The following is a 244,254-nucleotide window of genomic DNA, read 5'->3' on the forward strand; positions in this document are numbered from 1 at the left end:
GTCCCTGCTCATGACAGGGGGTTGGAACTTGATGATCTTAAGATCCTTTCCAACCCTATTCTATGATTCTGTGATACAAAACCATGAAGTGTGACTGATACACCAGAGCATTTTACTGCCATTCAGAGGGATTTCAACAAGCTAGAGAACTGGACAAAGAGCAAACTCCAGAATTTCAACCAGGAGAAATGGAATAACCCCAGACACTGGAACATGCTGGTCACTCAGCTGGAAAGCAGCTTTGCAGAAAAGGATGTGGGGGTTCTGATGGACAACAAGCTGACCATGAGGGAGCAATGCATTCTCCCAGCATAAACAGCCAACAGTGTCATGAGTTGTGTTAGGCAGAGTGGTTAGCAGGTGGAGGAAGGAGATCCTTCCGTTCTGCTCAGCACTGGTGAGGCCACATCCGAAGTACTGCGTCCAGTTCTGGGCTCCCTGGTACAAAAGAGACATGGATATACTGGAACCAACTCCTGTACAGGGCAACAAAGATGGTCAAGATACCGGCGCACCTTTCATGGGAGAGGCTGAGAGCTGGGCCTGTTGAGTCTGGAGAAAAGCAGGCTCGGGGGAATCTTACCCATGTGTGTAAATACCTGACAGGAGGGAAAGGGAAGTCAGACTCTTCTTTGTGGTTCCTACTGACAAGAGGCAGTGGGCACAGACTCAAACATAGGAGGTTCCTTCTGTATATCAGGAAACACTTCTTTCCTGTGAGGGTGACTGAGCATCAGTAAGGTTGCCCAGGAAGCTTATGGGGTCTCCATCCCTGGAGATACTCAAAACCCATCTGAACACAGTCCTGGAAAACCTCTTGTAGCTGGTTCTGATCTGAGCAGGGTGTTCAGAGGTCTCTTCCTACCTCAGCCATTCTCTGATTCCATGATTTGTAAGCTAGTGGCTTTCTTGCTGTTATATATGAATTTTATTTATGAATTTATGAATTTTATGACTTCATTCTGTGACCCATGACAATGATCGCATCACTTGTGGTGGTATGCTGGACTAGATGAAGAAATCATCATAAAACTGGCACAGCTCCTCAACAAACCAAACGCTCTTGGTTACTGTAAGTTACAGACAGAGAAAATGAATGATAGAAGTTCAGGTTATATGCTCATCCTCTCATTTGCTGTGGCTTCAGTTCTCAGAATTATGAAGTTCCCCCTTCAACCTTTCATTAGATTGAGACACACAGTCTGCGTGTTGCTCAGTCTCATCATTACTGTGCACTGCACACTGTATTTTTCATACACATGCCAAGTGAATGGATTGATTTTAATGACTTCCATTTTTCTACAGTTCCCATCTAGAAACTTTTAGTTAACATGTATATGGCATAATTTATTTGCTTGTTTTAAGAAAAGCAGCTGATCCTAAAATAGTGCTGTCCTTAGAGACAGGACATATCCTTTTAGACAAACCCCTCAGAATATGAATAACTGGGACAAAGAAAATGTGTTAAAATACCACTTAGGATTGACTTACGTTGGTAGACAGAACAAGAAAACTGGGATATCAGGGTTACAACACCATTAAGTAACCCTGTATTTCTGACAGAATGTTTAAGCTCTGCTATAATACAGGGGCAATTTTAGAAACAAACACTGTGCTACCTGGACATACTTTCTTCCTTCCTTTGTTCTCACAGAGAACTCCTTCATTCTGGAACAGGCAGAATTTTGGTTGTGAAAATAAACATACATACACATACAAAATAAAAGGAACAAAGCAGAGGTACAGGAAACTTAGGACTGGAAATCGAAAAAAAACAAACCCATGCAGAAATTTCTATCATACCACTTTCCTCAGGACTACAGTCCAGATTCCAGTCTAAAGCCAACCCAAGCAGCCCTTCAAATTCCATCTTCATGTCCTTAAGACCTGTATCTTTGTGGGATACTCAGACTTGTCTCTAAAAGTAGAGTCTCTAAAATGGATGTGAATTAGTCAAGTGGTGTAATGGAAGAGATGACTAGCAGCTGCTCAGGAAAAAAAGTTTGTATTTGCCTAGCTCACATGGTGAACTGCAACTACTCTATGAACTTTGTAAGAGGTTCTTGTAGAGTCAAAAAGAGGCAGAAACCATTTCAGTTATTAAAAGAATCCAAGTCTTTTTTGTGCAGCACCAAAAAAGAGGAAACTCCTCCCTTTCAAATTACAAATCTTTATAGTGCAATTCTTTATGGCTAGGAAGAGGACTTCAGATACTTTTCAAATAACCCCAACTGTTTAATCCGTACCCTTCGGGAAGTCAAGCTGTGTGTGTACGTGAGAAACAGAAACATTTTTGCTGAAACAGGAAGAATCATACAGCTCTGCTCAGCCCACTGTAAAACTAGCTGCTTCTGATAGGAGAAGGAGCATACTTTTCTTTTGGAGAGAATGGCATTATATGGCTCATGAATCCAGTCAGCACCTGTGACCACAGGGGACCACTGTAGGCAAATTTCTCCCAAAGAGAAAATGGACAGTAGATCCATTAACAAAATATTGATTTTATTTATATAGAAAGCCAGCAGCTTCTAAGTTTAATTTACAAGAACAGGAGTCTGACCCATTCATAAAAGGTCCTATTTATCAATTCCTTTTAAATTTACTATTACTGCAGAGTCAGTTCAGTCAGGGTGTTCTCTGTTAGGTTTTAAGCAATTTGTCTGAAATTCTAGCAAATCCAATATCCCAGTAGTCACATCCATTGACTTCCCCACGTGACCCTGTGCAGTGATCAGCCAATCATATAGGTACAAACCCATAAAACAAACAACTATTCCACAAACACTTAAAGAAGACTTCTGATGTAGTTACAGTTGTAAAGGTAAGTGTGTCACACTGGATGAAATTTGCATTTTCAGTAAGTCATTCACAGACTGCAGGACATTAATACAGTAGATATGACAATTAATGGATTTTGCAGATAGATAACATTTTTCATCTAAGAGTGAACAGGTTTTGAAAAGTACTGGAGAAAAATGGGTAAACATTCATACTTAGGAGAAATTATAATAATGCTCCTACACAAAAGAATTCCATCTTGAAGGGTAAGCTTTTTGTTTGATTCTTTATATTTTCTTGAGGGTCTTTTCAGTAGCAGCTGACATGACAGATAAAGGCTTTCTTGCTCTTTTTGTTATAGGAAGCCACAGCCAGCATTTGGTGTGTGAATCCTAATTTATTGCCAAAATCATACATACCTTCTACAGAAATAAATGGAGTATTTTGCTACTGAACAAGGCTACAAGTTACCTGGCGTCCTCTTAAGCTATGCAGAGATTCCCAGGTCTTTTCTTTCAGATCCTTCACAATTAAAGTTGCTTCTAGCTGTTCTCCCCTTCTAGATATTATTTTCCTAAATTAGGATGTCCAATAGGAAAATATTAGCACAGTTTTCCTAATTGATCAGTTTTATATGCATTCTTGGAAGTGTTGACCAAGTGACTAGTACTGCTTTGCAGTTAGCCTAAGATTGTGATTAAACCTCTTTACAGGGGGATTTATTTATAATGCCAGACAATAAATTTTCCTCAATTTACTGATAATCAAGTTTCCCGCCTTCTCTTGCTAATAATTTAACACCATCTGCTGTAACAGAAGCTCAAGAGTTTACCAAGCAACAGTTTGCTCTACCTGATTGTTGTAAGTGCTTCAGGGTAAAAAGAGGAGTACAACACAACGCGCACAATATGTGTAACAGCACACACACCACAGTGCTAATGAATACATTAAATAAAATATAGCATTAATATGTGCAAAAACCAACATCCAACTCAAATGCTCATATACAAACACATTGCACGGACAATTAGACTGAGCTACAGCAGGTTCCTGCAAGTTTCCTTATGGTTTTACCCTTTTGTATTGCTCAGTGCTCTTTGCAGAACAGTTGTAAGTTTCTAGAAGCAGGAGGGATTCGGGTTTTGCACTTGACACAGTGGCAGACATGAAAATTGAGTTACCACAGGTCAGAACTCTACAGGCCTTGCCTGCTGAACTACACTGCTCTCTGTAGTATGCAAGGGCTCCATGTATATCTTGGAAGAAAACATCTGCAAACTTCACCAGTAATTCCTACTGCAAAGTAGTTAATCTCCTTCCAAACACTTCCATGATATCTTAGGAACCCAAATGTGATGTCCCAGTGCCACCTACTAAGGATAAGAATGACGAAGTTCACAGAAAGCATCAGAAGTTTCACATAAGCTAGGTTCATTTGCTGTTGCAGGCTTCAACCAGGCTGGCTGACATCAACTTGAAAAATGACACTGTCTTAAAAAAAAAAGAAAAAAAAGAAAAAAAAAGTTGTAACTCATGAGCATTTGCAAATTCATTTCCAAGACACAGAATTCTAATGACTTCCAGAAAGCATCCTGCAGTCATGAGAAAAGTCCTGGACAGCACAGAGCCCAAAAGTATAAAAAAGCCCTATGGGACTAGACAAACAACACACAGACTACTTCAGCCAAAATAAGAAGGTATTTAATAGCTGTCCATATGAGGGCAGTTATTTTGGAATAGTTACTCTACACTGAAAAAGTACAATATGGAATATACCCCACCCACTGTGCAGACAAGCTCTTATAAGCTCACCGGTGTTTATTGCTTCCCACATTCAACTTCAAAGCTTTTGTTTGTTTGAATTCAAAATTTACAGTATTTTCTACATCTCGTCAAGCCATCCTCATTTCCCCTTGAGGGTTTTAGACTGAGATAGAGACGTAACACTGAGAAGTATTCAGAGAAAGAACATAAAGTCATTTTTTCCAAACTTAGACAAGATGAAAAGCCATTGGTGTGTCCTAAGGCAAGCTTATATAAGCTACGAGAGGTGCTCCTATAACAAATCTTCCTTCTAGAGTTGGCTTTGTACTTTTCAAGGTACATTAATAGCCAACTTGCATGACACACCCCACACAAAAAAAAATACTGATATTTATTTATCTAAGGACCCCACAAGTTGGTCTTATCAGTCCTCTCAAGAGGCAGTCTGAAAAACATATACAAGAAAAAAAGAAAACGTAGTTCACATTTCCTGTCAGTGTATAATTAATGTTACCACCATTTAGACAGTTTAGGATTCCTACTCCAGCAGAGTATGACTACTCCGTCTTGCACACTATTTTTCTATACCAGCACGATATGTCAGTGTATACTTTACCGAAGAGAACTTTCTGTCAACAATCAGTGTTTCACTGGCATTAATGTGCAGTAAAAGACAATGAAGCATGACTCAATCAAACCACCAAATACTGCATTTAAATAACATTAATGCCTGACATTTTAAAAGAACTGTGCAGGATTTTAGCTGCAAGATTCTTGTTAAGGTCAGTGCTTTACTATATACAGCTTCCCATGCCAAGTGTCTGACATAAACTTGTATCAGTAAGCCAATTGAGAATGAAGTCTGAAAGCAGGATTTATCTTCTACTGCAAATATATTGCAACTAAGATTTCTCCAATGCTATTGTTTACAGGAACAAATTTTATTAACCTTTACATGACATAGAGGTAGAAAAGGATTTTATATTTGATTTCTAATTCCCTTGTTTTTTTGCCTTTTTTTTTTTTTATAATTACCTTGTTACCTGAAGATTTGGAAATTAAATTTTTTTATGCAGTAAAAATCTCAATTGCTGTCCGAATGTCACAGGATGGAGTATAGCTTTGGGTCTCTCCCCATGTATGCCAGCAGAATCCCGTGTGTTAGAAAGCCTTTATGCATGAAGGCATGATGGGATGCCAAATCAACACAGCGTACACTGAAAGTTACTGAAACTCTTGCCTGATTCAGAAAAAAGTTGTCATCATTTAGCCTTGTACAGCTAGGTACATGTGACAGATTCTTACACCTAACGGCATTTTCCATGTAAAGTGTAAAATGTACACACTTCACTTAACAGACTACTGTTCACAAGTACAAAGTCTATGATGCTTGTTGCCATGACTTTTACGACTACACCACTCCTGTGAATTAAACCATTCAAACATCTACAAGACAACAGTTTGTGGGGCTGCTACAAGGCTTAGCTGTGTATTAAGCAAAAAGGAATGTAAATATATTTATGTACTAAATATAATTAGCATTGTTGCTTTCATTTTGAATAATATCCCTATTACCATTATGCAGTGGAAGATTAAAAAATGTTTACAATGAAAAATAAAGCATATTCACACAGTAATGCTCACAATACTTAGTGCTTAAAGTAAATCCAATGCTCTTAATTTTTTAATAAGTGACTTCCATTGCATAAGTCAAAGCAAAATCCAACAAATTCTTTAGCTTTTATCAGGCACAGCAGAGCCACGAGAAGGCAACCTAATATCAGTAATGATTATTAGTACTATTAGGTTATTAAGAGACAGGAAGCATGGTGAAGTAGAAGTGTTAAATAAAAAAACGAAGAAAAATTATTCAGTGGATCTCCCTACCTCCTCCTGACCGTTCCTTGGAAACAATTTTGTTTTCAGACATTTCCTCATATTTTGCTCTGTCCTTGTTCAATTTTATTCATCAGTCACTGGACACCAGAAACGGCAAAGATTCAGTTTCATGCGCATTGCTGAATGACTGGTTCATAAAGTTAGAATCTTTTTTTTCTAACATTAGCATTGAACATAAAATTATATAAACTGCATGAAATCACTCCATGATGCCCCCCATGACAGTGATCAGATCCACGTTAGCATGACAAAGAGCATGTCACCTTCCATCATCCACTGATATTGAAGGACAATTTGCAGAGACCTAATTGAAAGCCAAGGCCACATTTGTAAAATCGAAGACACAGTAGAGATAAAGAACCTATCAGAGAATGTAATTATACCAGTTTTAATCCCAAAACACTGCACCTATGGGGTTAAATAATTTAGTTTTAATATAAGTAAAATCACTGTGCATTGCACTGGTTTAGTGAATATTTAGCAAAGAGGAAAGAAGACACTTGAATACCTTCCAAATAAATACTGAGGTGCATTCTGGGGCCATACAGAGAGCATTATGTGAAATTATCATCCAAAAAGGATTAGATTATGAAGACCACAGTAAATACAAATTAGGCAAAATCTATTCCACACTGGGCAAGATGAAAGTTGAAAAGATGGGAAAGAATGTCCTAAAAGATTCATTTTGTGAGTCTGGATTTCAAGGCAAATCAACAAAAGGATGGAGAGAGTTCATCACCAGCAATGGAAGATGCTCTTCATATTAAAATTTGTTCTAAACTGTGATACTGCCAAGGGCTTCTTGGGTTTTGCTCACTAGAGAATAATCAAACAACAAAAAAAAAGACATCAGGAGAAAAATGCTACTAAAGCAACTTTATATTTCAAAAGGCAGTCATAATTTTTAGGAGCTAAGTTGTACCACTGAACATGCAGATTTATATAAAATTTAGCACCTTGGAAAACCTTCACGTATAGGATGACAGCAGTGTGATCAGATGCTTGTGTAAATGATCAAACTAGCTTAAATGACAAAAAAAAATATACAAAATACTGCATTTCACCTAATTCAGGGCTTTAGCAGTGTTTGGCAATTTTGAGAGCCATAAGATCATCTAGTTCCAACACCCCTGCCATGGGCAGGGACAATCTAACGTGAATTTTGATACTGATCAGAAGGCAGATCTGTGACCAATTATTTATTGTACCACATTTATAAACCATAAACAATATTCTAGTCCCACCAATCATAGGCTTTCTTCTAAGGAAATGGGTTCTTCTCATGCTGCTGATGGAGCTGATGTTATCCAAGTAGAAGCAGTCATCTTGAAATCCAAGGCCCAACACATGAAACGCTCCAAAAGTAAGGATCAAGGTCTCAAGCTCAACGATTTTTGAAGCAAGCCAGAGAGAGAAGGTCATATAAAAGAGTCAGGATGCTCATTTGGCAGCTAGGTTACTGTGTTGCCACATTCTACACAAGCATGATTTTTACTGTGTCCCCAAAAAAGGGAAAGAAATGCTTTGGTAGGTTCATTTGTAAACTATCAACAGAAGATTTTGCCAGCTGGATTTCTTCTATTCATTTGGAATTTTATCACAAACTTCAATTTATCAGATGCCTAGAAAAGCAACACAGGAGTATTTGACTAATGATGACCTGGTTTAGTACTCAACAACTTCTTCATAATGTGACAGAGGAGTTTTCCTTTACAAATGGGACATCTGATATCCAAACAAAAGGTATTTCGAAGTCCCTTCAAAGTGGGTGAGTTTAAAAAAATAGTCTGTAACTCAGAGTTGCTCAATATTTAAACAGAGTAAATGAGTTAGATGTTCCCCTTTCAATGACAACATATAAGCTAGTTCTTGTAAGAAGTAATAGCTCACTAGATTATTCTCACTAACTACATTCGGTTTGCCACTGCTACGGCCCCTGTGAAATCACATGAACCTATGCTTGGAGCAGTAACTGGAGAAACTGGAGCCAATCAGTCCTAGTCTTTATAAGATACTGATTTCAAAAAGGAAAATGCTTCAGAAAGAAATCCTTCTTCCATCTCTGCATGTACAATACTAAACGTATGGCAATGATGAGAAAGGGACAGATATGCTGCAAAATTTCTGCGATATTTTGAGGTCATGTAGCAAAGAACAGGCATTTTCTTTCTCAAAATATAAAATACCATGAGAATATACTTTAATAAGTGAAGCACATACATGCTTCTATACATAATAAAGACAAAAATGCTTGTTAATACATATTCTTTCATTCTTCAGACAAATATAACAGATCTTCGACATTGTATTTGAAAGAGCAGAATACAGTCTTGCAGTGCCTTTACCAGGAACAGTCAGTCTGTGTCAGGGAAGAGGAGAGCCAAGACTTTTGGAGCGAAATGAAACTTCTTTCTTAAGTATTCAAGACTAAATACATCATCATAGAGAAAAGGAGTGTTCTTCATCTATCAGCCAGCTCTTAGATGTGAGAGCTCTGCAGGATTTGTTACTTGGTTTTGCATGGCTCTGTTATTAGTATTAATTATTATTAGTAGCACTATAATTATCAGAATTATAATTAGTAGTAGTAGTAGTATACATACATACATGCACATCATGGCTGTGAAGCAATCGACTTGTGCAATAGGGGAATACCTGAACACTTGATGCTAACTTTAATCAAAGATTAAAGATGTTGTAAGTTTGAGATTTATTCTAGCTTTTATGGTACCTGGTATTTGGAAGACTTTGGTCATTTTAAGTGGTGTATTATCTATGTAAGCATTGTTTTTCATCCAGAATGGAATTTCAGTAGTAGTCAGGAGGCTTTAAAATCAAATCCTACACTTGACATATTAGAAGAAATTACAAATTCCATAATGCATAATATTATTTTTCTAATGTATCACTGGGCCATAATGAGAAACAATCTATTCTATAGATTTTGCATTCAATCTTTTTGTCAAAAACTACATTGCACATCAAAAGTTAATAGCACTAGGGAGTTCAGTGATTAATATGAAAACAAATGGTATATTACAAATTTTCTTTTGTTCTTAATTCACAATGATGAAACTGCTAGGATTTAACCTTTAAGGGTTAAAGAGTTTAATCAATGTCAATGTCTGATCTTCTGAAGGCGATAAAGAACAGTCTGTCTAGCGATACCCAACAGAACATCACTTTGTCAAGCCACAAAGCACCCAAAAGCTTGTCAAGTAAGTTACCAGAAACCTCTTTGTGGTTAGAACTCAGCTCCTTCCTGCTTGACCTATTATTTGATATTTGACCACTTGGTTGCAAGACACTTGCTCTTTCCAGCTGAAATGTCACTGGGGCATCTTGTCAGCTCCCCGACATCTCAGCCTGACATACAATTTTACTTTTGTGTGCTACAAGGCAGAAAATGCAGGGCAATGGCCTTGCTTTAAATTCTGTCAGCATCAAAGATGGGCGTCACTCTTGGGTCCTACCAACAACAACAAAAAGGGAGTCTATCTGAAGGTCAAAACAGCCATTACTTTAAAGTCTTTCAGCTTAAACTAGATATATTACCTGCAACACTGGTTTGGGAACTGTCCTTATAAAGTACATAAACATATCATCAGAAATCCTCCCTGCACAATTGTTCGTCTTTCTGATGAAATGCAGACTTGATAAAAGGGGAGTTTTCAGCGCCTGCAGGGACCAGATTCAGCAGCTAACTCAACTTGTTCAAATAGGCAAGTGGTATCATGTAGCTTTACAAGAAGCAACCTGACCTTCTCACATTGACCAGCAGTGACATTATTGTGCAGGAAGAGAAGCAGTCACATCATTTCTGTTTTGCACAACCTGCTTAAAGTTTGCAACTAAATGCTTGTCTTCAGTTGAGCTGACAAGAGAAAAGAGGGGGCTCAGTGAACCATGGCAGGGCTGCCATGAAATGACAGGAATCATTGGCATACATTTCAAATAGCTCTCTCAATCCTATTAAAGTATTGCAGTCCTGCTTTAAAATAGACAAGTATGAAACAACTTTGATAGATAGAGACTAAAATGGCTTATTGATTTTTTTTTAAAGACTGGGGAAAATTACCCAAAATGTGTCATTCTTTAACATTTAAAAATATACTACATAAAAAATGAACTGCAATAAATAAAAGTTAAAAAAAAAACAAACCTGTTTTGGTATGCAAAGAATGAGAAGCAGAGAAATGTGAACATATGAAAGCATATTTTCATAGAAACGTAAAATTAATGTCAAAAAATACATAAGCTGAACTACAACTCAAAGGTAGCAACAAAATTGCACTTTAATTGCATCATTTTACATTAATGCAATTTTTTCCTTCTAAAAGATTTTTGATACAAAGAATCTGAAAATCCATTTTCCATTGTTCTTTTGGGACTGGATGTGACATTCAGGCTGAAGGAATAGACTGAAGACTGAAAACTGGCTCTGTTGTGCATAAAACTGTAGCATGTGTCAGGTTCAGCTTGCAATGCCAAAATATCTGGGATACAGCTCTGGTCAGGCTGAATTCCTAGCTTGAAGCCATGGTGATGTTTGAACTCCCTCTTGATTCCTGGAGAAAAAGAAGTAACAATTATAATAAAAACCCTCAAACAACAACAAGAATGTACATTTACTGTTAAATGCCTTTCATAAAGGTATGAAGTATTTGCAAGTGTCTGCTTCTTGTTTCACTTAATACATAGTACTTAATATATCTGTATATATTCAGCCTTAATAAACAGGAACAAAAGACATTAGCTAGAGTACTCTGCACTAGTAAGTGTTAGGAAACCCTAGCCTACTTTATTTGAAGAGCTACAAATACTTAAAGAAAACTTCTACTCCTCTTCATTGTAATTTCTAGGGCTTGAGGCTTTTTAATCAAGTAAAGAAACTTATTCTACAGTCTGCCTGTCACTGTTAGTAGGAAACATGTGCCATGCTAACCTTGGAAGGTATTAATTTGCTTTTAAGTATCTTTTATCATCAACTGAAACCAAACCCTTAATACTTTTCAAATGTCAGCCTAAGATGACCAGAGAATATACACTGAATGTATCTTGATGGAGAATATGATTCATATTGCAGTAGGTCTTGACACTCAAACACCTCTAAAATTTAGACCAGTTAAAATTCAACATTAAAGAAACTCCAGCACCAAAACATTTTGCATCCTACTTTGAATGATTATTGATATTATCAGCATAACAGCATTAGAATTTTTTGAAAATGCTAAATAAAGACACTCTGTATTCTCTTAAATATCCATAATAATAAACAAACAGGAAAACACAATGCCATATTGCTTTTCTGTCCTTTAACAAGGTATTATACCCAATGCTGTGGAAGTAGCAATCACTTATTTCACCAAGTCATGAAACATATGAAAACTTCACATGCAAAGCATAATTATGAAAAAGACAAAAGTTAAATTACTGAAAGACTGTGACAGTATATTTTAGGTTTTAAATACTCTTCAGCATTTTAGGAAGACCACACAATCACAGAGGCAGAAATGCATATACGCAGAGGGACAGATTCCAATATACATATTCACAGATATGAAGAAAGATGCAGAAGGGTGTGTGTATATTCGTATTTCAACAAATCCAGACTCAATGGTATGTATAAATACACATTCATGAAATATTCCCCTTTTGTCTGTTACTATTGCTAGAGAAAAATCAATGGTCTCTAACACATACTTCAACAGTTCCCTTTGATATGGACTCTTTTGATTTTTCCCATTCACTGTAAGCCATATTACAGCTACTGTAAACAGGTAGTTTATGTTAGACCTTCATTAAGAACCCATAGAGCAGCAAATTTAGATGACTATTTCAAGTAGATAGTTAACACAAAGTAGTGCCTTGAGCTTTTCCAAATCATGGTGGTGATGAGGATGAGCTAACCAACAGAACTTGCAAGTATGATCTGAAGATTTGCTTTTCAGTCCTTCTGGCTCAACACTATGCAAAATAGGAACCACTACAATGCCAAAGCACAAATGATATTTACTGCGTTTGTATCAGCACATCTGAAATGAGATCTGAATGAGGGCATTCACCAATTACCTAGATTAATAGTGTTATTTGTACACTTTAATCAGCTGATCACACAGCCAAAATTCTCTCTAAAATAAGTCATTCATAAAAAAAATTACAGTATTGAAATATGCAAACAACTTGTTATGTTCTAAAAACACTTCTGCGTGTAAGAAAATGAAATCAGTAAGATATAAGCTATAAAAAGGTTTCAGCCTAGGTAACAAATACTGAAGACAAATTTAAACATATTGGTTTGTACTGCTTATAATATCTCAATTTATCAGCATATAACAAGTAAAAATCACATGCTACAATTACACTCACATTATATACACTTATTATATACACTCTTATATTATATACACTTACATACACTTTTTCCTGATGTATTGAGTTTTGGTGGGTTTCTTTTTTTTTGAAGAATATGGCATTGAAATCCCAGTAAGGAGATACAAAATTAGATTTCCTTTGAGAGTTACGAAAAAAATGTATGAAACTTAATGATTGGCAGCAAGTCAATAGACTATGTTACAGTAAAAGCTTCACTGTTGGAGGAAAAAAGCTCTGTTTATCCAGATCCTGTGCTGTACTTCTTACAAAGAACAGAATACTATTCATTGAATAGAAGGGAAATCAGATCTAATAGCAATGTGATTGATGTAAAAAAATCTTGGCTGTTACTCGTAAGAACTGTTTTGATCCAGTATCATTATATATACTCATGATGAATAATAAAATAGGATTCCATAGGTTAGAAGAACTTTTATAATACATTGTTTGAACACATACAGGAATTCACCTGCAGGAATTTTAAAGGCATTTATAATTTCCCAACAGACCTCTTTCAACATTATTGCATTTAAACACCTTTCTAAAACATGTATTAAATTGATAAACTCAAATGGCTATGCCAGAGCTGTGCTTATAATCCCTTGTATAAATATGCATTTAGGTAATTTTTAAGAGAGGAATTATGTATCTTCAGTAAGTGTCTGTTCAGTAAATCTTTAGCACAGCACTTTTATTTACCTGATAAGCTGTAAATTATTCCACTTAAAATGTTACACTTCCTCAGGCAAATAGATATTTAGAACACAATATGTCTAGCAAAAATATGCTTTCAAAATATTTATGCAATACTGTCGGGGTTTAAACCCAGTCAGGCAACTCGTTCACTCTCACCCCCACCTTCTTGCCCTCCCCCTGCTCCCAGAGGGACAGAGAGGAGAATCAAAAAGAATGCAACTCCCACAGGTTGAGATAAGAACAGTTTAGTAACTAAGGTATAACACAGATCACTACTGCTACCACCAATAATAATAATGATAAAGGAAATAACAAGGGAAGAGAATACGACATCTCACCACCAGTCGACCGATAACTCGCCCCCCAGCCTGACCAAGCTCTGACCGATACCTCCTCCAACCCTGCCGTCTCCCAGCCCTTCCGGCTAACTCCCAGTTACATCCTGGGCATGACGTGCTGTGGTATGGAATACCTCTTTGGTCAGTTTGGGTCAGGTGTCCTGTCTCTGCTTCCTCCCGGCTTCCCCTCCTCCCTGGCAAAGCATGAGGCTCACAAAGTCCTTCACCAAACCAAAACATCATTGTTATCAGCTCTGTTCCCAGGCCAAAAATCAAAACACTGCACTGCACCAGCTACCAAGAAGGAGAAACATGACTGCTACTGCTGAACCCATGACAAATATAATAATTGGTCATGTCCTATGGTCATTTTTCAAAGTTTGACAGTATAACTTTAAAAAACATGTTTTCCCAAAGACCAAAATATGAAAGGTTAGTCTATATTATGGAATAATTGCTTTCTAAACTATAGTTAGCTCAGGCAATTTTTTCATAACAGACATAGAAAAAGATTTCTGAAAAATTTTTTCAGTGTAGTTGTTTTTTTTTTCCTGTAACTAATCTATGAACACAATTATGATCTAGATTAAAAGTTCTCTTAAATAAATGAACTGTTTTATCAAACTTAAAACTGATCTATAGTGGGTTGCTTTAGTATGTATGATGTTGGGAGGACATATTATAATGCCATCATGTATTATAGCCTCACATACACTTTTATTGCAACGTCAGCCTACTCAAAAGCATCATGTTGTGATCAAAGACACCCCATTTTGCGTTATATACCAATACTTGTGGAATAATACGCACAGCTAGACACTTGGAAGTAGAAGATTGTGCACATGTTATGACAGTGATGCAAACTGATAACTACATGGAGAAATTCACCATAAGAAGTGTACTGTTTATCTTCAATTGTAGGTGTAAAATCTATACCCAGAGCTCAAGCCACAAACCAGTCAGAATGCTTTCAAGCCTTCAAAGCCTACACAAGGATAATTTTACTGGACCACAGTTTTCATTATAATACTACACAACAACTCTTCAACTGTTCTCTACTATCTGTAAGTTACAGCAATAGGTCCTTCTAGTTTTGGGATTTGCCACCACTATTTAGGTACTTTAAACTGCCTTCAAATATTAAATTTCAAAATACAGTAGCCCAAACTTCCCTTCCAGTTTGTCATGACATGTAACATCCTATATTAGAAAAAAATCAGAATAATAAAAAAATGATACGGGTTTTGCAACTTCAGGCTTCTGGGTAGTGAATAACAAGCCTGCATATATGGCTTCAACTGAAGTAGGAACGTACTGAATCTGCTTAGAATCAGAACAGAAAATGACCAAGTAAGGGAAGAAATAAAAGGGCAGAAAGAATAATGAAAAAGATACAACACAATAAAGACTCAGTTATGGTGGTTTCCTGTGTGATGATACAGATGCAGTAGTAAGTTTAGTGCTATATGCCAAAGTAAATTCAAGACGATTTTTGAATTATTACAAGGCCAAAGAGTGATTTGGAAATCACCAGATACTTAGGTGTGTGAGGATGCCTGACAGCAAACAGAAGCATAGATGGATGAGCCAACTGTAGTTTCTTCTGAATTCTGGCAACCCCTAATCTCTGGAAAGGCTCTAGCACAACCCCTCAAGGATAGGAAGAAATGTAAGGTAAGCACAGACACAGACAGCAATGAGGGGTAAGTGGGAAAGAGTCAATATATTTCTCCACAATTGATTTCTGATACTGATTTCACTCACCCCAGCTCTAGAATATGAAGTAATAACCAGTAGACAGCAAATCAAATGGCCAATAATGTTCTCTTCATCTTCAACCACCTATGCTATCATCATAGCTTGCATCATTTCGCTGTAGCAGTAGCAATTCCCCTAAGTTACAGAAACAACCATTGTCTTCGATAAACATTTTGCAGCACTTATATAGGAAACCTATTTCCCTCTAGAGAAACCTGCACATTTTCAGATCATTCACAACTCTCTTTTCAGACTGCTGTTTCCAAAACTGAGTTGCTGTTTCTCAGACAATGCCAATGGACTTCCCGTATTCTGCTCATTCTTTTGCTGTTAAAAGTAGCTCCAAGAGCTATTTCTCACTCTAAGTGAAATAAATAAGACTGGTGAAAATGCTAGAAACTGGTGTTTAAAATGTAAAGTATTACTAGTGGGTGTCAGTGCAATACAGTGGTATTTAACAAACTTTTTGAAAGCAGGAATGTATGCCAGTCAAAACTGGGAAGTTTGCTTCCCATGTCAATGATTTTGCAATTTTGTATGCCAAGGCAGTAGGACTAAATTGGTGCTCTGACACAAAGTAGGAAAATGGCAACATTCAGTATAAATTTTAATTGTCAGCACTCCTGCCTGGATACTGCAAACAACTTGCTATCAGAAAATAATGCAATGAGCTGCCAGCTCATTATGTATTAAGGCAGAAAGGTAGACACATAACACACTTTGGGTGCTGCTAGCCAACAGTACTTTTCTCATGATCAAAGAATTCCCTCTTCCAGTTTCAGGAGTTTTTAAACAAACACATGAGCCTGAAGTATCTGGAAATGATTATTTTTTCAGCTTTTCTAATGAAATCACACTCCAAAAGCTCTATTAAAGGCAGTTAAGAGAAGGATTTAATATTATTATATTTATTTTTCTAAAAGAAATTCTTGTTTTATTCAAACAGACTTAAACCTGGTATGTTTGAAGAATGTATTATCACATGTATTATCACATCAGATGAACACCTTCTCTTCAACGTTTTGTTGGCTTATTGACAAATAACTTGTTTTTGCATTGCTGATTTTAATGATTTCTAAATATTTTGGCCTAAATCCAACATATAGCCTACATAGTAAATTTCTCTTCCAGATTCTTCATTGCAACACACATGGAAACCTCCTATTTTCAGGTCAAATTTTCTGCACTAGACTAATAATACCAAAACATTAGGCAAAGTATGTAATGCACTATTTTCATGGTGAAATGCTCACTCTGTACTGATTTCAATTCAGGTTTTCAAATTCTTTGGTACTTTTTGCCCATGCTATCTACCACTGTCTTTCCACTTTCTCAGGAATGGAAGCAACTTCTATATATCTATTTTTAATCTAACTAAAATGGCTATTTGTTTATCTTGTGCTGCATGTTGCAAACAACACTGAAAAGCACACTGTACTCTTACAAACTGTTGTGACACCTCTCCATGTTTTGCAGCAGTGTATAAAATTAGCACCATCTTTAACTGATGCTACTCTTGCTCCCAGGAAAGCCTTTCCTGCTATGTGAATTTTCCCACAGCATTTCATTGCCTCAGATAAGTATTTTTCTCTCTCAAGGTTCCCTCATCTCTTTGCTTTCTAGCAAGAAGGGGAGAAGGTGACTACAACCAGAGACTAAAACACTCACAACACCATACTGAGGCACAAGCAGCTCATGAAATCGTCCTCCCCACTTAGTCTTTTCTTCTTCCAGTGCTAGTGGGAAAACAGTCCCTATCCAACTAGTTAAAGTGTCAAACTTCATACTCTCTTGAGAAATGTATTCAGTCATCAGCTGAATTCCAAGACAGCGTGACTGTCTGATGTAAGCTTTCAAAGTTTTGTCTCAGTTGCATATATACTGCCACTCTAGCAGAAAAAGGAGAAACGTGTATTTACATTCATTTTGCCAAACATTAGCATCTTCTGTCCAATCATTTGAATGCAGAAGTGTTAGGAGAAAACAGCTTAGAGAACAAGGGTTGACACATACAGTGTGAAATCTTAAGGTGCTTGAATGCAATGAGGGAGAAAGTGAGACAGAACCACATTTCATCTCCCTAACTGTGCTACAGTCCACATGAACTTTGTGACAGGTCTCTGTCTCTCAGCCACACTTCACTAGCTTCTGCTGACATTCAGCTGTCAGACAGCAACCCTTTACCATGCCCCTAACATGCTCTACAGCTTCACCCAATTAACTCTCTCTCACTTGACACTGCAGCAAAAAGCTTCATAATAGGTGGTCAAGGTGCATGGTGTCTGCTTGCCCTCTAACTGCTCACACACAGCAAAATGCTTAGCTACCTTCCTTTTTGTCTGCACCAAACTGATGCAACTACAGTTTAGGCATTCTGCTGCTAAACAGGACAAGGACAGCAGACCTTTGGCAGTGGTGCATTAATCCATCTTTTACCAAAGACTAATTTTAATGAAGAATCCTACAGCTAATCATCATAAACATTTTGGTAAAAAAGAAATTACACTGATTCAGTAAAATACTTCAATCACTTTTTAATTAATAAAGATATACTGTATCAGCAATTTGGATGTAAGAGGGGAAGAGGGAAAGAGTAATTATTTCTAATAGTAATGTTTAACAACATAAAGGAGAAAGGTCTAGGAACAATGAAAGTGCCTTTATGATTCAGCTTTCTTGCATTAAAAAATCTTTAGGCATTCAGAAGATTAATTTTTCCTATGCATTTATGCCAAACATGCAATATTTTTGAGGAATGATGTTCAGAAATATAAATCTATGTAGCTAAGAAAACAAATTAACTATTATAAAAAATGGAAATCAACATTTTAGGATTCTACCAACAGCTTATATAAAAATGAGTACAAAGGTGGAACTAACTCTTACTTTGCAGACAGATGCATTGAGAATAGTCCAATTTGTTCACTATTTTTCTCAAGTATATTTGCAATATACATGTAGAGTAAGTCACAAAAGGCCCTTGAAAGTCCAATATGCAGTAAGTACTGATGATGCTTAAGCACTCTTTGCTGAAGAGGTACAGTGTTTACCACGGATGGAACAGTCTGGATGAGCACTGGTGTCTGGACAGTGGAATAAGGAGAACTGCCACAGTGAATGCTTCCTGAAGTAAGGCAAGACTCAAAAGACAAAGCCTGGTCAGATTCTGGTGTTTGCTAAATTACAGTAAGTTCAGACAGGTTATGTAAACTATTTGCTTTTTGGTATCTCTACAAGGACAAGTACCCTTGAAGTTCTCTCTAAAAACAACTAAAAGGGCATTTTTTCACACGAGAAATCTAATTCTCATAAAAAGAAGTATGCATCCAGTTTATAGAAAGTGGAAGTTCATGAGACACTATAGCATGAAGGAAACAAAACAAAAAGGAAATAACATTGATGGAGAGGTAAAGTGGACATCTTCCTCAACAGGAATTTATAGCAAGGACATAGAATCAACTTATTTTTATGAAATGTGATGAAAAGAAGTCTTAAAGACTTGGAATGCACACATCTCTGGCAGAAGTTGTTGATGCAAAAGTGAATAGTTTTGCAGCAATGAAAAAGAAATGTAGCAAACATCTCACTCAGATTTCAAGTAGGAAAATGGCACGACTCAGAATTAATATGCATACATGGCATTTTACTGCAGATGTCTGCAAAAACCTTTAGGTGAACAAAAAGTGATTTGGTTTTCACTTGGTTGCGAGAATATAATAATGGTGGTGTTGTCCATAATCCTGACATGAGAAGGTAAATGCTGATCTCATGAATTGACAGCTTTTGGCACCCCCAAATAGCAGAATGATGTTAGTTCTTAGGAGACAACAGAATTTGGACCAGAAACTGGATACAGGCATGGTTTATGAAACATATCTGCACTTATCTGAAAAACAGACTGATTTCAATCGTTATCCAAAATACAGACAAACGTATGCTGAGTAAGAATCCCTGCATTTGTATTAGGCTTCCCGTTAACCTAAATCTCAGCTCATCTAAATAACTGTATTGAACTGAGTAGCTTCTTTTAAAGTTCCTCTAATAACAGACCTAAAAACGTTTAGAAATGAACTATTACTACTGAACTACTCAGTTTTCCAAAATGAATGTTTATGATTAAAATCATAAATGTATTAGGAGGACAAGGGGTTACACCCTTTTACCACTGGCCAATGCAGTGTACATTGTCTGGATTGTCCAATGCAGAGGTGTAGCCTGCTACCTCCCAGCCAAAAGCCTGATAAGGGCTGCATCCCCCTTCCTCATAAACTAGCCTAGAGATATATTCACCAGGAAGAGGTACTTTTGGCTCCCTGTAGTTTTGGGATAGTTTTCAAACTTTTGTTTGTTTAACCATACCAAGGACTTTAATGTTCATACATCCCCAATAACCCTTAGCTGAACTAACTTCAGGAGAGAATTAGTCCTGTTGTAAACTGCATGTAGTATCTGACACAGTGTATATTCAATAGAGTTCTAAAGGGTAGTTTTATAACAGTAATGGTCAGGGAAAACAGTTGGCTTTCCAACCAACTTACTGCTTATAAAATATCAGTTGATATCTGAATGGCCTAAAAAAATATTTCAGGCTCAATTTCAGTTGATGGCTAACATGTAGGTCTTTTGTAAATGCAAGATCCAAATTACACTAACTGGGCAAGGAATCAAGCTTATCAGCTATAAACAACTTGAGTGCGGGTGAGCTAGGTTTACTGTCTCTATTGGTTTTGGCCAAATTTATATATACACTATACTTCAGACTGAAATTAAAGAAATAGAAATCTAACAATTACTTCAACTTTTTATACTTACCAGATTCCTGAGTACAATCAGCCTCTAAGAGCTGCCCTTAGCTCAGGTACTAGATAATCGCTATTATGTGAGGCTGAACATCCTGTTTGAGTGAGTCCACTTGCAAAACGGAAGGCAAATATAAGTAGTATTTTCAGCATACCAATCATATTTTACGTGAATCAACATAAAAAACATGGTAATGGATTTTCATCCTTTCACATACATATATATGTCAAATGAGTGTTCTGAAAGCACAAGAGAATAGCAAAAACAAAACAAAAAACCCACCCCAAAACCAGAACCCACCATTATCACATACAACACTACAAACTTTCATCCAGTGTGTAAAATTTTTTTCATCAGAAAAGTCATGAAGAACATAAAAGGAGACTTGTGGAAAGATTTCTTCAGCTTTCTGGTTTATGAAACAAAAAACGTGTTAACAAAACTTTAAAAAATAATTTTACACAGTGATATTTCAGTAATTTTGTGTGCTTTGAACATTCCAGAATGATACCTTTAATTCCTTTATTCTAAGCTCCTGATTAATGATGCTCTTATAAAAACTCTCTTATTTGAAGTGTAGTAAACTTAAGTAAGTTATTAAATTAAACTAGACATTCCTGAAGCAATAGGATGTTTTGACATGCACAAATTTAAACAGAACTGTGTGACTTTTAGTGTCAGGAAAACTTGCAAGGTCCTGGTTCAGTTACAATACATGTCCAGGCTCCCGAAAGAGTGCAGTGCATTTAGTATACTCTGAACAAGCAAGCTTGGTGTCACACAGAGCCCAAAAACCTAACAGTTCCCTAAGCATAAGCTTATAATCACCATATGAGATGATGCTTTTTTGATCACAGACGACCCTTGGTACCCAACAGAAGCTGAAAAATTAGCGAAATATTTCATTACTGTAGCCACCAAAGACTGTCAAAGTACCTGCAACCATTACCTAGGTAGGACAAAAGGCCTTCAAAATACTGATAAACATACAAATTTAAGTCAGGCACGTATTGCAATGTCAGCTTTATGGTGTATTTTACTGAATGAACTATGGGTTTATGGACCAGTTTCAGTTGAGAGCCAGATCCAGAAGTGTGGTGTCTTAAAGCAAGGTGGCTTTACAGGTTCCACAGGTCTCCATCTAAAATGAACTGAAACAATTACACCATTTGAAAAGGATGAAATGAAATCATTACATCATTATAATGTCACTTTGCTTTCCTAATATCATCACACATAGCAGGGAAACTGCTGGTGACTGACCACATTATTCCTGTGTGTATTATTTTTGTTAATTTTATTACTTACGTGTAATTTAAAGATATCCTACCTTCCACTAAAAAGAAAAAATTGATTGCTTAACAAAAAGGTTCTTTTGAAAAGGTACTATTTATAAAATAAGTCAACAAAAACCCACAAATTCTTGTAAAACGGAAAAGCAAAGTTATAGCTTAAGAAGCATGTTTGTTTCTAAACCTCTTTCTTTAACTGAACCATTACACAAACTGAAGAAAACACAAGATATTTTAAAAAATCACTATTATTATTATCATGGTAACATCCTTTTAGCTGACAATAAAGCTCTTTACCCCAGAGTGTACTCATTTCACATTTTTATAATTTCTTCAAGTACTGGTTTATTCAACAGGCCAAACTGCTTCAGGGAGCCCAGTCCCTGGAGAAGATAGGTCCTTACCTATAGTAAACTGGAAAAAGTTGTGCTTTCTCTACATAATGTGGGTTTCACAGGCTTCTATGAGAAATTTTTATACCTAACTTAAAAACAACAACAACAAAAAAAAGAAATATAGGTTGGGTAAATATTAAGCAGTGTGACTTAAATATGAAAAACTCAATATAAATAAACATTAAGATGTAAGTTGCTGACTGTATGCCCTTAAAACATGCCAGTGTCACAGGAATAAAATTACAGCAATAAAATTATGAATTAAGAACACTGTTATGCTTCGTGCCCTAACTCTGAATTTCCTGTCATCTCTGCAAGTCATACTCTCTAGTATATTTTAATGTATTGTGCTTTGGTTTTCTGTTTTGTTTTGGTTTTTTTTTGTTGTTATTGTTTTGTTGTTCTTACTATTATTACTATTTCTTGCATTAACTGTTAAAAGTACAAAATGCAATCAATCAGCAATGGAAGTAGGTAAACATGTATTTCTACAAAACGACACTGCTCTACTGCAAAAATGTCACAGAAAGGAATGCAAAGGTTTGTTCTTTTTCTCCACACTTTAAAAGAATACAAACGTGCACAATTATGGGAAAGTTTTGCTTAAACAAACCAACAGAAAAATATCTGATGATTTTATAAATTTCAGAAAAGCACAAAGTAAAGCAGATTAAGCAGCAGAGACAGTCATCTCCTCTGAATAAAAGTTTGCCCACTAGCTGGCACTGAATTCTCTGCTGGTAGGAATGCCATCCTGAGGGAAACGTAAACCTCTGAGATTTTGCTTTATAAATACTTACAGTATGACTTACAGTACTACTTATTTCCCCACTATTTAAAATGTAGGTTTATGCTCAAATATACTCTCCAGGCCAAATCCTGTTAAAGGTCAGCACAATTTTTTTTGCGTTTTGTTTTTTAATGTGTGTGTGTAGCATTAGCCATACTACATTCTAAGTGGGGCAGTGAGCGCTGCACGTGTGTTCACGTCTGAGGCTAGCTTAGAAAGAGGCAGACTCCTGGAAACACTGTCCTAGGTCTCGATCTCTTGTATTTTTTCCCTGCAAACTGGCTGGTGAGCTATAGTGTTACAAAGTAAACAAGAAACACCACAAAAGAGAACAAAAGTACTTGGACCTATATTCCCAATCAATTGAATTGCAACTCACAGGTAGCATCTACACATTCTGCACTATTCATCAAAGCTAATGCCTGAAGATTAGCACTGAATTTTCTCCTTATAAACATGCTTTCCATATTTACCTTGAAACACAAAACCAAAGAGGTGTCAGAACAAGAAAAAAACTATTGACAACAGTGTATCTTATAGGATCTAAATTTAAAATGTCAAGAAAATATCAGGAAGATGACAATCTGGATTGCAAGGATTCATTTGCCATTTAAGTATCCGAGCTAGACTCATTCAAGCACAGCCATGCTTTAATCCCCTCCAAAAATTTCTCAGCGAATTCAGTCTCAGAACAAACAGACATTCCCTTTATGTTTAACCCACAGTTTAGCAGGGAATAATAGAAGCTTCCCAGCTCTCTTTCTTGAAATAACTTCTTCAAAAGGGACGAGGAAGCACCTTCTGGCCTAAGTAAAAGTCCTTGAGCCTGGAAAGAAGTGAATTTGTCTGCCTTTGTAGAGAATATTCCTTTTCTTCTGTAAAGCCAGTAAAATTGTATCCTCAGCTGTGTTCTTTTGCAAAATTTTTCCCCAGGGTTAAATGTCTCGGTCTATAATATCCAGTTCTCAAAATAACAGCCTGTCTAGCAATCCAAATACGTTTATTTCTACTGCAGCATTAGCGGTATACGTAATAATATCCAAAATCATCTTTTAATTTGACATGCTAAAAATGTCACTTTGAGAGGTGTGGGAAAAAGGCAAAAGAAACAGGAGTGTGTAGAAAATAGGAAGGAAACATACATGGCTAGTGAATAAAACTCTTTGCATATTACCAACAAAACACATTTCAAAATACCATTGCAAAGACCTCTAATAAAGAAAAATGCATCATGTTGCTGTCTCCCAAGTCATAATTGCCTTCCAGAGCAAATGGGGTCTTTCTGAAACATTTAGTTGTAGGAAAACCTATGCACCACTTTGCAAAGAAAATAAAGGACTAACTTGTTCCAGTATTTTTCCTTCAAGAACTGAACAAAATGAAGTGTAGGTATTCGCTTCCTTTTTCTCTGTTAATCTGCTACATGCAGAGAATGAATGGATGATGATTTTTTACAGGGCAAACTTGAACCTATACTTCAGACTTGTTTCCTTATCCAAATCATTATTTTCTCTAAATCAATTTCCAATTAGCTGCTCTGGGAGGTACAGTTGCTGCACTGGCCTGAGTATTTAGGATAAGAGATGAATACAACTTCAGATTCCAAGTGTCTTGTTTTCAGTCCTGGGAACTGAGGACACTTGTTTGCGAGTTCCAGTACCTCACTAGAAACACATTTCTAATGCCATAGAAATGCAAACCATGAAGGAAAAAAAGAAAAGGAGATTACCTTCCTGAAAACATGACCCTCCTTTTTTGTGACCCAGCCAACGACTTGAAAAATTTCGTTTGTGCTTAACATCAGAACAAACCTGTGGTCATTTAGGAACTTCATGGTTTCCATTAAACTGCACAGCAAGGACATCTGGAATTTCATGGCAACTGTGAAGTGAGAATGTAGATCCTGCTTCCCCAAAGCACCATCCTCTGCAGAGAGCTAACACCCACACACATCCACTCACATTCCTTAGCCAATTCATGTCATTAAGGAGACTTTAAGAACAGACAAAACAAAAAAAAAAAGAAAAAAAAAAAACAATGAAAAAAACAAAAAGACAAATCCAACCCCACTTAAACCTCTTTCTTAAGCACCTGAAAGCAAAATACTACAAGTGGAAATGTAATGTTTAAATGCAAGGAATGCATTGTGTCCATCTACAGTCTTTACAGCATTAAATGCAACTACACTGAAAAGTTGAAGTACTGGAAACCACCTAATTACCCAAACATTTACCTCTCTGCAGGTGTAAATACATGGGCCTAATAAGCCTTCCCACTGTGAAAGCTGTTACTTAAATTATATTAAAATATTAAAACTATTTAATGAGCTTTTTTCCCTTAAAGTAAATTGAGTGTGTGCCTTAACCTGCTTCAGGCAAAGGAAGTTTCAAACACATTGGTTTTGAAACTAGCCATTATTTCCCATGTTGCAAAACCGGCAATTTTATTTCCCAACAGCAAATGAAACTGTCAGGAAAATTTAGATGCAATAAAATTGGGTGGTTAAACCAACATGCTGGATTTGGAATAAAACTGAATTAAAGGAATTAAAATTAAGCATTATGTCAGTCAAACTTTACAAAAACTATTTGAAAAGGAGAGGGAGTGTTGGGTTTAGGGGTTTTTGTTGTTTTTTTGTTCAGTGGAGGGCTTGGGGTTTGGTTTTTTTTCTCCCAGAAGTTAGGTTTCGGACTTGGTGAAGTACACACATAACTACCCATTTTATGTCCATCAACAGTGTCACATTTGAAATTTGCACAATGAAAAATATTTTGCATAAAATTTGTTGCTTCTGGCAACATTTCGGCCTAAATAAAAAGTTGTCAGGCAGTGTGTGACTTTAGTGGTAGAGAGTTTTAAAATGGTGGCTTCAGTCCAAGGCTAGCTAATAACGGCTGACATGCACTGGAATCTTGAGGCCTAAATCAACATTGTTTTCACAGCTGTAATTAAGCCACCTAATCAGAAGCACATTTTGACGGGACAGTTTCTGGAAGCCAGACATTACAATTTCTTATGCCTGGAGCGCAGTGGCTCATGAGAGGTCCTCATTTAATTTCAGGGTTGGGTTTTGGTTGGGGTTTGTTGTTTTGGGGTTTTTTTAGGAGAAAAAAAAAGGCTGTAAAATGAAAAGACTATAAAAAAAAGCAGTGTATGGCTGTTGAAATGAAGCAGGCCTATGTGTTCATGCCTTGACCAACCCTGCATCCCACCCTCCTTCGGCTCTCTGCCGAGTCCCCAGATCTCAAGTGGCAGCTGCACACAGTGAGATTAAGGGCTTCTGCCAAAGTCAACAGATGAGCTGGTCTGAACTGGCTCTCTGTGTGTTCTGATTGTAAATTGTGCTGGTGATGATTAGAGAACTCTAACACAGGACGTCGTCTCTTAAAACTGTCCAGAGAAAATAATTTTTATTTTTTTTTTAAGTTCAGGAAATTTTTTTAAACTTCTTTTGTGGCTTGGTACATAGTGTTGTGTCTGTAACTTTCAGATGATTCAAACATAAATTCACACAAATGAAGTAACTATATTCTTAAAAAAAAAAAAAAAAAAAAAAAAAAAAAAGCACTGTTACTTCCTCACAGCAAGATCCTTCATTTGGGGATGTTTACGTAGTAGGGTTGCTGCTGAAAGCAATTCTCTGACTAGAACACTCCAATAGTCTTGCTCTCCTACCACCTGCCAGTGGAAGATACCCCTAAAATTCAGACTATCAACTATTTTTGCTGCGTGACTATCACTTCAGGATGTTGAAATGGCTAAACAGTCTTGCTCTTTTTCTGGAGCGCAGCTACATTACTAACTTTAACATAAACTTTCAACCCCAGAGGCCACTGTAAAACTATCAATATTGAAGGCACCAGTCACTGAGGTCTGATTACATTTAGTTCTGCACTTTAATTACATATGGATTCTATTAACTGAACCTTTTGCCTTATAGGCAACATTTTAATCAAATTACTATAATTTTCAAGTATGTTACAATAGTCTGACAAGTTAAAAGTTCACATACCTAGAATATTATCAAAAAAATGTTGCATAAAAAAGGAAGTACTCTTTACACAATAGTAAATGTGTCGCTGAATTACTGTAACTGCTTTCGAACACCTTGCCCCAAGTTACATAATGTGATTTATATTACTGGTTTCATATTATTTTTTTTTATTGGTACTACATAATAAGCAAATCGTTTAAACTGTAGGATTTATACTGTTTGGTTACAACTATTACTTGTGTAAGCAATACCACATGACAAGGTGAGCATTTGCGCTATGACACCTGCATTCCCTGGCTATGCAGTAAGGTTGGCAAATTACACCCAACTACTTAATATCAGGTAAGAAATGCAAATATTTAAATAAAAAATAGTTTCTGGAAGATATTACTGCTTTAAGGATTTAGCCTGATAGAGACTTAGTAAATATTACGAATACAGTTTTCTATTTTTGGCTATACTGATACCTCCACTCTTTCACACCTATTATCATCTCCAACAACTGAGAAACTCTCCTTGTGAGCCTGTCAGATTTTTCTTTATTTTCTATCAAGTTACGAACATTCATGTGTTTCACAGCAAATAAACCACACACTGGCAATCAACTGTCCTGAGCGAAAGTTGCAATTATTTGAGGTTCATATCCTACTCAGTTTTATCCTAGACTGTTTCCAAGAAAACACTGCAAGACAGAGGGTAATAATAACAAATCTGATTATTTTTTGCAAGGCAAATTAAAAACTGGTCTCTCCAAATCTTTCAAAAAAACAGTTCAATTCCAAATCTTTCAAAAAATATTTTCAGTTCAACTATGCATCAGGCTAGCATGAAGTAGTGGAAAAGCCAAGCAGAGTTTTCATCCAGGACCTATCTGATTATTGCAACATCTGGGAAGAATTCCCCCAGCTACATCAGTCATTCCATGTCTTAACACAAGAGATATGGCTCCAGCCCATGAAAGATGCTCTCTAACATTTAACATGACACCGATGGAGTAAATCCCTTTCTCCTATGCAGCAAGTGAAAAGGCAAACAGGGTGTTTTATTTTCACTCCAGCTCTGTCCTCATAATTGCAAATGTAAGGCATTGTGTCCCTATTAGATGCGTCTCAGTCTTAAAATGCAGGCTGAACTGGTAACAAGGGAACAAAGGGTATATGAGAAGAAAGATAAGTAAAACCACTGCCCAGAACAGCCAGGCTAAGAAACTGGTGTAGTTAAATTTTGAGTTTTAAATATTTCTTTTCTCTCTACACCCCTCCATGACCAGGATTCAAGTAGATCATAAGAACTGAGAGCTGACTGCTCTGAGTAGAAAGAAAAATGTACTTTTTGCTTAATGTAGTTCCTCATCAAAAAAATACAAGCATACGTCTATTACTAGCATCTCAACAATAAATAAGGATTTTCCACATGTAAGATGATTCTCCTTGCTTATCTCATCTTACCAAAACATATAATTATGTCTTTCCAGTACTTTCAGTGACATCATTAGGCATTTTCAGACAAAGGACAGAGACAACCACAACTGCAAGGGGCGGGGGAAGAAGTAAGGATGATGCAAAGCCACACAGAGCAATGAGTGATTCAATTTTCAAACTCAGTTAGAAGCATCCAAAGACAACTACGTTTTCACAGTTAGAGAACCCTGCTCTTCTTCCAGTTCTACAGAACTTCACCTCTCACCCATCTGAAATGCACCCTCTCCCCCTTTCAGTTTAGCTCCCCAAATTCCCATTTATCCTGTGCACACAAAGCTTATTTCTTTCTGTTATCTTTATAAATCACTGTTATTTCACACTTTGTTTTCTGCACTCCTTTGATTCTGAAGTGAAAGCAGAGAAAGGAAGTAATATCACCAGATCAGCTGCATGTTCAGGATCAGAAAAACACCTGACCACCTGCAATATAACAGTGCTTTTTTTGCCTGCCAAAACTGATACCAGAATATTTTAAATTCTTAAAATCCTGACATCAGTACTGGTATCTCAGGGCCAAAAGCTACCAGAACACTTTGTGAAGAAATTTTATAATGTTCTGTCAGTTCCTCCTATATATCAAGTCACACTGGAAAATACAGTGTCACTGCATCCACTCTCAAGAACACTGTGATTGCAGCTACAAAATCTCTGGCAGCAGAGACACCGCTGTTTCATGTGCTGTCCATGTGACTAATACAATATCATGTCACTCCCCAGCACCCACAGAATAATCGCTTTTGACTATACTACTGCACAGTGCAGCATTTTAAAGCTCTCAGTTCAAAGCCTACTTATTACTGCAACTCTGAATGAAAGTCTAAGTATAGTAATAAACTAATGTATCTGAAGAATTAAAGTGGACCAAAGCAGCAGAGTCCAGTACTGCTAAAGTAACTGGCAAGCATTCATTTACCAGGAAACCCTAAGCACAGCACAGCTTATGATGTTTATATTACTAGATGTTGCTGAGCAAGAAACAGGCAGGAAAACAGAAATAAAAGAAAGAACATTTTAGCTGATACCTTCTTCGCTTACATACAGATGGTGTACACAGTTAGTTAGCTACTACCAGTGAAGTACTTCCACTAAATCCACCTTCTAAGGAAAATAATAAGACATAAAGGCAGAGTCATGTAAAAGGAAACAATACAGTTCCTTAAATTTCATGGAGAAAACAGCAGTGCCAGTCCAGTAATGAGTTCAGTGCTCAGTGAAGTAATTATCTTATTTCATGCTAGAGGCTGACTGCTGGCTTCTCTGTTCCTCCTCTTGCAACCTACATACCTATAGCCAAGACTACATACAGCCATATCAATGATATCTTCTTAGCTGAATTATTATTATTATTATGATCATCATCATGTCTACCAATTATACGCATAACCTGACATATATGTGGTATGTGGCAATGAAGCAAGTAATGGAGGACAGAATTGTGACTGTGGCACTTGCACTTCAGAGAAAGTAATTAAAAAAAAAAAGGAATGCACAGAAATGAAACTGTTATGGTTGCAAAAAAAAGAAACTGACATTTTAGAAATGTAAGGGAAATTTCAGAAGCATTTGGTAAAGAAACAAAAAAAAGGCAAAATGGAAAATCAATACAGGAATAGGGAACAATAGAAAAATATTTAGGTAGAAAACCAATAATCTGTATTTCAGGCATACTAAATTTTTAAGAGTTGCAAGAATGAAAAATGCACAGGGCCTTTCTCTGCACAGGGGAAGAATCATCAGAGATGAGTACAACAGACAGCTGGACACAAATGAAGAGTACAGAGACATTCTGCTACTGACTCCCCTTCAGCCCACATAATAATTCTCATCACTGTAAGCAGTGTTCCCAGCGTTCATCTCATCTCTGTCCATCATAATCATACTCCTTCCTGTTCTTCTCTGTTGGCATTAGCATGAGTACACATAACCTCAGAATCTGAACACTACTGACTAGAAGGAAAGTGGCTGGACTAGAAGCAGTCTGGAGGATGGAGACATCACTTCAGAGTCTTAGATAAAAGATGAGAAGTCAGAATCACTGGTATTGCCATATGGCATCAGTTTTGTTTTTCACAATTATCAGCAAAACCCAAGCCACAGAACAGAAAAAAAGCGGTGTGAATAGAAAGGCAACATAGTTAGCAAATTTCAGTACAAAAAAAGATCAATTAGAAAAGCACTACCTTCTGAACATGGAAAAGATGAGTACTGATGAATGGCTCAAATTCAGATGCAGTGGACAGCTGGGAGGGCACGAACCTTATATAACCAGCGCCCAGATATCTAAAGACAGCCACAACATACTGAGAAAAACCCTAATCTTATAAGGTAACAGTCCACAGATGGTATACACCCAAAAGACTTTTCAAAAATGTACTTTAGCACTCAGTAATAGGTTGCTGTTCTAGGAATACAAGCATCTGTCATATGAAGACCTGCAATTAATACAGTCCAGCTGCTGTATTTATCTCCTACATAAAAAGTTTTGCCTGCAACGTTACCAGAACTGGATATATGATTGAACACAGTGGACTGAAACCAGCAAGGTGTGTACAACTCTGAAACCAAACAGATATTCAAGAAAAGTCATTACTCCCTTTCATTTCAAATAATCAAGCAAAAATATGTGTTCTACTCTTTTAATACAGAAAAAAAAAATAGTACAAACTTCTTCCTTAAAATCAGAACAGAACAGCACTGGTAGAAACTCTAATGTCGGTTGCTCCTGAAAGCTGTGATGGCTGAAGTCATGCTTGATGCAACTTTTCCAAATATTAGGGACAAGTTTACAGAACATCAAAATATAGTACAAGATACCATAAGCACATTTTTTTTTAATTGAAACTTGAACACATATAATTCTAAATTTTTTGCCTCTACATTAGAATTCTAACCCACTTTCCATTAATGCTCATGCTTTGGCTCAAATTAAGCTGCATCTAAAGGAAGAACTATTATTTTCCCTAGAGGGCTCTATAGGAAGGCCAACAGATCCTACGACAATGCAGAAAGTATCATCTTTACATTGATACCGTAGGCAGACACAAATTACTTTAAAGGCACTGTATTTACCCACAGGTATGAGAGAGATGGGAGGGCAAGGTATTTGTTTTCACTGTAACATATCAAGTCACTGCATAACCCTTTACAGGCAGGACTAGCATAACTTTGCTAAAAGCTCTCTCAACCCAAATGAAGCAAACCTTGCTGCAACAAGATTGGCACACTTCCCAATCATTAGTACAGAAGTGGTCATCTTGATTTAAACAACAAAACCAATCATAACAGGAAAAGCGGCAACCCAATTACACTGGGCACAGGCTCAGCAGGACACATGTAAACTTAGTAAAAAACATAAAGCCTGGGTGGCGGAGAAAAGGAACAATTTTAGTGAAGTGATCTCATTTAGTTTCCTAGAAAGGTTGTGCAGTCACAAATAAAACAAAGCTTTCATTCAACTCTGAAAACTAAAATTCAACACTGATTAGTATATTTTCTGTTTGCAATAATTTCCCATTGTACTGATCCAATATAGAAGCAGGATAAAAAATTAATGTAATTCTGTTGGAAACAACCAAGGCCACAGCCACAGTCTTTGAATATACATTTGCTGTTGTGTTTATGTCAGTTGAATTAGTGAAGGATCTCTTCTTAACCGATCCTCAATTTCAAAAAGGCAAACATCCTCATTTTCTTTATGATCCTTTGCTTCACAAGAATAAAAGAGGCGAAAGGACAAAAGAGAGAACACACAAAAAAAACCCACCGAACACCAAAACATTACCAAAAAAGTAACAACCCTCCAAATTTTCTCTTTTATTCCACATGGCAAAATAAAGAAAGATGGAGAAGAAATACATCAAGTGTATGCAACTTGCACAGCTTGCACAGTCTCATTCTAGACATACTTGGCTACATATTTATGACAGTTTATGTGTCTGGCCTCCTGCCTGTGGGACACAAATACATCTGCATTCAGTAATCCCCCTAGAGAGAGCTCTCATATCTGAAGAATCACCTTATTAGCCTTAAACAACTCCAAGTATCTTTGTAGGCAACAAGAAATTATTTCTGAAATTGGATTTTAACCCTGCAACTTTAGCATGAAGTATTATTCATAACTACTATTGTTTAAAAAAATGCCAGCATTTCTCCTAACAAATATTTTGTTTACATGCACAGTTAATAATATTCTGGTTTAACCAGTCACTCTACTGTCAAAACCCAAGAAATCACAACGTATAATTTTCTAGTGACAGCAGCAATCAATAAGTCCTTGTAGAAGATACAGTAGTAAAATTAATCCTCATGTTAACTTTTACCACCCCCTTTCTCTTCTATTAAAGTCTTGGAAGGTTTCTGTTGACACAAATGTTATTGCTCTATTATGTTTATAATGAAATATTACTGAATTTCCCTACAGATACTGTGCAGCATGAAGGGAGATGCCGGCTAGGAAACCACAGCCACATGACAAAAACTAACTGAAAAGCAGACTTACCAATTGCAGGTTCTCATTTTCATGAAGACAAGCTGTTTGGCTCTTGGACTTCGGGGCTGAAGTGGGAAGCTTATGAGATGCTGTTTCTCTCAGCAGCATGTCAATTCTGGAACTTGCAAGCTGGTAGACATCCATAAAACTTTTAACCATGGCCTTTAAAAAGTAAAATAAATCATCAGTGCCAGGCAGGCTATACTTAAATGACAAATAGCATACATCCAAATTCATTACAGAAGACCTAAATTTATTAATCAGAGAAATGAAGCAAAGGTTAGAAGCCAGGCAAAAATTCCATATCAGGACTTGAACATTAAAAAAGTCTAACAAAGGATGTGTTTCCTTCAAAAATCTTGAATTTTAATAGCATTAAAGAAAAGCAAATTACTGCACACACTAATTAGAAAGTGTTTTGACAAGCTGTTTTCAAATACGCAGTACTGCACTGAGCAGCTGATACCATTTTCATTGCATTTAAATACAAAATGCAGTGCAAGTTCTAATTTTACAAAGAATCAGTACTCAGTTTTAGGTAAATGTTCATACTTTCAAAGTCAGTCGAGTTACTAATCCTTCCACTCCAAGTCAAAAAAAAAAATAAAATTAATTTGTGAGAAACGAAAGAAACACGGTAAACCTGCAGACCTCTGAAAGTAAATAATCGGATTACAATATAGCTGGGAAAATAGAATTGTTTTCATGTACATAGCGGAAGAATGTCCCAACTGTGTAATATTGATCAGACCGAAAATAACATTAGCAGCACAAGAGAGTACAAATGATTTGGCAGTACTGGTAACTTTGTACCTACACTAAACAGTGTTACGCTGTTGAGATTATTGGTCTTCTTTACAACTGGTTAAACCCATTTTATAAATTATAGTTTTCCCTTCTGAAATGACCCGTAGCAAGTTTCTACTGTAAGAACATACTACAGATAATACAAAATTGGCCTTTTGAATGTAAGCCTGTGGTACAGGTAGAAATAAACTAGTACCTCAAACAGGCATTCACAAAGATTTTTACTGTTTTGCTTTGTTCTCAAACACACTACTGCTTTTCAGAATAAAAGGTAACATAGCTGAAATCAATCAACTCATTTCATTTTCAAACGTAGAAAACAGCACTGGCAAATTAACACCATCGTATCTTTTCTCATCAGAAAGAATATCCAAAATGTGTTACATACTATGGTACTAGTCCTAAAAGTGTATTCACATAGCTCCGTAAATCTGCCATTGTCAGCTCTGATCTTGCTTTTAAATTTTCCATCCACATTAAATGTGACTAAAGTCCTGAAGCTCTTCACAAAAAATACCAAGCAAGAATGTGGATATATCTCACACCCCATATAAAGTTGCCTGAGAGTCTTCACATGGCAATTGCCCACATGTTAAAAATTAGACAGATGTTGAAATAGGTCTATAGACTGAGCCTGTGACTCATAAAAAAGGATTATATCAATGCGTCATAACAAGCTGTGTCTCAAATCTCATAGAAAAAATCTTAGGTGTTCCTTTGATTATTTCCCACAAGATATTTATAGGTATCACTGAACTAGAAATGATTCCTTACCTTCTTCCTTTTACCTCTGCTACCACAAAGCTAGTGTAGCTTCCAATCTATACAGCTCCATCCCACACCTCCAGAGGCAGTTAAAGCCCATGCAGTTATCTGAAACAGCAGTTACCAACCTGCTGCTCAATTTAGCTATTTCATCTTGTTTAACAAGTTTGAAAATTTTCAATTTAGGAAAAATGCATTAATTTTCAAGCTTATTTTCAGACACAGCAAATATTTTTTCTAAGACACTTAGATTTTTTTCAAGTCCAGAAGGAAGCTATTTGTCAGCTTGTTAAATGTTAATCAATTCATTACTAACATGGAGGGTAGCATTTATACATCTATAAGTACACACACTCTTCCAGTATATCCCAACTCCCTAGCAAAGAGTCAGGGTCAGTTTAGACTTCTCTCACACAGGGCCAATGTTAGGAAAAATAGTATGTTTGAGCCAGTCTTCCAATGTGCAATCCTTGAGTAATGAGTGTGCAGAATGCTCATTCTAAATAATAATAGTAATAATAATAATGAGGAAAGCAAATACTCTGGGTTTTTGAAGCACCACTGGAAGACATTCATTTATATATGATTTTGCATAACTCATGGCCATCTCAAATTAAGTCACAGATCTGTCTTCCACTATAGAGAAGTTCCACTTATTAGAAAGCTTAATACATGGGGAATGGGGCACAGAACCTGGTCATTTGCATGTTACAGGATCTATCACATAAAGATTAAACACATCTGTAAAGGAGTTCAGCACTTTAATTTAGATCCCTAATTGCACATTACAGAAACAGCTGCAGCTCTGGAAATTGTTCCATGATCAACCAAGTTGGCTAAGAAGGAGTGGTGTTTTTTGTTTATAAGTTCACATAACATTTTAAGGTGTCTTATTGCTATGTATACTTAAGCAAAACTTCCTGATTAATTTTTCTAGCACAAAATTTGTCACTCATATACATCTGCTGGATCTGCATTTATAGGAACACTTCTGGGTTTGAATGTGTTGGTAATAACATGACATGAAAACCTGGAACAGAAAAAAGCAAAAATTTGTCTTCCATTACAATATAAATGTATAAAAAATACACATCAGAAAATTACTTCTGTTCAGAAAGGCCACACGTTGTGATCCCTGAAACATTACAGGAACCAATACTATTGCAACTCAGACCACTTGTAAAGTTAAAGCCTTTCCAGACAGGTAAGTATTACAGGCAAAGTAGTGGGTAGAAGGAGTCCACAACAATAGTGGGGCTGAAGAACGCTAATTTCTAAACATTAATGACTAGAGGTGTCCCTGCCTGAGCAGGGGGTATGGACCAGATGACTTCCAGAGGTGACTTCCAACCTCAAAGTCTTTGTTAGGATGCAACATGATGCAAGATAATAATAGCTGAAATTTACATAGGACTGTCAATTTTAAGATCAGAGATTGTAATTAATTACTCTGCATTAATCAAATAAAAAGACAAATTAATCAGACAGCTGAATGGCTTTTTCTCAGTGACCTCTTTCCTTTCCCTTTACTCCACACAATGCCTTATTTTATGAAGGATCTCACTATTATTTGAAGTTCTACATCACATGCTACTGATATCGGAGATGCAGGAGTGTTTTCAGTTTCAAAAGTGTCTTCAATTTGAGGAGACCCATTCTCCAACACTTAGTCAAGGCACAGGCAGCTTCATGGAAACTAGTGCTCAAGTTACATTTTCCAGTGTAACTTCCAATGGACAAGTTTAAATACTTCTAAGGATCTTTTAAAATGGCTATTTGTACATTTAAAACAGCATTTTCATCTAGAAAATTCCTATGAGCAATTTAATTCAAAGCAAATCAGAAAATACTGAAAAATTCAGGTTAGTGCTATTCATACGACAGGAACAAATTCAAGCTATCCCATGATAATCTTTTAAATTTCAGATTATTGTTTATTTAGCAACTTGGACTAAGAAGATTCTAAGCACTACACACCTGGCTGTTTTGCATGCTTGTTTCTCCAGATCGTAAAACCAAGCCAGAATACATACAGAACCATTGCAAAACCGTGTTTGTGCTTAACTAACTACCAATTCTCCAATACCCTGAATATACATAGATAAGCATGTAAATAGACAAAAGAGAAGACACATAAAATTTAATAAAAAATTATATATGTTTTAAGTCATTTTAACAGACAAGGTTTACTTCTAAGCAGCCATAACGAAAAAGGTCCTTATGATCTGTCCAGAGACATCCCGTCTGTAACACTAGTGTACACATAAAAATTCTGACTTAAGCTTGATTGATTCAGATTGATGAAGCTGAGAAACATGAATTAAAAGTGGGACAAACTAATCTGATGCTTTTTATAAACTACAAACCATTGAACTGCAATACAAAATAGCAAAGTTTAAGCTGGGTCTTCCCTCTCCAGATTAATCTTTAAAAGGGCTGAGAACACTTAACATTAGAGGGGGACATGTAAACCCAATTTCTTCTACTATTCCATGTACTTTTGAACCAATCATTTACTTGTTCTCTACACCATTTCTAGTGCAAGTAATTTTAAGGTGCACAGTGCTATCGACGCTTTAAAGCAGCTCTTGCATATGGCTATAAAATGAGGCCGGAAGACTCCAAGCATCAAGAGTATTTCATTCAATGTGGAAATGGCTAATACTGACAAATTACACAACAGTCTTTAAGGAATATGAAATAAAAATATGAACCTTTTTTTAAAATTAATTCATGAAATTCAAAGGTTGCTTAAACTTCAGCTGTTCTCAATTCAGTTATAGTAGAAATATATGACAAGTAATATACAGATCAGCATATGCAAATCAGCAGAAGACCTCTCATCAAAGTTTTAATGTATTTATTATGCATTATAAAAACAGCATTTTTAATTTCCAATTAAAACACTGTGCATGTTGTCGCCCTCACCCTCAGTGCCTGGCTAATGAGAACAAATACAGTTCAAAACAATCTTTATTTGGATTATGAATTATAAATAAGTGTGGATGGAAGTTTCCATTTAAAGTTTTGGACTATTCTGAAGTTACAAAAATAAAATACCAAGTGATTAAGAGTCAGGTTTTTTATTTTTATATCCATGTTATACCATTAACGCAGTATCTTATTGGGCCTACTGTTATCATAGAACCGTATCTCCTGTTTAGAAGGAACAAAACTAAAGCAAGGAGAACTTATATGAAATAATGCTTATTAAAAGGTTTCAAAGAGATATGAAATGAGCAGCCTGACAAAATGATCATGGAGTTAGCAACATCAGATACAGCAGCAAGAATAACAAGACCATCTACTTTACACAGCGTACTTTCTCCCTTCAGGAAATTCTTCAACCAAAAAAGAATATTTGCAGGTAGTAAATTTACCTATGAGCAGTATGTAGAAAAAGATGGACCTCAGAAGAATGAATGATTAACTCCAGTGTAACAAAGTGCTTAGATGAGAGTTCTGTATGTTTAATGGATAACCTATAGAATGCCTCTCATTATTGCCTTGCTTCAAATGACATGTACAAGACTAGTTAAAACAAAACATACATCAATTACTTTTTGTTTTCAGAAGCAAGATTTCAGGATACTTATCATATATTTAAGAGTTGTATTTGGGGAAGAAAGGATTAAAATTCATTTCCCCCATACATTTTAGCATTTGAAAACCCATTCTGTCTGCCTTGACCCATAGACCAAAATGTCTAGTGGCATCAGTGGAGGATGTAAATACAGCAGCTTCTCAGGCATCAGCAAAACTCTCAAGGGGAACAGCATTCAGCAAGATTGCACTTTTGCAGCTGTTTGGCACTTCTTTAATGATCTATTCTCCTTGTATCTCATTTCAACACTAAACTTTTTGTTCGCTTCCATTCAAGCGTGGCATGCGCAATTTAAATGTGCCAAAAAGCAGGTCAGTTCTGTTACAACTTTTTTTTTCTTTCCAACGATAGCTGACTCAGTGCCACACACGGGGCCTAACTCTATCCCCTTCGCTTCAATAACAATTACTTTACCCCATAGGTCTCAGAGGATAGCCCAAGGGAATGAAGCTCTAAATAAAAGGCTAGATTCTCTGCAAGAGGTAATGACATGACTTCCTACAAGAAAATTGAAAAGGGAGCATTGAAATTGACAGAGACTGAAGGGAAAGTGCTTCTATTGGAAACCATCGTGGATGGTCATAGCAAGAATTGCCATTAAAATTATTATGAACTGTAAGAGTTTCAAAAATAACACTGATCTTCCAGAAACCGATAAATTAAGACCAATGTGTTTGTTGGTATGATCAGGCAGAAAGCATCCTGAGATTTTTATAGCAAAGGAAGTCTCTCTGGAGCATGTAAGCAAAACACTACTTAAGGAATTGCATATTTTTATAGGCCAGTAATATGTACATGCAAAAACTATTCTTTCTGTTGCACAAAGCATAGATGTATGCAAACTGCAAAGGAAAAACAATTGTTTTCCCAAAGAATTTATAGTTTAAGACACAGCCATGAGGAAAACGCTACTGATACGTTCTACCCCTTCCCATCCTCTTACATAGCCTTGATACGAAAAGAACATTTTAGCCTGTAAGGGAGAAAAAGAATTTTCAAGTAAATGGTTTTGGTGAGAAAGAAATGAAAACTGAAATAAGTTTCAGGCTGGTACCCTTCCTTCAACTTCCTCTTGCCGCGTACATTCTAGACATGGACGAAAGAACGAGGGACAGGCAGTCACTAAAAACAGCAAAAAGTCCACATTTAAGTGCCTCACCTGTAAGCATGAAAACCTGCTTGGAGTAAGTACAGTATATTACCACTGATGAGAGGAACTAAACAAGAGAAGTCACAACAGAAAAGTCAGAATGTAGTTTCATTAAGAAAATGGCAATGTCCCATCAAAGATTCATCACAAGAAGAAACAACAAAGTAGAACTTCTCATCACAATCCATGTGAAATACCAGTGAAAGTACAAGCTGCCTGTGCCTGGGATGATGTAGCTTTTGGTCTAATCGAATGACATCATGGAAGCAAAATAGATGTACAAAAAATGAGGTACAGAATTCTGTTTTCATAGAAGTAAAATGCATTTTTAAAAGCGTATTCTTTCTCATTTTTAAGGGATTCTGATATATGGATAGGAAATCTTGTATCAGAAAATATATTTTTATAAATAAATGTTTCCCAAATACTAAATCTTAACTGTCTGAAATGTAATGTACTACTTATATGTGTATGAGAACAATTTAAGAAGGGGAGAGAAGCAGACATTAATCTACCAAGCTACTAAATAGGAAAATCTGAAGCAACTTCCCCTCAAGGTAAATGTAAAATCTGAAAAACTATTCTGTTCTTCTGAAATACTGTTCACAAACTATCCAACATAAGTACCTAACTTGACTATTTGCCAAAGTAGTAGTAACAATGTGTTTACTGAAAATTAAAATACTTTTTTTTTCCATTGGTTTTAAAGAGTGCTCTATTAACTAAGACCAATTTCAATTATTTTAGTAAAGAAATATGCTTTACAGACACACAGATGCCACTGAGACAAATCTTCTTAGAAACTCATTTAAAACCACCACTTTACTTTTAACCGGTGTAGAATAAGCCTGTCGCTGACTCCAACAGAAAAAAAACTATTACCCCACAAAATCTGGGTAGACATTTCCTAAACATTTTGACTATAGCTATGAAGAGATACAGATTATTCCTTTCTCCCACAAGAAGCAGCTTTTCAATTTTAGACTAAAACATTCTCAAACTGAAATAGATAAAATATTTTACATGTGGTCAGAAAGCGGAACTGTGTCCACTTTGCATTTTCCATGCAAAAAAGATGAAGACAAACTATTCTGCAGTTGCCATTTAGTAGCAGAGACAAAGGTACCTTCTGGCAGGTTTAGTCAACATGACAACTGTGATTATGTGCCTCATACGTAAACAATCTTTAATGAGTCTTAATCTTCACATCAGATTTTAGGTGATTGCTCAAGTCTAACGGAGCCCAGGGGCTAGAAAACTGCACGATGTTTTGTGACACATATAGCTACTTCATCTCCTTTGCTTTTCTTACAAAGTGCTCATGGTGGCACTGCATTTTAATTCAACATAAATATGTCATCCTACATAAAGCAACATTTCACAGTTTTGTAAAGAAACTCTAAAGGATACCTGTTAGGATGGATAGCAAACTTTCATTTTGGCTTCTCACCAAACCACCAGTTATGTACACAAACCCATGATGCCAGCACAGGGAAAAACACAAGTCAGTCTCTACTTGTAATGACCTACTAAACTACATTCCTCAGGTAAATGGACACACACTTAATCTAACGTCCACTGCCACATATAGGATGGACAGGTATTCTCCCTTTATTCTGCCTGAACTCTGATGCTGGTGAGACGACTTTGCTTCGTAAATTCTTGGACTTCATCAGAATTTGTATTAAAAAAAAAAGCTAGACTTTCAATCAAACTTGCTTTCAAAACCTGATTTATGCCATGAACATGTTGTATTAGAAATTTCAGGAAATTTGAAGAGCACAGTACACCTACTACTGACCTTAATGACCATACACATTAGCACCCCTCTTTCCAAAGCAGCAGTTAGAGAATATTTTCAATAATACAGCCAAAAGTGGTGCTGACACCGAACTTGACAATCTGCTATCCTTAAGCTTAGTATGAAAAAAGGAACATATTTTCCTCACAAAGTTTTCTTTTAACCAGTGAGTGAACGAGTTACCTGACTGGGTTTAAACCACGACACCATCATACTCGGAGGAAGAAAAATTACTAAAATGATCCATCATCTTTGAATATCTAGCTCTTCTGACAATGGATGTATGGCTGAAGAAAACGCTTGTTGGGAAAAAAAGATTGTTTGTCTATCTTTTTGGCATGTCATATACCTAACAGATTAGCTCAACTCAGAAATGTATAAATCCCAATCATGCATACTAAAAACTGGTGGGTGAGTGAGACTCCATTATACTGAAGTCTGGGCTTCTTCCATGTGAAAAGTCAACAAGCTAAGTGAGAAAACTTGAAAAACAAACAGAAGATGACACTAACTTTTCCGTTGGCGGAGCTCTGGTTGTCCTCATTAAAACCAACAATTCAAAGACAAAAGTAATTACCTCATGAGCTTTTTTAGATAGTATTTTGGAAGACACTGATTTTCTATTTTGTAGTCAGCACTATATGTCTTTTCATTAAGTGGAAACTTATAATCTGACTGCAGAATAGGATTTGAATTATTAGGTTGGGAGATTGGCAAATAAGGAACAGGCTGTTATGGTCTATTCCCCTCTCTTGTCAACAATCAACAATTAGATCCAATTCCTTAGAAGCACAAGAGATAAAATGACTTTCTGAATTCTGCTTATAAAATTGGATGTTTATAGCAACACTGAAAGGAGAAACTAAGAAGGATAGGTAGTGTTTTCCTAGAGACATCAAGTATTCTTCAACAATAGGATTAGAAGTAAAATACTATCATATGGTACCAACACTACATTGAGAAAACCCTTTTTATTCTTTTTTACTGGATTTGGTGATAAATTGCAGGCACTGTAACACTGTGCACTTGAGTGGTGATCCTAATGGTGGATCAACAAAAGCAACTTCTTATCCAAAGATCCCCGGCTATCCTAATTTATAAACACTCTAGAGGAGAGCATTTTCTAACTACCTCTAATTTTAACTGGTTACTACTTCCTTATCCATTTTTCAAAGCTGGGCCACTATTTGCAGTTAGGTAATTTATGAGAAATTGAGCCTATGGATGTTGGTAACATAGAGAAATCACTTCCGCAGCTGTCTAAATATAAACTATAGATGATTTCTACTGGATTTCACCTTCTTATAGTTCAGAAATTAGAAAAGTAACCTGAAAAGAAACAAGGAGTGGCAAATGGTAGGTGATTATGACAGATGATGCCAAAGCATGAAGGTAAACTGGGAATATTTATTAACATTAACATATTAACATTATGTGAAGTAGTAGAAACCGTTTTCAAAGCATACATATAAAATAGTTTTTCAGGAAGTATGTACTTAACCTGCTAAGGTCCTTTCCACAAGTCATGTGAATGCTTAATTTTACACGGGTTCAAAAACCAATGGGACAATAAATGGCTGTTGAATACAAAATACGAGTTTGTCTCTGGAGACATCCAAACCCACCTGGACTTGCTCCTTTGTAACCTGATCTAGGTGGCCCTGCCTTGGGAGGGGGATTGGACTAGATGATTTCCAGAGGCCCTTTACAACCCTAATGATTTTGTGATTCTGAGGTTTCAGAAGAATTTGAATTAAAATGTTGATGGCTAAGAGAAATTCTAGAGACATTTTAGCACTGTTTATTACACTCTTTGTTTTACTTTCCCCTATCCAACCTGTTTTTACAAGGGGACAACCAGATTTACTGCTATTCTATGTGCCCTCTAGGCATAAAATATTTCTTCAGTCCCACAGTCTTGTTTCCCAAAGGAGTAAAATTTGTAGCAAGTCTCACACGGAATAAATGCAGAACAAATTGAGCATCTAGGATAGCGACCTTGCCAGCGTAAAGACAAACATCACATTTTGACATGTAGGAGACTTGCTGCTCAAAACCTAGTCCTGTGGTCTTTGTTATCATTTGCAAAAACTTCAGAATTTAAACTTTAACTTGTAGTTTGTGCAAATGGGAAACTGGATGGAGAAAAAGGCTGGCACTATACACCACAGCAATGGCAAGACGCTTTTTTTTGCTCTCTGATCTCTACATTTTGTATTTGTCAATTATGATAGAATCAGGAAGAAGGCAACCTACACATGGGTGCTAGCATTAGAAAAGAAGACATGATCTGCCTCAGAACAGAGAGAATGCACAATGTAGTTTATAAAATATAGTATTCAGGCATTAAAGAGGTGTTGCAAGTTTGCCCCACAAGTGGAATGGGTGACTGTTTCCTCCTGATCCTTACATCAGAAGTGCACTTCTGTCAAAAAAAGATCATGATGTGGAAGCAATCCAAAGGAATCTCAGTATAAGTTCTATCAAGGTTTCAGGAGGATAAACAAATAGTAGTCTTTCTATGGGTATGATCTTTCTAAAAGCCATGACAGACTCAATCCTTTGCAGGTAAACTTGCCAACATGCAGGCTATGTATCCCTGTTATTTAGGTTTACAAAACAGTTCTACGTTCATCCTCTTTCCACTGCTTTAGCACCCTCTCCATTTTCTTCCCACCCCCTAATTTCTTAATACCTTTTTGCTTCTGACAGGGAGAGACCATAATGAGGAAAGAGACCATAATGAAGGGAAAGTTAAAGAAGACTGTAATTAAATTGGGTACTAGAATGGACAAGTACTCATTAAAAATGAGTGCCCTACTTCAAGCCCTACTTTGTCCTGGAAGACCTACAGCAATAGACCTTATCAGTCCTAAGAATTTATGCTTTTCACAGTCCAATGTAAGTGTTGAAACTTGTGACCTCTGGATTCTAGCGGCACATATCACTGGATCATGAATCAGTTCAGTAACTGAAAAATCAAGACAAGAGCTTCAAAGTAGTTCATTCTTATTCCTGCAAGACAACGATGTAAAAAAGAAAATCTGAAGGTAACAATATATGTGAATTTATGAGTCACAATTAACACACACCCACACACACACCCTTTCCCTCCCTCTCCCCAAAACTCCAAAATGATTTGGTAAAAAACAAACAAACAAAAAAACAGGTTAACTTTTAATCCTTTCAAAACTTGTCCTCTTCGAATTTTACTTTAGTGGTATGGCACTTGGGATTCTATCCCAATCTACTTCTTCAATATATGACAACTGTGGAGCAGCAGAATAGCCCGGGCTCTTTTGGCCTAGTTTTATATTCTGAAAGGTTTACTGTGTTTTTCTTAATCCTTAAGTTGCATATTCATTGCCATATTTTCGTCTAACTGCTGTCACTTACAGTGTCATGCAGAAGGGCAAATCAGGGTCAGTTTATGTAAGCGGCATCAATCTGAAAAACTTCATCAGTCTTTATTTCAAGGCATTATGCAAAGAACGCTGACATTAAGAGAACCTTAACTGACAGCAAATGAAATCAGTCAGCAAATCCCTAAGCCATAATCTTGCTCAAACTGTAGATAACCCTTCCTCTTCCAGGTCTTTAACTACAAGGCCCACCAAATGCAGTATCTAGGCAGAAATGTCTCCCTTGATTTCATTACAAAATTCTCACACTAATACAGTGCATTGTCTAATAATTTTTCTTTCTCTGTAAGCTATCAATAACAGATAGAGTTGTGTTTTCTAATGATGGAATACTAAGCAGTTAAGTGAAAAAAAGCTAAAGAAAAGATTCAGCATTTGAAGAATCTTGGTTTTTTAGTTTAAATGTAATTAAGAAAATAGTTTCTTTTTTGTTTCTGCTACCAAGGTATTTGTGTAATAAAGTCTATTGCCTTATTAACTTCTATTGCTGAAGACTCACTTGCTCAGCATTTCTTCTTAGTTCTTTAAAGAACCAGTACAAAAAAGTAAGACTCCAGACAATTCCTAATCTTTCACAGTATTCACTTCATGAATTCATTTTGTAACTCACATGATTATCAACAGTTTAACAGCTATACTTCTGAAAGGGCTTATCTGTGTTACACAGTACACACTGCACATAATATCAAACGATACAGTCACATCAAAGCTACACAGTGGTTATCTGGTAAAATCACTCTTTTTCTGAAGATTCTGTGCACAGATAATCCCATGCAATTCTGAAAGGATTTCTGAAGTAAGAAAAACTGCCTAACAAAAAAGGTGCTGTGAAAACGGTATTTATTATTTTCTGTCACTGAACGATGATTTATTTTGTAGTTAGAGCTTTTAGGAGTCTGCCCGTGTTCACTGAGGCAGCTTTGGGTACATATTAAGATCACCATGTCTCTAGACCAATTTTTCTCATAAAAGAATAGTGACTAGAAGTTAAGAAAGATGCTTTCTTCTGATGCAGCAACCTCATAACCAGCTGGGAAAAAAAAAAAACAAACCAACCATGCCAGGATTACAAACACAACCAAATCTGAATAAATAAACTTGGTGAATTAAGATCATGTTTTACACAGCTCTGGCAGAGCTTGCTTATATTATCAGCACAGATCCTTCATTAAAGATTACTCACATGCAACAGATACAAATGTATGAAAAAGTGGACAAATGCAGATGGTTACATGATTGCTTGACAGGGTCAAGAAAGAAAGCTTTCCATTAAGAAAGGTTACTGAAAGGTTAAATTATTATATATTAACATTGGCATTCAAGATAATCAGCAGCAGATCTTAACTGAAAAGTTTTTACAAAACTAACAGTGCATATGAAAGAGCCTGGACAAGAGTTAGTAGTTTCACAGGCATAAAGAGACAGATCAATTAATCAGTAATCAATTAATTGGTGATTACAGATACTGACTTCAATATTTACAGTCCCATAGTGCCAAAGACTTAACAGGGCTGGTGTGCAGTGCTCCAGCTAACCGGAAGCCTTCTGAGAAGGTTCTTCATAGAGTCTTTATTCATTTATTGGAATGAAGAAAGGGAAAGGAAAAAAAAAAAAGTGAAAGGGTTGCTGAGACAGTGAGGGAAAGAAGCTGATGATAAGAAGGGAGAAAATGAGGAGAGAGCAATGAAAAGCCCATAGGGGACAGGGAGGAAAAGACTGCTAAAAGAAAAGCTGTGAAGAGGAGAGGAACTTGAGAACATGGTTAACCCACAGAAATGAGAAGGGGTGTGAAATTCAAATTATTGAAGGAAAATTTCCAACATCACCAGCATTTTGAAAATGCCTCGCTTCAGGTTTTAAATAGTGTTTTGCTAACAAACATTAATGATAGGTTTTAAAGGAATCATAGTTAAACCACATTATGCTAAAATGGCTCAGATACCAGCTGAACGCATTCAAGAAGATTAGAGTTCTTCATGTTATGTCTCTTCAATCTGGTTATTCAGATTTTACTCAGATGTTAATTATTGTTTCATTAGCCCTGCACCAACTTTATTTTGAACAAAATGAAGTTTGCAAGAGGTCAGGGTTGCAAGAGGTCACCCCACTCTAATGAGATTAAAACATTTACTTATTTATGAGCATTTGAACTCTAGGTGCAAAAGCAAATTATCATTAAATTAATAAAGAATTGCTTTTCTCTTTAAAAGGGAAGGCAGGTTTGTGGTCAGTTAAGCAGCAGCATGTATTGACGCTAGGTAGGAAATTAGTCCTTTTGGAGAGGAGAAGAAAGAGGGGTAGAGCAGCCCAGGTGCTGTTGATAGCAGCAGCTCTTGAATTCCTGGACATTGAAGACCTAGTTTTATTCAAGAGCAGCAGCAGAGTCTGATTTCAGAGGAGGCAGCTTTCTGGCCACTGTAAAGCAATGGACAGGTCCTTCCGTGGGTGAAATGGTGGAAGTAAAAGGAAAACATTACAAGTGTTTGCATGTTAGGTGTACACATATATAAAAGCACTATCTTCAGGACTCCCTTAAAAAGGTTTCTCCTTTCTGAAGCATTAAGAGAAAAAAAAAAACAAACAAACCCACGATTAATTGTTCTTTTAATAGCCATGCATTTAAAAAAATAAAGAAAAAGGCTCCAAAAGAGAAGTACAATAATTCAGTTTTCAACCAGCTACTCCAAAATTAATTCACCCCATTAAGTCCTCATACCCAAAATGATTTATGTTTGAAAGACTTGCCCTATGCAGAAGATAAAATCTAATGACAGAAATATAATCTTACCTTTGAAATCACTTGCTTCTTCAATTTGGTAAGAATATTTTATTGACAAGTAAACATGGGGATGAGAAAGTATTTATTATTTTAAGAAAAATTATCAGCAGAATTATGCATATCTTTTACCTTCTAATCTATCAAGTATAAATCTGAAAGTAATGAACGAGTGAAAATAAAATACAAATTAAGAAGCTCCTAATACTTTAAACTACATTTATATTTCCCAATTAATTAGAAAAAGTGGACCTACAACACAATCAGATAATGTATGACTAAATCATACATGAATACATAATTTACATAAAATAAATGGTAGGAACCTACGCCTTCATAAATTTATGATTATACGCTAACACTGAAGATATGTCAGTACTTGACTATATTACTACCACTGCTATAAGCCTCTATGTTATTACTTTTCATTTTTCATTTCAAACTACCTCAAAACACCTGAGCAATGCAAAGTACATATAAATCCCACATGGACTTTCTAAACCTCCACAAACAGACGGACACACACTGGAGACGGGCAGAGCAACACAGAAGGAGCAGAAAACAGTGGGGGAGAGAAGCTGAGGGAAAGGAAGAGAGCCAGAGGCATGGGGACAGTGTGGACAGAGAGGGTGACAGGCAGAGTGAGCAGGGCAGCCACTGGGAGCACGAGAGTGGCAGATACTGGGAGAGAGATGAAGCAGAGCAGCAGGCAGAGATGGACCAAAGGAAAGCATGAGCGTGTGTACAGCAGGCATGGCAGGGATAGCGAAAGCAACAGCAGCAGGTAAGAGTGTGTGTGGCAGCGCACATGCAGCAGTGAGCAAGTGCGCTGCACACATGCAGTGGAGAGTGTGCACATAGGACACGGGGAGAGACAATGTGCAGGAGGGAACAAGAGCATGTGGCAGAGAAAGGGAAACAAGAAGAGTGGGAGACAGATGAGACAAAGTGAAAATTATCCACCTCAAACCCGCTTGGAGGAGAGAAAGCACATCACAAGTTGTAGTACCTTTCAAAATTAAGGGAGAGCTTAGTAATGGAAAATACAGATTTACCTACTCAAGTCCTCGGTTAGAATAAACTAAATTTTTCCTAATATGCAAGGGATTCCCAACAGTAAGGTCAATCTTACATTCCAAGTGAAAAGCAGCACACAAACAAATGCTTTCTACTAAGACCTATGAATACCAACATCTATAGATTTGTGTATATGTCCTTTTAAACCAGAACCCTGCTTGTAGTCTCATCTTTACATTTGCTTTTTCATACACTGCATAAATGCATTAAACCTTCACATCCTCATTAAAGTCACTTACAAAACTTGCCCATTTGGAAAAATGCGCAATATCTCAAAGGGTAAAACGACATGATTACTATAGCTTTGAAACACTCTCACCTCGTATTTATCAAGTATCAATCCTGTGAAAAAGCAACACAAATTCACCTGTGAATATTGGTTGTCTTCCAAACCAACATCCAGAAGTCACACCATATCCTTTAACAAGCAGAGATTAGAGGAGGAAAAGGCCCACCATGCTAAACAGTCACCAAAGCAAGCACCACAAACTAATAGGGCCAATTAATAAAATAAGCAAATGGAGAGTTTGAAGACAGAGGTCAAAGTAGTTTCCATGACACAGAAAATGATTATTCTTTCCCTAAATGCATATCTGTAAGCAGCTACCACGTGTGAACACCAGTCGCTGGCTGATCACAGTCATATGTGTGTCTTTCATACATGCAGCAGATACGATTCTGTCAAGCATGGCTAGTTTCTTGTTGCCACTGGTTTTCACCAACAATGACTTAACTGATCTGTTACTTCTGTGTATGAGAACATTTGGGACATGCTTCATAAACACAGTTTAAGGCAACCATACCTGGGTTTAAAGTACACCTCCGGTATCTCCTGTAAAACCACCCTGTAACAGTAGATATAGAACATAACCTTACACTGATTTGTATGTTGTTAGCCTCCCCCTGTTTGGAAATCAAGTACTTACACATCAAGTCAAGTACTTACACATCAAGTATACACTATACATCCTACTGCTATTGCAAAACTTGAAGCAATTTTAGGTATCAGACTAGAAGTTTCTTTCACAGAAGTTCTTACCCTTCTGCATCTAGAACTCCAAATACAAGAAATTTACCATGAGAGAATACCAATGCTTAATTATTTATACATGGGTTTAAAACTATCTTTATTTAGGAACTTTATGTATTGTTTTTTTAGATCAGATTGCTTGTGATGAGTCTTAATTACGTATCTGATGCGAAAGTACTTCAGACAATTCAGACTGAATCTTCTGAATAACCACTTTTTCTGTGAGCCAATAACATTCTTTCAGAAGAGAGTTAAGAGAACATTATCCTCTTCCTAAAGCTGTAGCATAGTTTGATTTTGTATTTTCTAAAGTCTTTATAACCTTTACTGGCTAATTTAAATACTAATCTGCCAAGCAAGACTACTAGTATTAGGAATCTCATGTTGTTTTAGTTGCTCTTTTTCACCCTATATCCTGTAGTTATTGGAGGCTTTATGTATGGTTCCACTTTCTGTCTTCAGTGGGAACATTCAGGCATGGCCATAGCAGCACACCTTAAATCATGTTCTCACCAAGTTCACAGTCAAGCACCCTAGGTTCATCATGCCAATCTTCTTTGCACTTGTCTCCCATAAAGCAAGCATATTTCTCCCAGGAAACTTTCATATAGAAGTAACAGCAATCTAAAAATCCTCAGACTTTCCTGTTTTCTCAGTGACAAGGAATATAGCCCGTCAAGTAAATTCCATTCAAAAGGCCTTTAACAGCCACTTGCTTTCTGAAAAATTTGGAAGAAAAAATGTGTATGAACATAGAAATATACTTTTTTTTTTATTCCCCTCATATGATGATGAAGTGATACACACTGAACCAACAGTTATCAAGTTATTATGAATTACTGATTCCAGCCACCTAACTGTGAACTGGATTCATGAATAATAAAAATAAAACAATGCAATCTCTTCAGTACTCAAGAGTTCTGATACCCAGTGCTTCATCCCTATCATACTGTCTAAGTTAGTATCTTAATTTTTACTTTTTTTTTAAAGAAACCACAAAACATCAACAAATCTAGACTTGGAAAAAAACTCCTTATGTCTAACACTTGCAGTTAATAAGGCCTTTAATTGAAATGCACTTGTCACAGACTATAAAATATATGTAGTAGTAGTGGTTAAAGAGACTGTGCATGCAAACAATTCCACTGGTTTTAATACGAGGTGTCCATAAAGTGATTGCTATATGCTTACCACATTCAGGACTGTAGGATTGCCCTTAATACAGTTTTACGTACAGTGAAATTAAAATCAATTAGCTGACTCCCAGGTATAAAAAGGAAATTTTATAATATAATTTCTATAATGTAGTGAAAGTTATCAAACAGGCAGTATGTAACTAGAGACAAAAAGAGGAGAGGGGAGAGAAAAGAAAAGGAACTGCATAGTGAGATAAGACTGTGAACCACTGATGTTGTTTATGTGTGTACACGGTAACCATGTGTAATAGGAGCTGTCAGGTGAACAAAAAGTGTGTTTACAATACTGCACCACCAGTAACCTACCCAGGGCATATATTACTGTGTGTTAGTTATACCAGACGCAATCTGTACCAATGTGAAATACAAGTTTTTATACTTCTGTTTCTCTTCATCTCCTTAGAAAGAAAGAATAGGCTGTCTTCCAAATGCTCCTACAATCATTTTGAAGTCAAAAAAGAATGGGAGTTGGATCAGGACAAAAAAAGAAAAAAGGCAGCTACCACTGAATAGGCCACCAAATTAGAAAAGCAGCATTTAAAGGCTTGTGATTTCCAGGACAGCTTCTTTGAAAAGATGCCACCTGTGGAACCTTTTGCACAGCCTTAAAACTGATCATCACTGTACTGTGCTAGGTAACATTTGCAACTCTACTGTCTGCTAGAGACATACAGCTGGGTTAACTAAGGCTCAGTGACAAACGTCCAGTTTAGAATCTGCCTTTCTTGAACATTTAGTTTTGTGACCCTGTTCCTGCAATTATATAGTGTATCTATGACACTTTACAATAAATTAAAAAGGATTACTATAGCAATATATGCACATTATGCAATATTTGCATTGTTTGACTTCTTTGCCTTTTACATTACTAGCTTTCCTCTCTCATTTGCACAGAAGACCACAATGAAAGAAGTATGTACTCACTCTGCCTTTCATTCTCTCATTGAGAAAACAAAATGTTCTGGCTTTAGCAATAATGTGTCACAAGAATAAAGTAATTCTGCACAGCTATAAAGACTAAGGGATAGTTTGTGTGTAAGAAGACATAACAGACTTTAAATGCAATAAGGGGGCACTGCACAGAATCCATTTTCAGAGCTGAAAATATGTACATTTTCAGTTCTTTTATCTTTTTTTTTTTTCATTTCTCATTGTTTCCTCCTAAGGAAATTGGTATTTTCAATCAGACAAGTCTTTAAACCTACATGAACAAAATAAATAGCTTCCACATTTAAGTATTCCAAATAGCAATTTCTTTTAAATTAGGAATGCTCAAAAATCACTATTACTGCTAAAACTGAAAATGGAAAAAAATCTGATACTGACCAAAAAGCAGCATAAAAATCCTTTTTTTCTTTCCCTCCCTCCCTCCCCCATTTTGTCTGTTTAAATTCGGGGGGGGGAAGGGAAGGGGGAGTTGGGATATGGTGATAAGAATTTTCAAATATAACATCCATGTTTTTTCATGGCCCTATTCCCATCGGTTATTTAACATTACATGTGCAAAATTAAAAGCTCGCATCATCTCTGAAATACCATATTCAAGAGCATATATGGAAATTATTTCCCTTTCAACTGTTGACAGCAATAGTTTTGAAGCTTTTTGTTCTCCACACATTCAGAGCAGCCCAGCTTCTTGTTCTACCTCAGATACAAAAAAAGGAAGAAAAGAAACAGGATTATTTTAGACTCTAACCTGAAATGCCACAACCTCTGGCCTGCCCCTCAGCCCTTCCACTGCAAAGGTCTCTAGGTGCAGTTTGGGTAGCTGCAGGGTGAAGTCATTCCTGGTTGCCGCAGTCCGTGACAGCAAGGTCTGATCTCTGACCTGAAGGGAAAAAAACAGCATCAATGGTAATTCCCCTTCAGACACATTAACTGGGATGAACTGGGTCCCCTTGAGCCCACTGAGTGGACTTGCATTGATCGCTGGACCTGAAATCCATGAATAAATTTAGGACTAATTGATTTTTCGTTGCAAATAAATCTCTAATTCAGAGTGCTGGGAGAGAATGTTAAAAAGAAAAAGCATCTTCCCTGGTCTAAAAGGAGAAGGAAAGAAGAGACACTAAGGGCTCACAAGCACACCTGGTACATACATTTCACAGATCTGACCCCTGTAAAAAACTTGTAAAAAAAAGAAATAGTACTTGTACTACCAACACAAACAAACATCAGCTATAAAATTTAAAAGTTCATATGATCACACGAACACAAAGCGGGCACATGAGTTCTGTCTACTGTACGGAGATCATATCAGTCCTCTACAATATGGTTCATTTTATTACCAATTCAGTTAAACTCCAGATTAAAATGAATAATCCTCAAAGAAAGCAAAATAAACAGACCTGTAGCTCTGCAATTAAGGGAAGGAGAAAAAACAAAACAAATCAAAATTTAAAGAAAAAAAACAACAACCAAACAACAACAACAACAAAAAAAAAAAACCAAACAAAAAACCCTATAAAATCCCAACCTGCTACTACATTGCTTATCGTGGATTCAGTGTGAGAAATAATGCACTAATTGTTACTAATGGACTTTTACACAGGTTCTACCCATGCCCGTTCAGAACGGGCACAAAACCCGGGCACTCCGCTAGTTCTGCGGGCAGCCTGAAGGAAGGGAAGGAGGGAGCGACCCCCCCGACAGTGCCGGCGCCGGGCGCACTGACCCAGCCGAGCCCGTTGGTGTCACAGTGCCACCTCCCGGCCACGCGCGGCACCGCGGGTAAAGGGGACCTGCGCTCACCTGCAGAGCGGCAGCGGCGCCGAGGTGAAACTTCGCAACGGGAAGGGATTAACGCTGCTGTCTCTAAACACAAGCACGCTTCCCGGTGTTGCACACGAGAAGAATATCGCTGTCGCTATTTAAAACCCAACGTTCTTCCGCATATAACAACACGTGATTAGTCTATCGGCAGGCATGTGGATTTATACATACTTAGTACGTAACTTTCATGGACACGTAACTTACATTCATATACCATATGCTGCCACACACCCACTTTTCATTATACTTAACACGAAAATTATCATATCTCCAGAAGATCCCAGCAGTCAGATTAGATTCGAATACACATGGACAGACACAAATCCACACAAGTATGTATTTGTACAAATGAATGGAGGAAATCCATTCACTTGCCATGGACCGTATCTGTTGAGTAGCAGTAGCCAATAGTGCAAAAATAATTTACTGTCTTTAACAACAAAATAAAGTCTGATACTAAATCATATACTGAATATATACTAAATACATATCAGTCAATAGGTACATTTACTAAATACTGTAAAATAAATTTCAGTTCTTCTTAGTGCCTCCCTCGCCCAAAAGAGCTCACCAAACATGAATTCAAACATACGGCCATTCATTCTAAATCCCAGACTACTTTTCTGTAACCACTTACAAAATTAGTTTTTTTGTAAAATGTCGATTATGAGTGAACATGCTTCAAATAACAGTGCAGCCTCTGAAATCAGCTCTGATTGAAAGAAGTATGCATGTGTAAATCTACTGATACAAAGAAAAAAAGGTTTTATTTTATTCGTTGCTCTGTTCTGTGGGAATAGGGAGCCCTACATTTCCCAGGTTGACCTAAAGAATTCCTGTCAATACCTGTGGCTGCCAAACATATGCACTATGATGCAATTTTTATAACAGGAAAGGTCTTCTACACGTTTTTGCACTCACAGTGCACTAGGTTCAGCATATACAGTCCTGTGGAACAAACATTGTCTCTAGAGTGTTCTGTCAGCATGTGTAATTCTGGTCAGATGTTAACCTTGCTGAATATAACAAAATGCATTACTTTAAATACACATATATATACACACACATACACACACTTGATTTACATTTTTATAGGTTATATATCCCAACTTTTCAGTGTCTTTGCTGCCAGTATGCACACAGATAAAAGAAAACATTAATGTGGATTAAGGTACTGAGAATTTATCAACATCAAACCACCAGTGTTTTGCCTTCTACCCTTCTGAACCATAGTCAATAGATCTAAATATTTTACTGCACCCTGGCCAATTCATTGTTTGATGTTTAAAAACTCACACAGAATCAAAGAAAATTTATTAAATTTCAGCCCCCAAATGAGATACTATTAGCTTTGAAAGTCAAGTTTAACTGCGATATTGATGATTCTCTTTTTTCTGTGACAAAATTCACAAGGGAAATCCCTATGTCAAAGCACAAAAGCAGATTGCTAATACTAGGGGGAAAAAAACAATGTATAAGCAATGTAGGTATAATACACACACAATACACACAGTGGAAGTCCTTTTAACCCTATTAATTTCAAACCCTCCATTTCAGTACTGGGGCCTGATACTCACTAAACAGTGAAATACAAAAGTATTTTCTTATTTGGCTGAACTGTGGTAAACATGCGACATTAATACCACTGCACCAGAAAAGCACATATTAGCTCCTTAATGAGAACCGTATTTGATATGAAAATTCACAACTAAAAAAAAAACTATCCCCAAACTTTCTGTGTTTGTAAATACTTAGAGCATAAAAAGTGAATCCCATTATCTACGTGCATACTGAGAAACAGAAACTGAAGCTAGAGCTTTCCTCTGAAAACCCTCACTAGGGTTCAGGAAAAAGTGCAAGAACAAAAAAGACTGGGCAGATGGTGTACAAATACCATTACATTGTTTCACTAACAGTGAAAACAGTCTTCAAGTTGACTACCTATTGGAGGAATGGAAAGCTATTAACAGCCATGCTTGTGCAGAATCAAGCTGGATAGGCCATACCTATATGAAAACCTAGTTAACTAATTTCATCACTTCCTGGCTATATGCTTTTTGAGCTGCAGAAACACAATGACAGGAGTTGGCAGACTCCAATTATTTCCTTATTTTCCAAGGAAGTCAGCACAGTACTCACACAAATTACGGAACTATCAGGCAAAAGTAAAACTGGTGGGTTTTTTGTTGTGGGTTTTTTGTTTGTTTGTTTTTTTAAAAAAGGGCTTTTTTTGGCTGCTTGAGAGGAAGAAAAAGTATTCAGTGTAGTTAAGCTTTACAATACACATTTCACAGCTTTTTTGTCTTCAGTGACTTTTTCTTTTCCCTCCATATGAGATCTAAGGCAAGACTAATTTTTTTGAGACGTCTCAAAAAGAGGCTAGAGACCTAATGCTATCATCTAAAAAACCCTGATCAGCCAATCAGGCTTACTGCAATAGTCAACAACATCTAAAACTGGTTTCACCTCCCTGTAGTCAAAAATTAATAGAGAGAAAAAAATACATAAATGAATCTATATCCAACGTTAGTCAAGATTTTGACTATTTCTGATTTTAGTAAACATAATTTCGACTGAGACTGTGAAAAGTTTCAGAAGTGATTCTATGTGGAGCATAATTAAGTACTGTGACAGCGGGCTGCTAAGTATCATTAGATTTTTCAGTTTAGCCTTACGTAAATACTGTCTGAAAACGGGCAAAAGCACAAACAGATACACACAACTCTAGTACAAGACTCAAAACATTTTAAATCAAAGGAGCATAGTGACTTATGACAGTGTTTAACTTTTTAATTAAGAGAGCAACATAGAAGACAACACTATAGCCACTCAGCTGAAAATCAATAAAGTACTGATTAACTCAGATCAAAGCTGAAACTGAATAATAAACTGAAGTTACATTATTGACTGAACCAAGGCATAGAATTTGATGGTCTAATTCTACATGTCCAAAAATTATCTTAAAAATTCGCTGATAGGAGATAACAATAATTTTGTCTTCTTTGCTCACTCCTTTGTTTTTCCTCTGCAGTTTCAGCTGCTGTGTCCAGTTATTCCAATAGCAAGTTATAAATGGTATTAAGATGTGCTTAGCCCTCCCTAATGTCTTTGCCTGATTATTGTCTAACCAGTGCAGACCTGAGATTTTAGGTCCTTATTTGGGCCTAATTCAATCCTTTCTTATGGTGAAAAGAAAGCAAAATTAGTCCTACCACTATTTTTCATAGCATATCATAGTCAATTGAAACAGTGAAACAGAAACCACTGGGCAATGATTTGGTGATACATGAATGGCAAACAGTGACTTTCCTTGACTTTGAGATGACCATATTTTTGAGACAACAGAAGCCATAAATATGTTATGCAGATCATTCTAAAAGAGTGCAAGCAAAATGGTTTCTACCACACTTATGTGCTCTGCATGTGACATATAATTAACAAAAATGGTTTTAGAACTTTTTTAAATGGAAGGAGGCAGTTTGAATGCAAATCTCATCTTAGTCTTGACAACAGTCATGTAAATACGTGGCTGATTAGCTGCAGAATGTTCGTACCTCCAGGGCAGTATGTACAACGGAGCTCGTATCACTCAAACCAAGGGCATGCACATCTACTGAATGTAGTCCTTCACCTGCTTCAATGAGAAGCACTTCAATAGAGGTAAGTTACATAGCAACTTACTTGAACGGGCAAGTCTTTGTTACAGTGGCACAAATGATCATGGAACTAAGGAGAATAATAAGGAAGCATGTACACTGAATAACAGAATTAAATTCTTCATGAACGCTTCCTAATTTTTTAATGTTTAGTTATGGCTTGTTGATGTTCTCTATGCTAAAAAATACAAGTAAATATACCTGAATAAAATTGCACCAACAATAGTACTGAATAGTGTTGATAACAGTAGTGCTTCAGGTAAGTTGCCAACACAGATATCTTTCCACTGTCATTCCTGAGTCTGGGCTCTCTAGAAAAACAGTGATCATACCTGAATTGTTAGCTCTCTAAGGAAATACAGACCCCAAAAGATTGGCTGAAGGACCTGGCACACGCAACATCTGAAAAAGTACAGACAAATGCACCGGATCCAAAAGACAATCTGTTAGTATCATTTGCTCATAAACACGAGAGTCTGAGTCTGCTCCGAAAATAAGGACATCACTCAAAAAAATGTATACTCATCTTACTGAATGTGGGTCTATATAATCACAGACATATTTTCCATCAGGATGTTTCAGCAATCAAGGACCACTCCAGAAACAGAGAAACTGCCTGTGACAAGACTGCATTGCTTAAACTATGGAAAACTACAGCCATAATTAGAAAGTGAAACAGGTGAGGAATCACGTTGGGAACCAAACCAGTCAATTGAACTGCAACACGGCCCCCCCCCATCCCCAAGAAGGCCAAACCAAACTACACCAAATCACAATGTAACTTACTTAGACAAAACAGTGCTTCATGGAAAGGAAAGGGAAAAAGAGGTACAGGGACAGCTGAATGGGTACTTATTAAATGGCCATCACAGTTATGTTTGAGTGCCCATTAAAGGCAGGCAGATTGTTGCATACTGTTTCATCATAGCAAGGAATACATCTCCAAACCCAAGGGTCTGAATTCTGAGTGGAGTTTCTAAATCACATTTGCACATACCCTGCTGTAGGTAGCCATATGTGAATGTAATTAGGTATACCAAACGTTTCACATAATTAAAAATCTAGTAAAAATATCTGTATCAACATACATATTTAGTGACTATCCTTTTTGATTAATTCAAGATTTCTCATATTACTACACACACACACTATAGGCTCTGTTGAATAACATGTTAATTTGATCCGGAGTTGTTTTTTGCAAACACTGACCACTGCACCTACGCTTCACTATAATTGCAGGATGTGCATTGCAATACATCCCCTACAAATGGATTTCAGTGACCTTGAGCTGAATATGAATCTATGTCTGGAAAAAATAACAGTTAATGTACTCAGGAATTCCACAGTTCAGTTCCAAACAAGGATTTTTCCTTACTGAAGGCAAACTACACAAAGTATTCAGGCTTAAAAAAAAATACGAAGACGACAAATGCACCCTGAAATTAGATTAGTTATTTAGACTATATATAAACTAAGAACAGTTAAAGCACATGGATATGACATTCGGCAATGACTTATCTTTAGTTTTTCAAGGTTTTTAAATCCCTCTTGAGCTGGAGTACCATTTTTAGCTTGGCTAGGTCAGAATGACACTGAACAATATGAGTGATGACACACTAGACAGCTATATGGACAGAGTTGTCATCAGCAAGCCAGCTGTGCTAACACCTGTATGTCCTGCACAACTGATCTTTAGGAACAAGGATCAAGAAAGTCAGATTACTAGGGGGGGGGGAAACAAAAGTCATTTAGAAACATTTAAATGAGGATATGCTAATTTGAGATGGAAAAGGAGAAAGAGTAATCTTGTTACTGCAGTTTTTTCTTAGCACAGAGAAGTAATAGCTTGTTTCCTACTACAGACTTCTTAAGCAGTCATTTAGAATTTTAATAGTCCAACTGGGCTTTCTTTGTGATTTTATTGCACGTGCACATACCCACTGTATCACAGACTTGTGATAGCGACAGCTTAAAACAACCAAGGACCACAGCGATGAGCAGACCCTGAGCACACACCCAAGCAGGCTTCACTCTGTTAATGGGTCTGAACACACAGAAGAACCAGCCTGGGGAGTGACATTAGGCTTGGGAAAAATTTGCAAGTTGAGCTCTCTAAAACAAAAGCTTTTAAATCATTATTAACTAAGTAGTATGATAGACTAAAATTCCCATTTGTGGATTATCAGTACCTCTACAAGTATCAGGTCACACTTATTGAAGTCTGATTGTGACAGCTAACTTAAGCCTTGTAAATGTCTGTTTTCTCAAGTCCTGATCAGTTTGTGGTCTTCTTGCTGAAACTAACTAATGATACATACACTGAGTGTTTTTACTGATGTAGTCACTTGTATATGGACTTATACCTATTGTAAATTAATTTCTCACAGGCCATAAAACCGCCAGCATAAGGAAATGCATTTTATTGCTACGGACCACGTGAGAAACAGCAATCTAATGCTACCTCATTACTAATTCTCAAGTCTTCAATGGTCTCCCCCCATCCCCAACTGTCTCTTTATCTTGGTTTAAAAACATCATTAAATTGGATAAAGAAAGATACTTTTGTCTTTCCAGTTTACAAGTATGTAACAGGATGGATCATACAGTGTTCAGACTTCTTTTCAACTGATAGAACTGTGGGCTGCAAATCTCATGCATAGCTAGTTTAGGGACATTTCGGAGAAGACAACAGGGGTGGAAAGGGAGCAGCAGCAAGGCAATAAAACACAATAGTGGAAGGATTTCAAGGCGACCGCTGATGGGTCTGTGTGGAAGCTGTTCTGCCAGCTGGCATATGAACCTTTCAATCAGCAGAAATGAAGTGCATTACAGAAGTGGATGAAGAATAATATTTCTGACGAGGTGCCAAACCAAAATGAGAACAGTGGATACGTGCTTTGATCCCTGAACTGTCCCAAAACATCAGAATGGGTTGCTAACCAGTACTGGGAAAAAAGATTTTTTTAGGGATTTTTTTTGTTTTTTATGGACTTATTATCACAGCTCATCAGCCTCACGGGGTAGTGGCTAACAGTCTAAGCTTGTGAAGATAAGGTACTCTATTAACCTGTTAAAATGGCCAAATCCTAAGCAGCCAGGGCTGGGACAAACTGAAACTCTGCCAGCCCATAAAGTTTGTCAAGACCTTACTAGTGAAGAGTACAGTGGGAAATAGAAACAATTTTCTGTCTCTGTACAGGCTGACTCACTAGATGACTTCCCATGGTGGTGTTTTGCTCGGGCAGAGTTTAGAGAACAGGGCTTTCGGGAAGCTGAAGAAGAAGCAGTTACAGCACTGTATCAGGTGCAGGTGCTCAGGCACTGCCCAGGGGCTGCCCTATGCTGGACACAGCTGTTTCCAGCCATCTTCAAGAGACCCACCACAGGGCACTGCTGAGGCCCTCAGCCATGACGGTGGCCCCTCTATGAAAATGTGCTTAAGAAAGGGCAAATACTACCAAACAGGCAGAGGAGGAGGGAAAAAAAAGAGTGAGGAACAGCCCTGTAAACACCAAAGGCAGAGAAGAAGTGGTGGGGGAAGTGCTTGAGGCACTGGATTAATGGATAGTGGATTATTTCCCTGCAGCCCACAGAGGGCTATACAGAAGCACACATCCACAATGTAGACAGTGGAGGACCCCATGCTGGAGCAGGTGAATAGTTCCTGAAGGAATTGAAGTCCATGGAGAGCCCACACTGGAGCACGGAAACAATATGAGGAGGAAGGAGCAGCACAGAAGAGCTGTTACAGACTAAATCCAATCCCCTGTCCCTCGATGCCCCACATTACTCCTCAGAGCACAGGCACAGGAGTCAGGAGTGAAGCTGCACCTAATAGGTAGGTAGATACTATTTTTTTTGTCTTTGTTTCTCATTATCCATATCTATTTTAATAAATAAAATAATTTTCCCCAAGTCAGCTCTGGTTTGCTTACCTGTGACAGTAACTGGTATGCAATCTATTGCAGCTATTATCTCAATCCCTAAGCCTTCTGATTCTATTTTGTACCCCTTCCCTATTGAGGAGGAGTGAGAGAGCAGTTAGGTGGGCAACTGGCTGCTGGCCAAGGCTAAGCCACTACAAACACTCCAACTGAGAAGCAATACAAGGGGAAGACTGAAGATTTTAGCGGAGATAGTGTAAAATTATTTCTTCCACTAGTGTGTTTACTGTAACTCATAAATCATTATCTGCACATGTGAAGGAATCCAGTCGTTTAGAGTGAACAGATTTAATGTCTTTTACTCTGTTTATGCAAACAGTATTAAAAAATACACAAGAAATTAATAATGAAAGCAAGTTTGCTAACAACTAGAACACAGATATATTTATAAAAAAATATTTTTTTTGAAGTTTTAAAAAATCATTTATTCTTCATACACAAAAAAAGGACTGCAGATGGCTCTTTAAATAAGATATTTACTTAAATACTTATTCTCTCGATGATAAGACTTTTCAGGATACTCTACATTTGCACTTTAAACAAATGGATTTTCTTTTAGTAAGACTTCCAGTAAAGATTTATTTATTTGTTACCATTTTGCATCTTCCATTCAGTGTTTTTCTTTTTTTAAAGGAACTGGTCAAGTCACAGACACAAATCCTCTTAAGTACAGTGGGAAGGAGGAAAAAAAAAAGCACCTGTTTTCTGAACGCAAATGAAAAGCAAAGAAAACAAACAAACAAAAAAAACCAAACAAACAAAAAACAAACCAAGCCAAACCAAAAAAAAACCCACCACCACTAACAAAATTCTTGTGGTCCTTTGTTGCCCTTGGTAATGTTGTTTTGGTGGTTGTTACTATTATTATCAGGTAAAACATTCATTTTGCACTTTGATATTTGTCCTCAATATTTAGATGGTATAAAACCAAGAAAGAGCTCTTATTTTAATGGTATCAGGAACTCTTGTACGAATAATCCAGCTCCAGGAGTCAGATGAAGATAGCTAACATGACAAGACCCAGTATAAGACAAAAAATAACTCTCTAAAGAATATCTTGCAGGTTACAAAGGATGTGGAACTATCTGCTAAGAACAGTTTCTCTCTTGGCATAGCACATTCTAAAGTTCCTCAACATTTATGCTTCACAAATATTCATGATAGTTTTTAAAAGGTGGCTCTGAAATGGTCTTAAAAGAATAATTCTGGGCACAAGCATGCCCAAGCACTTGTTGACAAAGCCAAATATATGATGCTAGATTTTCCATTAAGTCACAGGGTGCAGTAAGTGCTGTAAATGATCCCTTGTCTAGAGCTGTACTAGAAGTATGCAGAGAGATTGTCTCCCTCAGATGCACTTGTTCTTGCTTTGTTTGCTGAATGTTACACTGAAGTACACCCAAAGCAGACTGCTACCTTCCAGAATCCTTGTAGTGAGAATGTACATAAATGAGCGGGGTCGCTTTAATGGATATCAGTATACACTGTCTTATTCTAACCAAGATTATGAAGGATGTCTGTAAAACCTCTCTGAGCAATATAAGCAAAAAATTAGCATTATGCATTGATAACACAGATCCTGCAAGTGATCAAGTGGAATTTTTTGGATATTTGCTCATGAATACATCAACACAGAAATACCACAATGTTCAATTTCAAACTCCCATAAATGTACCTGCAGCTAATAGTAATATTCACTCAACTCCAGACAATTCTGAACTTTATCCATTTTCTTTTGATTTCTCTTTTGAAAACAAAAGCAGTTCCCAGAATTTCTACAGCGGAAAAGACAGGCTTGAGGTTCCTTTACTAGTACTTCATCTACTTCATCGTGTTTTGATGTTTCACTGTGTAAGAAAATCTTTAAGAACAACAGTGTAAACTTGATAGTTTACACATAAGCCAAATTCACAAATGTTAGATAATTAGGTACCATTATCATGTAGGGTTTACATTTCAGATAGTTCCCAAACAAAGATCAATAATTTCCCTTTATTTTTCCAGGAGAGGTGATATGTCAAATTATGAATGATTTACAATCAATTCTTCTTGGTTCCTGCTGAAAGAAGCATCCTGACATTTCTAATTCTTATGTTTTTTTCATTCCTTAGGTTGACAAACCAGAAAGGGTAAATTACTCTACTATTCAATAACAAGCGATATAGGCCTAACAACTATGTACATCAAGAACTAAGAAGGTGTGGTAACTAACATTCTCAAAGAAAGATGGCAGTTCCTATATCCATTCCCTGCATCAGAAAAATCAGTGCTAAGCATGTAAACTTCCCTTGTCCTTTCTCCAAATATTTCAATCCTTGTGCATATACAGCACACCTTTCTAAATCAAAAAGTAAACTTGCAAGAAATTCTCAGGGCCAAGGGTGTTACATGTACATGTTACTATAACAAAACAGCACTTTCTGCATTACATACATTCTCCAAGCTTAAATGAAGTGAGTGTAAAGATGGGACAGAAACGAAGACATTACCTAATAGCACAGATTACAACACTTAAAGCACACAGTTTAGGTATTGTCACTTTTTGTGAACATTAAAGAAAAGAGAAATTTGAAGAAGGTAGCTGAAAATTCAGTTGATAGTTTGGGTGGACACAGAAACTAAGATAAGATGTAGATTCCCATGTTGCTGGGAATTCAAGGTGTTTGTAAGGGAAATTAACACTCTAAGATAATAAACCCACTTTTGTTCTGTGTTGCACTGGACTAAGAACACTTACAAAACAATCAGAGCTACAGATGAAAACAACACCTGTAATTAATACATACAGCTTAGTTAAACCTTCAAATAATACTATACCAGGGCAAAACAGGACAAGTCAAAGAGACAGCTTCAGATTATTACTCAATGTAAAAAAGGCTTTTAAAAATGTATCATGAAACTTTTTTATTACAGCTCATTACTTACTGTATTTTCCCTATTCTATTTATCATGTATCAAAGATTAAAGTAGCATGGGTAAAGCCAAATGTCTTACGGCCACCACATACATGACCTCACCAGATGACCTTCAACCTTACTCAGCAAAAAGAGTTAGCAGCAATTACCAAATGTTTGAATGATCAGTAGTCTTCATTTAGTAACCAGAAACAGTGTTCAACTGAGGTAAGGAAGGTGAGTTTTGTCATAAACTTTATATTAAGAATAAGATGTCAGAGTATTAAAAAACTGTATTTTATTTCACTAAATATGAATATTTTTTTAACTTGAATGAAATTGAAGGTGGAAACTTTAAGGAAAGGAAGTTGCTTTTTGACAACTTCTATGCCCCCACTTCCCTGAATATAAGCAGTTCTAAAACCCCAATGTGTTCGGAAATACAAGTGCAGAGGGAACACTTCAAATTCTTACCTTATGAAGAGTGGCTTCCACAGATTTCATGTGACTAATTATCAATTCTTTGTCTCTATTACAAGAGAGAAAACAACAAAAAAAAACACAGTTAATTGAACTGAAGCTCTACTGATGTAGAAATTAATTTTCTGCTACTTTATAACCATCACCTCTTTAAAAATAATGGTTTATGACTCAAAACTGTTATGTTTGTATCTTTCATGTTTGTGTCCCCAATGCAAATCCTAAAATACGGTCCATGGACCACTACCTGGCACAGTTCTGTATGAAAGATGTTTCTGTTGTGGATAAACAACTATCATGTTCTTGGAGGAGAAATCTGCAGTCTTGGATAAAAACGGCATGTTGACTGGAGTCCAGGCTCTAGCAGGAACATACTACATATTCGTACCAGAAAACACTAATTGTGTGGTTTTCACCAGTTTTACGGGCCTAACAACTATGTACTTATATAAATGTCTCCCTGTCTTCTCTAAACCTCAACATTCCACTCGTCCTCTTCCAAAAGAAGTCCAGTGAAGGATCCTATCCTTATGAAACAGAAGTTTGGACAATGCAATTCTACTTTGACACCTTTCAGTAGATTAGGGCTTAGAGTAAGAAAGACAGCTTTTATCAGTTATGCTGCCATAAAAACCCTTGGTCTCATCTGATGAATTGTCAGAAATGGAATTAAAGTTGTGCCATACCATTTGACTAAGGAGAACAGAACAGCATAACCAACAAAACAACAGAGAAAATCAAACAGAATCTATGCCAGAAAAGCTGATACACCTTAATATTCTAGGACTGTCTTTTATCTTGCTAGCTATGTGAATATTTTGTTTGAGCTCTTGCAGTTCCTAACACAGAAGTCACAGAATTATATATTTGTGTGGAAAAGGGAAAGACCTTTAAGGTCAAATACAACTGCCAAGTCCACCACTAAACCATGTCCCTAAATGCAACATCTACAAGTCTTTTAAATCCATGTCCCTAAGCACCGTATTTACATGTCTTTCAAATACCACCAGGGATGGTGACTCAACCACTTCCCTGGACAGCCTGTTCAAATGCTTGACAAATGTTTTGATGAAGAGTTTTTTCCTAATATCCAATCTCAATCTCCGCTGGTACAACTGGAGGCCATTCCCTCTTGTTCTATCACTTGCTACTGGGGAGAAGAGACTAACACTCACCCCACTACAACTTCCTTTCAGCTAGTTGCACAGATGGGCAAGATCTCCTCTGCGCCTCCTTTCCTCCAGTCGAAAACATGGTGTTGTTCTGCCTGGAATGCCTATTGCTTCCTCAGCTCTTGATCTATACTATCCCAACAGCAAATACAGGATGGCAGTCAGAAAAGTAGGACTGGCTTTTACACTCCTAATAAAGCTGTTACATAGATTTTCTTCTTTTCAAGATCCTGCCTTTATCTGGACTAGATTGACAAGGACACACTCCTGTGCTGGGTTCATTTATCTAGTTGTCTGGGTGAAGTCAGTTCTAGAGAGCCAGTTCAACATCATTAATTCTTAAGTTAGTTACTGACATAGAAGTCAGCCTGTTCCTCGTATATTCTCAGGTGTTCATCATAAAAAGGAAATTATTTTCCAATGGAAATTTGGACCCACATTAATAGATATTTTTATTAAAACTGCCTCCTACTCTGGAGGAAAGAAGAGCAGAACTGCTGGCCACCACTGCAAGATAATCAAGATAGCCATTCGCAGCGTGAGCCTGCCATCTGCTATCCTTTAAAGCCAATCAAAATATTAGGAATGAACCTGAAAGCCACCCAGGCATTTCTTACAATCACCCAGTTTGTGGAAGAGGTATTAAAGTAAGATTTTCTGAACAAAAGTGAAGCCTCCTTCACCTTCTTCCTATGTTCCAAAGGGTTAAAAAAGACGTGTTATGAAAAGCTGGTAGAACAAGAAATGGTATGGGATTTTTCTTTGTCAATATTCAACTAATACAATACATGGAAGCAGAATCAATTTAAAACAACTTCACTGAAATACCCTTTTCTGAATATGAGAAGGGCCATAGGAAATGATCGTTACAAGAGTACATAAAACAGGTTGGGGCAGGGTGAAAAGGAGCAAGCTTTCCCGAGCAAATCCTTCTTCAGGTCACATCTGCATTACTACACCCATAACATTTATCATTTTAATTAGCTTCTTAAACATTTCACTTGTAACTATATTAATGACATTATTTCAATTGTGCATGAACACCTTAAAGCTTCTAAACTATTGTTTTCTGATGTCAAATGTGTCCCATGTACAAGGAGAAATGCTAATTTAAACTTTTTTAAAATCTTAGCCATAGACCAACAATATCCAAAGTACATACTACAGTAAGAGTAATAGATAACAGTTATCTTTTTTATCTAACTATACGACCGTAAGAGATTAGTAATAATCTCATTCAAGTCAATGAACATGTTTTGACTACCAATCTTTTCAAGATTATGATTATGGTATAAAAAGGCACAGGTTTTATGTCTAAATCCAAAACTCTATGAGATTAGTAGAAAGATCTACCCTGTTCCACAGATAAGACAAGGTCCAAACTCAATTTTCAGACCCTCTGACAGCTAAGACCTGTCATGTAGCTGACATTCCTGTATTTATTATAAATAAGTTGTATCTCTCTAAAAAGATGTGGAAATAGAGGGGGAAAAAAAGCAATAATTTCTTAAATAAACAGTGTTGGGTATCTGCCAAAGAGATGCTGTTAAATCAGTAAGATAATTAGCAAACCAAAATTCACATGCTATTTCAGGACCAAGAATTTGGAACACTATTATGGGATAACTACAGAAAACATACCGTGTAGTATCCTGAACTAACAGTTTTCTTTTTAGAAGACTATCACTGAATTTCAAAGAGAGACAGATGTACTTTTGTTTTCTAGCATTACATTAGCCAGGGCTAAAACCCTGTGCATGAAAGTAAGAATTGATCTTTTGTCTGTTTAAGTGATCTCCCCAAGGTCCCAGTGCTCACTTCGCTGCCATGCAGAGGGCACTCTCTGCATCACGGATGCTCTCTTTCAGTCGACGCTTGTCCTGCTCCAGCTGGGTAAGAAGTCTATTGAGCTGACGCAGAGATTGATCTTTTCTTCTCAGCTCCATCTTTGCCTCGGAGAGTCTCTGCAAGCAGACAGAAAACAGAGTTACTTGTCAGCCCAAATAATTAACTTCAATTTATGCCATAGGCTATTAAACAAAGTGGAAAACAGACAGACTGTGAAGTAGTTTTGGACCATTACATACTCAGGTTTTATGAATTCTCTAGCAAAAACATTACAAACTCAGAACCACCCAGTTGCTAGTATATTGCCTATGTTTTGTAAAATAAAGTGATCTACTGGTCAAACAGGTACATATACTATGCTACAGGTACTATATTAAGAAATACTAAATCTAAACACAGCAGAAAGAATCAAGAATACAGCATTAAAGAAAACAGTACAGTCTCAAAACTTAATTTAAAATGACCATTAAAGAAAATAATTGACAGAGATAAAAGAGCATAAACAATGCAGCATTTACTTAAATATTCTGCCCTATTCTGTAATTTGAGGATTCAAGGAATAAGAATCTAAAATTCTCTGTTACTGCATTAAGAACAGTTCTGCAGCAAATTTTGAATAAATCACTATTTTATGGTGCTATCAATATTTTAACATTAATTTTCCAATATGCAAAATAGTACATGTAATCTTTTAATGTACTTTAATGTTAATTCTTCAGCTTAGAATTAACACAACATGCTTTAAACCAATTCAGATTAATCCAACAGATGACAAATAGCACTAAACAGAGCTAATTAATACAGAACCTGGCTAGTTCTTTCTCCTTTCTGTTGGGATAATCAATACTTTTATAGACTGCAATATTAACAATATGATTTCATAGTTTGCTAAATGTTACGCTTACAGCTGTTAACTGACTTTTCAGAAAGAAATTATAATACGTGGCTATAAACACTATTTTACAAAATGCAAATCCCCTTTCAGACTCTAAACTCATAGGACAGAAAAGTCTGCACTGTTGCAAGACTGAGCTCTTGCACCTTGTTTTCAAAATTTATGGGTATGTTTTCTGCTTAAATTCTGAGCATGTTTGGCATAATTTGCACTCAGGGGTACTTGACCTGGACTATGGAAGACAGAGATGAAGTATTACACTGTAGGTATGTATTAAAAACAGCATATGAAAAGGATGATAAAAATCTGGAGGGCACAAAAAAACTCAATTCCTTTGAAAAAGCTTTACACCTAACTGAGACTCAAAGGCATTTCAAAAAACAATATGCTAGAGAAAATTACTACAAAAAATAAAGTACAGCATGAAACTGCATAATCCTGCAAAATAAACAGAAATCTGTGGATTGGTCTAAGGTTTATTCAAACGTTTCTGAAGACAAAAAATCAACCAGTTATTTCAACATATAACTGGAAGGTACAGCACCACAACCTGAAATCTCTTCTCAGCAATTTACAAAATTCAGGCTGTGATTAATCACCACTGTAAGAAAGAAAAGAAAAAAAAAAAAAAAAAAAAAAAAAAATCAGGATTTTATTTCAGAAACTCTAAACCCCAGAAATGTTAATATTGGTCTTGCCTAAATTACTGAAGGTTGAATATTCTGCCTCTTATGTCATTATTTTCAAGGAATAATGTGATTTTCATCTAAAAAAAAGATAAACACACAGATCTTATTCTTCCACTGCATTATATGCATGAAGTTATCCAAAATAGTGCTTTCAGAATAAACCAACAGCTATCAAAGCTCTGTTTGAACAACTGGATTTGTGAACTGCCATATTTTCAGAAAAGTTATTTCCAAGGAACCAGATGTGGATTAGCAAGGATCAAAGGAGTGATCTTTAATTTAAGAATAAAGAACATTATCTTCTTCCATTTACTGTGTTTACTGTTTTATGCTAAGTCAGCATTGAGAAACGGATCTGAAAACTAAGTCCCCTCCCTCCGTATTTCCATCCTTTGACAAACAAGATGTGCTGCACAGATAATGTTTTCTGTGCCAATGCTTTGTTCACCCACTTTCCCATCTGATTGAAAAGTCTGTTTTCAAAGTACAGTCACAGGACTGAGCTCTGGACAATGCACAATAGATGATTTTGATGCAAGTAACTTTTGATGTAGAGGCTGCTGGAACAGTGTTTGGCTCCAAGACTCCAGCGGTCTAAATGAGTGAAGAAAGACAGGTGCATATTTATTACATTTTTATTAGATAGCTATCCTTCTACGGGAGCTGAAGAGTTGTCTGCTTCTGCATAAAGCTTTCATCACTCTCCAAAAATGGAGGAGAAACCCATAAGGTTTCAAAATCTGGGAGCTGCTAACTAATCTTGCTTATCAATTCCAAGTGCAGGCCTATTAATGAAGCAGTAACAGGGATGCAGGCCTAGCTCTTTGAAAGGCATAGCCAGCAAGCCACACTAGCTGTTGACAGAGCAATATATAAATGATTAAATCAAATATCTGACTGAACAGCTGCTTTATTATACTCAAAACTTTATTTACAGAAATCTACAAAGGATTCAGACTTTACTTATCGGTAACATTGCAATATCTAAGCAAAATGTAAACGGATTCTAGCCCTCTAAAAGCAGGTTTAGCATTAACCTGAAGCTCCTTGCTACTCTGGGTTAAAGTCAAGCCTTGGAAATCACTAAAATACAGTGTGGAGTATTCTAAAGTAATGGCTGGTAAGCCTCTCTTTTTTTTCCTTCTTCAGACTGATCTAATTAAAACCCTTGATAAACTTTATGGACTCTAATATTTCCAGCTGAGTGACTGAAACCAAGAGGGTGTGCCTCAAGGCAGCAAGGCAACAATGATAAGCAGCAGGTTAGCCAGTAATTTCTCAGCCAGGGTAGATTGTGAAAGTGTGATGTTCTGATATCTAAGAAAGTGTTCAGGAGAGAATAGGATAAATCAAGTTTAATAACTCTGCTCCTAATTGTTCCCTCAATGCTCTACTCTAATTACTTGGAGAACTCTCCTGACTGTCACCTGATATTAAGTTGTTGGAGGCTGAGTGTGGAGCAGTAAGATAATCAATAAACATTTAGTGGGGAGAAGAATGAAGATCCTGTTAAGCAGTGGGAACCTGCAGCACCCAAAGCCCTTCTGCTCATGAGAAAACCTGTGGGAGAGCCATAGTGATTGCAAAGCAATAATCCAAAGCACTGGTTTTAGGCCTTGAGGCCTTTAGGCAACAGTACATTTGAGAAAAAAAGGTTAACACGGTCACCCTAATTACAGCCCATTTTCACATTCTTCATATATAAGGGAAGACAAGCCAATTAGGTAGAAAGGAAGATAAGGGAAGTTTTATTTGTATACTAATTAAACCCCTGATGAAATTAAAGGAAAAACATACAGCTCTGTAATTGTGTCTGAGAAAGGTCACTTCAGGTTCAGTTATCAGAAAACCGCAGGCTTGAGATATTTCACTTAATCCACAATATAGCCCTTATTTCGCCCCCCAGGTCTTAGTATTTACAAAAATAAGAAAATTTCAAAACCTGATAATGCATTTATCTTGAAATGTTTTCTGTGGACAATTACAACTGTTAGAAAGTTGAGGCTAAATATGATAAGAAGAATGAAGGTTTTAAAAGCCTACTATGTCTGCACATAGTTTTATGAAGATGCTGAGCTTTCACTTTCAAGCACAAGTGATTCTGAACCAATTTAGAAGCCAAACTGCAGTTTACTGACATTACATAAAATGCCAGTTATCTATTTAGTTCCAATGTCTAGGATTCAGGTGCCAATTCAGACATCACTGCACTTCTTCCTCTACAGACCCCCAAAATGTCATAGATCAGTTAAGTTTCCATCAGAATCCTTAAAAGGAGTTCTCTTTAGAGATATTTTAGATTTAGGCTTTTTTTTCCCCCAAACAGAACAGGAAAACCCTTTTGTTGGAAAGAACAGCAAGTAACCGATAGCAATGAAGAAAAAACCCACTGGATGTCTGTTTGCTGTGTCCTCTCACAAATAATTTCAACAAGTTTAGGATTTACAGTGAGGAATCTCTTTCTTTAAAATCAGTTACAAAAATAAATCAGTTTAACACTGTCATTTTTTGCACACAAAACCCCACTCTATTCAGAAGGTAACAGATGGACAATCATTCTAGTCAAATGATGACAGTCATATAGTTTAAATTCATGCAAAGCATGTGTGGCATTTTTACAGAGAGCATATTTTCCAAGATCAGCTAAACCTAGATCAAACTGCTTAATAAATTAGATTTAAATTACACAGATACAACATAACTACAAGACATGAAAATATGTGTGTGTATTATGAACTAATTTATGAAATTAAAGATTTTGTCTTCAGAATTAAGTTTTTTTATTTAGATACAAAATACTACTTTTTAAAAGATCTGTACACTGAATACATCCTGAAAACTCTCCTACACACATAACTAATGAAAGTCCACAATGAAAAAAAGAATACAAAGTTTAACTGGCATCCATTCCTGAACCAATTGAAACATATTTCCCATTATCCCTGTTGGCAAATATAACCTTCAGGATGGTCTCTGAATGCCCTTCAGCAGACAGTCTATAGATAACCTAGAGAAGTCTTGCACCTTCAAAAGGTTCAAATCCAAAACGTATAAGAAGTTACATTACTCTTTAATGGTGACTGCATTTTTAGTGTGCATGACTGCAATGCAAACTAAATTGCGATATCCCAAACTACACCTCTGAATTTCCACAGGTTGTTTCCTGTATAAGAAAGAATTCTTACTATCAAGAACAACTCAAAATGAAACTTCTAGCCAAAAATGAGATTAAAAACATCAGGGAAAAAAAGTTTCTGCGGAAACAAACAAACAAACAAACAAACAAACAAAACCCCACCATTAAAAAGAAACCCTGAGACTTCTCATCAATACATAAAAAACAAACAAAAAAGGAACATCTAAGATATACATTTAGACCACGTCAACAAATAAGATAAACTTCTCAACTGGCAACAAAACTGCAATATCAACATACCATATCTGGATTGACTGTGTGTTTCATAGCAGCTGCAGTAGTGGCTTAAAACAATTTGAAATTAATTCCATTGATCCTTGCAAAGCAGAACCAACCTGAGGCTGACTACCCATACTAACAAACGCTTTCACATGCTGTTTAAACTTCTCTAGGAAAAGAAAACATGAGCACTTAAGAAGACACCTGAATGAGCTGTATCTGCTTTGCAGAAAAAGCAGCTATTTTTTTAACTTCTTTGCTATTGGATCTTCACTCTGACAGTGGCAATCTTTTCATATGCTGGCATTCGGAGAGAGGAGATATATGATGGCGCTTCTCTGAAGTACATGAAGTAGCATGAAAGCAATGAAACACAGCATACAGATCACAGTGTATGTAAGGTACTCAATGGTTCTTCATGTCTTTGAAAGTGCCCTGTGTAATGAGGTCACAGAGCACATGTGGGTCTACTAAGCAAAACAGTAATGATTTTAATAAATAACCAACAAAACAGTAGTGAATGAAGGGATACTTGCAGACATATATTCACATTTCTGAAACAATGTCAAATGCAATTGCTTGTGATTGTTTTATATAAGAAACCTTGATAATACTGGAGCACAAACTCTATTAGCAGCAGAAAGCTTTAGCCAAAACAGTATCATAAAAAAGTCAAGCAATCATCTGAAGACAATTATAAGTTAAAAGATGGGGCAGGTGTCTTAAAAAGCAGCTGTGATACAATAAAAATTTATTCCAGAGTCTCTCAATGGATTAGATTGGGAAAATGCTTACGTCTTCATCTTGCAAGATATTTTGCTTACAAGTTTCTTGAAGTTGTAGGCATTCACATTGTGAAAGCGAATGGCATAACCTAAGTATGTCTAAACAACAGTTCATTTATTAACTGCAGCACAGCACTCAGACATCAAGCAAGTTTAAGTACAACAAGCATTTTACCTCTAGTGAGTGGTTCAGGCTGGATTACAATGACACAAAGAATTAAAGCCAGGTTTAGTATCTCTGTGCTACAACACAGACTGACTTATTTCTCAAGAGGAAATCTATTCTGATCAACACAGAATACATTTTTCAATTGCATTAGCTCAAAATGTTTAGTAAAGGATGACTGAAAATGCTTTATGAAGTCACTGAGATTTTTTTGTGAATTAAAAGATCTTATTAATTTAAACACAGTAGCTAATTCCTGAATAATTCCGCATCACCTCACTTATTCCAAAAATGACACCTTATGTTCACGTCACCCAGCTTCAACATAAGTAAAACTAAACAAAACTGTGACAACTTTTACATTAATTAATCATGAAATATAAACTACCTACACATTAACTAGATCCTCGTGGAACATTAATATTAGCAACCAAAATTATTGGTGTTAAAATGTGTTAGCTAGGTACTCTGCATTTTCAGAGAAACAGAAGTTGAAAAATTCAGGGACCCCCGTTTTAAATGCCAAGATGCACTGAGCTTTCCAGGCATACACTAACCCAGAGATAATCATTAAGCCCTACTTTTAAATGATGTTTATTAGAAGTACATAATAAAATTTATACACATGATAATCTAGAAATTTTTAACATCTTCTGAGCTAAGTGAATTATGTTAGTATTACTGGAAAGCTGCAGAGGATTATACCACCTTAGTGGAACAGAGACAATTTTAGAAAAACTAAGGCTTTGTCACCACATATTAGAAAAACTGTTGATGCTAAGTGAGGATAAATTTTTGGGATCACATGTATGGTGGCATGAGTGCATGAACATTCACTCCTCATTCGCTTCTGACATGCTACCTCAGCACTGGTGTTTCTTCTTTCTCCCTAGAACACTAAATTCCTCTCCCACCACAATACCTAACCCAAAGTAACTGCAGACTAGACAAGATCCAGCCCTGCAGCAGCTGGGTATCCGTGATAACACAACATGCTGCACATTTCTTGCAGTTCATCAGTGAACTGGGTTTAAACCATTCATCTCTGATCGTGTCCTGCCCGTCTTAATGATCTCGCATTACCAGTGACGTTTCTAAATCCAGCAAGAAACTATATTAAGCTTTCAAAAACTATTCTTCACTGGACCTGCATCACTCAATTTGTTTGGAATATTTCTAAATCATAACAGCAAAGATAATTTCAGAAGAAGGAGAAACAGCAGCAATAAAATCATTAACAATGACAATGGAATGTTATCCACAAATAAAATAACCAGAACTTCATTCCCATTGTTTATTTAAAAAGACATACAATTTGAAGTCAATGGCGATATGGACACTGCCTAAAAAGTCATCAGGGACAGGTTAAATCACACAGCATTCTGCTTCAGAACCTGATCTGAGAAACGAGTGTTATGGTACACTGGCTATATGTCTTCACTTCAGACATTGGTTCAAAAAAATGGGAATCCTAGGAGTCGTTAGAATAGTTTCAAGAAGTTTTCTAAACAGAACTTAATGTTCAGTTCTGAATAAGAAAATTCACCTGTCCATGACCTCAATATACTGATGATCCCAGCTAAAGTGTTTTAGTGCTGCAGGTCATTCTGCAGTACCTTCATAGTGTGTCTGCCACACAACCCCACCAGACACTAGCGCACTAGTGTGAGCCACCACATTAAGCAGTTATGGACAATGCCAAGTATGTCAATTTATGCCACCAAAAATTTTGATCTCACTTCAGCAAGGGATTTTAGTTTTCGTTAATTATGAACTGGACAAACCTTTTTTTAACATGGTGCTAACACTGATGTGGGCTTTGGCAGATTTGTCACTTTATACAGTCTACATTCAAGCAATCTGTTTTTCTTCAGAAGAGTTTTGACCAAACCATACATTTGTATTCAGGTATATGTGTTTCCACAGACATCCCAAATGCTGTTTAGTGTATGCATATTTTATTTTAATAATATGCCAGCCACATCCTGCTGCATGAAGTATCTGGAGGGGGAAAACATGCATACATGATTCTCTTTATCCCTTTTATTATTTAAGCCTCAATAAAATAAGAATGAATTGATAAATATGTAATTTCATACTAAAAGACCTATTCTTTTATACAGGTCACCCCTATCCCTCCCTTCATTAAAAACTGGAAGTCATCTCCTTAGCAGGAAGAACTTACACAGTAAAACAAAATCTAAGTAATAGAAAAGGCAACTTCTACATTATTCTGCTGAAAATCTTCAAAGATATTATATCTCAATATTCAGAGAGGAGACCAAAGTGCTATAAAGGCATATTGACTGGGTGCCTCCCTTCCTTCTGTATGTTTTGTGTCATACCAAGCGCCAATCGAGAGCAAAAACCTTAAACATGGAATACATTTTTCTGAGCATGGCACACACACATTCTGAAGAAGACATGGTAAACACTGACAGCAATAAATCACTGCAACTATTAAACTAAATGATTACTCATATTTTCTGCTTTTGCTATATTTTCTATGTATAAAATGACACCATGATGGTACTTGAAAAATTATCTGCTTTAATCACCCATAGAAGCAACAGCAATATATGTCTTCTGAAACCTACTGGGTGATACATAAATCATTCTTAGATTTTTTTAAGAAAAAGCACTTATTTCTTCATTCTCACACCTGAGAAACTTTCTTGTACATCAGCAAAGTACTATTTATAAATAAAATCTTGGGACTGTTACTCAGAATTGAGAATCTTATATTCATAATTTTTAAATCACTTAGTTACTTACTGTATAGTCCACAAACAAAAAAGGGGGAAAAAAAAAATCCACAAACAACAATTAAGGTGAGTTTACTTTAGCTAGAAAGTTTAAAAACAATTTTAAGTCCTTCTAACTGAAACAGTAAAAAGATACAAACAACAAGAACTTCTGTGGGTTTTGCACAAATGCACACTGTAAAAGTCAACAAAAATTTAGGCAACAAAAGAAAATAATTTGAGTTTGTTACCTTGGTACAATCTTGAAGAGCTTCCATGCTTTTAATGATTAAAAGAAGATGACATCATCAAATAGCTAATTGAAATAGACTGCCAAATTAAATTCATAACCAAACTGCATGAAAAATAGGCACAGGTGCTGTATTGTATGTAGCCAAAAAGGGATCAAATTGCAAAGGAATGCATCTGTTGCTTTAACCTTATGCCAGTTAAGATACATACTTTATTCTAATAGCTTAATTATACTCCAGTATTTGAGAGTTAATTACATATAGTTTCACAAGAAAATATAAAGATCTTTTCAGAGTTAGGTTCACACCAATAGAAAGGGAGATAATGGAAAAACCTGAGGTGAAAAAATGATGGTGCCCTCAAGATAGCCTAGAAAAACAACATCAAGAAACAAATCTATGTATAAAGGACTTGTGTATCAAGAACCTGTATAGCAGAAAGTTCTACACATTGATATCTAAACTACTATGAAAATTAGGGTTTAGAACATTTCTTTAAAAATATCACATACTGTTTTCAAAGATCTATTGATCCCCTCTACATACGTCAAGGTAACAAAGTTACTTTGTAGTTGACCCAATAACATAACAAAGATCTCCCAGACACTGGATTTACCAAGAAGCCTTTCTGGTTTTTTGAGTGAACTGAAACATAGTTGAAGGCCCTGAAATAACAGGGACAAACAGTATGTAAGTACATATGCTTAATAACAGCATACTGTAATTACACAATAATCCCATTCTTCTTCCAAATTACATGTCAATAAATCTTTCTCACTGGCCTATAAATTCCATCTCAGAGGTGTTTATTAGTATAATTACAATGCAGCAATAAAACCATTAAGCTTTTCGATACCAGTATTGTTCCATTTATACTTACTTCCCCTCAAGGGTGGCAAATAGTTTCTACAGTTTCAGAAGACTATAAAACTTGCTCTGGTTTGTGCAGTTAAAGTCTTTCTTTTTCTTTATTTAACCTCTGTCAGGATGTCAGGCTGGGTTTTTTTTTAATAGCACAATGCAGCAGATAGACTCAAGATAAAAAGTATTTTGTAAAACAGGCAACATGTTATAAAGGTATAACTAAAGCATCTTAGTTTCACTGTGTGCCCGTCATTAATAGACAAAAGACCCCAAGGCCTTAGCCATCTGTTGAAAAGTAACTTGCAGTCCAAATTATTGAATCTTGTTTCCACATTAGTTTCATTATTCCTAGGCACAGTTCTACCTGTCTTGGTTACTTGCCTTCATCTGCAAAGTACCAGAAGAGCGCTTTAGCACACAATTAATAAAAATCACTGCTAAATTCAGACTACTGAATCAGACTAGCATGATCAAACTTATTTCATTATTTTTATGTAGGGGAAAACCTATTCTTACTTGGGAATTAACTCCTGCCCATAATTACCTTCCAAAGATTAACCAAACGCATGTCATGTAATCATGACTTACTCCCGTGTTCTCTCGCAGTGCCAAATTGTTAACATGGTGAGAGCAAAATCCTCAGCTGCTTTAAATTCTTTAACACATTAAAAATAAAATATAAATTTTTCTAACATAGGCATGTCATTTCTCATGAGATAAATAACATTTAAACGTGCCTAAACTGAATATAAATGTAATAAACTGGTAATTCCTTTCGCTCCTCTCTCCATGTAAAGTTGAAGTAATTTTGGACATTATTTTACTATTTTCTTACCATACAAAGATAGTAAAGAATCTGCCTGACAAAACCAGCCTGAATGGAATTCTTACTACTAACCAATAAAATATTGCTCAGTAGGATAATTTAAGAAACAACAACAAAAAAACGTTCACCTGGTGTAAGTGTTCAAATTCCAATGTAAAATCTTAACATTGCTCAAGTTACAATGAAATATTACCAACATTCAACTTGCAAAACTGCAGAAAAGAGGAACTGCAGAGGAATGAAACATCAATACAATGGTAATGACCATATCCTTTCAAAATAAGAACTTCTAATCAATTTATGTTTGTTTAACTCATACTGCAGAATTTTGAACTGTTGTCTTGAACTTCCCGATAATGCGAACACATACTTAATTCTACAAATTTTAACCTTATTATTTATCCTATTCTCCTCATTACTTATATATTTACCAGAAAGCCTGACTCAGAAAAGTTAAGGCAGACCTTCAACAACTTTGTTGCTAGTTGCTTCACTGATGACAACGGAGCAATACTTTTCTAAAGGCCATGTACTGACTTCAGCCCTCCCACACTACTCACGCTGATACTGATGAAAGTTCTAGGCACAGAACAAAGGAAATACACAGACCTACCAACCTGACTGGAAACAAGTTCAGCGAGGAAACACAAGGATCAATATTCCTAATTAAGTGATCTCTAAAGTAGAAAAAAAGCACCGCAACCCTTGGACCCTGAGTCTTAGAGGCTAACCACAGAAGTAAAGCAAGGAGAGCTGTGCATAATGAAGAGCTGCTTTTAAAGTGCTAAACAGAATCAGCACAATTATTTATCACCAAGAGAAGATTTAATGCACAAGTTTGTGATAAAAAAAAAAGATAATAGAGTAGAAAGACAATAAAACATACAAACTTCATTGACAAACCACAGAAGAGAGAAATTTAATGTGAAGTTTAAGTTAGATATCTGAAGTGCACATGGAATAACAGAACTGAAACTTCACCAGAGTAATTTCTTTCCTTACGTGAAGGGAATGTCACAGGTGCAGTCCACAACAGGATGCTCTCTATGTGTCTTTCCTATTCTGTAGAGATAGCAGCTGCTAGAAGGAAGACTTTGTGAAGACTATCCCCTCCCAAATACCTCAGTCCCAGGTATAGTCCACTGCAATCTTTAAACAAAGAAGCACAAAGGGCCGGCTTCAGGGCTAGTTTTGAGTTAACCTAACTCTTTGAAGACTAGCTAGCTATCTTTCTATCTACCTAAGAAGTTAGTAGTATTGCACGTTATGTAACAGAAAAGGAGAATAAGCAGGCTTACTTATTTCAGAAATAGTGTTAACACAAACTGAAATACATGACAAAACTGTTTAACTGTTTAACAGTGGATAAAGAATTGGCTGGTGGATAAAGAACTGGCTGGATGGCTGCACACAAAGAGTTGTGGTCAATGGCTCAATGTCCAGCTGGAGATCTGTAACAAGTGGCGTCCCTCAAGGATCAGTGTTGGCACTGGCCTTGTTCAACATCTTCATCAGTGACATGGACAGTGGGATTGAGTGTGCCCTCAGCAAGTTTGCTGATGACACCAAGCTTTGTGGTTTGGTTGATAATGCTGGAGGGAAGGAATGCCATCCAGAGGGACCTTGACACGCTTGTGAGGTGGGCTGATGCCAACCCCATGAAGTTCAACCAAGCCGAGTGCAAGGTCCTACACATGGGTGGGAGGAATCCCAGGCACAGCTACAGGCTGGGCAGAGAAGAGATTCAGACCAGCCCTGTGGAGAAGAACTTGGGGGGGTTGCTCGATGAGAAAATGAACGTGAGCTGGCTTCAGTGTGCGCTCGCAGCCCAGAAAGCCAACCGTATCTTGGGCTGCACCAAAAGGAGCGTGACCAGCAGGTCGAAGGAGGTGATCCCGCCCCTCTACTCTGCTCTTGTGAGACCTCACCTGGAGTATTGTGTGCAGTTCTGGTGTCCTCAACATAAAAAGGACATGGAACTGTTGGAACAAGTCCAGAGGAGGGCCATGAGGATGATCAGGGGACTGGAGCACCTCCTGTATGAAGACAGGCTGAGGAAGTTGGGGCTGTTCAGCCTGGAGAAGAGAAGGATGCGTGGAGACCTCATAGCAGCCTTCCAGTATCTGAAGGGGGCCTATAGGGATGCTGGGGAGGGACTCTTCGTTAGGGACTGTAGTGACAGGACAAGGGGTAACGGGTTCAAACTTAAACAGGGGAAGTCTAGATTGGATATAAGGAGGAAATTCTTTCCTGTTAGGGTGGTGAGGCACTGGAATGGGCTGCCCAAGGAGGTTGTGAATGCTCCATCCCTGGCAGTGTTCAAGGCAAGGTTGGACGAAGCCTTGGGTGATATGATTTAGCATAGGGTGTCTCTGCCCATGGCAGGGGGCTTGGAACTAGATGATCTTAAGGTCCTTTCCAACCCTAACTATTCTATGATTGTATGATTCTAACTTCTATTTTGATGGCTTGGCTTCGCAAGATTTGGGAAGGGCTTTAACCACGCTTACTATAAGCACGATGACCAAGGGCAAGTGGGATATGCAAATCTGGTTGGAAAAAAGGGTGCTTAGGCAATCAGGAAGTGTCTGACCAGGACTGTCATCTCCTGAGCGATTTTGAGCTACCCATGTGCTGGTCCACCCGCATGCGAAGTTGGATCTGCAGCCACCCATGCACCTATTTTACTGTAAGACAAAAACACATGACCTGTTTTGACTAAGAATAGGGCAGATGGCAATGCTAATCCTTTCTTACCTACTTTGTACATTATTTAGGTGTTCAGAATGTATACAGTATGGAAAATAAAAACCAGTAAATTAATTAATTATGAATTTTAGATTCTAACCTACTCAGAGGGGAGCCTTCCTCTCTTCAACATGCTAAGCTTGATTAATACAAATTCTCTAATGGTAATCAGCTATACTGCTTTCTTTAAAGAACAGCCTTTAATTTAACCAGGCAATACACAGAAATGCCATTTCTTGACAAAATGACAAACAAGCTTTTGGTAATCAACAGTATCGTTTAGTGCAGCCAAATCTTAACAATCTTTACAACTTAAGCTGTCATAAAGTTAAAAACAAACCAACATACAAAAAAAAAGTCACAAACAAAACCAAAACCTAAACCTATTTTTCTATTTATAATGACTGTAATCTTTACTGTTCTATTTGAGAACCATGAAAATCACTTGGCCTTTCTCACACAAGTGAGGCCTTTTAACCCTTCTGTAAGTTACAATACTGCTTTATTTGCAGAAACAGCCAACTAGGAAACTGACTTGCTAAGTGTGTGCAATAGTATTAACAAAAGAAATTGTATAACTAACTGAAATTACTTTTCAGGGAAAATATGTGGGTATAAAAAGATAAAGAGGGACAGCAACATAAAGCAGCAATTGTGTAACACCCTCACTTGAAATCCACAAGAAGAACAGAGAGCCTGTTCAGGTAAAACATTCACTTCCAAAACAAACCTAGCAATCCCAATCTCCATCAGAATCTAATCTGGTTGCATCTGTTCAGCAAAGGACACTAGACTTTCTGAACACAGCACATGCAATAACGATTTAAGTGAAATAGCTAGTGAAAATAAACATGCCAAACTTTCCCATCAGAAAACATTTTTCTATGACTGTTATCAAAGCACCCGAATGAGAATTTTTCTTTTATGCTTTCGTAAATCAGTGGCAGCTTCACTAAACTCAGCAGAGTAAATAAAGCCAAAATTTAGGGTGTTGACTTCTAAAACATGTATCGAAGTCTATTTTGAGGCAGATCAGAAGCAAGTTACATGAGTCAACATACATTGCACCTGAAACGATAACAAGTGCAATGTCGGAATAACCATTCATGAACAATTTCAGTGACTTGCTCCTTAAAAATACAGTTTTCATTATAGATACTAACATACCTAAAAAGAAATAAATATACACATGGCGCCTGCCAATATAAAGAAGTATTTTTCTGGAATTAAAGACATGCTTGTATAAGGAGTAAAAATGATGTCTGTTAGAGACGACTGTCTCTAATTTGTGTAGAAGTTTCCCTTCAAAGACAGGGGAATCGCAGCGACTGATTTACCTCATCTAAGAAAAAACTGGTGTGAAAGAGTTGCCTAGTTCCAGCTGACCTTGAATGTAATTGGCTACCTTGGATGTCTCTATGGTACATGCCATTAAGAAGATAAAAATATACAGGATTAAAATCTGAACTGATAAAGCTAAGAAATTAAGTATTACTCCTTTAATAAGCCTACTTCATGAAAGTATATGAATACCAAAATACTTCCTTACTGTTGAAGTGTAAGTTTTAAAACAAGTGATAGAAAGTAGAAGTATCTAATATATTATTTATATGCAAGTTCATTCTAACTCTTGTAGTGAACAAAAAGAAGGAATTAAGAGACATCAACAAACCTTCTACTATTTTAAGAGAAGTTTAGGGACAGTACATGGCAATAAGTCTAGAACTTAAATTTGGTTCAAAACTCTTCCATGGAAACAACTGACAATTACAGTCATGCATTTAGAAAACCAAATCAGTAGAACTGTAAGCAATACATTTCAGCTCTAAAGCTTACTTTGTCAACCTTCTTAGTCTCCATCTTCTCACAACTACTATAGTATTACACCGTATTGTAACATTACAGATATCAGCTATAATCAAGCATTCTACACTAAATCCAGTTGTTCCAGTAGCAAAGAACTGCTAAGACTTTGTGGAATTAGGATGCATTTTAGGATCACTGTTGTCTCAAAAAAAAAAAATTGTCTTTAATTAACAAAAAAAACAGAAGCTGCGAAATGTAATTCCAATTATCCAAATCCAATAATCAATAAAATAGATTTGTTTAAAACTCCGTCCAATATTTTAAACACCTACAATTGACTTTTTGCTTCATTTCTGAAAAAATGTAAAAGCGTGTTTTACATATAAAGTAAAACATGTTGAAATACCACATGTTAAGGTATAAAGTGTAGCTCATAATGAAGACTTCAAATAACATCTGTATTCTATTCCTTCCTTCTTTTTTGGCTCCTAATAACCATTTAGAAATCTTGAATCAAGTATTTCCCAAAGAAATCAGACACAAGCCTAATGGCTTTTATATACTGCAGTTGTATCTAAAACAAAAAAGCAACATATTAACAAGCAACCTAACTTAAACACTAGACAAGTTTATTCTTATATTGAAATGAAACACCCAAAGTCAGGGGCCCAGAAGGGAGAAAAAAAATACCAAAACCCAAGAGGTATACTGGAAATGTCATTGTCTTTCACCCTTACTGAGGCAAAGCAGTTTTAGTAAGTAATACTGCTAAAGAAAATCATCCTTAATAAATACAACAACATCCTTTAGCCTCCTCCACTGTACATCACTTCAAACGTTACGTGGCAAGTGATACTCCCTGTCATCCATTTTCAGAGTTACATTTTCAACAATGGTTTCTGATATTTCTACTAGTTTTGTATCTTGCATCTTTTTGGTTCTCTTCCCACTTCTTGACATTTCTTTCCACTTCCTCCTTTCATCTTCCTCACATTCGCAAATCATCCTGTTTCTCAAAATACCAGCGAAGCAGTCTCTTTTGCTCAACTAACAATTCACAGAATACTGGGAAAGACAGTAGTGGATCTGAAGAGCAGATAGTAGCAGCAAGGCTTGCTCTAAATACAAAATAAATAAAAGCTGCAAACCTCAGGTCACTACACATTACTGGCCTGCCATCATGAGGTTTCTTCTCTTCCCATATTAGATATACACCTGGTTTCAAACCCCTTATTCTCTCTTTGCTCCCTGATTTGCTATCACAGATTCTGATAACAGTATCTTTTCCCTCATTACTTGTTACATCTGGAGAAAATTCTAGATCCTGATGAAAAAGGATCTTTCCTTACTCTCAACTAGCATCTTCTGAACTGACAAGTGCATTTTGTATCCTAAGTTGATATTCAGGAAACAGCTAATCCGGTTTTAAAACATCCTTACGACCACTAATAAAAATAAAACTGTTCCTGTATTTCTTCCTTCATTTTTCCTATAATCTAGAAACACCTCATGATAGCTAGAACTGCTGTCTCTTATGTAACATGAGATGGCATGTAAAACACAGACACTCCACAGATTACAGATATTGGTGTACGTCACCCAGTCCCAAAAGCAGAAAAGATAAATTATACCTTGAAGTTTCATTTTGAAAGTGGTTTTGGAGGACCCCAGAATTCTAATGGACTGAGTAGCAGGTGTGTGATTACTCCTATCATTTAATTTGCACAAGAACTGCAAGTTCGGCTTATTCACCAAAACGTACATTTCTGGTGCCTATCTCAGAAGGATTATCTTACCTTTACAGTTTCACTTAAGACTTGGTTTTTGTCTGCTTCTTCACTGGAGTGCAATTCTAGTTTATTATTTAACTCCTGTAGCTGTTGCGCCTGTTCGTTCAAAAGCACTTGTGCCTGATGCTCCCGATGTAATGCATTATTTAATTCTTCACATGCACTTTCAAACCTCTCATGGGTGATCAACTTCTGATAAGGCAAATAAATTGTGTTTTATTGTGTAATTGTATTCACTTGTTTACATGCTTGACTTCAGAGTTTCATTTGAAAACATATCAAATTCTAAACCAAAACAGTGCTAAAGATGAATAGTTTTTTTTAACGTATAGATCACTGAATAATAAAACAGCAGACAACTTTATTGACTGTATTCTTTCAAACAAAGCATTCAGAGTACTGTAAACAGTACATTTTCATTATTCTATTCAAATTAGCACCCCAGCTTGTAAAGAATCAGTATTTAGAAGGAAATATGTAGATCAATGCCCCACATTGTTTTTTGCAAACAAAATATCTTCCTGGGCTCTTCCTCCCCTCCCCAAAGCGTTCCAGAAAGAAGGAATAATTTTAAAATCATCTACATTTCAACAACAATCTAAAATATGACAACCTCATCTAACTGTCCCAGAACTGTAAGGGAATAAAAACCATTATGAACAAAACTGAGGAGATTAGATCTAACCTTGTCCATCTGAGTAAAAAAAAAAAAAAAAAAAAAAAAAATTGTATTGGCTAGGAAGCAGAATGTATGTGAAATCACCCAAAAAATATTCCCTGCTTAGAAATGTTTTGACTGGGACACACTGACAGGTCTACCAACAAGGCCTCAGGATCAACATTGGGCAAAACTACAGAAAAGGCTGCTCATTCTGGGACACAACTGTTTCAGTTATACTGTGCATCTGTAAAGCATGTGTAAGAATCCTTACCCATTCACTTTCTCAGCTAGCTCAAATGTAAACTCAATTGTCAGTGTAACCTACGGAAAACACACATAGGAGGAAAGGTGCCCAATGAACATCCAGCATGCTAAAACAAGACAAGTTTCTTCTCCTCCAGTAAGGGCTGAAGGCACAGTTTTATGAGTATGACAGGGAACAAACTGATAACCCACAAAACGGTATGAATCCTTTAAATACTGTGTCCATTACTTGCAACACTGTGGCTTCCAGTAGTTAGGGAACCTTTTTGTTGTCTCATTCCTTCCAGGCAGTGCTATTTATGGGTTAGTAAACCCATAGCGCTGTAAGTAAATCAGCGACAGCAAAGGGTGTGTACGTGCTACTCAGAATGCAGTAGAGGTCTTCCTTTTCTTTGCCATAAACTTACTCCTTCAGGGAAACAACCATACTAAGATTTGTACACTAACACTAGCTCAGGATACAACCCACACTCAAAGATACAGTACAATGTCTATCATAATATTCAGCAATATCCATGTAGAGTTTAAAATATGTTTGTGCTTTATTAACTTCCCATGAACACACTTACTGGATACCCTCATATCAGCTGGGTATGTGAAATATATATATGTTATGGTGTGTATATATATATATATATATATATATATATATATCACACCAAAACTTTCCACTTAACCTGGGTTACTGAACACCAAACATACAGTTTAGACAGAATAGCTCTTTTTATGAATCAAAGAGAAACTCCTGTGGAAAGGAGATTTTTCTAAATAGATCTGATTTACAGTTTAGTAACATTTACAAAGCAAGTTTTGTGGAAAATTCTGTTAATAGAAGATTGATTTTATACTTGTTTTTCAAAAGAACACAAATCAAAAAAATGTGTAAAAAAGGAGGATCTCGTTAAATCATCTAAATTAAATATACTTACAGATTGCTTAAACATATTTAATTGCTTTTGGAGGCTCTGGGCTTTTTCAGCTTCTTTTTTCATCTCACTGAAACTCCATTTAAATTCAGCAAGTTTTAGGCGCAGTGACCGGCGTTCCACCTCTGCTGTATGAAGTCTTTGTGTAAATTCAAATATCAGCTTTTGCAAAGATGCTATACTTTTCTGTTAGTAAACAGAAACAAAATAATATGCTATAAAATGTGCTATTTTAGCAATAAAAACAATCACATTGAGCACTCAAGCAAATTAGATAAAGCTGTCATTTTGCTGTCCATCTCTAAAAGACACGTCAGTGCAAGAATGTGAATGTGTTTTGTGTACTGTTGAGGGTTACCGAAAATTCCATTTTCAAGGAAGTACCTGTTTTCATGTAAAGCCCACAGTAAAAGATTACGTAAGAAAGACTTTATTGTTTCACTTCGGCTAAAGCGAAGAAGGCTATCAAACTTTACAAGTTTGTTCTTATAAAGCAAATACAATTTTGACAGAACATTAAAAAAATCTTTTTCTTGGATATATCAAATCTCTTCTTAAATTCTTTGACGACAAAAGATCTATTAACACCCTACTGCTTTTGGGTGTTGCAAATCTATTTCTGATTCTCTATGGAGCTGACTTCAGTGTAACGGACTCATAAAGAATCTGAAACAAAATTAATGGTACTATCAAGACAGCTTCACCATAACACTTATGCTGAACCTACGCTGTGAAAGTACTGTTACATGAAATAGCACTATAAATAAGCATACCATAACAGGTAGTCTGTCACATAATCCAGCTTCCAGGGCCTGGGTATTTATTTTATGAAGTCCATGAGCCAATCTCTGTACCAAGGAGTTTTTCTCCAGGTAAGTAATGCTCCTTCTGCTGTCTAATGGAACAGTCTCCATTATTACATTCAGCTTGTCCATAAGTTTTGAAAAGGAATTCCTGGCTGCATTTACAAGTACATGTTCAGAAAGCCAGGGCTTTGGATCTTTAAGAAACAACAACAACAAAGAAACATCACAGTTTATTAGTTTTGGGGCTTTCTTCAGTGGTAAAAAGCAACAACAATAAACAGCATCTTTAAAATATTCAGTAAGAAATTTCCATTAAGAAGTAGAAGACTGAGCTCACAGGAAATAATCTCAGAAAGGCTTTCAGACAAATTTGGTATTTAGCAATGAATACTCTACTATCAATCTTTGGATAGAAGAGTAGGATAAGATTCTTAGAATAGGATTTGTCTGTCAAAGAATAATTTTCTAGCTGTTTTTATATTCTCCTCCAATGCTATGCTTTCTCAAGTCTTTCTTTGATGTCCTAATTTTGTAATTCATAAAACATGTAAGATGGATGCAAGTAAATGCAAGCCAGGTCAAGATGTTAGATGTGACAGCACATGGTAAATTACTTTATTGCAATATTTACAATGCAAATTTCTGAGGGTTTCCTGGCTCTTCTTCCCTCCCCTCTATAGATGTCTAAATCATTTGCTGTTCAAAATTAGTGAGGCTTGGTACCTTAATGCCATACTATTTATATTCTGAGACAAGAGAATATAATTTACCTTATTCCAAGGCAATTAAAATTTTACAGCTACAATTACTTATTTCCCCACAGGATTTTGGTAATCATCCTTCTCATATAATGGACTTAAGGCCCCAGCACACCCAACATGTCCTGCTTACTCCTAGATTCGTCAGGTCTGTAATTAATAATTGTGTTTAATGTTGATAAATAAAATTGTCAGTGCTCCTTCCACTAATTGGTATTCCAGATAACAGTTAATAGGTTTATTTATGCCTTAATAAAAGTCTTGTAATTTAGTTTTCCCTCTGCTAGGCAGGTCTTAATCTGTCATTACTTGTCTTATGATACTATCAGTGTAAGATGACAAGCATGGAAGAGCTTATTTACATTCAGTAGTGCAGCAGATCTCCTGTTGCTGCAGTGAATAAAAACATTTACTTAAAAGTACAAACAAAAAAAAAATACTGTAGCTTTTTTAAGTTACAGAATTTCTTTTTACACATTGTGAGGATAATACCACAGGTTCAAAGCAAATGAAACTTAATTACTGATATCTTTAGATTACGATTCTTATCATAAATAATCAATTACACATATATGTGATAAAATTTATTTGTAAGCAAGCAAATAAAAAGGCACAAGACAAACTCCGTCAGAGCCAGTCTTCTGCTTGGTTTCAAAATACCACTATGTCAGTGACTCCAGTGCTTGGCTGGAATACCATTTTTGAGTACATGCTCTCCACAGCCCCAGCTAGTAGTAAATCTAGCTTCATGTTTAATATAGCACTCTTTCAATTCATCTAAAAATCTTATCCAGCATTGTTATCTATCAAAACACTATTTGAAATAATAATTAAAAAAAAAATTCTTATTCAGAAGAAACTGCATTGCACCACTCTGTCTACTTTGGCTAAGGCTCCTATATTTTACTTGTGTTGATTCCCTATTAGTAATCACTTAAAAGATAATCTATCTTCAATATTTTAACAGATCATCCTCTCCTACCCATCTTTCAGTTTCAAAGACAATCTCTTTTCTCAAGTCAAGATGCATTCACTAGTTTTAATGTTTAGTTAAGAAGAACAAAATTAAACCAAAAATTAAAACCAGAACATCTGCACTGCTTTCACAAAACCATCTAAAAAACCCTCTCCATTATCACGGTTTTTGGTAAATACCAAAACAAGAATACTGTCAATGACCTACTGTTCTCTCATTTTTCCTAGTATTTCCAGCTGGTATCTCATTTTACACAAGATTGTTTGCCTGCCAGAAAAGGCAGTATTTCTCCATACGTGCAGTACCTAGGATGGCAGCCTCTTTCCCTATGTCTAGAACCTTTAGTGCAACTGTAGTAAAAATAAATAACAAATAATTGTTCAGGCAATTGTTTTGTACTATTTTAAATGATTGTTCCAGTTCATAACCAAATTATTCTTAGCATCTACAACTTAAGGTATTTTATTGGGCTGGGGAATAACAAGGCAAATCATCACCTCTGGGTTTTGGGGGTTTTGGTTTTTTTTTTTTTTGGCGGGGGGGTTATGGAGAGCATTTTTGGATTAAATACACATTAATATGTTGAGCAAGGCACTGACTGCTTTGAAAAATGAAGTGAGAATATAATGCAATTCCACAAAAAACTGTATCTATAATTACTGGGAAGTGAATATATGGTTTAAGTGTGCACATTTTAAGTACCTGCCCACAAAGGATCAAGAAATTACAGTAAAAGTATTAGGTACCTTGTAATGTGTATAAGAAATTATTAACACAATTACACAAAGAGTGGTTAATTCTTACAATTAAAGAAATGGCGAAAAAAAGACAATGAAAAGTGAAAATCTTCACCAACAGATGAAGAAAATTCTTGCTTACACTGTTTTAGAGAAACGGAACAATCAGCAGGATGAATGTACTAGTAGTACTACACAAGACTAAAATTTTCATTATAAGCTTCAAATGCTTTGTGCATGTAACAGTTGATGATGTTTGTATTCAAAATGCTTGACCTTTACTTTCTCTGGTTTATTGCAGTACAGATTCTGTTCAAATAAACCTACAAAACTAACATTAAAAAAAACCAAAACAAACAAAAAACAAAATACCCTGACAATTCAGTGAACTTGTATTCAAACTGAATCTAAGAGATTATCCCAAGACATGCTGGAATGAGAACCAAACTAATGAACAGTGTGAAATGATTGTAAATGTCAAACCAAACCCTATTTATTAAAACCTAAAAGCTCCAGAAAGGTGTCTTAAATCACCAGAGCACGTAAGTCCAAAAGTTTCAGAGATACCTGAGCAATCTTGATTTGGTTTCTTTCAACTGCCTCACATGGTTCCTCAGAACCTAGCCATCTTTAACAGTAATTTTAATTTAAGACACCAAACCATGCCATATTGTACATCCAGACAGCACCTCCTGTGATATCCAATCTGGACCTGCCATTATTTCAAGATCTGAAGAGAGCAGATGCCCCTCAGATTTCCTATTTATATCTAAAATAAATTCCCAAATCATTAAAGTCATTTTGAAGGTTCGAATCCTACTTGAAATATGACTTAGAGAACATAAAATAATTTCCTAAGTATGCAAGCTTTCTTTCAAATATGTTCCTTCAGAGCCTTAACACTTCAACACTTCTGGAATTTCACGTCAAACTTTAAATTATTTATTACTACTTTTTTTGAACCACAGATTCTTGGGAGACTTTTGATCTCAAGAGCAACAGAATTCCAAGTAATACATGAAAAGTCAGACCTTGAGGTTCTGTGAAAATTATTTAAAATAGAGATAAGCTATGAAAAATCACCAAAGTGTGGTCATAATATTCTCAGCATGGCACTTCCTAATTCTCAAAATGAAAACTGTGTTGAGTGTAGAGATATCAAGAGAAGTCCACCAGAACTCTCATATACTTGAATACCAGCAATATATCATGAGGTCTAGGGTATTCTAATTAGTCACTTCAGCACATCGATGCTGCTGTAAAGTTTATCCTTTTCAATTTGCTGTTCTTTCTCAACATTACATACAGAGGAACACTTGCAGCAAAACCCTGCAAATATTATGAAACATAATTCAAACTTTGTTTTTTAAGGGTGTAAATTGAAGTTACTGAAAACAGGAAAGAGCACCTGAAACTGAATCAAAACACTTTTGATTCAATGGCTGATTTCAGGTACCAGTTTACTGAAAACAGTATCCATCAAATTCAATTGTTTTCCAGATCTGGAAAATCTAGATTAATATCATATAAAATACAAAAGATAATTATTTCTTTTCAGTCAGCAGCAGCAATATCCCAGGTTAAATATGTGTGGGGTTTAGGGCCTACATGTAAGAAAACCACAGATGAAATAGGCACAAATTACATGTATTTTCTCTATGGAAAAAAAAATAGTTTGAGCTTCAGTAAAATACTTTTTGAATATTAGAACAGTGGAACAAAATAACTTCGAAGCTTGTAAATATTATTTCCTTGGAAGCTTTTGAAAACAAGTTTTCCAAATATCCACTGGCATGGTGTAGATGGTTCTTTTTCGGTCTCACAGCAATGGAGGAAAAGATGTTTATACACTTTTTAGAAGCACTTTACAGCCTACCATTTCTGTGACTCTATACAGTGAAATTACAAAGTATCCTATCACTAATTAAAGAAAATTAATCTGTTCCAATACAGCTCTCCAGAGATTTGATCCAGAATAGTTTAGATAAAATCCCAAAAACTGAAATCATGTAAACACCCTGATTATTTTTATCTTATACAACAAGAATATACTTTTAAATTTACCTGTTGTGTTAACAACATCCTGTAATTCAGTGACAGAACTTATAATTGCAGCAAGGAGGTTAGAACTAGTAAACCAGCTGAATGCTTCAACACAGTGAATTTGCTCCTCTTCATGACCTGTGAAACAGAATTGTAGCTAGCAATAAAACTAGATCACTAAGACAATACTATCTCCTGCTCTTTCAGAAATTAACCAAAACTAGGTGTACAAGCTCCAAACTAGCTCTTCTTTCAGGACGATTTAAATGTATTAAATATGCTTCCAAAGCTACTAAAAGGAGTAGAAAAGTAGACAGATCTCCTAGATTGGGAAACATTTTTGATACCATTTATCCTTGCAGCAGGAAGCATGAGCTGATCCAGTAACAGGAAGGGCCAGGAAGATTACATAATCTCTAAAGAAAATTTAGAAATCCTTTATTAATATTTTACTTGAATCAGAAAGCCACTTTTTGCATTTTTAGTAGGAAATAAATATGAGAAGTTAGTAATAGAAGAGGAAGCACCTTTTCAAAAATGTACATTACAATGTATTTACCATAGAGAATGTGGCAGCAACTAGTTCTGAAATCTGCAATGCAAATGTCAAGAATATCAAACAGTATGAGTTCACATGAGTAGCTGTAACTTTTCTTTCAATGCTTAACAAACTGTTTCCTTTTCAGAGAAAATTAAATTTGTCAAGAAATCCAGAAATCACAAATACAGAAACTACATTTATAAAAAGGTCATTAAATTTGTCTTTACACTCAATTAATAACATTCCTGTTTGTTATTTACTAACCACGTAATTTGACATAACACTTATCAAAGCAGAAAACCATTTGCTTACTTGACACATTATGTTTGCCTTTGGATTCTCCTATACAAACTAGAATTCCAATGCCTTCTTTGAAGCCATCTACCCAGGAGAAGAGGGAACTAGAAGACTGGGCTAAAACTTTAAATCTGTTAGCTGCCAAAACTGCAATCACACCTCTTCGAAAAACATGAATCAAGCCTTTGAGTTTTCTTTTCTTTCGTTTTGCATCATCTTGACTGTCTTCCTCTACATCAGAGAGTGCATGAACTAGGGTCCTAATCTCCTGGTTCACTAATTCATAAATGTTGACCTGATCCTGGAGAAGGTCCCTCTGGGAAGACATAGCACATGATCGGCCATAGAGAGGATACAGGGCACCTGCCAACAGAGCACAGGCTACCAGGAGAGATGAATGCTCCTTCTGAACCTGTGTCAACATGTTTTTCACAGAAACATTTTCAAGGGCTAATTTATCCCGTCTTCTTTCAAGGACATAAATTTTTTCCTTGTTTTTTTCTGCTGTTTTTTGGTATTCCTGGGATAAGGGGAAAAAAGAAAATCAGAAAAAAAATTACTCAGAGGATATTTTTTAAAAATAAAAAAATCATTTTTAGCTACACAATTTTTTTTTATTTCGGGTTCAAATAACCCATTAAAGGAACAAAAAAATATTACTAATGACTGTTAAAGGATCTCACCTAACAAGCAGTTAGAGAATCAGATGTATGAAAAGAATTCAATAGCACAAGGAAAATCTGCACAATCTTCAGTTAGAAATATGATAATCCACTAGTACTGCAATTGCCCACAGGAGGTCTGACAGTACCCGATCGTCCACAACACAGTTTTATGAGCTGGTTTAACAATAAGTAATTGCATCCTCCATTTCAAGAAAGAACTTTGTCTTTCAAAGCAGAAATGAAAGTTAGTGTAAGGGAGAGTAAAAAAACAAGTAAGACTCTGGAAGATAAACCTAAACAGATTGGCAGCAGCTGGGAAAGGGGAACTAAAGGTGATCTCTTAATTACTTTGTAATCAACCCCCTACTTATATATTCACAGATTAATTAGGTCTCATACAGCATTATGTTTTCAAAAGGACAGTGTAATACAGATATTTTTATTTTGACTAGTGACATTACAGATTTTTTTCAACTTGCAGAACAATTTTTATTTTCCTCTGTATGCCCTGATATGGAGAAAGAGGAAGATTTAAAACAGTAAACCAGTCCAGCAAAATGAAAACACTAACAAGCCAGGGAATGCCAGGACTAAGGTTAGACCATGCACAGACTGGTTGCTTTTGATAACATGCAGTTCTTGTACAGAAATCAAGACCCTACGCTGGGACCTCAGAGACTTAGATTGGTTTCTTGATGCATGAGAGTCCTCTGTGACTGCAATAACCACTTGAGGCTACATTTAAACAAGATCCAGAGATAAATTGTAGGCACTGTTCACAAAGAACCCACAAACTCAAGTTAAATACTTATGCTCCAGTTACAATACATGAACACAAAACCCCAAACATGAATGGAATGACAAGTCTGTATGATAAAGAAAAGAGAGGTTTATGCTAAGGTTTAGCTACCTCTCTTAGAGCTATAGGCAATTTTGTTGAAAGTGGGGTGAGGTTATTTCTGCCAGCGGTGTCCAAAAGAGAAGTAAAATGGTATCATCTAAACACATTCCCATGTGTTCTACTTTGTACAACTCCCAAGCAAGCAGCAAGGGGGGCACCCTGGTTTTTTCACCCTCCTCCACACTGCAAGCACAACAGTTGAAAAAAGATGCACAGCTCTCCATAGAATGGAAATAAAAGATTCCATGCTTCTATAGAGCGGTACCCTAGTCAGTTCAGACTGTCTTTTTTGCTTCAGAAAAGGAAGAATTTGTAGTATTATTAAAATACTTTCAGTAATACGAAAATAGAGTAGGTAACTAAAAGATTTAATTACAGAATGCAATTTACAGGCGTCATATGTTACTTACTACTCTAAAATTAAGTATGAACATGTACAATACTTTCAGTGCTACTGCATTATTTAGTGTTTGATTTTTACAGAAAAAAAACAAAACAAAACAAAACCAAAACCCTGTGATAGCATGACTGGAAGGAACTGAAAAGGTAAGCTGAATTCAGAAAACAACTTACAGTTTCTAGCTGTCACAGATGAAAGGCCAGTATCCAAGTAAACAAAGTGTGATCCCTACAGGGTTGTTGGGCAGCAATACTAATATTCAGGGCTCTACCTAATTAAAGCTTATTTTTTAAAAATAATTTAGTCTTTTTATGACTACGGTTATATGGTAATACGGAAAACTGAACAAGACAATCTCTGACTACAGAAATGCAAAAGTTTTGTAAGTAAATACCCCTTGATTTTACCAGCTAATAATTGCTTCTGTCTTACCCCACACTGTTTCGAGTGTTTTCTTCAAATCTTAAAAGCACACTTTTTGAAAGGGACACCATTTCTTCCTAAACATTGGCAAGCCAGCTTAAGGGACACCTCACTGGGTTGCAGAGCTTGGTGGATTCCAAGAATCCTTACCAAAAACCAGGTGCAACTAGCAATACTATTTCACCCTACTTCTTACTATATCCTTACCTTTTTTTCTGGCTTGAACTGGAAACTAGAAATAGAATGACACTATGAGTTCAAAAGGTTTTCCTGTATTTCAGTATTTTTCTAAAAATATACATCTATATATCTAACAATATCAACACCGCTGTCCTCCCCTTCTTTCCTGTGCTTTAAGTACATCGGCAGACATGTCTATCAAAGACACCCAGTGGGTCAGGAACAGTATAGTTGCATGTACTTATCCTGCTTTGGCACTGATTGCACTGACTTTTGATACAACTGCAAGATACCACAGCCTTTAGCTATTTCACCAGCCTTGCTATAAAAGCCAGGCTGCCAAACAACAACAACAAAAAAAACAGTGCAAATAAGATATTTTTCCTCCCTAGAGGTCTTTTTCCCTTTCCCATTTAGAAAAACCTTTTATTTTTCTGTTGAAATTAACATTTTTTAAGTAGCTACACGATTTTTGTCTTGCAACACGTTTTTGCATATCAGAACAAACCCCTTCTATTTTAAGTGGTTGCCACAAAAAAAAAAAATGGGGACAGATTAATAAATGTCTACATAATAAAAAAACAGCAACTGACAGTAAAAATTCAGAGGACATTTTCTGTGAGAGTGTGCAAAGTCTAAATAAATATTTTTGAGAGGCTAAGGAACAAGCACAGTAGCATTTTCAAAATGGCACACCATCAAATCAAGAGGACTGCACTCCTGTTACAGAAGGCAAGTAAAAAGCATATGCAATTTAGGCTCCATTAACTCCGCCAACAGAGACCACTGACAAAGAAAAGCAGTATCTATAGAGTGCCTGTTTACTGCTGATCTATGATAAGGCCACTCTGGGAATTTTTGTCCTAGAGAAAAACAGTGAAACTGCTTTCTGATTACATCGTCCATCTGGCCTACAGTAACAGCTTTGAAGTAGTTACCTATTAGCATCCATAGATTCTATCTTGCAATCAGGGACCCTGAACAGCATGGCTGGGGACAGAAGCAGTGGCAGGTGTCATCGCTACTAAAGCCTGAAGGTACTGCAATATTACAATTTAATCATAAGGAGACCATTCTGAAGAGCCCTCACTCTACCACAGCTCCAAGAAAGAAAAACAGTAATTTCCAACATACTCATACTGCTGTGTAGTTGGAGCAATCAGCAAACTTCTGAGAGTCTGAATTGACTCAGTCTCAGTCTGCCTTTGTACATGTACTGTCAACTGCAAAAACTAAAGAAGTCTCAACCCAGGATCTCTGAGGAGAAAGTATCTAGAAAAAGGCACAGAACACTGGTTGAAGACAAACTTGCAAAAGGATGCATCCTATGATGCACCATTAGCTTGGTGCATGACAGTAAAAATCACTACTCTTCCACTTCTGGAAAGGGAGCAGTGCCTACAAGGGATTGGTTTATTGAACTGCTTGTAATTAACACTCAGATTTTTGGATGGAAAATACAGCAAATTATTACAGTTTCCTTGTACTGCTAGAATAAATGTCCTAGAGTGATGAGACCCACAGTTCTACAATGAAATACAGAATAATGGCAAATCATATTCCACTTGCACTGATTATATGTTTCCTATAAAGTTTAATGAATAAAGCCTGTTAATTAAATTTAAATATTGCATTCTGTATGTTTACATAAACACTGGCATACAGTAATATCTAACAGACCCTTAGATGACATTCCATAACTTGAGGCACATTTTTCCTTGTTTCCTATGGAAATAAGGCGACAAAGTCAATCTGTCCACACACCTATGATCCAAAAGAGCAGTGATCTTGCAGACAAATAGGGTAAAAGACAGTCAAGTCTTATGAAAAACAAGCAATCAGGATTAGGATAGCCCTAACAGAAGACATCCAGGGACCCTATGGTTTCCAGAAAGGTAAAGGTTTCATCTGGTATTTGCAGGCCCAAAGTCAGAAATACAGAAGAAATACAGAAGAAATTAAGACGCTTCTCTTTCCAGACTGACACTGAATGGTAAGGCAGGCAACTGGAACACAGGATGGAAAAAAGATGCAACAAAGTTTTGTCGAACACAGACACACACTGCCTAGATTACAACACTATCAGCCTGTACTCCAACTACTGTACTCCAACCTGCAATATGAACTACAAAACATGCCCATCTATTTCTAAGGGAAAGCATTTCCCTTTACGAAACCCAGCAGAGACCTGTACTGCAAGTTGACAGATGAAACTATTTTCTAGAAGACACGCCTAATGCACTCTCCAAAGAGAGCCATTATTTCAGAACAGGCTCTGATAGCTCTTTACATATTTCAGCTGAAAAGACCAGCTGGTTCAGCACCATCCCAAAGAATGGTACAGTACTGCACAGCACCGATTCTCCACAATATGCTAAGAATTCCACAAGAGATGACTCAGGACTTTTTTTTTCTTTTTTCAGCATCTGTAGGAGGTAGAAATCTAAACTGTGTGTCCCCTTTTTCTTTAGCAAGGTGTCCTGGGTTCAGCAGTAGCAGTCAATTTTTCTCCTTCTTAGTAGCTGGTGCAGTGCAGTGTTTTGACTTTCAGCCTGGGAACAGAGCTGATAACACTGATGTTTACCCTGACCAAGGACTTTGTGAGTCTCATGCTCTGCCAGGGAGGAGGGGAGGCTGGGAGGAAGCAGGGACAGGACACCTGACCCAAACTGACCAAAGAGGTATTCCATACCACAGCACATCATACCCGGGGAGGCAACTGGGAGTTACCCAGAAGGGCACTCTCTTCTTGGTCGGGCTCGTTTCAGCAAGTAGTATCGTATTCTCTTCCCTCGTTATTTCTCTTATTATCATTGGTGGTAGCAGCAGTGGTTTGTGTTATACCTTAGTTACTGGACTGTTCTTATCTCAACCCGTGGGAGTTACATTTTTTCGATTCTCCTCCGAATCACTCTGGGAGCGGGGGGCAGGGGAAGGAAAGAAAGAAGCAGGGGGAGTAGAAACTGCGTGGCTGACTGGGTTTAAACAATGACAGTTTCTTTTGGCCCCCACCATGGGGCACAAGCGGTTGAGATAATGACAGATCTGACCGGAGTGTGTCTAATCGAATTTGTGATAAGCATTCATTATTTCGGATTAATAGTCACTTGTCACAATGCTGATTTATTGGCTCTCAAAGTTGTTCCTCTTGATCTCAGTTTCAGTATATTGCACCTTACTTAGAGGCAATTTGCTGTGTTAATGTTTTTCAAGTGTGGGGCTTGGGCTAAGGTTCTTGTCTCATTGTACTTTATGGTAATGACTTGTAATACAATAGAATCATTGATCATGAAACTGATCTGGCTTATGTTCCCAGTGTGGTCACCACCTTTATACTTTGGGAGGTATATAATAGAAGTGCTTAGCAATTACACATCTTTTTTCTCCTCGGATGCTCAACCTGTGAAGGAGACATCCTTTTACCCTCCCAGTCCCCCCCTCCAGACCGTTTACATTTGAGAGTTTTGAAGTTTTTGAATGCCCTTTTAATATTGTTGAGACTTGTTTGCTGATTGTGATGGGGATCACCATGCTGGCATGCATACAGAGTGTGTCTTGCCCATGACCATTTCGTCTGATTTCAAGAGTTAAGCAGAGTCAGATCTGGGTCTTGTCTGGGGTTAAACAACGATATAGGAGGACCAAGAGATTTTCCCTGAGGCTGGACAGCCATGAGTGGCAGGGTGTGTGGGATAGTATGGGCAAGTATCTAGGTCAGTGGGCCCCTCCAGTACTTTGGAATTCCACTACCGAACAACTGCAAAATCCAGAAGAATTAGTAAAACACTTAAATGAGGTGTATGAGGCCATACCAGAGATGGACAAATCATGGCAACGTGCTGGGGCTTGGCCTATGCTTACAGGGCCTTGTTCAACACTATCCAGCACCTTCAAAAGGAAAAGAATGTCGGCGGATCTGAGGGCAAAGCAACAGTAGCGCAGCTACTCCAGCTCCAAGCACAGCATTTGGCTGCAATGAACAGCGCAGCTACCCCAGCGACAAGTAGAGCAGCTACGCAAACTTCGACTGCAACAGACAGCGCGGCTACCCCAGCTGCAAGCACAGCACTGCAAAAAAAAAGAAACCGTCATGGTTAAAACACAGTCAGCCACACAGTTTCCTCTCTCCCCGCTTCTTTCTTTCCTTGTCGTTGTCGGCCCCAACACCGCCCCCCCCCCCCCAGCTCCCAGAGGCATGGGGAGGAGAATCGAAAGAATTTAACTCCCATGGGTTGAGATAAGAACAATCCAGTAACTAAGGTATAACACAAACCACTGCTGCTACCACCAATGATAATAATGATAAGGGAAATGACAAGGGAAGAGAATACAATACCACTCGCTGAAACAAGCCCGATCAAGAAGAGAGTGCCCTTCTGGGTAACTCCCAGTTACCTCCCCGGGTATGACGTGCTGTGGTATGGAATACCTCTTTGGTCAGTTTGGGTCAGGTGTCCTGTCCCTGCTTCCTCCCGGCCTCCCCTCCTCCCTGGCAGAGCATGAGACTCACAAAGTCCTTGGTCAGAGTAAACATCAGTGTTATCAGCTCTGTTCCCAGGCTGAAAGTCAAAACACAGCACTGCACCAGCTACTAAGAAGGAGAAAAATTGACTGCTACTGCTGAACCCAGGACACAAGGAAAAGTAATTTTTAAAATTAAGCTGTCTCATGTTATCATTCTGTTTGTTGGCAATGATTTCATTAGACGAAACTACAGGATGTTGGGAGAAGTTAATGTAAGTCTGGACGCCACTTATTCTACTTACAGGGATACTTTTAGTATTGTAAATATCCAATGTGAGATGTAAATATCAAGCAAAAAATATATACAAGATTTTAACTCATTCCTAAGAAATTACCGTGAATTGCTCTGTCTGAAGAACACTTTGTAAATACATCTGTCAGAATGCACAGAGCTCCAAACCCAAGAGCTGAGTCAAATATTCTCCTGATGAAGTAGCAAATAACAAGGCCTATTCATTTCTCTGAAATGAATGGAAGTCAAAATACAGCACTGCACCAGCTATCACAAAGGAGAAACATGACTGCTACTGCTGAACCCAGGACACTCTATTTCATAACACTTAACTGAAACACGTGTAAAGTAATGTAACTGAAAAGACAATGAACTGTGTTTGTAGAATAACAGTGAAAATTTTAGATTGCAAACAACTTTTCTAACAATCAGTGACAGCAATTTTACACTTCTGAACCACTGCTCATTGTAGTATTTGTATAATAGAGTCCTTTGATACTGCAGAAATCTACAAATGTAACTGTTAATTGGTCAGAATGTATATGACTAAATTTATCACCAGATGACACCACATCACCATTACTCTACAGAGTCTTTACAAAGCAGGACACTGAAGATGTAACTGCTGCCCTGTACAATTCTTTAAATAGGGCATTTCAGTCTTACAGCTTTAACATTCTCAAAATAAAAAAAAATCAATAGCAACTGTTACACCAAATTAAACAAATCACTTTTGGAATGTTTTAACAAAGTAATTTGTTTCTTGCTAGAAGTGAAGTTAATGCTAGCAGAATAGGGGAGAGTGTGCCAGGTTTTTAATTTTTTTTTAATTATTATTTTAAAGATATAATGAAACTCCCAAACAACCTTAAATTGGTTAGTAGCTGAAAAAAGTACTGAAATAATCCATTAAATATTTACAAGAAAAAATAAAAAAAATCAGAGGTTCATAGCACCATACCTGTACCCTTGCATGAACTTCCCCAAGGAGACCATAGTACTGCTGCTCCATATACACTTTTTGTTTCTGCCAACAGCTTTCCTGTGCTTTCATTTGTTCAGCCATTTCGCTAAAAGTATCTTCCTGGCTCTGCTGAAGCTCCTTCACAGTATCAGATTTGCTCTTACAAATACATTCTAGGTGAGATATCTGTGTGACATATATTTAAAAAAATTCTTTTACCTCCCAAAACACTTTTTTACTTTAATTGTACATATTAATTTAAGCACAGGCTATTTCATCATAAAATCAAATTGTAATTTCTTCAACACATTTATTTAAACTAAGTAAAAACCTTTAATGACAGATTGCTTACTTGACTCCTTCAAGAAAACTGAGACATATCTAGGGATAATGAATTTTCCTTGGTTTCAGTTTTGTCATCCTTATAACACCTTGCATATACCTGTTGCCTTCTTTGTTGGAAACATGAACTGGACACTTACTGTATTACTCTGAAACAAGTGCAGTAAATTTTGTGCTGCTAAATTAGCAAGTAATAATAAAAAAATAGCCCTTTTTTGGGGGGTTTGTTTGTTTTACTGGGAAGTTGAAACATTCCACGTATTATTCAGCACTAAAATAATTTCAGGAAATTTCAGTGCACAGAATGTTTTTCTTCCAAGTAGCTCATTTGTTTATGATGTGTTTTCAACAAGCATGAAGGGATTCACTCTGTGGTCTAGTTTTGCAGGTCTCATGCAAACTAAATGGAGAAATGAGTCAAGCTAACAATGATCTCTAAATACACATGCCTATACTTCATTATTAGTTACTAGATACTAGAATATCAGCAAGATATCTTCCAAAGAGATCACACAGAACTTCAGGAGAAAAAAATTTGTTCTCAGTAAGCAGGTAACACACAGGTAACTTCCCCAAATCACTGAAAGGCTGGTGGGAACATGGAAAGAGCCCCAGAGACCTCAAAATCAATGTCAATAACCATACTAAATTAAAAAGCAAGAAATGATAATACACAACCCCCCCAAACACTGCCAACAATGTTCAAGCCCTTCCCTTCCATTCCCTTTCCTCCTTGACATCAAAAGGAAAATAGAACCATACATCCAATCTGCATAATCCCTCTTTGGTAAATTCCATTGACTTCTGCGGTGTTTACTAAACAATGGGCAGAGTGAAAACACAGTTCACTGTAACCAGCCTTGTCCCTTAATCCAGCCATAACAGAGGCCACAATTCCAGCGGATGAGAAACTCCTGAAAGAGCTTTCCCCTCCTGTGCCTGAAGAACAAAATGTCAGAGCAGACAAGATCTGGAGCCACTGTATTAGACTGTATGACTAGCCTGATCAGTGCAGGCAGAACACGAACTGAAATCCTGAAGAGTGGCATACGTTACCCCTTGGAGCCAGTTTAAGTTATTTAAAAAGAAGTCTTTTCATTCCTGAAAACACAGGGATTTCCGGGGAGAAAAGCCATGTAAGCTTATTCACATTAAAATCATTCAGAAAAGTACATCATCTCCCTTAAATATTGACAAACTTTATGAAAATAAATGTTTTTTATTGTATTTCTGAACACAAATTTCATAATCCAAAAGTTACAATTAAACCAAATAAACACACTAGCATTTTTTCAGATAGTACCTCTGAATCATAAACATGAAATTTAAAGATGAAGATCCTGAAGTGCATTTTGTTTCTGTTTTATGCTAAAATAAAGAGTTGCTTTATTAGTGTAAATGACTAAGTCCTTTGAATTGCTTCATCAGTAAGATTAATTTATTTTCTTTTAATTAGGTCCCTGTGGCTAATATTGGCTAGTACTATTAGCATGTCCTGCACAGAAAGTGGAGCTTAGAGACTTCATACAGACTTCAGTCACATTTACATGCCCACAGCAATGGCATCAAACCGAGTTGTAGACAAGCCATAATTAATGGTACTGAATTATTAACATCCAAATTCTTTTTGAAATAAGATGAATGTCAGTCCTTTTTAATGATACTGTGATGTGGACAAATGTCACTGAATTTAATAGAAGTAGCTGGTGCCTAAGGACACTTACCTTCTCATTAGCCCCGGTGAGGTCTAAGATCAGGGCATCAACATTCTCCTGCAAGACTGCACAAAGCTCAGACCAAGAGAATCTATCTATGATGCCTTCTGGTTGTTTTATAAGCACACAGCCTGCTACCAAACGCTGGTATAAGCTATGGAGGAAGGTTAGCTTCTCCTGAAACAAAAAGAAAAATTAACTGTTGTATCTCAACAGTGTTATAATCCAAAGAGATGCATCCTATGTGTAATAGTGTGAGCTGCACACAGCTGAAAAACCCACAAAGCTAATTCTCAAATCTTGTCAAAATTCCTCAATCCCTTGTTAATATTTGCAGCCATACGTATTAAAGCCAGAGTAAGGAAACGGTTATTCAAAATTTGTCTGATTACACAAATAAAGCCAGCCCAATCTTGCAGTGGTCACAACTAGATCTGATACAAATAAAAATTTTCGTGCTATTAATAGATGCAATCTGATCATTCATGTTAACACGTTCAGGTACAATCAAATTGTACGCACCTCCTATATCTGCCCAATACATAGAAAGTTGTCTGATTAGTTTAGCAGCATAGCACACTGCTTATACAATTACCACTCTAAAGTCCTTAAAAAATTATTTTTGTGCTGATTATGTGTAATAGACTTGTAGCTTCATCAGTTAAATTCCTCAAGCCATGCCTCATTCATTTACACTAATTTTCATGTAAGTATAATAGATACAAATATTTTAGTGAAAACATAATAAATTGATGCAAGTTACCAACACACTTCAGGAACAACAGCATGCAACAGAAATTTCAGCCTTCATCCTTCTAGTACATATATGCAACTTAGCAATTTCGATTAAGACAACAATAGAAAGCTGTACCTCAAAAGCCACAAGAAACAGAGCCTTTATTCCAAGTCAGTAAACTATTGCAAAGGTTCCCATTGTTTTTCAGGGGCCTTGGATGAGGCTTTACATTAAGAAGTTGTGTTAGCGAGATGGGGAACTATGCTTTTTCTGAGCCCTTTCCATTATACTTCAGTGCATTTTCTCAAAATTACTCAATGGTATTTTTAGGCAATAAAAAATTGCAGTTTAGTTTAAACTTCACTTCTAGCAGATCTCATTCCCTACTGAAAATTCAGTGTGTCACCACCATTACATTTTTGCTTGAGCTGTGACAAATCAAGGATGGTAATTATCCATTTGGCGTGAAAAGGAGATCCCAAGACCCAAAATCAATTCACACATGTTGAATGCAACCACAGTGTTGTAGACATGCTGACTTTACAATATAGCCAAGCCTGTAGTTTCATTCACTTTAATCATTATCTCATGTGTATAACAATTCCAGCTGCTTCATGTGGACACAAATTAAATACCAGACTGTAAAAGAGGTGGAAAGAATGTTTTCTTTTTACTCAGTTGGCATCCATGTCCAAATCTGGGGAAGTAATGAGCTCAATATGCACAACCATGATAAAGTATATCATTGCTATTGCTAGTACTTTCTTGCTTTACTGGGGGAGAAAAAGCAATAAAACTAACATCTGTAAACAAATATAAGGAGAGAGATAACAGTTCTGAAACAAGACTTTGTGCAGCAATTCCCACATACAGCATACCACAACAAGCTAACAGGTAACAAATAAGAATTTCTAGGGTTTGCGTCATGCAGGCGAAACTACCTCAACTCCACATTTGCTATCTATCAATTTCCATGTGAATTAGTAACACATGATGATGACTATTGTATGTTTCAATTGTAAAACATTTTTGTTAACTTTCAATTTGAAAGAAAGAAATAATTGTTCATCAGGCATAGCTCTTTAAATAAACTTAGTTGATCAAAAAATCAAACACTGGAAGGGTTAAGTTATTAATTCTGCTATAGAAGGAAGGAGAACGAGTATGTCCTGAGATCCTGTAGATATTAAATACATATTTCAAAATACGTATCTTAAAATCATATTTCAGGGATAAATCTGTTAAGACTAAGAATAACCATTTGATGTATGTAAATGTATAAAGTTAAGATTAAATAAAGACGCTCTTTGACAGTCATCTTGTCTTTGGTAATACCTCCATATCCTTCTGGTAAGCCCTGGTAAGCTTCTGGATTTCATTTTCAGATTCTGTGACACGTACTTTCTCCTTCTCCCAGCATTGCTGTACATTCAGCAGTTCAATTCTTAAAGCTCCTATTAAAGTCTCTCTGTCTGTACATTTAGTGTGCAGATGATTTAACTCTTTATTGGCATCATCTAGGTTATCCTGAGCTTCCTGTAGAACAAAATCATGGAACAGAAGAGAATTTTACTCTATAAAATGTTCCCTAATATCCAGTGCTCAGCATCTGAGGAAGTAAACAGTTGTATAGCCACATGTGTTCAGAAGACTGCAGGCTAAGCTAAGTATCTTTCAAAAACAGAATTTCAAAACTAACAATAGTCTTTCTCCACAGTTTGTTACTAGACAGCACCAGAAATCCATTTCAGAGTTAAAAGCACCATGGTGCAGTGACCTTCTGAATCCCCTCTACCGCCGCAACTGAGATACAGAATGCATGGATGCAAGTTATTCTCCACAGAGAGTAGAAAGCTCTCAGAGCTAGTGAAAAGATACACTATGTTCCTAAGTAAATCTCCGATTCATTACAGCTGAGTAGGTAGACAACACAGACATCTGCTGTTACCCACTGCATTCTTTGTCTGCACAGTAAAAAAAAATGCGACTCTCTTTGGAGACTGGACCTTTGGAAGAAACTAATAATCAGAAATTACCATAAATACAGTCATTACATTACTAGTACCAAGTCTTGCAAGGTAAACAAAGAACTGAATACACTACCCCTTTTCAGCCAGAAGATTGCTGAGATGGAGTGGACAGATACACATGCTTTCCACTCCTACAATCACTGCACTTCCAGCACTGCTTAACTTTGCTAAAGGTCAAACTGAAAGCACTGTTTGTTTTTCATAAAAGCATAGCTGCTTATATGGGAAATATAATAGGAAAGATAATTCCAAATTCATCAGACAGTGACAACTTTCATTCTTCGTAATGAAAACACTAGAAGATTAAAGCAATGCCAATTTTGTAACACAAATGCTGTCAAGACTGTATCTAGTTTGCATTCATATATACAGATTTATCAGCAAAAATTTAAAAAGAAACTAGTGAACTGCATAAAACCACCACCATCTGCGTGTAGCAAATTCAGTTTTTGCATGAAGAATACAGGTATCTGTTACAATGGATTGGAAAATTTTTAGGTGCCTTAAAAAGGTGCTGCAACAGAAGCAGAAGACTTAAGTTCTCCGAACATAAACTGGTAAAAAGAGTTTCAATCAGATAGCAGATCACATGCAAGTAACAATTAGTATGAAGATTCAATGACTGCTGCAGAAGCATCTGTGACTAAAGTGATAAAGCAGCATATTCCCAGCAAAAGAATCTGAGTAACACTGGGAACAGAGATGTTCTATTTTGGCAGTAATATAATATACTGCCAGTTGGGAGATTAAGTTTAACCATGACCTCAGGACTTCCTCATTCCCTTGGCCATTGATGTAACCAGACAGGACATTACTAAACGGGTGTGTCAGCCAAAAACAGAGATCAAAAAAAATTCTTGTTCAGAAACTAAAGAAAAAAGTTCTCAAGTATTTTTATCAGTACTCAGGTAGATTTTATACTATACTTCAGGAAATTTTGGGCTACACACTGTTAAGGGTGACCTGATGCTTCATACATGCATTAACTTGTCAGATAAACACAATAAAAATTAACAAAGGAAAGGACATCTTTAATAAAATGTGCTTTCATACAAACAGAGGTAGTTAAATTCTCTCCCCCTTTTCTAGAGAAAAACAATTAACAGGAAAAAATTACCAATGCTGATTTCAATATAAAACAATAGTTTGCAAGTTGATAAATCTATTTTGAATTATTTCAGAACTGCAATCAGTTGTTATCAGAAAAGATCAGTTAGGTAATCTAAAGTGGTAACCAGAATAAAGCAGCATGTCTTCACACAAGCTTGCAAGGTAAACTCGTCTGCTCAACAGAATACAACAAAGAGACTTAGTCTGATAAGATAAAAAGGTACCATAATTACAGAAAAATACATTTTTTTGCAGAACTTTCATATTTTATGTTAAGTCCTTGAAACCATACCTTGAGGTCTTCACTTAAAGCACACATTTTCTCTTCAAATATCTCCAGTTCTTTTGTCTTCTTTTCACACAAAGCCTCCATTTTCCTAAGCTGTGAAAAATATGGAGGTCAAACAGGCTTTTACAAAAAAGCTACATAATCATTTGAATACAAGAATTTTATATATAAATAAATTTTTAAAAAAAGTTTCTAATTCCTTTGGCAATATTCATACTCTACACAATAATGCGCTATTACAAAAGCATTAAGATTTTTATAATGATTTAAGATAAACAGCAGTGGCAGAATCCACAACTGAGTCCAATATTAAATTTCCCATTAACTTGCAAAATATCTGACAAAAAAACAAACTTTGAAACACGTAAAAATGTAACAAATTCAGATTATAATCTGGCCAGTGGTTTGAGAAAATGAGCTCTCAAAGTGAGTGGCAGAAACTGTCCAGCTGCAAGCCTGGTCTCTACTTTTTATGGAGGGCTGGGCAGTACTCATATACTCAGAAAAAGCATCCATGTTCCTGAGACTCACTGTGACTACTGAGCTACTTGTGATGTTACAAGCAACCACCTTAGAGGTAGCTCATGATCAGTATGTGCACTAGCTTCACCTTCCACTTTCAAAAAAGATAACGACATATCATTATAACCTGTGTCTTTACCCGATGATGAAGTTAGCAATACAAATGTCTGAAAGAAAGCATCGAATAGGCATGTATTATAGTTCAGGTTACTGCTGGTACTTAAACATTAAGGAGCAACTCAGAAGTAAAAAAAAAAAAAAAAACATTTACAGAATTTACAAATTACTTTGGAAATTAGGTTTTGATTTTATCTCAAATCAGGAGACTTGGCAGAACCCTTAGAAATAATTACAGTAAACTACAGAATGCTACTGGAGTATTTGCAGTCTTTCTGTTGGTTTACTAGTGTTTTCTGTCTCCTCAAAAATATTCTAGCATCTGCACTATAGAGAGAGTTGAAAGCCTGTTATCTGTCAAAAGCAAAACACTTATGCACCTTTCAGTCACACAAATGAATTAGATTGTTTAATCTAATGCTCTACACAGTAAAAGAGGTGACACATGGCAAGTTTACCAGCATATTTCACATGTACATACAGGTGCATACATATATTAAGAAGTCCATCAATATGCAGCGTCTTGTTTAAAATCTCTCTTCAAAAAAGAACCAATAATTACTCAAAACTAAGCCCTTACTGCTGTGTATTAAAACATCCTGTTTTTATTGCACAGTGCCCTTCATAGTCCCTTTGTGCATTATTGCATTATTAAAAAGTTTTATTACTAAACATATCTAATATATAAAAAGCCAAAAGCGGAGTTATCTATGGAGGTGGGGATAATCAAGAAGGACAGAGCACTGCCCTTTATGAAGGTGCTCAGTGATCTCCGGCTCTATATGACAACTTCAGGGTCAGTCACACGCAGTCCTACTGGGAAGTCTTGTGGCACGTAATCTGTTGGTCCTGCTCTGCTTGCGATTTATTTTCCTTGACAGTTCATTCTTCTTTCTGTCAGAATACTCTCTTTGCTTTCTTAGCAGCCACCCCCTTGGTCTCCCCACTGCTGTCTCTGGCACAGTTTCACAACAAAGCACATCACTAAGCCAAAGCCTGCTGAGTCGACTTTTCAACTGCGCTGCCTATCACGTGACATTCCCCCTCCCAAATAACAATTCACTGTGGGTAATATGTTCCTAGTTACTCTTCAGCTTCCAGACTTGGGTCTCAGAAGAGTTTCATAATGACTATGCACATCAGTTCTCTTATCTCACTGGGAGATACCTAACAGTGCTTGCTGTTTGCAAAAGTATAACTGCTTCCATGGTCACTTATTTTTGTGCCCACAGCAATCTCAAAGGTCTTGCGGGAGACCATTCCTCTCCCAGTAAAAAAAAGACAAAGCTGACACACTTTTTTTGCCTGGGTTTTTTTTTTTTTTTCTTATTTAAACATTGTGAGTGACTAGCTGGACTATGCATTTGTCAAAACAGAAGACAAAACCTAGAAATCAAAAAACACTACTAGCTTTCTTACAGTCTTATCTATCAGACCTTGCCCTTCTGTATTTGCCAATTTTATCCACAGATAAGTGAATTACAAGTTTGCACAGAAAGCTTTAACAGTGCAGTTAACTTCTCTCTACAGCCTTTAAAGCCACAAATTCATAAAACATTTACACCAAGAGAATTCATCTAATCATATTAGAAATACAAATGAGACAATAAATGTAAGATTGTGACTTCTCAGACAGTGAAATAAAAGACTAGTAGGACTGCATGGAAAACATTTGATTTTTTTTAAGGGTAAAACTTCCAAAACTGAAATAGTTCCATTACTGTCCTAGATAATTTACAAGTATTGTCACTGTCCTATTTTACTTGAAAAGACCTCAAAACAGCACCAAAAGAGATTTCATTATAAACACACATCTCTGAAAATTATGCCACTTTCTAAATGTACAAGGGAAGGCACATTTACATAACCAGTATCAATAACTGCTGAGGCTCAGGTGTTGTATATTTAGGAATACTGCAGTACATGCTGCCCAACTCTTACGTCATCATCTTTTAACTGAAATCCTAGACATGAACGGCTCATTTTCCTGAAAAATTATTGAAAATAATAACCCCAACAGGCTTAATATGAAAACAAAACCAAATTAAACTAAAAAGAAAAAAAAAACTTCTCCCTGTCCCCCAGATTTAAGTGAAATTTCACTGTAGGGCTAGCTTAGCGAAACAGTAGTGACAGATTATTTCTTTGGGTATATGTGAATCTGTCAACTCAACATTCCCACTCTTCTGACTTTTTTTTACAAGCAAAGCGTATGTACTGCTGCAGGCCGAAGGCAATACATATAGAGCCAAACAGTGCAAGTGTTACCTCATTAGACATATCTTCCAGCTTGTTCTGGTAAGCTGTCAAGGTACACCTCAAAGTCTCAAGGACAGAGAGGCTCGAAGGTTTATCTTTGTCCTTACAAGTGCCTGAAGGAAAATACAGAATGAAAATTAAGCCTTAAAGCCACAGAGAAAAAACTACTCACCCTGGATGAGAGGTATTAAAATTAGTCAGTGCATCAATGACAGTACAAAATACTGAACAGCAGCTTTGTTTGCCACAAGAGATGCAGCCAAACAGCCGTACTTTTACAGCCAACACAGCTGACAGACATTTGTATAAAAGCTTTAATACAGACACAAAACTGTAAATTCTGGATTACATTTCTACTTAATATATATTTGGTATGTGGTCTCACATGTAATTCTACTGTGGTCAAGTCTGTGTCATGCAGTTGGACCAGCCAACTTTAAAACCACATAATAACACACTTTGAAAAACATGTTGCCCGAAAGTTCAAACATATTACACTTTTCCTGACATTATTTTGCTGTTGTGACTAAGCATGCACATTATAAGGTAGTACTTCATTTACTCAAAGCTTTACTGAGCCAAAGATCACATGACTATGTTATGCTTGGAGAGGTCTTAAAAACCTTTTAAATGATCTTGAATTTCATTCCAAAGGAAATAATAAAAAAAATTTATTATCTGTCTGCAGAGTCTTACATAACGTTTCAATTATAAATCTTAAAGCTGATATATCCATTATACACACACTACACTTATTTATTAAACCTCTAGACAGAGACTTCTGATCTGGCTCCCTTAATTAGGGACATATGAACAAGCCTGAGCATTCCAACGCCCATAGTACAATGTGCTAAGAAAGCAAAACAACATTGTATTGATCAAGAGGTCATAAGATGTCAGCTGATATTAAATTTCCAAGAACAAACTATTCATTTTTTTCTTGTGTTACAGCAAAACACCAGGTTATTGACAGATTCTTCTTCTTAACATTATTTATATTACTAAGTAACATTTACAAACTTACTTTGTAACAAATTCCAGTACCAACTTTTCCATGAGTCTTAACATGTTTCTGCTCTATAAGCAAAACTAACTTTATCAACATTAATGACATCCTCATTTTGCAAAAGAGGTGAATAAAATCTGTGGCATTTGAACGCTAAACAGTCATGACTCCTAGCAGAACTGAACGATCACACAAGTGTTAATCACCTCTGAATGGTCAGTGACACAAAGCAGTTTACCTAGGGTGGCTCAAATCAGATAGTAAATTCTAAGCCTTTTCTTTGGCCTACATAAAATTTTGACAGCTAGAGGAGATGCACTAACCTCTGGCAGGTTTTTTTGGTGGGGGGGTGTTTTGGTTGGTTGATTGTTTTTTTTTTTTTAAATCCTAAGGTTAGTTTTATCTAATAAGCATGACAGTCTACTCAAAGCATTACACAAAAATGATGAATTTGTCCTCCAGGCTATACATAATGCACCACTGGCAGTCAGTGGAGAGCTTATGAGCAAGTCAGAAAACATTGTCAACAGCTGATTTTTTTTTCAATTAGTTAGCCTCTTGTCTTCCAACCCTTTGATAATAACACAAGGTATAGATTTCTATTCAAATTGGACACTAACTTTTCGTTTTGATTTGCCAGCCAACTCTCACTGACAAAGTCACACCTAGTCAAACCAATGAAGATTTGCAAGATTTTTTTCAGTAAATGAAAAATATCTGCGATACAGTACACAAGTGAATTTAAAATGAATGCACATCCCACTGGCAGACTTCCACTCTGTCCTGTCAGACACTCCGGTTAACACAGTTTCTAAAGATCTACAGAGTCAGGGAAAGGCAAAATCTTCTTAATGAGACTCCAGTGTCCTTAACTAAATCTCGATTCCTAGAGATGCCCCAAATAGCAATGTTACACTTAAAAGCAACCAAAGACGAATTCATAAAATCTGACCTTTTGTGAGAAGTTTAGATTTCACATTTAAGAAAGTGACTAGTAACATCTTACTATCATTTTTATCACTTAACCACAGATACAGTTGAAGATGTACAGGTCTCCAGTTCCATCTTCTCCACTACAAGAACAACTTTTCACTACTATGCATTGCAGGAACATTCTGTGGTCACTTTGTTGCACAGAAAAAAGAAAGCATTATTCTTCCATACTTCTAGTGAAGGTAGAGAGTGAATTCTCATTCAGTTTAAAATGAGTCAATCTAGGGGTTTTCTTCCATTTTCATCAAGCTGTCTAAACAATGTATCTGTAACTCCACAGTCCCAACCCGCAATGCTGTCACCGAAAAATACCTCTGAACTATCTTAATTTACATCATGTTTGCCAAAACCATGTTTACCACTAAACCTTCTATGTTGGCATTCTTCACCTTTGCTGCAACCCCATTTTCCAGGCAACCCAGTCTGCCAAGAGAAATACCAGATTCCACCTTCCTACACTAGCTGAAAACAAGACTATGGCTTTACTACTGGCCAAATCTTGTCTGTGTTCAGGTACCTATGCAGCAGACATGCAACATAATCCAAATGGTGCTCTCTTGCTGCAGAGGTCCTATGACAGCAATGAGAAAAAAAGAAACAATACTTTTTGCCCACTATCATCTAAGAGTTTGCGGGAAGAATTGTGGGAAAATGCCAGGTTCAGTGGGAATATGACAGGAAGTATACAACTGAGTAAGCTCTTCAACCTGCTGCTTCAGACTTTCTAATAATGGTACTGGGCCTGTATAGGATAATCTTCTTCATAGCAGCTTATATGGTGCTGTGGTTTAGATCTTTGACCAAAACAATACTGGTGGCCTCTGTTAGATGGTGACACTAGCTCAAAGCAGTTAACACTTCCAGCACTTCATACTCAGTTCACTTCTTCTTTCCAGATTGCTACAACCAGAATTTTTTTCCTCTTTTTTTCTGTTCCTGAAGACAGGCTTCCCTGAGCATAAACCCTGCTGCTGAATAACTGCAAAATATGGTAGACTGAATAGGGACAAACTGAAATAATGCAAATTGCCCAGTAAAAAAAATAGTGCTATAGAAAACTTATAAAGGTCACTTTAAAAGGAGAGGGTACGGATTTATGCTTGTTATTTTTGACTGTATAAAAAAATAAAATAAACTTTTTAAATACTTCACTTCTTAATCTTAAAAACATATAATCTTCTCTTCTTTTTCCCATAGAGCCAAATAATCACAGCCCAATTATCATAGAAGTTAAGGGGCTGGATGTTCATAATGACAGATTTCTAAGCAGATCTCTCAGCCACTTGAGCTGAAATTTAAAAACACCACCAAGAAAGACTGCCCAGCCACCTGTGGCTCTTGTAACCCCTGCTAGCCAATTAGACTACAAAGACTTATTTAAGATTTTTACTTTTATTTGCACCTAGGCATTCCCATTTCAAATACATTAAACGTTTTCTTGAAAACTGCAAGAAATGCTGTTACATAATAAATCTCTAAGTACAACACAGCAAGGCAGCAGCATTAAAATTGGTTTCACACTTAGAAGTGTATTAAATATGTAGAACTTACTCCATGTCTTAATCTATACGCATTTTAATATTAGCTGTAGACTTAATGCACAGCAGAGTAAAATTTGACTTTCTGCCTCAACTGAGCCTCTGCAGAGATGAAGATGAAAACAGATCTCTTTAAAAAAAAAAAAACCTTTCAAAGTTTACCTTAAAAAAGGCAAATTAATACTGAAGTTACTGTTACTGAATCCCTAATATCATAGAAACAGGTCAAAGGTGTTCCTCTGCAAGGTTTACCACGAGGGAGAACAGAAAACCTACCCAAAAGACAATTACTGTTTTGGAAGCTTCACTTTGGCAGCAGCATTCAACTCCCCACAGAATTGCTGAAGCCCCTCTGGACATGTGAAACTTTGCAAAACTGAGGAAAACGTACCATTTGAAGAGCTTTTCTGTCTGATTTATCTATACTAAACCTATAGGTGTTTCCCACAGGAATTAATTTTGTAATTACAGAATAAAACTGATAGCAGCTCCCAAATAAAAGGATTATATAACCCATGTGAGAAAATCAATGCATCACAGATTGAAGGCTGGCTTTTAAGCACAACAGAAACCTCAAGAAGTTCCTTTATTCAATTTTGACTGTACCAGGCCCTAAAAAAAAAAACTGTGAAGATACAAAAAAAATGCATCATCATTTAAAAGTGTTATACCACCCATTTATGCCTACTGTTGCTAAGAAAGTATAGAAACATATAATCACATTTTACATAAAAAAAACATTTGCTCTTTAAGCAACATTTTGCCTTCCACTTTAAGCTAGAAGCATTTTGTATCTAGGATGTGATTTTCTACAAGGTACCCACAGAGAAAACTTTTACAGAGAGTTTTAAATGAAGACCAGAAGTGTACTATTTTCATGTTTGAAAAAAAATTAGTAGCTGTGAAGTTCAACTTGTTTATGTTAGCCACTATTTCAAATGTTTAAGCAGGCAGCAGTTTGTTGAGTTTGATACAATACTTGCATATAAAGCTAGGCAGCAGAGTGATGGCCACTGACCTGCAATTAATTTTAATGAAAACAGAGAAATATCTGTTCTGTGTAAGATTCAATGAATGCAATATAGTACTAATCCACAATCAGCAGTAAAAAGTATTGTATTACATCATGTGTCCTACACAACCTTTTTGAATATATGACCTTTAAGTTGCTGAAGGTTGCCTCAGAATTTGGCTCAGTTCAGGCAAAACATCTGTTCCCTTTGCAGGTATACTGTAAGGCCTTTTTTCTCAGTTGGATTTAGAGCACAGCAAGTGAGCCCTTTTCTGACCGATCATATACACCCCAGCATTTGTAAATCAAGCTCTGGGTTGACAACAGCAGGTCCACATTCTGTCACCCTTTCTCAGCTAGCAAGGCCATTTGACTGCTGTGAGAACTGCTCTTATCATGTCATCAAATCAAAGCATGTTGAGAAGAGGGAATGCAAGAGGCATCTGCAGAATTCCCACAATGTAGTGACTTTGGAACACTGACAGATGCATCTGTCATTTTATACCTTCAACTAACCTGCTGTCCGCTGGCCTGACATAGCAAAGCTGTCCAGGAGTAACTTCAGCTCTCTCATGTTGCTTTCATACGTCTCTGTTAGAAAGACCTGGTGTTTCTTGGCCTTTATTTGACAAGGATATAGACAAGACAAGAAGGGGAAAAAAGAAACCCATTAAAACAGTAAACAGAAGAAAAACAGATCACAACAGTGTTTTTGTTCCCCTTTAAATTTAAATTCCTGCTATATTTCTCATTACTCCTTTTATTAAGCCAAAAGACCTAACATGACATGACAAACAAGTAACACAGAACCACTAAAAACACTTAAAATACAACTAAAGACTTCAGGTAGTCAAAAGAAAAAGTAGATGTACTAAAAGCTAGCCTTGACTTCCTTCTGCTTTAAAAATATCTTAATGAATACTAATTAACTACTACTCATCTATGCAATGAGATCTATTGTTACACCCTACAAGGGCATCCAGAAAGACACCAAACTACTGGCAGACAGGCTAGAAATCCATGATCTGGCACTCAGTCAAATCCCACACCTATTCGCATTGCAAACATGCCTACTTTAATTGTTAGTATCTTCCATACTTTATAGTGATTTCTTCAGTATCAAAACCTTCTCCTTATGCATGAAATATAAAGCATCAGACTCCTTCAGCTCCTATCACTGAATTTTCTTAAAGAAAACTGCCTACTACGTGCAGCCTGTTGTTCAAATCAAGACACTGGCTTTATTCTGAGGGCAGAAAGGTATTACAGCAGATTTTTCAATCACTACAATAGAAAGACTACGTAAAATCATTCCTTCAATTTGTATCTGATATTAAATCCTGCAATTTTCAAAGACATGCGTCTGTAATTCCAGACAAGACCAAGGTCTTCTTGGACACATGGAGTTCTGACTTCTCAAAGAAATGTACAGTTTTAGCAGCTGACTGACAAAATGTAATACATCTCGGCAGTTTAGAAAACAAACACCCCCCCCCCCAAAAAAAAAACAAACCACCCCAACAACCCCTCTCCCCCTCAAATTAAGAGGAAAATAGATCTAAATAACTTCATGATTTTCTTATGACAAAGGTTTTGCTCAAATACGTCTCATTGCTTTTAATTATTTTTATTCTAAATTCTAACACCTATTGCAGTAATTTCCATTTCTACTTGGTGATGGAAGGTTACCCTTTTGTACTGAGAAAAATCTTACTATCATTTCCATAAACTACTGCTTTAGTTATGTTTCACTGCATGTGTAAGGACCGAGTGAATTTCTCAAAGTGTGGCAAACATACTCCCCAGGAAAACTGCTACATACTGGCAGCATATAAATGTCAGGCTAAAAAAAAAAAATAAATAAAACAACCAAGAAATGCATTTAATCCTCTGCAGTGTTCTTCACTATTCAGCTTAAATATTTTATAAATTTGCTTTACTCTTTCAATTTTAATTATATGTTCTGTATATCAACTAATATATTATTCATATGTGTATTTCAATGTGGGTCCCCTGTAGCATTTACATACTTTTTTGTGTGTGAGAGTTTGTACTACACATCATCAAGAATTTCCAAACCACTTCTATATATTCAAAAATAACTAACTTTTAATTCCTACTCTATAGAATTATCTATATAGAGAGCTTGCAATTGCTGAACTCCAGTAAAAATATTTTATGGGATGCAAACATTAAAATAATTTATTCTCATGTAGTGATATCATCTCAAACACCTCACATATTAGAAATAAGAAGATATAACAATATGATCAGCATCACCGTAAAATAAATTTTTACATACACCACTCCAGCACAGACAAGTTCAGATTAAATTTTCCCAGAAAAATCTTTTCCCATGGAAAAGTCAGATTTGAGATTTTTTTTTTTTTTTTATTTCCTCATCCAATATTTTCGTTTGGTTTAGTTAAGCTACCATCATTTATTCAGCATTTTACAGATTATTCAACCTTCACGACCTCTCTGTGCTTTATTTGCTAACTGCATCTACACTCTCTAAGCCAATTTTAGTCTCTTTTTCAACAGCAATGAAGACCAAAAAGAAATTCTTAGACTAGCCAGTCTGTCCACGTTTGGGCTGCAAAGTATTTAGCATCTTTCCTTCTTAACTCTCATTTTCAATCACTGTCGCCATTATCAGAAATCGACGAAAAAATACTGTAATACTACAGTGCTGGAAATCCAGACACAGGTTCAGAGTCCAAAAGGGTATGAACATATTCAGCTAATTTCTTATGCCTCACTCACACTGAGACATAAGGAATATCTAATAAGAATGCATAGCACCATAAAATCATGGAATAATTTAGCCTGACAGGTTCCCTGAAGGTCATCTGGTCCCACTTCCCAGTTAAAGCAGGGCCATGCTTGAAGTCAGTTTAGGTTGCTCAGTCCAGTTCAGACAAGTTTTGAGTATCCTCAAGGATGGAGTTTCAACAACCCCTCCCCCCCCCCCGGGAAACCTGTTTCAATATCTCACAATGGTCACTGTGAAGGTTTTATCTAATCTTACAGAAGTAGGGTATTTGCAGTCTAGACAATTCCCTACTACCTTGCTTGCAGAGATACCTTCCTTAACTTCCAGTATTTGACTTTGGTCGCACTCCACCACCTGCTTCAGGACAAAAATTAAGTCCCATTGATTTTTAATTTTCCCAAAGCCACTGTTGAGTGAAATAAACACTAACTCTACGCACACTTACAGAATAGACCACATGGCCTGATGCTGCAAATGTGCATCTCTATCTCAAACGTAGGCAGGAGTTTGAGGCCTTTTGAAAACAACCTTATCAAAACTTACCAAAAAGTATCATGCAGGGAACTGGGTCCAGTCCTGCAACAATCTGTCATTATTCCAAAAGGAACTTTCTCTACTTTGTTTACAGTTACTGGGATTTGATTTGTTTACAGTTACTGGGATTTTCCTATACAGCTCTCTCGCACATGGACCAATTCACCCACTTAGTCTGCAGTACAAATCCCTTTTACTGATGGCCAAGCAAGAGCCAAAGCCAGAATTATCCACGTAGCCACCAAAAAGCAGTATGTATGTTCAGATACACCTTGAAAAGCATTTGGGTAGTATTTTTACAAAAGCACTGGCATGTTTACCAGACATGACCTTGAGAGAATCAAATCAAAGCATTTACAGAAACAGGCTCCAAATGACTGCTCCACAGTTAACAAAACATGGGGTTTACTTGAGAGATGTTCTGTAGAGGAGAACAGTGGCAGACATTTTAAGCAAGGAAGCATAAACTGCACTATTAAAAAAAAAAAAAACAAAACAAAACCCTCACTAACAATCTCTCTCCTTAGGCTACCATTTATTTCTGCTAAAGTTATCTAGCTATTGAATACTTCATAGAGTTTCTTTGTTCTCATATATTAGTTAAAGCTTTCCAAAATCTGTAGAGGGTCTTTTAAAAGTGTCTAGCCACGTGTAAATTAAATAGAATTTCTCAAGAAACATAGTGTCTCAGTTTTAAACACCTGAAATAGAATTAATCAAAATTCTCAAGTTTCATATGGAGCCACTCTAGACCCCTAAATCTGTAACAACCTGTGCAGAGCAAGAATGTGATGAAGTATCTCTTTGGGTTTTGGGGGGTTTGGGTTTTTTTTTTCATCAGAGAAAATTTTGTCAAGAACTGGCAACTTTAAAAGCATTTTTTAGATGCCTGTCTTCAAACACTTGGACATCACAGCTTGAGTGACCTCTCCACTTGCAGAATAAATTACAAGACTGGTTTCTTTGTAGAAGATCATTTAAGCATATGCTTCAGAATAACTGGCCTTCTTAAATTAAAATAACAGAAGTCACATCTGGGTAGGAACACTCCACCCCTGAGTTAATGCAAGCAAAACAAGAATCAAGGTAACATAACATTTAATAATAATTAGTGCAACATTCATGAAAACTTCATCTCCTGTTTTATTACTTGAAAAGCTTGTTGACAATAAATCATCTAGATGAGTTTACATCTTTGCTACTGAGAGGCAGAATCTACCCCACAGAATTTGCAGAACAAAATCATAATATTCAGGGTGTTTCATTGTCTGTTCAGTCAATACTTAAGAAACTTCTGTTAAAAAACAGAATGCCTACATTAAAGAAGTTAATGCCTACATCCAGGAATTAAGATTCTTAAATGCTTCTTTTCTGACTTTCAGTTTATGATAACCTACAAGGCTATTACACGCAGCAGAGATGCCTGCAAGTGCATGACTGTGTGCGTGAGTATAAGAGAAAGATTTATATGCCACAAAGAAAAAGACAAGACTCTGGATGCAATCTATTACACTACTTGAACACTAATTATGCTATTCCTGATAGTGTCTACACAAAGGGAAGGAAATGACTACAGAGTTCTTCTGAATTACAAGAAATTTATGCTAAAATACACTCTTTTTAATGACTTCAATTTCCTTGTATGAATTCTGGTGAATTGGCAAGTTACCCATAAAATAAAGGTTCAATGTCTCTTGCTTGTCTGATATTAAGCATTAAAGAACATCAGGTGTCAGAAATGTAAATATCCTGAGTAACTTTTAAAGCTATTGAAGACACCTCTTCTTTCCACAGGACAGGAATACAGCTGGGGCTGTTTCAATTTAAAACAAGTTCTGAATCACAATCACCATTCTTCCAAATACCTATTCTTCAAGCTAAAAATTTCTAAGAGCCCTAGCTGGAAATAAAGACAAGCTTGAGACCAATTTCCTCAGAAAAACATAATGGAAATCTTGAGAGCCTGCTCATGCTGAACATTCATAAGCGGTTTTGTTTGATACCAATAGATCCTATCGTATTTGATCCGTGCAGATTTCTGGCAAACTTCTGCCACATGCTGATATTTAAAATTAAAAGCAGCATAACCACTTCACTATACATTCAACTGAGTAATAAAAAAAGTTCTTTTTCATGTAAAATTTCCAAAAAATGTATTTTGTCCCTGTGTAAGTCTGCTTTTCTAAAAACAAAGAGCCTTCACTAGTCTGGTTATATTTCCCAAATATTTTACAAAGAAAAACATTAACTTGCATTATAGCAATACAGTGAGAAACCAATATAAGATTATCAGACTGAAGTGGAAAGAACATATTCAGGATGCCTAACAAGTATAAAATACAAGAAAGTGATGAATAGATCAGGAAAGCAGGAGGGGGATGTAAGGGAACAGAATACACTGACATTTTCACACAATTTTAGTACGGGTGTAGGGAAGGCTAATAAGAGTATATTAAATATTATCTACACTTAGTTTCTGCTATAGTCATCTGGTTTTTAATTTTGGGAAGAAAAATAACAAAAAGCTGTCCAGACTGAGTAAATAAGACCACACACAGGCACTCCCGCTTCCCAAACAAATACAAAAGTCTTCAGGAAAAATACAAAGCCATCCAAGGTGATAAAAATCTAATCCCATAGGGGACCACAAATCCAAGTCCTCAGAAAATGAGTATTTTTATTACCTGTTCAAGACAGTCTTGTGGTTTGAAATCATTCCAGTAAAACAATTAAAACAACCAGCTCTATGAATAAGACAGTTCTTTTAACGGAGACAATTTGTTCTGCTTTTTACCTTTCAGTAACGTAACATGCATTTTGAGTACACCATTTAATATTGTTGCCATTACCAGAAACCTTGGTCACAAACAGAATTTTGTTCTGAACTCATCAGGCATAACATAAATTTTACAAAGGAATACAAAATGAAAAGGAAAACTCGTATCATAGAGACAGTCAGCAACTGCTCAAGGTTCCTAGGAGATTGTTTTTGCTTGGAATTGTATTTTGTATTAATAAATAGCAATCATTACTGATTGTAGTTAGGGGAGACAGTTGCTTTTGTCTCTTCACATTCCTTTTGTTTCTGATAACTTTTTCAGGTTAACTACATGAGCAAAGGCCTTTCAATACATTAACAGTTGCATGGAAGAAGCTGTGATTCTCACAGAAGGAAAAGGGTGGTTTTATTTGATTTTTCTCTAGTTTATTAGTTACCAATCTGTCCAGGAAATGGGTAACACTAAGACAATGTATGGAATAACTCTATCAACTGAACATAAGACACCAATACATCTGATGATCCTCTGATGCAGGTCTCTGCTCTTAATCATTGAACTGATTGGTTCAATGTCTGTCAGCAGCAGGAAAAGACCACGTTCACCTTCCGTACTCACAGCTCCAAAAAAGAAAGAGGAGAAATCTGCAAGCCAGTATCAAGAAAAGTTTACATTGGCTAAGTACAGAAATACTGCAAATGGAAATCTATAATGGAAGGCGAGAAGGTTTCCTAGAGCCTAAGATCTTTGCTTTGTCCCTGCTGCTATGCAACAGGATGGAAAAATTGTTAGTCAAAGCTGGGGTGGGTAGAGACAGTGGGAAGGTCCCAAATGGTCATGTAAAAGAAGAGAGATTTCAGAAAATAAGGTAGTAAAATACATCCAATGCCAAATCCACATTTTAAAAAAAATAAAAATAAAATCCTCCTGCTTTGTCACTTTCAAATAAGCAATTCTCAAGCATTTTTTACAGTCAAATGCTTGCACTTAAACCAAAATGTTACGTGAAACAGAAATAATTCAACCTACAACAGTAGCTAATAAAAGTCTAGAAAAGAAAAAAGCTTGGGTAGAAAGCTAGAACATTCTCCACAAGGAATCATAATCCATACCTACAAACTGCCTTCTTTGCTAGGAATGCAAATAGAAGTTACTCTTTACTCATAACCATATTCTCAAATAAGTTTTCTGCAAATAACTATTCAGTTAAATACATGGTATATCACTTCAAATATATTTTTAAATTAGGTCTGTATTTACTCCTGTTCTACAAAATGAAGTCAGTAAAATTAGAGTAACACAATGGCAGAGCTCTTCCACAGCTCAGGACAACAAATGCAGATTATCTTCACAGTATGTTTAAAAAACCCTAAACAATGAGTGCCACAGGCCTTTTGTCTTACCATTGCAAGTTCCTCCTGCAATTCTCTGTAGTTTTTTTCATTATTCCCTAGTATCTCAGAGAGCTCTTGAATTATCTTCTTCTTCTCTTCAATCTTCTCATTCATGTGCTTGTTTGTGGAGATACACTCTCTTTCTAATCTGGAAAGTTTCAGCATTAGAATACTTATCAAAAATACTTTTGTTAATTATACTACATAGTTTTCAACATAATCAATGCATATGTTAGCACATCATGTTGCTTCTGAAGTCCCTCTTTTTGTTTTATTTTTTAAACTGAAGTTATACATTCTTCTAAGAAATACTTTTCAAGAGGTGGTTAGGTTCTTCTCTGTTACCAATGCCTGTAATTAGCTTTCAGTCAAATTCATATGGTCATTTGGATACACGCTCTAAAGCACATATAATAAGATGAATTCCTCATATTTTAATTAACACAGTAACTCTCTTCAGAAAGACTATACCATGTCTTGCATAATCAACCCTTATTTAAAGTACAAAGGTTGCTCCTAAACTTTCCATATATCTGACTATATTCTACTCTATAGAGTAGAATGGCGTAGCTTCAAATTTTTCCTCCAGCAGACTGTCTCCAAAATTTCAAACATTTCTTGCACTGTCTTAGTGCTCCTGGTTTTCAGAACAGATACCTAAAGAGCCTGGCATGGTTAAACAGGCAATTCATGAGAAAGCTACAAGGCCAAACAACAGCATATAGAAGACAGAAGCTGGGACAGGGATCGAAGGAAGACTTTAGAAAGATTGCCTGAATATGTAGCCATGGTGTCAGGAAAGCCAAAAGCTCACCAAGAATTGATGTTTGCAAATGATGACAAAAAGATTTTAAAAATACATTAAGGTAGGAAAGAAAACATGGACCTGCTTCTACACAGACTGGGTAATTGTATGCAGACTATAGAAGAAAGCACAGAGGTCACCACACTCCACCTTTTTTGCCTGACAAGGTCTTCTAAGCCCCTATGATCAGTAGAAGTGTTCAAAGAAGAGAACTGCTACCACCAAGGATTGAGTCAGGGCTTACTTGTAAGAACTCAAACCATGGAAATTGAAGAGGCCAGCTTGCCTACACTCAAAGGTTCTGACAAAGCTGGCCAATGTCACAGTGTGGCAGCTCATCATCTTTGAAAGGTCACAGAGACTGGAGGAGGTACCTAGAAATGGAGAACATGAATGTTGCAACCATATTCAAAAAAGGGCAAAAGGGCAAGCCAAGAAACCATAGACCAGAGAGCTTCATTTCAGTCCCAGAAAGATCATGAAGTAAGCCCTTTTGGAACAAATTTCTGGGCTCATGAAAGAAAAGAAAGGTGACTGGGATCATTCATTGAGGATTTACCAAGGCTAAATCATGTCTGGCCAACCCAATCACAAGGCCAAGTGCAACGTCCTGCACCTAGGTCAGGTGACAAGCACAAATACAGGCTGGATGGAGAATGGATTGAGAGCAGCCCTGAGAAGGACTTGGGCTGTTGGTTGATGAGAAGCTCAGCACGAGCCAGCAGTGTGCACTTGCAGCCCAGAAAGCCAACCATGTCCTGGGCTGCATCAAAAGAAGCATGACCAGCAGCTTGAAGGAGGTGATCCTGCCCCTCTGCTCTCATGAGATCCCACCTGCAGTGCTGCAATCAGCTCTGAGGCCCCCAGCACAAGAGGGTCATAGACCTGCTCAATGAGTCCAGAAGAGATCGGCTATGAAGACAATCAGAGGGCTGGAGCACCTCTCCTAAGAAGAGAGGCTGAGAGAGCTGGCATTGTTCAGCCTGCAGAAAAGAGGGTTCTGGAGAGAGCTTACAGCAGACTTCCAGTGCCTAAAAGGGGCCTGCAAGAAATCTGTTCAGAGGAGAGGAACTTTTTACAAGGACATGAAGGGATAAGACAAGGGAGAATGGTTTTATACTGAAAGAGGGTAGATTTAGATTAGACATTAAGAAGAAATTCTTTACCATGACAGAGGAGGGATACTCGAACAGGTTGCCCAGAGAAGGTGCAGCTGCCCCATCCCTGAGGCATGTTCAAGGCCAGGTTGGACGGTGCTTTGGGAAACCTGGTCTAGTGGAAGGTGTCCCTGCCCATGGCAGAGGGTTGGAACTAGATGATCTTTAAGGTCCCTTCCAACCCTAACTATTCTATGATTTTAGGAACCCAGTTACATTCTATGATAAAAAGAGATCTGTGAACAAAAGGACAGCAAGTTGATTAAATATAACTCAGCTTTAGCGAGGCTTTTGGCACTGTCTCACACAGTATTTTTATATCCAAGTTAGGACTTCAGTCTAGCTAGGTGAATTGCAACTTCAATAAAAATGGTTTGATGGTAAACCTCTGACAGTAGTTGTTGATGATAAGTGGAATACTGTAGGACTCTGGATTAGAATCTGTTTAACACCTTTATCCATCACCTGGATTAGGCCAAGAGTGCAATTTTACCACGTTTGAAGGTAACACTGAACTCGGTGGAGGTGGGTGACTACACAATACAATTTATACACTTAAGAGAAGGGCTGTCATTCCCTAGAACCTAGCCAGAGAGGAGGAACAGGCCAGCATTAACCTTTTGAGATTCAACAGTGATAGGTGCAAAGATACGAATTTTAGGAAGCAAGAGTGGTACGGCTGGTAACTGGCTGAGAAGCAGCTACGCTCAATAAGGACCTGGTAATCTTGGTAGACAGCAAGATAGCCAGAACAGCATGGCATACAAGTAGAGACAGCAAACACCATCCTGGACTGCATTAGTAGTAGCATGGTCAGAAGAAGTGATTAATTATTTATTTGGCACTTATTACAACACCTCTAGGACAACGACCACACGTAACATGGGAAAAGTTGGAGTGAGCTAAGGGGAGGGTCACTCACATGGGATATTCAAGCTGGAGGAGAGAGAACTTCAGGATGCATAACAGCCTCCCCCAGTATCTACAAAGAAGTTATCAAGAAGATGCAGCCTGTCACTTCACAGCAATGTGTGGCTAGAGAGCAAGAGACAACAGTCACAAATTGAATCCAAAGAGGTTCAGACAAGGAGAAACTTTTTCCACCTTAACAACAGTGGAACAGGTTCCCAAAGAGGTTCTGTCATCTCCATTCTTGTAGGTTTTCAAGACCTATCTGGACAAAACACTGAGCAACCTGATCTCATACCTGATCCTGGTTTGAACAGGAGGTTGGACTACAGATACTCTTCAATCCCTGAATTATCCTTTGATGCAACTCCTAGCAATGGGAACATCTAGGTTTCTCTCCTTTCCTTGTCTCTTCTATCACTTCTGTCTCACTAACTGAAAGTACTGCGAACAGTTCCAAGTTCTTCCAACTTCTGAATCAATATTTTCACTTCCTGACTTTGACTTATTTCTCATAGATCCACATATCTTTTTAGCTGAACGACTACTTCAACAGTCCTCGATATATCTATGCGCTTCTGCTTCAGCCCGGCTGTTTTTCTTTTCTTTTAGTTGTAGATGGTTACTTCTTATTCTTAAGAAAAAGAACTTGCTAGTTTCAGTCCCCCAAAGTAGCTTCTACTCCCACAGCTTTCAGAAACACGCAAAAAGCAGTTCCAATTTATTCTATGTCACGATCTCACTCTTCAAGAAAAGTAAATTCACATGGAGACCCAAATCCCATGTTGCTTCAAATTTACATAGAGCTACTGGGTTCAGAGCTTATTAATAAATTATGCAACCCAGAAAAGCCTGCTTGCTTGGTTTTAGTTATTACAACCATCTTTTTCTGAGAAAAGAAATTGTCACAGCTTTGTACAGTTTCCAATTTTGGTATCATTCATCCCACTCAAGTCCAGCTATAAAGATATACAAGCGTTCTAACACAACAAATGAAACCCTCCAAGACTTTCCAAAGACTAAGGCCTTAAGACAAATTCCAGAGGACTCCTCCAGAGAAAGAGAAATTATGGTAGGATGTCAAATCACAGCTTAAAAGAAGAAGCCAGGCTCCTGACATTGTCTGGAGTCCAGGGATCACAGCCTTCAAAGGTAAGTAGATCAAAGGCTCTTGTATTCTCTCTTGAGGAATCTAGTGAACGTAATCACTGATATTCACCAATGTTACTAATACTTGTAAGCTTCAAAGACTAAAAAGGGCACAAGAACCCACAAGGTATTACATGCCCACCACACATAATTACCTCACGGGAACTGAGTATACAGATGTCCATCTGAGACAAAGCTTGACCTTCACTACCCATCTTTATAAATGGGAATCTGGAAATTCAGGTGTCTGGACTAACAAAATTATAAGGACAGGCTGTTTCTGTTTCTTCAAGCTCTATTAACAAAACCACCAACTGTTTAACTGCATCAACTTTCATGGAAGTATTTGCATTCTCTAAAAGCACAGAAGATAATTTGCTTTCAAAAACTCAGTTGGCAGAAGCTGCTAGGAGTCATTGCCTGAATCAACAGATGATTACAAGTAGTGAAAAGTACTATTGTGGATATTAGACAGTTTATTCTGATGTCCAATTAACACAGAGAACAGATGCTTTAAGTAAGCAAAATTTCTCTTTCATACCAGGAAAAAAATAAAACAAAATGAAAAAACAAACAAGCAGGAAAAAAAAAACAAACAAAAAAAAAAAACAAAACCAACTAACCAACAACAAAAAATAAACTGACACAAACCAGGGCGAATCTTTCCTGAGAACTAAGTGTTGAACAGAATTATCCAGTTTAAAGAAAAAGGGAACAGCTGTTTAAGGTTCTTGTTGTATTTTAGCAACACAAGAGAAGTATTACTTCTCTGTAAGTACCAACATTGAAACTCCTAATGCAACTGGTACCACAACCATAAGAACTGTATTGCCTGGTCTGGTATTTCTATAGAAGAAAAAAAAAACAGTCTCTAAAAAAACAATTTTTTTTTTATTCTTTTAATAATCTAATACCAAAATGTATCCTTAACTCAAAGACTTGTTGGAAAATTATCTCTTGCGGATTTTCACAATTTTTAACTAATACTACTAACTTCAAATTTGAAAGGCAGATCTTGTGGTAAAACTTGTAAAGTTCTAATGGTTTGGAAAATTCCTAAACAGATGCTTAAGCTACCATTAGGAATGCTTCTAATTAGCTTACATTTTATATCTATTATCATCCCTTGATTCTCAGAACATATTCATGCTAATAACAGAATAATTCAGGCTTTAAAAGACTCACATGTCTGTTGCTAACCTCAAAATTGCAAATTACACTCAGCTAAATGCTTAGAAAAAATACAGTGTTACTGAAACACTGTTCAATACCTAAGAGACAGTGTAGCTCCACACAGTTAACAATTGGGCAGCATTATTCCATGTGCATGCAGTACTCTACTTAAGACTACTTCTTGAGGTAACAGGTCTCTGCTCATCTGAGAAACTATTATAATTCACAGAATTAAATGCTCTGACCGACTCTGTTAAGAAAACCTAAGTGTACATGCATACAATCTGGGTCTAGTGTGATAAAATCAACCAATCAAAATCATTATAAAAAAATGCACGTGAGGAACCCATACATTTTATGAATTTCATGAGGGGCCAAAAGGAATCTTCCCAGAGGATCTTCTACTGAAAATTGCTACTGAGCACAGATATCCAAGATAAAACATCTTGTAGCAACATGAAAATAAAAATTTGCTAAAAGAGGAGTTCCCAAGAGAACAATTGTTACGAAAGTTAAAATGAACAACCCATGTGTTCAGATTCACATTCATTTTCAAAAGACCTATAAAGATAAAAAACTGGGCAGTTCTGCTGTGTTTATAATACAGCACAGGTTTCAACTATTTTACTAAAAGCATCTCTGTAACCATGCATATAGAAAGACTCTCTCAGGCCCAGGCACAAAAACCTCCTTACTTGGAGGAAAACTTTTGCCCTCCACTACCGCTTGTTTGAATAAGTCAATATAAATACTTATGTGCACAGACCCATATCATCCTAGATCAAAAGAGATGACACCTCTGTCTTTTTCCAATCCATTCTACTAGCTCTAGTCTCTGCCAATACCCCCACTGTGTGCCACCTGCTTTAAGTCCTCTTAAACTTCCTCTTTCTCTAAACTTCACCTACTACTTTCTTTTATTTCACCTACTCCTTGGTTCTCTGTCTTCTAACACGATTCTTCTTCCTGACATTTTCTCAGCCCAATTATCTATTTGATTCACCCAGGGAAGAAAACTTAGTACTGTACATCCTCTATATGTCTGGGGAATATAATAAAGCTGTTCTTCCAAAAGCCATCTGTTACCACAGACACAAAAGAATGTGCTGAGCACGAAGGGAATCAGAATCCCAAGTAATTGTGCCTGTTCTCACACACTTCACCCCTTTTTCTATTCCTTCTTACAAAGTTAAAACTTTCCACAATTATTCAAAAGCTGAAAATGAAGACTATCCACTATAAATTATACACAACTTCAAAACAGAAATCTTCAAGATTTATCTAGCTCACTGAAGTAAAAAAAAAGTATTGTTTTCATAATAAGTGTATACAGAAAACAAAAAGTTCTTATAAACCTGACACGTATGTTTTGCTACACTCCTCTCAAACACTACTGGAAACAGGACCCTATCATACCTATTATTTTCAACATCTGTGCTTTGGCAAATAATCTACAACAGATCAGTTATTTTCTCTACCTACTCATAATATGTATGGTTACTGATATGAACTTAATGGAATGCCAGGTTCTGAACTTTGGCTGGGTTTGGTAAATTGCATCAGACTGTTTTCTAGTGAGTGAAAACTAGAAAGAACGTAAACTAGAAGTGGTACTGAAGCTGACTATTGCCGCTTTACAATGAATTTAAAAGTTAACTTACACATTGAGTTTTTCCAGGTTCTCTTGGGCATTGCATTTTTCTCTCTCATATGCATTTTCTACCTCTTTAAACTCTTTCTTGATCATTTCTAAATCTGAAAGAGCTTCTGCTTGGCTGGCTTTTTCCACCTGCAAAGCTCCTTCAAGGTCTCGAATTCTTAACTACCAAGTGATAAGAAAGCAATTAAACCAAGTTAGGAAAAACTATCATGATCTTTAATGCTGTTCTATGCTGTCTTTTGCTTTACTGGTAAACTATATTATAGTAATTCTATATGGAAGTATATACACAGAAAGCATCGAACACATGTAAAAATGCATGAATACATACAGTTCAAAATTAAAACAAATAGATACACTGACCAGAAGCAACTTTTGTTTTCCTTTGGTGGTGTCTGGATTTTTCGTTTTTCAGCTATTACTAAATTTTCCAGAGGAATTTTTTTTTTTTTTTGTTAAGTAGACTCATGGAAGCATGGAATTAACAGTAAAGGCTGTATTTCCACTCAGCACAAAACACACTTGAAGCTCGTTCATGTATACGAACAGGGAAGAAAAGCTTACCATTCACTCATAAAAGATAAGTCTCTTACTGTAAGGAATGTTACCCTCCAGTTCCTTTGTGTGTTGTAAAAGTAGAGAGAGGAAATTAAGAAAACTAAATCCACTAGTTTAATCATCACTTTAGAAAAACTGAGTGCCTGTGCACAGAGAAGATGATGAGAATAAGAAAACAACTGAGTGAAGAATGGCAATACTTATTTTACTTACTCAGAAAATAAGAAAAAAAAAATATCAAACTTTCATTTTTTTGCTTAGTTTTTCAGAAGTCCAGTGTGAAGGGTTTGTTAGGAGGAGGTTACTAAGCAACCATCATTCAGCTTTTTATCACTTGCTTTTTAAAGTAATCCATAATTGCTTTACTGGGTCACACCCAATGTGATACAGCTTAATAATACAAACATTTAATATTCATATTACATTTTACATACGTATATATGCTACACTTTTTTCATATAATCAATCTTTACTGGCAACTGAGAGTATTATAACTGTGAAGTTGAATGTACTCCGAATAATCACATTTGGAACTGTAGTTTCAGAATGCATCAAGCTCTCAATCCTAGAAAAGTTGGACCTATGCACTCTTATCTCCAAATTGCTCTAAGTGCCCATTCAAAAGATACAGGGCAAGATATTGAAACAGTAGTATAGTGTTTAACTATTGTGAAACATTTTCTTTCCCCTCACTGTTTAAATGCTAGTGGGAATTCTCAGACTTAAAATAAGAAAATAAAATAACATCTTTGTATTCTAATAACTTTAATGTTCCCTGAAAAGCAGGTATTTTTCTGTTGTTTCCTTTTATACATTAGCTATTACAACTTTAACACTTGTTGCAAAAAACCTATTCAGTGTTTTCACTAAAGCAAGTAGGTAGTCTTAACATCTTTTCAAGATTACATCTTTACCACTTCAACTGTTTTACTGTAAACTCCTACAAAGTATTTAACAAAAAGTTTACCTGGATGATTTCTGAATTGAATTTGGATTCCAAATGTGCTGCTCTCTCTGCTTCAGTGTTTTTTTCCAGTTTCTTTATTCTCACTGTAGCTGCCTAAAAGTACATTTTGAAAAACTTAAGTCCAGAGATGCAGTAAACATGACATAAAGATTATTCTATTCGTTCAGTATATTAGGACTTTGTTCACCAAGATAACATGGCTGAACTACTTGTGCTTTGGAACTGTGAAAACTCATACCCACAAATAAGCACAGAAATAATTTTTACATATCTAGAATATTTATTATTTTATATTTAAAGAAACTGATGTAGCCTTATGCTATTTCTGCATTTTTTACAATTAAGAAAATTGCATCTGCAGCCAAAAGGCAGAAAGACCAAGTTAAATATTTCGCCTATTCCCTTACTATTTTCTTTTTCACCAAAGTTGTCAGCTAAGGCAATATAATTAGATACACAACATAAAGACACATGAAAATATAAGACAGAGGAAGGTCAGAGAAGGTAAGAGTATTCCTCAAAAATATGCTGGCTTTGGCACTTAAATTCCAATTAAGGTGCCCAGGACAGATTGCTTTGCAGCCCAAAACTAGTCGTAGTTTCCGTACAACAAAAATCTGTGAACTCTGCAATGTTTTAAAGTACTAATCTAGTATTTTTTTTACTGTTGCATTCCTTGACCCGTAACTATTCTGATTTTGTCTAGCAATTACCAGACGTTCATGATCACTTTTAACAAATATCCTGATTTCTTCAGTCAGTTCCTATGTCTCATTACACAACAGAACATCTGTACATGCATGAATTATCTAAGCAAAATGGGATTCTCTGAATTAAACTGTTGCATCTTTCTTATCCATTCTTACAACATTTAGGAAACTAGAAAAACACAAATGACTATGGCAGGAATCTACTTGGAAATTTTGATTGCCAACAGAAAGTTCAAAAAGCAGTGCCCATTTTTACTAGACTTTTTTTTTTTTTTTTAATGTGATCCAGGCTGAAAACGTTTCTTTCAAGTTACAATAAACACAAAAGCAATCACCAGATATGTATGCTCAGATAAAGAAAAAATACCTTTACCAGTAAAGTAGTAACTACACATCTGCTATAATGGAAATTCACATACAATCTTAACTACACTGCTTTTTATCAATAAAATCTTTTCACTTTGACTGATAGCTGAATTTAAAAGAAAAATTCATCTCAAAACATCTCTTGGCTTCAAGTTAAATCAGGAAGATCAAGAAAAAGGAATTAATATTAAAAACTCATTTATCCTAAGCACACTTAAGGTTATATAAATACAATCAATGTTACTGATTTTGGAAAAGTAAAACAAAGTAGCATATAAGATTGCATCTTGATTCTGAATGTTTAAAAGAAGAGAAACATTAACAGATGTTAAAATAAAAGCTCTTGGCAATAAATTGAAACTTTCTTTGGGTAATCATACACACACACACACACACACACACACACACAAAAGGAAAGACTTTTGAAACTGATGTCCACGGAAGGCCTAGTAAAGAGAAAAGTGGCAACAGCACAGAGCTTACCAAGCTTACTTCACAGTAAGGTCTGACAAAAAGCTTAAACCTTGCCTCTTCCCAGGAGTTTAATCTGTTTAATATACTTAATTAAAAAAAAAAAAAAAAAAATCACAAATCTTGCACAAACACTCTCACTGTACATTGATACTGCTAAGATTATTCTCAAAATTGCTTGATTTAGGCTCTCCTACTACCTTTTGCCCTTAATGAAAAAATTTGCAAACTACCTCCTGCTTCAGTCTGGAAGAACTCATTAGTTATCCTCCAACAGATTGACATTTGTCAATGGATGGTTTTATACAAGAATGTTGACAGCCTAGAAAAAGTGGTCAGTGAACAATAAATGTAAATGATGTGGATCTCACTTCTTTTTTAATAACATTATAAAAGTCAGCGGTAAAATAATTCTAAGTTTGAGGAGAAGAATAAAGGAAATAGTGAGGAAGATACCTATCACAATATTAGAAGTGGGAAAAGTAATTTTTAAAAAACAAAATGAAGAAATAGAAACTTCACTGAGAATATTTTACTGCACACCCTCAAGAGTAAAAATGCTTTTCTGTCTTTGACTGGCTTCTTCAAGTGTCTACTCTCCTAGCAAAAACTGAAATGGAAAAACAAAGTGATTCTGCAAGTTTTTAGGCACAATAACTAATACACAAGCTCTGTACTGCATTTGGCTTCTAAGTCTTATTTTATTTCCTGAACACCAGTCCAAAGTAGAACTATGCCTTCATCTTAGCCTCTCTTCAGCTGAAACCAGAGATGCAAGGCACTATCAAAATGGTTAACTTCTGTTTTCCAATGGAGCCCCCTAGAAATGTTAGATTTCTTCAGTCCCAAGAAGAAAAATTAAGGCTAAATAACAGCTTGAGTGAGGGCATCTGCAAGAACAAAAAACTGGGGCAATTAAATTCTCCCAAACTGTCCTGGGTTCAGCAGTAGCAGTCATTTTTCTCCTTCTTAGTAGCTGGTGCAGTGCTGTGGTTTTGACTTTCAGCCTGCGAACAGCGCTGATAACACCAATGTTTTTAGTTGTTGCTCAGTAATGTTTACTCTGACCAAGGACTTTCTGAATCTCATGCTCTGCCAGGGAGGAGGGGAAGCTGGGAGAAAGCAGAGACAGGACACCTGACCCAAAGTAGCCAAAGAGGTATTCCATACCACAGCACGTCATGCCCAGTAAAGAAAACTGGGAACGGTTACCCGGAAGGGCTAGATCACTGCCCGGGTGAGGCTGGGTATCAGTTGGCAGGTGGTGAGCGGTTGTATTCTTTTCCCTTATCTCCCTTATCATTATTAACAGTGGTAGCAGTAGTTGTTTGTGTTATAGCTTAGTTACTGGACTGTTCTTATCTCAACCCTTGAGAGTTACATTCTTTCGATTCTCCTCCCCATTCCTCCAGGAGCAGCGGGAGGAAGGGGGGGGAGTGAGCGAGCGGCTACGTAGTTCTGGATTGCCAGCTGGGTTTAAACCACGACACAAACAGCATATAGGTGTCAATTCTTGGTATAATTCTTTAGAGTCTATCTCCTCAAGCCGCCATGATCACAGAACCATAGAATGGTTTAGGTTAGAAGAAACTTTAAAGATAATCTCATTCCAAATTCTCTGCCATGGACAGGGACACCTTCCACTAGACCAGGTTGCTCTTGGAATCACTGTTTATGCAAGTACACATCAGCCACAGAAGTTGCATGCGGCTTCAAAGCTGAGTCTGAAGTTTTATTTGGGAATAATATAGCTGAAAAAAAAAAAAAAAACAACAAAAAAAAAAAACACAAAAAAACCCCACCCACTACATAGAAAATATTGGCTGTTTTGCTAGTAAAGGTTCAAACAAGTTCTTCTGATACCCATATGCACTTTCCTTCTCAATGAGAAGTTGCATGCCTTACTAGTGAGAACAATCCACTACGCACTATGAGAGAAAGCTCAGGTATGAATCTATCCTGTAATACCATACTAAAAATTCCAAAAAGAGAAATGGGATGATGTTCCTGTCTGACAAATGCAAAGACACTGGTTCCAGAATCATGTTAGCCAGGCAAACCTCTCTGTATCAGACAAAAGGTGAGCATCTGTATCTTTATTGAGCCATATGAGTCTGAAAACTTTATACACCTGTCTAGACAGACGCAGCTGTATGAAAACAAGTTATAAAGAAAGGCTGCAGGCCACAGACACCAAACCACAGTCTCTCAACTGGGAGTCAAATGGGATTACTTTCTGGTTTCACAGAATGATTTAGGCTGGAAAGGACTACTGGAGGTCAACTAGTCCAACCTCCCTGCCCAGGCAGGGTCACCTGAAGCACATTGCCCAGGCTTGTGTCCAGATGGCTCTTGAGTATCTCCAGTGAAGGAGACTCCACAATCTCTCTGAGAAACCTATTCCAGTGCTTGGACACCCTCACAGTAAAGAAGCTCTTCCTCAAGTTCAGGTGTAACTGCTGGCAGTTTAGTTTATGCCCATTGCCTCCTGCTCTTTTGCCTGGCACCACCAAGATGACTCTGGCCCCATCCTCTTGACACCCTCTCTTCAGATATGTATATATATGTTTATCTGATTCCCTCTGAGCCCTCTCTTCTCTAGGCTGAACAGGCCCAGCTCCATCAGCCTCTCCTCATTTGAGAGATGCTTCAGACCCTTATGCATTCTAATAGCCCTTCACTGGACTTGCTCCAGGAAATCCATGTCTCTCTTACACTGGGGAGCTGTCCTGGTTTTCACTGGGATAGAGTTAATGTTCTTCCTAGTTGCTGGTGCAGTGCTGTGTCTTGGCTTTAGTCTGAGAACAATGCTGATAGCACACCGATGTTTTAGTTGTTGCTGAGTAGCACTTACCCTGATCAAGGACTTTTCAGTCTCTCATGCTCTGCCAATGAGGAGGGGCACAAGAAGCCAAGGGGGAGCAGAGACAGGACACCGGACCAAAACTAGCCAAAGGGGTATTCCATACCATGCAATCTCCAAAGTTTCCTGAGATATTCAAGTTCAGTCAATTTCCGTCTTAATTAAAAACCACAGATATCTAGGATGTTTCCATTACAGCACAGACAGAATTGCGACTTTTGAGAAACAGCATACAAAAATCACTATGAAAACTTCAATGCCAGGCAACAATGCTACATCTCTTATCCTTTAGGGTTCAGCCACTTTTTCCAGTGTCCTGTTACACGTCAATGCTAATGTGGTTTCTAGGAGATACTTTCTGCACATTAACAGTTTGCAACACCATTTTCCAAACTGGCCTTTGCGGCTTCACTTTTCTCAGACCCTCAGCACTTGCTCTAAGTACTGCCACATTTGTGAATACTGGGGCACCATGTACTGAAAGAATAATTCAGTATCCTACATTTATGTGATGCCACAGCCATGAAAATGTAATCATCTGACATTTGCATGTACATCAAAATACCCTTTATCAGATAAGCAACAAAAAAAAAAACAGGAAAAATATAAAAGTATATTTACTAAGGTTAGATACAGTAACAGAAATAGATACAGTAACAGAAGTATTTTTTCCTCTTCTCTGCTTCTACTTAGACCACTTCTGCAAGATTTTTCAGTTTCATTTTACTAACAAGTTGTCAGGATACTGACACTTCCCCATGGCTGAGATTCAATCCCTATCCGAAATTCTCAGCCAAGATAAAGGTTAAAGTGAAGAGGACACATGTCTCTTCTATTTGGATCATCATCCACCCACACTGCTTGTGTGCTTCCATATTCAGATTAAGATCCTTCTTTTTTCTACTTAAAAACATTTCTGTATAATTCAAATCAGGAGGTCAGATCTAAACTCATCTTTGGGAGATGTGCTGACCATTTCGACCTACTGTTAGAAACACTGATGATTCTTGATCATGGTAAGGTGGAGCCATCTCCTGTCCGGATAATAAACAACCTTTTAGTAACTATAAAGTTACTTAACTACAAACAATTCTTTTGATGTCCCTTTTGATTCTGGCAAACCGCTGCAACAGTTCATGAACTGATACTGTTACTTTATTCATGCACAGACAAGATTAACCTGTGACTTTTTACTAACTCCTGCAGAGGGCTACATAAATATTCATATAACTTTGGTCTGATAATGAGCTAAGTCCAGCCTTCAAATTCGACTTGAATAATATAATGGCTCAAGAGACAATTAAGAGAAAGGTTCTTTCAGAAAGTCCATTATGACAATAAGCTTGTCTCTGGAGAAACATGAACTTTGGAGCCACCACAAAGGTAGCACTACGTAAAATGCTTAGAGGATATACAAGACAGTCAGACTAGCTAGAATTCCTAGATGCCTGTTGTGGAGACACTAGAAAGCAGAGGCTTAAGTAAGGGTAAGACATTAAGAAGCATGTAGTCATATAGGACAAAAAGTAGTTTAAATTTTAGCCAGTAGCACTGTTAACTAGCTGAGGAATGTGTCTTCTCTTGCACTGCTTGAAGCTTTTTCAAGTCTTTCTTATGAGAGCTATAACTTATGTACCATTGCAGGTCATAGTGAAATAGGAGAGAAAAAAAAAAAAAAAATACAAGGTCTGTGGGTTTCACAGGGCAGGGAGGAGGAGAGTGTTTTTACCCAGGACCTAAATTTATGTTTCACTGACTTAGATACAGTAAGAAATTTAATACACCCACAGCTTTACACTATTGCATATACATATACCTTCAGCAAATGCAGAGGTGGACTTTCAGGTGGAAAAGCAAGAAAGGCAATGTGAAAGCTAAGGGAACATTCTTTAAATGGTAACTCAAAAGTCTCAGAAGTATGGCAACATATCCATCTCAGAAATAAAATGGACCAAGTTATGAGACATTTTTCAGGCCTCATGAGAAAGGCTTAAAAAAATCCAAGAGACCTTGAGCTCCAGATTCCTAAGAGTTGGCACAGTCAAACACATAAAACAAACAATAGAGAATGACTACATTTCTGTGAACAAGACAATGAGTTTGAAATTTATGAACTAATATTTCTTTTCCTTATGGCAAAATCCACATTCCCCTTTCCTCCACTGTTTGTCAAACAGCTTTCCCACTCTTTCTGCCAACTAGACACACCACAATAAACAGTATTTTTTATATACAAATTGCTTTATATTTCTCAATAAATCATCTTTGCAGAGCAATGGAGCTAAAGGCTAAAATGAAATACACTGCTTCCAGAAAACTGATTAACAAAAACAGTAGTATATTGATAAGTTCAATATAAATACATCAAGAATTTGTGTGACTGCTTATTCTCAGGCTAAAGATGCAGAATGATAATAAAGTTCCCAATCTAAATTTTCCACAGTATGAAGTATGTGTTCCACTTCAGGACTCCATGCAGTGTTACCACATTGGTAACACTGTCCATGCAGTGTTACCACATTGGTATCACTGCAAATTAGAAAAGCTAGCCCGTTAGACATTATACCAACAGCTACCTTTCAGCTGAAGAATCCACAGAAACTTGCTGTTAGTCTTTCTTGTCGTTTCTAACTCTATAAACTAGAAATGACTTATTCTAGAACATGTTCAAAATATTGAAGTGCAGCGTCTGTAAAGAAAGAGGCTAAACACACACACACACACACACACACACACACACACACTCACACACTACTTTCACAACTAGTTCCCCTTTATTCACTCAAGCATGGTAATATATTGCTTACAGATACGGGTCTGAGCCATGAAGCCAAACAGCAACTACATCATTTGCAGTGACCATTTTCAGTCACTATAAATTCCATTCTATAAACAATCACTCCCCAGGCTGCTTCCCAGCCTAACCTTGCCCCCAAACACTCCCTGGCTTACTCAAGACCCAGCTGCACTATCAGCAATTATTATTATTCTTCTTTAATTATCCACATAGCGGGAACAGGATGGCTTGCAGTTCCCACACTGAAGAATGAAACCAGACAAATATTAAAAAAAAAAACAAAAAAAAAGGAGGGGGGCACAAACTTTTTTCCACCTTCATTCCTATATAATATAGTGTATTAGATACAATCTTTCATAAGAGTGCCATTGTAGAAAAAGAAAAATACTCTACATCTACCATTTTCTTTCATTATTGAAACACAAATATTTTCCCATGGACTCCTCTCTTATGTCCAGCAGAGGGTAGCGAAAGAACAGCTTTGTAAACTCCAAGAAAGTTCATCCTCAATTGACTATCAAGTAGAAGTATATAACAAAAGATTGTAAGATTGCCTTTGAATTAGACATTCTATTCTTCACACAAATTACCTAAAGTTTGCTGCGATCAACAAGAACTCAAGTTCACATTTTCTAACCAAATGCCCATTAACACAAGGTACTCTGCATGGAAATTGAAATAAGATGTCTCCCGTGTCCATTCTCCACAAAACCAAATTTTGATTTATAAGCTAAAAATTCCACAAAGAGAGATAAAGAAATGTAGGGCTAATTCACAAAAAAAAATGTAGACCATTCTGTCTCAGGCCTACTACTCTAAAGCTCCTGTATCTGAATGGAAATCCATCTTAAAACAGTGACATCATAGGCAAAAATAAGTTTTATTTAACCACAGCTGGAAGTACAGGACTGGAGTTTTAAATTCGCAGCTAGTACACTGCAGTACACATGTAACACCACATGGGAGAAAAACACTTGGCATGTTGGCACACAGTGAAAAGTACGGCCCAGGCTTTAGTGCCCTTCTTTAATGCCCCTTCCACAATGTATTTGGCAACTAAGAATGTTATCCACAGAAGCTAGGACACTAATGAGCCAGCTATTAAAGCAGAGAAAAGGAAATTCTACTAAAATTAATATGTTTAATCCCCCACAATATCCAGGCTTCACAGAAGCACCTCCTTCTACTTGGGAATGCAGAATGTAATAGAATCATAGAATAGTTAAGGTTGAAAAGGACTTTAAGATCACCTAGTTCCAACCCCCCTGCCATGGACAGGGACACCTCATACTAAACAATGTCACCCTAGACTCCATCCAGCCTGGCCTTGAACACTGCCGGGGATGGAGCATTCACAGCTTCTTTGGGCAGCCCATTCCAGTGCCTCACCACCCTCACAGGAAAGAACTTTCCCATATCTAACCTAAACTTCCCCTGTTTTAAGTTTAAACCCATTGCTCTTTATCTTATCACTGCAGTCCCCGACGAAGAGTCCCTCTTCCAGCATCCTTGCAGGCCCCCTTCAGATACTGGAACGCTGCTATGAGGTCTCCATGAAGCCTTCTCTTCTCCAGACTGAACAGCCCCAACTTTCCCAGCCTGTCTTCATATGGAAGGTGATCCAGCCCCCTGATCGTCCTCGTGGCCCTCCTCTAAAAATGTCCTTTTAGAATGGCACAGTCCTTTCTTTCAAACGCAATTAGATGTGAGGATTGTGCTCTTTGCCCCTCCTTTATGCAACGAGTCTGTCCTTGAACACCATTTCATTCCCTTATAGCCTCCAAGACCAAAATTCCAATAACTGAGCTACAGAGGTGAAGAGCAGCTTATCTGGTCCCTTCGGTTGGGGTCTTTCCACTGTGTCTCAGCATGAAGAGCTGCTAATACCCCTGCCTTATTGCGCTCCAGAAGGTTAGAGAGGAAGAAGAATGACAAATTTATAAATCAAAGAAAGGTTGCAATTACATTTCAAATTCTTCTAATAGTAATCTGTTCCTCAGTATACAGTTTTTGGGAGAAAGGATTATGGGTGAGAGAGCAACTAAAAATGGGTTTTACTAACCCGCACTTTGAAATTCAGAATCCTTGCAGCCTTTCATGACCACACAAAATGCATTTGCAAGATGCAAATGATGATGTTGTTACAAATTCTGGAGTTTGAGTCCACTATCTAGTATAAAGACTACAGTAACCAATATTGTCTACAGTATGATCAATATTGAAAGCTTAAAATATCTAGTGCTTTTGCTTCTTAAAGAATAAAGGTATGTTCAGAGATGCTCATTAATCTCTCTTTGACTTCAAGTATAGAATGTTATTGTGGGCCCTTTCAGGCACTAACACACATGCTATTTACTTTTGAGATGGTAAAGTGAGATGCAAGCAGACTAAGATATATGCTTGCAGTCTAACTTAAGACTTTTTTTTTTTAATTCACAGGGACTTGTGTTAATTTGCTTAAAACTTTTGAGGTTTCATCACATACTTTCCTTAACCACTGCTAAAATAGCTATACTTACAACTTCCACAAAACTGATTTTTCTGTAGTCTGAAGGTGTTGTTTTCTTATGACATTATTAAAAGATTCAGTAAGTTAAAAGATTTTAATAAAAATCAAGCAGCAAAAGAAATATCTTAGCTGACTGGTTTATCAGCATTCCCTGATAAAACCATCTCCAGGGCACAGTACTTATACATTTGCAAGGAACTGAGTGCTTGCTTCTCAAATTTAAATAATGAGTACACTGAATCAAAATATTGAGAGAGACAAATAATTTGCTGTCTTGCCTCTCCACATGATTTCTATCATGACATATCAATATATTAATTATTAATATATTTAGTATAGTTAATATATTAATATAATATCAATATATACTAGCTATATTAATATATAGGTAATATATTAATATAGTTAATATATTAATGTATTGTCAACATATTAAAAGCTGTGAAATTACAAAAAAAAACCTCGCTCAAGTACTTGGAAGCAAAAAATCTTTGTTTTTAAAAGGGCTATTGGAACTTCACAGTATGCAGCACTTTCCAACTGACGTTAATTCTGCCTAGCCCAATACGTGCGGCTCACAATATACCTGAAAATAGATTTCCTGTGTATCTCTTTGAGGGCACAAATATCTGCCTTGTTGGTCAATTAGTGAGTGTTTTTTAGTTGATGAGATTTGATCTTCCCTGTAGGAATTTTCTTTTGTACTTCATCTTTAATGCAGGGCTTTACTTAACCTAGCAATCAATGCTTTAAACACTTCTTTTGCCTTTAAGGAAAAAGTAACAGAAAACACTGAAAACTGTATGCTATTTATTCCTTTAAGGGCTCCCAATACCCTGCAAGTTCCAATTCTTTAAAATTCATTGCAGAAAATATTTAAAGATTTTTAAAGAAAACTTACATCAGGATAAATAATCATCCAGTCAGTATGCTTTTCTGCAGTGACAAACATTCTACCAAGAAAGTCTTGGTCCAGACTGTTCATATAGATATCTTATTTACTGCAAAGCCTATCAGTGGACAAACAAAACGCTGAAACTTACAAAAGAACTAGCAGCTTAGTAAAAGGAGCACATTAAAGACTTCAGACTTCTCAGCAACAGGTGTCACTCAACAGACAGGCAAACTAAAATTACCTGTAGCATTTAAGATAGGAAGAGGCTGCCATAACACCACTGTAATCTTCCAGTATGCTATGCCCCCTAACTAGCAGAATATCTGATGAGTTTTTCAGCTCCAGTAGATTCTCCACTGCCAATCCACTAATTGTCAATTTCTGTTCTTAAATCAAAAAGGTAGGAACATAGACAAATTAAGAGATTAGGGAAAACATACAGATTTCCCAAAGTAAAGTTAGCCTTGTTTTCATGCTTACATGAACCTTTTCCCATCTGCTGTTCAAACGCAGTCTCAAGTCAGGCACATGGTGTAAACAGCATTCACCTGTTCCGCCTTTTTTGTGAAACAGATGTTCAACGTTTTGTTAATCCAGTATACAGAGTTCACAGCCTAACTGGCAGGTTCCATCCTTCAAAATGAAACTGCTCAGAGTGTCAGCTCTTGTTAAGACTAACAGCAATAGTCAAAAAAAACCTTACTTTGAGTTCTTTCTTCAGTCGCTCCTCTCGTTCAGCGCTGTATTCAAGCTGATTGGCCTGGCGCCTCAGCAGCTCAGTACAGCCACTGTGTTCCATCTCCATATCTTTCATTTTCTTACATATATTTTGCAATGCATTGTTTTGTTCCTGGGGAAAAAAAAAAAAAAAAAAGCATTAGATACTTTTACTAAGCTAAAGTATTATAGTAGAGAGATCAGAAGAAGAAATACTTTGCAAGTGGAGACTGCATTGAAATAGGTTACTAAAATTAACACATTAGCATGTCAACAGAACCATTTATACCTAACAGCAGACATGCTTTTCATTCACCACCAGGTAAAATGTGCTGGTTCAAAAATAACTACAAACATGACCTTCTGAGGTAACACTAAAATTAGAGCCAATTCCTCACCTGGTATGTTCTCTCTAAAAAAGAGTACAGGGCTGCTCTTCCAGTCTCTTTTTTCTCTCAGCTCAATGGCCATGCTGGAAATGGTTAAGCGCATTTGACAAAATGATACATAGGGACAGAAGTTCTACTTTCTTCTGGTTTTAATTGTTAGAACTTGAAATCGAATCAGACATTTTTAGAAACAGTTACTCCCATAGACTAAGTAATCTTCATTTCTTTTATTCTGAGAAAGACTGCCATCTGTCTAAAAATTTAATTACTTTAAAAAATTATCTACATGAACTACAAAGTTCTCAGTAGAATAAAATAACCAAGCTGTTCTTCATTTCAATTTCTACATTCAGAAGTTGAACCAAGCTACAGGCTGCAATCATTACTAACTCTACTGGACTCAACAGCTCTGTGGAGTCACTGCTACAAAATCCACATTCACACCACACCCAGCTCAGAGGAAAGTAGCCAAATAATGAACCCCCACTAGTCTAGTGCATACTTAAGCTAGAGATCCCAGAAGTCCCCAAAAGACTAGCTTTGGTCTAGTGGACAGGAATAAGCTCTTCTGTAACTAGCATCAGAAACAAGCTATAAATCCTGTGATTTAGTTGGAGGACCTTTGGAGACCCAATTTGTTAAAATGACTTTCTGTGCAAAACACAAAAAGATTACAGTAAGTCCTTCTGCTCATTTACTCCTATTCAATACCATGGCAAGAGACATCTTTTGAAAATAAACCAGTTGGTCTGCAAATTCTGCTATTACTCTTACATTACATAACCTAGTTCTAGAAATTACTAATCAACTACAGAGCAGGAAGGAAGAGGAGGAGAAAATGAATTATTCATATAGAACAAATCTTTGGAAGATTGAAATCTGACAGAACCATGTTTATACATGAAGATCAAAGAAATTCAAGTATTTTCCAAAGTTTGCAAAACGAATCTTAGAAGTTCTTCCAGTTTGAATGTAGAAAGTTTTGGCAACTCAAACATGACAATAAGGGAATCACAAAATCACAGAATACTTAGGGCTGGAAATGACCTTCAGATCATCTAGTTCCAACTCCTCTGCCATGGGCAGGGACACCTCACACTAAACCATGTTACCCAAGACTCCATCCAACCTAGCCTTGAACACTGCCAGGGATGGAGCATTTACCACATCTCTGGACAACTTGTTCCAGTGCCTCATCACACTCACAGTAAAGAACAACTTCCTTGTATCTCACCTGAACTTCCCCTGTCTAAGTTTGAACCCATTACCCTTTGTCCTGTCACTACAACCCCTGATGAAGAATCCCTCTCCAACATCCCTGTAGGCCCCCTTCAGACACTGGAAGGCTGCTATGAGGTCTCCATGCAGCCTTCTCTTCTCCAGGCTGAACAGCCCCAGCTTTCTCAGCCTGTCTTCATAAGAGAGGTGCTTGTCCCTATTTTCTTCGTGGCCCTCCTCTAGACTTGCTTCAACAGCTCCATGTCTTTCATATACTGAGGACACCAAATATGTACACAGTATTTCAAGTGGGGTTTCACAAAAGCAGAATCACCTCCTTCGACCTACTGGTAACTTTCCTTTTGATGCAGCCAAGGGTACAGTTGGCTTTCCCGGCTGTGAGCACACACTGAAGCCGGCTCGTGTTCAGTTTCTCATCGACCAACACCCCCAAGTCCTTCTCCACAGAGCTGCTCTGAATCACTTCTACACTCAACCTGTAGCTGTGCCTGGGATTGCTCCAACCCAGCTGTAGGACTTTCTACAGCGCTAAATGTTACCAACTAGTAAGCAAAAAAAGTAAGTTGCACAGGCACTATACAAACAGCATGCATGTGAAACACATGAATAAACAAAAATTGGAACCTCAGTATATCAAAATACTGGAAAAATACCTGGACATGGACTAAATTTAAGCTAATCCTCTTTCTTTGCAATAAGTATCAAGTCAATACACAGGTTTCTTCCCAACAGCACACTAAAAGAAAAAAATTACCATTCTTATAGAAATACACAACTATTCCCACTCTTTGCCCCACTGGAAAGACACCGAGATATTTATATCTTCAGGTATATTTTGTTAATACTCTTCCAATTATTAACAAAAGTGAGCTGGGAAAAGCACTCATGAAATAAGTAATACAGCATTTGCTGGAAAATAATACATCAAGACTTACAAACATCTTACACTGTAAATGTAGTTAACATTAATCAGACTAAAAATCAACATGAACACATCAAGCTTGTTGTACAAGTCAACTGGAATTGTTGAGATTTCAGAATCTTAGAGATGTCTCTAAACTTTTCAGACTTGGTAAGAAACTGTGTAAGATTATCCCAGCAGTCACCTACACGTCAAAGGCTCGAGAAGAAACAAACTTCACCATGCAACAATAAATATATACACATACATGTACACCTGCATGTCATATACAGAGTTACTATATATATCTGTGCATGAAAAACATGGCTGTTTGTTTTTTTTTTTTAATGTGTATGAACAACACTGTCACAAGTAGTCTAAGCAGAAACTAAATTCTTCTGTGAAGGATTATTACATTCTTCTGATTAACCACAAGGTGATGCTATTGCACTTACTATTGAACTCCAACATCTTTTTGTTAGGAAGTGGATGGCATGCTAAGCGTACCCAATAGAGCAGACTACAAACCTGTTGGAAAGCAGAGTGGATTACTTTCCTTTCATATCTTAGAGCCACATTTCAATAGGTTAAGCTGACTTTGTCTTCATGCCTACCTCAGCATTTTCACAGCCAAGTTCAGAATTAAGAGTTCATGGAGTGCAGTTTTCCCAACCAGGATTTGTATACGTGCTTAGAATCTCATATTTACGTACATATTAAGACAAAAAACAAATCGACTTTAGCTTTCATTTCATACTTTAGAATAATTATAAAGGTATTTAAACAGGCCTGTAAACGCACAACACAAAAACTGGAATACATTTCACTACAAGGGATACATTTCCCACTGTGCGAGTAGTGAGGGACTGGAACAGGTTGCCCAGAGAAGCTGTGGATGCTCCATCCCTAGAAGTGTTCAAGGCCAGGCTGGATGGTGCTTTGAGCAACCTGGTCTAGTGGAAGGTGTCCTGGACCATGGCAAAGGGGTTGGAACTAGCTGATATTTAAGGTCCCTTTCACCCCAAACTGTTCTATGATTCTATGGAGTCATAATTTAAAAATCCAGATCCCTCTGACATTTACTACCAGGTTTAAATCAATCAAGCTTTCGAGCAACAACTAAGACAGTCAGGTATATATTTAACAATTATTTATGTATTTTCATTGGCTGGAAAAGTCCATATTTAACATTTATGTATGTATTTTCAATTTGCTGTAATTTTATTAACTATATATAAAACCCATAACAAGGGCAATGGGCAGGAAAAGAGCTACAGAAGAAAAGTGGAGAAATATGTTTTTACTACTGAAAGCAGCTTAGGAGTTTACAGTACTGAAGCACATTCAGCTTAGGAGCAAACAATTTTCTAGCTCTAATACATTTACCAACCAAACACCTGCCTCTGCAGATCACTTTTATTTCTGAATATATATTCACTGACATACAATACAATGTCCCAAGCAATCTACTGCTCCTTTTCATCTGATGCCAACCACCACTTGAGAGAGTGTACTTCTCCAACACTGCTCTTTTTATACAGTACTAAGCTCACTGAATGTATTTTGAAGAAAAGTCCATTCCAAAGCCTTCTCAACCTAACTCTGCCCACTGTTAGCCAGAACTCAAGAGACAAAGCTTTACTCATAGCCTGCTTTACCTGGCAACTTAAGGATGAAAACTGTATCTAAAAATAGGTGTTTTCATAGCCTATACCTATCCCTAATTTTCTAAGCATCAACTGTGAGTGAAAAATGAGTCACTGAGTGTTGGTTAGAGAAAAAACTCAGGGTATCACCTGTAAATCAACTTGAAGGTTTTTCTCTGAAACCTTCTCTTTCCTTGGCTTTCTCTGGACTGCTATTTTTTTGGCACTGGGACTTGGGTTTTTTAGGGGGAGAGGGGGAGGTTGGTTGTTCTTTTTTTTTTTTATTTGGGGGGGTTGGAGAGGTTGTTTGGTTGGTTTTGCTGTGGTTTGGTTTGGGAGGGTGGGTATGTTGGTTTGTTTAACTGTTAATTTACGGTTCTTCTAACTGTTCTTTCAAAGCACTGTTCAGCATATCCACAGAATTACTGGGGAGAGGGTAGAGGAGGGCACTTCCTTTTTGTCCTTCATTCAGAGAAAATCCAGTTCAGTGGCATCTTGCTCCACCATCAGGGATCCTGGTCATTAAGATAACAAGAGAGTGCAACTCCTTTTGCAGCCCATCCACAGAAACTCTACATATACACATATTACCTGATTTCTACCTCAGGTCTCATTACTGCACCTTTCTTTCAAAATCTTGCCTTCAAACAAAGAGCTAGATTCACTACACAGCATTTTTGGAATACATATAATTAAGGAATTCTCTCTGCCCTGTTTTTTTAAGTGTTGCTCCTACAGGTGCTGTATAGAGTCCAACCAAGGGCACCATAATGTAGTACAAGTAGGTCTGCTGTCAGAACTTTGCTGTCAAGCTGCCAGGTAGGGATTGGTTTGCCATTTGGGAAGACTTTTTGGCACTATCCCAGGCTTAGAGCTGACTGGGTGGGAAGAAAGCAGGCCTAATTTTCTACTGTCTGACCAATGCCCAGACCAAGTGAGACAAGCCTGCCACATCTTAAAGGGAGTTTTAAAATAGGAATATGAAGGGGAAAAAAAAAAAAAAAAGTCTTGCTGACTAAAAGAAAGTGAATCTCTTTAGTAGCAATCTGTTCTCTGCATATGTTATGCATATGACTAAAAGGCTATCAGCCTTACAGAGCATCTGCACTTCACTTCTTTAAAAGCTTAACTGCAGCTGAATACATTCTAGATTTTCCTCTAATGGTATTATTACACTGCTAAGATATAATGTTAATTCAACTGTCCCTTTAAAAGATTTAAATTATTACAATTGTGCAATTGTTTGTGGCCCTGTGGAGCAGGTAAACATTGAGTATGTTAACTCAGCACTTCCACACCATACTACCATATTTCTTTGAAAAATAATTCAGTTTTAATAGCTGGACTGGATAAAAAGTGTTTAAAAAGTTTGTATTTTTATTTTATAAATTTAACACCTGAAGAATATACTCATACCAGTGAAAGTCAAATTTGCAAATCACTCTTTTCATTAAATACAATGAAATTTTCTGAAGAATAACAACACCAGACTCTAAAACAGATTATAAAACCATCTCTCAGTTTTAATTTTTTTTTTTTTTAACTAAAAGGCAGGTTTTCCAATAGCGGTCATTTTTCATATGTGACATGGAGTGAGTAAGGTACAATGCAGAGCTGGAAACACCATCATCACTGTTTGAGTTCCCTTACCACGTACAGTCTCTGTATTACACAAATTATTTCCATGTTTACAGGCTGTTAGATACCAGACTGAGGGAGGTAAGCGGGGAATGAAGTTAGAAGCTAGGTGTTGGGTGTCCTTGATTTTACTAACTCAGCTTCGCACAACAGTACAAATGGGCCTCACTGCCACTGTGCACTGGTAAAGTGGTTTAAGTGTTTACCATGAAAATCAGCCACAACACACTCCATCAAAGCAAGACAGACTGTGACACACTAAGTGTAACTTTATAAAGCTGTATTATTAAAAAATATTCTGTAATATTTACCTATTTGTGGGATTTTTTTACCCTAAAAGAAAAAAACCCAAACCCACCACACATTTTGCACCAAAAAGTCCTTACCACCATCACTTGCAACTTAGAATCACAGAATCATAGAATAGTTAGGGTTGGAAAGGACCTTAAGATCATCTAGTTTCAAGCCCCCTGCCATGGGCAGGGACACCTCATACTAAACCGTGCCACCCAAGGCTTCGTCCAACCTATCCTTGAACACTGCCAGAGATGGAGCATTCACAACCTCCCTGGGCAACCCATTCCAGTGCCTCACCACCCTCACAGGAAAGAATTTTTAAGTTTGAACCCATTACCCCTTGTCCTGTCACTACAGTCCCTAATGAAGAGTCCCTCCCCAGCACCCCTATAGGCCGCCTTCAGATACTGGAAGGCTGCTATGAGGTCTCCACACAGCCTTCTCTTCTCCAGGCTGAACAGCCCCAATCTTCCAACTATTAATACATCATACCTGCAAAAAACTTTCTAGTTTGGTTCTTTCCTTGAGAAGCAATTCATATTCATTCTTGCAAGTTCTACGGATATCATCCTTCTCACTTGTATGTCTTTGCTGTTCTTCTTTCCACTTCTGCTGAGCAATATGAAGCGTTTTCTCAGTCTCTGCCACTTTCTGCTGCAGTTTTTCATTTAACACTATTATTTAAAGAAAAGAAAGAAAACAAGTAGCACTGCAAAGCATGTTAAAAAAAAACCCACAATGATCAGTTCTTCTGTGTATCGTGATATCCTGTGGGACACTGGAGCATTAACAAGTCCAACATTGGACAGCACCACCTTCAAAGAAACAAAATCGGTGCTCCTGTAGCATATTTCATACAAGGACACAGAATGCTTCAGAGATTTTTATAGATTAAAACTCTTCTCCTCTTGGAAAAGAATAAAAATTAGCAGTAATGCTTTGAAGTGAAGTCTCTATCGCATGGAAGCCTTAATTTCAGATTTCTTCAACATTTGGCCAGCTTTTTTTGAATTATCTATTTCATATAGATGTTAGCCTGTTTCAACTAATTCGGAGGTCAACTTACATGACAGTGAAGATAAGCACCTGCCCCATGAAAGAGACTGTAGAAAAACCTAAGCCAGGCTGGGCTAGCAGGCAAAGTCTTAGCTTTTCCAAGGAAATATAATGCTGCTCGAGAGATCCAAACCTCCAGCCAAGCAAATGCCCTGATAGGGGTACATTTATACACTCCTCAGTAAAAGCTTACATGGTGCAGAAACCTTCATTATCTATGGCTGTTTACTTAAGCAGTCTGACTTGGAGTTTTGCTTTATTTTACAAATTTGCTTTCAGATGAAAGTACTTTGGATTAGCTTTACATTTTCCTGAATACAACCAGCTACACTGGCAATTAAAATATCACTTTCTAACAGATTTTTATTTCAAATTCATCCTAGTTTTCTGAAAGTTCTTCTCAGTCAGAGAGGGATAAAATGAACAGAAGAGGCACACTAAGACAACACAGAGAATCAGTGGACACAATAATGGGACAGGATTGTCAGACAGCAGAAAGGCAAGCCTGAGAGCTGCAGAAAAACAATCTGTAGGAAGTACTGAAGAGGACAAGGCACAAATGAGGCATTCTGTACAAGAAACAGTCAGGGTCACATCAAAGCACCAAATGAGGTGAGGAGGACTCCAAGTGACCTGGGAAAGCAAGCAGGAAGTTATAAACTACAAAAGAACTGACAAGCAACACCATGATAATTTGACTTCTTTGGCACCTGTCATGGAAAGAAAAACAAACAAACAAACACAAACCACAAAACCAATGTAAATTACTGTCAGTTAACAAGAATTCCAATTACTGATTCTGGTATTGAAGAAACTAACACACATACACATTTAACAAAACATCCTTGCTTCTGCAAAACCTCTACTACACCCTTTTTGTTCTCCAGTCTTCTCACCACACACAAGCACAGTCCCTTCAGGAAGCTGGCATCCATGTACTGTGGCTCCTTCATCTGCAACAGTCCCTTTTGAGTTCTGCCTCTTAGTGCCTGCATGTCACTACTTTGGTCCCAGCCCCTCCTCAGGCTACAGCTCTGCTGCTGTCTCTCCTGCTGTCCCTTTTCTTCTCTTCCTTCACTCTTCCTCTTGGCATTTACTGCCCTTTCTGAAACATGCTTTGGCAGAGATGCCATGCACTCTCTGATGGGCAGTTGGGTGCACTGTGGTGTGTAGATTTGCCAGCTGTGGAGCTGGCTCAGACCAGCACCAGGCAGACCTAGACCTCTTTCCTCCCACACAGGTGGCCCTGCAGACCAGCACCCATCATTGAACACACTATCTGACACAGCCGTCAATGGGTTTTCCAAATCAAAGTGAATCACAAAATAAGATCTAAAGTACTTTAATACATACACACTACTCGCTTCTAAATTGGCAAGGGGTAAAGTGAGCATGCAGAGAACGAAACAGCTTTCCCCTAAGTGAGAAACTAGCACTTCAAGTCTTCAGCTTGCAATCACAGGGAAATTTCCAAAAGGAAATAAAATGTATTCTTCCAATTTGCAATTCGTAAGATTTGTGTGTGTGTGTGTCCTCCAAAGGATTGAACAGTTCAGTTTTCTAATTACCGTAAAAAATACCTGATAACTTAAGTACTTGCAAGTCTCCAAATCTCCTTCCATTCTTGGAAAGATAAAAATCTCCAAGAGGAGGGCTCTAAACTCCTCATGGAACATAAAAGGTTCAGCAAACTCATAAATGCACCTCCTGTACTAAATTAAAAAGGTACTATACTTAGGTAATTAACAATGCACCTCATTTACTTGTAAGAATGAGAAATATCTCTGCTGAGGATCAAGGAAATCTGAGTTTCTGAATACAAAACTAACAGGGGAAAAAAATGTCTAGGTAAAAACCTTCCCTTCCATATACTACTGTCACAATATACATGTCCCATTACCTATAAAAAGAGAAACAAGGATGATGATAAACCAGACACAAGCAATGAAAAGCTTGAAACCTTTGAAAAGATGAAAGAAAGAAGCAGTATGATGAAAACTTCTGGAAAAAAGTTGTTTGAAATCGTGCAAATGAACAGAAATCAACTGTTTTTGTTGTTTTTTTTTTTCCCCTGAAAAAAAGAAGAACTGCTGGACATAGTGATAACCAGGATGTGGAGACAGCTGCCAGGATTACAATTCTGTATAAGGACAGCACTGAAAGAAGGAGCAATGAAAGGCAAGACGCAAGAATAAAAAAGGGTTGATTGGTTTAACAGGTTAGTTCTAATTCACATGTGAGATAGCAAGAGTTTTGTAGACTGCTATGGGTTTACAAAAGCAGACGGACAAGAGATGGGAGAAGTTAAGAGAAGTCCAAGAAAAACAGCAGTAACTATAAATTTAATTAATCATTGCTTCTCATTTGTTTTCCGAACTTGGAACTGACTTAGTCTTTGTTGATGTTTGCTTTTTTGAAACTTACTTTGCAGTTCCACAAGTTTGGTATTTGCATCATTTAACTCCTCTTCCACAGCATACATTTTCAGACGACCATCTTTTCTGGCAATTGCCAATTCATACTCCAGATGCTGTCGAACAGCCTCGCCTTTCTCAATTTCTGACCGTAATTTGACTATCTGGCTTTCATAGTCAGACAGCTAGAAAATAAATTTGTTTCAGAAAACTGGCATCAATGCTCTTTTGACAAAATATATGTTACAGAAATACACCTACAGAGTATTTTTTAAAGATACCTTGAATCACATTTACAGCTGGCTTCTTAGTCCACTTCAAAGTGAAATATAGACTTACAAATACACATCTATGCAGATTTTAAGTACTTTTACTGGTTTTATGCAAGCTTATGTTCCTATTTCTAGATGAATTTCATGTACCTTAAACATAGCCCTCCATTTTTCAAACAATACACTACTTTAAGAAAATAAAAGTCATAATGCTGTCATCTTCCTGCACCTCGAAGGAAAAACTGCAGCAACAGAAACATTATATTCCACAGGCAATTTTCTAGTAAGTTTCTTCAAATTTAGCACTTAAGAAATACAATTATGTTGGAATGCTAGACTATCAGATATCTAATAACTCACAAGTATGTGTATGAACATAAAATTCAGCTCAATGATGTTCAGCTGTCAAATAGAATGCTATTAAATTTAGCAGACAACAAACTAAGAATGGAAAATGCATCAAAAAGTTATCCTACCCAGATTAAGAAACATAGTATAGTCATTGCTGCTAAACTACCTCCAGAAAATCAAGCTCAAACTATTTCAACACAAGAAGGTAGAAAGTAAAATACACAGAATCACAGAATCACCTAGGTTGGAAAAGACCTGTAGGATCATCAAGTCCAACCATTACCCCAATACTGCCATGTCCACCACTAAACCATGTCACTGAAGGCCTCATCTACATGGTTTTTGAATACTTCAAGGGACAATGATTCCATCACTTCCCTGGGCAGCCTGTTCCAATACCTAATCACCCTCTCTGTGAAGAAATTTTTCCTAATATCCAGTCTAATCCTCCCCTGGCACAGGTTGAGGCTGTAACCTGTTGTTCCTATCGCATTCATTACCTGGGAGAAAAGACCAGCCACCTCCTCACTTCATCCTCCTTTCACGTACTTGCAGAGAGGGATAAGGTACCCCTTGGGCCTTCTCTACTCTAGACTAAACAACCTCAGTTCCCTCAGACATTCCTCATCAGACTTATTCTCCAGACCCTTCACCAGCTTTGTTGCCCACCTCTGAACCCACTCCGGCACCTCAATATTCCTTACTATTCCTTCAGAACATCTACAAAGTAGCTCCTTGACTTCAATAATATTGCATGTACGTAACTTAAGCATTTCCATTATCCACAACTATAGACTAAGTGAATATGGGAAAAACAAACAAAAACCAACCACAAAGCAAATCAAAATAAAACAAACAAAAAAAACGGTCTCAAGTTTATCTGCATTGCAGATCAGAACAGGAAAATGGTGCAGAAGATCCTTGTGCACTCCCATCTTTCAAATTCTCAATCTAAGAGGGGTTTTTATTTGTCTGAATCCAAGTAATTCCAGAGGGAATTGCACAGAACCACCCTGCAGTTGACAGGGCAATGGGAAAACGATGAGTTAGCTGCAGCACAAGAGCAAGTCATTGTGGGAGAAACATAAATTTCTTAATTTGGCTACACACCCCAATAATAAAAGGATATGGAACAAATGGTTCCATAAACTTGGTTTATTCACTGGATTTGGCCAAAACCACATGAATGAACGGCCACATCAACTGCCCCTAGCAAATTGTTAAGAACGGAATTGTTATCTGTAGTAGTAATAATACTTCTGCACCAGCAGAGTTTAAACCAGGATATGAGCTGCCAGATTGGCATTATCAAGTCTGGCTAGGGTTTCTAGCAGCAACAAATCCAAATCCAATTACAACTACTGCTGTACTCAGTGCCCACCTTCTCTTATGTGTACTAGCATGAAAGCTAGTAAAAAAAAAAGATTAAGTATTTTCTTACTACTACTTGATTTTAATACTAGTTTGCTACAATAGCATCAGGGAAAACCTTCGTAATACAGGCTAATTATTTCCCTGTGAATGAAGCTCTTGTTAACAAATACAAGTTACTGATGAACACATCACCACATCTGTACATTATACATCATTACAGCTGTAGAAAACTGGTAATTTGCACAAGCTGAGATACTGCAAGACTACTAAAAGCTGGATTTGGTATATACACAAAAAATACAGTACTAGTTTATGAGTTGCAAACAACTTCTGCAGAATTAAAATGATACTCTAATACCCTGCAGAAAAAAAATATAAATAACAACTAAATCAGATCTTTTTATGAGGCTACAGTCAACTGTGGCTTTTAATTGTGTCTCCAGGCAACCCTACCTAACAGACCACTGGTACCGGCAGTGACTCCTTTCTCTGGAGAAAATTCACACTCTGCTTGATGCACCTTTAACTATCAACAATGCCAGCAGATGTACCTTTGAACAGCTACAAAAGGTCTGTACAGTGACACCTTCCTTGTTATTCTTCAGCTAATGACCACTTTTGATAGTCCATTCTAGAGTATTATTTTAATGAAACAAGATCACATTTATTCTGACAGTAAAATAAAGCAAGCAAAAGAAGGCCTTACTTCTTGATTGTGTTTAATGGTTAAGTCTAACTTTTCTTTTCTAGCTTGACAGAGCTTCCTTCTCAGATCTTCAACAGTATACACTTCTGATTCATTGCTGTTTTGTTGTAACTGTGACTCACACTTGGCATTATGTAAGCTGCAAAATATGAACATTTTCAAAAAAACATGTATTCCTTGTAAGTTTTAATGCTCCTTTATTTCTCTGATCAGATTGCAAGCTCAAAGTTCTAAACATTTACTTAAGCAAAATTCTGCCACACAGTTGTCATCATATTATTACTGTTCTTTGAAAAAGAGTTATACAGAAATGCTTATTGTGCGAGATACAAGATGCTGCAGCAGGAACTACTGTTAGATACACACTTCAGATTTCCCCATAAACATAGTAAGTTTTTTATCAACTTTAAATATCGCTATTATTTTTTTCAATAAACTTTCAGGATGCTTAAAAAAACATTATTCCAATCACATTAAAATGACTAGCAAGTTTATGTTTGTGTCCTCCAGTAAGGCTCATTTTTCAACATGGATTACCATCCCAAAACCATTTCTGCCATGAAACAAATGTACATATCTAGAACAAAAATCACTTTTCCACATTTTTTTTTTCAAAGATACATACATTTAAACTAGACACAAACCACATAAATTAAAGTTCTAGGCCTCTAAAATACCCAGTATCTTCATTTACACTATTTCAGTTAAAATCTACTTGGCAGCTAGCAGAAGCCCTTCAGCACCACAAGCACTATTAAAATAATCAAAACAAGCTTTCATAAGTAGAATGAAAAATAAGTATAAAAAATATATATTAAAACAGCCCAGTTTAGTAATCTTACACACAATTATTGCAACTTCAAACTGAACAACTTTTGAATTATTTCAGGAGTTTAAAATCAGTTTTCACGTTATTTCATATATGTAAGACTGGCTGCAATAATTAGTTGCTCCACACAAAAGCACAAGATGTCAGGATCACTAAAAATGAAATATACTGTGAAAAGAAACATGATTATAATAACCACAAAGTTGGCAACATGTCATACAGAACTGAAAATACTAAAATAGCTTACCTCTGTCTACAAGAGGTCTTAATTACAGAAATGTCAGTCCACCGGGATTTAATTATTTGTTATATTTAAAAAAAAAAATTTACCACTTTATTCCTAGGTTTGTGCAGAGGCACCACCAACATTTTCCATGACTGAGAACTCAACCTTATGATATGTTTTCTACCAGGAAAGACATAAATGTCATCAACAGGGGGAACAGTAATTTAGATCAATTGTTCACTTTAAAGACATTGCTAATAATAAAAAATGAATTTTCAGGGTTCTAGCTAAAGCCTATAAATATTTTGTAATTTAATAAATATGAAGTCTATTCTCCATTTATAAAAAAGATCTATGAGTTCAGAGTATTTGCGTATCATCGGTAATTGTTCCACAATGCAGGAGATAAGGATCACTAAAACCTGCATGTACTACAGAAAAAAACACAGGCACATTTATTAGCTCTGAGTGTTTACTATGGGAGCCATACCCAGAGGAACCAACATGACTCAAAGGACAAAAAATCAGCAACAAGGTAAGTAAAAACACGTATTATTATATTATGCAACTCTTTGCTATTGCAGTAGGAAGATGTGGTGCTAAGTCAGGCAGGTAATAAAAAGCACCCATAAACTGTATAAAAGCTTATTTGTGGATATCATATAATACGTCTGCGAGACCTTTATTTTTCCATGGCTAGGGACAACATAAAATGAAAGAAAGGCAGTCATGTTGATATGATTCAAGAAGTACCAATCTCGACTAAAGATAGCTAAAGGCCAGACAGCACCAAAGGTAACAAAGCACAGGGTAGGGAGAAAACCAGAAGCCAAACTGGAACCTGGAGAGAACTAAGGCAAACAAACGAGTTATGAGAAGGGTAATCACTTTATTAGCTTGCAAGGACGTCGTTTTGCTTCTTTAAACCTACTGTTATTTAATGCTTCTTGCATGGACAGCACACTGGATGCAAGCAAGGGAATGAGTACATTTTTTTCAAATTAATAAAAACCTACATTTAAATCTCAAAGTAAATTACATTGGTTTGCATGGCAATCAGCTTTCAAGAAAGCTATTCATTTCAATGCATCTATTACACAGAAATTAACCAAAAAACCCCAAACACTATGCAAGAATCTACATAATAAAACTTACACAGAGGAAAATTTAACTCTGCTTAACTGGACCAATTTGGGGGAGCAGAGACACTCAAACAAACCACAAACAAGTTACAAACCATCAGAGGTGACAGCAAATTAGGGACGTTATGGAAATGCAAAAAGAACGTAAGAGCATTAAGACACAACAGCACAACAGTAAGTACTGGGGAAAAAAGCATTAAGAGCATTAAACACCTTTTTAAAATACCATTTTCTGCACAGCTTCTAAACTCACAATGCCACTACCAAAAATTTAAAATATAAAGCAGAAAACGCTATTTTTGCTTTTAGTATAGAACTAAATTGAAACAGCAACTAAAAAAGAAAAATAAATAATCAGATCTGAGGGAATATTACCATGTTAAGCACTTCATTATTTTATTTGACTACCTAAACATTTTCAAATACAACAGACATTGGCCTTAAGAATTCTTATTTCTGTAGTATTTTCTTTAATCTTCCCAGCATTACCAGCACATGCAGTACTTTGTGAAAACTTCGTATTACCTACAGTAGGAGATTCTTCCTTTCATATTCCTACTGCAAGTACAAGTGTTACAAGCATAAAGCTTTTGGAAACTTAAAGATTGAAACACACAAAATCCCTCAAAAGTTTCACAGCATGTATGATTTGCAGCCTAGCAGGAATTCAGAGGATATTTTGTACTTCCATCTTCATGTATTAATAGTTTACCCATTGTTGGTTTTGAACTGAAATACGTAGTTTACTAACTACAGCTTTTATCTAAGACACCGTTTTTAGTAGTACTTTTAAGATTCTTCAAGAAAGCATATAAGCAAGTGAATAGCTTTTGAGTTCTATGTTAAAGAATGACTTTTTTAACTCAAAAACCGAATTCATATTCACTTATCAATTCAGCTAGAAATGACAGCCAACAGAACACTGCATAAAAACAGCTTTTCACTAGCTTTTCTTCCACATCTGGCAGAAAATACAGTGATTTTGCAACAGAGAGAAATTTTATTTCCCCTATTATCCACCACTGGAATTTTGCTAAACTTCCCCAGCTGAAAGTTTCCTAACCAAAATTTATATTCATGGATTTTTGCTGTTCCTATGTAACTGGCACTTTTGTATAATCAGACTTTAAACAGTAACAAATAGCTCTCACATCTAAAAAAGACAGAATGAATTAAAGCTTACTTTAATTGCCCCAGAGATTAAACACATACCAGGTTTTAGAAAATAAAAGTCACGTACAAGGTTTAAAGCTGACCTCTACCACCTCAGCTTATGCAGAAAACCATTCTGTAACTTCAGGTCACACTCCTAACTGCAGAGAGGCACAACCTCTATCTCCAAGTCACATCTCCCACAGTCATGTGAGAATTCTTGCAGACCCAATTGCCTCAAGTAAATGCATGCCTTCAAGTAAATCTTGTCATCTATAATGACTGCACTGAATGGCATAGCTTGCATGTATCACACCGTATCTGGTGGTTCTTCAGTCTGAATTACATGATTTCAGGGATCTAGAAAATTAACCACAAAAACACAAACAATATTACTAGGCTTAGAAGTATAGAAGTAGAGCTCACCATGTAGCTTCCATGACAGCAGAGCTGACTGGAGTGAACAAACTCATGACATCCAATAAGCAGCTTTGAGTTTATTAACTCTGGAGAAGGAACATCATCTTCAAACATGTACACTCTTACTTGACAAGCTTCAAAGATCACTCTTTTCCATATCGTTAAAAACATTAAAACCTGCAACAGAGACATATTTCAGTTTATTTGGCAATATAATTAACCATTTGTTAACATTCCCGAACAGTTACCAGTGATACTATGCCTTGTGAACAACTACCACCCATAATCTAACATCAGTTTTAATCAAGAAATAGAACTGTTCCTGTCCTCTAAGCCTGAATATTGCAGATGAAAATAAATATATATTTTGTACAGTATCTTCTACCAGGGTTTTCAGAAGGAAGTAAACACAAAATGTTATGTTTGTATAAATTGTTCCCCTACATTCTCTTTTCCCCTAAGAGTATCACCAATTTAATTTCTCTTCAAAATAATTCTAAGGGAGGTAACAGCACATACTGTGATTTTTTTTAAGCAGGTCAACATCTGAGGTTTGCTGGCAAATGGAAGCTAACATAGCAAGTCTTCCACTTTTTCATAAACCTGGAATTTTCTATTTGAACATATTTTTATTAGATAGGTCAGCAATATTTAGGGGTTTATGGGAAGAACATTAAACTGAACTGTAACTCGGTTCACCCATAGAAGTAACCCACTAATTTAGAGTTACTGACAAAAAGAAATATACAGACAACATATTTACAACATAGACCCTAAAAAAAGCTCCAACACGTACTTCAAGTTGAATAGTGAAGATATTTACGTGTTCTACTAATTAAAGCAAGACAACATGAAAACTAAGCTGTATTCAACAGTCAAGATTAATAAGCCACTAGTCACTGAGGAACTAGTTTTCCATACCACCCGTTTAAGCTGTGTTGCAACCTACACCAAAATCTCCTCAAAAAAATAAGTGTAACAAACACTTTCTCAGATATCTGGGAGATTTACCTCAAGAACAGAATTCACTAACTCTATCCAACAATAGCTGCAGTGAAAAAAAGTCTTTGTCTTAAAATACAATCAAAACGTACTGTCACATCCACCCCATTCTGCAGTTTAGAACTTCCTGAAATTACTCTGAAGCCATAGAGAGAGGAAAAAATAAAATAAAATAAAAAGCCCTAAAGATTATTTTCTGAGAATACAAATTATTTTGAATACACAACATTCCTCTGTTAAAATATGTATCAACAGATAGCTTATTAGAACACAGAGGGATACCCTCTAAAAGCATTCTATTTCACTTCCAAACAAAAGTATTCAAATGGCATGGAATGGCTTGTAGGAGCCACATAATTAAACAAGATAGTGTTCATCTGAGGGATTAATACATTTGATGGGCATTACCTTACAAAGCTTGCATCATATTCTCCTCATGGACTTCTGAATATGCTTAACTATGAACTAAGCCATTGATTAAGACTGGATATAAGTAAGTTCTTTACTGTGAGGGTGGTGAGGCACTAACACAGGTTGCTCAGAGCAGCTCTGGATGCCCCATCCCTGGCAATGATCAAGACCAGGCTGGAGGGGGCTTGGAGCAACCCCGTCTAGTGGAAGGTGCTCCTGTCCATGGCAGAGGGTTGGAACTAGCTGGGTCTTTGGAGGTCCAACCCAAAAAGGCTGCACGACTGAGACTCTCAAAAAAGGCCTAACTATGATCTCAAAACGTACTATTTTAAAATACACAATGCCAGGCATAACTAACATATCTGCACTGGACCCTACAAAACTCACCAGCAGTTGTTTCAGCTCAAAGAATCACTAGATTTTCATTAACGTGGATTAAAAATTCTATGCAAGCTAAAATTCAAGCAGCAGCAGCAGCAGTTCACTTCGTTACACCACAGATGTCACTGGACCAGGCGCACGCCGTACCCTCGGCTCACACGGTCTGTCCGGCAGGCCGAGGCGACAGCCACAAGGAAGCGGGACAGAGTTTCAGCACACCCCTCACACCTGCTCGCAGACACCCAAAACCGCCCAGCAGCTCCGATCTCCGCCGTTCACCGAACGCCTCCAGCCCGCTGGAGACCAGCGGGGCAGCCTCAAGGCCCGCCCGCCGCCGGGATGGGGCTGACGGTGTGGTATCGCACAGCCCCGGAGGTGCCGGAAGCGCCGGACGCGGACTGGGCACTCCCGAGCCCCGCGTGAGGCGCCCTTAGCCCGCCGAAGCCCCGCAACCACCCCCGTCCCACCTTAGCGAGGCCGCCGGCAGCCCGCCCGATCACTAGGGCCCGGAGGGAAGGACGCGGCCACGCCCCGACGCGCCACACCGCGCTCGGGAGCTCCCCAACGACGACTTCCGGCCGCGGAAGAGCCCTGGCAACGCCGCCGCTCGGAGCCGCCGAGAGGGACGTCGCGCATGCGCGGGCGAGCACCGTAGGGCTACGCGGCAGGCTGGCACCGCGGTTTCCCGCCATGCCTCCCGCCGCGCTTGTCCGCCCGCGAGGAAGCGGAGGCGCGATGCTGAAGCCCGTCGCGCAGGCGGCTTGCGCGGAGCGGGCAGCACGGCTGGGAGGCCAGGATGAGGGGCCGGCGCGCCCGCGGTGTTTGCCGCCCGTTCCACCTGAGGGTTTGCACTTCGTCCAGTTCAGGAGTTGCTTCGGGCCACCCGAGACTTACGGGTGAGTGCAAGTGTCCTCAGCCAAAACCGGTATCCCTCAGCCAGGCCACTCCACAGCTGGTTGGGCATGCAGGATGGTTCACCTAGTACAGCTGCCTGTGCCAGCCAAATAGGCAGTCACCCGTGAATATCATCATCATCAGGCAGCTCTTGGCAGCACAGGTAGCATACCCAAACACCCCTTCGTGGGAGGGTAGGTATCCTCCTTCCCAGAGCTGCTGGCATGTGGGCGTGTGTGCAGCTGGACAGTAAGAGATACTGAATCTGCAAATTAGATTATAGGGTAAATATGGATAGCAAATCCTAGAATCACAGAATGGTTTGGGTTGGAAAGCTCATGTAGTTTCAAACCCCTGTCAGGAACAGCAACATCTTCCTCTAGACCAGATTGTTCAAAGCCCCACCCAACCTGGCCTTCAACACTGCCAAGGATGGGGCAACCAGTTTTCTGGGTAACCTGTGCCAGTGCCTCACCACTCTGACAGTAAATAACTCCTCCTGGTATCTAATCAAAATCTACTCTCCCTTCAGTTCAAAGCCATTAACTACCCCTTGTCCTGTCAATAAAGGTCCTTGTAATGAAAAATACTAACATGAAAGCCAGACTGAGACTTGGATGCCCTTAAATATGGGGTGGCAGATTCTTCACCCAGATCATCAGAAAAACAAACAGGTGAAAGATAATGGTGCAAAATCGTAAGAAGGGTTGACAGGGAAACAAGTAACAAGGCTACCACTGTTGTTTGCACAAATTGAAAAGTTCTTAAACACCTCAACTGAGAGATTCCAGGGTCCAGATGGAAGCATATGTAATGTCAAACAGCAACAGATGCCGAATAAAATTTACCCTACAATAATCCTAGGAAAGTGGATGAGGTATTCTGGAAAGAGTGTTACAGGCTGAAGGGAATTAAAACACCTTTAACATGTCCAGTAACTACCATTGACACTATCGTAAGTAGATACACATTAAGATATTAGTAACATGTTCTCTTTAACCTGAATTTCCACAGGCTGTGAGAAATATTGCATGAGCAAGATTGTGTTAAAAGCTATCACAAATCACATTTGGAAAAGCAACAGTAAGGTTGCTTTAAATAAAGGAAAAGTATTATAAAGGTAAAAGTAGTAAAAGAGTATCGGTCTGCATTCAAAGAGAAAAATGCATCACCATGTCCATAGTCTACCAGGTTATCTAGGAAAACACACCATCCACAAATGACCAAGGTAATCTTAGAATTCATACAGTCCAAAAATGACCAGGTTATTTAAGACCACAGGGTCCCGAAGATAAATAAGGCACTTAAGAGACAATAATATAAAACAGATAGCGCACGGAATGGGTGCATGAGGAAACACAGAAAAAAAAAAAAAATCTGTTAACTCAAGCCCAAGTAATAGCATAGTTGGAGACACATCAAGATTGGATATATATGACTGTAGTGAGCTCACACAATGCTCCAAGTTGTGTAACATGCTGTTTCTTCAGCACTGGATATGCAGCACCCATAAGTCTAACAGGCTGCAGGTACTGTACTGCTGCTTATGTGAGTACAGTCTTATCACTAAGGGGAGTTGTGTTGCATTACCTATTCTCAGGTTTTCTAAGTTGCATGTGATCTGGTAACCCATTCCAGCTCTGTGTCACTGTATAGTCTGAATGCAACAAATTGAAAAAGAAGCATAAAGTCTTCAACTTTAATTCAGATTTTTGACTCTAAAGGTCTCAGATTTTATAATGTCAAAAAATCTACAGAGAAATACAATTCACAAATTAAAACATCTTTTATCTTTACATACATGCTTACATTTGTAAAAACAAAAAAAAATTGCTGGGATGTTTCTTCTAGTTGGAATTCCCCAAAAGGAGTAAGATTACACTAAAGATAGTTACTTATGAAGTTTAAATCATCTTGTATTAACCACAAAGCTGCAGTTGGCCCATACTCAGGAAAACACTCATACTGAATTCAAAGTACAGCTAAGTGCTTTGGCTTACAGGTCAGCACGACTGACTACAAGAATGCAAGTACTGCCAGAGCATTTAAGGTTCCTGTCACTTTTTATTCCAAAGTTGTTTCCTGTTGCTTTTAACTGCAAAAAGACCGCTTTGGGCTAAGGTTTTCTAAGATGTGTGGTTAAGTATAGCCTGATACTGGTATCCTTCAAGGTCTAGACTGAAGTTTTAATTGCAAGTCACAAGATAGCCCATCGTATTTTACCCCCTTTGAGATAAGTCTCAAAACTTCATTTCTAGTTTGTGACCTAGTTTATGTATAATTGGCTTTTAGCTGTGGTTTTGCTACTTCTGCATCACAGTTATTTTAGATGTCTTGTGCCAAATCAAAGAGGTTCTTTGCCCAGAGGCACAACATTGGAAGATTTCATCATGTTGCAATTCTTTTAATAACAGCATGGCTTTTTTTTTTTTTTTCCTGATCAAAAATACACTAGTGAACAGGGCTTTGTGTCTGCTGTTCTCTGATGAATAGTCAAAAACTGAACATGATTAAAAACGGCCTGGGATAATAAATTAAGGGATAATATGAACAGAGTTGTAGAGATTTAACACCATATCTGGAGTTTTGGTAGGTTTTGCCGCCTTAATACCTTAACCAGATACTGAATCAATAAGCAAGTTTATCTTCCCAAAATAATACACATATCATTTTTTACCTTGATTCACAAAAATTGCTTCAGACACAATGCTGCTGTTGCTGCATGCATGTAGCTAACCAAACACTTTTTCTTCCTCCCACACTGAAAACTACTTATGATATATCATAGAATCATAGAATCAACTAGGTTGGAAAAGACCTTTAAGATCATCAGGTCCAACCATTACCCCAGCACTGCCAAGTCCATCCCTAAACCATGTCACTAAAGGCCTCATCTACACAGTTTTTGAACACTTCCAGGGACAGCAATTCCACCACTTCCTGGGCAGTGTGTTCCAATGCCTGATCACCCTCTCTGTTGAGGAATTTTTCCTAATATCCAGTCTAAACCTCCTCTGGCACAGCTTGAGGCTGTTTCCTCTTGTCCTATCTTGTGTTGCTTGGGAGAAGAGACCAATCCCCACCTTGTTCCATCCTCCTTTCGTGTACTTTGAGAGGGATAAGGTCCCCCGGGCCTACTCTTCTCCAGACTAAACAACCTCAGTTCCCTTAGACGCTCCTCATCAGACTTATTCTCCAGACGCTTCACCAGCAACATACATGCTATATTAGGTATTTCTTCACAGTTCAAGGAATATTTTGGTCTAAAATCTACTTGTAGGCAGGATATATAGGGGATTTTTAGAAAGGTGGAAACAAATCAGAGTTCTTTCACACATGGGATTCAGCATTATTCTTATTCCTCAAAGAGACCTGTTCAGGATGTCATTAGAAAGAGTGCTTGACATTGGGGTAATGGAGAGAATGTGGTGCTTCACTGTGGATCTGGCCTTGGCAGAGCAAGAGGCAACTACTTCTCTTGCAGGCAGGATACGAGCGTGCTTCTTTGCAATGAGACATAACCCACACCTGCAGGAAATCAGTTGAAAATGTCTGTTTAAAACACAAGTTCAAGACATAAAACTCCTCATGGTAAGAAATACTTTGCACCTCTGAAGTTCGTTCCTGGCTTGTAAGCTTAATGCATATTGTGTTCTGACCAAGAGGTCAGCTCAAGAGGTGGGTGGCAGGTCTGTCTGAAGGACAGAATTCTGTCCTTCAGAATTAAACTGCTAAAAAATGCTGACATTTAATAGCAACAGTATGGCATGTTACCCTCTTTCAAGTACAATGTCTGGATTGCAAAATACACATTTGTTTTTCCTTCTGTTGTGTCTGTACTTGAACAGTCTGTCTTCAATCTTATCTTTACTAAACATGCACAAATGAGCCTGATTACACACAAAATATAACTTGTTCAAGTAATTTTATTTTTCATTCTTTATATTTAAGTTTGCTTTGTTTTCTTTAGCTTTAAAAAATGCTTTAGTCATATTAGGCTGTCTTGAAGAACACCCTACTTTTGTATGAAGCCAAGTCATCTCGAGTTACTTCCTTAATTAGGGAAAAAAGCATTTTCAGCTGCTCTTCACTGGTTTTAATACAAGGCACAAAGCTTCTGATTCCTAAGGAATGTCAGATTCAAAAGACTGTTACCAAGGGTTGAGGAAATTAGAATGTTCTCAGGAGATTCCAAAAGCATTACTTCAAAACTAAAATATGAACTTATTTGATCTGATGTATAATTAAACAGAGCAGTGACTTAGCTAAGGAAGTCCTTGCAGATTGTTTCTGCTTAGCAGAATGTTAATATACACAGTTTTTGCACTATTTATTGCAGAAAAAAATACAAAACTTTATGCATTATTGAAATACTTACATATGTGCCAGTGCAGATACAATTTCTACCACTGCCAAGCTTTCATGTACCTCTAAACAATTCTAGATGTACAGTTAATTCTTTTAAGGAATTTTTGCTCCAAGTCATCCACTTGTGGATAGGAAGAAAGGGTTTTTTTTCTGTTTAATATGTTGTTGATTTCTGTTCATATGTTCTGTTTTCTGATGAGCTCTTGCCTAACCCTGTAGAAAGCTGATACTTGTGTAAGGCATATGAGTTTCACCACCTCAAAATCAGCCAAATTTTACTGGTTTAAGCCACTGGAAAACTGCTGTTTGTCCCTGCTTAACACAGATGGGGTAAAGTTTTGCAGTTAACATTTGTAAGCGATCATTTTGAATTTGAGTAAGCCAGCGACTAGAAAAAATCACAATTTGCTCTTTGGCAACTGCAGTGGGTGTTTTGGCCCTGAAATGCAAGGCCAGTTTCAGTATCAAAACTGAAAGCAAGATTATGCTTATCACAAGGGCTTATCTTTCTTTGCGAGCAGCACAGAGGGCAGCTGGCGGAAAATTGGTCTGTAAAAGCTGTGTGCCAGGATGATCACTCAAGCACAAAATAGTTAGGTCTGCCCTGTGAGACAATGTAATTGTGCAAGAGGTAATTTCTTGTGCCACTACTTCTGCAGTGCAGGATTGCAGGTGGTGCTGCGTGGGACATGAGTTAAAGACAAAGCCAAGCCAGAGAGCTGACAGGACAGCTAATTTTCACTGAAGAGGGAGAAGAACTAGAGCCAATAGGACAGGCCAGCAAAGAGCAGGATGCTGTTGGGTTAAAATTTGGGTCTGAGGTCTTCTGTTGGGAGAAAAGTGCCTGTTGGGGGAAGGTGTGGGGAGGCTGTAGGTGCTTGGTCCATGCGGTAGGGAGACCACCTGGCCAGCAGAAAAGGGAGAGAACGGCGCAGTGGCTGAAATTCTGGGAGTGGAGTGAGCTTCATACTGCTAAGCCATGAGAGAGCAGAAACAGAGAGCAGGAGAGGAATAACACAGTGAATTAACAGTAAAACATGAAAGAAAGCTAGGAGTTTACGGCAACTGGGTTGCAGGCAAGAACGCGGTGGACCTGAGGAACTGAAGCTGTGGGTTGTTGGGTGTGGGGGGGGAAGTCCAGACATTGAGAAAAGTAAGCAGGCAAAGAGTACACAGGGAGCATGAGCATCTCTGGGGCCAACAGCAGCACGGGATGATGGTAAGTCTGGGAAAGGGAGGCCTCTGTAACAGGGCAGAAAAAAACACAAAGGGACTATCGGGGCAAACACCTGTCTGCTTTACACACGAGGGTGGTGACAATTAGCTGCTTCCAGTCAGTGAATGGAGCGAGCTTTCAAGTCAGAAAGGGCCCAGCGCAAGGCCGGACTTAACGAAAGCAACTCCGGGCGAGCACTGGTGACTGAAGTGCCGGCGCTTGGCCCCGGGCCAGGCTTGTCACCAGCCTGGCGGCAGTCCCGCGCCTGCCAGCCACGCTGCTGTTGCGGCACCCGGCGCAGCCCGCCTCACTGTCAGGGGAGTAAGGGTCGGATTCACGGGGACACGCGAGGAGGTGGGCCAGCCCGCGGGCCTTCGGACGCTGCCGCTGCCGAGGGCGGCCAGCGGGATCGCGCCGATCCGCCTCCTGCTCCCCCAACCCTGCAGTCCCGCGACTGCCCCGCCCCCGCGGAAGGAGGAATGAGCCACTTCCATAGCTGAGGAGAGAAGGGGTGGATGAGAGTTGGTCTTTCCTTTTATCCTTCCCTCCGCGCCTCGGGGCGTGCTGGCCGCTTCTCTTGGCTGCCTCCGTTCGCCTTCACACCTGGAGGCGTGAGCCGAGCAGTCTGTTTTCATCAGGCCTGCGCCGCCTCACCCCGACACCTCCCCTGCCGCCTGGTTGCGGCGTGTGGTTGGTACCGCCCCGCCTGGCGGGAGGAGGGAGCGAGGCTGTAACTCCGGCGGCGGCTACCGCTGCTGCTGGTGCTGCTGCTGGAAGAAGAGGTGGGCTGCAGGCCGGGCAGCAGCGCGATGGGTAGCGAGGTGCCAGGCCGCTGCAGCTGGGGGGGGGGAGGAGGGTAGAGTGATGGGTGGAGTTTCGCGTCGGCGCCGTCGCGGCTTATATGAGGGGGGCGGGCAGACGATGCGTCCATTTGGCGGGAGCGGTCCGGCAGAGGAGGGGTAAGGTTTTGCCAGCCGAGCGGGGTTGTACTGTGCAGTGTCGTGTGTGCGCGGTGGGGCAGAGCGGGCTGCCGGCAGGCGCTCCCGGCTGCGTGCGGCCCGGCCCGGCCCGGCCCGCGTGGGTAGGCAGAGCGCGCCGCGGGTGGGGGCTGCGAGTGCAACCGCCAGGGTCCGCGGGGTTCCGGCGGGCTGAGGGGTGGGCGCGGCACAGTGTCTCCCGGCCTGGGGGCCGCCCAGGCGCCGTTACGGAGCGCGCCGTTGATGTCCCCTCGTGTGTTGCCCTTGTCTCTGCTCCCCATCCCCGGTGCGTTTATCCCAGCAGCGGGACCTCGAGCGGCTGGCAGCGCCTCGGTGTCGGGGACTTGAGGTGCAGACCCCTCCCCTCGGATCAATTCTGCTGGCGGCAGCGGGCGTCACGTCGGTGGGAAAACATGAGCCGAGATTTCAAACCCGGAGACTTGATCTTTGCCAAGATGAAAGGTTATCCCCATTGGCCAGCCAGGGTAAGGCACCCCTCCTCCTCTGCAGGCCGCAGCGACCTCCTGCTCGGTACCTGCCCTCCCCTCACGCTGTTCGGGCTTTGTGTAGCAAGAAGCGCTTTCAGGCACCCGCGGAGAGCCAGGCGCTGAAACCGCGCGGCGCGCTCGGCCGCCCCTTGCCCGAGGGGAGGGCAGCGCAGCGCTCCCGTGTTTGGAAGCGACTTCTGAACCGCGCTGCAGATCCGTGCTTGGGTTTGCTCTTGCAAGTGCAGGTCGCTTCTGTAAGCAGTAGTCCTCTCTAGTAGTTGTTAGCTGTGCTAATTTGCATAACAGCTTTTAGAAATGAAGGTCGCTGTCGATAGCGCGGTGCTGGAGCTCTGCAGGCATCTAACGGCACCAGAATGTTCGTCCCGAGTAACTGCCCTTTTTTGACAAAAGAAAGTGATGTCGGGGTTACTCTTCGCTTCTAAACGCGGCTATTCCTACACTGCTTCGTATAGAATAAGCCAGGTGTGTGAGAGGAGTTATCTAGTCCTTTTTTCTGCCTTCTCCCTGGTTCCTTGGAAGACGCAGAGTTCTGTGACTGCTGTAGACTATTCGATGGTCGTAGGAATGCAGAGAGAAGAGTAATAGAGGTATTTTGCTAAGTTGCTGGTTGAATAATATTTAAGTTCATTGACATTTTGTATCACTTGACATTTGGGTTTGGCCAAGCTCAGCCTAAGGCAGGACATCTTGCTATTGCTTGTGCTGAAGGAGGAGTGGTGTTTGAATGGAACTGAAATGTGCTTTTCACTTGTAGCATGTCATGCCTCTCCAATTAAAGAAGATGATCATGTGAAAAAGGTTGCTCTAACAGGAGAAGGGTTGTCACTTCCTATACTTGCTGATACTGGTTTTGATTCTGCTGTGTTTTTAACATACAGTTAAAAAGAGATCTTGATACCAGCTTTACTTCTCTGTAGTTTGGCTTTTTTTTTCCTTTTTAATGCCTAACAATTTTACCTACTTTCCCCTATATTGTTCTTAACTGTTACTTGACTTGAATTACAGTCTCTCTTTTTCTTAGGTGGATGAAGTTCCTGATGGAGCAGTAAAGCCTCCTACGAATAAAATGCCTATTTTCTTTTTTGGCACCCATGAGACGTAAGTCCTTTATATTTAAGGGTCATAATTATCTTTTTTTTTTTTTCCTCATTGTAGAATGCTGTGACAAGAAGTTAACAGCTTGTCTGAATGTAGTGTGTTTTATAGTATAGGTTAAACTATAGTATTTGAACAGCTACTACAGTATTAGAACAGCTCTTCCTAAATTAATCTCTTTTGACAAGACATGCTTCTCTGACATTTGCTTAAGGTAATCACAGGAATGGGATACCGTAACTATACCATATGCACTTTCCTTGTCAAAATTAAAAAAAAAAATTCCTACCCACAGAGCCATGACTGGTAGGTGTTTCATTCTTCAGTAATGAACTTTAATTCTATAGTCCTTTATATCCTCAAAATTCTCAACAATATGTTCTCAAATAAAAAGAAGGCTGAGCACAATGAAGTAGACAAAATTTGGGAAACTGGCAAATAATCGTATATTGGCTTTTGGTGGGTTTTGTTTTCTGGAGAAGTTTGGGTTTGTAAGTAATTATTTGTAAGATCTGGAGAAAAAAATGAGGAAGTGCAGTTAGATTTATACCTGTCAACTTGCAAAATACTTACCTTTAGGTACTTGCTGCGGTGCTACCATTTTGCAGTTGTGGAACATTTGCTTTGAGGGGCTGTTTCTTCCACGGCTAAATTTGATTGTAAATATGCTGGGGTTTCTAAATTTATGTCATTTTGAAAACTATCATGTTACTTTATAGCATGTCTGGTTGTCCTAGTGTAGATTTCTAAGACATCAGATTCAGTTCTACTTTTGTTGTCTGGTTGTTTGTGGTGTTTTTTAAAGAAACCAAACCCTATAATGGTGTGGTTTTAATTCCACTCTTTTTATTAATAAAATGGCAAATGGTATACAAGCAGCTCAGAGATAGAAGTTGTATATACAAATAATGTTTCACCCATTTTGTGGAAAGGCCTTGGTTTTTTTCCTTCGTCTGATTAAAGATTGTTTGAAACCGCTTTAATCTGGCACTTTGCATCTGTCTTAATAAGCCACATCTGTCTTAATAAGACAAAACACATTGACCTGTTGAATTAAAGAGTAAGCATCCTCTTATGTTTCTTGATTCTTTAAGAAGTGATTTACCTTTGAAAAAGATTTGTGTATGCTTGAGTCTTAACACCAGTGTGTTTTTTTTAACTGTTCACATCTTCGAATGGCTCATGTTTTTTTAGTTTTGTTTTGTGTGTGTGTGTTGTTTTGTGGGTTCCTGAAATTTGATTTAATGTTGCAAGGTTTGAATCTTGTTGCTTGTTTATTTTTCTTTTTAAGTAAGATTTCAAACAATGCAGAAGGTTAATTTTTTTATCAGTATTTTTTTCCAGATTTTTTTTCTTACATCTGAAAGCACAGTATTATTTTGATCCTGTCCTTGGTACTGTTGGTAGGCTGAAGGGATAGTATCCAGGGGGACCTTGACACGCTTGATAGGTGGGCCAATGCCAACCTCATAAAGTTCAACAAGGCCAAGTGCAGGGTCCTGCACATGGGTCAGGGCAATCCCAAGCACAGCTATAGGCTGGGCAAAACCTTGGGCGACATGGTCCAGAGTGTGGTGTCTCTGCCCATGGTAGGGGGGTGGAACTACATGATCTTAAGGTCCTCTCCATCCCTAGCCATTTTATGATTTTCAAATTCTGTTCCATGACATTTAATTTTTGTTTAGGTTTGTACCTGTCAATAGTGGGCTAATGATCCATCAGGTATTAGGTAGAGCTAATGATTTTCCGTATTCTCTCATGGGAACCAACATAAATTGGTAAGCTTATTCTCTGCTGTGCTTCAGAGTTACACACCTGATCAAGTTAGACGCTGTGTCTTCAGCACGTTAGTAGTCTGTACATATACAGCCTATCTTACTGTAAGTAGTAGCAGCTCTGAAAATCTAGATAACTAGTTAAATCATTCTAAAAAGGCCTTCTGTATGAAAGATGACATTTTCTAGCTGTGTGGATGGATACAGTGGGAACAAGCTATGGCAAAAAGCAAAAGTGAGATCAGCTTGGGAATTATTATTCCCAGAAGTCAAGTAAGAATACTAGCTCAGTTTTGTAGATTACCATAAAGAAGTATAAACTAGTACTTTGCTATGCAGGACAAAGATACACAGGCAGTGGTAAGACAATTACTGTGACAGAAGCTTGTATAAAAATATTTTTAATACTTCATCAAGAAAAAGTTTGGGGGAGAAACTTAAGGAGCATCTTGAAAGTTTTATTGTTCAAATTCGGTAAGTTATGAGGTCCTGTTGTCACACTGAAAAACTACTGAATTAATGCTGAGTTGCATTAAATACATGAGCAGTCAGTGTATCCTAGTGTTGCTTTTTCATGTCCAGTACACTAACAATTCTTAAATTTAGTATTTTAACCAGATTACTTTTAACTTAAGAACTTGGATTTTTGTTGGAGGCATTTCTTCTCTTTTAAATTTTTCTCTTGCTTTACATTGTCCAGATTGCAGAATTTTTTATTCCTAACATTTAAGCATGATTTGTTTAATAAGGAAGCAATTGCTCTGTTTGTTTGCAAGCTACTCTTTTTCAGTTGTTCTGATTCAGTAGTTGGTTGTCCTGTTGGCTGTAATCTTAAGATGCAGCTTCAGCTGTTGCTTGCCAGACACTCAACACCCTGGGAAGGAGGGGGTCCTTATGTGTGGTGGTACTAGTGAAAAACTTGGGATGTTGAAGGCAAAACTTGAGGAAACTAAAGATATTTACATAGTAGAATCAGTTGGAGTAGTAGTAGTGAATTGCATATCTTAATAACATTTGGTGCTTACTTCTCTGAAAAGACGAACCATTTAAAATGTGAAATTCTGTTCATTTTGTGCTTTCTCTCCTTAAGGGCATTTTTGGGACCAAAAGACATATTCCCTTACTCTGAAAATAAAGATAAATATGGAAAACCAAATAAGAGGAAGGGTTTTAATGAAGGGTTGTGGGAAATCGACAACAATCCCAAAGTGAAGTTCTCTCATCAGCAGGTAAGTTATGCAGAGTCTGCATGTCTTCATCGCTGTACTGTTGAGGAAAAACAAAAGGCAATGAATGTTTCCCTCCTGTAAGCTAGTGAATTATTGCTGTTGTTCAGTGGCAGGTTATGCCAGTTACGATTTTAATTTCATTTTTAATTGATATCTAGTATTAATAGCAAGAGAGATGGGAGTGTTGTTTAACTAGGGGTATCTGGTTATTATAAACTTATTGTAAGCTTATGGGGGATCATGTTGACTTTCAGAGTAAAAGGCTGAAAGCTGGCTTTTTACAATGCACATCAAGCTTTAGTTACAGCTATACGTATACTTACACGTGTATATATAACTATAGACTGTGTGTATTAATATGCATTCCCAAGATACTCATCTCTGGAACTGTACTGCAGAACTGGAGTTGTGTCTTTGCCTACCTTCTCTGAACATTCTGTGGCCTCTTGGTTTTGCTGTGTACTCGGGGCACATACTGGGTCTTCTAGGCAATGCTGCAGTAATAATAAAAATAAAAGGTATATTTTGGTATGATTTGCTGCTCTTATGCCAGACTTGCCATTTTAACACCAGTTAATCCCTGCTTCACAGGTATTGTAAGTTGTTTCTGAAGTACTGTTGAGAGATAAGGTGATGTACTTCACATGTATACTTTCTCTGCTCAGGGTATGGAAAGATGCTAATCCCCTCATTGAAGTGGGAAGGACTGTATTAATAATACTTCAGCTTCAGTGATAGCTCTTAAACAAGGTCTTTCATTAGCTGTTCAGGTTCTGTCTAGAGCTATTGGATTGTTCTTTGCCGTCCCCCCCCCCCCCCCCCCCCAAGTCATATTTAAAATCTCTCTCTTCTACGATTCTAGTTCTATAAGTGAGCCTTAAAAATACTCAAGGAGATTTTGTTAGTGGGGGTGTTTTGACTGGAGTACTGTGTCCAGTTCTGGGCTAATCAGTATAAGGGAGATGCAGACATCCTGAAGTGAGAGTTACACAAAAATGATAAACTGGAGCATCTCTGCTGTGAGGAAAGGCTGAGTGAACTGAGACTGTTCAGCCCTGGAGAACTCAGGGCTGATATCATCAGTGGGTACAGATAACTGATACAGGTGTGTAAAGAATCATAGAATGGCTAGAGTTGGGAAGGACCTTAAGATTATCTAGTATTCAGTCCTCTGCCATGGACAGGGACACCTTCTCTTAGACAAGCTTGCTCAAGGTCCTGTTGAGCATGGCCTTGAACACTGCCAGGGATGGGGCATTCACAGCATCCTTGGGCAGCCTCTTCCAGTGCCTCACTGCCCTCACAGTAAAGAATTTCTTCTTTATATTTAACCTAAATCTCCCCTGTTTAAGTTTAAACCCATTGCCCCTTGTACTGTCACTTCAGTCTCTGATGAAGAGTCCCCATCTGGCATCCCTGCAGGCTCCCTTCAGATACTGGAAGGCAGCTATGAGGTCTCCACACAGCCTTCTATTCTCCAGGTTGAACAGCTCCAAGAGGTGGATCCAGGCTCTTTTTGGTAGTGCTCAGTGACAGGACCAGAGGCCATGGACAAACTGCAACTCAGAAGGTTCCCTTTGAATACTGGGAAACATTTTTTTGCTTTGAGGGTGACTGAGCACTGGCACAGCTTGCCTGGGGAGGCTGTTGAGTGTCTGTACTTGAAGATACTCAGAAGTTGTGTGGACATGATTCTGGTCAGCTGTCTGTGGGTCACCCTGCTTCAGCAGGAAGGCTGGACCAGACTGAATTACAGAATTAATGAAGTAATACAGTAGACTTGTGCAAATTTTCTTATGAATTTTCACCTTAGCTTTAAGGCTGTAGAAAGCCTTTCTTTGATAGCCTTCTCTTTCTACCCTGTGCTGTGTGTTCTTACGTTTGATTTGGAGCAAATCAAGCCCTTAAGGTTTAGCCAGCTCTTGTTTTTACCTGTGGGCAGTTCTTGTTGATGCTGAAGGAGTACATCTGCAAATGGCTGACTAGATTTAACATTCTGTAAGATAAATCAAGATGCAAAACATCCTGTAATGTTACTTGTTCTGAAATAAAACTGTCGGTAAGGCTACTTCAGAGTGAGTTTCTGGGAGCAGTTTTGATTTCAGCTCAGTCATGAATCTTCTATGTTAGTTCTCAAAGCACTACTTTTTGGGCTTAATTCTTAGAATTGAAATATTATGTCACCGTTCTGTCAAAGATTGTAGATAAGATGGAGTAACATCCCACTTTTACAAGAATAAGAAAATTGTGGTGTGATATTCGATTTTAGTTTTGCTTTTACTTGTTTCCGCTTGTGTGCTGAAATGAGCTTCATTTCTTCAGTACTTTGAAGGATAGCACACAGTTCACAGTGATAAGACTTCAGAGGTACTTTACTTCATGTTCTTGTTAATTCCCGTGGTGTTTGATGATGTTGCAGCTTTCCTGTTTATGAGGATGTGTCATTGTTTAAACCTAGGCGGTAACTCAGTACCATGCAACCGCTCACTCACCCGCCTTGGGTGGGATGGGGAGGAGAATTGAAAGAATGGAAAACCCTCAGGTTTAGATAAGAACAGGCCAATAACTAAAATAAAGTACAATATAACGTACTAATAATAAGGAAAATAACAGAGAGATAGAAACCTAAAAGGTGAAAAAGACCCCAAAACCCAACCAAAAAAAAAACAACTAACCAAACAGTAAGCACAAGTGATGAACAATAAAATTGCTTGCCACCTGGCTGACCAGTACCAACCCTGGCCCCAGCAGTGATTGGTCTCTGCCAGCCAACTTCCCCCACTTTATATACTGGGCATGATGTGCTGTGATATGGAATATCTCTTTGGCTAGTTTGGGTCACGTGTCCTGTCTCTTCCTCCTCATGGCTTCTTGAGCCCCTCCTCACTGGCAAAGCATGAGAGACTGAAAAAGTCCTTGATCACAGTAAGGACTACTCAGCAACAAGTAAAACATCGGTGTGTTTTCAGCACTGTTCTCAGACTAAAGCCAAAACACAGCACTGCACCAGCTACTGGGAAGAAGATTAACTATCCCAACTGAAACCAGGACAAGATGTTATCTTAGCATCCTATTCTCAAAGCTGGAAAAACAAGTGCAGTTGTTTTACAGTTCTTCCCTGCTAGTAATACAAGAAGGTGCTTATCTGCTTGGTAACAGGCTCTGTGGCTGTCTAAACTAACAGCTAAGGGGTCTTTGAAAGGTAGGGCTTCTGAATGTCTTAGTTGGGGAAGGAAAGGAAGTTCAAATTGTTGATCTAGGCATATTGGCAGTTTTATTGGGAGTTTGTGAGGAAGCTTGTATGTCTTAAGGGAGCAGAGTAGCTGAAATAGGCTTCTGGGGCTCCACCTTCCCATGTCTGCCAACTAGCGGAATGGTACAGGCAACAAGACACTGATGTCACAGAATTTTGCACAATTTAGCGTATTGACATAAGCTTTTTGTTACCAATTCTGATAATATGAAACAAACAGAAAACATTTCAGCTTTCCCCAACCATCTCTGCTCTCCCTTTGCTGGTCTCCAGTCCCCTCACCACACGTTGCAGCGGTCTTTTGAGTGAGGTCATGGCAGCCCACTGGGGCCAGTGTGTTCTTGCTGAGAACCTCAGGTAAGGGCTCCTCTGCAGGCTGCAGTCCCCTCAGAGGTATACGATCTGCCCGCTCTGTCTCTGCTCAGAGAGCACCTCAGGGCTGGAACCTGGATTGGGTGACTCCTTGTGTGCCTCCTCTTTCCAGCCTCCCTCTGGAGGCACACCTCCCCAGCAGCATCAACTCTGCTGCAGCATCCCTCCAGCCTTTCTCAGGCAGCTGCTCTTCTCTGTAGCTGTGTTGGGGAGGTCAGTGTGCTGTGTGATAGGCAGGGTTTGGTGGAGGGCAGTGTGTCGAGCCATCTAGGACCAGTTTTGCCTGGATTTGTGACCAGCTCAGGGGCATTCTCAGAGCGGGTTCCATGCAGCGTGCCCGCACCTACCAGCTGATTTCGTCAGTGGTGTGTGAGAGAAGATCAGTGTAGGCACTGGGGAGTAGCAGGAAAGATGAGGGTCTAGAAATTCAGCATGAATAGGTAATTTTGTGTTTGGCCACACAGCAGGTGGGATCAGAGAGGAGTGGGTAGTCACTTGGCAAAATTCTGGACACAAGGTTAATATTAAAATGACAGACTTACCAGCTATTCATACAGAGAAATTTTCTTGCAACTTTTTGGTTTTTTCTCTTATTTGGCATGTTTTGTCTTAGGAAGTCCTTCTGAGAGCCGTATTTTCTGTTTAACTGCTAAAACTGGCTGGACTGTTCTGAAAGCAGTATTTGTACTTTGCAGATGTTGCTTGTAACTGCTAGTAAGGGAAGTAGAAGGCAGGAGGGAGCTTGTGGCTTGGGCTTAAATCCAAAACCACTTCCTCAGTGGGGGAAAAATTAAGAGTTGGGGGCAGTTCTGCCAGCTTTGTTTGATGGAACTAATATTTAATAGTGTGATTGCTGTACACAATGCAATGGAATAATAATAAAAAAGTTATTTTGGCTTTACCTTCTCTTATTTCCATGCTTTTAATGTTAGCCTTTTTTTTTTTTTTTTTTTTTCTCTCCTCATGTTCTCAGGGACAGGATATTTGGCTCATTTAGGATTGATATCGTTCAAAACTGCAGGCAGTAGCATCACAAGTTGTACTCATCCAAAACCAACTTTCTTTCTTTAAATTGTATATAAGAAAAAAAACTACATTGCAGTATTTTTAGTGTGAAAAATAAGTTGCTATAGCATTAAAGCTTGAAAATTTATCTGAAAACACAATTTGAACTGAAAAGTGTGGAAATGAATGATGTATTTTAGCATGCTTGTAGTTCTAGTCAGGTTTCCTTAGCATGATGCTTTTTTTGTGTAACATACAGGTGGCAGAACACCTCTGAGTAGTGTTATTCGGTAGTTCAGGAAGGGATTTAGATTTCATTTTTGGTATTTTTATATTGAAGTCCCATTCAGCTGTTAACCCTCCTATCAAAGAAACTGCTCAAGAAGGCACTCAGGAGCCTGCTGAGGGGAGTGAAGAAAAAGCAGGAGCCAAAAGAAGAAAGAATTCTGTCCCAAAAGTAAGTGACTGAATTGATGCTTTTTTCTATCAGAAATGCTTTTAAGTCAATTGTATTGCCAAGTTTTAACTTGCATATTTTAATAGGGTTTTCCTGTTGTAACTGCCTTGCTCTTGCTTCTTTTCAGACATATGTACAGTAATATATTTGTCCTTTTAAGTAATATATATGTCTGTATATATACAGGCGTCCATATAGTAATATTTTTGCATTCCTTTTAAGATGCTGTACATGTTCTTGAAAATTAATTTCTTTACTGGTCTGTGTTGCCCAGACTTGAGCTTACCATAACTTAGGCTAAATTCCTACAGTACTTCCTAGTCAGGAGAAGGTAGAAACGATCACTAAGATTTAGCTTGAAGTTTTCCTTTCTGGTTTTGAAGACTTTTTAATACCATAGACAGGTATGACTGTCTTTTTCAATTATGAGGGTTTTTGTTGAAAATCCTAACAAAGCATAAGGTAGTCTGAAGGAGTGCTGCAGTGTATCTGCCTGAACAGATTGTAAGAATCAGTTATAAATAGGCCATATTCCTACTGGACGAATTAGGATATAAATGGCTATAAAGGATTTCATAGCTGTATCACTGAACTCTTGAGTCAGGAAAATATCTGTGAGTAATTGGTATACAGTAGTTTATACAGAGTTCAGCTTTTTTGCTTTGTAAATGTGAGCATACTTTAGAATACTTCTGAAGCAAGATTTTGTTATCTTAAATCTGTTGTATTCACAGTAAGAAAACACACTTGAGTCTGAAATAGCTTACTGATAACTGTACATAGTTCATACTGTAAGAGGTGAATCTTCTTAGCTTACTGTACATTTAGTGATACTAGTGTAACATACTGCTTTGAACTTTCTCTATCCTTTAATGCTTTGGTTTGTTCATGTGGGTTTATTTCTCTTATGGTGTGGAACAGATGTGTGTCATTTCTTAGTTTTTTTCTAAGGAAAATAGAATCCTAAAATGACAAAAATTGTGGTGCAGATGGGGCTGATATATTCATGGTATTTAATTTATTTCTAACTCATTTCTGGAAATTACTATTCTAGAGGATGAGCAGTGCCCTTAAATTGTCAAACTATTTTGAATAGACTTGCCTTGATTCTGATTGTTTTTGTTTTGATGGTTTGCCAAGTTTCAGTGTAGTTTTTCTAGCCAGGTGTAGTTGGCTGTCCTTTAGTACTGATTTACAGTTGCAACTGAAAAATTTGTAATGTGTTGGATACAGACTGGATGTTCCTTAGGTAGAATTATGTAGAATTAGTTAGAAATACTAACATATTACTAGCAGCTGTAATAGCTTCTTTTTTCAAGAGGAAAAAAAGACCTTTTAGTGGAGAAAAATTGTACTAGTAGTACGTAGGTACGTAGATTTTAAACTGGACTGGTACGTCAGTTTGCTTCACTGTGAATTTATGCAGCAAGCAGCATAAGGTAGTGGGAATGGCTGTGACACAAGCTTCATGCTTCTCATGGAATATGCTTTCAGCCTATCCGTAGCTGGCACTGTGAAAGAGAAACAGGAAGACGTAAGAGCCATTTAAACACAAAGATTGAATGGAAGATCCTGAATAGGTCTTTTTACATGGTTTCTATAATTAGTATTAATCAGTTTAAGGCAAAATATGGAGCAGATTTACTCCTTCTGATACTAATGTAGCAATAACATTTTAACTGGCCATTGTTCTCTAGTTTCCTGTGGGTTTAGTGTACTTGTTACCCTTCTGTCTTAAAGTTGTAATCTGTAAAAAGACTCCTGTGATACAACATGTCTTCAAGTAATTAGGAACATTGCCTCACAGCCTTGTGCCTGAGTTGCTTTGGTCAGTGTTGAAATTTGAGAACTGCAGCTGCATTAAAAAGGAATTTCACTGAAGGTGCTTGAAGATGCTTGCAGGTGGGGCAGTGCAATAGCATTAAAGTTGAGAGAGTGAACTGAAGATCTGAAAAATGTGCACATACATAGGCTGCAGGGAAATGTTGATTATTTTCAAGTAAATTAGTACAAACTTGATTTTTCAAATCTTAATTGCTCATCTAAAATGCAGACTAGTATTTTAAGCTTAAAAAAAACCAACAAAACAGGAAAAAAGGCATAGATTAGATGACACCAATTATCACTAATTACTATCTCATAAAGCAGCTTGTTTGTGGTCTGTTTACTACACTGTCTTTGTTTAGTAGAATGATATTCTAAGTTACGTGTGATCTGTGACTTGGATATCCATCTGTGTGTAATAGATAAACAGTGATCCATATGAATCTGGGGTGTTCGCATGAACACTTACAAGTACTCATGTAATATGGTGAATAAGTGTAGTTATGTTATCATGAACACAAAGTGAAATTAAAGTTCCACTATAGTACATTGCTGTATTTTGACTTGTTTTGACAACAGTCTGCAGTTGTGTACTGGAGAAAGGTGATCCTGCCTTTGGCTCTTAAGGTGTATTAAGAAACAAATGTATTTACAGACTTAAACTATTTAAAGTGAAAAGCAGCCTAATGGTTATTAGTGTGTTCTATTTTCAATATGAAATACTTTTTAATGCCTTTTTTAACTCTTGTGTTGTCTCCCTTTGCAGTTATCACTTAAAGAGGATAATAACTTGCCTACAGAAGCTGCAACAGAAGAAAAGGAGCTGGATACTTTGAAGGAAGATGATCTACCTCCTGAAAAAAACAGTAATAAAGAAGTATGTGAGAGCTTTTCCTATGTGCCAGAGAGCATCTTGATATTACATTGAGTGACATAAATCTAGTATCAAGTACTAAGAAGCGACCATTATTACTACCGTGGCAGTCTCAGGAGCTGTTTAATGATATAAAACTTCCTATGTTTTCACTTACATTTGTACCTCTCATTGAAGCTAACAGGAATTGAAGCTTTCATCAGAGAGAAAAATTTTAATCTGGCATGTCTGTAAATTCAATTAAAACATGTCTACATGTTTATTTAAAACAGAATATTACTTGGTACTTTTTTTTTATCTTTCAGAAAAAACAACCCTGATTACCACGTAATCAGGATTTTAACAATTTAAGAGCAGGAGGTGTCTTCCTATGTATTACAGATTCTTCCCTAAATTATGTGCTAGAGGCTTCATTGGGGAAAAAAGCTTAGAATCATGTAAGACACATCTTTGTCTTGCTAAGACTTAGCACTGTTTTTAATCTTCACAGGATGTGGTGAAAACAAATGATGCTTCTCATCCTAAAGTAGCTAGAAGAGGAAGAAAAAGAAAGGTAATACGTTTAATTCACCGTACTGGAATTTTTGGATGTGATGATACTGGATATTACTTCCTTTAATGACAGATTATGCGTAAATTGAAGTGCTTGACACCCTCCTTTCCCCCTTCAAATGGCTGAAAGATTTATAGGAATGAAAGTTTTCCCAGAGAGTGTTCCACAGGTCTTAATTCTGTCTGATCTTAACATAGAGTAGGGAGTTCCCATCTTTTCCCAAACAATGCACTGCAAGCAAGAGAAAATAAGATACAAAATGTTGCTAGACCACTTTTTTTTTTTTTAAATAGTGTATTTTAAAACTCTGAAAATTTCTTCTAACATACTCATCACACTGAGCTACTTCCTATCAAGACCTGTCCTTTCTTAAGAGGTTGGATTTTTGTGGTCTCTTCAACCTGGGAAAAATTTTATATAACTTTGAAAGAGGCACTTCTAGCTGCTTGCTTGGTGTGCTGCAGCTGTCATATTCATGTGGTCTCAGAGCAAGCCACATCAGGGCACTGACGCAGCTGAAAACTAGGTTAAAGTCAGGAAAATCTTTAATTTGAAACCATTTAACTTGTCACATTAGTGCTGACAGCAGGGATGGGATGAATGCAAAGTAACTGTGACCTTGGTATGTTTGTCACAGGTAAGTTGCATCACAAAGAAAGGTAGGTATATATTTGGATGGTCTTACAAAAATGTCTTGAATATTTAAAAAATACAATTTCAAGTATACCTTACTTAGAAAAGTAAGTTTTATGAGAACCTAAAATAAAATTCAAAGAGAGCTTCTAGTCTGAAACAACATCCTTGAAATTCTTGAAAAAATGTCTGTGACTATGCATATTTATGATTTCAGCTTGTAAATGGGAGAGAACGCTCACAGTTGATGCAGAAACACAAAGATCTCATTTCTTTTTCAAAAAGCACTCAAATCATATGGCTGTGGTGTGTTTTGTTTTAGAGGCTTTACGGCTTTTTTTTGCATCATAAAGTACTGCAGACCTAAAAAGTTTTCCTGTCAGTTTACTAGCTTTAGCTGACAGACTTTGGTTTGGCATCTGCTGTGTGCATTTGCATTGCTATAGGCTGTTGCTGAACAAAAACTGTATTTCGAGGGATGTGGTATGTGCTTGTAGGTTAGAAGAGAGTTGGCTATGCAGTTATATGACTTTGAATGTGTTTCTTACTTGCCTTAAGAAACATGGTGTTTTCTTTTACTGGGATTGTAAGAAAGCAGGTGTTTTTCTGTCTTCATTTAAACTCCTTCTGTTGGCTGGTGTGAAGCACAGTTAATAAGAGAGATGTACCTCTGCTCTGTTCTAGATAGAAGCCTGTCTCTGTTCTTTCAAATTATCTTTTATTGTAGGTGCCCACAAAGAACATGAAGATAAATATGTATTGGCCCATAACTTTTCTGTTGCTGTTAGCTTGTGCTCCTACATCCAGGACACTAAGCTCTGTAAATATTTTTTCCAGTTGGGATTTTTCTCAATTTTTTTTATGTGGATAGCATGTTTCTGCAGGAAGATATGTATCCTTTCATTAAGATTTTTCTTTTGTCTTAAGTTCTGTCTTTACACATGCCTCCTTCCCCCCAGTGGCTTTACAGATTAAGGTAGTTGTCTAGTTAGTGCAGTTCAGTGTACAGTTTTTTCACTGTGAATAACTGGCTATAGAACTAGAAGCAGATGGGTTGGTTGTTCCATTTTTTTTTTTTTTTCCTGAGTATCTGTGTCTACTGACTTGACACTTTAATGCAGCTGGAGAAGATGAGAGCACTTAAAACAGGAGTATTACTATATGGGGGGGGGGGGGGGGGGGAATATTAATTGCTTAAGACTGGGTTTTGGCATGCTGTTACAGTGATCTCAAAAATACTTACCAATAATCTTTCTCCTTTGTTGCATCAAGATAGTTTGTTTTGAAAATTAATGGGCTGGTTGAAATTGCATAAAATGTATGAATGAATGGGTAGTGATGGGATGTAGATGGGGAAATTAGTGACATTCCTAACAAACTTGTCTTTCTCATGTGTAGAAGCAATAGCACAATTTCTAAAAGTTTAAAACTGTTGTTTGAGAAAGTAATTGATGAATTGGCACCCTGCGATTTTTTCACTTGTGAAATCCTTTCTTCAAATTAGGCTGAGAAACAACCTGAAGCTGAGGAAGTGGCAGCAGTGGCAACAGCAGGAGGAGCAGTGACAGCAGCAGCTCCTGGGCCAGTGTCTCCAAAAGTAAGCCCTAAGAGAGGAAGACCATCAGGTAACTTTAAAAGACAGATTTATTTCTTTTCACCACAGAAATATCTTCGAATTATTCAGAGAGCTATCACTTTCCCCTGAAGTACTACAGAGTATATTCTCATGCTAAATGCAGTCTTTGCTAAACACCTCCTCTCAAACTGATGAATTTAGAACATAAATGGATTTGTTAGCATTAATGCTCAGTCCTCTAAATAAGACAAATTTTTGAGTACAAGTGTCACCTTTAGAAAAGCTTTCTTCATGGAATGGTACAAAACTATAAATATACAATAAGAGATCTTTGTGCATTTTTGCTCCATTAATTAAGACCTTAATGGAGGTACTGTTAAAGGTCTATGAAATACTTTGTGTTAGAATATCCGTAAAACGGAAGAGAACTGGAGGAATACAGAGCCTGCAGGTGGAACTCAGAGGACAGTACAAACAAAGAACCGGAGAGACTTGTTTAAAAAAGTTTTAAGGCAGTCTGTGTAGATTGGTAGACAAATGAAAAGAAGGTATAACTGCTTCTTTTTTTTGTGTGGTGTTTTCTTGTTGGGTGTTTTTTTTGTTTGTTTGTTTTTCCACATGTATAATTAGAACCATTTGATAATTCTCCAGTGCTTGTTTCTTTCAAAGTCGTAATGATCTAATTCATTGGAATTTTTGTGGTAAGCTTGCAGATATTCTTGAACTAATCATTAATGACTTCATCAGAGAACAGGTTTTGCAGCAGTTAAGTACATTGTGTGAGCATCTAGTCTGGAAAACAAATAATTTATACTTATCTGCATCTGCTGATGATATATGAAAGTAAATTTTAGGAAGTGCAGCCACAGTGCACTAGACTATATAACTTTTGCCTTGGAAGCTGTGAGGAAATTCAGTATTATTTCAGTTCCTCCTCCCACCCTCCATTTCACTACACGTACTAAATGTACATTTTTAATATCTGTGTGGGGTTTTTTTGCAGTTCTTTCAGTTTTTACTAACTACTGTCTGTGAGAACAGGCAAGGATCTGTAAGAGATGCTTTCATCTCCTGTATAAAATACCTTTTTGTAAAGTGTACTGTGCAGCCTTTTCTGATGTTGATGTTATGCAGGCATCTCTTACTTAACAGTGCTTTATGGTAACATGAACCGGAGTTTAAAAAGCGAGTATGAGGTTTCCTAACCACATGTTCACTGTAATGTCAGACAAGTATTTAAAGGATATAAGTGCCAGAAAGGCAGATACACTGTTTGTCTTACTTTTAACAATAAGGTGAGTCTGAGGAAATAGAAAAGTTTGCTCTGTACTGTAGTGTGGTGGTAGAACTTCTTAACAGTGGTTTGTTATCAAGAAAAGCAATGGAAGCCTTATGATACATCTAAAAGTAATGTAAAAAAGTGATGGAAGCCCTTATGATGCATCTAAAAGGCAAACAGACTGCGTAAATGTGGACACTAAATTACTTCTTTCATTATTTAAGTTTAGTCTTTCTCATTCTCTAACTTGAAGCTTGTTTATATTAGTTATGCAAAACACAGGAACAAATCCTAATTGCACAGAGGGCAAAACCCACAAGAACTGGAAGTTGGAGCCTGTGGCTAAAAAGCCACCAAATTTTTTAATTTACCAATCAGCTAAAAAGCCTCTAATTTTTTTCAAAGAGATCTTGATTAAAGTTTGTTATTCACTTAACACTTGAATTTTGTATAATAACAAAGTTAGGTTATATGTTTTAATTTAAGTGTAACTTCTGTCTGTTGAGCACAAGTCTTTCCTTATATATGAGGAGCATATGGTGGCTGTGGACTAACCTGTTATTTCTGTATAAATATTAGCGTCTGAAGTAAAGGTTCCAAAACCAAGAGGGAGACCTAAGTTGGTGAAACCATCTTGTCTGTCAGAGAGTGACTCGTGAGTTGTTCTGTTTTGTTTCCTAATATAAAGCTTCTTCATTGTATATAGTATTGTTCCTTATGTTAAGACTTCATAATTAGTACTGAGTTCCTGACAGGTTTTTTTTCCCCTTTAGTATTTAGTATGAGTTACTATTTATGTTGATTTTGTTATTCACAGCTTAAGTAATATGTAATTCAAGGAAGTACAATTCTGGAACAGGAGAAGATTTTAACTTTCCTAATCTGTAAAATCTGTGTAAAATTCCATATAGAATTGTATTATGCTTGTTGAAAAGGAAAAGACAAAATATATAAAATGAAAATACTGAATTCTTTTGTATTTTTGTTTCAGAAATCCATTCTAATGGAATGCCAACACTGTTTTTACCTTCTTAATTTCTTGTGTCAAATCCTCAGTGCTTCTAATAACTGAGGGAGTGGCTGAGCATTAGTGTAATTTTCCATAGATAGATGCACAGTTTCAGTGTATCTACACTTTAAATAAGCATATTTCATAAAGCTAGTTTACTGTGCATGTGCTCTTGGTCCTGCAGAAACATGTGTGGGAAGAACAGAGCATTAAATTCTTGGGTTTGGATTTATACACGTAGATTAGTGTTAGCTTCATTAGTGCCTCTTTAAGAAGAATGTGATGTTTTAATGTTTTAAACTCACTGTAGGTAATGGATACGATGTCTAAATCTGTTCATGTTTTAGTGTTAATGAGGATGAAAAGCCAAAGAAAAAAGGACCAGAAGACAAGCCCAAAAAGCAAGGGAAAAAAGATGAGGAAAGTCAGAAGGAAGAGGAGAAATCAAAGAAAGAATTTGACAAAAAGGAAGGAAAGAAAGAAGCTGAACCAAAGAGGAAGAATGCTGCAAAAGTGGGTTCTGCATCAGCTTCCGATTCTGAGGATGATGGAGAAGAACAAGAAGGTGACAAGGTACAATTTTGCTTTCCTGATATATTTACTATAGGGGAAATTAGTATCTGAAGATCTTTCTTTAAGTTAATGCTCAACCTTAGTAAAGGTTGAAGACCTGTGTCTGGTTAATATAGATACATAGAATAAAAGTTGCGGAACTTCATTTTGTCAAGTAAGTCAGGAATTCATTTCGTGTTATCTAAGCATCTTTTCTAGAATACTTTACTTTTAACGAAGGATCTAAATGTAGCAGTTATTTTGTCAAAAGGCTTTTTACATCTATGTTCCTTAGAATGCAGACTTTTTTTTTCCTTGGGTATACCTAAGAATATTCGGCTTGAAATCAGGTTTTTGAAAGGTATAAAGCTGTTCCTAGCAAGTCATTGGAATATCTTCATTTTTCTGGTGCATAGGATATTGCCTTCTATTAGAAAAGGAGAAAGGGAGAAAGAGCTAAAGAAATTCAGAGCTTACCAACATGTGGAGATCTTCTATTTAGTTTCAGGGAAAGCCAGCTTGTGTGAGGTAGTATGTCAGAGCAGAATTGCTTCGAAGATAGTGTACATAGCTTTATCTGTTACAGAAACAATGATTTAATAATCTTGATTTTTCTCTTTCCAATCCTAAAACCTAAAATAAAAACAGAAGAAAAAAGGGGGAAGAAGCTTTCAGGCAGCTCATAGAAGAAATGTTGTAAAAGGCCAACATGAAAGAGAAGCAGCAGAAAGAAAACGTAAGCAAGAGGAACAGACAGAATCTGAATCGTGAGTATGTTTTAACATGTGGTGTCTGCAAGTTATCTGTAAGTTTTGGATCCATTAGACTGAGAACTGGTAGGATGTATTAGTCCATAGTTACGGATTTTTGATCATGTTGTGGAATGCATAGGGTTACCTGGAAAACATTTCTTTGTCTGGCTGCGGAAGCTTGTGCTGTCAGACAGAACAAGGGAAAAAATTGAGAATTATTCTACTGTAGCACCGCAAAGCCATTAGAGGGATACTGGGCGCAGTCTGCATTTGTCAGATAAATCGCCACAAATGAATCATGCATGAGAATGGAAGAGATCTTGTCAGAAACCGAGGGGGAGGGGGGAGGAGGTTTGGGACAGTAGGAGTAAATCTGACTCGTTCTCAAGAGCTGTTTTGCCAATGAGTGAAGAAGCTGCCACCATGAGAGCATGATGATTGTGTCCCCCAGGGTGGGGCATGAGGCAGAAGAAAGGAAGCGCAAGGTAACAATTCAGAGAAAAAGGGGTAGGACAATGGTCCTCTTCGCCATTTGCACAAGAAAGTTCTATTTTTCATGTTCATTAACAAGAATTAGTATGGGGTTTTTTATTCTCTAGCTCTTCCTTCTCCCTGTCACTCCTCTGGAAACAACATAATTACTCTACTTGCCTATAGCAAACCTAAGCATTTCCAACTCCAGAGATACTAAACTGCCCTCAGCATCTTTGCAGCATAATTTATCACTAAATCTGACATAGGCTGAATGTTTTTGCAATCAAACTGTCATATACTGATGTGGTTGTAACAATCAAGCCTCTACTTTTAAATAGCTGTCATTTCATGTATTGGAGGGATGCGTAGAGTTTTGTTTCAGTAAGATAAAGGAGTAGTACCTAATGAACGCATAATGAATTCAATGATGACTAATACCACAAAACTAAATATTGATTAAAAAGTAGAAAGATTTCTTTTTGTGCTGTCTTCAAGTTCCTCTGCTAATACACTGAATATAGCTGATAGCCCTTTCTTTTTCATTACTTTTCTCATCATCACAGTTCCCATTTTTTGGTCTTGTAACTACTTCATTAGTACTTATATAGGTCTTAATACTGGTGCTTTGTACACCATTGTGTATATACACACAGTTTACATGTACCACTTAAATGGTGTGGGCTTGTGCTGCTTGTTGAAGTAAAATAGTCATACAGACTTTAAAACTGTTGATTCTGTAACTGGATAGAGTATGAAAGGAGAATGGAAGATGACAGGCATGCCTGCCTGGATACTTCGTGGATGCTTGTTACTCTGAAGGAGTGGTGAAATAGTAAATTCTAAAAGCCTTCAGTAAGACAAGACTGAGGAACTGCTAAACAGGGGTTCACAGTCTTCTCTGAATAGGGTTCAAAAGCTTGGTTGAAAGACTGTCAAATAGTTTTAGTCTTCTTCATTGTAATAAAAATATTTTCTTTCTCCATAACTTACTCTGTACAGTGCCATTTAACCAATTTGTACATGCAACTAAAACAAAATAGAGTTTGGAAATGTGACTTGTTTTTAAAACATCATCTGCTGCTTCTGGGGAAAACTGTCAGTATGGAGGATTTATCAGCAGTATCTCAGCTAACTAATCTTGTTAACTTATTTCAGTCTTTGGAAACCAGAACTTGGCTTTTTGTGGCTTTTGCATGCTAATACCTCAAAACATCACATCTTCTTTAAAAATTAGGGGAGGGAAGATGGAAAAGCAGACTTTATGACCTTATAAAAACACTTTAATGTTTTTGATAGGCAGAATAAAGAAGAAGGCAAGAAAGCAGAAGTTAAGAAGATGGAGAAGAAGAGAGGTCAGTTTAGCTTCTTTGGACTGCTTTTTGGTTATCTTAAATTTTGAGCAAAATTATCTGCCTGCATAAGACAATTTACTGCTGAGGGTGTCTGTGGGATCTCAGATGTTTGATCCATGGCTGTCCTTCAGGTCTGTGAAACAGCAAATTCTGTGTTTGTTCTTTCTTCAGTGCATATGAACAAGTCTTTGCTATTCCCATTTTATTGTCATTCAAGCTAATAAACCTTGATGATCCCTTCTGGTTGTGAACAAGATACAAAAGTTCTTATTCTTTGAACCAAATCTCTTTAGTTCTTTTTTGCCTTCTGTCTCCTCACAACACAATAATCTAAGTGACCTTTTGGGAGTATTTTGGTACTACCTCTTAGTAAGCAGGAGGCTTCCTAAGCAAGAGGCTTTGATTCAGATTAGTCTAGCCTTGTCTACTAAACCACTCTTGCAAACTGACCTTCATAGGGATAAATCATTCCTTTTTTAGTACTCCGACCTTTAAGGACAATCCAAACCACTGGCTGTAATTTGTAGTGTAGTGCAGATCCAGTGGCAAGGACTCCAACCAAACCAGTATTGGTGGGGGGTAGAAGTTACCAAACCCATCGAGGACAGATTGGACTTGAAGGAGACTCTGTTTGCTTGCAGCATTTTTCAGAATACATACCACTTGTGTATCGAAAAAAAAGAAAAATCCAAACAGCCATTCAGCATCTGAATTGGAGACGGACATGTTCATACATCAGTCACTCCTCCTGGAGCATGTGTACTGGGAGCGTTTTATTTGGATGGATTTGGACTCTTAACTTGAATTATGTCCAATTTACTGAAAACAAACCCATCAATACCCAGGTGTCCAGTCATTAAAGGTTTTCCAGCTTTTAACTCTTAGTGTTTAGTGAAACTGATAACCTGGCCCACAGGTAGAGGGTGACAGCTGTATATTGAAGTAGAAAATTATGTTCGGTTTGTAACTCCTAAGAAGAAAACTGTAGGTTGCTAATAGTGTTCAGTTTAAAAAAGCTGTGTACTTTGTTTCTAATGGTAAGCCCTGTGGTTTGTTTATGTGTGCACTTGCATCATTATCTGATGTGGAGTGCCTTCCCATATTTTTCTGCATTCTGTGTGAAGTTCAGGTTTGTAGAAAGGTTTCTGTAAAAACAGACCTCATGTGATTATCAAATATTCATGCATGCTATTTCTAATCTTCAGAAACATCAGTGGATTCTAGGCTTCAAAGGATACATGCAGAAATTAAGAATTCCTTGAAAATTGATAATCTTGTAAGTATATATTTTTTAACTGATTTATGTGTATAATTATGGTAGGGACTACTTGATACTTGGCATGTGTGTTTGTTTTTAATTATACTGAGAATGAATGCAATTTTGTCAGTTTGAAAGATAACTGCTGCTTAAATGAGGTTACTATGGACATTAAAAGATCAAAGTCGGCAAGAAAAAATTGTTTTGTTTGGAAATACTGCATAATAAGTTATTTACCTGAAACATTCAAATAGAATTCTGTTAAATGAAGCATCTGTGCTAGCTAAGCCTGAGCCATGCAGCAGTACCAGAAGGGCACAGTGACTGTAGCAGTGGTACACTCTCTGAAGGAAAGGGAAGGATTGAACCATCCTGGTGTCTCCTTGAAGGGGCAAAATGGGGATTATACAGCAATCCTGGAAGCTTCTGGAGCATGATAACTTCCGAATACATCATTACTTCTAGGTATACTCCATAGCCTGTCATTTGTCAGAGTTAACTGAGAAATCTACAAAGATAAAGTTCAGTATATTAACTGAAATCCACTCAAGGTGGTTTGCTACCCTTTCAGTGGCAGGTCATTTGGAAAAAATCATGTATGGAAAAGGCTGATGACAGGGAATAGCTTCAAGTACAAAAGTACTACAATTGTGAAAACAGCATAAAGCTCCAGCTTGTATTTTGAAAGTGTAAAATTATTTTTAAAAATTGCTTTTTGTTAGGGAAGTAGCTGAAAGGCAACTGATGGTCATTTTTATTTGCCAGTTTGACTGTACAGATAGTTCCAAAACTGCACACATAGTCAAGCTAAGGATATTATAGCAAGGTATCTCTGCACAAGGAAATTAATTTAGTATCGCTAATTAAAGACTATTAACATGCAAGTTAAGTCTTCAAACTATCTTGTTTATGTACAGGATGTGAACAGGTGTATTGAGGCTCTAGATGAGCTTGCATCCCTTCAAGTCACAATGCAACAAGCTCAGAAACATACAGAGATGATTCTGACTCTAAAGAAGGTGAGATCTGCAATGTTAATCAGAGTAACCTTTGTTTTCTTAAATTAGTATCACCACTATTTACTACTGGAGTACTGTGTCCAGTTCTGGTCCCTACAATTCAGGAATGGTGCAAACAAACACGAGAGGGCCCAAAGAAGGGCCATGAAGATGATCAAAGGGCTGGAGAACCTCCCCTGCAAGGAAAGACTGAAGGGGTTAAGTCTTTTCTTCCTGGAGAAGTCTTAGGGAGGGAGGGTTTATCACAGTATTCCATCACCTAAGGGATAGCTACAAAGAGTATGGAGGCTCTCCCTCCCTTCACATGGAGCCATGTGGAGAAGACAAGGAGCAGTAGGTACAAGTTGAACTGGGAGAGGTTTTATCTCAATACAAAATTTGTTTTTACAGTGAGTTCAATCTTGCACTGGAACAAACTCCCCAGGGACATGGTGGAGTCCCCATCACTGGAATATTTAAAGCTGCAGTTGGAAAGGATGCTTGATGACTTCATGCAGGCTCCTTCTCCTACAAGGGCTGTTGAAACATTGAAACAGATGATGTTTGGAGGTCTCTTCTAATCTGGGCTGTTCTATGAGTCTGTGATAATCAGAGAGTGTAGAAGACCATGATCTCATTTCAGGTTTAATGAAGACTTTCATCTAGCACATGATGAAATTACATGGGTAAATTCCAAAGTGGAACTTGTGATTTTATTACTTTGATTTCAGATACGGAAATTCAAAGTTAGCCAAGTTATCATGGAGAAATCTACAATGCTGTATAACAAGTTCAAGACCATGTTTCTGGTTGGGGAAGGAGATTCTGTTCTTTCCCAAGTATTAAATAAATCGCTTGCTGAGCAGAAGCAGCACGAAGAAGCCAACAAAACCAAAGAACAGTGGAAGAAAGGAGCAAACAAAAAAATGGAAAAGGAAAAGGACCAAACAGGTAAGTCACTGTTGCTTTTAGGTTCTTGTCATATAAAAGACCTGCTTTCCATTGATTTTTTTGAGCCAGCTTAAAGAAAACTGTTGATAGAGGAATTGTACCCATCTGTTAAAACATAGGATAACTACAACTTTTAAATTCAAGGGTTCATATTTTCCATGGCTATTTTACCTTTATTGCCTGAAGACGGAGGCTTTTGCAAAAATTTATTTTAGCATTCTTGTACTTTGTAAATTTTCTAACTTTTTTACCTTGTACAATTTAAAAACAAAAGAGGCAGAATAGCAAAGCACCTTCTGTTCCTTAAGTAGTCTTCTGGTGCCTAAACTTCCAACTTTGCTTTAACTGCTTCATTTCCTTCACTAGCCTCTTCCTGTATCATACATACAACTATGTGTAGCAGCAGCTTCTAACTACTTACTATGTCTGTGATGCAACTTTAATAGTTCAGTGTAACAGTAAAGAAACAATCATCATTTAAGGGAGAATAGGCCTTTATACCCTTAGTAGTACTATTGCAGATTAATCATGAGCACTTGCACAAGTACAGCATGATTTTGAAAGCCTCCCAGAGTAAGAATGGTCTGCAGTAACTTAGCTCAGTTATTAAACGAAAAAAGAAAAGCAAAAGAAATGTAGAAAATAGATACTTGCATTTTTAAATAGAGGAACAAAATGAGAGAAACAGTGGGAAGCTGTGTGGCAAATGAATTTATATCCTTGAAGATGCAGAAATTCTATCCACCTTGATCTCCACACACACTGGAAGGAAATTATATTTACTTCGAACTTGAATCCTTGGAGCGTTTCAGGAAGTAGTTTAAAAGTTACACCAGCTGGGTCTGGAATAAACAAATTACTGTAACTGTGGTGATGGAGGATAATGAGGATTCAGAATAACCACAGTTGAAATGCCACTGTATTTGTAACTGTAAGACAACAAGAAAGATGATAAGATCCAACCATTCTGTGGTGAGGGAAGTATGTATGATATAGTAGAGGTTCCCCACAGGTAATTCCCTGACTTGGTGATCAACACAGCTAATAACACTTCAGTGAAGGTACTCCACATAAGGTTAACACTAAACTTCAAAAGAACACCCTGAAATACCATATTGTTGCCTACTCAAATGGAGAATGGTAATGCTTTATGAAAGTAGGGGGATATTTCATGGAAGTGGGGTTTTCTTTATTTGCTGCAAAGAGAAATTTTGGTTCCTTAAGTTTGTGCTTTTGCCTTTTTAAAAATGGAACTACTGAACTCTCACTGTCTCTACAAAGCACAATTACAGCATGTTGTACTTCAGCTGAAGTACAGCTTCAGACTGTCTGCTTCGTAACAAGGAATTAGAATCTCGTATCAAAATGATCTTGTTTGGGTTTTAGCATCTCTTAGCCTGCAGGTACTCAGATGAGCAGTGTCCTTGTGGTTTTGTTGAGTTGTTGTTGTTGTTTGGTTGGTTTTTTTTTCTGTACATGATAGTTGAATGGAGGATTGGCAGTTTTTTGTAAACCTGTAACTTCAAGTAAAGTGGGAGTGACTTAGTGACATTCCTTGGTAATTCATTCAAAATTCACTGGTTTGTAATACTAGAGCAAGACATGTATTCATTACAGAAATCTTAAAGAGTTTAATATTCCTGCTTTGACTTCATGAAGTACAGCTTGTACATACTGCTTTGTTTTCCTGCTTGACAGTTGCATGCTGTAACTTAACGCTTTTACTCTATTTTATAGATACTGTTTGTCATATCCTGGTTATACGCATATTTGTTAAGAGTTGAAAGTAAACAAAAATCCATGCAACTAGTAACTCCTCCAATTACCCACCAAAATTGTCTGACCAGGTTAGAGTAGAAAACGGAATTTACTCCTGAAGCATAGTCTCTCAGTGCTCAGAATATATATAAACATTAGTCCTATTACCTGTAGCCTGGCAAGCACAAGAACTTGAAATTGCATGGAATATATATACTGTTTATTTTCCCATTGTTAAAATTCTGGTATGAAGCTCACTACATGGAATTTTTGAGATTGACGTATAAGTTACTGCTTTCTGTATTGTTTCAGCTGCTGAGCATCAAGGTGAGGGGAAAACATTTATAGTGCTTGAGTTGACAAAGTTAAATTATTTCAGGCTTTTTGTAGCAGAGCTTGTGCTGCCTGCAGTACTGTGTTCTTTCCCTGCCCTTTCATTTTAAAGGTCCAAAGGTTCTGAATGGAGGGTCTGAAGCTCAAGACACCAGCCAGTCACAACAAACTGGAGAGAATGCTGAGGACAAGAAAGATAGGCATGAAGTTGGCAGTAAGAAAAAGTGAGTTAATAACCTTACTGAGCCAGGGATCTGTTCTGCTCTAGCAAAATGTAAAACAGAACATTATTTTATTTATTTACTTAACCATGCTGAGGTACTGTTTTCTTCACAGAGTTTTCTCTCAACTTCAGAGAATGATAATAGCATGTGAATCTTGTGATAAGGTTTTGAGTGAGCTTCACTTACTGCTACAGTGAGACTTTAAAAAATGGCATGATGTCCTGCTAGGACAGAACCTGCATGTCACATGGTGAAACAGGGCAAAGTATAAGCTTTTTCCTGTATCTTAGACTATTTGATGCTATTAAGTTGGAAGGAAAGAAGCCTTGAGCCAGGTCTTACAGAAACTAATGGGATTTATCAAGTTTTTTATGAAATCATATATTTTAACCAATAGTCAAGCCATCTTAATTAGTGTTCTATAGCGTTGCTATAGATTTGCCCAAAAGCAGATAAACTGTAGGCTTGAACTTTTAGACTGGTGAAATCTCAGGACTGTGAACGCTTCAGAGAGGCTGATGCATTTACCTTCTCTGTAAGGATGCTTGAATTGTCAGGAGGTGTAGGTACTTAAACTTTAACCTCACTGAAAAATAATGGTTTGCAAAGAACAAGCAATGAATCTCTTATGGAATATGAGAAGTACTTAACAGAATTCAGTACACAATGAGGAAAAGGCCTACAATTATCCTTGACCTGAATTGCTTTGTTGAAGTACCACTTTGTTTTGTCTGAGTAGTTCTGCAGCCTTATTGAAGGAAGCTCTCTATTCATCACAGTCTTCATGCAGGCCAGGAGGAAATGCAGTTGCCTGATGTCATGGTTTAACCCGCTGGTAACTCACACCATGCAGCCATTCACTCACCACCTCTTTTATCCCCCTGTGTGGAAATCAGGACACCTGGTGTTCTCTTGGCTGCCTGCTGAGTTAAAACTGTGCAAATAAGTTGAATATTGACTGCTGTTTACAGTGAGGTAAAATTGAACAGAACAAAACAAAAAATCTCCTGCAGATGAAAATGAATGCAGTATTTGCTGAGAGGCAGCCTCAGAGCTGCTGAGTACACAGCTTTCAGAAGTGACATTTGGGAATCATTTTGTCTGAAAAGTGTTGTGGGAACATAATGAAGGCACAAGCATAGCTTCCTGGTACAGCTTACAGAGTTTAGCACACTGCTTAAATACGTTATTTAGCCAGGTCATGTCATGGTACTAAGAAGGGGCAAAACCCAAGTTACTTGAAATTGCTAGCAAGGCAGTAGCAATAGAATATACTTGACCAAGTATTTAAAAATACCTGACTACTAAACCAGTTCTCCAAGGTAGAATTTTTTTCCATGCCTTGCTCCTTTCCTTGTTCCTGCAGAACATGACAAACGTGAGGATTATTGAGTGGCAGAGAGACAGTCTCAGTCTGATGTTCTTTATGTTTATGATTTAAGAGAATTAGGAATATTTGGGTGTATACATGGCACCTCAATGGACATTGGTCAGAAGAAACTCAAGGCAGATACTTTCAGTTGTGCAACATGCTTGGTAAAGGCTGTTGACTATAAAAAATGTTTCAAACAAACAACTTTGAGGCAAGACAATTTATATTCTTAAAACTTCAGTAACTGTGATTTTTATCTGTAAAACCTGCAAGTATAACCTCCACGAATGAGGTAGTGGGGGTGTCATATTCTGCTAAAAAATATTTATGTCTTTAATTGTGTGAGGTGTTTGCTACAGCCTTCAGCTCGACACTCCAGCCCATTCTTCCACTTTCCTAAGCAAAGAAACAAGCCCACTTTATGAGTTACTTCTGTGTTGCTGCTTGAGTGCAGTTGTACTCATTGCTGCCTCTCAGCTGTAGATTCCTCTTGCAAATACCCTGCATGTTAAGAAATGCATCCACATACCTGTACTAAATTCAGGCAAGCTACAGACTGGCGTCTGTCCATCAGACAAACTTCCTTTTATTCAGTATTTTTCATACATTTTTATTTGCAGTATTCTGTTTCTTAGAAGGGAGAAACCAGTAACCAAACTAAGTTATGAGCACATCGTTAATGTTCAAAGCAAGATGGTACTTAAGAGATTTTGGAAGACGGCAGTTGTTTAACATAATACTTTTAAAGTGATTGGCACTTAAGAACATCTTTCTGTTCTCATCTGGTAAAAATACATACTGATTCCAGAGGATTATTCCCAGCTACTAAGCAAAGTTACAATTGGTAGGGTACATTACACTGGAGTGCTTCTCCTTGTGCTGACCAGCAGAGAAGGGAGGACTGCCTGAATGGAACAAACTTCTTAAGGACTGCCTTTCACAGCTAGTCATACATCAGTGTGATTCATGTTAATTGCTGCCTGCTTAGATTTGCATCTGGGTGGTGGGGCAGTTGCCTTAAGAATACAGCTGGCACCTCCATGTGCTTCGGACCTTCAGGCTCCATCTACTGCTGCATGTGCATCAGCATCACTTGCTCCAGACTGCACAAGCGTGTCTGGAGTAAGTCTTGCTCTCTGCATTTTTATATGATCATTGATGCTGCTTTATTTTGTTTCTAGGACATGTGGTGAAGAGAGAGAGCTTGAAAAGTCAGCAAAGGATCCTGCCTTTGAAAGCAAATGATACCAGTCCAGTCTTCTTTTTTTTTTTTTAAATACACATTAAAGAGGATTGTTAAGTTTTGCATTTGAAATCTATAGACTGCTGAAAGTTCTAAGTAATTTTATAAGCATAGTATTTTAAAGTTAAATTTTGTGGAATAGAAATCTCTTTAATCATGGTTTAAAAGTATTTAAACACTTTTGCCAATAGTTTTGCCCAGTATTAACAGGTAAGACATTTCGATAGATGAAAATTGGTTAGAAGACAAATGCTTACATGTTACAGGACTTATAGTGGTAGTATATTTTTACCTGACTACTGTATGTTTGTCTAGGTAACAGCAGGGAAAAGTGTAAATACTTTTAACTGCCCACTTGCTTCATTTGTATAAAACTTGTCTTCCTTCCTATGAAACTGACCTCTGTTTGTGCATAGTTTTTCAACTCTTGTTGGGATGTCTTTTCACTGTGTTTTGTAGGAGTTGGAAGCAGCTTTTTTATAGCCGTTAAAATGTTAATGTATGAGTTAAGTATACTTAATCACCTTTTTTAAAGAAGTTTAGTTCTGTTCTTGCAAACTTGTTGTGCCAATTTACTGCAATGTGACTTTATGGTATGCTTTTGGTATAATAAGTATACTAGAAAGAAACATAGTGTTCCTACAGAACCTGTAGGATTCACATTGGTTAGAACAGTCTTAAACACTTTATGAAATTAAAGAATTTTAAGTTGATAAGGTTTATATAGACAGGAACATATAGAGGAATGACAGGTGTCTGGGTGTAGTTCTACTTTGGTTTTATTGCCTTGGCATTAACTTGGGGATTTTGAACTTGCATTTTAGCAGAAACACTGGTGGAGTATGTTAAGAACAACTCCTAAAGGCACAAAAAGGAAATGTAACAGCTATAACGTCCTCTGAAAATTCTTTCTTGAAACATATGCTTTGCCTAACATCAGAACTAGAAGTAGTTTGTATGTGACTGAAAAACAATATTTGACAGAGGCCAGCTAGGTTAGAAATTAAGAGTTTAATAATTCTGACCATCTTGTTATGGGGATATTAGGGGAGATGAGGGTGTTCCAGGTGTACTGATCACCTCGTATTGCATTGCCTTCAAGGCAGGAACAGAAGATCAGGATTACAGCCTGGTACAGACCAGTACTTTTAATTCATACTGTTCGACAGCGAAGAGTTTCAGTACTGCAGCACAACCAAAACAGTAGCACATTGCAGCCTGATATTTCTGGTTGACAGGCCTTGTAAATTGCAGCCCACTTGGGTTTGTTTTCTTTTGTTCTCAGCCAGGGTACTATGGGGAAAGGGATTTCTCATACTTTAAAAATAGAGGGGGTTTTCCCATTTCAAGTGCAACAGCTCGGTACAACCTTCACTTCCGTTTGCAGTTCTGCACCTGTAGTAGTGCTAAGCAGCTGAATGAACAGTTTATGAGAAAAAGCAATTTCAACACTTAGTACTATTGTTACAATCAGGTAAGGGTCAGTAACTTCAGCACTCCTGTGTTTCCAGAACCTGAAAGTGACAGATTTATCTTCCTTTTTTTCAAATTATTATTTATCTCCTATGCATACAGGCTGAGAGACTTGTGCTTCTTCAGCCTGGAGAAAGCTCAGGGGAGACCTTATAACAAGTCTTCCAATACCTAAAGGAGGACTACATGAAATCTGGAGAAGGGCATTTTACAAGGATATGTAGGGACAAGATAAGATGCAATGGCTTTTAACTGACAGAGGGGAGATTTAGGTTGGACATTGGGAAGAAATTCTTCCCTATGAGGGTGGTGGGACATTGGCACAGGTTGCCCAGAGAACCTCTGGATGCCCCATCCCTGGCAGTGTTCAAGGCCAGGCTGGATGGTGCTTTGAGCAGCCTGGTCTAGTGTGAAGCGTCACTGAACATGGCAGGGGGTTGGAACTGGATGATCTTCAGGTCCTTTCTAACCCAAACCATTCTGTGATTCTGTGAAACTGAGAATGTTTTTTTCACTGAAATCATGCACTGCTATGAAGTAACTCCTCATTCTCCATATGCCAATTCTGAAAATATTAAAACTTCTTTCCCTAGTACTGGTCTTTTTGCTGCCTTTGTTTGCATGTGTTCCTGTGTTCCCCCTGCACCACCACTCCCCCCTTCTTCCTAACAGACAAGATTAGTTTTAGGATCACAGCCTCCCTTAAAACTTGAACAGTTTCAGTAACAACAACATCCTTACTTTGTGACCAGAGACACAGACAAAAGGGATGAAAAGCCTGAAACCAGAACTCTGATACTCATTGAACAACCAGTATTAAGTTTATTGTGGTCAAAACTGCTGTTCAGTCATCCTTGCTACTTTGAACTAGTTACGTTTTTTTTTGTTTTTTTTTTTTTGGTAACTTGCCAGAATCCATGACGGTGAATGTTTGGTTTTTTGCCTGCCAAATGTGCCACTCCTCCAGAGGCCATGCATGGAACATGCAGTCACTAGACACAAGCTGCTGCTAATGCCTGGTTGAAGTAGTCTGACCAACTTTTAACAGTTTACATAGTGGTACACCCAGATAATGTTAGCTGTGTCTACAGGCTGTCCTTCAGCAGAACCCACCGCATTTATTTTTGGTCTCAATAATCTGTAAATTAGCTATAATGTTGAGGCAGGGTCAAAGGTTTAGTTAACATGAGAAGGCCAACAGAGGAAGAGTACTTACCTTAATGTTCAACAGCAATATTCACTGGGAGCCGAATTTATGGCACCAGTTTTGCTGCATTTGTACAGCAGACTTAGGAGCAGATGGCATGCTGACTATACTGAGTACTTATAAGCTTTATCCATGCAAGCATATTTTTGTTACCACTATGCTATAATTCATACTGATAGATAAAAGCACATGTATGCATGTGCACTGATCTTTGCAAACACATGGCTTATGCATGCTTACAAAAGGGCACTGCCTTCCTGCCCACAGCTGCAAGCAACCTACAACCTCTGTTCTCCACAGCCCTGCAGATCAAAAGGGAAGAGCTGCTAGGAGTGCCTGGGGGGAGGCCTCTCTATTGCTGCTTAAAGCAGCATCTGATGGATGACTTTTTGCACAGAACACAGCAGCACTCAGTCACAGTAGTACTGTGTAGCAACAAACTGGCTGCCTGGGGAAATGAAGGTACCCAGCTACAGGCACCTAGAGCCTGTAATAAAGTCTATATTTACAATATAGAATCCCCTGAGGTGATTATGGGAAGTTAAAACTCAGGATGGAAAGAAATTTTAGTTTGCAGCAATACAGTTAAGGTTTTGAATGCACAATCTCTCAGGCCAAGCTAAAAACATGCAAGTTGTTATTAAATGCTCAAGTTGCTTGCAAGGTTTTCCATAAGCATGTAATTCATACTTGCATAATGAAATGGAAGGTGTCCACGTAGCAAAGCTGAAGAGGGTACCTCAAGTTATACCTGAAAAATCAATAGCCACGGCAACTCCCAGTATGAAAACGTCCTCAGCAGATGGCCGTGGCATTTAGCCTCCACGGATCAGGAGTTATAATGATCTCTGGTGTTTCACAACAGGCTGCTGTTGTGGGGAGAGCTGTGCTGTATCTTTTGTACAGCTCGAGTGGCAGACAGAGGCATTCTCATTCAGCTTTCCAAGTACAGGTAGTTACTTCACACTGGTTTCTGCATGTTTCTACATACAGCTAGTCAAAAAATGTATTTCATGGCCTTAGGAAACTAAAGCAACTTATACTTTCACCCTCAAAAGTGTTTCTCTAAAGATGTTAACTCAAATGGGAATTCTCACATAGGCACATCCGGATTTTGACCATTCCTTTGTATCGAAATGTCTTTCACCAAAAGAAGAGACACTGGATTCAGCAAGTATGCCAAATGGACTTTGCTTTTCAAACATGCGTCAATAGGCAAACACACATCTGTCACAACTGTTCAGAGATAATGGATTACCATGCGCCTACTTCAAAGGCTTAACTGAGAGAGATGCAGAGGTGAAGCTCCTGTGTGCTTCCGCTGAATCAGAAAGTCAGCTGAGTGAGTCACTGAAGTCAGTGGAGTCACTGAAGTCATGCTTCATGCACTGAGCTGCTTGTGCTTTTACCGCATTTACAAAGCATACGTAACCTACACCCAGAGACTTGCACTGCCTGTGGAAATGTCACTGCACCTCCCAGGATGCCAAGTGTCTGTGAGCTGTGTCTCTTGAAAGACAGACCTCTGAGTGGGAACTGGCTAGGTAGGCAGACTTCATTTCCCCAAGAGAAAGGATTCTTCTTTTTGCAGAAAGGAAATAAACCAGTTAATGCACAAAACTGAAAGCACAGTTCACTTTGACAGAAGCATCCCTACTTGCACAGTCAAGTTTACTACAGCCTACAATACTGTGCAGCCCTGTTGAGTTGCTCATTATTAAAGCACACGGGGCTGTTGTGACCATGTTACATGTACCCAGGAGCAGCGGGAAGTTACACTGCCTGTATGAGTCACATTTTGCTTTGGAGCTTTACACCAACAGTAAAGATCAAAGGGGCCTGTCCTCTTCCTCAGCACAAGAAATGGTGGTCCGTATCACCCAGCAAGGCAAAAACTTGCACTGGGGACTGACTCTCCAAGACCTTTTGTTAGTTCGAAGTTAGCTACAAAGGTTCACACTGGCACAACACTTGAGTGTTTGAAAAAGATCAAAGTAAAAAGCCAACCACAGATTCATGTAAATGGTTTTTAGATGCAAGATTCAACTACAGTTTTTAAAACTCCAGCCTTTTTTCTTCTCCCAGTAAGTACAGACACAAATCATTGTATGTAAAGCACACAGGGCCCTTAAATTTTTATTTAAATACAACTCGAATCATTTGAAAGTTACACACACTAACATCATAGAATCATAAAATAGGGTTGGAAAGGACCTTAAGATCATCTAGTTCCAACCCCCCTGCCATGGGCAGGGACACCTCACACTAAACCATATCACCCAAGAGTCTGTCCAAACTGGCCTTGAACACTGCCAGGGATGGAGCATTCACAACCTCCCTGGGCAACCCATTCCAGTGCCTCACCACCCTAACAGGAAAGAATTTCCTTCTTATATCCAACCTAAACTTCCCCTGTTTAAGTTTGAACCTGTTACCCCTTGTGCTATCACTACAGTCCCTGATGAAGAGTCCCTAGCCAGCATCCTTACAGGCCCCCTTCACATACTGGAAGCTGCTATGAGGTCTCCACGCAGCCTTCTCTTCTCCAGGCTGAACAGCCCCAACTTCCTCAGCCTGTCTTCACACGGGAGGTGCTCCAATCCCCTAATCATCCTCATGGCCCTCCTCTGGACTTGTTCCAACAGTTCCATGTCCTTTTTATGTTGAGGACACCGGAACTGCACACAATACTCCAGGTGAGGTCTCACGAGAGCAGACTAGAGGGGCGGGATCACCTCCTTCGACCTGCTGGTCATGCTCCTTTTGATGCAGCCCAGGATACGGTTGGCTTTCTGGGCTGTGAGCGCACACTGAAGCCGGCCCATGTTCATTTTCTCATCAACCAACACCCCCAAGTCCTTCTCCACAGGGCTGCTCTGAATCTCTTCTCTGCCCAGCCTGTAGCTGTGCCTGGGATTGCTCTGACCCAGGTGTAGGACCTTGCACTTGGCATGGTTAAACTTCATAAGGCTGGCTCAGCCCACCTCACAAGTGTGTCAAGGTCCCTCTGGATGGCATTCCTTCCCTCCAGGGTATCAACCGAACCACACAGCTTGGTGTCATCGGCAAACTTGCTGAGGGCGCACTCAATCCCACTGTCCATGTCAGTGACAAGGATGTTGAACAGGACCGGTCCCAACACCGATCCCTGAGGGACACCACTCGTTACTGGTCTGCAGCTGGACATTGAGCCATTGACCACAACTCTTTGTGTGCAGCCATCCAGCCAGTTCTTTATCCACCGAGTGGTCCATCCATCAAATTGATGTCTCTCCAATTTAGAGACAAGGATGTCATGTGGGACAGTGTCAAACACTCTGCACAAGTTGGACAGTAGATGACATCAACTGCTCTACCCCTGTCCATCAGTTCTGTAGCCCCATCATAGAAGGCCACCAAATTGGTCAGGCAGGATTTCCCCTCAGTGAAGCCATGCTGGCTGTCACCAAGCACCTTGTTGATTTTCATGTGCCTTAGCATGCCTTCCAGGAGAATCTGCTCCAGGATTTTGCCAGGCACAGAGGTGAGACTGACTGGTCTGTAATTCCCTGGGTCATCCATTTTCCCCTTCTTGAAAATGGGGGTTATATTCCCCTTTCTCCAGTCATCGGGAACTTCATCTGACTGCCATCAATGGCCAGTGGCTTAGTAACTTCATTTGCCAGCTCCTTCAGGACCCGCAGATGGATCTCATCAGGTCCCATGGACTTGTGCATGTTCAGGTTAAGATGGTCTCATACAAGATCCTCTCCTACAGTGGGCAGAGGGTCTTTATTCTCAGTCCCTGCGTCTGCCTTCCAAGAGTTGGGTGGTGTGGTCAGAGCCTTTGCCAGTGAAGACTGAGGCAAAGAACCTCAGCCTTCTGCAAATCCAGGGTAGCCAGTTCTCCCCATAGCTTCCGGAGAGGGCCCACGTTGTCCCTAGTCTGTCTTTTATTTGCAAATAAATATTTATTTAATAATAAAATAAATATAATAATATATAATATACATTGTGTATAGAATTTATATTATTTTACCATATTTATTTTTATATCATATATAAAAATAAATATAATAATAAAGATATTGTAGGACATGGGATTATGTATTACAAGAGATTTATTAAAAGAAAATAATAATTGCTGATGGTCTTGCTTAAAAAGATGTAAATATCAAACACAGAAAGTATTATTAAAAAAAATATACTTTCTCATTTTTCACCATGAAGTAGTAAGCCTGCTTGTAAGTTCTGATCAGCCACTAACCACATTTAACAAGCAGCCAAAAGACAGATACCCAGCTGCTATCATAGAAATTGAACTGTGAATGGGCAGCTGGCTGCAATGCTGGATTTCACTCACAGGACTCATTCTGAAAGACACATTAAATCAATATCAAATTTGGCTGTCCTGCAATAGCTCCTGGGAGCTTTTAAAAACTATGATTTAGTGTAGCCTTTTTGTTCTGCTTGCCATTTGAGTCATTTGGTATGAAATAGAACCTGATCACACAAACAGCATCTTCTCATACAAGTTCTTCTCTGTTTGTAGTTAAGTGCTATACACACACAACTCCTGCACCCAGACTTACTCTAAGTATGGGGCTGACCCTAGTGGAATGTCTTCATCTGCAGGGACAGGAATCTTGAAATACATTTGACCATAAGTTTTTACTGGAAAGAAGGTGAATGGTTTGAGTGAAGGACAGCATACCAAGGCAGAATTAGCTTAATGAAAGAGTAAAATCACATTTTGACCACTCTCTTCTCCCTGAGGCTAAAGAAAAAAAAATCCACCCAAAAATCCTTAGTGATTGCTGCCATCTAACAAGCAAACAGTACCTGCAGAAATTATGTGAGCTGTCTACATGACCTTGGTTCCAACACTGAAGAGAATTCAGAAGCCCGTATGTTATTAGGAGATGGCCAGAAAAGGAGAAGGTTGGGGCAGGATGACAGGAGGCAACTCACTGAAGTTGCAACCAGAAGCGTACTGCAACTGCTGCTACAACACCATAAAGCAGCACAGCCCCAGCAGTCTGACTGATGACAGTTCCGCAGGTTCCTGAGGGGTAAGGACCCGTTCAGCACCTGCTGTGACAAGTGCCGGTGCTGAAGAGTTCACTGCTCTGTCTTCAGGGTACAGAGGCCAACAGCTGCCCAACTTAGATGACAAAAAAAACCTCACTTTCCTTAAACCCCCCACAGATTAATATTCACAAGACACTTCTGTTTCAAGATATCTAAGGTAATCAGTAAGCACTTGCAGGATCTGCGGCCACAGGACCTCAACAGAATTCAATGTGCCAAATACACTTCTGTATGCAGATTATCAGAGTTGGCTGTTTTTCTTTTACTCCAACCAGAACTAGGGTTGAGAACTAGCTGAAGCTTTCAAAAGAAAAGCAGTAGCACTACTAGCTTGCCTAAACAGTGAAGATCTCCACTAACATTCTCTGAATTCCAGACTTTAAGAAGCAAGGCATTGGTTACATTCTGTCTTGGCAAGCAGAGTTTCAACTTAACAACAGACTATCAAGTACAAATTGGTCATATTTAAAAAAGCAACAACACTTACAATTACAGGATGATACTAAAAAAGCAGTGCACAATGAACAGTATGAACAGGTAAAACTTCAAACACAGTAAAGAGTCAAAGTAATCTGGAAGACAGGCCACAATTCAGTCATCAGTGAAATGGAGCTTACTCATCACAGAATCAGTCCTCAGTTGGAATGCAAGGACAGTGGCAGTTCACAGATGCAAGCACCCCCCTGCTTGCAGGAAAAGACTTCAGAAGTTAACAAGCACCTTAAGCTTCCCTCTCGGAACGTATCCCCACAAATGCAGTGCTACCCACCCTTCTTCAGAGAAGGCAACTGCCAGAGTTTTCAAGGCGAGATGCCCAAAGACCGTGTTTTCATCCTCTGACGTTAACAAGGCCTTGGATGCCCAAAACTTCTCAAAGTCACAGCTGCTTTTGCAAGGTATTCTCTCTTGAAACATCCATATTTTTAAAGTCCATAGTCTCCAAACTACCATCTTCTTGCCCAAATGTATTAGAAAAATGTAGCTGATTAAAACAGATGTTTGAGCATATTTTTCCATAATTACTCATTTTTTAAAATCAGACTTGCTTACTCAGAAAAGCACACCAGAAAGACTTCATGTGCAAAGGGCTCTTTCCACCTCAGGGGAGAGGATTAAACCCTAACCTAAACCCCAGTAGGACGCTCAAAACTCAAGCTGTGTGGTGGTTTTAACAACCAGAGCAACAGTTTCACCAATGCACTTCACAAATTCATTCTGTCTCACATCGGTTTCAGTTGAAAATCCCAGGATCGACATAAGGATATGCAAGAAATTCCCCCAGTTTATTGCCTTCCAGATCGTAATGGAGCATCTGAAAACAAACATCGCAGAAGAAACAAGGATCCTCTGGTGCCAGACTGTCATTGTTGGTTACCCACCTGCAGGTTACAAAACACAAGTGTTTTCCATGCGAGTCCAACACAGTTGTGACACTCAAGTCAGTATTTTATCCAGAGTTGGGGATGGCAGCACCAAACATCAGTGATAATGTTATACTGACTGGGTACTATCTGTACTGTATACCTCCCACCCCAACACAGCTCTTTTCCAAACTCCACACCCATCAGTGCCAATCCCAGCTGCTGTCTTACACTGCTGTCTTACACTGCTGTCTACAGCTGCTATCTACAGCTGCTATCTTACACTGTTCTTACACTGCTATCTACAGCTGCTATCTTACACTGCTCTTACACTGCTATCTACAGCTGCTATCTACACAGCATCTCCTGAGAAGTTTCTCACACCTGTGTAGCTGGTATGGAGCATAACAAAGAAACCCTCCCCCAAAGCCCCCCGAAATATTAACAGGAATCTTCTGTCCACCCCATGGCCATTTAAATCATAAATCTGCTTGCTCTTAAGGTAAGACAGTAAGAAACTATGATGCAGAGCAGACACATGACTGACCCAAACTACAAGTCTAAAAGACAGACATGGATGATGCAGGTAAGACATGGAAAGGATTGCCACACACTCTGGCAAACACTGAAGTTAACGTCAACACAACTGCCACTACAAGGAGGGCTCACCATGTCACCAAGCAATTAATTTATGGTAGGACTCAGGGGCCATGACAGCTCAAGAATTCCAGTGATTAAGGATGGTATCTGCACAGATTAGAGCATGCAGAGCAGCCAGCCAAAGCTTCCCTGCTGTCCATGGTTTAGTACCTCCCCACTTGAGCTTAGTGCTTAATCCTGGTTTTAAGTTAATGCATTTATATCACCTCTAGTAAAGCCCTTCCTATCCCATCTTTCCCCCACACTGACCCTTTGGCTCCACCTCCCCTTATGGTCAAATGCCTTGCAGATTACAGCCACTTGCGAAGGCATGCTGGGGGCTCTGCTAGGAGCACCACGATGGGCTCCCATCACCAGGGGAATTGGCTCTTTGCCCAATTCCAGGGAAGTCCAAGGCCAAATAAGCAACATAACAAGGACACAGCTGCTGTGCCAAACTGAGGCTGAAAGCGTAAGCTGCCCTCGGGGAAAAGAAGGGCAGCGGGTGTTCTTGTAAGTAACTGATTCAGGCCTGTAAAATCAGGAAGCCTAGCCTAGTCTGTAGAACTCCTTTAGAGACACTTCTGCTGTGTCCACTGAAAGGCTTTCTCATGTCTAAGTAAACAGCACTAACATGAATAAAGAGCACCAAATTCACATTCTGCTCTCTTAACTGCAGAAAACCCATGCATCACAAATAGTTCCTTCAAATACAGCACAGAGCTTTCAGGTAGAGGTTAGGAGTCTACCTCTGGGGAAAGCTACAGCCCTTAAGGAATCTCTGTATTTTACCATGTTACGTTTGAACAGATCCATTCTTCCCTCTACTTGGACGCTAGATTTAATGAAAGCTCAGTACAATTTCTGGCAAATGAAATCTGAATCACATATCTTGTCACAGGGGAAAAAATGCAGCATTTTCCCCTCAAAAGTAAGATATTCAAAAGCAGTTGTTGAGAGCCAAGCTCTATGTATGCAAAAGAACGTGAGCCTAATAATTAACCTCTTCATCACTGGAGATCTTTTGATCTCCCTGAATGCTACCTGCAGGAGGCCTTTTCCTGTGTAGAGAAAGGACAACTGCCTGAAGAGTGAGACTGCAGAATATCTGCGTGAATATTTTTCACACACCTTATTAAATATGCACAGAGCTTTGATGGTTTTTACTAAGTTATTGGCAGCACCTACAGAGACATTTAATAAGACAAAAAGAGCGAGAAATTAGTGTACCTGGCTGTATACATTTTGCACACAAAGCATTTTCTGGTACATAGCCAGTGTTTCTTGATTAGCAAGGGATAGAGGTTCCTGTCCAGGCAGTCATCATAATGAATGAGCCTTGAGGGAAATAAATAAATACATAAAATATAATAAAGACTCAGCCACATTGGAATTTGTCTGAGCATGGACACTGTAAACAAGGCATGATTTAAATTCCTGTGTAAACTGTGACTAGACTTCTGCTTAGCATTTCTTATCAGAGATGAAGAGCTGGGGACAGCCTGCTAGTTGCACCACCCATGCATTTTATGGTCAGGAGTAAATTCAGTTTGTGCGGTAACTCAGAAACCTTCAGAACATTTACTTTAGATGGTCTTTTCAAAGATTTTACCTCCTACAGACCAACAGGTAAAAATATCACAGACGAATGAGATCACCTGCTTGCAATGTCTATGCCCTTGAGTTGTATTCCTCTTGGGGGCACCATTTATTAACAATGCTTAGGTACATCAGGCTGAGAACTCAAAACAATCTGCAACTCACTACAATCAGAGAAGTGCTCTCTCTATCCATTATGCACAGAGTATACACAATAGTTCTACTGTTGATGTGGTTGCCACCTCACAGCCAGTACTGCCTCCTCTTCCTCTCCTTCTACCCAACTCAGCCTACTACTTCCACTCCTCTGCTCTCTGTTCAGCTCCTGCCCCTTTCTACCATGTCTAAACTAATAAGCCCGTTGACTCAAGCCACTCCAGAATCGGTATGCAGATCTGGAGTACACAAGCTGACCTTGCACAGAAAAAAACTTATCCCTGTAGGTGCCATTCCTCACATACCACAGTCATGCCGTGCTAGGCAGAAAGTTGTCCTTTTATGCAGACAAAAAAGGGGAGATTACTTTCTTCCTTGCAGAGTCAGTCATATGTACGTGGAATAAAATCTTAAATTAGCCTTGTAGAAGGCAGCAGAATGATCTCAGTCTAACAAATATTCAGCCTTTAACATCTGAAGTTTGTCCACAGAAGGCTTGATTTCAACTGCCTAAGGACTCCCGAAGAGCAGTAACTTACCTTATGTCCGTGATGATAATGATGTGCTCACAGTCCCCTTGGTGGCAGAAAAGGTATGGGAAGCCAATTTTGAGGGACAAATCATTAAATGTGTAGTCCTCCATATCATCGGACTGAAGATTTACATACCCTCTATCATGAGATTCTGACCACTCAATAACAGTTCTGAAAACAGAAAGGTCATCAGCATAGCAAAGCTATAAACTGCGAATGCACAGAAAAGGAAGCCCCTGGGGGACATGCAAAACCTGTCACTGGGATACAGTTAAAAAGATGGAAATCAAAACAGCTCATGACATTTTGTAATAATTTAAGGTAATTTCACAGCAATACCACATCCCCAGGGAGCTGTGCACTGTTCTCATGGAACACCTGCCTTTAAATCATCAGGTCACTTACTGAGGAGTTCCATGTAGTGTACGCTCCTTACAGTGCCCACCCAGGTCAGGATGTTTGGAACACAACACTTCTCAACCATTCCAATAACTCAAGTTACAAGCAGGTCATTTCTGTTCCTTGGTCAATACTTTTGTTTTAATGTATTAAAAAGCTTTTTTTGTTTCTGCCAAGGAGAAACAAAGCTGACAACTGAACACTTAAACTTCCAAAATTTAGCACTGGAAAGGCACTGATGCAACTATTTCTTGGCTCTTAAGCACACTCCTGCATACAAGGCATTTCATTTCTGCAAACTGTGTATGTTATCACAAGCCCTACCAAGAAGATCATTGCTGCTCACAGACAGAAAGAAAAGGAGCAAAATAACTTCTCTGAAGTCACACACCAAGTCTGGCATAACAAGAACAGAGTGCAAACTCACAGCTCATCCATACCATCCATTTTAACATCTTGGTCTCCTAAATCTCACAAAATGCATCAGCAAGCCCATGCTTCCTTAAAACAAACTAGTTTGCACATTTTAAGTGGGTATGACATGCTCAATCAGCGTGAGGTACAGTTCCAAATAAGAGGTACCTCAGTCTCTTGGCAATACCACCTCAGATTTCTTTTTCCAACAGTGGCTCAGTCCCCTTGTTGAGTTCACCTTGAAGGTATCCAGCATATTTTCAAAACTGCTCAGAAAGCTGACTTTCACACAGCTGAGCTTACTGTCCTTCTGCCTCACAGGCAACTCTTTTGGTGGTTATCACAACTAGGGAGGGCACTTAAAAAGCCTGTACGGACTGGCATCTGTCACAGCAACCCCATCCCAACAGAGCAAAACATGATTTTAGGGGACAAACATGCATTCAGCCCCTTTTCAGACAGGGAGTGGAAGGAATGAGCAGAACAAGTAAAGTTAAACTTTCATGTAAAAATCAGTTCAAAGTGAAAAGATATCAAGAAAGTCCATTCTAGCTTCATAGACAACACATTCCAGCCTTTAAAACACCACAGATCAAGACAACACATTCCAGCCTTTAAAACACCACAGATCATCAATAAAATGAAATAAATTTTCTGTCCCTTAAGGTTTTCCTTAGTCAAAATCTACAAATACTGTACCTGCTCAGATCTCTGCATTCTGGGTATCTTTTATCATTATAAAAGATACCTTCAAAATAGAAGAAGGCAGATTTGTAGAGATCCTGAAAGAAAGAGAGAAGGTCTGCATTAGTGTTATGGGAGACTACACCACCTTAAACAAGAACAGATCGGAAAAAAAAAAAAACACTTTATAAACGATGGTAAGAGACTTCATTCTACAGGTTTCTAAGAAAAGCTTTGCATTTTAGGTGCTGATGTGACAACAAGGCTTATATGACTGCTAGATGTGCAGTTGTTCTGCTGATACTATTCTCAAGCCATTACAGGTTATTTTAGTGCTGTTCTCTTATTTCTATCCCCATCACAGGAGTTACATATTTCTCCAAATACACAGAACAGGAACTCAAGCATCACTGCACAAACTGAGCCAGTGCACAACACTGACTTAAAAAAAAACAAACAAACAAAAAAAAAAGACTAATAATATTTTTGAAAATGAGTAAGATGTAGTGGGCTGCCCCCCCACCCAGGTGCTCTCTCACTCCCCTGTATCAACAGGACAGGGGAAAGAAAGCATGACAGGCAAGCTCACACGATGAGTGAGATAAATGCAGTTTAACCAGAAAAGCAAAGGTTGAACACAGAATTAAGGCAAAAAGAAGAGATCTATTCCCTGCTACCCACCATCAGGCCAGCAGCCCATGTCCAACCACTTCCTGGGAAGCAGGGCTTCAGCTTGCATAGTGGTTGATTTGAAAGACAAATTCTTTAACCTTTCCTCCAGCTCCTAACGCTGCACAAAATGTCACATGGCATGGGGCAACCCTCTGGCCAGCTGAGGCCAGCTGTCCCAGCTACATTCCCTCCCAGCCTCCTGCCTACTCCCAGCCTGCTGGTCCTGGGGGGACCTGCAGAAAGACAGCCTTGAGGCTGTCAGCAATACTGTTCAGCAATAGCCAAAACACTGATGTGTTATCAAGACAGCTGAGGCAAAAATGCAAAGCATGGCCCAGAAGAAAATCCAGCAAAATGACGGAAAAAAAATCCTTTCAAAATTCCCTCTTAATTACAAAGTTTGTCACATACAGAAAGGCCATTTGTATCAGTCTATCAAAGACACATAATAATTAATAACCCATGGCACCCATACCAGCAGTGCAAGAGTCACTGGATTTCAAATTATCCCCAAAACCTGAGCAAACCCATGAATCCCCATTACACACTTAACATATTCTGCAGCAGGGCTACAGACATAAAATCATTTCCATCCACTAAAAAAAGCAGACTCCTGCTGCAAGCAGCTCCTTGAAAAGGAACAAAATAAGTAAGAACAGAAAAACATCTTGTTGAAATAGCACAATCAAGTATTGTTCTGTTTATCCAGTCTGCTCACACAACACTTAGAGAGCTGTTCTCTCCTAAAGCCAGTATCGTACTTTTACAGACTGGAGAACAAGAGGCTGGAGATCAGCCTCGTGGAAAGAGATCTGGGGGTTTAGGTTAATGGCAAGTTGAATATGAGTCAACAGCATGCCCTGGTAGGTGAAAATCAACTGTGTCCTGGGGTGCATCCAGCACAGCATCGCTACCTGGTCAAGGGAGGTGGCTGTCTCTGCACTGCCACTGGTATGGCCTCACCTTGACTGCTGGGTGCAGTTGGTGGTGCTTCAGTATAGGAAGGACAGCAAACCGTTAAAGTGTGTCCAGAAGAGGGTGACCAAGGTGATGAAAGGCCTCAAGGGCAAGACCTATAAAGAGTGGCTGAGGTCACTTGGTTTGTTCATTTTGGAGAAGAGAAGGCTGAGGGGTGTCCTCATGGCAGACTACAACTGCCTCACAGGGGGCAGCAGAGAGGGAGGTGCTGATCTCTCTCTGGTGACCAGTGACAGGACACAAGAAAATGGAATGAAGCTGTGTTCAGACTGGACAGTAGGAAAAGGTTCTTCACTGAGAGTGTGGTTGGTCACTGACACAGGCTCCCCAGGGAAATGGTCACAGTAACAACCCTGCCAGAGTTCAAGGAGCATCTGAATGACACTTTCTGTCATATGCTTCAGTTTTAAGCAGTCATGCAAGGAGCAGGGAGTTGGACTCAATGATCCTTATGGGACCCTTCCAATTCACAATACTCTAAGACTCTATACAAAATATTCTGTTGGGTTTTGAAACTTAAAACCAGCTATACAACAGGAGAAAGAAATTAAGAGATTTACTTTATATATATATATACAGCCAAAATTAAGAGGGTGAAAAACATACAAACTTTTTCTTTAGACATAAACATCATTTAACATCTAAAAAAGAAGTAATTGTTTAAAGGTCATATATCTGCTTCCCATAATTTCCATCCTCTGCTGCTGCTGTCAGAACAGCCTCTTTATAGACAAGTAGCTTGAGCAAAAAGAAGACAGCCAGGAAAGGTTGTGCTTTTTGGTCTACGTAACTTTTTTCTTTAAATTGTGTTCTTCCAAGTTCTTTCTGGTGTGTAAGAGGTGTTATTTTTGGTTTATGCTGCAACTCTTTAAAGACTGAGGCCAGACAGCAGTGTATTTTATCAAACTGATCACAACACATGTACAGGGCTTAAGAAACAGTCACAAGAAGAAGGAGACAGCCTCTGCAGTGGACCTTGAAGCAGGAAGATGCCTCAGACCACAAACCCACAGCAAACAGGGAAAAATACTGTTCAGGTACTTCATTATATTTTGCTGAAGAAAAATAACAGAGGAGTAGGGGGTGGAAAATCACCCTTGTTGCAAGAGAAATACAGCTAACCTGCGAGTCTATCCTGGGCTGGAGAAAACAGGTTAGCTACCTTGCACAGTATTTACTACTGGAAGCTAGACAATGTCAAAGGACACAAACCTAAACCTTCTAAATCCACTTCAGAGCAGAACACTTCTGTACTGACTGATACTCAGGGATCCATTCTGCATATGCTGTATAAGCAGCTACACACACCTACAACACACACGAGCGATGCTGCAAAACACTGTATACACACACAGTTACCTGTAAGTTCCAGCATACTTTTTTTTCATATTTTCAATTGCTTTGACAAAAAACAGTGTTAAAAAAAGGAAAAAAAAAAACAACAAATCTTTTGCAATTATACACTGCATTCAGACACTGCACAAAGCCTATTTAAATCCTCTGTTTTCTTCAATATACACAAAACTGCAAGGAATCACAGAATCATAGAATGAACCAGGCAGGAAAAGACCTTTAAGATCATCAATTCCAACCATTACCCCAGCACTGACAAGGCCACATCACTAGGGGCCTTATCTACATGTTTTTGAACACTTCCAGGGACACCAATTCACCACTTCCCCGGGCAGCCTGTTCCAATGCCTGACTACCCTTGCAGTGGAGAAAGTTTTCCTAATATCCACTCTAAACCTCCCTTGGCACAGCTTGAGGGCATTAGCTCTTGTCCTATCACTTGTTACTTGGGAGAAGAGACTGACTGCCATCTCTGTGATAAGGCTGCCCCTGAGCATCCTCTTCTCCGGACTAAACAACCCCAATTCCCTCAGAATCCTTCACTCATGGGTCTCAAGAGCATTTTGATAAAGTATTTCTCCAATGTACGTCAACATATAGTTTTATCACAGTGAACTGGTCCCCACCTCTACACCACTGTGTACAGGACACATTACGCAGCGTCCCAGCTCTCAGGTAAGTGAAGGTTGTACTTATTCATCAACAGATGCATGTGCAGGCAGCTCAGACAGATAATAACTGGCAATGATACCTTCAAGCTTGGTTCCCTTCCATGATTACTTTGGTGACTGACTGCTCCTCACAGGACACGCCTTCCAGCCCTTCCACCAGCTTTGTTGCGATTCTGTAGTGCACTCAAGAACCTTCACATCCTTCTTGAATTGTGGGCCCAGAGCTGCACACGGGGCTCAAGGTGAGGCTGTGCAATGCTGAATATAGCAAGATAATCATTTCCTCTGACCGGCTCATTTTGCTGTGTTTGATGCATCCCAGGGTGCAGTTTGCCCTCTTGGCTGCCAGGGCACACCACTGACTGAGCTTGTTTTGGCCAGCACCTCCAGATCCCTTTCTGCACGGCTGCCTGCCAGCCACTCCTTTCCCATTCTATACTTGCGTCCTATGCTGCTTCAACCTTGATGCAGAATCCAGCATTTGAACTTGTTAAATTTCATCCCATTAATTACTGCCCAGTGAAGAAAAAGCAAAGAAGAAAAATCACAAAACCCCAAAGTAGCAAGAATGAGAGAGAAGTTAGGCCATTTATGCCAATAAAATCCAGAAGTCTCTTACTCTCTGTATAGGCTGACAAGCAATGTTTGTTTACTTAAACAATGAGAGCAGTAACTTGATCCTTACATTATGCCTGTGTTCTCATACTGCACTTCAAGAGAAGCAACATGTAACTTACTTACACAGCCTTTGTCCTGCAGACTCTAAAGAGTACCATGATTTAAATCAGTCTCTAAGATCCTTAAATTAATCAGAAGTTATTTTCTCCATTTGGAAAAGTTAACATACTTTTGGTAGGTCATGATGTCACTCCCTTCCTAGGCTGGAAGGAAGAAAATTCTACCCCACTGATGGCTGATCTCCTGCCTGCTGAAGCACACACTTTACCATGAAGACTATACTGAACCTATACTTCAATGCAAGTTGCAAATTCACAGTCAGGCTTGAGGAAAACAAACAAATAGAATGAATGCACACCACTCATCAACAGCTCCTGCTGGGAGGCTGGGCATGGTGGCATGCACGCACTTTGGGGAAACTGATGTGAGGAAGCCTAATCTCAGCCTTGCTGAGGCCATGACAGGCTCACATGACTTTTCTGCATGCCCAGGAAGATAGCTTCAGAACTCTCTGGTCTCAGAAATAATCAGCTAACACTTTGCTAATAATGGTAGACAGACTCTTCCATTTACTTCATATAAATGAAAAGACTACTATCTTTTTGCTATTACGTATATAAGTATGTAGCTTCCTCAGGTTTCTCTCAGATTGTAGATGTTATTTTATTTCTATCATATTGATAAAATACTGTATTATTAATATGTAATCTTGGCAAAACAGCTAGGACCCAAGGGTGATAATCAGCGAAACAAAATCTAGCTGGAGGCCAGTAACTAGCAGAGTACTCCAGGGATCAAGACAAGGTCCAGTTCTGTTTAACATCACAGAATCATTAGGGTTTTAAGGGACCTCTGGAGATCATCCAGTCCAACCACCCTGCTAAGGCAGGGCCACCTACAGCAGGCTACACAGGAATTCATCCAGGTGGGTTTTGGATGTTTGCAGAGAGAGAGACTCGATGATCCCCCGGGGCAGCCTGGTCCGGTGCTTTGCCACCCTTAATGCAAAGAAGTTCTTCCTCATGTTGACATGAAACTTCTTGTGTTTTTGTTTATGGCCATGGTTCCATGTCCTGATGCTGGGCATCACTGGAAAGAGTGTGGCACCATCATTCTGGCACCCACCTTTGAGATATTTAATATGCATTAATGAGATGCCCTTGATGACCTTAAGGATCATCAAGCTAGTTGATTCTATGAATGAGATCCCCTCTCAGTCTTCTCTTCCCTAAACAGGCCCAGCTTCCGCAACCTCTCCTCATGAGAGATGCTCCAGACTCCTGATCCTCCTTGTGGCCCTCCATGTACCTTCTCCAGTAGCTCCTTGTCTTTCTTGTACTAAGCCCAGAACTGTACACATTGTTGCAGATGCGGCTTCATCAGGCAAAGGTTGAGGATCACCTCCCCAGACCTGCAGGCCACACTCCTCCCCAAGATACTACTGGCCTTCCTGGCCACAAGGGTGCACTGCCGGCTCATAGTCAGCTTGTCATGCACCAGTACTCCACCTGTCTTAACGGTCTAGATGCTGAGGCAAAGTCTACCCCTCAGCAAGTTTGCTGTTGACACAAAACTGGGAGTGGCTGATACACCGATCATGCTGCCACTCAAAAGGAGCCACAACAGGCTGAAGAAATGGGCCAACAGGAACTTCAACATGGAGAACTGCAAGGTTGCACACCTGGGGAAGAACAACCCAATGCACTACGCTATGCTGGGGTCTCTCACCTGGAAAGCAGCTTGACAGAAAAGGGCCTGGGTGTTCTGGTGGACACCAAGTTGAACATGAGCCAGCAGTGTGCCCTTGCAGCAAAGGAGACAAATGGGATCCTATGCTGCATCAGACAAAGTACTGCCAGCAGGTCGAAGGAGGTGATCTTTTCCCTCACCTCAGCAGTGGTGAGGCCACACCTGGCATCTTGTGCACAGTTCTGAGCTCCTCAGTACACGAGAAACATGGACATACTGGAACAAGAGTTCCACAAGTGCCACGAAAATGAAGGGAGTGGAGCACCTCTCTCATCAGGAAAGGCTGAGAGAACTGGGACAGTTCAGCTGGGAAAAAAGGTTCAAGGGGATTTTAATACACAGAATGAGGTACAATGAGCACAGACTGAAACACAGAAGGTTCCCTCTGAGCATCAGGAAATGCTTTTTGTTGTGAGGGTGACCTAGCACTGGCACAGGCTGCCCAAGAAGTCTGCAGAATCTCCATCTTTGGAGATATCCAAAAGCCATCTGGACATGGTCCTGGACAACTTGTTGTATGTGGCCTTGCTTGAGCAGGGCAGCTGGTCCAGATGACCTCCAGAGGTCCTTTCCAACCTCAATTGTTCTGTGATAGGATGTATATCACATGTGATGTATTATCAAAATTATGCAGTTTCAGTATTTTCAATTAAGAGTACTTTTTCTTTTTTGACTCCTTTTGCACATTCCCAGAGAACACCTTACTACTGTGGGACAGGGGAACAGTCTTCGCTTCTACTTTTGATCAGCACCTAGTTGCAAACACCACAGCATGCAAGTTCAGAGGGGCATGGCCTACATTCAGCTTTCTACTCGTATTTCTATTCTGGTGTTTTCCAGTACAGCACAAAGTCAGTCCCCAGGGATACATCTGTGTGAGAACTCATTACCGGCATTACTGCTTCCCAGTGGTAGCATTAATGATGTTTTCCTTGACATTGCATAAAACAGGTCAGCTTGGTAATGCCACCAGGAAGTTATTTATTCACACTGCAACCTGCTGGCAGAAACAACGCGGTTTGTTTAGTGCTGAAGAAAACAAAACTCTGCTTCCCTCTCTCCTGTGCATTTTCAAAGCTCCTACACATGCAGAGGGCTCCACACAGAAGATTTTACCTTGCTTACGTGTTCTGGTGCTTGATCTGGCTGACTGCTGAACTCACCACCTATCTGGAAGTCGCTGACGCAGGAAATTGAGTCTCTCAGCTCCGTCAGCTTCTGGCTGCCCAGTACAAGGACTGTCTGATAAGGTTTGTAATCTTTATGCTATGAAGAAAAAAAAATATACAAGCTTCAAATAAAAATCACTTGTGAGCATTAATACTGTCACCTTGAGAATCATCTAGATTGGAAAAGACCTTTAAGATCATCAAGTCCAACCATTAACCTAGCACCACCACATCCACCATTAAACCATGTCAGCGCATGGCACATCACCTCTGTGTACAAGATTTTAAACAGCATTTTGCCTCAGCCTCTCCTAAGGCTGCCATTTATTAGTTGTATTTTGTCACATTCCCCACCAGAAAGTGTAGGAAAGATAGGAAGTTTGAGTGTACTTATCCCAGATCCAGAAAGAGTACTTCAGGATTTGAGTATTTAGTTTCAGATTTTGAGCTTTCTGTGAAATAAGTTAACTGCTAATTACTGTAATAATTGCCTTTGGCAAACCAGTAACAATGAAAGCCAGATTCTGGAAAAACTTTAAGAAGTTACACAGTTGAAGGGTTTACCACACTCCCTCAGTGGATGCACTGTTTTTAACAGCTTAGGAAAGCAAGATATTACCTGAGTAGGGAAGAAACATCAGAATGCAACCTAGAGAATTTAGTACCAACCTTCTGAAATATGATAGGGTAGAACACGTTTAGAGTTAAAAGTAGCTCTCCCTCCTCAACTAGGTCTGTAGGACTGTCTGGCCTCTTTCCACTTGCATGTGATTCCTGGAAAATAAAGATGTGTATGTATATATATATAATATTGGCAACCACTCATATATCATAGCCACTGGATAAAAGTTTGAGAAACACTGTTCTAACTGCAACTCATTTTTTACTGTATAGCCTTCTGAATTGGTAACAGCCTACTTCCTTCAAGATGGAAATGTGAGAAGCTGCTGTAATTAGAGATTTCAAGTATCTCCCATCATTCCTCAGCTCTGTGGAAGCTAAGGTGCTTTCAGCAATTATGAGATAGCTGGCTACTCCTTGCACACTGAGAGGCCCTGCATAAAGGAAATAAAGCTGCTACTCTGACCTTATGGAATCCAGCTGCTACCAACTTCCACCATTTAATGTTTTTAAAATGGTTTTTTTTTTAATGCATTCACATGTAAAACCCTCAACTTCAGAAAGACAGAAAACAGCCACAGGATGAAGTATATGAAAATAAAAACCAGTGCAACACTTGCTCTTATTAGGGAAACTTCACACTGCTGGAACTCTCGATTTCTCCAAAATCCAGCACTACCCTTGCCACACTACCGTTTTACAAAAGAAGTGAAAGCATTTCCACATTTCCATCCTACTGTATGTTTAAGATGGAGCTCAGCTGTGAGAATAAGGGAGGGCACTTTTCAGTAGTCCTGTTTCCCCCTTTTTCAAGAAATCATGAGAGAATACTGACTGCATAAACACTTCCCACCAGCTTAAAGTGTTCTTCAGATTCAATAACGTAAGCATGTACTGATATGAGACTTCAGTTCTGAGATCTTTGCATCTCCCTTTTTCATGTGACACATTCCAAACTCGTATTTCTTTTTGCTCTCTTCCTGTTCTAGTACACCATGGTCCCAATCAGCTGTGACACAGAAACCCCTTACCACAGCTTAAAGGATGCAGTAACTGATCACGTACTCATTCTTCAGAAACAGAAGACACCACTTGTTGAAGCCCTCTATGAAGATTTTTATTGCAAGTATTTGCTGAGACATGTGTCAGGCTAAGAGCTCAACATAGCTGTTGCATCGCAGTTCGCACACAATGCTTAAATCATGTGCCTGGGTCTCTAGACAGTTGAAACAAAACCATTCATGACAGACCAGGAAACCTCAAGGGTAAAAAAATGTTTTAACAGTCACAAGTGAGGCTCCTTCCCAGCTACTCCTCCATCCCTAAGTTTTACAGAATTCATGGCTTGCTTCCTCAAGCCTTGGACTCCACCACTGTAAAATTTACAAACTTCAGGTTTCTTGTTTCAGACTTTAATTGTGAAGAAATCTTAAAAAAAAGAGTTACTAAGCATAGTTAAAGGAATTCCAAGATGCTTTTGCGGGGCTGATCACTAAACTGGTTCCTGTCAGCTCAGAATGGCTCAAAAACTTGGATTACAAAGCTCAGAGTTAGAATATTACTGCCACCATGTGGCAGTCCTACTGTCTTCCTCCTTCAGTCCTACAGAAACTAGCTCACAGTCATTTACACATTTCCAACAGAGGACTCCAGGAGCAAAACCTTTTTGTGTTTTGTTTAGCTCTATAAGTTCACATAATCCTCGGTACACCTGATCACCTACACAGCGCTTTATTAACAACCAAATAAAAGCAGACATACAGCAGTAATGAGCCAGAGTTCCTCTTCAGTACTTCTGGTACTTACAGACCATAGAAGACTTCCTGCCCTATCTTTCTGTAACACGTCTTTAATCTTAATCATTATCTGCAAACCCCTACCTGCAAATATTTACATTGAGTAGAGACTCACAGTGACAAAAAAACAAAGCAACCAGAAGCTGGACTTTTGCTGTACTGAACTATCTTGAGATCCTAGGATGACAGGTAACTTACCATCTCATAGGCAAGAGTTTCTTGTCTGCAAGCCCGATCCACAATAATCGTTTCTTCCCTCCTTTCTAATGCCTCTTTTCTAATTCTGAGGGGCAGGAGCACAGGACAAAATTTCATTCAACAACTTGCATGCAGAATGTGTAACTATACTTTTAAGTAACGCAAGCTACTACAGTGCAGCTTCAAAGAGCAGGACTTCTGGCTGTCTTAGTATGACAGACTAACTTAAAATACTCGTCTCCCGATTCCCATAAAACCTGGTCATGCACAGCTGGCGTGTAGATTTCAGCTTTGTTTTGTTTTGCCTTAAGTGCAAATCACAGGTTGGTTGTGGGTAATTTTACACTTACGAGGAAAAAAAAAAAAAGAAAGAAAACCAGCAAAATTTTGTGTGAGGAAGCTTTTATAGAAAGCATGCTTTGCTACCTTCAAGGAACCTGTTTCAACTATCCCTTGCACTTCAAAGGAATTCATGTTCAAGCAAAAACCAAGAAAAAAACACAAATATTCTCAACCCCATGACAAAGATACTTTTCTAAAAAAAAAAAAAAATCAGTACCATTTGTAGAAGAAAGAGTATTATACACAGAATATCTACTAAAATAAATGTATTCAACCCCCGCATGAACAGCAAATCCTTCTGTACTTCTGGCACAAGTCCATGTACCCTCTAGGCCTCCCCAGAAGTTTTCAGTAACAATCAGGCTTAACACTGATGACAATCCTAACACATTTCTTTACATTCTACACAAACTGAAATTCAAGTATAGCAAAGGATGAGCATGAATTCAAAGTTCACTAATTGACAGAATCTTTACATATATTGTTCAACATCTGAAATGCAGAGTACATTTAGATAAAGATGTTACCTGGCTATGACTTCAGTACTTAACAGCTTGGATATTAAAATGTGACTGCAGGTTACTAGCTGTAAGGGCTACAGATTTATTTCACAAGGCTTTGGAGAAACCTCTCACCAACAATTATGAGAAGTCCCCTGCACACTCTAAATTTAGGCACTAGTTGAGAAGGACATAGGTCCAGAAGTTCTAAATTCTTCCAATGAGAAAGATGGCATATTCTGTCTATCTTAATAAAAAAACTGTAAGTAACATTCAAGCAGAAGGCTCATACCAATTATCCTGTCATAAGCTGGTGTTTCTGACCTTAGAGTATTTCTGGACACTGCTTGAGAAAGCACACCATTGCTTGGAAAAGGAACAAGCAGCCAGCCACGCTTTTGTGTGTTTCCTACCCCACCTCATATCAGGGTATTGTGAGTGTACTGCAACAACATACCGTAGAGTTAGCAGACTGTTATCTTCAGGAATAACATCTGGGTCCTCTTCTTTATCAGAAGACATTAACGTATCAATGCTTGGGCAATAAAAAAACATAAGATCACTATTATACAGGTACAAACATGGGCAAGACATCACATTTACACAAGCTGTCATTGCTGTATTAAGGCATTAACTTATGCCACATTTCTTCCAGTGGGAAGAAGCCATTTCTGTCAGAAGTGGCAGGTCCACTTTTCCTTGTATCCTGCTTTCCATCCTGAGATCTTTTCCACCTTCACTCTTCCTGTGTTTGCACAGAATCCAGAGTAGAGACAGCCATAGCTTTTTTGCTGTAGTGCAAATCCCTGCAGCTTGTGGGAAGGAAAAGTGGAACTGCTTTGGCTGCAGCAATGACTTAGAAGTGATCATACAAACATTACATTTTTATAATTACATGCACTGAAGTCTTGGAAGGTGTTGCTGTACAGCCTTTTACACAGGCCACAGCGGAGCTCCTCCCGGGTAACTCCACTACAGCAAGTGGAACCACACCACTAACATTTGGTCCACGTTCCTGAGGAAAACAGACTTTACAAACAGAAAATACGTGCTAATCCCTCCAGAAATTAAGGCTAAGCAGTCGGTGCCATACACCTAACAGATGAAAGTGCAAAAATCCCATAACCATGGGATTTCACCATGCCCCCTCTCCTGCACACAAGACAGATGCACTCAGTGCAGTCAGTCATAGCAGAGGGGAAAACACTGGCCATACTGTTTAATGGACACTGACGTGAACTGTAGGACAGTACCAAGGAACAGTAGCTGCAGGTCCCACTTGAAAAAAACATGCAAAGAGTTTTATGAAATTTATGTCCCCTAGAAAGGTATTTTAGGGCAGCTAGAAATAAAAAGGCCAAAGGGAAGTCTGTGGAAATTTGGATATGGAAATAGAACATCAGTGAACCCTTTAATCACTCTGACTGTTCTCAGAATATCCTAGCAGCCCAAAGAACCTTCCCAGTTTTAGAAATTCAAAGATGCTTTAGTATTTTGTCTGATATTTTCATAGTAAGCAGATACAATGTTTGTATTACTCTTCATATTGTGTATGTTTTAAACACAGTACTTTCATCACCTTTGAGACACTAATACTACAGGACACTAAATACTAATACGTTAAGATGCTAAGGCTAGCTTAATGCAGCTTTATAACACGTCCCTACAGATATTTACAACTACCCCTTCTAATAAAACAAGAAGGTGAATTAGCGCTGAAGTGGACTAAGGTACATGTAAGCCTCACCTCTGCTGACCTACCTAAAATCCACACTGAATTGAATTGAATTAGCCTGTCCTACATGTACACAACAAATCATCACTCAAAAGGCAAAACAGAATAATATGACTTATCATCTCCAACATTCAAGCCCTTTAGTTGCTCAAATACCAATAATGAATTCCAAGGTAAACCTCTGCTCACAGACCGCAAATGCATTTGAACAAAACTTAAACCCTTACCCTAACAACACCTTGGTTATTTAAGAGACCTACTGATGCCGTTTCCTAGTTAAGGACACCACTTCTGCACCTGTTTAAAATCTGATGAAAACCCAAGCAATCTCTTAGCAATTTTCTACATGCAATATAAGCAGCGTGAAAAGCGTTTTTACTCAGTTGAATTTGAGTGAAGATGAATTTTTTTCTTCCCTGCATTCTGTCTGCAGTAACATATTACAGAAATAAAACAGAAGGAAAACAAAAATCAACCACAACATACCGAGATGCACAGAGTTAAACAACATTTAACCATTATGTCAGTTTTCCTTACCAGAAGACTCTATATTGTCAGGAATACTTAAATGCACACTATGTCACGACATTAAAAAAAAAAAAAAATAAAAAATTAACTTCATTATGAGTCCATTAAAGATTCTCTTAATCTATTACTATTTTAAAAGTAGATACAGTAGGAGTATCCACATCTTCCCATCTCTCTTCCACCCAAAGAAAACCTCCTTAACTTGCCCTAAATTCCATTACAAGTAGTTCACAGTCAGAAGAATCTGTGTTTATATCCAGGATGTGCTCATTTCAGTGCCTAGAAAACCATATTTATGCTGATAATATATGTGTCCCCAAGACACCATAGAATAGAACTTGGTGGAGCCCAGCGTTCATCTCTTCTCAAGGGAGGAATACAAACTCAGAGCAGGCAAGTGAAAGTGATCAGAGGTAGTGATCTGAGGTTGGCCAATGTTAAGGAGAGACTCAGAAGGTTAGGACTATTTAATTTAAAAGCAAAAACACATGAAGATTAGGGACTGGGATTTCCAGCCTGCGCAGGAGACAGGTCACACCAGGATGTGCAGGTTTATCTTCATTCTCCTGCAAAACCAACAGGCAGCTGCCAGATGATCTGCTCTCTCCCATCATAGACTCCCCATTTTTTTTTTTCTTTCCCTAACCTTTCCACAGTAACTCAGCAGCAAACAGACAGCACAGCTCTGTAACACCAGCAAACACAGGCAGCAGACGAAATACCGTAGTCGTAGACTGAAGAAAGCAGAATGTAAAGCAGAATAAATGAAGGAAAAAACAAAGCATAGAAAATCTGCTTGGAATTCCGTTTTCACATTTCCCATAACTTGGGGAATAACTCTGAAAACATTAGATGGACATGCTCATGACACACCACCTGCATTTTTTATGTGCACCCTTCAATGCAGAGCACTGAAGGAAAATTCTATCTATATTTACCAAATTATGCCTTCTGCATTGCTTCTGTGCCTGAAAGTGAACAACCTCTATCTTGCATTTGCAATAGCTTGTAAATACTTCTACACCTTCCAGGAAACAGTAAGCGAAGGACAGAACTTGCACAAAGCTATACAGATAGCAACAGAACTCTGACATGTCTTCCTTAGTGATAAGCTACAGACAAATCATCTTGACTCTTTCTGTAGGAATTACTGCCTGAAAACAGCCTTTCCTACAGGTGAGAGACAATTCTCACTATTCACGACCTAAAAGCCTTCCAGCTGTAGTTATATTTGATTTCTAGATTGTTCTCTTCTTTCGACACTAGTTTGCAATTCACTGGTCCACAAATATGGGTAAGTTACATGTGCCAAACAAGAGAAAGTGCCTTTTCTTTCCCAGCCCTAGTGTCACCTGGGCTCTTAGGGCAACAGCAAAATCAGTACGAAGAAGCACTTGCATAGGTTTGACTTCACCTCCAGCCCTGACAGAAAACAGTCAGTAGAGGCCAAGGGCCGAGGCAAGCTCGAAAGTTAAGGTATGTTGCCATTAGCAGGGCTTATCTAAATGTTGTTAATAAAAAGAGATGCCTAACTCTTTTTCTTCATAGAAGGTATGCCTTTCATTTTGCAACTGGGGCTTCTTAAAACCATGCACATATTCCTGTAAGTTCAAGTTCTACCTAACAAGTAACACGCTGCTAAGTATTTACTTAACTAACTTGTTAAGTGCTGAACTGTTCATGCCATAACACAAAGTTTCCGCTAGGGGAGCATTACCCTCTAGAAACACGATGGTTTCCTTCTCCACAGCGCATATACCCGGGAGATATCCCCCCCTACGTGGCCCAGATCCGGAAACAACCGTTCTAGGCAGATTTGCCCGAGCACCTCTCGCCTCTCCTTAAAGCACCGGTGCAGAGCCTGAGCCACAGCACCCACAACCACGCCCCGGTGCGGCCTCTCCTGCATCACACCGAGCGAGGCCGCAAGCTTCCCGCTCGGGATGGGGCAGCAGGTCCCGGCCTGGGGAAAGACAGAGGTTTCAGCCCTTTCTCGGGACTCCCGGCAGGAGGAGCCCCATCTCCCCCCACCCGCCACCGGCCGCGTGGCCACCACCTGCACACTTCCTGCAGCTCGGGCACCATCTCCACCTGGCAGCCCAGCTCCGCCACTACTGCCGCGTCCTCATCAGCCGCCGCCTCTGGCGCCAGAGAGAGGTCGGGCGGCCCCAGGTGCTGCATCCAGCAACGGCTGAGAGCGCCCACGCGGAACGCACGGGTGTACAACTCCGCCGCCTCGTAGTCGGGCGCAGCACCGACCGCCTCCGCTGCCGCCTCTGCTTCTGCTGCCGCTGCCTCCGCCGCCGCCGCCGCCATCGCCATGACCGCCGGGCCCACGCGCAGCCTGCCGCAGCCTATAATCCACACCGGCTGCGCGTCACGGCCGACTCAAGCTCCTGGGCCCTGTGGGCGGGCTCAGCAGCGGTGGGCCTCCTAAGGCGGGTGCCCGGGCACAGACAGGCTGCCCGGAGCGGTGCCGGTCTGCTGGAACGGAACGGAGCGGAGCAGAGCAGAGCGGGAGAGTCCGGGGGCCTTTGTCAGGCCTCCGCGCCTGCGGGCCGTCCCGCTTTGCCACCCTGGGGGAGGGAGAGCGGCAGCAGAGCTCCTGCTGGGGCACTGGGAAGTGCCCGACGCCTTTCGTTACAGCCTAAAGAAAAACCTGAAGTTACTAAAAATGCGTCGTGTCTGTGGGTTTATAGCTGTCCAAAGTCTTTAGTTGAGCTTATCCAAAAAGCTGAATTTTCTTCTATCGAAGTGAAAATATAATGCTTCTCAACCTTCTTTTTGTACCATCCATGTGTTCAGTAACACCACGAACAAGGTTCCTGAACTAGATAATGATTTACTAGCACTGCTCATGCCATCGCTTTAAAAAACAGGTATCTGCCTCCATCTTTCTTCCTAGCCATGTGAGATTAGTGATCCGCTCCAGGAGCAGTGTTTTTAGGGAATATACAACGAATACTACAGTGGACAATTGCAGAATTTCCTTGTGTTAGATCACCTGGGAATGCCCACTGCAACAGCATGACATAGCTGCCATGAGCACAACCTGTTAAGAGGCAGGCAGAAATTCTCGATTGAGAGAGAACCTGATGTCCCTGTTGCTCGTACCAGTTGAACCACAGCCTTCTCACTTGCTTCAAGCCAAAACATACCATTATTTCTTTAAACATGAAAATAATACTTGAAAAAAAATGTGTGTTAGCAGGTGGATTGTTGGAGCAGAGGGGAAAGATAAAACCGGGAAACATTCATGAGAAGAGATTGGGTCTTTGCAAGCTGCATGGAAGGGTTAGGGTGCTGACAGTATAAGAAGGTCACAGCATTTTCCTGCTGCTTTCACAAGGGAAGGTAGTTAAGGGGGAGAGGTAAGAATGTAATAGCACAGCCTGGTGATACAAGAGCATGTTTTGCTTTGTTCAGCAATAACAGCATCATCTAAAAGCCCTTACACCTCCCCCAGTTATATTTAGAATTGCACTGCATTTCAGTGCTGAATTTATTTATTAGCTGTCACTCACCAATTTTAATTGCAGTTATTATACATTATAGAACTCTTGCTAAGCTTCAGCCTCTGCTTTCTTAATCCATCACCTTTGCACATCATGACACTCCCCAGCTCTGGAAGTAGCTCTTGATTAAGGGCTGTTACCCTCACTTCCTGTTGTATCCTCCCTGAAACTTACCAGTTGATCTGTGAGGGAGTCTCATGCCAGTTTCCAAAACCATGCCTGCCTTTCAATGTGCCTGTTTATATTAGGAACATACCTTTCCCCTTTGTGTACTTGCAGCGTCATCTGAAATTTGGAAATACCCCACCACTTACCTGTTGTAGCCACATCTGGGGTGGAAGTGATGGGGCTGTCTTGGTCTAAGTGCACTGTTGACATAAACATAGAGGAGCCATTTCATCCACGAGCAGCAGGATTAAACCATACTCTTGCAGAAAATTATGAGAGGTTTTTAGTGTCTATGAGAAAGGAGGTAAGATACTGGTTTCAAAAACCTTCTTTGGAAAACCAAACATGCCAAACTGTGTGGAAATTGGTGGGCTGGACTTTTTTGTAAGACCACATGAAAATGACATCAGCAGAATTCCCTAGCACAAGGGCGGTCACTGCCAACCACAGTCCTATTACAGACAGGAGTGTGGTTTGGAAGGGGCTAGATACTGCCATGCTGTAATTATTCATATTTCTTGGAATAATCCCCGTGGGCTGTTCAGGTAGATAGATTAATTTCCCTCACTGCCTCTCTTCCTCCTCCCCATGACAGGTTTGATTTCGGAGTTCCTCTGCAGTAGTTAAAAAAAGACAATGTGAAGTACATAAAGCTCAGGCAGGAAGACAGGATAAGTAGAATTTCAAGGAGCAGCCAAGGTGAAAATACCAAAGGTGGTAATTTTTAACCATGAGTGGATAACATGTATTCTGATTCATTTCCAAACTTCAATACTAAGAAGTCATACACTTATAAAGCAACTCTGCTCAATCCAAATCCTCTTAAGAACAAAGAGAGCTATTTATTTTTATAGCTTGGAATTAATCTGCCCTTTTTATAGCAGGCGCAAGGCACATGGGCACTTCAAGGTTTCCAAGAGGTGCTTACTTTTCTCTGCTGGAGAGACTTTTAATAATTCAACATTAAGGAAATGAAGGATGTATGAAGAACTCAAGCAGTGTAAACCAGGCAGGTATTAAGCTGAATTCTTTAAGAAAAGCAATGCTGAAATCCAAAGAGCACTGAAAGACTACTTGAGTTATGGGAGCAGTGTAGATAATGCAAAAGAGACTGGAAAACAAGCTAATAAAAGCACCCTATGTGCAAGAGGAATAAAAAGAAATTGTAACTAACATGCTACTGAAGAGCTCAGGTAGCCTCCATTTGGTAGTACTATGGTATCCTGCAAGCTTAGGGGGCTCATTTTCAGAGTTCACAGTGCACAACTCAAATGAAGGTCAGTAAACACTCTGGGTACATAACCTTTCTTAGAAGCTGGTCCTAAATGGTCCAGGAAGTCTAAGGCATTAGACATTAATTAAACCCCTTAGTTCCAGGCTAGTCTTTCATCACAAGAAACATTCCTTTGTTGATTCACACAGCCTCAGAAATACATGAATATTTGTCAAGCTTATCACATTCATGGCAGTGGTGTATAGTGCTTGCTCCTGCACACATAGTCTTAATATAATGACATGGTAATGCTTACGAAAGGGCAGTTTTGTGGTGTAATTATAAATCAAGATTTTATGGTGTTGTCAACCCTGGCTCACATCTCTAAATTTAGAAAAATCTTTTAAAGTACCATGGGCTTCCACTTCAAACAAGAAAATTCACCATGATAATCACTTGCACTCCAGCAGGAGTGTCATGACACTAGCAAAATTGATGTTTGTAGGTAGCTTGAAAAAACTTTGGAAAGTCAGTGTAAAGAATTACTTTGGTTTGATGTTTTAGATTCTGTCCTTGTTCATTACCTCAGGCATGAGCTCTGTGGTACCCTTGTACTTTGGTAGACAAGGAACCTTTTCAGTGGTTTCTAAGCACTGTCTCAGCACAGCAATTACAGAGATACAGAAAAGTTTCAGGGCTGTCATTTTAGGAGATGGGGTTTCAAGAGCTGTCAGGTTTTATTTTGCTATGCCATCTACTGCAGGTCTCTGTTGTGAGGTTGCAGCAGTCCTCTGGACGGTGGCACCCAAAGCACTGATCAAACCCAGCTGAAAGTACTCCCCCAGTCTTACATACTAAATGGTTCTGATACACTATTATACTGAGATCATATTATAAACTACAGTGTTTATAGTATGATGTCAGACAGGGTTGCATTGGTTACAGGCAGCCTGGTGTCCACAAAGAGTGGGAAAGAATGGGGAGGCCAAGCAATGCCCTGCTTGTCACTGCTTCCAGAATTCCCATGCCAAGGAAGAGTGGTCTGGGGGTGTGGCAGCCTTTGCATGAAAGACTCTCTAAGGCAGCCACTAGTATCTTTCACTATTACATCTGAACAGGAATGATCCATTCCTAGAATGTAGCTATAAGTGGGACAAAAAGTAGATTACATTACTTTTACAATAAAGTAAAATATTAACACACATAAATACATTCATAAAGGCTCTGCACAGGTCTTTATGTCTAAACAGATCACATAAAAAATTAGCAGGCAATTTGAAATCTGTGTAACAAAACAAACAAAAAAAAAAACACCAAAAACCGAACAAACCAAACAAACAAACAAAAAAAAAAAGACCCACAACACCAGAAACAATTAAAAAAAATAATAAAAAACCAAATCCAGTGGTTGGCAATTTCTGAACTACTTCATGGGTGAATATTCCTTTTACATAACCTGAGTGTTCATCTCATGAATGTTGAGAAGTCAGAATTATTTCCTTGAAGGGTTTCAAACTACCTCTGATGGTGGTTCTTTCTTGCCATTAAAACAGCTGAAACTGAAGACAAAGACAAGCTTAAGAGAAGGATGATGACAGGGATGCATACAATCCAAACCAGACCAAACAAGAGGTCTGTTCTGTACGCTAAATGTTGCTGACCCAAGTAATTCTGATGTTTAGAGCTGAATTTGAGTATATTACTGGAACAAGGAACAAAGTCAGACATAAAGCAGTAGTAGTATCACAGAGCAGATACCATCTATAGTTGTGAAGTATGTTGCAGGTTATTTTCAATCACGAGCAAGCACAGCAGTAAATAACATTTTGTTGAACTGAAGCTGCTGCAGTTGTACAAAACTTTTACTCCAGCAGCAATTTCCCAGCAGCATTCTCATTTCAGAGCTGGTTTGTATAGTGAAACACTCCAATAAGTACAAAAATGCACATCATGGATGCTGTTTTCACTTGCAGCTTCATTGGAAATTCGTCATAAATACCATTCCTAGGTTCAGGCATATGCCTGATCATGTTTGCTTTTCATGTTTTGCTTGTTACAAGTTGGAAAGGGGTGCTTCAGGATGTCACTTTGGACTTGAAACTCCACTGGTGAAATTCCCAGGTAGAAAACATGACATGTCTGTGATATTTGCAGGACAAGGAATTGTAGTAATTGCTTCTGCAAGATGTCTCATCTGATCCATCTGCTCCCTTTGGCTGAAGAGTCAGATGCTGAGGTCTCAGCCAAAGAGCATCTGAGTCTTCAGCCAAATGATGCCAGTCAAATGCTGAGAGCATCTGACCTCAGCTTGGATCTCCAGAATAGTATAAAAGCAAACCTTGGTATGTTTAGAATAAAATATATGGTAACCTCCTTCAATTTAGGCTTCCCATTCCATGGCCAACAGAATAATTTCCCATCTACTAAATAAAGACTAGCTGTTAGTGACAAGACTGAGAATAATCATGCCTATTTCTTATTGTGTGGGCATAATTCAGGGAGGTGCGCTACCATCAGAAATTGGAAGCTATTCCTCTACACAGATCTGTCAAATACCAGTGATGATAATTACTAATGATTATTCACCGATTGCTAATGCGGTCTAGATTTAGACATTCTAAAATGGGGACAGCCTGGCAGTTTTTCACATGGGTAAATTTTTAATTTTTATCTTCTAACAATAACTCTTGGTAAGGAAAAAGCTAGTATTCAGTAGCTGAAATCTGGACTGCCTAAGCTTCATGGATTTTTAGACTTACTTTACGTGCGTGTAATATTTCAACTTTAAAATACTCTAGGAGGCAGAGGGGGAAGTGTTGCCTAAAGCTCATTAAAATAGAGGATGTTGGGTGAAAGACAAAATCATCTTTCTGGTAGAAGAGATTTATACTAGGTCAGAGGAAAACGGGAAGCTGTTATAATTCATTTGCACTGTGGAAGCTATACTGCATGAGATCTGTTGAATGAAGTCAGATGTTTTGTGAGACCACATGGCACAGCTGGAAAAAGCTGACAAGATTTTAAGTACACAGAGCATTCATTAACTGATAACACAGATATAGTAAACTCACAGCTAAGTACAGAACAATGTAAAGAGATCTCTCAAAACTTTTTGGAAAAGACTGCTTAACCCTCACCTCTGTAGTCCTCTCTTTACAGGGTTTGAGCACTCATCTAAATCTTACACATTGAGTTTCCGCTACTGAAAGACAAGCTAACCTGAAATGGCAGTTCATGTAAACCACTTGGAAACAATGTTTTTTTTTCTTATGGGTATTCTTGTTGCATTCTTGCTGTTGCAGTTGCATTCTTTTCATCTGGAACAAACAGTTGATCTTACTGTGTGACCAGATCAGCACTAGCATCAAACAGAGAGAGGAGGAATGCATGAGGAGGGGCACTGCAGGTTTAGATCACTGTAAGGCCTCAAGAGCATAGTAAAGCATTCAGGGAGAGCATCCTCTGTGCCCATCTTTTCACTGATCATGAAGGTACGCTTTGTAGGTGTGAGAAAATTTTGAACATTTAAATGCTAGGTTGAAAAGTTGTTTCAGTTCCATACAAATGGCATTTTGCAAACTTATGCTTAAACTCATGAGATTTTCTGCAACTAATACAATTTAAGAAATATCTATTGTTGTTGCACTAGGGAATCTGCATTCTGTTAAATGGGTAGTTTCAGCTGTTCTGAATTCTTTGGGAATTACTGCATGCCTAAAGAGGCCTACAAGAAATCTGGAGAGGGACTTTTTTCAAGGACATGTTGTGGTAAGTCAAAGGGGAATGGCTTTAAACTGAAAGAAGGAAGATTTAGATTAGACATAAGGAAGAAATTCTTTACCATGAGGGTGGTAAGGCACTGGCACAGGTTGCCCAGAGAAGTTGTGGATGCTCCATCCCTGTAACTGTTTGGGGCCAGGTTGGATTGGACTTTGAGCGGCCTGGTGGTTGCTCAAAGTTGGAGGTGTCCCTGCCTATGGCAGGGGGGTTGGAATTAGATGATCTTTTGGTCCAACCCAAACTACTCTGTGATTCTATGATTCTGTGATATAACTGGCATTCTGATTAAGCAGAACAGTATGAAAAGGAGCATGGTTGCAGATGGTTTGTGCCTTTAGACAAAGACTGTGATTTGGTCCTCAAAATACTGTTCTCCCTGACTGCATGTGTGCTGTCTCCTCTGTAGCTCCCAGGATGTCTGCTCTCCACATTCCCAGTGGCATCATGCTCTCTGTACAGAACCTGGCTCTGTGTCACATAGGACTTCTAAACTGATGATGTTCTCCACATCCTCTCCTGAACTGTGGACCAATCCAGCAATACAAGCAGAAGGAACAACTCAACCACCACCATCTGGTCAGCTGCATCCCTGTACTCTCCTGTGTTTAGCAGCCTTCCAGTATCTGAAGGGGGCCAGTAAGGATGCTGTGGAGGGATTCTTCATTAGGGACTGTAGTGATAGTACAAGGGGTAACAGGTTAAAACTTAAACAGGGGAAGTTTAGGTTGGATATAAGGAGGAAATTCTTTACTGTAAGGGTGGTGAGGCACCGGAATGGGTTGCCCAAGGAAGTTGTGAATGCTCCATCCCTGGCGGTGTTCAAGGCCAGGTTGGACAGAGCCTTGGGTGGCATGGTTTAGTGTGAGGTGTCCCTGCCCCTGGCAGGGAGCTTGGAACTAGATGATCTTAAGGTCCTTTCCAACCCTAACTATTCTGTGATTCTGTGATTATGGAAAAGAACAGCTTTGCACTGCAGAAACCTCAGGTGATGGCTCTATTTTGTGTTGCCAGTGCATGAGGTGACTTTTACAAAGTAAATTAATTGGTACCACCTCAACTGTCCTGGGGGTTTATGTTATGGTGACGGAGGTTTAAATACTACCGCTCCCTAGGAGACAAGACTCCTTTTGGTTACCATTAGCTACTAATGCCACTGCTGTGGTTTGACTGACCCAGGGAGAGACTGGGGGTAAAAGACAGTCACTGTGGTTCTCAACTCCCATCGCATAGCTCCCAGTGAGAGGATGTCATGGTTTAAGCCCAGCTGGCAACCCAGAAAACCACGCAGCCGTTCGCTCACCTCCCCCTGCTCCTGGAGGGATGGGGATGAGAATCAGAAGAATGTAACCCCATGGGTTGAGATAAGAACAGCCCAGTAACTAAGGTATAACACAAACCACTACTGCTGCCACCAATAATAATAATGATAAGGGAAATAACAAGGGAAGAGAATAAAACTGCTCACCACCTGTGGACCAATACCCAGCCCAACCCTAGCAGTGATCTAGCCCTTCTGGGTAACTGCCCCCAGTTTATATACTGGGCATGATGTGCTGTAGTATGGAATACCTCTTTGGCTAGTTCGGGTCCTCCTGGCTTCCCCTCCTCCTTGGCAGAGCATGAGACTCAGAAAGTCCTTGGTCAGTGTGAACATTACTGAGCAGCAACTAAAATCATTGGTGTTGAGTGCTGTTCGCAGGCTGAAAGTCGAAAACACAGCACTGCACCAGCTACTAAGGAGAAAAATGACTGCTACTGATGAACCCAGGACAGAGGAATACATAGTTATAAACCAGGACTAATCTGGAGATAAACCCATTGTAGGTTGGGCTATCTGTACACAGGCCTATTACAGGCAGGTAGTGTATACATATTCTAGGTAATTATGTAGTCTCACAGGGTCATGCAAATACCTATGAGAGCATCAATCATAATGACAGCCTGCTGATGCAAGCTAGTCTTGTTATGCCATCTTATGGGACTGTGGCATGGAAAGACTAGGTAGCCAGCACAGGGTAATCTAGTCAATATGTACTACAGCAGACAGCAAAACTAGTTATTCAAGCTCTGGACTATTTTTCTAACTTTCGTCTTGTCCTTTCTATCCATCTATGTCTTTGCAGGTGGCTGCATCCCAGTGCTCTATCCTATTTTCCATGCTTGGTTACCTCACACACTGGCTCAAGCAGGCAGAAAATCTCATGATCACAGGTACTGTGACATTGAATTTCTTATTCTGTTGTTCTAAGAACATTTTGAAACCTAGAATTGCAGCCTTTATTTGCACTTAGTAAAGAAGACATGATCAGACATGACATTCTTAAGCTTCAGCTTGATGCATCTAAAATGTATCTTAATTCAAACTGCCTAATCCAAAAGATTTTATTTTAAGGACTACAAATTCATGCCATTCTGCCAAGTAATCATTGTTTCAGTGGGAAATAGGAAGCCCACAGATACATGCTTGGCTTCTCAGCCTGACCTGTGCTGGATCACAGCCATCTGTGTTTACAGTAAGAGATCACCCACATACATTAGTCTGCAAACAGTATCAAACCCCCAAAGCTCTTCTTGTTTTCTCTTTCACAGTTCATCTATTGCAGTCTCAGGGTGTCTCCATCTAGGTGTAAGAGACTGCATAGATTTTTTTTTTTTTTTTTTTTTTTAAATTCAGGCATAAGCGGTTCTCTGAGCTAGTGCTTCACAAAGTTGCCTTTGCATTATTGGTAACTGAAAATATTATCAGGTCATTGTTGTCACTAGCAAGGGAGCATTTGTTAGCTCAAACCCTTCCTGGTCCTCTAGCAGTGAGTGCATATGAGAAAAAGCCAAACCTATTAATTTCTCCAAAGTATGTGAGGTTTTGAAGGCACCTTAGTTATGCATTTGGGAACTCACTATTTCTCCATGTTAGCTGACTTCAGACTACTGTCAGCAGGCTGTCTTTCTGACCAGCACTGGAGACAGGAGTAGCCACATTTATTTTGCAACCCATTTAGGTTTCTACAGGACTACGTATATATTTGTGAGTGTGATTATGCAAAAAGACATGAAACCCAAGGTTTACCATAAATATCACTGGCAAAGAATGTAATTCAGATCTGATTAGGACCTGATATTTTTTACAAGGTGATATTAAAGAACACCCTCACATTTCAGGTAACAAACAGGAAGATATTTGTGGAATACATAAGGCGCAGCTGTTCTTACCACTTTATGATCTCCAGTACAACGAAATCCTCATTTGCGCATCTTCATAAAATACATAGTGCCTGCATAAAATACATAGTGTCTGCATCTAGCAAAGATAAGCTGCCTTAACATGGCTGTTGCAAAGATGAAGAAATCCTAGCATATTCTTGCATCATAGCATTTAAGGCAGCTTGCAGGTTCTGAAGCAATCCCGGGATTGTCTTGCAGTTCTAGTCACTGCACAGCCACCCCTCTGCCTGAAGGGCAAGAGTGTGAACTGCTGCTGCCATGGAAGAAGCCATGGCATTTGCTGTTGAGGAGCCTGAATAAAACACAGCTTTCCTGAGAAATGTTTGGAAATGCATGCTGTGTGTGCTAGCTTGTGCAGCGCCGCACTGATTGCTGTCAGCCCTTTTTCATGACCTCAAGGCATTGTCTGATATGATTCCCAAGATCAAGGATATGGATAGCACTTAGAAGTCTGTTGCCTGCTTTGCCACAGACTTCCTGTGTGACTTCCTTAAACTGAAACATACAATGTAACTGCTCTGCTGAAGTCTTGCCCCTAAAGTGTATTGAGAATAAAGCTTTATGAGCCTTATGAAGTATGAGGAATGCTTAGAAATTACCTGAAGTGCTTGGTTAAATAAAGCAAATACACAATAAATTTGGGTCAGATACAAAGGATCGATAGGTAGGTAGGTAGATAGGTAGATATAGACAGGATAGATAGGACACATCAGACACACTCATATAAGCAGATCATGGTAAAGGAATCTGTGACAATTTGCAACATTTTTGTTTACAGTAATTTATGTAACGGAGTGTGAGAAGTTGCTTGGCATACTGGCCTTCACGAGAAAATTACCTTGCAGTTTTCACAAGGGGGAATATTTGGATGGCTAGTCCTAGTAGCCCACTCACTGTGCATTCACGTCTTACGGTGTTTTCTTCACGCACCCACATTTGGTTCTTAACATGTTGGAGCTGAAAAGGTCCAACCTGGTTTAGTCGCATAATACTGAAGTGTTTTGTGAGTGAGCACACTGAAGATGTACTGATTTTCTAAAATCCAAAAGTAAAATCAGGACTTTTAAAAGTGGGAAATGAGACCAGAAGAGTTCATACAAGACCAGAAAATATTCTAAATGTGACCTTCTTAAAACTTCTGAGAGCAAAAGTGAAATAAAAAGTGAAACTGTTTCTTCTTAATAATGATTATTATGTTATTTAGTAAAAAATAATTTTAAAGCATTTTTAGCTAATTGCTATAGAATCTAGAAATAGGCAAAATATTACCTTGTATATTGACTAGTTACATTCTGCTGCATCACAGAAAAACAAATGGATCCATACTCTTTCTGTACTCTTAGAAATTTCCTTGTTCAACGAGAATAGTTTTGTTTGTATGGAAACTGTAAATATTGTGAAAATTCTGAGCTGAAACTTTTAACAATATGAGCCCTAAATTTCTTTTAAAGGACCTGTTTGGTGCATAACTGATAGGAATACCAAAATTCCTTGTCCCCCAAAGGATTTCATATCCTGGTATGACTTGGACAAGGACATAGTCATATTTTTTTTTTCTCAAAATACTTGTGCCCCAGCCCATCTGTTTTACAGATGAAAGCTTCTCCTTGTATGATGTCATGGTTTAAACCCATCAGGTAACTCAGTACCATGCAGCCACTCACTCACTCCCAGACTAGGATGGAGAGGAGAATTGAAAGAATGTAAACCCCATGAGTTGAGATAAGAACAGTTTAATAACTGTAATAAAGTACGGTATACTACTACTACCACTAATAATAAGAAGAAAAATAACATGGAGATAATATAAAACTAAAATGGGGGAAAAAAAACAACCAATAAACTCAAGTGATGGACAATACAATTGCTCACTACCTGCTGACTGATACCCAGCCCAACCCAAGCAGCAATCTGGGCCTTCCAGGTGACTCCCCCCAGTTTGTATACTGGGCATAATGTGCTGTGGTATGGAATACCTCTTTGGCTAGTTTGGGTCAGGTGTCCTGTCTCTGCTTCCTCCCAGTTTCTTGTGCCCCTCCTCACTGGCAAAGCATGATACTGAAAAGTATTTGATCAGGATAAGTGTTACTGCCAACAATTAACACATCAGTATGTTAACAGCATTGTGCTCAGACTGAAGCCAATAGCACTGCACCAGCTACTAGGGAGAAAATTAACTCTGTCCCAGCCAAAACCAGGACAATCTTTCTGTAAGTCAGACTCAGAGCATTCAGAAAACATTTTCTTCATAGCTTACATACAGTCTAGCAATCCCTAACCACATGCCCTTCAGAATGTTTGGTTATTTTGCCTGTGCATGAACAGAAGTTTTCATTTGGTTATATGTGGCCAGTAAAGGAAATTATTACTTGGGAAATATCTACCCTTTATCTGATATTTTGTCACGTCTTGGAGTTGTGCCACACAGTACTGAGGATATTAATTAAGCCAGAATTACTTCAGAGAATTTATCTACATTGCAAACAGAAACACCCATCTGAATTCCATCCGTCCAGGAGAATTCTTACTGGTTTTATGACTGGATACAAACCCTTAAAACACTGATTTCCCCATCAGGACCTGCCTGTGACCTTGCAGTCAGCATAAGGCTAAAGCAAATATTTTCACAAAGCATAGCTGTAGGAGAGCTTGCTGCAAAACGTAGTAGCTCATTTCCCTAGGAAGCCAAAAATTAGCTACAAAAACACTGTAAATTCATCAGATGCTTTTTCTGCATAGTCCTCCACAAACCTACTCATCTTCTGATCGCTTTTGGAAGTAGTTAATCTTTGTTTCTCAGTTCTTTCAGATAGTCTACCAAATCACTGGCCAAGTGAGCTGCCACAAAGCAGTATGTTATGATTTTGATATGGAGTGCGTATGTTTAATTCTAATGAAGGAACATTTGAAAACTGCTGTACACCAATCTGGCATGGAACCATATTAGCTTGGGCCCAGCATCATTCCATCATGCCTGCTGGGGTTTTGATTAAGAATTAGATCAGCTACAACCAGTGTAAAGTGTGTACATGGCAAGCTTGGGTTTATCTGTAATTGTCTACGATCTAAATCTATTTATTAAATTTTAACTGATAAAATAAATAAAAGCATTTTAAAGAAATTGATTATTTAAGTCTTGCATTTTTAGGACTTCCTAAATAACAGGTGGCTTGAATGAACTAATTAAATCAATATAAAGTGCAAAGTAAACTCTTGAAACAGTATTTGAAACTTATAGTACTTGCACTTAGTAATGAATAATGTTCACTCTAATAAAATATTACAAGGAGAGTACAACATCTCACATTATTCTTAACATATATTATTCTCTCCATTGGCTAATATAGAGTTTTGAAGCCAGAAGAGTTATATTCAAGTTTCAAAAGCTCTTACTAATAAAGTGGCCAAATGCCATGATATACTGAACAAGGTTCATATCTCCAAATGAGGTATCATCTCAGCCATTTCTCAGCTAAATGTACACATTTAGCTACAAAGCATATAGACAGTCCCTACCCAATCTGCAGCAAAATCTCTTCCCTGAAGAGAGGGACCCAGATCTGCCATTCAAGTCAGAGCTTCTGAACATGGCAGCCTATGTGGCAAGAGGAAGAAAGCACACGTCTATTTTACAGGTCTGTATTTTTTTAGAAAAAAAGTACCTTTAATATGGATGTTTTATCATTTAAGAGGAGTTAAAATGCAAGTAAGTAAATAAATATGTATTTTCCTACAGTGTGAAAGGGAGGCCTGTAACAATTATGAATTGCTGTCCTATCATTAACTCATAGGATCCTCTCTGAGATTCAACTCCTGTTTCCTTGTGGGAGCAAGAACATTATTATGTATGCATGACATTTTGGGTTGGGTTTGGTGGACTTTTTTGGGGGGAGAGGAGGGAGGAGGGAGGGGATTCATTCAGGCGTTTTCATCCCCTGATGACTTTAACGCATAACAACCATCTGTTCAGATGGTTCAGTCCAGAACATGTTGTTTTCAGAGCAATGGAAGAATAACAGAATGAATAGACAAAAGATGTAACACATTTTCTGGCAAACATAGCTTTGAAAACTTTTGTTAGTAAGGCAAAGAAAATATCTGTAAAGTAAAGTTCTTTTGCCTTTTCTGGTACAAATAGTACCAGAAATACCAGTATGTGCAGAAAAAACACGTGGAAATTACTCAGCTACATAAATAGTGTAATTTCAAATGTGCCATTGGCTCTACTTACTAGAGGGTTTACAGGTAAATGGCTCAATTTCCTGAAGCTAATAAAAGTACCCATGACAAAAGATAGTTCAGACTGTTAATAGGACCAAAGGTTTCAAAGGGAAAAAATAAGTCAATTAACAATTAAGCCTATTAAATGGCAGCAATGCACCAACATCCCTAAGAGTTTATTTAACGAGACATTCTGCAAGAAGAGGTGATCAGTCATTCACAATATCCCATTCAAACATCAAGCATCCTGCTAGTATCAGGGGGAGTGATGACACGTTAATGTATTCTGTCTTCTAAACAAATACCCTTATTTAGTGTGGCTTTTTATATTAAAAAATAATGGAGGTTGGATGATAACAATTGCAGAGGTAATTTCTGACCTATTTACTTATTATTCTATAATTCTCTGAAACATGCAGTTCGACAAGAGGCTGGGAGAAGCAACATTGAAATACTTCCAGTGAAAAGAAATAAGATGAAATGCAATGATAAACAGGAAGAAGCTCAGAGATAAGACTGGGAGAAGTACATAGAATATCTTGCTGAAATAGCAGGAAACTGCTTAGCTTTAAAGGAGAAGAGAGAAGGGAAGAAAACCACAAAGGGTAAGACATAGTATACCAAGATAAATAAATGTATCATTTGCAGTAGGACAGGAAAAGGGTTAATCATTTTGGCCTGTGGGTTATAGGTGGGGCCACTTGAGTACCTGTTAGGGAGTGCTCTTGGCTGGAGAAAAGAGCAGAGGAGAAGATTAAAAAATCCAAACCAAACCAAAAAACAAACGAAACTTTTTTTTTTCTTCCCTCCAAAGTTGGGGAAAAGAGAATGAAATGAAGTGAAATGGTCAGAGAGTGTTGTGGGATATGCATGTTGAGAAAATAATGCTGGTCTGTAACACCACCAAGAGAAGGGGTTTAGGTGACAGAAGGCCTACCTGGGCTTCCAAATGTACTGAAATATCAGGTAGGTCCTCGGCTTTGTTGTCTAGAATCACAGAAATTGGGGTGACTTTTAAACTTCCTAAGAGTTAATAAATGCTCTGGTTTTCTGTTGTTAGGGCTTTTGTTTGGTTGTTTGGTTTGGTGTGAGTTTGGTTTTTGTTTGTTTGTTTACTGCTGTTCTTCACTCTTCAGGGCTTACCAATTTCCTGATGTATCAGCCATCCTCTTGAGACTAACTCAATGTGTTGATGTTTTGCTTGAAGGTCTGTCGGCATTTATTGGGTGCTCTCTGTTAAGGCACATGTATAATGCAGTGCAAGCAACCTGCTCTGACCTTGACCTGGCTGCACTTTCAGGACTGGCTGGGTCAGGTTACCTCCTGAGGTCACTTCAAACCTGAAGTATTCCCTGGTTTACTGTATTATACCGTTGTGAAAAGTTGTGCAGTGGCTGTGGATACCTCCAGTTTAAATAGTGTCAGCCTAAGACCAGTTTGACTCCACCTGGAACAGGAAAGATACGGTATTCAAGTGTTGGGGGTTGTGCCTGTTTCTAGAGATAAAAAAATTAACTAGTCTTTATGAGTGACATCTTTTAGGGTTCTCCCTTAGAAGCTGATAAGGCGATACACAATCCATACATAATCCGTAAGTTAGACATGCTACCTGTAGAAAACTAGTATGCAAATAATGTCGGTGGAGAGACACTGGTAAAAACACTAGAGGCTGACTGAAAGCCAGGTGCATTAAGTGCATTATGTTTTTACCAAGGGTTACTCATACAACCTGTCTTAGGTGCACAGAAGCAAGTTACATGGTAACTAAGGTAAACCACCATATGTTGTCCACAGTTCATTGTTTTCCTTCCCTGGCTTTGAGATAAGGTGAGACTTCCCTAAGTAGTGGAAGCTTTCTTGTGGATATTGTTCAAGATCCTGTTTATGCTGAAGTGTCTAGTAACTGCCTGATTACCACTCTTATAGTCTGTAGGGTACTGTCTCTGGTAGTTCTGGATTTATTTTCATCACTACAGTATCTGCCTGATTACCATTCTTCTAGTCTGTAGGGTACTGTCTCTGGTAGTTCTGGATTTATTTTCATCACTACAGTATCTGCCTGATTACCATTCTTCTAGTCTGTAGGGTACTGTCTCTGGTAGTTCTGGATTTATTTTCATCACTACAGTATCTGCCTGATTACCATTCTTCTAGTCTGTAGGGTACTGTCTCTGGTAGTTCTGGATTTATTTTCATCACTACAGTATCTGCCATGTGCTGGTATGGTGAGTGAAGGGAAATGTGGCTGACTTCAAGATGGCTAATGCTTTTAAATGTGGAAACACTAGGAGTTTGAAACCACTGTGGTGTTCTAAAAGTGTCTAATGAAAGTGAAAGTCTAAGTACTGCATTAAAAATACTGCATCAACATATTTGTGAAATAAATAACGCCTGTGTTCTTATCTTCCTAATAAAGTTCTTGAGAGGTCTAACCAACAGGATTTAGATGAAGGAGCTTATTGAAGTAGAAAGCAGCAATTCCTAACTGTAACAGCCCAGTACTTTAAGCTTTACTTAATGTAATCTCTGCAGTATGCAAGTACTCTGTGCCATACTACTGCCTCTGTGCATGCCAAGACATATCTTGGAAAGGCTGCTGTCTTTTATGTCTTCCCTAAAAAGCGTACCTTGGTGTGCTTGGTTCAGTTACTTACGCCCTTTGGCTGGAGCCTGAGGCCCCAGAACGTATTTCCAGGACATTGACTCTCCGTTTTTTAGTAAGTTTAAATGTTGCATTTACTTGACTAGGTGGGCTGCTCTGCAGCTTGCTAAACTTTTCCTCACTGGGTGTGGGCACACAGGCACTGGGAATGAGAGCTAATATCGCTGCCAGAGACCAAAGGTAAAACCTGAGACTTCTTGTAGGGCTGGATAGTGGCAAAGGACCCTGTGTGTGTGCAGGAAGGGGTATTTGACAAGAGAATAACCTTCTAATCAATCTTGGCTTCTGCATACAACTACATGTATGCATCAATGCACTCCCATGTGTTTTAACGCTAAAGGGGTTACTACTTTTGTTACAGTAATCTCTGAAATACTGTTTGTGAACTATGGAACTAACTCAGCTTGTGGTAAGAAACAATATTTTGATACTGGTTCCTGTTAAGAAAATGTGTTGCTTCATCTTAATTGGCAAAATTAGTGCTGACTGAAAAAAAATTGTCCAGAGGTTATAATCCATCAGGAATACACCCTCACTGGTTTTTCTCCTGTTATATCTTGCTTTCATTGCAGAGTTGGGTTGTTTTGTGTTTTGGTTTTTTTTTGTGGTGTTTTTTTGGTTTTGTTTTTTTTTTTTCCTTAGCTGGCTTCTAACTCTCCCAGCAAATATTTCACAGCATATTGAAATGGGTAGAGTCGCATGCAGTTTGTACTGCTCTGAGTACTCATTGTTCTAACAGGTAGTTTATGAAACAGTACTTCTGGAACTAGGTGGGACTTGGTTTCTGCTTTACTCACTTGCCCTACCTCCATCAGGGAAGCTAATTGTTTATTGATTGTTATCTACATTTCTTCTGTCTCTGTGAGTGAGACTGTGTAACCTTACTGGAATGTAGCTACATCAGTGCTAAAGCAACTTCTAGGCTTCATTTACAGCAGGCCTGTTCTCAAGGGCTATTTTCTAGTCCTCAAGAATACTAGGTTGGTACCAAGTATTTATACAGAAATTGATTTTATACTATCTGATCATAAGGGGTGGAATAAGACTTTTCAGCCTTGTGGGATCTGTATTTGCTTACGGAAGCTCAGCAAAAAATACTTCTTTTTCCTTATTGTCCCATGAATTCTTAAGAGGCAAATTCCAAGTGAATAGCTACACTGCAGAAAGAAACACTAGCAGAGCTATCAAATATCCAGGTAGTGTTAACACGGCAGTATGCAGGTGATGGCCCTGAAGATAAGGGAAAATGTAGGCAGGCTTTTCTTGGACTGGAATTCTATGCAGCCATGCTAGCTAGAGGGGAATGGACTCTCAAGGTCTTGCCTGCTCTGTCAGATCTTACCAAAATCTTTCCAACATATCAACAGGAATGCTCTCCGAATACTCTCTGAAAGATTAACAATCAGTTCATAATCTTCCCAATTCTTGCTGCAGAGATACTTACATTCAAATAGATAGAAACTAGAGCTGGCTGGAACTCCAACAGGGTTCATTTCAGAGGATTAGGACCTATTAATTCTTATAAATGTTCCTTCAGAATTCCTGGGTTTTGTTTTGTGTAGTTTTTTACAAATGGAAAACTGAAGAGGAAGATCAATTTGCAAGGATTTTCCTTAACACTTAAGCTTCAAGGGAGAAGGGGAAGAATGATTAAACTGGTTAAATCCAGTGTGGGGATTTAGGGTGGAGTAGCTCTGAGATGCCCTTTTGACTGTTATTATAATTACCTAAATGGGAACATGCCCTATGGCAGCCCATCAAAGACCAAGCGAAATTAGGTAATGGCTCTGCCATTCAGTAACAATTTTAATGCCTTAGCTGCTTGGGTCAGGAATGATATGACATAGTTATCTCCACCATGATTATTTTAGCATGCATCTTGGTTCTGACCAGAGAAAAGTCACCGCCTTGAATATTCCCAAAAGAGTATAAACGAGCTAAAGCACTTGGCAGGGAGGAACAGATACAGCAATATAAATGAAAGCTATCGAGAGCTAGTCATAACAAAGTGGTATTGAACTTGCCCAGTATATTTACTGATCCTCTGACTCATGCAGTTATGCGTCCCATGCACAGAGTAACTACTCATGACTACAAACTCCACATTGGTGTGATCTCCCCAGCTTAACGCTAAAAGCCTTGGTGATCCATTAACAGTTTCTACAGGGACATAAGGGATCAGGCTAAACTTTTATTCTCTGTAGCTGGAATTGGCAGTGCATAACTGCTTAGGTTGGTGGTTCCCACAGAGCCATAGCTGTTTCTCATCTTTAAAGATGGTGTTTCTAGAACTTGGAGACCTTATCCGTTAGCTATCCTACTCATGTACTATGTACCCCATAGTATTCTGTTACAGAATAATAGTGGTTGGAATGGAGACAATCTGCTGCTCTAAGTAAAAGGGCATCTCAAAGGGATTGCTTTGGAACTGAAAAATAAAAAGGAAGTCATGTCTTCAACAGGGGATGATAACTTGTATGACTTTTGTGAAGAGTACCAAATTCTGATGTAATGGTAACAGGTTTCAGGAGGAGCTGTGTGGGCAGATATGACTGTGCTGTGAGTCAAATACAAAGCATTTGGGTCCATCTACTGCGTTTGCACTACACATTTCATGTGCTTCAGATCAGTTCTGAAATAAGTATATTAATATCACTGGAGTATCTTCCAACTAGTTGCCAGTGAAGAAACATACTAAAGTGCAGTAGGAGTATGGGAGAACAGTGTGTTTGTGACACCTTAACTGAGAAGAGTGCAATCTTGCAGGACAGATGAATGTAATCAAATTGGGTTCCCCTCCCCCTTTTACTTTGCTTAAGGGGGTAGAAACAGCAGAACAGACACAAGAGAACAGTCTACATAAAACTAATGGAGCAGTTGAGTTGGTAGCCTATTCTGAAAGCCTGTACTTCTGCCTCTGTTTAGGGGACTGAAGGACCTTCCTTATCTCTAGGCTATCACCTCAAATCTTGCAAAAACTCCTAAGACTATATGTATCTCCTGGTTAGTTGGATCCATTCAGTTCTCTCTTTTAATCTCTCGTATTCTAACCAAAGCTAGTATATCAAAACTGTATGTATTTTTAAACAGAGGCTATGACAGAGAAGTAACCTGTAGGAAGTGGAGATGGGTGTTACACAACCTACTTCTTAGTGGAAGTTGACCTCAGATGGCAGAATAAAGGAAGACAGAAATGGTCAATTTTTAGCATTATGATAGTGTGAACTAACAATAGGATAAGGCAGGGTGGAATTTAACGGTCTCTCTTAGAGACCTGGCTGCTTTGCACACTTTCTTCTCAAGTGGTAGTCAGCATGCTGATGGAGCAGCTCTTCCACAGGGTGCTGAAGGCCCGTGGGTGCAAGCTTCTCCTAGGCTTTGGATAGTGAATGCCTGGAGCAGACTAACAACACTGAACTCATTGGGTCTGCAAGCCTATGGCCCGTTTAGACAAGCTCCAGGACAAACACAGCAGCACAGCCTGTGCTTTCCTTCCTCTGCAGCAGCTGGCTGGGCTCCGCCACAAGCCAACGACGAGGCTTCTTGGTAGTGCACAGCACA

General features: G+C 38.4%; 3 protein-coding genes and 1 long non-coding RNA gene across 7 annotated transcripts; 2 read left to right on the plus strand and 2 right to left on the minus strand.

Moving 5' to 3' along the window:
• Positions 1-7,625: 7,625 nt before the first annotated feature.
• Positions 7,626-157,588, minus strand: CCDC171 (coiled-coil domain containing 171). The gene is given in 25 exon segments (XM_062609002.1): positions 7,626-11,009; positions 32,859-33,011; positions 52,174-52,305; positions 64,218-64,272; positions 67,214-67,359; positions 84,229-84,414; positions 86,077-86,259; positions 86,847-87,073; positions 91,415-91,531; positions 92,247-92,751; positions 100,518-100,706; positions 102,587-102,754; positions 104,649-104,849; positions 106,746-106,835; positions 109,650-109,753; positions 114,706-114,808; positions 121,680-121,818; positions 128,525-128,685; positions 130,049-130,141; positions 141,363-141,509; positions 147,979-148,160; positions 150,967-151,141; positions 153,660-153,798; positions 157,435-157,503; positions 157,505-157,588. Coding segments are annotated over 25 exon segments (3,744 nt in total). The 5' UTR covers positions 157,543-157,588; the 3' UTR covers positions 7,626-10,967.
• A 9,277-nt stretch (positions 157,589-166,865) lies between these two features.
• PSIP1 (PC4 and SRSF1 interacting protein 1) lies at positions 166,866-197,452 on the plus strand. 2 transcript variants are annotated; one of them, XM_062609003.1, is made up of 16 exons: positions 166,867-167,162; positions 168,208-168,284; positions 171,147-171,285; positions 176,256-176,372; positions 178,963-179,073; positions 179,561-179,623; positions 181,761-181,881; positions 183,691-183,766; positions 184,468-184,693; positions 185,321-185,439; positions 187,195-187,250; positions 188,456-188,526; positions 189,426-189,527; positions 190,238-190,457; positions 192,661-192,772; positions 195,326-197,452. In XM_062609003.1, the coding sequence occupies exons 1-16, from the start codon at positions 167,091-167,093 to the stop codon at positions 195,387-195,389; spliced, it is 1,746 nt and encodes a 581-aa protein (XP_062464987.1). In that variant the 5' UTR covers positions 166,867-167,090; the 3' UTR covers positions 195,390-197,452. The 2 variants fall into 2 exon arrangements, with proteins under 2 accessions (XP_062464988.1, XP_062464987.1); XM_062609004.1 differs by lacking the exon at positions 176,256-176,372 and having other exon boundaries at positions 166,866-167,162.
• A 5,786-nt stretch (positions 197,453-203,238) lies between these two features.
• SNAPC3 (small nuclear RNA activating complex polypeptide 3) lies at positions 203,239-225,872 on the minus strand. Of its 3 annotated transcripts, none has more exons than XM_062609007.1 (9): positions 225,742-225,872; positions 220,107-220,184; positions 218,808-218,892; positions 216,862-216,966; positions 216,140-216,289; positions 208,938-209,020; positions 207,432-207,596; positions 206,368-206,475; positions 203,239-204,516 (listed from the first exon to the last, which is right to left on the minus strand). In XM_062609007.1, exons 1-9 carry the CDS (start codon positions 225,825-225,827, stop codon positions 204,369-204,371), a joined length of 1,008 nt encoding a protein of 335 aa, XP_062464991.1. In that variant the 5' UTR covers positions 225,828-225,872; the 3' UTR covers positions 203,239-204,368. The 3 variants fall into 3 exon arrangements, with proteins under 3 accessions (XP_062464991.1, XP_062464989.1, XP_062464990.1); XM_062609005.1 differs by lacking the exon at positions 225,742-225,872 and adding an exon at positions 223,969-224,243; XM_062609006.1 differs by lacking the exons at positions 203,239-204,516; positions 225,742-225,872 and adding exons at positions 204,932-205,619; positions 223,969-224,243.
• A 4,441-nt stretch (positions 225,873-230,313) lies between these two features.
• Positions 230,314-236,931, plus strand: LOC134158756 (uncharacterized). The gene is made up of 3 exons (XR_009962894.1): positions 230,314-231,164; positions 232,712-232,799; positions 233,748-236,931. It is a non-coding gene; the product is annotated as an uncharacterized LOC134158756 (long non-coding RNA).
• Positions 236,932-244,254: the final 7,323 nt, after the last annotated feature.

The sequence above is a fragment of the Pezoporus occidentalis genome, unplaced genomic scaffold (genome assembly GCF_034315485.1).
Source record: "Pezoporus occidentalis ecotype Australia unplaced genomic scaffold, CSIRO_AGI_Poc_V1 ctg133, whole genome shotgun sequence".
Lineage (NCBI taxonomy): Eukaryota > Metazoa > Chordata > Aves > Psittaciformes > Psittacidae > Pezoporus > Pezoporus occidentalis.

What these genes read in the sequence shown, in the direction of transcription:
- PSIP1 (XM_062609003.1), top strand. Translation starts at nt 167,091, where the DNA reads ATGAGCCGAGATTTCAAACCCGGAGACTTGATCTTTGCCAAGATGAAA. An exon ending in TGTCTGTCAGAGAGTGACTC is followed by an intron (nt 183,767 to 184,467) that starts GTGAGTTGTTCT and finishes TTCATGTTTTAG; the next exon opens with TGTTAATGAGGATGAAAAGC. An exon ending in GAAGATGGAGAAGAAGAGAG is followed by an intron (nt 187,251 to 188,455) that starts GTCAGTTTAGCT and finishes TCTAATCTTCAG; the next exon opens with AAACATCAGTGGATTCTAGG.
- SNAPC3 (XM_062609005.1), bottom strand. Translation starts at nt 224,234, where the DNA reads ATGGCGATGGCGGCGGCGGCGGCGGAGGCAGCGGCAGCAGAAGCAGAG. An exon ending in GAGCTGCAGGAAGTGTGCAG is followed by an intron (nt 220,185 to 223,968) that starts GTGGTGGCCACG and finishes TTATTGCCCAAG; the next exon opens with CATTGATACGTTAATGTCTT. An exon ending in TGCAAAATGTATACAGCCAG is followed by an intron (nt 204,517 to 206,367) that starts GTACACTAATTT and finishes TGTAACCTGCAG; the next exon opens with GTGGGTAACCAACAATGACA.